The 288,358-nt window shown below is 39.3% G+C and overlaps 2 protein-coding genes across 8 annotated transcripts in view; one reads left to right on the plus strand and one right to left on the minus strand.

Annotated features, from left to right (window-relative positions):
* Positions 1–12,132: 12,132 nt before the first annotated feature.
* Scml2 (Scm polycomb group protein like 2) lies at positions 12,133–166,705 on the minus strand. Of its 3 annotated transcripts, XM_039100194.2 has the most exons (29): positions 166,466–166,705; positions 151,719–151,796; positions 110,720–110,765; positions 103,541–103,611; positions 102,582–102,816; positions 101,525–101,613; positions 97,694–97,937; positions 90,672–90,755; positions 85,371–85,457; positions 81,615–81,698; positions 66,568–66,651; positions 63,286–63,348; positions 61,708–61,791; positions 60,083–60,166; positions 58,393–58,476; positions 57,032–57,115; positions 55,755–55,838; positions 54,088–54,171; positions 53,434–53,517; positions 51,677–51,760; positions 50,313–50,396; positions 48,502–48,585; positions 32,693–32,985; positions 30,203–30,317; positions 27,982–28,185; positions 26,581–26,763; positions 24,339–24,449; positions 15,132–15,283; positions 12,133–13,769 (listed from the first exon to the last, which is right to left on the minus strand). In XM_039100194.2, exons 1-29 carry the CDS (start codon positions 166,469–166,471, stop codon positions 13,647–13,649), a joined length of 3,192 nt encoding a protein of 1,063 aa, XP_038956122.1. In that variant the 5' UTR covers positions 166,472–166,705; the 3' UTR covers positions 12,133–13,646. The 3 variants fall into 3 exon arrangements, with proteins under 3 accessions (XP_038956122.1, XP_038956123.1, XP_063136489.1); XM_039100195.2 differs by lacking the exon at positions 15,132–15,283 and having other exon boundaries at positions 166,466–166,701; XM_063280419.1 differs by lacking the exons at positions 151,719–151,796; positions 166,466–166,705 and adding an exon at positions 119,342–120,000.
* A 79,854-nt stretch (positions 166,706–246,559) lies between these two features.
* Positions 246,560–288,358, plus strand: part of Cdkl5 (cyclin-dependent kinase-like 5) — a 230,447-nt gene continuing 188,648 nt past the window's right edge. For 2 of the 5 annotated variants that reach the window (XM_039100455.1, XM_017602290.2), the window contains exon 1: positions 246,560–246,706. The gene's annotated coding sequence lies outside the window, so the exon portion shown is untranslated. Of the gene's footprint in view, positions 246,707–259,718; positions 264,090–264,213; positions 264,416–288,358 lie in introns of those variants that run through there. The other 3 variants (NM_001421533.1, XM_039100454.2, XM_063279693.1) reach the window with 3 other exon arrangements.

A 288,358-nucleotide genomic window follows, 5' to 3' on the forward strand; every position in this document is an offset into this window, starting at 1 on the left:
ATTTCTTTATTTACATTTCAAATGTTATTCCCTTTCCGGGTTTCCTGTCCATAAACCCCCTATCCCTTCCCTCTCCCCCATAAGGGTGTTCCCCCCATCCACCCCCACCCCCGACATTCCCCTGCACTGGGGGGGGGGGTCCAACCTTGGCAGGACCAAGGGCTTCTGCATGGAGCCTTTCTTATAGTGAACTTTTAAGGAAAGAAATAAAAGAGTTAATAGAATTCAATGAAAATGAAGGTACAACATAGCCAAACTTATGGGACACAATGAAAGCAGTGCTAAGAGGCAAGTTCATAGCACTCAGTGCCCTTGGAAAGTAATTGGAGAGATCCTCCACTAGCAACTTAATAATACACTTGAAAGCTCTAGAGAAAAAAGAAGCAAATACACCCAAGAGAAGTAGAAGGCAGGAAATAATCAAATTCAGGGCTGAAATCAACCAAGTAGAAACAAAAAGAATAATACAAAGAGTCAACAAAACCAGGAGCTGGTCCTTTGAGAAAAACAGCAAGACAAATAAACCCTTAGACAGACTAACTAAAGGGCACAGAGACAGCATCTAAATTAGCAAAATCAGAAATGAAAAGGGAGATCAGAAATGAAATAAAGGAAACTGAGGAAATTAAAAGAATCACCAGATGTTCCTACAAAAGTCTATACTCAATAAAACTGGAAAATCTACATGAAATGGATGGTTTTCTGGACAGAAACCATATACCAAAGTTAAATCAACAGCAGGTAAACTATTTATACATTCCCATAAGCCCTAAGGAAACAGAATCAGTCATGAAAAACTTTCCCCCTCAAAGACCTGCCCAGAGCCAGATGGTTTTAGTGCACAATTCTACGAGACCTTCAAAGAAGAGCTAATACCAATACTCCTCAAAATCTTCCATGAACTAGAAACAGAAAGAATACTACCTAATTTACTCTAAGAAGCCACAGTTATTCCGACACATAAACCACACAAAGATTCAACAAACAAAGGAATGTTGCTTACTCTCTTGCTCTTCTTGGCTTGCTCATTTTACTTTATGTTATAACCCAGGATCCAGACATGACACCATCCACAGTTCTCTTACATCAATCATTGAACTACCCAATGGCCTCCAAGTTTGCCTACAGATCAATGTGATGGAAGCAATTCCTCAATGAAAGTTTTCTCATTCAAGACTACTCTAATATAAAAAGAATCTAATAAAAGAGATTAGTTTGTGCTAAGTCTACAGGAAAAGTAACTATCACAGGAGAAAAATATTAGTCTTAATTTCTTTACTTCAACCACTGTGTTTCTAAGAGCAGAAAAGTTTGTGTGTACAGGAAAACATAGTACTCTGTAACTTGAATCTGAGCTGAGATGTTTCAGGTAGTAGTTCTTGGCATTACATGCTGTAATGAAATGGGCAGTACAAAGGCCATATTACATGTTCAGAACCAAGGTTCCAAAAAAAGTACTCAGATGAAACACAGGTGGATGGTATCAGAAACACCTCAGATCCTGGTTTTTGTTTTGTTTTGTTTTGTTTTGTTTTTTGAGGGATTGAACAAAGATTTTTTTTATTTGATTCTCCTGAATCTATTTTTTCAGATCTTTTGAATCTGATCCACATAACTATGGGTGAGGTGTTGATATTAATCACCTTTTCAACACACTCAAAGACAAAGCCTTTCTCCCAAATCAGCATATTCTTCAGCTGGCAACCAGGAAAATTTACAGTTTGACCTCTTTCACAGAGAAACAATAAAACAACCACAAAACTCATAGCAATACTCATTTTGGTAATAAAAAAACAATTCAAAACAAATGAAGTAAACTAAATAAATACTCTATAAGCCTATTCATAGGCCTGTTCTTACTTGTCATGCTAGAATAATAACCCAAAATTTCCATGGAGCCCACAAACAAAGAATATGAGTATCCTGCAGACTATGTTATACCCTCTGTCTGTTATGCTTTCTGCCTGGAACTACAGACTTCAATTTTAATAATACCTGTTCATAGCAGGCAATTATCACTGCTCTCTGCTTGGAGTCAGTGAGTATATTTTTACCCTTTACTAATTGCAAACCAGGGTGAAGTTCGCCATGTGAGACAGACAAAATCTGTATATAAACCTATTCTTTTTTTTTAGGAGCTGGGGAAAGTTGACTTTCTCAAAGAACCAACTTTTGGTTCTGTTGATTCTTTCTATAGTCCCTTTTGTTTCTACTTGATTGATTTCAACTTTGAGTTTGATTATTTCCTGCCTTCTACTCCTCCTGGGTGTATTTGCTTCTTTTTGTTCTAGAGCTTTTAGGTGTGCTGTCAAGCTGTTGACATATGCTCTCTCCTGTTTCTTTCTGCAGGCACTCAGAGCTATGAGTTTTCCTCTTAGCACAGCTTTCATTGTGTCCCATAAGTTTGGGTATGTTGTACCTTTATTTTCATTAAATTCTAAAAAGTCTTTAATTTCTTTCTTTATTTCTTCCTTGACCAGGTTATCATTGAGTAGAGTGTTGTTCAACTTTACCATTTATTATCCTTTGTAGTGCTGGATTTGTAGAAAGATATTGTGTAAATTTGGTTTTGTCATGGAATATCTTGGTTTCTCCATCTATGTTAATTGAGAGTTTTGCAGGATACAGTAACCTGGGCTGGCATTTGTGTTCTCTTAGGGTCTGTATGACATCTGTCCAGGATCTTCTGGCTTTCATAGTTTCTGGCGAAAAGTCTGGTGTGATTCTGATAGGTCTGCCTTTATATGTTACTTGACCTTTTTCCCTTACTGCTTTTAATATTCTTTCTTTATTTTGTTCATTTGGTGTTATGTGACGGGAGGAGTTTCTTTTCTGGTCCAATCTATTTGGAGTTCTGTAGGCATCTTGTATGTCTATGGGTATCTCTTTTTTTAGGTTAGGGAAGTTTTCTTCTATGATTTTGTTGAAGATATTTACTGGTCCTTTGAGCTGGGAGTCTTCACTCTCTTCTATACCTATTATCCTTAGGTTTGATCTTCTCATTGAGTCCTGGATTTCCTGTATGTTTTGGACCAGTAGCTTTTTTTGTTTTCCATTATCTTTGACAGTTTTATTGATGATTTCTATGGAATCTTTTGCTCCTGAGATTCTCTCTTCTATCTCTTGTATTTTGTTTGTGATGCTTGTATCTACGGCTCCTTGTCTCTTCCTTTGGTTTTCTATATCCAGGGTTGTTTCCCTGTGTCTTTTCTTTATTGCTTCTATTTCCATTTTTAACTCCTTCACCTGTTTGATTATGTTTTCCTGGATTCTTTCAGGGATTTTTTTGATTCCTCTCTATGGGCTTCTACTTGTTTATTTATGTTTTCCTGGAATTCTTTCAGGGATTTTTGTGATTTCCTCTCTGTAGGCTTCTACTTGTTTATTTATGTTTTCCTGTGTTTCTCTAAGGGAGTTCTTCATGTCTTTCTTGAAGTCCTCCAGCATCATGATCAAATGTGATTTTAAATCTAGATCTTGCTTTTCTGGTGTGTTTGGATATCCAGTGTTTGCTTTGGTGGGAGAATTGGGCTCAGATGATGCCATGTAGTCTTGGTTTCTGTTGCTTGGGCTCCTGCGCTTGCCTCTCCCCATCAGGTTGTCTCTGGTGTAACCTTGTTCTGCTATTTCTGACAGTGGCTAGACCGTCCTATAGGCCTGTGTGTCAGGAGTGCTGTAGACCTGTTTTCCTGTTTTCTTTCAGCCATTTATGGGAGGGAACAGAGTGTTCTGCTTTCAGGCTTGTAGTCTTTCCTGTCTACTGGTCTTCAGCTGTTCCTGTGGGCTTTTTTCCTGAGTCCACCAGGCAGGTCGCTTGGAGCAGAAAAGTTGGTCTTACCTGTGGTCCCGCAGCCCAAGTTGCTCGTGGGGGGCTTCTTTTGAGCTCTCAGTGAGGGCAGCAACCAGGAGGGTCTGTGCCACCTTTTGCCAGAGCCCCCGTGCACCGGGGTTCCAGGTGGTGTTAGGAGTTTTCCTCTGGATTCAGAAATGTGGGCAGAGTGTAGTCTCTTCTGGCTTCCCAGGTGTGTCTGCCCCTCTGAAGGTTTAGCTCTCCCTCCCACGGGATTTGGGTGCAGAGAACTGTTGACCGATTCCCTTCAGGTCCGGGTGGTGTCTTGACTGCAGGGGGTCTGCCGTAAGAGTGCCCCTATATTCCGGTTCCCAGAGGCCGTATACAATTTCCTCTTGTGCCAGGGATGTGGGCAGGGGTGGGCAGTATTAGTGGTCTCTCCGGCTCTGCAGTCTCAGGTGCGGCGAGCTCTCTCTCCCATGGGGTTTGGGAGCAGTGAGCTGTGGGCCGGGATCAGCGAGGTCAGATCCTGTTTTTTATTTCCTATTCATTTGTATTGTTGGCACTAAGAAATACTTTACTGTTAATAAATCTCTGTGACACCACATTACATTGCACAATTTCATTTATAATTCTGATTAACAGTATAAAACACGTAGACTTAGCCAGAAAGTGGTGGTATTTGCTTTTACTCCCAGAATTCAGGAGGCAGAAACAGGTGGATCTCTGAGTGTGAGGCTAATTTAATCTATATAGTAAGTTCCAAGACAGACAGGACTGTACAGAGAAATCAACCAACTAATCAACCAAACAATGAACCAAATAAACAAACAAAAATCAAAACAAAACATGGACTTGCTCTCTCTGTTCCATGAATGTGGTTTAAAATGTTAGCCCTCAGCTTCTGGTCTAGCTGACATGCCTACTGCATGCTGTCATTCTTCCCTAACATTATATACTCTTATCCCTCTCTAACCATAAGCTAAATAAGCCCTTGCTTCTGTAAAATATAAATATGGACTTAATGGACACACACAAACCTACACCAAAAAGAAGCACAGAAAAAAAAAAGAAAAGGAAAACAGAAACACAGCCCTAGGCCATAGGTATTCTAACCTACATGCACCAGAGATAACATAGTTAGCAAAGCTACAGAGGGACTATTTCCCAAGTAATTGTGTGTGTGTGTGTGTGTGTGTGTGTGTGTGTGTGTGTGTGTGTGTTTAGGTCAGAGATCCATGTTTGATATTTTCCTCTTTCATTCACTTTTTTGGAGACAGGGTGGTTTACTAAACTTGGAGCTCAGCAACTTGACTAGACAACAGGCAGCAAGCCTCTGGATCCTTCTCGCTCCTCCTCCTCCTATTACATGAAAATTCAGTCATGCCTGCTTGTTTAGGTGCGTACTGGGGATCTGAGTTTGGGTTTTCATGCTTCCATAGCAAGCACTTTACCTATTGAGACATCTTTCCAGCCCCTCCAATTTAGATACCTAAAAAATAACTCACAAACAAATCAAACTAGAGGGCTTGTGGGGATTTGATGAAGTCGTGAGTGAATGTGTACCCTTAACATGAGAACAGCTATATCCAGGGGAATGGCAAAACCTTCTGTAGGTTGGGCTCAGAGAAAAGGCATAGCCTTTGTTTCACATACTGATGTTATGGTTGATTGACCTTTAGTGAAAATCAGTGTATATAGAAAACTTCAACCACAGGCTTTTTATTCACAAATGACTGTAACCTGAAACTATTCCCCTCCAGAGATCTCCTTAGATTAGCTAATCTGCCTTCTCCTTCTCCTTCAGCTGTATATAACAATCCCATCTTCTTGCTCAATGGTATATAATAAGAGTACTGCGTTCTCATGCTGCTGGTCCACCTCCATCAGTGTGCACAGTCCATCTGATCTCAGCTTTTCAGTATATATTTCTGTCCTTTCTTCAGTGCCCCTGTGCAGGTTGCCACAAGGGCTTGAGTTTTCTTTCATTTGTACTTTGGTCAGAAGCTTGTTTTCCTCCTTTTAGGTTACATATTTTTCTTCTCTGGACAATGAAATGTTCAAATTACTGTCACTCCATTCTTTTAGTTTATTAGCTAGGCTTATATCCTATACTAACTTAGGGAAGCATTCATAGAAACAATTCTGGAATCAATCCATTTCGATCAATTGAAAACAATCCCCAATATTCAAATGCCATTTCACTATCTGGTTCCCACCAGTTCTCACTCCCCTGCATCTCCACATGATTTCTCCTACTGTGTCTCCACTGACCAGCCTTACTCTTTTTTGTTGTTGTTTGTGTTTTTTGAGACAGGGTTTTTCTCTAACCATCTGGCTATCCTAGAATTCACTCTATAGACCAGGCTAGGCTGAATCAGAGATATGCCTGCCTCAGCCTCCTGAGTGCTGGGATCAAAGGTGCACACCACTATTGCCCAGCTGAAAAGCCTCACTCTTACTGAGTTTTACTCAGTTTTTTACCTCTTCAGTTTTGCTTTAACCCTTTTCCTTTTTCCCCACATAACACTTTTATTCTCTGGGAGTTTCACATCATGCACCCTGATCACCATCCCTTCCCAGGCCTTCTGTGTCTACCCTCCCTTGCAATACCCACCCAAGAAGTAAAAAATATAAAGATAACCAAAACAACAAAGAACGAACAAGTCCCCCTTTGTATTATCTATACACTCACTGGAGCATGGTCAACTTCTTAGCCGTCTGCCCCTGACCCAAATCCTTCCCCTCCCACACTTCTGCCAGAAATCATCGACTATGGAAAACTACTCTTTAGCATCTCTGTCATATTTAAGAGTTTCTTTGGTGGCTTCCCGTCTGACTAGACAGTTATATTTTGGGGCGGTGGTATTGGAGGGTGGAGGTTGTCACAGAAGCCCTCCATGTTTCTAAGTGTCTTTCACGTGTGCATCTGCAGTCATTAACTATCACAGCTAAAGTAGCCTCCTTGCTTTTCAGCCAGTTGGAGCAGAAATCATGGGCCTCCATGGTTTGTGGGAACAGCACAGACCACAAACATGGTCCCCAGCTGCACCAGGAGCACAGGCACAGACAAGACCTTTAGATGCTGTCTGTACCATTGCCATAAACATGGCCTCAAGTGGTAGCACAGGCCACTCACATCAATATGGACCAGCAGCAGCAGAAGAGCCTAAAGCCATCTATGTGGCTTCAGACTACAGCACAGTCCAAGTACATCTGCATGGCCCTGGGTGATAACATATTGTCACAATTCCCATCAGGATATGGCAAGGTAGGTTGTGGGTAGTCCAGTCCTGGTTGGCTCATGCAGATGCCTGCTCTTCCACTTTGAACACCTGCCCCAGCTTAACTATTATTGTTAAATGTTATGTATGAAACCATGGACATAAGTTAAGTTCTTGTTTCGTGAAGCTTCTTTTGTCAGCTATTTGGTCACAGCCATTGCAGTAACTAACACACGTTACTGTGTATCCTCTTAGAGAGTGTTTTACTGCACAGTACAGTATTGTTTACCATGATCGCTATGCTTTGCTGTGGGTCTGTTCATGGTTCATGACCAAAACTATACCCTCAGCATAATGCACCCAATTTATCCTTCCTCTGGTCCCTGACTGCGCTAAGTTTTGGTGTGTTTGATTAGATTGCATACATCAGAAGTATCATATCTGATGACATATTTCTTTCCCTTAGCATCATATCCTGAAAGTTCACTGGCATTGTCCCAAATAGGAGGATTTGGGCTTTTGAGGGTGATCCCATTTAAATCTTTTACGGCTTCTAAATTGCAGGAATGGTTCTCACGCTTGATGGTGCATGAGAATTCCTCGAGATTTTATCAAAACAGATTTCTTGGCTCCACTCCACTTTTTTATCCCACAAGTTGATGGGGCCTGATCATTTATAAAACAAGGCCTTAGTTGAGGTAGGGACTGTGTCTCTGGGAAGAGAACACAGTGAAACATTTTACCTCTTAGAGAAAAAAATACTCAATATCTTTAGACATGAAAATAAAAATGGTTGAGAGTCCATTTTTTTTTTCAGCCGAAATGGCCACCATGAAGAAAACAGTTCTGACAAAGAGCTCAAGGGAGCCCTTATATAATGCTGGTGGAAATATAAATTAATATATCCACTAGGCAGAGCAATAGTTTTTTTCTGAATATTACTAAAAATAGTACTAGTATCTAGTCTAACTATACCACTATTGTTAAATACCTCAAAAAATCTTGACCTCAGCATATCAGAGAGATAACTAAACCCATGTTTCTGTGACACTGAGATACAAAATTACCTTAGACAGACAGGAGAGGTCAGTGGACCAGCACAACCTTATTCAGCCACAAAGGAGAAGGAAATTATATCATTTGCAGAAAGGGAGATAGAAATGGAGGTCATGTTCTGGGCAATAAAGCACATTTAGAAAGAAATGTAACATTTTCCTTCATACACAGAAATAGTCAAGATTCAAACAAACATGATATATTAAAATAAAGGCTACTGGGGAGCAAGGAGAAAGGGAGAACAAGAGAGGGTAATGGGGGAATATGAGCAAAGAACACTATATAAGACCTAGTGAACCCATTATTTGTATGCTAATTCAAAGAGAAAACACTTTTCCTAAAGGTCTTATTCATAGAAGGCTTGTATTTCTTTAGTATTATTTAACATTTGGTAAAATTTTCACCCAGTGACCTAAGAATACTGGTTTACCTTTGGGTGGAAAATAGAAGATGTTTGCAAAATGATCATTGAATGTATTTATGACCACTTCAAAAGGTACCCACACACCTACTAGTGAAGGCAGAGAGGTACATACTGACAGAAATCCTCATGTTCACTGGCCATTTCCTTCAATATGCATCTCCTGTGCCCGTGCCCACTGTCCTGTAGTCCTTAGTGAAATCAATCAATACCTGCCCAGGCAAGCCCATTGTGCTCTACACCATGTGAAGGTCACCTTTACATGGCTATTCCATTTTTTGCTACATTTTGTATATTTACAGGTTACTTATGTCTTTTTATTTTTAGTGATTTTCCAGACCCACTATATGTTTCCTGAGGACAGAGGCCTATCTGTTTTACATCTACATACTAAATTGCCAGGAATTAATCAATGCCTTCATGGGATCAATTTCTCTAACCTTAATGTCAAGGTCTGAATGTGAATTCTCCCTTATAGGCTCGCATATGTTAACACTGTTTTGGATTGTGACACCTGGAGAGGTGAGGCTTAGCTAGAAAAAGTGGGTCACTTCGAGGTAGGTTTTGATGTTTATATCCTGACCCTGATATCCGTTTCCTAATCTTCACTTACAGGAGGAAGTTATGTCCCCACAGCTATCCATAACCATTGTCATTTCATCATTCTCACCATAAGGAATGTTTTCTAAATTGACACAAAAATATAGTGGAAAAAAAATTTCCCCTTCTTTGCCTTCTTGTCACAGCAACAAGTTCACGAACCCATATCCTAGTTCCTCTCAGTGGGAGAAGTATCTCTAAATTGACGGTGCAGGTATCTTCTCATCTTGGCACCATGGACCTTTGAGCGAATAGGAATATTTCCCAGGTTGGCAAAATCTTGCCTGCCCACCTTTGTTTTCATTTTCTTTCAAGTACTTAGTGAGAATGCAAGAGTGCCTTAAGAGCTGCCAGCAAGACATTCTGTTAAGCCAGATGTCTGATTGGGATTTTTATTCACTCCTTCCTACTGTTTCAGGGCCTTAAGAGTATGTATGTAAAACATTAAGGAAAAACATTCAGAACACAATCTCAAGATGAAATTGCTTATGGCATTACTTTTATGTGAAAAATGTATATATTTGGTTCTAAAACACCAACCCATATGATTCCCAAGATTACTTAATGTGTGATTGGACTATGTGTGAGGTATCAATAATCAAACTAATGAAACTCAGTGTCCTTGAAGAATTTATCCTAATAGGAAAAAGACAGTCAATGTACAACTAATTATGTGATGTAATGAAGTTTATCAGTTACCTATTACCATATCTTTGAGCTATAAAATTCCCCAAATCCTAATGACATATAATCACTGGCATTGTTCATGTAATATGAAGATGACAGAATGCCTGTGGCTGCCAACTTTACACTCTAGTCTTAAGATAGCTAACATTTGGTGTAAAGTGCTTATAGCAGAAAAAAATACACCCAAGGTTCATTCATTGCCCCATGTGATCCAGTAGGCAAACAGAATTCCCAATCGTATGCAATATTGATTGGGAACTATAATATAAACCTTTAACAAGTTAAATGAAATAAAGTCAAGAGAAGGTCGGGAGGAGCCAGGTTTACTGGTACATTGGAAGTAAAACAGGGGGACTGACAGATTTAAAGGGAGTATTTGTAGTGTGTTTGTGCTATTAGGATCAATAGCAGTTGATACTGCTATTTTACCTAAGACCTATTTCCTCATCTTCTTGGTCAGACACTGTTATAGTAAGAAATGGGCACATGACCAAATTCCACAGCAGTGCAAACAAAGGTGGCATGTATCATAGCTACCTGGAAAGATCCCAAGGCCCAAGAGAATGATAGACGACAAGTTCAAGCCTGAGATTCCAAATCACTGTGAAAGTTAAGCTGATTTAGATTATAAGAAAAGCTAGTGTGTTTGGGATATAGTACCCTTTAGATTTATTACAGCCTAGAGTACCCAGGTACTTCATTTAAAGAAGAGGAAATCCTGAGTAGTGTCAGAAGTATACTCAGAATACCCACTACCAAAATACAGTCTAACATACCGAGTAAAAGTGATGCCAGTGCTAAACAATGTCCAAGGCTAATTAGGACAACTATGGCTAAGGCTGTACTTTTAGAAATTGGGCAAGCTACTAAGATGTAAACAGATCACAATGAGCAAAAATTTACCTGCTTGTGAGATCATTTATGGTGAGACTGACTGAAATGGATTCTCCTGAGTTGGGAATAGGCTAAATAGGGCATATTACAAATATGAATCTGAAAGGTTCTTATACATGGAGGGACTTACTAATTGTTCTGAGGAAAATAGTGAGACAAAAAAGAGGGTTTATAAAGTTTTTTAGGTATACATAAAGAGTACAAAATATGGAAAAATTAGATATACTTTTTTGTTTGAAAATCAACTATGAGTTAACTAGATAATGAAACAGAAAATAGTGAAGCCGCCTAGCCTTGTACATGGAATGATTTCCCAGTGCTAAGATGCTTAGGTGGTAATGAGGGTCTTCCCTTTCTGACAATTGCTCATTCTAGTTTACATGTCTGAAACACCTATACCAATAGGAGACAAACTTACGTAATCACACTGTTATTCTTATAATGTGTTTCTTTACTTCTTTGTGATGGTTTCTACATGACTTCTGAGAGTATTTACTGAGAAATAAATGCTTTGAGCTTTCTATCATTCCATATCTATTATTTAAATCCTGTTTTCTTTTATACTAATTTATTTTGATATATACTAGTTCATCAATTCACATACTAGAAATATGCAGTGAGTATTAAGTATATCTACAATGTTGCATAGCTATTACTACAGAGTACAGAATTTTTCATTAGTCCATACTAAAACCCTGAGCCAATTAAACAGTAAATTCTCATTCTATGACCCCATAATAACTTATTTTCTCCCTGAGTTTCATATAAGTGATACATACAATACCTGCCCTTGTACCTGGTTTAGTGTAATTCATGTAGCAGTATGCATAAAAATTTCATTCCCTTTAAAGACTAAATAACATACACATACATACAGTGCATTTCATACTTCATTCATTTGAAGATAAGAGATTCATTTTTACCAAAAAATTAACTGTTAGGTATAATGATATCCTAAGCATAGGTATACTGATACTGCTTTTTCAAGTTTTGAGACTTGATATATAATATAGTAAATAATAGAGTAATTGTTTTTCACTGTAGCTACACTTTAAATTTCCCCTAGCAATATAGATGGCTCCAATTTCTCTATATCCCCACTTTGATTTTTAGAAATAGAACAATTAATATCAACTAATAAAGTCTCCCATATATTTTGATGGTGAGCATATCCTCTCTCTCCTCTCTCTCTCATCCCACAGCCTAAATTGTTCCACATTGAATCAGTCTCTGGGAACTTTATAAGATGTGACCACTTTATCCTGCAGAATGAATCTAAGACAATTCAATCTAATTTATTTATACAGTAAACTACAAGTAAAATCTCTTCTGTAGTATGAAAGACCATACTCTTAGATATATTACTAAGTAGTCTCAAAGTCCTTCTTTGCAAGACTAGCAAGACCACATATTAATACACTGTGGAGAAAATAAGCAAAATAAAACCCAAGGCTTAGTTGTTAATTGCTATGGTTATTTAACAACTTTATTATATTCTTAAAATCTTAAGATTATAAAACAATATTATAAACACCTGAGGTCCAACCAAATGGAAATATCATCTTCATATCAACAATTTGCATGAAGATTACATTTAAGTATTTTAGTTGTATCAGAAATGACATAGGTGAAATAGTCTTTTAAACATCTGTATTGTTGTTTAAAGCACATTTGGTTTTCTAAAGAGAAAATTACATTCTTGTCTCGAACATTTTGTTGACATTTAGAATAGCTAATACATGTAAAACTGACTCTAATACATGTATAACGGATTCTCATAGCTTATATGCATTAAACCATCATACAAAGTAGTAACATGCAGCACCATTTATGAAAGCTCTTATTTGGAAAAACAAAACCCTAAATGTCAGAATTAATGTATCTTTCGAAGTGTAGCAGAATTGATGGCTCAGAACTGAGACAATTAATTAGAAATGTTGCATAGGATAAAGAGCTTCCCTATGTGGGAGCCAACTTATGGACAGTTTCTCATCACCTGAATAATAAGCCGAGAGGTACTGGTGATAGAAAAATGATGTATATATTTTTTCAGGGAATAAACATCTCTATATATCTTTATTACCACTGTGGCAGTGTAAAGTGCCATATTCAATTCAAAAAGTCACTTGTGTATTCTCACATATATACAATAGTATATAAATATGCTAAAGTATCTGTATGAGTAATAAACACAAAACAAAAATTTAAAATCTGGACATAAATATCTTAGAAAACAAAGATGTTAGAATTGGGTGTCTAACGTTCAAGTTTAGCAAAAATACAGAGAGTTGTAAAAGGAGGTATAAATTTTGTTCAATTCTATCCAATTTACTCTGGTAAACATCTCCTGCACAAAATTATTTATTTTACTCTATTCTTACAGTTTAAAAATATCAAAGGCTAGTAGGAACACTTTATGTAAGCTTATAAAATTGCTTTTTCCCCTGTAGTATGAGCAAAAAAAAAGGGCACTGGCAGAAAGGAAAATTATTTATATGGCTCTTTCCTTTCTAGTAGTTTATCAGGAACAAAATACTGTAAAACCAGACTAAAATAACTGAGCAGGCGAGAAGTGCATCTTGAAATTCTGCTTTGAGAAAAAATCTCATGTTAAGAGGTTAAGTTGCTGGTATTTTCCCCCTTGAGGTTTAGCTGTTTGGTCCTAGATATAAAGATTAATCCAAATAAAAGCTTTTCTTCTCTTTGCCACATGAAGTACACTTGTAAACACAATAAAAATAATTAAAGACATAAATAACGGACAGTCAGTTTTAGGTATACTAATACAAACATTAAATGGTATTTAAAGAATTAGGAGTATACGATTAATGTAACTGTACTACAACTTTAATAAAATATTTCTATAAAAACTTTCTATAAAATAAAAACTGATGAGATGAAAACTACTTTTAAAGTAAAATGTTTTCTGTATACCTGAGGATTATCTCTAAACTAAATGTGCACATTTTCAATTCTATTTCACTTCTTTAAGTTTTTCAATGTAGTAACATAGTTTTAATGCTGGTCCTAGCTTCAGCCCCATATACTTCATTATCAGCTCACTCTTCAGTAGTAGCAGAGCTTTCCCATCAATTTCCTATGGAGAGAGAAAAAAATAGTAAGAATCCTTCCATAGTTGATCAAGCTATTTAGATATAAGAATGTATAAATTACTGTCCAATATATATTATCCATATATATACACATACATGCACAGTATGTTCTTATAAAAACTAATACAATCTGATTTGAATAATGGAGCATTATCTGATGATTTGTAGATTTAAATTAAAAAAAGTTTAGTCAAGTATTTTAAACCAATGTCCAGAGTATCATATTATCTGGCTTTACTGTGTACTGAACAAAATACTACTATGTATCTATGACAAATGGTTAGATATAGCAAATAGTAGAAATGAATTCCATAAGTTAACTTCCTGAGAAGGGAAAGGAGTACGTCAGTATCCATGTAAACTGTAAATGTGCTGCATGGTTTCATCTTCACACTGAAAGGTATAATCTGTCTGAAGCTACTTAACTGCTGAAACAAATAGTAATTTACTTGAAATATTGAAAAGAGGCAGGGGCTGGGGACGATTGCTCAGTGAGTAAAGCACTTGTCTTGAAAACATGAAGCCTGGAGTTGGATCTCCAGAATCCATGTAAAAATGCCAGACATGGTGGCATCTACTTTAATCCCAGCATTGAAGAGGTTGAGGCATGACAATCTCTGGGGTGTACTGGCCAGTCAGTGTAACCTAATTTATGAGACCCTAAATCGCAGTGAGAGACCCTGTCTCAATGGAGGCTGGATAGCCTTCCTGAAGATGACACTTGAGATTTTTGTCTTCTGTCCCCCATAGACATATACACATGTGTATTTGCACCCACACACACATGTGCACACACGCACGCATAGTGTACATGAGACATTAAATCAATAATTTATGTTAGAAAATACTGTGAACACATTATTTAACATTGACAAGGACTCTTTTAAAAATTCTTTATTATTGTATTATACAATTTATGTTATAGAATCCTATTATTTGGTATTCAAATCATAATGGAGTTGCTGGTTTCACTGGGTATCACGAGAAGGCCACCCTGGTATATGCTGTAGGTCAACCCCTCCTACTCATGGTCCTAGAGTAGAACAGGTAATTGTCATTACAAGAAGGGGTGGTCTGCACGAGAGTGGTAATCCTGTAATACCGACTCTTGAAAACCTGAAGCTGTTTAGTGTACTAGATACCTGGATACCCATTTAAAGAATAGGCAATTAATCTACCATTTAAAGCCTGAATGTTGGGCAAAGTAATCTTACTCACAAATGAAAAAGATCAGTTGATAGGGTTCCCCCACTATCCATACAACTCAGTATCAAACTGAAAGGCCTGCACAGAGGTCATTTAGAGGCATTAGGGCAGCAGGAAAACCGGATCAAAAGATACGTTACATGTTGCCTGAAGAGGTCGGCGAGGGGGCCTGATATGTGAGGATCTGTATGTTTCATAAACTGTATCACTTCATCCACAGACCAGGTTGAAGGGTCCTTACAGAAGCCTTGTTTCAGGACACTGGGGTCAGGTACAGCTATATAACTTGAAGCTTCAATGGGAGGGGAAAAAAAACAAATCATACTTGACCTGATCATAATCCTGAAAGAAGAGACGTTAGGTAGAAAATAATGGTCTCACTCCTGGAACCTTCTGTTAAGTACCTAAATAAGGTCTCAAGATTCCAACTGTAAAATCTCATGAGTGCCTGAATGAAGATGATCGGATGCCGCATAAGAGTGTGCCAATGAACCTCTCACAGAGAACATCAACAATTTTACTTTAGAAGGTACCTTAAGGCTTCAACAATCATAAAGCATGTGTAGCAATCCAAGGCTTCTTACGTCCCAAGCAAGAACAGGAAACAGTGCTACTTAGATTAAATTAGGGTAATCTGAGCTATTGTCTCCCTTGAATAGATCCAAAAACTTTCTCACAAACTGCTCTTTTAATATCTTTTAAGTTGACTTTATTTTGTTAAATAAGATGGGACTCTCTCAAGTTTTTAAGTTTTTAATTCCCTAAATGTTTTCCATTTTAATCAAATGTGTTTCAGTAACCCCATTATGTTTTAGAGGGACATTAATCATTTGGACCATATGCCTCAATTTACTCAGTAAGGATATTTTTAGCATCTCTTTTACACTTTAGGTTGCCATTTCAGTGATTAAAAAAATTAAAATTATTTCCTGCTCAGTTATGTCAGAAAGTAGTTTTAGTATTTTTATTTAATCCCTCTTCTATGTTTTACTGCATAGCAATATATTTAGAGCTTCAATAAAAGAATATAAGACAAAACACAACAACCAGGGTATCAATTACCTTGTCATAAAAAAAATTGAATTTTGCTCGACTTCATCAATGCAGGTAAAAGTGGTGATAATGTAGCCAGCAGTGTTAACATGCAACACTGGAACATGAAGTCATCTACAATTCTGCTTGGCTACATTCTCAGCTATCTTGGAACACTTGTGACCCATATGCTACAGGCTGGATGAACAGTGCTATACCATTTGGGAATTAGGAAAATTAGGACTTTTATCTTTAACTCACCAATGGTACAACATTAAAATACAAGGTTAATCATATTTCTAAATCAACCTAGGTTTTAAAGATGTTTCTGTCATAATAATTTGGTATAGTTATGTCTTATACAACATGTTAACTATTTTACAGATTAACTGTATGTAAAGATCAGAAACTAATTTTAAATTAAAATCAGATTAATACCTTTTCTTTCTACACTTATTGAAACAAAATTGGGGCTGTATCTTCAAAATAAACATGTGGTTATAAACACTACATGGATATTTACTCACATGATATATCAAAGAAACTGCTCATGAGAAAAGTCAAAGTCTAGTTCTACTTTTTTCATGGCTTTATAGATTGTGCTATCAATAAATATATCTGAAATAAAGTGATTTGGTTTCTCCTGTTACTAGAATTCTTTTATAAAGTAAAGGTCAGCAATTTCTTTTTATTCAAATAATGGGAGGGAGATACAATAGTTGTGTGAACATTAGAGACAAATTCAGCTTACACTAAAATTTATAGGACCTGAAAGAAAATAATAATGACAACTCTAGACATCAATAAGACAGTAAGCTATGTCTTCTCTAGAGTTGCAGGCAGGCAGTGTCTGGATTCAAGGATTCACCCAGCTACCTTTTTTTTCCCTTGGGGAATTACAGACAAGTGACTTTTGGGATTTTTTTTACTAAAAATGTTTACTAGTAACTATTCTTCAAGGAAGTTAAAAATGGTATTATGTGTACAGCCATATAAAATATGTGCCTGGCATACAGTGTCCCATAATTATTTCCATCTTCACAAACTACTAATAAGCAATGTAATTACTATGTCTTTCCCTTCCTAGGAATACCAGTAGTATTACTCATATATCTGGAAGTCAGCAACTATCATTAGAAATAATCTTTTAAATTCTTTCACTAAGAAAATGTTTTCACAAGTTGATATTTAGTAAACATACTTAGAAATAACATTTTATATTAGTTCTTATGAAATAAATATCTATCCTTAGACCCTTTATAAACAGTATCACTTTAAGAAACAGAAACTAGCACTACAGAAGATGGGAAGGGATAGAAAAAAACATTAAATGTGCTACAGATGTGCATAGTGAGGTTGGCTCATAGATAACATCCATGATGTAAAAAAAAAAAAAAGCAGAACATCTGATTTCTATATCCTTTACTTTTCAACCCAGTCTAGTGAAAAATGGATGGAATTTATTTCTTTACTCTTCTTTACTCCTAACTCTTAAAATGGCAAGTTGTAGCAACAGGAAAAGCTATGTCAACTTTTAAAAGAAATAAGATGCCACCTTTTCTTCGTAGATCTAATAGAACGACAGAAGATGTGGTAAATAGGGAAATTGTGTGGTTATTGAAACAGGTGCCAGAGACCTGATTCAAAAACCACACATGGTCTGGTACCAAAAAAAATGTCTCAGCAGATATGACACCACATCAGAAAGGAGAAATAATGTGTTCTACTTGGCCTTAGATTCATGAGAGGTTTTAGAGCCTTCAAAGTACCTCAGGAATTGTTTAAACTGCTTGAGAACTACTAAGGTCTGTGAAGTCTCTATCAAATATGGTTTGTGATCCAGATCACCAGAGTCAGTTCTGTGATGCTACAAAGATAGGAACAGCCACATTGGGATTGTTACTGGCAATGTTGTGAAAGAGAACATGACTTCTGTAATTTTGATATTTTAAGAGAAACTCAAATCTTTAAGGAAAATGATAAACATATTAACTGAGAAACACTGTTCTTGAATATACCTTCACTGTTCTTCTTCCATTGGAATTTAATGTGCTTCTAAGGCTTTAAGGTAGCTGACTTTTTTACAAATAGAGATGCATTTGAGATATTTGGCACAATCTCAGAAACACATGTGGAAACTTAAGTACGTACAGAATACAAAGCACCACCCACCCACTGATGAATTCTCTGAAGATTCAGGAAAACTTTTCAGTTTAGACATGCCATGCCCCTTAGGAGACAATACTACAGGGGGGAAACAGACTGTCTTTACCAGCTCAAATACTACTGAAAGGCTGCCTTACTTTTTTCTATTGCCATGACAAAATACCATGAGCAAGACAAAAGAAAGCATTTAATCTGACAGCTAGAGTACATGACCATTAAGGCAGAGTGCATGGCAATAGGCAGGCAGGCATAGTGCTAAAGCAGTAGCTGAGAGGTTACATCTGATCCATGAGCATGAGGCAGGCAGGCAGGCAGAGAAAGGGGGGAGGGGGTGCAAGAGAGCATGTGCACACAAACCAGGAATGACATCGGCTTTTAAAATCTCCATGTCCACCCTCAGTGACACATCTTCTCCAACAAGGCCACACCTCGAAATCCATCTCAAACATTTCCAGCAACTGGGGATGAAATATTCAACTCTAATAGCCTATGGGTGACATTCTTATTCCACCATATTCCACTTCATGGTCCCCACAGGCTTGTAGCCATATAATAATGCAAAATATATTTAGTTCAACTTTAAAAGTTCCCATAGTCTTTCAATATCAAGACTGTTTAAAAGTCCAAAGTCTCTTCTGAGATTAGAGGAGATTTCTTAACTGTAAGGCCCTGTAAAATTAAAAGAATATTACACATACCTAACATGCAATGGCACAGAATACATATTACCATTCCAAAGGGAGGAATGGGGCACACTGATGAAATACTATAACTATCAGTGGAAACTCCAAATTCTGCAGTTCTGTTAGATGGCTCTGCCCTTCCAGTTTTGTTGTCTGTGACTGCAACACATGTATCTCTTGAACTGGTTGCACTCCCTGTGTGCAGTTCTCCTTGGCAGGTATCCTACAGATCCATCATCTCCAACATCCTGAGGTCTCCAGTTCAGGCTTCACTTTCACAGCTTCGTGCAATGGCCTCTCTTGGCCTCCAGGCAGAGACTTCCCTGTCACATTCCTGGCCTCAGCAGTTTCCTTTAGTGGTATAAGAAGATTCCACAACCCCTTTACTCTTGTGTCTTTGAATCTAAAGCCAGACCATGTTGACAAAGCTTCCAAGTTCTGCTGCCTGCTTAGGAGGGAATCTGGCCTTCTCCTTGGATTTTATTTATATAAGCTTTGATTTGTTGCTGCTATTTAGGAACAGATAATACATTAAGCCTTTTCACAAGTTACAGGATTGGTGGGGTGGGATCTTGCCCAGAGGTCACCATCCCCTTTATTCCATTTCTCCTTATGTCTTTCAGGACAAACCAAGGCTCAACCATGAAATTTTCTGGTGGTCATTTTCTCCTCAAATCACATGTGCATTTTTTTTTATTTCTTGTAGCCCTACTTGTTTTTTTTTTCATTGTAGATCTGCATAAGAGTGATCGCAATTGGGCTGGGGATTTAGCTCAGTGGTAGAGCGCTTACCTAGGAAGCGCAAGGCCCTGGGTTCAGTCCCCAGCTCCGAAAAAAAAAAAAAAGAACCAAAAAAAAAAAAAAAAAAAGAGTGATCGCAATTAACCACATAACAGAGTCAATATTTGGCTGTCTTGAAATCTCCTCTGCAAAAGAAATTAATCCTAAACTCTTTAATTTATTTTCACAGAGACTTTTAGACAAGGGCAAAAGTCAGCCAAAGTCTTATGCAAAATATTACCAGAAGAACCTGTAGCCAACGTGCTAATATTGTCTCAGGTTTAAATTTCTTGAGCTTATATAAAATATTACCAGACCGTATCTTCTAAGCTCCTACTAGGATGGCTCATTAAGCTCCACTTACAGGTTTCAATGTGTTCTTAGTCCAAAGTGCCAAAGTCTTCCATATCCCTCCAAAAAGCAGCATGGCCAGGCTTGTTATAGCAATAAACCACCACCTTGTACCAATCTCTATCTTAGTTACTTTCCTATTGCCCTGACAAAACAGCTATGAAGAAGGCAAGTTACCAAAGAGAAAATTTAATTTGGGCTCACAGTTATATCAAGTTAGAGTTTATAATCATTATGGAGGGAGCTTGGCAACAGGCAGGCATGACATTTGAGCAGTAGCTGAGAACACATCTTGAAACACAATCATAAGACAGAAACAGCCACAGTGCATGAATCTCTCTTTTGAAATCTCAAATTCAACCCCTAGTGACGTATCTCAACAATGCTACAACTCCTAATCCTTCTCAAATACTGATGTCAACTAGGGACCAAACATTTAAAAATCTAAGCCTATGAAGGTCAATCTCCATAATAAGAAAAATCTTATTTTTCCTACTGTATTTTTTATGTTAGCACTGAGGAGACAGAGACAGACATATTTTTGTGAGTTTGGCAGAATGGTCTATATAGTGAGTTTCAAGCCAGCCAGAGTTACACAGTAAGACGTTTTCTAGTAAACAAACAAACAAGTAAATATATAAAACATCTTGGAATAAATCTAAGAAAGGAAGTGAAAAGCTTGTTATATAATTAAACTTTTAAGACACTGAAAAAAGAAATGTAAAAGATAGAAGTCTTCCCATGCTTATGGATTTTTAGGAACAATAAAGTGAAAATGTCCACTCTATCAAAACTAATCTGCAGATTCAATGCAATCTGTAATTCCCATCAAAATTCCAATAAAAGCTTCATAGAAATAAAAAATCTTCAACCTTATATAAAAACATAGAAAGACCCAGGATAATCAAAACAAACCTGAAGATTAAACAAGACTACTGCAGGTACTACCACTCCTAGTATCAAGTAATATTACAGAGGTACAACAATAAAAACAGTATGGTACTGCTATCAAAAGCAACAGTAGAATATAACTGAGAGCCTGGATACAATTCTACCCTCTTAGAACCACATCATTGTTAACAAAAGGGCCAAAAATATATATTGGAAAAAAGGTAGCATCTTCAATTAATTGTGCTGGTTGAACTATAGAACAATGAAGAAATGTAGAATGATCAAAACTATAAATGTACCAAGGGTCTCAACGTAAAATTCAATACCCTAAATTTGTTAGAGGAAATGGTAGGGGGATATACTTCTACTTTTAGATGCAACCATTGACTTTCTGAACAGAACTCTAGTAGTTTCAGGTATTAAGATTAATAATTGATAAATGAGACCTCCTGAAATCAAAAGTTTCTGTACAGCAAAGGATACCATCATTAGAGTAATGATACACTCTCAGAATGAAAAAAAATTCTTTACAATCTCAGAGGGTTATTGTTCAGAATATAAAGAGCTCCAACCTAAGGATCAACAAAATAAAACTCAATTAAAAATTTTGGCCTAACCCTCAAGAGACTCGAGGCCTCAGGGAGTTTAAAGGTCTGGTGGGGTGGTGGGGTAGGGACATGCTCATGGAGACGTGGGTAGGGAGGAGGTATGGGATGTGGAACAGTCTGAGGGTAGACCAGGAGGGGAATAAAATCTGTAGTGTAAAAAAAAAGAAAAAGAATAATAAAAAAATACTTGGAAAAAAAGAATTTTGGAATGTAACTAAATAGAGTTTTCAATGACAAAATGCAAATGGCTTAGAAACACTAAATAACTCTTAAGTATCTTTTGCAATAAGTGAAATGCAAATTAATTCTACATTCATATTATCCAAGTCTGAACTGCTAAAAGTTGAAAAAAGGAGTTGGACTACAATGCTGGTGTGAATATGGCAAAAGGAGAATCCTTATTCAATGTTGGTGGAAGTGTAAACTGGCACAACCAGTATGAAAATCAGTGCAGATGAATCTCCACAATAGATTGATCATATGATCCAGCTAAAACACTCCTGGGTATATACGCAAAGGACTCTATACCCTATTACAGGGATACTTGTTCATCCACGTCCATTGCTGCTCTATTCACAAGAGTCAGGAAATGGAAACAATCTAGATGTGTATGAACTGGTGAGTGGTTAATGATAATGAAGTTCACTTGCACAGTGGAATATTATTCAGCTGTTATGAAAAGTGAATTCATGAAATACACACACACACACGCACACGCACACACACACGCACACGGATAGAGCCAGAATTAACTGTGAGTGAGGTAACCCAGACTTAGAGAGAAAAATATGGTGCATTCTTGTTCATATGTGAACTCTAGCTTTGAATTCACATATGTGTTAAACAGAGTACTTATAGAAGTCAGAAAAACAGTAAGGGGCCATGCAGGTGCTTTTAAAATAAAGGCCAAAGAATACAGGTGGCATGAAGGGGGAAGAGAAAATAATGAAGCAAGAAGGGTTAAAGCGGGTTACAGATTGGAGGGTAGGGTAGAGAACAGAGTTTTCAAAGAGATAACTAACGCTAAGGACATTTGAAAAAGCCAGATGGAAGCCTACAAGTGTACAAGCTTCCTGAAATATATACATGTATAAAAAGTTCAAATAGGGCCTCTCATAGTCATGATAGATATAAAATAAAAACTCAATGCCAGGAAAGAGTTGCCTCTTTTGAAATGGCTGTTCAGTGGGGCTTCACAGACCATTAAATGTAACTGCGGCCATTACTATTGCTCTTGGTTATCACCTAGAATTGATAATAAGACCCAACTTGATAATGATACAACACAGACAACAACAAAAAAAAATCTCTGAGCTGTAAGCTACTGGCTTGTTTTTATAGTGATGGATGGTGCTAGGTACACCATTAGGGAAGAAAAGTAATCACTCCTCTTACCTAGATGTGACCCCTGCAAGCTACTTTAATTTTGCTCTGTCACGATACATCCACTGTTACAATAGGGTATGAATGGTAGGAAGTAACCAATCACTTTTTGATTGTATTTAAGCCTTACTTCAGGAGATAGAACTCATGTTTGATATGTTAATGGGGCCAAGGACCTGGATCTAGGTAGGTCACATCTTCTAGTAGAGAACCTACTACTATTATTCTGCTAAATGGGCATAGTATTAAACTGATTCTTAAAAGATTTATGCACATATCCCTCAACTCTTCATAGATAAGCTTCTTTTTATAGTAGATTAGCAGAGGTTACTGTAACTAATCAAGGTATCGAGAGTGATAGATTACAGAGTCCTCAGCCTAACTGATAATCTATACTATATTGTACTCTCAAGGCTAGGGTTCATTTCAGAAGAGGGGGCAGAGAGATTGTTAAGATCTGGAGGCAGTGGACAACTACAATAAAACAGTATTTTCTAGATAAAATTTGGCAATTGTATATATGAAATGACATTAGCTGTGACTTCATGCACAAGATCAAACCAGACAAAATCCCAGCATGGATATGAAAGAAAGTCTTACCCTAGCCAAGGAAGTACTGGCAACTGACATTTGTGGAGGGGAGGGAGACTTTATTTTCTTCAAGGATACAACCATTCAGAGCTTATGCTCCAGGAGCTAGTCCTACATGTATGCACATGCTAGCAGAAATATATAGACTATGGGTTTAAACAACAACAATAGAGTGTGAACCCATGAAATTGGGAGGAGATAGCATAAATGTACAAGGAGATGGAGTGAGCTGTAGCTGAATCAAAAGACCTTACATATATAATATTTATATATATGTGTGTGTGTATATATATATATATATGTATATACACACACGTACATATGTGAAATTCTTAAGAAAAGTATCTTATTTCCAACAAAAGTTCACTTATTTCATGCTATACCGAATGATAAAATTCTAACACAAAGTACATGGCCAGCTCTTTTTCATCATTCATAGTAATGGACAATATTCTAAAATACTTGATTCTAGGCCATATCTATGTTTCTTATGATAATTTAAGTATATCTTTCCATTCTTACCACCAAAGTTGTAAACCCCTTGAAACATCTGCTCTTAGGAGCATAATTCTTCAGAACTACTCCTCATGACCATATTGTTGTTTTCTCACATTTGCTTTCACTTTTCTCTTTGTTTGTAACAGTGCAAAGCAGAATGATAGGCCCATTCTATGTTTCTTTTTAATCCAAAGGAAAAATATGACAGTAGTACATTTCTGAAAGGAATGCAATGCTCAGGTGACTGATGCAATAAATTAATCATCAGATATGGGTGAATTTAACTTCCTACCCTCAACATCACCAAACCAAGAAGAACACTGGGGATTCTTCCTCAATTCTGATGTGTGTGGATGCTATTTACCTTTAGAGGCTCGCCCAGACTTTCTGGGAACCTTAGATGAGACAGGAGCAGAAGGTTGAGGTTGTGAAGACAATCGTTTGAAGCTTCTCTTTCCCTTTGGTTCCTCATTTTCTGTTTTTTTTTAAACAACAACAACAACAACAACAAAAAAAAAAAAAACAAAAGGTACATGTTACAATTACTGTAGTCAATTATTTTTATATAATCTGTATGGAGTATTTATTTTAAAGTAATTTGTATACTATAGCTTTATCAACCTGCCAATTATTTGACTACCATAGAAAAAGTTCACTGTATCCTATTAGTTATTTCCACTGAAATATAATATTAAAGACTTGGACCAGAGAGAAGGCTCAGCGGCTAAGTGCCCTTATTGCTTTATCAAATCATTGGAGAACAGATCCCAGCACCCACATCAGGACGCTTACAAATGTCTGTAAGACAGCAATTGTCCCCCTTCTGGGCTCTGTATGTACTTAGGCACTTCCATGCAAATACATAGATACATAGATACACAGATACATACATACAATGTTTCTGTGTGTATTTTTAGTAATTTAGAGTAATTTGAAGAAGTATCTGTCTAAATTTCATTTAGCCTATGGAGACAGAGACAGACAGACAGACACACACACACTCACACCCCACCCCACCCATACACACACCCCACACACCAGACAAAACTTTTACCACTGTGTTATATCTCTGGATGACTTTCTATTTTGATAAAGGATCTCAATTACTAAGCTGCCCAGGCTACATTTCAACTCAATCATTACAGTGTTCCATGTAGGCCTTGGACTACCTTAACCTCATCCGTGTTTGAGACTACAGGTCTGTGTGAATTGATATGGCTGTACACTATTTCTTCACAACTCAGAACCTTGCAAAGAGGCAAACTGAAAATCATGGATGATCAGTAATTTTGCCCACAAAGCATAATGCTAATTAACAGCAGGCAGTAGATTAAAATTTAGGTCTGCCAGACTTTATGTCCTTTTAGTATACAGGTTACAGAGTTGGCACTGGAACCCAGGTTTGATAAGTTTCAGTACCTTATGATTACTGGACTTTCATGTAAGGAGTTCCTGTATCATAACTTTTATTTCAAAAGGATCACTTATCAGTTATACCAGCAGAGAGAAACCAGAAAGTGGACTCTTAAGTAAGGTATCACTTTACTAAACCAGAGAATGGGCCGATATGGTTCTGCATGGAATGATGGTAGTGGAAAGGAAATGGGAGAGGAAGGAATATACAAGATAGACCTCACTAATGCAGAGGCAATGAAGTTTATGAGGAAAAAAATGAAAATTATCAGGAGGACTAGAAAATGAGTAACTGGAGATGATACCCAAAATTTCTACCCAACTGGAATGCAAATTTGAATCACTGGACTTAGACTGAATATGTGATGGTACTCTATAGCATCAGAACTGGCAGAATTTGGCCAAAAAAATATGAAGCTTTAATATTTTGAAATTTTAGCTACTCTAAAGACATATAAATTTCTGTTATAACAAGAACATGGTTATGTGCCATAGTCATGAAAGAGCAACAAACTTTGTTTCTACAATATTGGCCAGAAATCTCAGACATCTTTCTTACTTTAGAGATTAGAAACAAGAATATCACCTTTGGTTCTATAGGACAACATCACACTCATCTTTTTATTTAGCCTTCAGTTTGACAATCTTATGGAAGACAGGTAACCAGAGCTAATTTGAGAAAACCATTCTTTATACTCTATGGGCTCAATAGTCTTTACTTATTTCTTTAGATTAGTAATGTTAAAGCCATGACCCAACTTAAGAGAAAAAGTCTATCAATTACAAATTCATTAGGAATACAGTAAGAAATTAGTTTATCACTTTAAGTGAAGAAAATATAATTGTATACATTTTTTCATTAGTTCAGTGTGGCTTGAGGAGGAGAGAAAAACTCTGAAATACCCACATTCTTTCCTAAGCATAAAATGCAAAATAAAAGCATATTAGGGGTCAGGAGATAAAGACACTTGCTATGTAAGCCTGGTGATCTGAGTTCAATTTCTGGAACCCAAGCAAAGAGAACTGACTCCACAATCATAATTTCTGACCTCCACCTGTGCACTGCTTCCAACTTGTACAAATCATATGCATACATACATGCATGCACACACATGCATGTATGTGCACACATATGTGCACACATAATTTTTAAATGTATAGTATAAATACTTGAAAAACTTCTATTTTCTTACCTGGTTTGCTCTGATCTATGTTTGTAGCAGAGGTATGAACATGAGTCTTAAGTCTGAAAGGCTGGCTACTCAAAAACTTATCACAGTGCAGGTTGCGGCAGAAATTTTCAAGAAAGCGAAGTGCAAATGATGCACTATTCACTGGAGGGAGCTGAACAGTATGAACTTTCCCATCAAAGAAGGCTATGGAGTGGGAAAGTAAGGTCAGTCATTAGTCATCTTGTAGATAGATGAGAAATACAATACATAAGAATCAATTCAGGAAATGTGCTTTAAGTTTACTTTTGGGGTTTTGAAATTTAAAAAGGAATTGACAGCAATTTCTATTTAAAATATTTACAAACAGGGTAAAACAAATGGCTTGGTTTACAGTAACCTTTATACTCCAAACATCACCCTGAATACAAAAGTTATAGTATAAAATCATGGTAGACACCAGCTACAACTTACTTCTTCCCTACTCCATTTTTAAAAAATGCTTATGGTGCTTGAGAGTAAACTCAGGGCCTTGTGCATGCAAGGGAAGCATACTACCCCTGAGCCTTTTTACCTTACCTTCATTTTACTTCACGAGCTTTCTTTTTGAGTCACACTACTCTTTAAACCTTCTTACAAGGTACTATGCCTTAATAATAACTAACTTAATAGAGAAAAATTTGTACATTTAATTTAAATTTATAGAGTTATACTGACATGAATTATCTATTTTGGTTTTGTTTGTGAGATACAGGTTTTGTCCTATCTACAAGAAGTGCAGGGACAAAGATGGGAGCACAGACTGAGGGAGTGACCAACCAATGGCTGGGCCAAGTTGAGATTTATCCCACGGTGAAGAACCAATCCCTGACACTAATAATGATACTTTGTTGTGCTGCAGACAGAAGCCTAGTATAACTGACCTCTGAGAGGTTCCACCTGGCCAATATAGAGACTCACAGCCAAACATTAGACAGAGCTTGGGAAGTCTTGTGAAAGAGCTTGGGGAAGGACTGAGGATAGGGCTCCCCAAGACCAACAGAGTCAACTAATCTGGACTCCAGGGGGTTTCCATAGACTGAACCACCAACCAAAAAGCATACAAGGGCTAGACCTAGGGCCCCTGCACATATATAGCAGATGTGCAGCTTGGTCTTGATCAGGTTCCCCAAACAACTGGGAGTTTACCATGACTGTTTCTTGCCTGCGGATCCTGTCCACTGGGCTTTCTTAGCTATGTGACTTGAGGTGCCAGGGTGGGTTGGTACTAATGGGGGATCTCACTCTTCTCAGAGGTGAAGGAAAAGAAGGACGTGGGTAGGAGCTGTGTGAGGGAGGGCCTGGGAGGAGTTGGCAGGGGGGGGCTCTGATCCAGATTTATAGTGAATAAATAAACTAGTGGAAAAAGAATTAAGATTAGTATACCAGTTATCATTTCTCCTCCTCTATTATCTGGCTTAAGAAATAGAAAGACATCCTTGGGCTGAATGGCACAATCCACACAGGCCTGCACAGTCCGCCGGAGAATCACATTCACAGGGCCTGGGCCGAAGTGGTTAGGTAGCTGCCGAACCTTCTGTGGATCCAGGTACGGACCACAATCTCCATGTTTATTTATATACACACAGACTTGAGGAAAAATATATATGAATAATTAGATAAATTTTGTGAAAATATTATATAATTGCCACATCCTATTCATGACTTCATTTAAAGGAAACTTAAAGATCATATTAATGACCATGTCTACTACTGAAAGCATGCAGATATATTAACATGTTTATGTAAAAGTACTGAACATGCAAATAGTAAAAAAAAGTTTATCCAACATTGTAGATTACTATTCAAAATGATTACATAAAATTGATGATTGAGAAGACTTGGGAGCATAATAAAATCATTTTTAGTTTATTATTACAAGAAATGTTACGTGAATAAAAGAGTAGTTTCATGTTGTTCTTTAAATTTTTGTTTTCCCCAACTCCTCCTAGAGTTCTAACCACCCAACTTCACATTGCAAAAACATGCATTCATTTTGAAAACTGGTCATCCTTACTCATTTATGATTGACTATTTTGTAAATCACCAAAAGTGTATGTCAATTGCATTTTCTAAAATAATCAAGTAATTTAAGGTATATGTAATAGTAAATTCTAATACCAATATTTTAAATATGAATATAAAATTGCTCCTTCTATATATGCCTCGGCTCATTGAGGAAATTTAAAACTTTTTTCTTTGTACAAAAATTTCTATTTATAATCATGGTATTAGTGAAGATATTTCTATCACAAAATCAATCACAAATCAATGTATACTAAAATACAGATTTATCAATTACTGAAACTATTATTTTCTTAAAACAAGAACATTTTAACATATTAATTGGTACTGAAATTTTTCACTGTTTTGAAATATCTGACAATTTGACTTGCCCAAACAGCTGGAGGAAGGGAAGGCTCTTGTCACAAAAATGAAATTGTGATTAAACACTCAACCCAAGATGTTAATGTTACAGATACATTCAGGAAGTAAAGCAAAAGAAGGATTTAAATATTGTGCCATCTGTCTACTACACATGTTGAGCACCCCCTAGAGGAAATAATTTGGACTAGAATATTAGTATAAAAATACTGAGATAACTTGCTGATCGGCTACAAGTCTGAGCATAAAATTCATGTATAACTTCATATACACATTATACACAAAGCCTGGAGGTTTTATGAAACAATAATTTGGGGGTACCTGTATTTTGTTTACAACCCATCATATGAAGTCATGTCAGTACTCAAAAGGTTCAGATTTTGAATTCTTGCATTAGATAGCTCAACTTGTATTCATTAAAAATCAGAAATTAATAAAAATAAGGTGTGCAAATAAAATCTTTGAGAAACAATACATTGGAAAATGACTTCCTTTAAGTGAAAAAGAAAAATTGTAAGTAAGAAGAAATATAAGAGCATGAGGATGTTAATTAAGAATATAAAGACGTAACAACACATACATTTTTAAATAGGAAGGGGAGATAGAGAGATGGTTCAAACAGTGAAGAGCACTGGCTACTGTTTCCAGTTGTCCTGAGTTTGCTTCCTAGCATCAACATGGTAGCTTATAACTATCTATTATCTGTAAATCCATGACATCTGACATCCACTTCTGGGAACTAGATGCACACACACACACACATGGTGCAGGATACACAAGTAGGCAAAAAGCTCCTACTTACAAAATAAAATTGAAAGGAAAAATAAATAGGAAAAATTTTAAAAATGTATAGGAAACAATAAAAAGGATTTGCTTGGTTTGTGCCCTTTCAAATCTATAAGAAACGAGTTTAAAATCACCATGTCCTTTGCCAGAAAAAAATTATTTTCAAAAGGTGTGAGTTACTCTGGAAAACATATAATACAAAATGACAAAATATTGTGAAAAGGGAGAAGAATTTGATAATGATACAAACTCAAAATGTTGGATACTGATTTTAAGGTGACATAAATTTAAATAAACAGGTTTTGCTTAACATTAAGCTGAACTATCAATTAGCAAAATACATTAATATTTTATATATTTACACGACTTTAACAACAATGATATCAAGGTGAATAAAATATGTAATTTAATCACTGTTTTGAAAATACCAACTTACCTGTAGACATCACTATTTTAGATGGCTCCTCAGGAGTCTTATTAGATGAAGAACTTCTCATCAGTGAACTTAAAGAAGCTGAAGATGTAGAAGAAACAACTGGAATAATTTTTTCCTGTTTAAATAAAAGGTATGAAGAATACAGTTATATACAGATATATGTTTTCAAATGCATTAAAAAGTATTTCACATTAAATTTCAGGATCAATTTTTCTTGATTTTTCAAAATCAATTTTTCAAAAAGTAATGTTACTGCCTTAGGATAACGTGATTTCATGTTTATCATAACATATTTATAAATATTTCGTGCTCACTTTTATAAAATTTAAATGTTTTAAATAGAAATAACAGTATTCTAAACACAAGATGACATTATTTTCTTCCAGGTAGTAAGCATTCACTGAAACAAAAGTTATGCTGATATTCCACTGAGATACTAGATGTGTAAGATAATACTGTTGAGATTTTTGCCTGTGTATTCAGTATGCCCATTTTATAGACATTATATATTTAAATATTTTTTTATTTTTTATTTTTTTATTAACTTGAGTATTTCTTATATACATTTCGAGTGTTATTCCCTTTCCCGGTATCCGGGCAAACATCCCCCTCCCCCCTCCCCTTCCTTATGGGTGTTCCCCTCCCAACCCTCCCCCCATTGCCGCCCTCCCCCCACCACTCTAGTTCACTGGGGGTTCAGTCTTAGCAGGACCCAGGGCTTCCCCTTCCACTGGTGCTCTTACTAGGATATTCATTGCTACCTATGAGGTCAGAGTCCAGGGTCAGTCCATGTATAGTCTTTAGGTAGTGGCTTAGTCCCTGGAAGCTCTGGTTGGTTGGCATTGTTGTACATATGGGGTCTCGAGCCCCTTCAAGCTCTTCCAGTTCTTTCTCTGATTCCTTCAACAGGGGTCCTATTCTCAGTTCAGTGGTTTGCTGCTGGCATTCGCCTCTGTATTTGCTGTATTCTGGCTGTGTCTCTCAGGAGCGATCTACATCCGGCTCCTGTCGGTCTGCACTTCTTTGCTTCATCCATCTTGTCTAATTGGGTGGCTGTATATGTATGGGCCACATGTGGGGCAGGCTCTGAATGGGTGTTCCTTCAGTCTCTGTTTTAATCTTTGCCTCTTTCTTCCCTGCCAAGGGTATTCTTGTTCCCCTTTTAAAGAAGGAGTGAAGCATTCACATTTTGATCATCCGTCTTGAGTTTCATTTGTTCTAGGCATCTAGGGTAATTCAAGCATTTGGGCTAATAGCCACTTATCAATGAGTGCATACCATGTATGTCTTTCTGTGATTGGGTTAGCTCACTCAGGATGATGTTTTCCAGTTTCAACCATTTGCCTACGAATTTCATAAAGTCGTTGTTTTTGATAGCTGAGTAATATTCCATTGTGTAGATGTACCACATTTTCTGTATCCATTCCTCTGTTGAAGGGCATCTGGGTTCTTTCCAGCTTCTGGCTATTATAAATAAGGCTGCAATGAACATAGTGGAGCACGTGTCTTTTTTATATGTTGGGGCATCTTTTGGGTATATGCCCAAGAGAGGTATAGCTGGATCCTCAGGCAGTTCAATGTCCAATTTTCTGAGGATCCTCCAGACTGATTTCCAGAATGGTTGTACCAGTTTGCAATCCCACCAACAATGGAGGAGTGTTCCTCTTTCTCCACATCCTCGCCAGCATCTGTTGTCCCCTGAGTTTTTGATCTTAGCCATTCTCACTGGTGTGAGGTGAAATCTCAGGGTTGTTTTGATTTTCATTTCCCTTATGACTAAAGATGTTGAACAATATTTAAATATTTTTAAAATGCCAGTTTTAAAATTCTCTACATTTTAATTCATGAATTTAACCTATTAATGTTTCATATAACTATTATTATATTTGGGTCTGATTAAACCATTTTATTATGTGCTTTCTTATTGTTTCTTTTATTCTTTTTCTTGTTGTTATTTTACTTATTCTATCTTTTGAAGGATTATTTGAATAATTAAAATCCATTCTATATATCTTATGTATTTTTTACATTAGACTAGAGGTTCTTTCAAATCTTCCCATAGCTCACACATAAAAATTCATACATAAAATATTGAAACGTATAGATCCTTATCCTTCACACTCAGGCTTTCATAATGTAAATACTTCATGCATTTGTATCTACAATATAAACTTAACAATGATTGTAAAATTTTTTCTTCAGTATTTTACTGGCCTAATCTATCCTTCCCTCTTTTACTCCTGACTAATTACACATTAAAAAATCTCAACTTGGGGTTGGGGATTTAGCTCAGTGGTAGAGCGCTTGCAAGGCCCTGGGTTCGGTCCCCAGCTCCGAAAAAAAAAAAAGAAAAAAAATCTCAACTTAGTCTTTCTCATTTTTCAAAAAAAAAAAATCACCACAGCATAGTCTTAGTAAATTGCTAAACTGAATTTAAAAATACTATAATATGAAGACTTACAATACAAATTAGCAAGAAATATGACTAACCTTTTTTCCATTCCTTCCAGCTCTTTTCTTTGGTAGAACAATTTTAATAGTAATGCCCTTCTTAGAGGCTGAAGTATCTCCAGCTGACTTAGTTTTTCCTGCTTTCTTGCTGGTCTTTGGTACACTTGTTTTTCGTGGAGATTTCCTTGAAGGTTGAGTCCCTTTGGAGGTGGAAGACTTTGGTTTTCCAAAGGCAGAAGACTTTGGTTTCCCGGAGGTAGAAGACTTTGGTTGTTCAGAGGAAGAAGGAGGTGTTTTCTCTGTACTACTCACACTAAGAGCTGAGAACAGAGCTTGAGAACAAAAATGAAAGAAAAAGATGTAGTAAAAACATCATCTTCATACTGATTATCTTTAAAACGTCCCAAAGATTATTGATGAAAATTATTTTAAACAAGATCCAAACAAGAAAAATTAGAGATTAGGAGAATCATAAAGTTATACTTTAAAAGTCTGTATTTTACTAAACTAAAAAGTCTAAAAGAAATGAACAAAGTTTTTGAAATATAAAGTTATTCAAGATAAAGCAAATATAATATCCAAATAGATTCATAACCCACAATGAGATAGAAGTAACTAAAAAAATCTATAACTAAAAATCAGCCAGGGACAGATGCATCATGATCACAATGGAAGCAGATTGTGGAGCTACAAACAGGAAAGGGATAAATCAAAATATCCTCATTTGGAGAGGATTTGATTTTATACATAAAAGATTTCCAAGACTACACCAGGGAACTTCTATAGTTGATAAATATATTCAAAGATAGCAGGATATAATATTAATACACAATGTTTTACAAAATGACAAAGAAAACAGGGAAACAAATTATAGAGCAAAGTAGGAGCATGTCACTTCACAATTACCTCAAAAATACATTAGAATTACTCAAACTAAGCAAATTAAAGAATTGCACAATAAAAAATTTATGAAACAAAGAATCCCCATGCTCATGGATTAGATTGAATAAATAGTGAAAATAGTCATCCTATAAAAATAAACCTATACATTCAATGTAATCCATCAAAATTCTAGCAAAATTCTTCACAGGAATATAATAATCTTCAATTTCATATGGAAACATACACATAAAATCCAGATAGCTAGAACAATAATACACAATAGATGAACTGCTGAAAGTAATAATCTTCCTGATTTCAAGCTGTACTACAGAGTAATATTAATACAAATAGCATGATGCTGGCATAAATATAGGCACATTGAACATTGGAATAAAGTTAAAGATGTGAATATAAACCTAAAAACATCTACAGAAATCTGTTTTGTGAAAGACAGCAATGGGGATATGATATGGAAACTGAAGAGGCCACTTGAAGTAGCCAAGACAAAACCTCAGGGGAGCGATGAGGACACCAACCAGCCCACAACACTTTCGAACCAAAATTTTTCCTCTCTACAAGAAATGCAGGGACAAAGATAGAGGAGACAGTGAGAGAATGGCCAACCAAGAACTGGCCCAACTTGAGACTCATCCCATGGGTAAGTACCAATACATAACACTATTAATGATACTCTCTTATGCATGCAGACAGGAACCTAGCATAACTGAGAGACTCTGCCCAGCAGGCGATTGAAACAAATGCAGAGACACACAGGCTATAACTAGATGGAGGTCGAAGAGTCTCGGGAAAAATTAAGGACCCTGAAGGGGATAGGAATGCCACAGAAAGACCAAGGGTCAACAAACCTGGACCATTTGGGGCTCTTGGAGCCTGAGCCATCAACCAAAGAACATACACCAGCTGTACCTAGGCCCTTTCCACATTTTTAGCAGAAGTCTTCATGTGGGTCTTAAACAACTGAAGAGGTGCTATCCCTACAGATGTTGCCTGTCTGTGGGATTCATTTGCCTAACAGAGCTGCCTTGTCTGGCCTCAGTGAGAGAGATGCATCTAGCCCTGCAGAGACTTAATACACCAGTGTATGGGGATAGTAAGTGGGGATACCACCCTCTGAGAGGAGAAGGGGAGAGGAATATAGGGGGAGGAATGGGAGGGGGAATGGGAGGGGGCAACAATTGGGATATAAAATGAATAAATAAACAAATGAATAGAAAATAACACACACAGACACACACACACACACACACACACACGGGAAAAGACAGCATCTACAATGAATGTTACTGGCTAAACTGGTTGATAGCTTGATGTAGAAGAATCAAAACAGAATATTCCATCTCACCCTTCAAAAAACAAACTACAAATAAACTAAGGATTGAAACACTGAATATGATTTTTTAAAAAGTACTGAATAAATGTAAACCTATCTCCATAGCAAAGGACTTTTTGAGCAGGACCAGTAGGTCATACATTAAAGTGAAAGTTAATAAATGGGACCCCGTGAATCTAAGAAGCTGTGTACAGCAAAGGAAACAATGGTTTTAGAAAAAAAACAATAAAATGCAAAGAAACTCATTACCAAGTATAGATCTGACAGAGGGATACCATATCTAGAATATACAAAAAAACTAAACAATCTAAACACCAATAAAACAATTGCTTTTTCTTTTTAAAAAGGAGGGGATATAGAAAAGAATGAATTTCTCAAAAGATGGAAACACAAATGGCTGAGAAACCCTTTTTGCACACTTGATCTCTGACAAAGAAGCCAAAAATATACAACGGAAAAAGAAAGCATCTTTAATAAATGGTGCTGGTCTAACTGGCTGTCTGTATATAGAAAAATGAAAATAGATCCATATTTGTCACCTTGCACAAAGCTCAAGTCCAAGCGGATCAAGGGCCTCAATATAAAACTAGATATACTGAATCTAATAGAAGAGAAAGCGGGAAAGAGCCTTGAACTCATTAGCACAGGCAGAAATTTCCTAAACAAAACCCCAATGGTGCACACTCTAAAATCAAAAATTGATAAATGGGACCTCATGAAACTGGAAAGCTTCTGTAAAGCTAAGGACATAGTCGATAAGACAAATCAGCTTCCTTCAGAATGGAAAAAAACTTCACTAAACTCACATCTGACAGGACTAATATCCAAAGTATATAAAGAACTCAATAGGCTTACCACCAAAAAAATCCAAACAACCCATTCAAAAACTGGGGTGTAGGATTAAACTGAGAATTCACAATAGAGGAATCTTGAATGGCTGAGAAGCACCTCAAAATGTTTAAAGTCCTTAGTGAACAGAGAAAATGCAAATCAAAATGACCCTTAGATTCCACCTTGCACCATTCAGAATGGCTAAGATCAAAACCTCAGGTGACAGCAGATGCTGGCGAGGATGTGGAGAAAGAGGAACACTCTTCCCCTCCTGGTGGGATTGCAGACTGGTAGAACCACTCTGGAAATCAATTTGGAGGTTCCTCAGAAAATTATAAATAGACCTACCTAAATATCCAGAAATACCACTCTTGGGAATATACCCAAAGATACCCCACCATGCAACAGGGGCACATGTTCCACTATGTTCATAGCTGCCTTACATGTGATAGCCAGAAGCTGGAAACAACCCAGATGTCCCACGACAGAAGAATGGATATAGAAAATGTGGTTCACTTACACAATGGAATACTACTCAGCTATTAAGAAAGAGGACATTCCGATTTTTGCAGGCAAATGGGTGGAACTAGAAAATGTCATCCTGAGTGAGGTAACTCAAACCCAAAAGGGCATGCATGGTATGTTCTCACTAATAAGTGAATATTAGCCAAAAAAGGAAAGCACAAAATACTCAAGATACAGTACCCAGAACTTAAAAAAGGTCAACAAGCTGAAGGGCCCAAGTGAGGATGCCTCAGTTCTACTTGGGAGGGAGAAGAAAGCAACCAAAAGGGGAAGGAAGGATAGGGGAGGGAAAGAAGAGGGGATGGAGGGAGAGGGGCCGTGATCTAGTATTGGGTGGGGGGAAAGGACTAAATCTCTGAGGGCCAGTAGAAAGAATGGAAACAGGCAACCTCAGGAGGTAGGAGGTTGGGAGGATCCTCTAAATGTAACAGAGACCTGGGAAGTGAGAGACTCTCAGGACTCAAAGGGACACTAGATGAAAGGCACTTGAAAGGTACTACAGTGGGGAGAGGGAACTCATTGAGTCCACCTCCAGCAGAAAGATGGGACATCAGGTGAGGGGTGGGGCTGCTATCCCATAGCCAAAGCTCTGACCCATAATTCTTCCTGTCTGATAGAAATGCAGGGATGGAAATGGAGAAGATCCTGAGGAAAAAAAGGTCCAGCGACAGGCCCAAAGGGGGTTCCAGCTCAAGGGGAGAGCCCAAGATGTGACACTATCGTTGAAGCTATGGGGTGTTCACAAAAAGGGAACTACCATGATTGCTCTCCAAAAGACCCAACAAGCAGCTGAAAGAATCAGATGTAGATATGTGCCCCCAACCAAAGAACAGAAGCTGCTGACCCCTCTGTTTGAATTAGTGAAACGCTGGAGGAAGTTAAGGAGTAGGGTAACCCTTTAGGCAGACCAGCAGTCTCCATTAACCTGGACCCCTGAGATCTCTTAGACACTGGATCACCAACCAGGCAGCATACACCAACTGAGATGAGGCCTCCAACACATATAAAGCAGAGGACTCCAGGTCTGCGTTCATTCTGAGAAGAGGCACCTAATCCTCAAAAGACTGGAGGTCTCGGGAAGTTTAGAGGTCTGGTGGTGTGGGGTCATCCTTGTGGAGATGTAGAAGGGGGGAGGAAGGGGTTATAGCAAGGAGAAGTCATTGGATGTGGAACTCTCGGGGTGGACCAAGAGGGGAATAAAATCGGAGTGTAAAAATAAATAAACGAAGGAAGGAAGGAAGGAAGGAAGGAAGGAAGGAAGGAAGGAAGGAAATGTTAAACATTCATACCTACTAGGAAAACACATAAAACCTCACCTTACCCTAGCCAGAATCTCCAAGATTAATAATACAAATGACAGCTTATGCTGTCAAGGATGTGGGATAAGGAGGATACTCATCCATTGCTGGTAGAAGTGCAAACTTGTAAGGCCACTATATAAATCAGTGTGGTGGTTCCTCAGAAAGATGGAAATCGATCTACCTCTAGCACCAGCTATGCCACTCTTGGATATATACTCAAAGGACTCTACAGACTACTACTGAGATAACTGCAGATCATGTTCACTTCTGCTCTAGTCGTAATAATTGGAAATTGATAAAGCTTAGATATTTATCAACTGATAATGAAAATGTGATATTTACACCATAGAATATTATCCAACTCTTAAGAAAAAAAATTATATAATTCATATGTATACTGTTGAAATTAGAAAAAAATCATCTAAAGTTAGATAATAGAGACTCAGAATGAAATACATATGCTAGCTTTTAGTTTCAGATATGTGTTACTTGTAGAACACCACAGAGGTTAGGAAGATAGAGGGACCAAAAGGGGGAGATAGGATCTTCCAAGGAAAGAAAAACAGAATATAGTGTTATAAAGGGGAAAATAGAACAGCAAAATTAAAGGGGATGGGAGATGAGAGGGAAAAATAGAGGGTAAATAAGGGAAAAATTAATACAAGAAAAGCTTCTTGAAAAAGCCAAATAGAAACCTAGCACAATAAAAACTTCCTGAAATAAGTACAACATACCACCTTGACAACACAGGCCACGAAAACACAACTTAGTATCTAAAAAATGTAGTAACCACTTTTTGAAGTGTTGGCCAAAGTGGTCCAAAAGATCCCACATCTAATACTATAGGGAATTGCCAATGCTACTGATTTCCTTCTACAACCTGAGAGCAAGAATCTCAGAGGTGCTTTGGATTTGCTGAACACACCACATATTATGTAAAGGAACATGGAACAAAACAGCTGGTATACAAAATGAAGCTTCATTTCAACTGGCTATGTCTTAGAGTATGAAAAGATGCAATATACACTACCAGAAAAGAAAAGTGACTACAATAGCAAGAAGTCACAAACTGAGAAAGCGACAATAACCACCTACCTACAAGATATACCCACTGGGACAATAGTGGCATAATTTATGGGGGATATGGCAATCAGATACATTTTGGGCATCTTATGGAACCCAAAATTAATATTGGTAATGAGTCAAAAGGACCTGTGACAAGATATGTAACATTTCCTAGGTAAAATACTACAAGCAACATTCAGGTATGTGGACACAGTGTATAAAATGATTTGCACTGAATGGCATATGTCTATTGATTACTAATGATCAATAATCATTGTGATTTATTCCGCCCTCCTCAGAGAAACTTCTTGCCATTGTAATTAGCAAAAAGACCTACAACTTGACCACCTCCACAGAGTGAGTGACTTTGGAGTGCTCAATCATAAAATGAAATATCTATATCACTCCAATGGCCTCGAAATACAGTTGTGTATGTAGAAAATTGGATAGAAAGATGCTAACCAAAAGTAGAAAACGAATTTGATGAATGAGTAGTTTTAGGAAGCAACTGAGAAGCACACTTGCAAGCTAACAAAGAAAATGACACAATGCACAGGACCTACATATGCACAATCCAGACAAAATCCCACCAAGGATGAGGCAGATACAAGCCCAACAGTTAGCTAAAAATCTACATCGAAAATTGGCAACTACTGATAAAAAAAAGTTTTCTTCAATAGACTGATATCATCCACACTCTATGCAGAGACAATGTTCAGTAGAGCGTAAACATGATTAAAGCAACTTTAAGTTTCTTTACTTCAGGGGGAATGGACATTTCTGGCCTCAAGCAGTATTACATAAAGTAGTGAGAGAGAAAAAGTGCATGGTATTGGTACAGAGACAGGCAGGTAGATCAATGGAAGAGAATTGAAGACCCCAAAATGAACCCACAAACCTATGGTCACTTGATTTTTGACAAAGGAGCTGAAACCATCCAGTGGGAAAAAAGATAGCATTTTCAGCAAATGGTGCTGGTTCAACTGGAGGTCAGCATGTAGAAGAATGAAAATTGACCCATTCTTATTGCCCTGTACAAAGCTTAAGTCCAAGTGGATCAAGGATTTCCACATCAAACCAGACACACTCAAACTAATAGAAAAAGTGGGGAAGAATCTCGAACACATGGGCACTGGAAAAAATTTCCTGAACAAAACACCAATGGCTTACGCTCTAAGATCAAGAATCAACAAATGGGATCTCATAAAACTGCAAAGCTTCTGTAAGGCAAAGGACACTATGGTTAGGACAAAACGGCAACCAACAGACTGGGAAAAGATCTTTATCAATCCTACAACAGTTGGAGGGCTTATATCCAAAATATTCGAAAAGAACTCATCAAGTTAGACTCCAGAGAGCCAAATAACCCTATTTAAAATGGAATACAGAGCTAAACAAAACATTCAAACCTGAGGAATATTGAATGGTGGAGAAGCACCTAAAGAAATGTTCAACATCTTTAGTCATCAGGGATATGCAAATCAAAACAACCCTAAGATTCCACCTCACACCAGTCAGAATGGCTAAGATCGAAAACTCAGGTGACAGCAGATGCTGCCAAGGATGTGGAGAAAGAGGAACACTACTCCATTGTTGGTGGGCCTGCAGACTGGTACAACCATTCTGGAAATCAGTCTGGAGGTTCCTTAGAAAACTGGACATTGCACTACCTGAAGATCCAGCTACACCTCTCCTGGGCATATACCCAAAAGATACTCCAGCATACAACAAAGACACATGCTCCACTATGTTCATAGTACCCTTATTCATAATATCCAGAAGCTGGAAAGAACCCAGATGCCCTTCAAAAGAGGAATGGATACAGAAAATGTGGTGCATCTACAAAATGGAGTACTACTCAGCTATCAAAAACAGTAACTTCGGAGGGAGAGCTAGACTTTCAGAGGGGCAGACACACCTGGATAGCCAGAGGAGACTACTCTCTGCCCACATTTCTGACTCTAGAGGAAAACATCAAATGCCATCCAGGACCCCTGTGCACAGGGCCCTGAGCAAAGGCAGGGCAGGCCCTTCTGGTCGCTGCCCTCACGGAGAGCTGAAACCCAGCACTAAGAAGGGACTCCAGGCCTGAGACTAGAGGTAAGACCAACTTTTCTGATCCAAGTGACCTGCCTGGTGGACTCAGGACTCACAAAGGCAAAATTCCTCTGGGACTGGACACTTCCAGTTTCTAGCTGGGGCCCTAACTTCAATGATTCCAGCCTAGGTCCCTGCTCCTAAACCCCGTGGGAGAGAGAGCTCACTGCCAAGACAAGTGGACACTCCTGAGACTGCAGGGCAGGAGAGACCTCCGGTACTGCCCACCCCTGCCCACATCCCTGGCCCAAGAGGAAACCGTATAGGGCCTCTGGGAACAGGAAGATAGGGGCACTCAACACTGCAGTCCAGACACCGCCCGAATCTAAAGGGACCCGGTCAAAGAGCTTCCTGCACCCAAATCCCACGGGAGGGAGAGCTAGACATTCAGAGGGGCAGACATGCCTGGGAAGCCAGAGGAGAATACTCTCTGCCTACACTTCTGACTCTAGAGGAAAACGCCTAGCGCCATCTGGGCCCCCTGTGCACAGGGACCCGAGAAAAGGTGGGGCAGGCCCTTGTGGTTGCTGCCCTCATGGAGAGCTGAAACCTGGCTCTGAGAAGCGACTCCAGGCCTGAGACCAGAGGTAAAACCAACTTTTCTACTCCAAGTGACCTGCCTGGTAGACTCAGGACTCACGCCCACAGGAACACCTGAAGGTCAAGTTTAGGGCGACAGGAACTGGATGCAGATTTCTCCGGAGACACGCGGCAAGAATACAGCAAATACCTAGGCGAATGCCATCATTAAACCACTGAACTGAGAACAACTGAGAACGGGACCCACTTTGAAGGAATCAGAGGAAGGACGCAAAGAGCCTGAAGGGGCTTGAGACCCCATATGAACAACAATGCCAACAAACCAGAGCTTCCAGGGACTAAGCCACTACCCAAAGACTATACATGGACTGACCCTGGGCTCCAACTGCATAGGTAGTAATGAATAGCCTAGTAAGAGCACCAGTGGAAGGGGAAGCCCTTGGTCCTGCCAACACTCAACCCCCAGTGAACGTGGTTGCTGGGGGGAGGGCGGTAATGGGGGGAGGATGGGGAGGGGAACAGCAATAGAGAAGGGGAGGGGGAGGAGTTGGGGGATGTTGGCCTGGAAACCAGGAAGGGAATAACACTCGAAATGTAAATAAGAAACATTCAAGTTAATAAGGAAGGAAAGGAAAAAAAAAAGAAAGAAAGCACGAAGGGAAACAACACTGGATACAGAAAACTAAAGGAAGAGACAAGAAGCCATAGATACAAGCATCGCCAACAGAATGCAATAAATAGAAGAGAGAATTTGAGGAGCAGAAGACCCCATAGAAATCATCAACACAACTGTCAAAGATAATGTAAAGCGGAAAAAGCTACTGGTCCAAAACATACAGGAAATCCAGGACTCAATGAGAAGATCAAACCTAAGGATAATAGGTATAGAAGAGAGTGAAGACTCCCAGCTCAAAGGACCAGTAAATATCTTCAACAAAATCATAGAAGAAAACTTCCCTAACCTAAAAAAAGAGATACCCATAGACATACAAGAAGCCTACAGAACTCCAAATAGATTGGACCAGAAAAGAAACACCTCCCGTCACATAATAGTCAAAACACCAAACACACAAAATAAAGAAAGAATATTAAAAGCAGTAAGGGAAAAAGGTCAAGTAACATATAAAGGCAGACCTATCAGAATCACACCAGACTTCTCGCCAGAAACTATGAAGGCCAGAAGATCCTGGACTGATGTCATACAGACCCTAAGAGAATACAAATGCCAGCCCAGGTTACTGTATCCTGCAAAACTCTCAATTAACATTGATGGAGAAACCAAGATATTCCATGACAAAATCAAATTTACACAATATCTTTCTACAAATCCAGCACTACAAAGGATAATAAATGGTATGGCCCAACACAAGGAGGCAAGCTACACCCTAGAAAAAAACAAGAAACTAATAGTTTTGCAACAAAACAAAGAGAAGAAAAGCACAAACATAATCTCACATCCAAACAGGAATATGACAAGAAGCAACAGTCACTATTCCTTAATATCTCTCAACATCAATGGACTGTATTCCCCAATAAAAAGACATAGATTAACAAGCTGGATACGCAATGAGGACCCAACATTTGCTGCCTACAGGAAATATACCTCAGAGACAAAGACAGACATACTACCTCACAGTAAAAGGCTAGAAAACAACTTTCCAAGCAAATGGTCTGAAGAAGCAAGCAGGAATAGCTATTCTAATATCGAATAAAATCAATTTTCAACCAAAAATCATCAAAAAAGATAAGGAAGGACACTTCATATTCATCAAAGAAAATATACACCAAGATGAACTCTCAATCTTAAATATCTATGCTCCAAATACAAGGGCACCTACATACATGAAAGAAAGCTTACAAAAGCTCAAACCACACATTGCACCTGACACAATAATAGTAGGAGATTTCAACACCCCACTCTCATCAATGGACAGATCATGGAAACAGAAATTAAACAGAGACGTAGACAGACTAAGAGAAGTGATGAACAAAATGGATTTGACAGATATTTATAGAACACTCTATCCTAAAACAAAAGAATATACCTTCTTCTCACCAACTCATGGTACTTTCTCCAAAATTGACCATATAATCGGTTATATAACAGGCCTCAACAGATAAAGATAGAAATAATCCCCTGTGCCCTATCAGACCACCACAGCCTAAAGCTGGTCTTCAATAACAATAAGGGAAGAACGTCCACATATACATGGAAGTTGAATAATGCTCTACTCAATGATAACCTGGTTCAGGGAAGAAATAAAGAAAGAAATTAAAGACTTCTTAAAATTTAATGAAAATGAAGGTACAACCTACCCAAACTTATGGGACACAATGAAAGCTGTGCTAAGAGGAAAACTCATAGCTCTGAGTGCCTGCAGAAAGAAACAGGAGAGAGCATATATCAGCAGCTTGACAGCACACTTAAAAGCTCTACAACAAAAAGAAGCAAATACACCCAGGAGGAGTAGAAGGCAGGAAATAATCAAACTTAGAGCTGAAAAACCAAGTAGAAACAAAAAGGACCATAGAAAGAATCAACAGAACCAAAAGCTGGGTCTTTGAGAAAATCAACAAGATAGATAAACCCTTAGCCAGACTAACGAGAGGACACAGAGAGTATGTCCAAATTAACAAAATCAGAAATGAAAAGGGAGACATAACTACAGAATCAGAGGAAATTCAAAAAATGATCAGCTCCTACTACAAAAGCCTATATTCAACAAAATTTGAAAATCTGCAGGAAATGGACAATTTCCTAGAGAGACACCAGGTACCGAAGTTAAATCAGGAACAGATAAACCAGTTAAACAACCCCATAACTCCTAAGGAAATAGAAGCAGTCATTAAAGGTCTCCCAACCAAAAAGAGCCCAGGTCCAGATGGGTTCAGTGCAGAATTCTATCAAACCTTCATAGAAGACCTCATACCAATATTATCCAAACTATTCCACAAAATTGAAACAGATGGAGCCCTACCGAATTCCTTCTATGAAGCCACAATTACTCTTATACCTAAACCACACAAGGACCAAATAAAGAAAGAGAACTTCAGACCAATTTCCTTTATGAATATCGATGCAAAGATACTCAAAAAAATTCTTGCAAACTGAATCCAAGACCACATCAAAACAATCATCCATAACGATCAAGTAGGCTTCATTCCAGGCATTCAGGGATGGTTTAATATATGGAAAACCATCAACAAAATCCACTATATAAACAAACTGAAAGAAAAAAAAACACATGATCGTTTCATTAGATGCTGAGAGGGCATTTGACAAAATTCAACACCCCTTCATGATAAAAGTCCTGGAAAGAACAGGAATTCAAGGCCCATACCTAAACATAGTAAAAGCCATATACAGCAAACCAGTTGCTAACATTAAACTAAATGGAGAGAAACTTGAAGCAATCCCACTAAAATCAGGGACTAGACAAGGCTGCCCACTCTCTCCCTACTTATTCAATATAGTTCTCAAAGTCCTAGCCAGAGCAATTAGACCACAAAAGAAGATTAAAGGGACACAGATAGGAAAGGAGGAATCAAAATTAAACTATTTGCAGAGGATATGATTGTCAACTAAAGTGATCCCAGAAGTTCCACCAGAGAACTATAAACATGATAAACACCTTCAGCAAAGTGGCTGGGTATAAAATTAACTCAAATAAATCAGTAGCCTTCCTCTACACAAAAGAGAAACAAGCCGAGAAAGAAATTATTGAAATGACACCCTTCATAATAGTCCCAAATAATTTAAAATACCTTGGTGAGACTTTAACCAAGCAAGTGAAAGATCTGTATGATAAGAACTTCAAGCCTCTGAAGAAAGAAATTGAGGAAGATCTCAGAAGATGGAAAGATCTCCCATGCTCATGGATTGGCAGGATTAATATAGTAAAAATGGCCATTGTACCAAAAGCGATCTACACATTCAATGCAATCCCGATCAAAATACCAATCCAATTCTTCAAAGAGTTAGACAGAACAATTTGTAAATTCATCTGGAATAACAAAAAACCCAGGATAGCTAAAACTATCCTCAACAATAAAAGGACTTCAGGGGGAATCACTATCCCTGAACTCAAGCAGTATTACAGAGCAATAGTGATAAAAATGTATGGTATTGGTACAGAGACAGGCAGGTAGATCAGTGGAAAAGAATTGAAGACCCAGAAATGAACCCACAAACCTATGGTCACTTGATCTTTGGCAAAGGAGCTAAAACCATCCAATGGAAAAAGATACCATTTTCAACAAATGCTGGATCAACTGGAGGTCAGCATGTAGAAGAATGCAGATCGATCCATGCTTATCACCCTGTACAAAGCTTAAGTCCAAGTGGATCAAGGACCTCCATATCAAACCAGATACATTCAATCTAATAGAAGAAAAAGTGGGGAAGAATCTCGAACACATGGGCACTGGAGAAAATTTCCTGAACAAAACACCAATGGCTCATGCTCTAAGATCAAGAATCGACAAATGGGATCTCTTAAAACTGCAAACTTCTGTAAGGCAAAGGACACTGTTGTTAGGAAAAAACGGCAACCAACAGATTGGGAAACGATATTTACCAATCCCACAACAGCTTATATCCAAAATATACAAAAATTTCATGAAGTTAGACTGCAGGGCGACAAATAACCCTATTAAAAATGGGGTACAGAGCTAAACAAAGAATTTATAGGAGTTGGGGCTTTAGCTCAGTGGTAGAGCACTTGCCTAGCAAGCTCAAGGCCCTGGGTTCATTCCCCAGCTCCAAAAAAAAAAAATTTACAGCTGAGGAATGCCAAATGGTTGAGAAACACCTATAGAAATGTTTAACATCTTTAGTCATAAGGGAAATGCAAATCAAAAAAACCCTGAGATTCCACCTCACACCAGTGAGAATGGCTAAGATCAAAAATCCAAGTGACAGCAGATGCTGGCAAGGATGTGGAGAAAGAAGAACACTCCTCCATTGTTGGTAGGATTGCAGAGTAGTACAACCACTCTGGAAATCAGTCTGCAGATTGCCCAGAAAATTGGACATTGCACTACCTCAGGACCCAGCTATACCTCTCTTGGGAATATACCCAAAAGATGTCCCAACATATAACAAAGACACATGCTCCACTATGTTCATAGCAGCCTTATTTATAATAGCCAGAAGCTGGAAAGAACCCAGATGCCCTTCAACAGAGGAATGGATACAGAAAATATGGTACATCTACAAAATGGAATATTACTCAGCTATCAAAACAATGACTTCATGAAATTCATAAGCAAATGGATGGAACTAGAAAATATCATCCTGAGTGAGGTAACCCAGTCACAGAAAAACACATATGGTATGCACTCATTGATAAGTGGATATTAGCCCAAATGCTCGAATTACCCTAAATGCGCAGAACACATGAAACTCAAGAAGGATGACCAAAATGTGAAAGCTTCACTCCTTCTTTGAAAGGGGAACAAGAATATCCTTGGGAGGGAATAGGGAGGCAACGTTTAGAACAGAGGCTGAAGGAACACCCATTCAGAGCCTGCCCCACATGTGACCCATACATATATTGCCACCAAACCAGGTAAGATGGATGAAGCAAAGAAGTGCAGTCTGACAGGAACCAGATGTAGATCTCTCCTACAGCCAGAATATGGCAAATATATAGGTGAATGCCAGCAGCAAACCACTGAACTGAGAACGTTACCCCTGTTGAAGGAGTCAGAGAAAGGACTGGAAGAGCTTGAAGTGTCATGAGACCCTATATGAACAACAATGCCAACCAACCAGAGCTTCCAGGGACTAAGCCACTACCCAAAGACTATACATGGACTGACCCTGGGCTCCAACCACATAGGTCGCAATGAACAGCCTAGTAAGGGCACCAGTGGAAGGGGAAGCCCTTGGTCCTGCCAAGACTGAACCCCCAGTGAATGTGATTGTTGGGGGGAGGGTGGTAATGGGGGGATGATGGGGAGGGGAACACCCATATAGAAGGGGAGGGGGAGGGGCTAGGGGGATGTTGGCCTGGAAACTGGGAAAGGGAATAACAATTGAAATGTAAATAAGAAATACCCAAGTTAATAAAGATGGAGAAAAAAACAATAACTTCATGAAATTCACAGGGAAATGGATGGAACTAGAAAATATCATCCCAAGTTAGGTAAACCATTCACACACAAAAAAACAAAAAAAACCCCTACATGATACATAGTCACTGTTAAGTGGTTATGAGCTCTAAAGCTCAAATTACCCAAAATCCACAGACTACATGAAGGTCAAGAAGATGGATGAACAAAATATGGATGCTTCACTCCTTCTTAAAAGGGGGAACAAAAGTATTAAAAAAAGGAGATATAGAGACAAAGTCTGGAGCACAGACTGAAGGAATGCCCATTCAGAACCTGCCCTAACCTGGGTATAGGGTCCATTTATATACAGTCACCAAAACTAGATAAGATTGATGAAGCCAAGGAATGCATGCTGACAGGAGACTGATATAGCCGAGTCTTGAGAGGCTCAGCCAGAGTATGTCAAATACAGAAATGAATGCTATCAGCAAACCATTGACCTGAGAACGGGGTCCCCATTGGAGGAATCAAAGAAAGGACTGAAGGAGCTGAAGAGGCTTAAGAACAATACCAACCAACCACAGCTCCCAGGGGCTAAACAACTGCCCAAAGAGGACAGACCCATGGCTCGAGCTGCATATGTAGCAGAGGATGGCCTTGTTGGGCACCAATGGGAGGAAAAGCCCTTGGTCCTGCCAAGGGTGGTCCTTTCAGTGCAAGGGAATACAGAGGGGTGGGAAGGAGGGTGGTTGGGGAGGGGGACACCCTTATAGAAGGAGAGGGGGATGGGATTGGGGGCTTATGGCTGGGAAACAGGAAAAGGGAATAACATTTGAAATGTAAATAAAAAATATCCAATAAAAAGACTTTTTTGTTAAGAAAGAAAAGAAACATGATATCCTACATAAATCATTAAAAATAAAATATTATTTTAAACAAACATATCAGTCAAAATGAAATTTTAGGTATAGTAACTTTTCATAATCAGGAAACAATTTAATTCTCTGAAAGGACGACTTTATTAGAATAGCCAACACATATTTTGAACAGAGGAATTTTCATCAATTTATCACTGTGCTACGTTTTGTATTTGTTTTCTTAACACAGAAACCCCTGTCCTTTTTCAAAACATATGCTATCATTCAATAGTGAGGAAACATCTTGAAAATCAAGATAAGAAAAACAAGCAAAGCAATCACCTGGCATGGCTTCTTCATCTGCTAAAAATTGGTCTTGGTCTTTCCTAGGTTTGGTGACTCTTCTGCCCTTGGGTTTTGCCTCAGCTTTGTTGGGTTATAAAATGAAAGACAAAAGTTATAAACCTTTAAAGCTAGAACACATTATCTTCCACTGTGTATGCTAAATAACAAAGCTTCTAATGAGAAATACTCTTGCAAGGGATAACATTACGCTTACATGGTATGGGTTTGCAACCTCATAGAAAGAGCAACAATATTAACCAGATCCCCCAGAGCTCCCAGGGACTAAACCACCAACCAAAGAATTCACAGGAGTACCCATGGATCCAGCTGGATAAGTAGCAGAGGGTTGCCTTATCTGGGCATCACTGGTAGGGGTGGCCCTTGGTCCTGTGGAGGCTTGATGACCCAAGATAGGAGAATACTAGGCTGCTGAGGCAGGAGGTGGTGGGCAGGTAGGGGAGTATACTCATAGAGGCAGAGGGAGAGAGGAAGGATAGGGGGCTTGTGGAGGGGAAACTGGGGAGGGGGATAACATTTGAAATGTAAATAAGTAAAATGTAAATAAGTAAAATAATGCTTAGGATGAATGGTAGCTCTAAGAATGCAGTAGTAGCATGCATTCCTCAGCAGTAACCAAAGATCTTTTTTCTTGGACATAGAATCCACTTAACATGAGGGAAACCATGTCTGGTATTGGAAACACAGTTTAAAATTTCGTGTGAGGAAAGTGATAGTTATTGGAGGACAATCTGTAACAAGAAATTTAACTGAAGGATAGGCCATAACAAAAATCTATAAAGTTTTGTCTTTTTTTTTCTTTTTTCTTTTTTCTTTTTTTCGGAGCTGGGGACCGAACCCAGGGCCTTGCGCTTGCTAGGCAAGCGCTCTACCACTGAGCTAAATCCCCAATCCCAAAATTTTGTCTTTATACAGATAACTGTAGTCTTCCCTCTTCATCTGGAATACTTTGCAGACAGGGACCATTAGTATAAACTATCAGTGAGAAAAAGACAAAGTGATGGAAACCAATCATAATGGATATATCTAAAGAACACTCCTTTACATATGTTAAGGCTCAGGGACACTGGCCAATAAGAGGCAGAAAGCCTGTAAAAAGCCAAAAGGTGAAGGAATTTGCTCTAAAACTGTGTCTCCTAGTAAAATCAGGGGAAACACTTATAAAATGTCATCAACATTACTGCCAAAACTTGAGTTTAAACAAGAACGATATAAATACGTAAACAGAACTGGACAAAGACATGATCATAATGCCTCAATGCCACACAAAGGGCTATACAAAACTGAAGAAAATTGGGAAAGGGAGATAAGAACCGGGTAGAGGACAGTTCACTGCCTGGTATGAGAAAACTATACCATGTAAACATACATACAAGTGCTTTTATACAGTCTGAACAAGTTGTATTTAGGACTAATACTATATGTACATATAAATTCTTGAATGCAAGCAGTGACAATTAGTGACAAAAAAGCCCATACACTTTGGAAGAGAGATGAAGGGGTATATAGAAGGCTTGGGGAGGGGGGAAAGAAAGAGAATGGTTGAAATTAAATTTTAATCTCAAGAAAATATTGTTTTCTCTTTCAAAACATGAAATAAAAAGGATGAACTTTTAAAGAGGCAAATTTGACATAGCATAGTGAAAAATTCTATGAATTTATCATTTTGCTACTTTGTATATTTTTTCCTTAGAAAAAATAAGTATTTCTATCTGAATACGTTATACCAATTTTCAATCTATAAAAATCATCTTGTAAATTCATATGGCAAAAGAGAGTAAGGAAATCACCTGGACCTGCTGCTCCAAAGTAAAATGGTATGGCTTGATCACTCCAAGGCTTGGTGACTCTTCTGCCCTTGGGGTTTTTCTCAGCTTTGTTGAGGTATGAAATGGAAAAAAGTATGTACATTTAAAGCGAGAACATATTATATTTTGGTATGTAAGACAAATAATAAAGTTTTTAATATAGCATAGTAGTGAAAAAGTTCCAAGCTTGCTCTGGTCAGATGGACAAATGACATCCATGGCATGGTAACTCTTAGCATGAAGTAGTGGCACACACCTTGACGGTAACCAACTACTCTTTACTTGTACTTACGAACCAGTCAAAAGGAGAAACACAACACCTGGTACCAGAGACCCAATTAAAACTGAGTATAAGGATAATATGGGTTTTGGAGGCAAATCTACAACCACTAATTTATTACACTAACCTAATCCCTAACATCCTTCTATAAACATTGTCTTTATACCCAAAGGTAACTGCAGTATTTACTCTTCAATGGCAAACATCTGATTGCCAAAGACAGGGATGATTACAATAAAAGACAACCAAGAAAAACCAAGTGGAGGATCACAACCAGAATGAATACATCAACAGAACACTCCTATACATAATGTAAAACTACACTGCCTCAGGAACACTGGCTAACATAATAAGAGCCAGAAACTTTCTCTAAGATTTGGGCTCCTTAGTAATACCAGCAGCAAATCTAAAAAACAAAATCTCAGAAATATCATTGTCCAAAGGTGAGCTGAATAAAAATCAATCAATCAATCAATCAATCAATCAATCAATAATCTCCCTTCCTCTCTCTCTCTCCCTCTCATGTGCAAGCATGCGTGGCACGTGCATGCACGCCCCTCCCCCCACTGGACAGAAAAAAGCCCATGGAGACTCAAACCTACACAAACATCTCTATAAAACTGGGGAAAACTAGGAAAGAGAGAGATGGGAATCCTCAAGGAAGAATAACTCACTTCTTTGAGGTGCCACAAATCCAACCATAAAACCACATATATACCCCTATACATTGATTAGGTTATAATTAAGAATATATTTGTACATAAATATTCTTAAGTACAAGTACTATCTGAAAAAAAGATGCCATGAATTTGGAAAAGAGGATGGGGAAATGAGAGGTTTTGGAAGGAAAAAAGTTAAATTATAATCAGAAAACAATCTGACTCTTGAAAATGAAGTTAAATTTGATTTAGCACAGTCAAAATTCTAACAATTTACCATTGAGCTGCTTCTTGCTTTTGTTTTAGAAAAAGAAACTTTCCACCAGTAAACATTACACTATTATTTAAAACCCAGGAAATAAATAATGAATAACATAGATTAATATACAAAAGAACAAAGCAATCACCTGAGGCTGTTTCTTGATCTGCAAAAAGTCTGGGTTGGACACACCAGGGGTTGGTGAATGATGTGCCCTTATAGATTTTCTCAGCTTTATTGAGGTATGAAATGAAAAAATAAAATTATTCACATGCAAATTGAGAACACATTGTTTAATACACTATGCTTTCCCAATAATAAAGATTATAAATTACTATGCACATGCTCTAATAGGGTCTTGTCATAATATAGGCTATCACCATGCTCACATGATGTCACAATGTCCATCATTTACACTTCACTTGGAGGGAGAACATGCCTGCTACTGCAAACACAGCTAATAACTCTTTTGCTTGTAAAGTCATGGCTACTGAGGAAAGATCTACAACCCTTAATTTATTATATCAGCATAATCTCTAATAACAGTATATAAACACTGTGCTTATACCCAAAGATAACTGTAGTCTTTTGTTTATCCAGAAAGCTTTTGTTTGCAACAGACAGAGACCAGTGCAGGAAACCACAACCAATCAAAGCAGAGAGTGGTATATCCTAATCAGAAGGGATATATCTACAGAATAGTATTGCACCTAAGCTAAGGCGCAGGGAACATTGCTCAATAGGTAGCAGATAGATTGGAAAGAGCGAGACAGTCAGGGAGTTTGCTCTAAGACTGTGTCTCCTAGTAATATCCACAACAACACAAAGTCCCACCAACCCCATTATTCGACTGTGAGCTCAACAAAAATGGCAGCAATATACCAAAACACACACACACACACACACACACACACACACACACACACACACACAAACCCACACACACACACATACACAGGACAGAGAAAAAGCATGTGAGGCTTCAATTCTACACAAAGGACTATATAAATCTAAGGAGATCTGAAAAATGGAGATACAAAAATAACCAGGGAAAAGCAAAACAATTCAGGATAACATGCCACAAACCCCCAAAAAAAACCAACAAAAATGTGCACACATGCACACACACAAACCCACCCACACACACATACACAGGACAGAGAAAAAGCATGTGAGGCTTCAATTCTACACAAAGGACTATATAAATCTAAGGAGATCTAAAAAATGGAGATACAAAAGTAACCAGGGAAAAGCAAAACAATTCAGGATAACATGCCACAAACCCAAAAAAAAAACCCAACAAAAATGTGCACACATGCACACACACAAACCCACACACACACACATACACAGGACAGAGAAAAAGCATGTGAGGCTTCAATTCTACACAAAGGACTATATAAATCTAAGGAGATCTGAAAAATGGAGATACAAAAATAACCAGGGAAAAGCAAAACAATTCAGGATAACATGCCACAACCCCCCCAAAAAAAACAACAAAAATGTGCACACATGCACACACACAAACCCACCCACACACTGGACAGGTTATAGGTAAGAATATATGTGTATATAGATACTATTAAATGCAAGCAGTAACTGTGAGAAGAGAGGAGGTGAATTGGGAGGAAAACGGAGTGGATCAGAGAGAGACTTTGAAAGGAACAATGAAATTAAATCATAATAAAAAATCTAATTTTCCAATAAGATAAATTTATTATAATAAGAGAAAATTTTGATTTAGCAATGCCAAATTCCTAACAATTTACCACTGTGCTTCTTTTTTGCAACAGTTTTCTTAGAAAAAGGGGATTTTTCTGGTCGAAAACATTGTACTATGATTCAACGCACAGCAAATAAATTACAAAGAATATAGATTAATACACAGAAGAACAAAAGAATCACCTGAGGCAGCTCCTCGATCTAGAAACAGTTTGGGTGGTTGGATCCAAGATGTGGTGACTGTTCTGCCCTTGCGATTTATCTCAGCTTTATTGAGGTATGAAAGGAAAGACAAAAATTATCCACATGTGAACCTAGAATGTATATGTGTGTATATGTGTATGTAATAAATATATATATACACACACATATACACACATATACACATATATACATATACACAAACATATATAAATCATATATATATATACACACATATACATACGTTCCAGGTATATACATGTTCTTATATAGAACAAACAAGTTATACTTAAAAATATATTATGTATACAGACATTAATAAATGGAAACACTGATGATTTTTAGGAGACAGGAGGAAGAGAGGATAATTGGGAGTTTTTGAAAGGTGGACATGATACAAAAGATATTAAATCATAATTTGAATGGAATAGAATTCTCCAAAAGGATGCATTTATAAGAGAAAATTTTGATTTACCACAGTGAAAATTTCTACCAACTTATTATTGTAGAGCTCCTAGATTTTGTTTTCTTAGAAAAAAGATTGTTCCTTCCTGAAAATATTACACTATTCTTTAACCAACAATAAATATATTGTGAATAATATAGATTAATAAACGAAAAGAACAAAACAATCACCTGGGGCTGCTCCTTGATCTGCAAAAAGTCTGGGTTGGTTACCCCAGGGTGTGGTAACTGTTTTACCCTTGCGTTTTTTCTCAGCTTTATTGAGGAATGAAATAAAAACAAAATTATTCACATGTAAAAGATGTAAAGCAAGAACACATTGTACAATCCACTATGCTTTGCCAATAATAAAGCTTATAAACTACTATGCAATGCTCTAATAGAGCTTTGTCATAATATAGGCTATTACCTTGCTCCTATGATATGTCCCAATGCCCATCATTTACACTTTACTTAGAATTAAGACTCAGATCAACTAGAGGGAGAGCATGCCTGCTGCTGGAAACACAGCTATAAAAGCTCTGTGTTTGTACTGTCATGGTTACCAAAGATGAATCTACAACTGCTAATTACTACATCAGCATAATTTCTAAAAAATAATATATAAACCCTGTTTGTACACTGATAGATGACTGTAGTCTTTACTGTTCACCAAGACAACTTTTGTTTGCAACAGACAGAGACCACTGCAGGAAACTGCAACCGGTCATAGCAGAGAGTGGTGAGGCCTAATTAGAATGGATGTGTCTATAGAACATTCCTGCCTAAAAGGTAAGGCTCAGGAAACACTGTACAAGAGGTGAAAAAGAGGGCTGGAGAGATGGCTCAGCAGGTAAGCACATTGACTGCTCTTCCAGAGGTCCTGAGTTTAATCCTGGTGGCTCACAGCCATCTGTAATGGGATCTGATGCCCTTTTCTGGTGTGTCTGAAGACAGCTACAGTATACTGACATGGATAAAACAAACAAATAAATACTTTTAAAAAAGAGGTGAAAAAGATTGGAAACAATTTGCTCTAAGACTGTGACTCCTAGTAATATCCAGAGCAACACATAAAATAACACCAAGGCCAATATCCAAATATGAGCTGAAAAATGCCAGCAACACATATACAAACTAGACAGAGAAAAAGGCCTGTGAGGCATCCACCCATATACAAAGGACTGTGTAAGCCTGAGGAGATCTGGGAAAGGGAGGGGTGGGAATAACCAGGGAAAAGCACACCGATTCATGGTAAGGTCTACAAACCAAGATACACACTCGCACACACACACATACACACACACACACACACACACACACACACACACACACACACACACTCATACTCCCCCCCTCTCTCCCACATACATGAGTACACTTAAATAGGCTCAACATGTTATTGGTAAGAATATATATGTACAGAGATATTCTTAAATGCAAGCATGAACTGTGAGAAAAGAGCCATGAATTTGGAGGAGAGAAGGGGATAACAATGAGAGATTTTGGAAGGAAGAAAGGATAAGGATAAAAGTTGAAAATAAATCTTAATCAGTAAATAATCTAATTTTTCAAGAGGATGAACTTGGGGTTGGGGATTTAGCTCAGTGGTAGAGTGCTTGCCTAGCAAGCGCAAGGCCCTGGGTTTGGTCCTCAGCTCAAAAAAAAAAAAGAGGATGAATTTATTATAAGAGAGAAATTTGACTTAACACAATGAAAATTTCTACCAATTTACTATTGTGTTTCTTCTTGCATTTGTTTTCTTAGAAAAAAACTTTCCTCCTGAAAACACTATAGTCTTATTTAATATACAGAAAATATACTGTGAATAATATAGATTTATTAAAAAACAGAATTACCTGGGGCTGCTCCTTGATCTGCAAAAAGTCTGGGTTGGTCACTCCAAGGGGTGGTAACTGTTGTGCCCTTGCGTTTTTTCTCAGCTTTATTGAGGTATGAAATGAAAAACAAAAATATTCACATGTAAAGCTAGAATACATTGTTTCATCCATTATGCTTTCCCAATAATAAAGCTTATAAACTACTATGCACATGCTCTAGTAGGGCCTTGTCATACTATAGGCTATCACCATGCTCACATATGTCCCAATGCCTATCATTTACACTTTACTTGGAATTGAGACTCAGATCAACAAGAGGCAAAGCATGCTTGCTTCTGAAAACACAGCTTAAAGCTCTGTGTTTGTACTATAATGGTTACTGGAGAAGAATCGACAACCAATAATTACTATATCAGCATAATCTCTAATAGCAATATGTGAAGATGTCCTTATACCCAAGAATAAATTTAGTCTCTACTATTCCTCCAGAAAACTTTGCATTGCAACAGAGAAAATTGCAGTAAACTGCATCCAGTCATTGCCTAATACAAATGCATATATCTACTGAACATTCCTTGCTCTAAGGTAAGGCTCATGAACACTGTTCAAGAAGTGGCAGAAAGAAAGGAAACAGCCAGAGGGTCACAAGATCGCTCTAAGATGGGCTCTCCTAGTAATATCAAAAGTAACAAATAAAATCTTACCAACATCACTGTCCAAATGTCAGTAAAACAAAAATAAATCAATACATATTCACACAGGACAGATAAATGCACACGAGGCATTCAGCCTATACAAAGGACTATATAAACCCAGGAAGAGTTGGGAAATGGAGGGGAGGGAATCATCAGAGAAGAGTACAACAACTTGCTTTCAGGTGCCAAAAATACAGCCATACAAAATACCCATACACCCATACACAAACAAATATAAACTGAACAGGCTGCAGTTAAAATATTTATGTTCATAAATATTCTTAAATATAAGCACTAATGTGTTTAACGGAGAGGAGGAGGGGATGAATGGAATGTTTTGAAAGGAGGAAAGGATATAAAGAAAAGTTGAAATTAAATCAGAATCAGAATGGAATCTAATTCTACAAAGGAATTAACTTATAGTAAGAGACAAATTTAACTTAGTACAGACAAAATTTCGATCAATTTATAATTGTACTTCTTGCATTTGTTTTCTGAGGAAAAATACTTTCCACCTGAAAACATTGCACTCTTATTCAATATACAGGAAATATATTATGAATAATATAGATTAACAAACAAAAGGAACAAAGCAATCACCTGGGGCTGCTCCTTGATCTGCGAAAAGTCTGGGTTGGTCACTCCAGGGTGTGGTGATTGTTTTGCCCTTGCGTTTTTTCTCAGCTTTATTGAGGTATGAAATGAAAAAATAAAATTATTCACATGCAAATTGAGAACACATTGTTTAATACACTATGCTTTCCCAATAATAAAGATTATAAATTACTATGCACATGCTCTAATAGGGTCTTGTCATAATATAGGCTATCACCATGCTCACATGATGTCATAATGTCCATCATTTACACTTTACTTGGAGGGAGAACATGCCTGCTACTGCAAACACAGCTAATAACTCTTTTGCTTGTAAAGTCATGGCTACCGAGGAAAGATCTACAACCCCTAATTTACTATATCAGCATAATCTCTAATAACAGTATATAAACACTGTGCTTATACCCAAAGATAACTGTAGTCTTTTGTTTATCCAGAAAGCTTTTGTTTGCAACAGAGACCAGTGCAGAAAGAACTGGGAAAGGAATAACTAATTCAGCATCCTAGAAATAACCCAAACATAGGGTTATTATGTTTTGGATCATTAACTTTCAGGTCTCTTGCCAGCACTGAAGTTCTAATCAAAAATTCAGTATCAGTAGATATAGTTTCTTTCCAGGAATTATTATAAAACTAACAAAGTTTAAAAATAGATGATTTATAAATAAAAATTCAAGTTTCAGGGGACATTGTCACATATAGCCTGAAACAAATACCTAGCCATTACTAAAACATGCCCCGTTAATATTCTAACATAAGTATATCTCAGGAATGACCAATCAAGGCTATCCAAGCACACTATCTGCCTTTCAAACAAATTATTGTCAATTAGAAATTCTTATGACATATGGCTGAATTTACCATGTCCTATCTATTGTCACTCTTAGCTTTGACAATTTAACAAGTGGATCTTTCCCTATTTTGGAAAATTTGTCACCACCTGGGTCCATATTTACCTTTGTTTCTCTAGTCATTTCTCCATGATTTTTTTTGCAGTATCAACTTAATCACCAGTGATAAGATACCTTGGTTTTTACATAATTTCTTTTCATCTGAACTCACACCTTAGACTGTGTGATTATATAAAACATCATCCAAATATAAAACGGATTGCAATTTATATGGAAGCCTTAAAATGACCCCTTGGCATCAAATTGTACAGATTAAAATTAGTGCTTTCTATCACCATTTGTTTAATTAAAAGAGATTTTAAGCTGCTTTTGCCCAAATAAAAAGAAAATAACAGTTTTGCCTTCTAAATGCCTAGTGCCATTATTAAATATACAGCAAAGATATTGGAAACAATGTAGATTTAAAAAAAAAACAAAAACAAAAAAAGCAATCACCTGGAGCTGTTCCTTGATCTGCAAAATGTCTGGGTTGGCCAGTCCAAGGGGTGGTAATTGTTTTGCCCTTGCGTTTTTTCTCAGCTTAATTGAAGTATGAAATGAAATACAAAAATATTCACATGTAAACATAGAACACTTTATGTTTAATATACTATGATTTCCAAATACTAAAGCTTATAATACTATGCATATGCTATACTAGAGCCCTGTCATAAAACAAGCTACCATCATGCTCACATGATATATCATACTGCCAACATGGTATGGTAACTCTAAGGATCCAAGAGTGGTATGCATACCTTGACATTAAGAAACAACACTTTAACTAGATTTACCACTCAGCTCAATGAGAGAGAGAGCATGCCTGGAACTAGGAACACAACTAATAACTCTGTACTTGAAAGGCGATGGTTACTGGAGAAGAATTTACAACCAATTCTCTATATCCTCATACCCTAAAAAAATCTATACACTGTTCTTCTACCCATAGACAACTGTAGTCTTTACTCTTCATCAAGAAAAGTTTTGTTTGTAACAGAGAGGATTTCAGGAAATCACAACCAATCAAATCAAAGAGTGGTGGAGCACAATCAGAATAAATAAAACTGCAGAACACCCCTGCAAATAAGTTATAGATTACAGAACAGGACTCAAGAGATGGTGGAGGGGTTGGGGATTTAGCTCAGTGGTAGAGCGCTTGCCTAGCAAGCGCAAGGCCCTGGGTTCGGTCCCCAGCTCCGGGGGAAAAAAAAAGAAAAGAAAAAAGAAAAAAGAAAAAAAAGAGATGGTGAAAGGAATTGAAAGTGCAAAAGGGTATAGAAGTTTGCTATAAGACTGTGTCTCCTAGTAATATCAAGACTAAAAGATATAATGACACCAAGACCGCTGCCCAAACGTGAGCTGAACAAAAAGACACAAAAACTTATATAGAGTGGACAGAGAAAAGCCTGTGCTTACACCCTACACAAGGGACTATATAAAACTGAGGAAAACGGGGTTGGGGATTTAGCTCAGTGGTAGAGCGCTTGCCTAGGAAACGCAAGGTCCTGGGTTTGGTCCCCAGCTCTGAAAAAAAGAACCAAAAAAAAAAAAAAAACCTGAGGAAAACTGGGAAAAGGAGATGTGAGACTAATCAGAAAAAGGCACACTGATTTCATACTCAGGGGCCAAAAAATATAACCATAATATCACACATGCATTCATGTACTCTTATAAAGACTGATCATATCATAGTTAAGAATAGATATTCTTTTTTTTTCCTATTCTTTTCTTCAGTGCTGGGGACTGAACCCAGGGCCTTGCGCTTGCTAGGTAAGCGCTCTACCACTGAGCCAAATCCCCTACCCCAAGAATAGATATTCTTAAAAGCAAGCATAAACTCTTAAGAGCCATGAATTTGGCGAAGAGAGGGAGCAGAAATGTAGGTTTTAAAAGAAAATGAGACAAAAGAAAGTTAAAATTGAATCATAACCAGAATACATCTAATTCTTCAAAAGAATAAAATTAATATACTAAGAGAAAATTTTGACCCAGCACAGTGAAAATTTCTACCAATCTATCATTGTGCTGCTTCATACTTTTGTCTTAGAAACAGTTTTTTCTCTGAAAATATTAATTATTATCTAACAAACAATAAATAAATTGTGAATAATATAGATTAATAAGCAAAAAAAACCAAAGCAATCACCTGGGGCTGCTCCTGGATCTGTAAAAAGTCTGGGTTGGTCACCCCAGGGTGTGGTAACTGTTTTACCCTTGCGTTTTTTCTCAGCTTTATTGAGGAATGAAATAAAAACAAAATTATTCACATGTAAAACATGTAAAGCAAGAACACACTGTACAATCCACTATGCTTTGCCAATAATAAAGCTTATAAACTACTATGCAATGCTCTAATAGAGCTTTGTCATAATATAGGCTATTACCTTGCTCCTATGATATGTCCCAATGCCCATCATTTACACTTTACTTAGAATTAAGACTCAGATCAACTAGAGGGAGAGCATGCCTGCTGCTGGAAACACAGCTATAAAAGCTCTGTGTTTGTACTGTCATGGTTACCAAAGATGAATCTACAACTGCTAATTACTACATCAGCATAATTTCTAAAAAATAATATATAAACCCTGTTTGTACACTGATAGATGACTGTAGTCTTTACTGTTCACCAAGACAACTTTTTTTTTTCTGGAGCTGGGGACCGAACCCAGGGCCTTGCGCTTGCTAGCCAAGTGCTCTACCGCTGAGCTAAATCCCCAACCCCAAGACAACTTTTGTTTGCAACAGACAGAGACCACTGCAGGAAACTGCAACCGGTCATAGCAGAGAGTGGTGAGGCCTAATTAGAATGGATGTGTCTATAGAACATTCCTGCCTAAAAGGTAAGGCTCAGGAAACACTGTACAAGAGGTGAAAAAGAGGGCTGGAGAGATGGCTCAGCAGGTAAGCACATTGACTGCTCTTCCAGAGGTCCTGAGTTTAATCCTGGTGGCTCACAGCCATCTGTAATGGGATCTGATGCCCTTTTCTGGTGTGTCTGAAGACAGCTACAGTATACTGACATGGATAAAACAAACAAATAAATACTTTTAAAAAAGAGGTGAAAAAGATTGGAAACAATTTGCTCTAAGACTGTGACTCCTAGTAATATCCAGAGCAACACATAAAATAACACCAAGGCCAATATCCAAATATGAGCTGAAAAATGCCAGCAACATATATACAAACTAGACAGAGAAAAAGGCCTGTGAGGCATCCACCCATACACAAAGGACTGTGTAAGCCTGAGGAGATCTGGGAAAGGGAGGGGTGGGAATAACCAGGGAAAAGCACACTGATTCATGGTAAGGTCTACAAACCAAGATACACACTCGCACACACACACACACACACACACACACACACACACACACACACACACACACACACACACACACCCATAGTAACACTTAAATAGACTGAGTAAAAGTTACAGGTAAGAACAAATGCAAGCATGAACTGAGAGAAAAGAACCATGAATTTGGAGGAGAAAAAGGGGTATCAATGAAAGATTTGGGAAGGAAGAAGGATAAGGAGAAAAGTTGAAATTAAATCATAATCAGTAAATAATCTAATTTTCTAATAGGATGAACTTATTGTAAGAGAAAAATCTGACTTAACACAGTAAAAATTTCTACCAATTTACCATTGTGTTTCTTCTTGCATTTTTTCTTAGAAAAAATACTTTCTACTTGAAAACACTGTACTTACTCAATATACAGAAAATATATTGTGAATAATATAGATTTATTAATAACAGACCAAAGTGATCACCTGGGGCTGCTTGTTGATCTGCAAAAAGTCTGGGTTGGTCACTCCAAGGGGTGGTGACTGTTTTGCCCCTGCGTTTTTTCTCAGCTTTATTGATGTATGAAATGAAAAACAAAAATATTCATATGTAAAGCTAGAGCACATTGTTTCATCCACTATGCTTTCTCAATAATAAAGCTTATAAACTACTATGCACATGCTGTAATTAAGTCTTGTCATAATATAGGCTATGACCATGCTCACATGATATGTCACAATGCCCATCATGTACACTTTACTTGAAGGAAGAGCATGCTTGTTACTGCAAACACAGTTAATAACTCTTGTGCTTGTAAAGTCATGATTACTGAAGAAGAAACTGTATAATTTCTAATAACAATTAAAGGATGTCCTTATACCCAAAGGTAACTTTAGTCTCCACTGTTCATCCAGAAAACTTTTTATTGCAACAGACACCATTGCAGGACACTGCAACAAATCATAGCAGAGGGTGGTGAACCCTAATTAGAATGGCTATATCTACAGAACATTCCTGCCAAAAAGCTTAGTCTTAGGGAACACTGCTCAAGAGATGACAAAGATCCGCATGAGGGAGTCAGGAAGTCTGCTCTAAGACTGATTCTTCAAGTACTATCAAAAGCACCTCTAAAATCCCACCAACATTGCTGCCCAAAAGTGAGCAGAACAAAAATGCATCAATTGTGTATACCAACTGGACAGAGAATAGCCCACAAAGCTTCAATCTTACATAAAGAACTATGTAAGTCTAAGGAACATTGGGAAAGGGAATGATGGGAATAACCAGTGAAGAACACACTGTTCCCTATCTGTTATAAAAATACAGCCATGAAAACATGCATGCAGGTATTATTATACAGACAGAACATGTTATATTTAGAACTATGTCTACACATAGATATTGTTGCATGTAAACACTATTAGTGAGAAAAGAGGCTATACAACTGGCAGAGAGGGGAGTTTTAGGGATAGGAAAAGGTAAGGAAGAAATATTGAAAATTATAATCTCAAAATAAAAGGCCATTTTCTGTTTTAAAACATGAAAAAAATCTATAATCAGCAAGCAATCTAATTCTCCAAAAGGATGAACTGTTAGAATAACCAGGTAAATTGAAAATACTACAGTGAAAATTTCTATTCATTATCATTGTTCTACTCCTTGTACTTATTTTTTATAAATTGAAAACTAGTCCTGTCTTGTAAATCATTACAGCATTATTCAATATAAAGCAAACTTTTGAATTTGAAGAGCAGGAGGGATATATTAGTAGGCTTTGGAGAAAAGAAAGAAAAGGAAGAGAGGTGGAGATTAAATTATCTCACAAAAGAACTCTTTTTAAACCTAAAAGCTTCCTAATCAGGAAACCATCTATTCCTCTAAAGGATGAACTTAATAGAATAACCAGCTAATTTGAATTAGCATGTGAAATTTATCACTGTGCTGCTTTTTATATTTGCTTTCTTAAAATGACAAAATCTTTCCTTCTGAAAAAAGAATCACACTATTATCCAATACAGGAATGACCTTGTAAATCAGTATAGATAACAAAGCTACATAATCACCTGGGGCTGCTGCTTCATCATCAGTAGCTGTGGTTACTCTTTTGCCCTTGGGTTTTTTCTCAACTTTGTTGGGATATGAAATGAAAAGCAAAAAATATGTACATTTATAGCTAGAACATATTATGTTGAGCATGTATGCCAAATAATAAAAGCTATAATCATAATATATACACTCCAATATACTACTGTCATAAGAAAGCTCAGGTGGTATGTGGCTTCATAAGGTACTCAAGTAAGCTAAATTTACACAGTTTTAATATTTTGGATGGGGACTGATTGCCATGTTAATTTTAACTATCTTCACAGCAAATAGAGAAACCAATGAGATATTTAAGTATCAAAACCTTAACAACTTTCCTATAAATAATGAAGTTGACATAGTAAAATCTAGTAATCCTAAATAAACTAGCATTTGAAGGAGAGAGATGAAGGACAAAAACATATTCAAAACTCAACTACATTTATTTGGGGTGTTTTACTTTACAAATATAAGAGTAGTCAGTATACTGCCTTGCTTTTCCATATTCAAACATAATGCATAACTTTTAACTCATGATAAGAAATATCAAAAATGTTTTGTAGCTTTTTGACATCCCACTTTTACTTTTTAACAAAGAAGACCATCCTGGGCTACTGGGGCAAATGTAACATCATTTTACCGGCACTGTAACTTTCTCCCTCATTTATAACTAAGTCACTTATTTACAACCAGCTTATTTCATTTTTAACAACTACTTTATAATCCATGTTTCAGATATCCGTTTATGTAATAAAAATGTCACTAGTAATATCATTCACATTAGTTTAGTTTTTCTTACACAATAGCCCTGTCACCATTTTCAGGATTTTGACCAGGACCAGATCACTGATGCCTCATCACTTGGGCATCATCACTAAAGATTCCAGCTAAAGCCCTGAAATGGTTATTCTTCGCAATTTCTGGAACTCTTCTATCTCCAAGACAAGTGTTCCTTTTTCCACCTTCAACTCCCTTACTTGCTATCTTTAGTTCCAGATTAACTGATCTTGTTTACAATCTCACTGCTAGGTTTATCCACATTTCCCTCTATTTTCATCCAAAGCATTAGGTTTCTTCTAGCTTTGCTCTGCTCCTAATGCAACTTGCCTTGCACTCAACTGTCCACCTCTACCAATAATTGTAAATGAAGTAATCACTTCCATCATTAACTCTGATTAGGAAATTAGCTCCTACATTTAAGCCACATTCTCATCAACTTTGTTTTTAAATAAGAAGCAAAAGAATAAATATTAGCAATTTAGTTCTATAAAGACCTAGACAGCAAACATTCTGAAGGCAACATATGGTTTCTGTGTCAATTTTTTTCTTTGCTTTAAAAAGCAAAACAATACAAAAACAGAACATATAAACTAACCTCATCACATAACTACATGGGCTGGTTATGATTCTGTGTAATATCCACTCTGACCTCTGGAGAAATCACTGTTGTATCTGATTTTTATATATTTCTTTTCTATAATGTTTTCTCTTGGTTAAGTTCCTGCCTCTATCTCTTTCTGCTCCATTAAACAAAATACCCAAAACTCTACTTTATTAGAAGATTAAAGGCTTTCTCTGAAAATGATCCTAACCATTATATTACATCATCTTCAAACATTTCCGGGTGCTGAAGAGTTCAGCATTACGGAGTGCTTGATGCTGCCCTCTCAGAAGAGTTTATTCCAAGCACTTATTAAGTGGTTCACTTTAACTACAGCCCTTGAGGATCTAAAGTGCCATTCTGCCTTGAGGACACCTGTATGTTTAGTACAAAAACACACATGTAGAAACACATTCGATCAATGAAAAAATGAATATAGTTTTATGGCCCTTACTCCTCCATATGCAAACCAATATATCCGTACAAAAAATTAAAAGTCTAGTTGTGCTGGCTAGTTTTATGCCAATTTGACATAAGCTATAGTCACTGGAGAGAGGGCAGCCTCAATTGAGAAAATACCCCAAAGGTTACACGACAGGCAAGACGGTAGGGCATTTTCTTGATTGGTGATTGTCAGTGGAACCAGTCTGGGGCTGGTGATGTTGGGGTTTATAAGAAAGAAGGCTGAGAAAACCAGGTCAAGCAAGCCAGGAAGCAGCAAAGACCTATCCCCACAATGTCCACTGCATTGACTGCTGTCTTATTTGAGTTTCTTTCCTGACTTCCTTAAAAAATGAACAGTAATGTGTAAGAGTAAGCCAAATAAACCCCTTCCTTTCCAAGTTGCTTTGGTCATTGTGTTTTAACACAGCATTAGAAACCCTACAATACTGATTTTAAAGATGATTAATGACCTCAAAAGTGTTTTCAAATGAAACATTATCATAGAAGCTTCTTAGATAAATGGTAATTAGTAAAGAGACCTGCAATTGGACATCCTTCAGAGACTGAGAGACATTGGGGTACCTAACCTTAAAATGGAAGGCTATATCACACCCTTCCCTTCAAAGCTCAGGTAACTATGTAGGAAAGCAGGCAGAAAGACTATAGGCAGGGGCAAAAAAGGACTTCTCCTAGATAATTTTTTTCACCAATAGAGCAGATAAAATATAAGAACTCAGAAAGACCACAACAGCTACACATGTCTTGTATAATAATCTCAAGCCTCACCAAACCTCAGCATAGAGGAGGGGAAGTGGTCACAAATTCTAGCTCTAGCCAAAAATTCATAGTTGCTAGAAAAAGGAAAATCAGTTTTCATCAATGGATAAACATTAAGTATATAAACCACACACTAAGACAGGCCACATGCTCAAAAGTAGTATGTTAACAAAAACCAGACTCCGATTTTTCTATTTTTCATTTTTTAAGAGAGAAAGAACATAAAGTCGGAGTGACAGTGATATGCAGCACAATTTGAAAGAAGTTGGGGGAAAGAAAATATATGATCAAAATAAATTGCATAAAATTTTCAAAAAATGAATAAAAGCATTAAACAAAGAAGAATAACATAAGTTTAAACAAGGCTGCCATGTAAGTGAAGATTAAAATACATTAGAATTTCATAAAGTCAGCAAATAGTCTAATTTTATCCCTGAAAAAGGCCTTTATTAGCATTCTAATAAACTTATTAGCATTCTAATAAACCAGCAACTTTAAACTAGCACAATGAAAAATGCACTTATCATTGGGCTACTTTCTGCATTTAGTTTCTTATGACAGAAAAGTCTTTCCTTCTGAAACACCATATCATTTCTGAAACACCATATCATTATTCAATGTATAAGAATGGTCTTGCAAATAAACATAAAGAAACATTCACCTGGGACTACTTGGACAACTCTCCCTGGTCTGGTTTCACCTTCCCAAGTTTTGGTGAATCCTCTGCCTTTAGATTTTTTCCCAGCTTTGTTGAGGTATGAAATGAAAAATAAAAAAATATGTTAATTTACAGCTAGAATTCATCATGTTCCTGTATGTATATCAAATACTAAAGTTTGTTGTCATAAAATATACACTGTCTTACAGTGTTGTCATAAAAAGGCTACCTTCATGCTCACATGATATAGTTTCTAGTTGTCTAGTAGCTCAGCTTAGATAATTTTAATATTTTGTGTGAAGATAACCACCTGGTTATGACTTAAAGTGTTATTAGTTAAAAAGAGAAATACCATTACAAATGGTTTCTAAACTAGGTTATTAGGAAAAATAAATTTTATCTAAATACTAATTATAATTATTATGACATATTATATATAATCATAATATCGCTCACACATATACAAACTTCAAGCTCAAATATTAACCTTTCGAAGGCTTTATATTTTTTAAGTTGAAACCATTTATTCCCTTGTTTCATTACTCAAAGACCATACAGTCTGCATAAACAGGACTTTGGATAGAAAAAATCCCATCTTTCTACAGCCTTTATATTCCATTTCTACCACTTGCCAAAAGGGACATAGTCCATCCTCAGTTCCTAGGGCAAATGTAAAATTATTTAGCTGGCACCATAACTTTATTCCTCATTTACAAATAATTTACCTCTATGGACGAGACTCTTACGTCATTTTTAGCAACTACCTTACTATTCTCTAGGTTTAAAACTTCCAGTTTAAAAAAATTAATCTCTAGCAATATTAATTATTGTACTGTTTCTGAACAATGGCTTCTGCCATCAGTTTCAGAATGGTGACTAAGACCAGAACACTGATGCCCCATCACACTGACCTCACCACTAAAGATTCTAAACAAAGTCCTGAACTGATTATTCTTGGCAATTCCTGCATCTCTTCTACACCTCTACGATAAAACTCTTTGTCTACCTTCAACTCCCTTACTTACTATCTCTAGTTTCAGATGAACTGATCGTGCTTTATACTCTCACTGAAAGTTTATCTATCCATAGTTCCTTCTATTTTTATTCCATCCCGTAAGTTTCTTCTGCTTTTCTCTACTTGTGATACATCTTGTGCACAAGTGTCCACCTCCACCAATACTTTTAAAAGAAATATCACTTTATCATCCCCGAGCAGTTAGCTCCTGACTAGGTCATATACATATTAACTTCCTCTGATAAGAAACAGAAAATAAATAATAGCAATCTAGTTCTGTAAAGAGTTAGTAAATACTCTGGTGGTTACATATGGTCTCTTTCACATATTCTGTACGATCTTATTGCTTTACACATGAATCTAATCAAAGATCATAAAAACAATCTCATCACATATACTACATGCACTGTATATGGTTTTATGTAAAGTCCAAGCCAAGTTCTATGGAGGCTCATTCTTTTATTGCATGTATAAGTGTCTTTCAATGCTGCAATGCTTTCTTGTGCTTAAGTTCCCATCTTCTCTATTTCTTTGTCCCATTCAGCAAAAGATCCAACACTCTGTATGGAGGCCAAAGTCTATTTTTGCAATGATGGTAACTATTTTATTACACAATCTTAAGACATTCTTTGTGGCTGAAGAGGTGGTACAGCTGTTAAGAATGATTTTGCCTACCCTTACAGAGAATCACAGTTTATTTCCAACATCTACATCAAGTGGCTCACAACTGCCTGTGCTTCTATTGCCAGAGAAAACAACGCTCTCGATCAAAAAAAAAGTTACTAAAATAGTAAAAATAATGGACAATGAATCGAAAAGTACAGTTTTAAAGATGATTAATTTTATGTGTCTGAGCACTGTTGCTGTCTTCAGAAACACCAGAAGAGTACGTCAGATCCTGTTACAGACAGTTGGGAGCCACCATGTGGTTGCTGAAAATTGAACTCAGGACCTCTGGAAGAAAGCATTTAACAAAATTCAACACCCCTTCATGATAAAAGTCCTGGAAAGAATAGGAAATCAAGGCCGATACCTAAACATAGTAAAAACCATATACAGCAAACCAGTAGTTAACATTAAACTAAATGGAAACTTGAAGGAATCCCACTAAAATCAGGGACTAGGCAAGGCTGCCCACTCTCTCACTACTTATTCAATATAGTTCTTGAAGTGCTAGCCAGAGCAATCAGACAACAAAAGGAGGTCAAGGGGATACAAATTGGAAAGGAAGAAGCCAAAATATCACTATCTACAGATGATATGATAGTATATTTAAGTGATCCCAAAAGACCCACCAGAGAACTACTAAGCCTGATAAACAACTTCAGCAAAGTGGCTGGGTATAAAATTAACTCAAATAAATCAGTAGCCTTCCTCTACACAAAAATGAAACAGACTGAGAAAGAAATTAGGGAAACGATACCCTTCATTAGAGTCCCAAATAATATAAAATACCTCAGTGTGATTTTAACCTAGCAAGTGAAAGATCTGTATGATAAGGACTTTAAGTCTCTGAAGAAAGAAACTAAAGATCTCAGAAGATGGAAAGATCTCCCATGCTCATAGATTGGCAGGCTTAAAATAGGAAAAACGGCCATTTTACCAAAAGCAATCTACAGTTTCAATGTAATCCCCATCAAAATTCCAATCCAATTCTTCATAGGGTTAGAAAGAAAAATTTGCAAATTCATTTGGAATAACAAAAATACCAGGATATCTAAAACTATCATCAACAATAAAAGGACTTCTGGGGGAAACACCATCCCTGACCTCAAGCAGTATTACAGAGCAATAGTGATAAAAACTGTATGGTGATGATACAAAGACAGGCAGATAGATCAGTGGAATAGAATTGAAGACCCAGAAATGAACCCACACATCTATGGTCATTTGATTTTTGACAAAAGAGCCAAAACCATCCAATGGAAAAAAATAGCATTTTCAGCAAATGGTGCTGGTTCAACTGGAGGTCAACATGTAGAAGAATGCAGATCGATCCATGCTTATCACCCTGGACAAAGCTTACGTCCAAGTGGATCAAGGACCTCCACATCAAACCAGACACACTCAAACTAATAGAAGAAAAAGTGGAAAAGAATCTCGAACACATGGGCACTGGAGAAAACTTCCTGAACAAAACACCAATGGCTTATGCTCTAAGATCAAGAATTGACAAATGGGACCTCATAAAGCTACAAAGCTTCTGTAAGGCAAAGGACACTGTCATTAGGATAAAATGGCAACCAAGAGATTGGGAAAAGATCGTTACCAATCCTACATCTGATAGAAATCAGTCTGGGGGTTCCTCAGAAAATTAGACACTGAACTACCTGAGGACCCAGCTATCCCTCTCTTGGGCATATTCCTAAAAGATGTTCCAACATACAACAAAGACACATGCTCCACTATGTTCATAGCAGCCTTATTTATAATAGCCAGAAGCTGGAAAGAACCCAGATGTCCTTCAACAGAGGAATGGATACAGAAATTGTGGTACATGTACACAATGGAATACTACTCAGCTATCAAAAACAATGACTTCATGAAATTCATAGGCAAATGGATGGAACTAGGAAATATCATCCTGAGTGAAGTAACCCAATCACAGAAAACACACATGGTATGCACTCATTGATAAGTGGATATCAGTCCAAAAGCTCGAATTACCCAAGCTGTACAGACCACATGAAACTCAAGAAGGATGACCAAAATGCAGATGCTTCACTCCTCCTTTTAAGGGGAACAAAAATATCCATAGGAGGGGATATGGAGACAAAATTTAGAGCAGGGACTGAAGGAATGGCCATTCAGACCCTATCCCACATGTGGCCCATATATATACAGCCACCAAAACTAGATAAGATTGATGAAGCTAAGAAGTGCATGCTGACAGGGACCAGAGATAGATCTCTTCTGAGAGACACAGCCAGAATATGTGAAATACAGAAGCGAATGCCAGCAGCAAACCACTGAACTGAGAACGGGACCCCAATTGGAGGAATTAGAGAAAGGTCTGAAGGAGCTGAAGGGGCTTGCCGTCCCATTAGAACAACAAGGCCAACCGACCAGAGCTTCCAGGGACTAAACCACTACCCAAAGACTATACATGGATGGACCCTGGGCTCCAACTTCGTATGTAGCAGTGAATAGCCTTGTCAGGGCACCAGTGGAAGGGGAAGCCCTTGGTCCTGCCAAGTTTGGACCGCCAGTGTAGGGGATTGTTTGGGGGAGGCGGTAATGGGGGTGCATGGGGAGGTGACCACCCATATAGAAGGGGAGGGTGAGGGGTCAGGGGGCTGATGGACAGGAAACCGGGAAAGGAATAAAATTTGAAATGTAAGCAAGAAATACCCAATTTAATAAAAATGGAAGAAAAAAAAAGAAAGAAATCAAACCAGATGACATAAATAAAACAAAACAATTCTGATGACTGTTCTCCAGATGGAAAATCTCATGGGTTAATATCACAGAGTTTTAATACATTGATTGGTTTATTCACTTTGTACATTATATATATAGTGCATTATATATATATATATTTTGTACATTATATATACATACACACATATGTTCATATGTATGTATACATAGTGTGTGTACATGCATATGTGTGTGTAAAATATATATGTAATTATGTCTATGTTCACATTTATAAAATACAATCATGGAGAGACCCAACCGCCTGGTCAGGTGGGCACTCCTGAGGCTGCAGAGCAGAAGAGACCACCAACACTGCTCACCCCTGCCCACATCCCTGGCCCAAGAGGAAACTGTATAAGGCCTCTGGGCTCCCGTGGGGGAGGGCCCAGGAGCGGCAGGACTTCTGCGCCTGAGACACCGCCGGAACCTGAAAGAAACAGACCGGATAAACAGTTCTCTGCACCCAAATCCCGTGGGAGGGAGAGCTAAACCTTCAGAGAGGCAGACAAGCCTGGGAAACCAGAAGAGACTGCTCCCTGCACACACATCTCGGACGCCAGAGGAAAAAGCCAAAGACCATCTGGAACCCTGGTGCACTGAAGCTACCGGAAGGGGCGGCACAGGTCTTCCTGGTTGCTGCCGCTGCAGAGAGCCCCTGGGCAGCACCCCACGAGCGAACCTGAGCCTCGGGACCACAGGTAAGACCAAATTTTCTGCTGCAAGAAAGCTGCCTGGTGAGCTTGGGACACACGGAAGCAGAATTTCTCTAGGAGGCACGGTCTGTGTTTACCGGAAGTCCCACACCCGCGGATCCCGGCCCGCAGCAGCTCTCTGCTCCCAGACCCGGTGAGAGAGAGACCCAACCGCCTGGTCAGGTGGGCACTCCTGAGGCTGCAGAGCGGAAGAGACCACCAACACTGCTCACCCCTGCCCACATCCCTGGCCCAAGAGGAAACTGTATAAGGCCTCTGGGCTCCCGTGGGGGAGGGCCCAGGAGCGGCAGGACTTCTGCGCCTGAGACACCGCCGGAACCTGAAAGAAACAGACCGGATAAACAGTTCTCTGCACCCAAATCCCGTGGGAGGGAGAGCTAAACCTTCAGAGAGGCAGACAAGCCTGGGAAACCAGAAGAGACTGCTCCCTGCACACACATCTCGGACGCCAGAGGAAAAAGCCAAAGACCATCTGGAACCCTGGTGCACTGAAGCTCCCGGAAGGGGCGGCACAGGTCTCCCTGGTTGCTGCCGCTGCAGAGAGCCCCTGGGCAGCATCCCACGAGCGAACCTGAGCCTCGGGACCACAGGTAAGACCAAATTTTCTGCTGCAAGAAAGCTGCCTGGTGAACTCAAGACACAGGCCCACAGGAACAGCTGAAGACCTGTAGAGAGGAAAAACTACACGCCGGAAAGCAGAACACACTGTCCCCATAACTGACTGAAAGAGAGGAAAACAGGTCTACAGCACTCCTGACACACAGGCTTATAGGTCAGTCTAGCCACTGTCAGAAATAGCAGAACAAAGTAACACTAGAGATAATCTGATGGCGAGAGGCAAGCGCAGGAACCCAAGCAACAGAAACCAAGACTGCATGCCATCATCGGAGCCCAATTCTCCCGCCAAAACAAACATGGAATATCCAAACACACCAGAAAAGCAAGATCTAGTTTCAAAATCATATTTGATCATGATGCTGGAGGACTTCAAGAAAGACATGAACACACTTAGGGAAACACAGGAAATCATTAATAAACAAGTAGAGGCCTACAGAGAGGAATGGCAAAAATCCCTGAAAGAATTCCAGGAAAACACAATCAAACAGATGAAGGAATTAAAAATGGAAATAGAAGCAATCAAGAAAGAACACATGGAAACAACCCTGGATATAGAAAACCAAAAGAAGAGACAAGGAGCTGTAGATACAAGCTTCACCAACAGAATACAAGAGATGGAAGAGAGAATCTCAGGAGCAGAAGATTCCATAGAAATCATTGACTCAACTGTCAAAGATAATGTAAAGCGGAAAAAGCTACTGGTCCAAAACATACAGGAAATCCAGGACTCAATGAGAAGATCAAACCTAAGGATAATAGGTATAGAAGAGAGTGAAGACTCCCAGCTCAAAGGACCAGTAAATATCTTCAACAAAATCATAGAAGAAAACTTCCCTAACCTAAAAAAAGAGATACCCATAGGCATACAAGAAGCCTACAGAACTCCAAATAGATTGGACCAGAAAAGAAACACCTCCCGTCACATAATTGTCAAAACACCAAACGCACAAAATAAAGAAAGAATATTAAAAGCAGTAAGGGAAAAAGGTCAAGTAACATATAAAGGGAGACCTATCAGAATCACACCAGACTTCTCGCCAGAAACTATGAAGGCCAGAAGATCCTGGACTGAGGTCATACAGACCCTAAGAGAACACAAATGCCAGCCCAGGTTACTGTATCCAGCAAAACTCTCAATTAACATTGATGGAGAAACCAAGATATTCCATGACAAAACCAAATTTACACAATATCTTTCTACAAATCCAGCACTACAAAGGATAATAAATGGTAAAGCCCAACATAAGGAGGCAAGCTATACCCTAGAAGAAGCAAGAAACTAATCGTCTTGGCAACAAAACAAAGAGAATGAAAGCACACAAACATAACCTCACATCCAAATATGAATATAAAGGGAAACAATAATCACTATTCCTTAATATCTCTCAATATCAATGGCCTCAACTCCCCAATAAAAAGACATAGATTAACAAACTGGATACGCAACGAGGACCCTGCATTCTGCTGCCTACAGGAAACACACCTCAGAGACAAAGACAGACACTACCTCAGAGTGAAAGGCTGGAAAACAACTTTCCAAGCAAATGGTCAGAAGAAGCAAGCTGGAGTAGCCATTCTAATATCAAATAAAATCAATTTCCAACTAAAAGTCATCAAAAAAGATAAGGAAGGACACTTCATATTCATCAAAGGAAAAATCCACCAAGATGAACTCTCAATCCTAAATATCTATGCCCCAAATACAAGGGCACCTACATACATAAAAGAAACCTTACTAAAGCTCAAAACACACATTGCACCTCACACAATAATAGTGGGAGATTTCAACACCCCACTCTCATCAATGGACAGATCATGGAAACAGAAATTAAACAGTGATGTCGACAGACTAAGAGAAGTCATGAGCCAAATGGACTTAACGGATATTTATAGAACATTCTATCCTAAAGCAAAAGGATATACCTTCTTCTCAGCTCCTCATGGTACTTTCTCCAAAATTGACCATATAATTGGTCAAAAAACGGGCCTCAACAGGTACAGAAAGATAGAAATAATCCCATGCGTGCTATCGGACCACCACGGCTTAAAACTGGTCTTCAATAACAATAAGGGAAGAATGCCCACATATACGTGGAAATTGAACAATGCTCTACTCAATGATAACCTGGTCAAGGAAGAAATAAAGAAAGAAATTAAAAACTTTTTAGAATTTAATGAAAATGAAGATACAACATACTCAAACTTATGGGACACAATGAAAGCTGTGCTAAGAGGAAAACTCATAGCGCTGAGTGCCTGCAGAAAGAAACAGGAAAGAGCATATGTCAGCAGCTTGACAGCACACCTAAAAGCTCTAGAACAAAAAGAAGCAAATACACCCAGGAGGAGTAGAAGGCAGGAAATAATCAAACTCAGAGCTGAAATCAACCAAGTAGAAACAAAAAGGACCATAGAAAGAATCAACAGGACCAAAAGTTGGTTCTTTGAGAAAATCAACAAGATAGATAAACCCTTAGCCAGACTAACGAGAGGACACAGAGAGTGCGTCCAAATTAACAAAATCAGAAATGAAAAGGGAGACATAACTACAGATTCAGAGGAAATTCAAAAAATCATCAGATCTTACTATAAAAACCTATATTCAACAAAATTTGAAAATCTTCAGGAAATGGACAATTTCCTAGACAGATACCAGGTATCAAAGTTAAATCAGGAACAGATAAACCAGTTAAACAACCCCATAACTCCTAAGGAAATAGAAGCAGTCATTAAAGGTCTCCCAACCAAAAAGAGCCCAGGTCCAGATGGGTTTAGTGCAGAATTCTATCAAACCTTCATAGAAGACCTCATACCAATATTATCCAAACTATTCCACAAAATTGAAACAGATGGGGCCCTACCGAATTCCTTCTACGAATCTACAATTACTCTTATACCTAAACCACACAAAGACACAACAAAGAAAGAGAACTTCAGACCAATTTCCCTTATGAATATCGACGCAAAAATACTCAATAAAATTCTGGCAAACAGAATTCAAGAGCACATCAAAACAATCATCCACCATGATCAAGTAGGCTTCATCCCAGGCATGCAGGGATGGTTTAATATACGGAAAACCATCAACGTGATCCATTATATAAACAAACTGAAAGAACAGAACCACATGATCATTTCATTAGATGCTGAGAAAGCATTTGACAAAATTCAACACCCCTTCATGATAAAAGTCCTGGAAAGAATAGGAATTCAAGGCCCATACCTAAACATAGTAAAAGCCATATACAGCAAACCAGTTGCTAACATTAAACTAAATGGAGAGAAACTTGAAGCAATCCCACTAAAATCAGGGACTAGACAAGGCTGCCCACTCTCTCCCTACTTATTCAATATAGTTCTTGAAGTTCTAGCCAGAGCAATCAGACAACAAAAGGAGATCAAAGGGATACAGATCGGAAAAGAAGAGGTCAAAATATCACTATTTGCAGATGATATGATAGTATATTTAAGTGATCCCAAAAGTTCCACCAGAGAACTACTAAAGCTGATAAACAACTTCAGCAAAGTGGCTGGGTATAAAATTAACTCAAATAAATCAGTTGCCTTCCTCTATACAAAAGAGAAACAAGCCGAGAAAGAAATTAGGGAAACGACACCCTTCATAATAGACCCAAATAATATAAAGTACCTCGGTGTGACTTTAACCAAGCAAGTAAAAGATCTGTACAATAAGAACTTCAAGACACTGAAGAAAGAAATTGAAGAAGACCTCAGAAGATGGAAAGATCTCCCATGCTCATGGATTGGCAGGATTAATATAGTAAAAATGGCCATTTTACCAAAAGCAATCTACAGATTCAATGCAATCCCCATCAAAATACCAATCCAATTCTTCAAAGAGTTAGACAGAACAATTTGCAAATTCATCTGGAATAACAAAAAACCCAGGATAGCTAAAGCTATCCTCAACAATGAAAGGACTTCAGGCGGAATCACTATCCCTGAACTCAAGCAGTATTACAGAGCAATAGTGATAAAAACTGCATGGTATTGGTACAGAGACAGACAGATAGACCAATGGAATAGAATTGAAGACCCAGAAATGAACCCACACACCTATGGTCACTTGATTTTTGACAAAGGAGCCAAAACCATCCAATGGAAAAAAGATAGCATTTTCAGCAAATGGTGCTGGTTCAACTGGAGGGCAACATGTAGAAGAATGCAGATCAATCCATGCTTATCACCCTGTACAAAGCTTAAGTCCAAGTGGATCAAGGACCTCCACATCAAACCAGACACACTCAAACTAATAGAAGAAAAACTAGGGAAGCATCTGGAACACATGGGCACTGGAAAAAATTTCCTGAACAAAACACCAATGGCTTATGCTCTAAGATCAAGAATTGACAAATGGGATCTCATAAAACTGCAAAGCTTCTGTAAGGCAAAGGACACTGTGGTTAGGACAAAACGGCAACCAACAGATTGGGAAAAGATCTTTACCAACCCTACAACAGATAGAGGCCTTATATCCAAAATATACAAAGAACTCAAGAAGTTAGACCGCAGGGAAACAAATAACCCTATTAAAAAATGGGGTTCAGAGCTAAACAAAGAATTCACAGCTGAGGAATGCCGAATGGCTGAGAAACACCTAAAGAAATGTTCAACATCTTTAGTCATAAGGGAAATGCAAATCAAAACAACCCTGAGATTTCACCTCACACCAGTGCGATTGGCTAAGATCAAAAACTCAGGTGACAGCAGATGCTGGCGAGGTTGTGGAGAAAGAGGAACACTCCTCCATTGTTGGTGGGATTGCAGACTGGTAAAACCATTCTGGAAATCAGTCTGGAGGTTCCTCAGAAAATTGGACATTGAACTGCCTGAGGATCCAGCTATACCTCTCTTGGGCATATACCCAAAAGATGCCTCAACATATAAAAGAGACATGTGCTCCACTATGTTCATCGCAGCCTTATTTATAATAGCCAGAAACTGGAAAGAACCCAGATGCCCTTCAACAGAGGAATGGATACAGAAAATGTGGTACATCTACACAATGGAATACTACTCAGCTATCAAAAACAACGAGTTTATGAAATTCGTAGGCAAATGGTTGGAACTGGAAAATATCATCCTGAGTGAACTAACCCAATCACAGAAAGACATACATGGTATGCACTCATTGATAAGTGGCTATTAGCCCAAATGCTTGAATTACCCTAGATCCCTAGAACAAACGAAACTCAAGACGGATGATCAAAATGTGAATGCTTCACTCCTTCTTTAAATGAGGAAAAAGAATACCCTTGGCAGGGAAGGGAGAGGCAAAGATTAAAACAGAGACTGAAGGAACACCCATTCAGAGCCTGTCCCACATTTGGCCCATACATATACAGCCACCCAATTGGACTAGATGGATGAAGCAAAGAAGTGCAGACCGACAGGAGCCGGATGTAGATAGCTCCTGAGAGACACAGCCAGAATACAGCAAATACAGAGGCGAATGCCAGCAGCAAACCACTGAACTGAGAATAGGTCCCCTATTGAAGGAATCAGAGAAAGAACTGGAAGAGCTTGAAGGGGCTCGAGACCCCAAAAGTACAACAATGCCAAGCAACCAGAGCTTCCAGGAACTAAGCCACTACCTAAAGACTATACATGGACTGACCCTGGACTCTGACCCCATAGGTAGCAATGAATATCCTAGTAAGAGCACCAGTGGAAGGGGAAGCCCTGGGTCCTGCTAAGACTGAACCCCCAGTGAACTAGTCTATGGGGGGAGGGCGGCAATGGTGGGAGGGTTGGGAGGGGAACACCCATAAGGAAGGGGAGGGGGGAGGGGGATGTTTGCCCGGAAACCGGGAAAGGGAATAACACTCGAAATGTATATAAGAAATACTCAAGTTAATAAAAAAAAAAAAAAAAAAAAAAAAAAAAAAGAAAAAAAAATAAAATACAATCATGTCAAACTCCAATGAAAGTTCCACTGGATAGAAATTCACAAAAATGCCTTCCAAATAAATCATAGCATTTAAAAAAAGATGATTAATGGCCTCAGATTGCTCTCAATTGAATAGATAAATATAGAAAAACTCAGGGCTAGGATGAGGAACATTAACTTGGATAGAGAATTCAGTAGTGAGAAATATTTTTTTAACAATCTAGGCAAGGAAAAATTTAATAATCTCAAATTCTGTGAATCACAGGTCCAAGGAAAGGAAGGAAGAGATACGTGTTTGAAGATCTGGAGTATGGAAGGACCAGCAGGGACTGTGAGTTTCACCCCTCACTTCCTTCAATGGGTATTACCACTTGCATAGCATACCTATGAATAACGAAGAAAACCAATGACAAACCAAATGACCATAGGCATACTCAATGATATATCCTGCAGAGCAACCAAACACACATGGATTAAAGGGAACAAAGGATGGAGGTAAGGGGAAGAGGAAAAAAATTGGGGAGAGATGTACAATGGAAAAAGCTTTGTGTAAACCTATAGATGAAAAAGGTACTGAATATTAAACATATACACATATGAAAATATTTTAAATGGTGTGATCAAAGATGACATTTTACAAAGAAAGAAAGAAAGAAGGAAAGAAAGAAAGAAAGAAAGAAAGAAAGAAAGAAAGAAAGAAAGAAAGAAAGAGGGGGAAGGGAGGAAGAGTGAGCCTGTATCAAATATGGGTGATTAAGTGTTGGCCAGCTTTAAAAGTTAATGGAAGAATCGCAAATTAGTTATAATATCTGAGCATACCAGAAGCTGATGTCCAGGTCATGGAATAATATACCTGGGATTGAACTGCAAGCCTCTACTGGCTATGAATCATGGTGTTAAAAGGTACTATCAGAGGAGAAAAGTAAACATCAATCTGACCTGTCTACTCATAATGTGAGTTATAATAGTCATGTGCCTGCTACACACATGATAAATAAATTTGGGCAGTCAGTTCAATCAGAGAATGAAACACTTAGCAACTTGTATAGAAAACAGAACAGAGTAATTGTGAACAAAATATCTAGGCAAAGAAAACTCAACAAATCAAAATATAAAGCTTAATAGATAACTGGCTCCGGTAGGGGAAGAGAGTAAGGTACAAGGTGGTAAGTATGGAAGGCTAACAAGGGTGAGTGACACATCTCATCTCGTTCAGGAGCAAGCACCAGTGCATAGTACATCTATGGGCAATGAAGAAAATCTGCAGCGATAGCCTAGGCATATTTATCAAGATTAATACTGTAGGCCTTACGCCCCCCCCAAAAAAACATGGTTTAAAGAGGTTGCGAGATTAGAGGTATGAAGGTAGGAAGGAATACTTAACAGAATAAGCCTTTTAAAACATATGGAAACATACAACGGTAGAATGTTTCTGAAACACACGTATTAACACACATATATAAATATTATATAAAGGGAAACAAGTTCAATTAAACAACATATATTACCAAACATTCCCTCTAATATAAGAAATGAGTTATCACTTTCTGAAGCATTAAAGAAAGATATCCTAGGGAACCATTCCTAACACTGCAGACCACAGTCAAAGCTATTAATGATCCTCATCAACTCGATGACAAGAATCTCAAGTTAATAAAAAAAAAAAGATTAAGTTAAAATAGTTTGAATGGATAACTTAAGTAAGATCAATTTCCTCCTACTCAAATACAATTAAAAAGCACATCATACATGTTAAATATAAGCAGTACTTTTAGAATTATCAATTCTTCTTCTAGATTAATTTAATTTTATGATGTCATTGTGTCCCAGCTTGCTTTCTATTGCTGTGATAAAAGTAAATAAAAAGCAACTTCTTCAAGGTAAAAAAAATACCCTTAATTCTATCCTCAAGATAACTGATGTTAAAAGAGTAAATTTTCTTACTAATTTCTCTATTTTTTGTTCATAGCGTACTTCATATTATGTAAGCTGTATATAATCTATGTATAAATATCATTAACATTAAAAAAAAGAATCTCAAGATAGCTTTAATTTTCCAAACAAACCACATAGTTGTGTCATAAAGCATGGAGAAACCCAGCTGCTATTCAAATGGAAGCTTCAACACTATTGGCTATGAATCATAGTGCTAAAAGTTTCTATACACACTACCAGAGAGGAAAAGTAATCATCAGTCTGGTTCATCTATTGATCCTGTGACCTACAATATCAAACCGCTGGCAACATTCACTGCTGCAATAATTCCACCTGTTAGAGAAAAGGCTATCATTTTTAAAAATTGGAATTAGTGCTCACTCCACGAGATGTAACCCATACTGAGCACTTGTAATGTGGATAAGATCCTAAGACTTAGTGAAAACCCCACTAGTTTGATTCTGCTAAGTATACACAGTAATAAAAACCATTCCTAAAGACATATTATACACAGTGAACACTATAGTGATTAATCCTATTTAGAAAGGTGTCTTGCAGCGGATGACAATTAACACAGGGACCAACAACTAGACAACTTCAGAGAATGATTTTGAGTTGCTGTACCCTAATTAGGCTGTCTGCATTATTCTGCTCCCCTCAAGACTCAAAGATCTTTGTGGAAGAGGAGGCAGAAAGGTTCTAGCCAGAGGTGGAAAAGGAGTTCCATCAGACATTTTCCCAGAAACAGAGTGGACAAACTCATGAACTCAGAAAGACTTAAACAGACTGCACAAGAGTAATATAAGCTCAAACCTGACAAACTATTAGCATGACTGAGGGAAATTGGGCACAAATTTCCAGTCCTCAAAAACTGATACAACAACTGATAGCTTCTAGGAAAAGGAAATCAAGTTTTCTTTAATGAAATAACACTGGGTGTATCAAATGCACTCCAAACCAGGCTTCATGTTCAATGGATGGCTAACAAAAGTCAGATACTCATTTTATATTCTTTTAATTTTTTTTGAGAGCAACAATATGAAGTTTTCTGGATAGGGCAGCAGAAGATGATTTGAGAGGAGTTAAGGGAGTGGAAAGAATATGATGAAAAATTCTATGAAATTTTCAAAGAATAAATTAAAGCCTTTAAACACAGAAAAATAATTTTAACCAAACATGCTGTAAAAATCAAAGTTTTACATATGGTACAATCAAGAAACTGCCTCATTTTCTAGACGGAAGGCTATGGTCTAATTCTCTCCAAGAGAGAACAAACAGCAATGCTGGAGTAGCACAGTAAAATTTTCTAGCAGTTCAACTATATTCTATATTTGTTTCTTTAAAGCAGAAGAGAGTCTTTCCTTCTTAAACATTACGCTACCATTCAATATAGATAAATTAATTTAACTTTCCAAATCAAAATAGAAAAAGCAATCACCTGGGGCTCCTTGGTCATGTTTTCCAGGTCTGGCTTCATCTATCCCAGGTTTGATGAATCCTCTGCCCTTGGGTTTTTTCCAACCTGTATTGGATATGAAAAGTAATACATAAAAATGGTTTACATTTAAAATTAAAACACATTATGCTCAGGTATGAATGCCAAATAAAACTTCCTATAATGAAGCACAAACTCTCTTATGTTATCACGAAAAGGTGACCACACACTGGTGATACACTGTTTCAGTTGCTTGGTAAACTAACTGAGACCAGTTCAATGCTTCATGTGAAGATCTGTCATGTTCAATGTATCAGTCCTCACAGTTTTAAAAGAGAGATTTTGGTATCAACACCTTCACATTTTGGTTATGAGTTAAAAGGGATTTTAAATAGCAAAAAGTACCAATTCTAATTAAAGAGTTTATAGGGTAAGAAATGAAACAGAAATAAACTCGTACATGTACATACCCTAATATAACTGTGTTCAAAGATTAACTACTATTATTTTATGGGCTTTATTTTATAAGTTAAAGAAACCTATAATTATACTTTGTGCTCAAAGGTATTCATAAACAAGGCAAATGTTAACAAATATACCATCTTTTTTTACTGCATTTTTATTGTACTTCTACTCACCAAAAAGGATGTAATCTATCTTTAGTTACTAGGATAAATATAAGATCATTTAACTTTTGCCAAAACTCTGCACTTTATTTACAACTCACTTCAACTGTATATACCAGACTCTTCATATTTCATTCTTAACAACTAGCTTACACACCATGTTCAAAACTCCCAATTTAAAGAACTCTCATAATGTTACTCAGATTATTGACATCATCATTCAAGATTCCAGCTAACACTCTGAAATGGTTATTCTTGGCAATTTTGGAACTCTTCTATCTCCAAGACAAAAGAGTCTTTCTGTCCACTTTCTTGCCTTCTTGCTATCTTTAGTTTCAGAACAACTTACCATGTTTTACACACTCATTGCAAAGTTTAACCATAGCTCCCCTGTTTTCATCTAATCCTTTAGACCTCTTTCTCAATTCCTGATGAAACTTGCACTCAACTGCCCACCTTAATCAATGCCTCTAAATGATATCCTATCCACCTTCAACACTCTTGAGCATGAGTCAGCTCTCACCTCCAAGTCATTAGTCATCTACTTTCTCTAATCAAAAGCAACAGAATAAAGATTAGCACTCTAGTTTTGCAGAGAGCTAGACTGTAAGCATTCTGACGGTTATATATGGTCTCTTTCACATATTCTTCTTTGCTTAAAAAAAACTAACCACAGAACATCAAAACCAATGTTATCATACAGCTGTGTGGGATAGACATGGTTCACTCTCTGTAACATACTTGACAATCTCAATAGAAGAGTGCCAGCTGTAACTGATTCCTAAGTACTTTTGTATAATGTTTTATTCTGGTTAAGTCCCCACCTCTATCTCTCTTCTCCACTCAGCTAAGCAGTCAACACAACTCTTTACAGGAAAGTAGAGTAATGGCTGTCTTTGGGAATGACCTGAGTTATTCCAGTTACATCATCTTACAACTCTGCCTGGGGCCGAGGAGGTGGTTAAGATGCTGAGAGTACTTGCTTCCCTTCCAGAAAACAAGTGTTCACTTCTAACACCCATACCAAGTGAATCACAACTAACTGCCCATAACTCTAGCTCCAGAAACAGTCAACGCCCTCTTCTATCCTCTGGGGATACCTGCATCTACGTGCAAATCACCCCTACCCTCCTCACACAGACACACTTCAGATAAATAAAAAACATTCAGATAAATAAAAAAAATTAAGTTTCTACCTCAATAGCCAAGTCCCCAAATAGTTAAATGGTAAAAGGATTCAAAATTCCAAAACAATAATTTCCAATTTGATTCAATGAACAGAAGAATAAATTCACCCAGTCTGTTCAGAGAATGGGAAACTCAGTAACTTACATAAAAAATAAAACCAAGAGTAATTCTGAATAAAAAGAGTTAGGCAAAGAAAACCAAATAAATCATAATTTATTTGACTACTGGCCCCCGGCAGAAATGAGGAGATATAGATCTGAGTGAAGACTATGAGTGTGGCAGGACAAACAAAGATATAGATCCAAATGAAGACTATGAGTGTGGTAGGACAAACGAGGATTTTTGTTTAGAGTATCACACCTCATATATTTTGGTGGCTGGGGGATTAAATTACAAGTTTCATAATTCATTTATAAATAAGGGAAAGAATGTGCAACAAACTCAATGGCCATAAGAATAGTTATAAAATCAATCATGCATACCAACAAAAAAATGTTATGAATGGGGTGTGGGATTGGCTTTAAGAATAGAGATGAAATTGTGGGGAGGGATATCTAACAAGAAAAGTCTCCAGAAATATCATATGGAAACCTACTGTAATAGAAAGTCCCAGAAATAATTATACAAAAATAGTTAAAGCAGAGGGACTATGTAATAGAGGGACACCTGCTCCCTCCATGACACCATTTGTTGCCTAATAAAATCCAGATTTAGAAATGGGTAATCACTTTCTAAAGTGCTGGTCAATGGTGTCCCATAGACTCTTCCTGTAGGCCACTGGTAATGCTATTGGTTCTTTACTAAAACTTGACAGTAAATCTAAAGGTGGTTTTAATTTGGGGAATGCACTATAAACTTATGTCATAAAACATGCAAAAACTTAAAGGGTGCATGCATAACTTGAAGATTTACCCTTACTGTCTATGTTTCATAGTGTCGAAAGGTGCTATGCACTATCAGAGTTGCAAAGGATTAATCAATCTGACTCATATACCTTGTGGTGTACAAAAATCAACCTTCCTACAAAATATACTGATGCAAAAATAGCACAGATGTTATGGGATTAACAAAACACTCTTTGACTGGATTTAAAACTTCACTCTATTAGATGGACCCCCATACCTGACACTGTTAATCAGGTAAGAATCTATGATTAGATAGGTATAAAATCTTAAGGGAAATCATACTAGTATGATTCTTCCGAACAAACATAAAAATAAAATGACTCCTATGACAGATTGCTATACTCACTGATCAGTGCATCACTCAAGCATCATCAGACAATCTCTTTACAGTAGTTGATAGCTAAAGACAGTGACCGATAAGTAGACAACATGCACAGAACAAGAGACTGCAGTGCTCAACCTTAAATGAGATGTCTGTTTCAAATCCCTCCCCTCAAGGCTAAGAAATCTATATTAAAGAACAGGCAGAGTTAGTTGAATTAGAGCTGAAAAAAGACTTCCATCAGACAACATTTTTTAAAAACACAACAAAGAAGAGGCACATGCCTTGTACGAATTCAAGCCTGACAAAAATCCCAGAATGGAGCAGAGAAATGGGCAAAGATCCCACCCCTAGCTAAGAATTGATAGCTGTTGGGAAAGGGAAAGTCCATTTTCTTCAATGTAGTAACACTGATTATACCAACCATTAATAAACAAAACCATTAAACAAAAATAATTAAAATCAATATTGCCACATAAATGAAGATTTACAGACAGAAAAATTTCATATGATCAGAAAATAGTATAATTCTCCAAAAGGATGCTTTAAAACAACCAGAGACATTGGATTAGAACACTAAAAATTGTGGCAATTTATCATTGGGCTACTTTCTATAGACTTTCATGAAACGGAAGAGTCTTTCCTTCTGAAACACTACACCATTATTCAGTGTGCAGGAATTATCCTGTAAATCAGTATGGTAAATAAAAGCAACCACCTGGAGCTGCTTGGAAATCTTTCAAAGTTCTGTCTTCATCCTCAAGTGTGTCGGTGAATACACTGCTCATAGTTTTTTCTGCAGCTTCTAAGAAGTATGAAATAAAAAATAAGAATGATGTATATTTAAAGCAAGAACACATTATGTCCTTTTATACATGCCAAATAATAAAGCTTCTTATAATAAAACACAGAATCCCTTAGTGTTGTCAATAAAAGGCTACCATCAAGTGATATGCAGCTTCCAGTTGCCTGCTAGCCCAATTCTGACAATTCATTTGCAAGGAATACCTACCTGGATATTTATATCTATTGTCCATAGTTAACAAGAGAAAAATAGCTCAGTCAATACCTTCACAATTTCAGTATTAGCAAAAAACTAATTTTAAGTAGGAAACAGAACTATTTCTAAATAAATTTCTTTGCAGGGTGAGGTAAGAAATATACATATTCAAACCTCAGTTACTCAATTTTGAGGGTTTATCTCATGACACAAAACAGTCTACAGAATTGCTTCTTCTGGATCAATATACCATGCATATAAAGTGAATAAACAGAACACATAAAAACAACTGCCCCATTTTTCTGGAACCGTTTTATTCCAGTTCTTTTGTTCACAGAAAAGAATGTAGTCTATATTCACCTACCAGGGCAAATAAAAGATTTTTAAATGATTTCAGAAAACTTAATTGCTACCATAACTTTATCTATCATTCAACATTCATTCAACTTTACTCACCAGACTATTATTTCACTTTTAACAACTGTCTTACACTCCATATTCAAAAAGAAAATTCTTTCAAATATAAAATCATTTAACTGCCAATATAACTTCATGCTTCTTTAACTAATTCACCCATATAAACCAGACTTTTTAATTTTAACAACTACCTTCCATCCCTGGTTCAATATGTCTACTTTTAGAACTACAGCAATGTTATTCACATTCCTTTTTTTTTACATTGTCTCACTTTCAACATTTTCAGGACTTGAGGAGCATCAGAAGCATAACATTGATATTATCACTAAAGAGTCCAGTTAAGGTCCTGAAAATGGCTATTCCTGGAAATTTCAGAATCTCTACCTCCAAGACAACAGTATCCCTTTATCCACACTTCAACTCCCTTGTTATCTTTAGTTTCAGATGATCTGATAATTTTTTACATACTCACTGAGAAGTTTATCAATAATTCCCTCTATTTTCATTCAATCCATTGAGAGTTTCTTCTGGATTTTCTCTATACCTGATGCAACTTTTAGAAGTGTTCACCTCCACCAATACTTCAAAATGAAATATTTCTTCCTACATCAACCTTGAGCAGTGACTCAGTTCCTGCCTCTAAGTCACATTCTCATCTACTTTCTAGTCAGAAATGACAGAATCCAGGTTAGCAAAAAAATATTTTGGGAAAAGAGTTAGTTAGACAGGTAAGATTCTGAAGAGTACATATGTTCTCTATGTCTGTACATTCTTTCTGTGCTTTAAAAAATAAAGCAAAACAGAACTAATCAAAGAATATAAAAACCAATTTTATCATCTCATTGGTGATATGAGCTACATAAGGTCCTCTGTATTATCCACTCTAACATCTATGAAAGAATCCTAGTTTCAACTGACGTCTAAGTATATTCACGTGTTACAATGTTTTCTTCTGTTTTAAGTTCCCACCTCTATCTTGGTCTGCTCCATTCAGTAAATGTTCCAACCTTCTATTTTATACTAAGCTTAAAGGCTATCTCTGGAAGTAAGCTTACATATTCCATTACCACCATCTTAAAATTATATTTGGGCCCAAGAAAATGGCTCAGCATTTCAAATTACTTTCAGCAGCCCTCCCATAGAGCATGAATTCAGTTTCTCCCAACGGAAACTCCCACATCAGGTAGCTCCCAATTGCTTGAAAATGCATTTGCTGATTATCCAATGACTTCTTCTGTCTCTGTAAATGCATGAATGTGAGAAAACACACATGCAAACACACATGTACATATAAATTGTAAAAAATATTTTTACACTCCTACTTCCCACATAACCATATCCAAGACACTGAAATGGTAAAAAAAATGACAAAAAATTCAAAAGTTTACTTTTATGGATTCTTAATAACCCCAAAGTGGGTATAAATGAACAGTTAAATAAATTCAGCCAGTTAATTCCATGATAAAATGAGATTCTCAGCAATGACCATACAAAATTTATCAGGCAGAAGATCTGAAAAAAATATCCAAAGAAAAACTAAATAAATCAAAAATTGAAATCGGTGGATTACTGTTCCAAGAAAGACAGAAAAAGGAGAGAATGGCTTGGAGATGAGAATGGCAGGCCAGATGGGAGGACTATATCACAACTCATCTCCTTCCGTCGGAATCACCAATTACAAAGCACATATTTGTGTGATGATGAAAGTCTTTAAAAAACCAAGTGTCTACAGGCACATTTATAAATGCTGTACAAATATGACTGATATAAAGTAGGTACAGAGAGAGAGAGACAGAGAGAGAGACAGAGAGAGAGACTGAGACAGAGAGACACACAGACAGAGACAGAGAAAGGGACAGAGAGAGACAAAGAGATTGAGATTTAGGAAGTTGGAGGAAGGGAGAGAAGGGTAGAAAAGGAAATGCCAAATCCAGTCATAAAATTGTAATGTTCCCATGCTCGTGGATTGGCAGAAATAGTAAAAATGGCCATTTTACCAAAAGTGATCTACAGATTCAATGCAATCCCCATCAAAATGCCAATCCAATTCTTCAGAGAGTTAGATAGAACAACTTGCAAATTCATCTGGAATAACAAAAAACCCAGGATAGCTAAAGATATCCTCAACAATAAAAGGACTTCCAGGGGAATCACTATCCCTGAACTCAGGCAGTATTACAGAGCAATAGTGATAAAAACTACATGGTATTGGTACAGAGACAGACAGACAGACCAGTGGAATAGAATTGAAGAGGCAGAAATGAACCCACACACCTAGGGTCATTTGATTTTTGACAAAGGAGCCAAAACCATTCAATGGAAAAAAAGATAGCATTTTCAGCAAATGGTGCTGGTTCAACTGGAGGTCAACATGTAGAAGAATGCAGATCGATCCATGCTTATCACCCTGTACAAAGCTTAAGTCCAAGTGGATCAAGGACCGCTACATCAAACCAGACACACTCAAACTAATAGAAGAAAAAGTGGGGAAGCATCTTGAACACATGGGCACTGGAGAAAATTTCTTGAACAAAACACCAATCAATGGCTTATGCTCTAAGATCAAGAATCGACATATGGGATCTCATAAAACTGCAAAGCTACTGTAAGGCAAAGGACACTGTTGTTAGGACAAAACGGCAACCAACAGATTGGGAAAAGATCTTTACCAATCCTACAACTGATAGAGGGCTCATATCCACAATATACAAAGAACTCAAGAAGTTAGACTGCAGGGAGATAAATAACCCTATTAAAAATGGGGTTCAGAGCTAAACAAAGAATTCACAGCTGAGGAATGCCCAATGGCTGAGAAACACCTAAAGAAATGTTCAACATCTTTAGTCATAAGGGTAATGCAAATAAAAACAACCCTGAGATTTCACCTCATACCAGTCAAAATGGCTAAGATCAAAAACTCAGGTGACAGCAGATGCTGGTGAGGATGTGGAGAAAGAGGAACACTCCTCCATTGTTGGTGGGATTGCAGACTGGTACAACCATTCTAGAAATCAGTCTGGAGGTTCCTCAGCAAATTGGACATTCAACTACCTGAGGACCCAACTGTACCTCTCTTGGGCATACACCCAAAAGATGTCCCAACATATAACAAAGACACATGCTCCACTATGTTCATAGCAGCCTTATTTACAAGAGCCAGAAGCTGGAAAGAACCCAGATGCCCTTCAAGAGAGGAATGGATACAGAAAATGTGGTACATCTACACAATGGAATACTACTCCTCTATCAAAAACGATGACTTTATGAAATTCATAGGCAAATGGAGGGAACTGGAAAATATCATCCTGAGTGAGCTAACCCAATCACAGAAAGACATACATGGTATGCACTCACTGATAAGTGGCTATTAGCCCAAATGCTTGAATTACCCTAGATGCCTAGAACAAATGAAACTCAAGACGGATGATCAAAATGTGACTACTTCACTCCTTCTTTAAAAGGGGAACAAGAATACCCTTGGCAGGGAAGAGAGAGGCAAAGATTAAAACAGACACAGAAGGAACACCCATTCAGAGCCTGCCCCACATGTGGCCCATACATATACAGCCATCCAATTAGACAAGATGGATGAAGCAAAGAAGTGCAGGCTGACAGGAGCTGGATGTTGATCGCTCCTGAGAGACACAGCCAGAATACAGCAAATACAGAGGCGAATGCCAGCAGCAAACCACTGAACTGAGAATAGGACCCCCGTTGAAGGAATCAGAGAAAGAACTGGAAGAGCTTGAAGGGGCTCGAGACCCCATATGAACAACAATGCCAAGCAACCAGAGCTTCCAGGGACTAAGCCACTACCTAAAGACTATACATGGACTGACCCTGGACTCTGACCTCATAGGTAGCAATGAATATCCTAGTAAGGGCACCAGTGGAAGGGGAAGCCCTTGGTCCTGCCAAGACTGAACCCCCAGTGAATGTGATTGTTGGGGAGGTGGGTGGTAATGGGGGGAGGATGGGGAGGGGAACACCCATATAGAAGGGGAGGGGGAGGGGTTAGAGGATATTGGCCAGGAAAGCAGGAAAGGGAATAACAATTGAAATGTAAATAAGAAATATCCAAGTTAATAAAGATGAAAAAAATCAACCTTTCTTAAAAATCAACAAAAGGAGAAACCCTAAAACAATTAAAATAAATAAATAAAAATAAAAATAAACGGCATCAAGTATTCAAAAGAAAAAAATTCTAATGCTTATTTTAAAACTCCCCTGTCTCAAGTTAGTGTAAACATTGCTCACCATTTATTTGTCAATTGCGGAAAGGGAGAGTATATGATCAAAATAAAGTATATCAAATTCTCAAAGAAAAGCATTTAAAAAGGAAAACAAATATTTTAAACAAAGTTGCTACTTAAATTGAATTTCTAGGTACATCAGATTTTCATATAATCAGGAAATAGTCTGTCTCTCAAAAGTAGGCTCTTATTAAATAATGAGCATTATTTACTCATCACAATTAAAATCTCTAGCAATTTAACATTGGTCAAACCTTTTGTATTTATTTTCTTAAAACAGAAAAATCTTTCCTTTTGAAAGCACTACACTATTATTCAATGTGTAGAAATCATATTATGAGACAATCACCTGGGCCTGGTACTTTATTTTCCAAAGAAGTGGTTCCAAATTTCCCTGGTCTGGTCATTCCTCTGCCCCTTGGTCTTCTTTCACCTTTGTTGAGAAACAAAATGAAAACTAAAAATTATGGGCACATAAAAGTTAGAATAAATTACATTCCTATGTTATTGCCTAATATTAAAGATTCTTATAATAACATATACACTAATATAGTTCTATCATAAAAAGGCCACAGTCATTCTCATGTGATACATAAGTTTCCAGTTAATTTAGATACTACACTATTAATATTTTATGGGAAGATTACTTGCCAGGTTAATTGTGTATGTTAACAGTTTAAAAACAGATATTCCAGTAAATATGCCTTAATAATTTCCTTAATAGAAAAACTGCATTTTGTGTAGTATACAGTATCAATTCTAAATGAAAAATTTTTATTGCTGGGATCACACACACATACACTTTTGGTATAAAGATAAAATTTTATAGATAAGGGTGGCTATAGCAAAAATTAGGTATCAAATGATCTAATGTTTTTGAAGGTTTTAGAAAAATAAAAACAAGCGAAACTTAAAATTCGCAAAAGGGAAAATGACTAGCCCTAAAAATTACTGAAGCAGAAAATATAAAACAATCAATATTTACTTCTTTGAAATAGAAAGACTGATAAACCTTTTGGTACACTAACTAAAACAATGAATATTGAAATCAGTAAAATTAGAGTTGAAAATGCTAGTATTGCAATATAAAGGACCAAACTCCACAGGACTTGAAAACACAGAAGCCAGGGTTTAGTGATTTAATTTTCTTCCCTGGATTTTATTGATATAAAGATATATCTTGTTTGCCCTCAAAGTAATTACTTTGGACAAAAATAACTGAGTTTTCAATTTCATAGCCTTCAGCCTGCAAGGGAGAATATTCAACCTTTATATATCTTTAAGGGAAATATGCACCAATTATTTGAAAGATTACTTTCTGACAATTACAGAATTGTAATTTCTACTAATTTACACTAATAAAAGTTTAAGAATATCTAAGTAAATAAAAAATCAATACAATTCTATAAACATGAAAAAAGGCAATACATGTTCTATAATGTATCTCTAGTTGTTCTGTATTAGCATAGGAAACTAATATTCCAAGTATTAATTAAAATATTCTAAAGCTTATATAATATCAGCAAAGAAACTGTTAAATCTAAAAAATGTTATTCCTGATACAAAACATCTAGGGAATCTGGGACACTGTGAAAATACTTAACCTAAGAATAGGAATAGAAAAAGGTGAAGAGTTCTAGCCCCAATGACCGTAAAATAGTTTCAAAAAATATTTAGGAAGAAAAATTCCCCAACCTATACAAACAGATGCGTATAAACACACAAAAGGCTTACAGAACACCAATTAGATTGGACAAGAAAACAAAATCCTCCCACTACATTATAATCAAAACACAAAATCTGCAAAACAAAGCAACAATATGAAAAGCAGAAAGAGAAAAAGACCAAGTAACATCCCAATGAGAGAAAGCCAACCCTTGACAGTATTAATGATACTCTGTTTTGTTTGTAGACAGGAGCTCAGCATAGTTGTCTCCTGAGAGTCAAAATAGATAAACAATCTAACCATTTCTGTAAATATCAACAAAATCAACTATTTTAGAGAAACAAGTATTTGATACAAGCATAACATTCCAATTAAGCAGAAAGGAATGTAACTTTTGGAATAGTCATACAACCTGCCCTTTAGCAAATCTGTAGATCTGATCACCTACAAACAGATAATGATGAGGAAAAAAATCTGTACCACTAGTGAACATATACATGTTTTATAATTATTTCTAAAATGATACACTACAACTATTTCTGTAGCACTCATTTTAACGAGAATGACTATTTTATTTTAGTGATGATTTTAAAAAATACAAAGGATGGCCCCTGGGGGAGAGAGCTGTACCCTCAGAAGTGTGGACACTCCAGAGAAGTCACAGGAGATTACCCTCTGCCCCACAGTCCAGACCCAAGAGGGAATCGCATTGTAACAACTGTGCCGGCTGGGTACAAGGACCTAGGAACAATAAGGGACAGGACCCTTTGATTCCTGCCCTCACCTAGACCTGGAAGACAGTCTCCAGGAGCGCTGACACACCTGAAATCAGAGCACCTGTTCTCAGGAAAGGCTGAAAGAACACAGGAAAACAGTTCTGACACAGAGGCCTACAGCAGGGTCAAGTCACTCTCAGAAACAGTAAGACAAGCAAACACCAGAGTCAACCCAATGGCTAGGGGCAAGCGCAGGAACCTAATTAACAGAAACCAAGACTTGGCATCATCAGAGCATAGTTCTCCCACCAAAGAAAAAACTGGATACCAAACACACCAGAAAAGCAAGATTTAGATTTAAAATCACATTTTTATAATGATTCAGGACTTTAAGAAAGACATAAAGTACTCCATTAAAGAAATGCAGGAGGGGTTGGGGATTTAGCTCAGTGGTAGAGTGCTTGCCTAGCAAGCAGAAGGCCCTGGGTTCGGTCCCCAGCTCCGAAAAAAAGAAAAAAGAAAAAAAAAGAAATGCAGGAAAACACAAGTAAACAAATAGAAGTTCTTAGAGAGGAAACACAAAAATCCCTGAAAGAATTTCAGGAAAACCACCAAAAATGTGAAGGAATTGAAAATGGAAATAGAAACAATAAACAAAGTACAAAGGGAGACAACCCTGGATATAGAAAACCAAAGGGAGAGAAAAGGAGACATAGATACAGGCATCACCAACAGAATACAAGAGATAGAAGAGAAATCAGTCTGGAGGTTCCTCAGAAAATTGGACATTGAACTGCCTGAGGACCCAGCTATACCTCTCTTGGGCATATACCCAAAAGATGCCCCAACATATAAAAAAGACACGTGCTCCACTATGTTCATCGCAGCCTTATTTATAATAGCCAGAAGCTGGAAAGAACACAGATGCCCTTCAACAGAGGAATGCATTCAAAAAATGTAGTACATCTACACTACACAACGGAGTACTACTCAGCTATCAAAAACCATGACTTCATGAAATTCATAGGCAAATGAATGGAACTGGAAAATATCCTGAGTGAGGTAACTCAATCACAGAAAAACACACTTGGTAAGCACACATTGATAAGTGGATATTAGCCAAAAAGCACAAATTACCCATGATGTAATCCACAGACCACAGGAAGCTCAAGAAAAAAGATGACCAAAATGTGGATGCCACCACTCCTTCTTAAAAGGGGAAAAATATAAAAAAAAAAAAAAAAAAAAAAAAGGGGAAAAATATCCATACGAGGGGATATGGAAGCAAAGTTTAGAGCAGTGATTCAAGGAACGACCATTCAGAGCCTTTGCCACATGTGGCTCATATATATACAGCCACTAAAACTAGATTAAGACTGGTGCTGAAACAGACTGGATATAGATCTCTCCTAAGAGACACATCCAGAGCATTTCCAATACAGAGATCAATGCTAGCAGCAAAACACAGAACTGAGAACAGGACCCCCTTGAAGGGAATTAGAGGAAGGACTGAAAGAGGTGAAGGAGCTTGCAACCCCATAAGAACAACAATGCCAACCAACCAGAGCTTCCAGGGACTAAACCACTACCGAAAGTCTATAAATGGACTGACCCAGGGCTCCAACCGCATATATAACAGAAAATAGCCTTGTTCGGGCACCAGTGGAAGGAGAAGCCCTTGATCCTGCCAAGGTTGTACCCCCAGTACAGGGGAATATTTGGGGGCAGTAAGGGGGATGGATGGGGGAATACTCATATAGGGGAAGAGGAGTTGAGGAGATTGGAGCTTACGGACAGGAAACCGGGAAGGGAAATAACATTTGAAATGTAAGTAAAGAAATATATCTAATAAAAAATAAAAAAAGAGACACAGATCGATATTTTGCAAACATAAAATCAGTTGTGAAAACATACAGTATCTAGAAAAAGGAACTATATTATCAACTGGAAGAAAAAAAATAGCTGTTTTCTCCTTTTTTCTCCACTGTCCATGCCTAGATATATTTTATCACACATTGCTAGATCAGGAAATTATTAAACATTATAATTCAAAGTTGGTTTCTCCTTCATGCACTGTACTGATTAAATTTGTAAATTTAGTCATTCTAGGTTAGGGATCATCTACAGTCACAGTATAGTATAAAAAATATGGGGGTTGGGGATTTAGCTCAGTGGTAGAGCGCTTGCCTAGCAAGCGGAAGGCCCTGGGTTCAGTCCCCAGCTCCGAAAAAAAGAAAAAAGAAAAAAAATATGCAGAAAAGTAGAATACACATAACTTCTTTCAAACTGAAAGTTAATAATTCACAAAGTAAAATACAAATATATTCTTGTTACATAAAAGAAAAAAGCCTTAAGGGATTATGAACGAAAGTCATATGAAAGAGAACCCTGGGTGAACTATCACCACAAACAAAAAACCATCAAATAAACAAGTATCACCACCACCATACCCACAACCACTACCTCATAGCTGGAGATGTAGCGCAATATAGAAGAAAAAAATGGTGCTGAAGGGTCGTAACCTTCTCAATCACACATTCCAATTTCACCATATGTTAAGCAAAAAACATCAGTTTGCAGAGTAAATTCAAAGTTTTTATCTTGTGATATGTCTATTCTACCTGTAACCATTTTGCACAGCAAGATTCTTTTTCTCTTGCAATAGTCCTATATTTACTCTGAGACTTTTCTTTACTCAATCACCATTCCCTCCAGAATTTAAGTTACTTTCACATTTGCCATACATTTCTATATTTGTTATTTTTAAAGGACTATCCCCCAGTCTATTTCTCTTCACTATAAAATAAACTTGTAGAGCCCACCTCCAGTAGAAAGATAGAGCATCAAGTGAGGGATGGGGTTGCCATTCCAAAGTCAAAATTCTGACCCATAATTCTTCCTGTCTGAAAGAAATGCAGGGATAGAAATGGAGAAGAGCCTGAGGAAAAGAAGGTCCAGCAACAGTCCCAAAGTGAGAGCCAGATCAAGGGGAGGCCCCAAGACCTGACACCATTACTGAAGCTATGGGGCATTTACCTATCATGACTGCCCTCCAAAAGACCCAACAAGCAGTTGAAAGAGTCAGATGCAGATATGTGCACCCAACCAATGGACAGAAGCTGCTGAACCCTGTGGTTGAATTCGGGAAAAGCTGGAGGAAGCTGAGAAGAAGGATGACCCTGTAGAAGGGCCAGCGGTCTCAATTAACCTAGACCCCTGAGATCTCTTAGACACTGGGCCACCAACCAGACAGCATAGACCATCTGATATCAGGCCCCAACCCATATACAGCAGAAGACTGTGGGGTATGGGTTCTGTCAAAGAAGATGCACCTAATTCTCAAGAGACTGGAAGCCCCAGAAAGTAGGGAAGTCTGGTAAGGTGGGCAGTGGGGACATCCTTGTGGAGACAGGTGGGCAGGGAGGAGGTATGGGCTGTGGAATAGTCAGACGGTGAACTGGGATGGGAATAAAAATCTAGAGTCTAAAAATAATTAAATAAAAAGGAATATAAAAAAAGACATTTCCTGAAGGCAGATAGGTCTTGGCTACATAGTATCATATACAGATCTGCATCACAGAAACATTTACCAAAATTACCTATTAATATCTACTTGATAGAGATAGCAGCAAGGAACTGGTATGTATTACTGTGCTGTAATGGGTTGTTTTAAAACACAGAAGCATTCAATGACAAGAATACCATACCTAAAAGCCCTTTTCTATTCCCAACTTCCTCTACATACCTTACCTACTCATTCTGGTTAATGAGACAGGTAATATTTAATGGGGTAAATTTTACTTATGCATACATTTCATTCCACTAGTAAGCTTGTATTAAACTCAAGGCCAGTGAATTTTAGCAATGATTCCTTGGAGTCATTTCTTTGAAAGAACACATCTATATTATCAAAGCATTAAATTTAGAAACACCTTTATAAATGATGAACACTATAATAATGAACAGAAATCTATGACAGCTTCCATGGGCTCAAAGATTTTATTAATCACATAGATTTTACTTAAGAATATCAAAGAATCCGTTTACCTTTAAAATAGCAACAGAACCATGTAAAATATATTTAATACTTATTCTGTCCAACTTTTAAAATTATGGTAGATATGTGACTAATGAAATATTCAAATGGTTCTAAAAGGTTTTGGTGTTGAATTAGAATCCAAGGCCCTGCATGCTAAGCACTCATTCTATACTGAGCTACAGCCCCAGAACTTATGTATACATTTCAACTGAGTAGTAATTAGAGGTAATTTTTAAAATAGCTATCTCCCATACCCACTCAATGTTTATAATACCACAGCTCCAACATTCTAACTATGACTTCTGGCTTTGCCCATATTCTGGAACATGAGATTCTTGGTGAATAGGAAGACCAGCAGTCTCAACTAACCTGGACCCCTGAGATCTCTGACACTGAGCCACCAACCCGGCAGCATACAACAGCTGATTTGAAGCCCACAACAAACATACAGCAGAGGACTGCTGGATCTGGCACAGTTTGAGGCCCCAGGGAATGGGGAGGCCTGACGAGGTAGGATGGGACAGAGTGGGGGCATGGGGACATCCTCTTTAAGACTGAAGTGAGGGATGGGACAAGGAACTGTTGGAGGGTAGACTGGGAGAGGGATAAGGACTGGACTGTAAAAAAAAGATTAAAGATAATTATTTAAGAAAAGTTTCCGGGGTTGGGGATTTAGCTCAGTGGTAGAGCGCTTGCCTAGCAAGCGCAAGGCACTGGGTTCAGTCCCCAGCTCCGAAAAAAAGAAAAAAAAGTTTCCTGGGGAGCTCTCAAAAATTCTAATTATCGTAATTTGAATCTTCCCTTTTCTCTACTACCTAGACTAGAGAATGGTATTACCAGTCTACCTGCCATTCAAATTTGACATCAAGTTCTAATACCAATGCTATTAAACACAACATTATCAAAATCAGATCTAAAATGACAGAACATGTAATTGGGAATTAGCTTACGAATTTTTCCTGGTGGCTGTAATATATCTCCTGTGAGGCGACACCATCCAACTGGAAAGATATCTCGGGAGTCATAGCTGCACCAATAATCAAACGCTCCACTCCATCCATCAAAAGTAATATGAACTTGATCTCCACTGACAGCTCCAATTGTGGCAGGGCAGATCATAAATGGATTTTTTCTGTCGATAGCTTCAATCTTCATCCCAACTATAAAATTATTCTGGGGTGGACGTGGTGGTTCCTAAAGATACAAATGATCAATGAGACAATATTTTTCAACACAGGACTTCTCTGTGTAACCCTGGCCATCCTGGAACTCACTCTGGACCCCGACATCTGGCTGGCCTTAAAATCAAGAGATTCGCCTGCCTCTGCCTCCAGAGTCTTTGGATTAATGGCCTGGCAAAGACTTGTTTATCCAGCATCTTTTAAGGGCAGGCATGGCACACACTTGTAATTCAAATTCAATTCAAAGGCCTTAAGGTTTGGTCTACTGAGTGGGAAGATTTGTTTTTAACAGTCAGCCAAGTTAACCAAAAGAGAGAAGGTACAGAGTGGATTCATTAGAGAATATTTTTGAAAACTTATATCCCAATAAATTTGAAAACATGTATGAAAAGTAAGTTTTTAGATGTTTATCGTCTACCAAAATTGGACCAAGATATATCTTAAGACAGCAACACTGGGATAGAGGGTTTCCAGAGAGGAAACCAGGAAAGGGGATAACATTTGAAATGTAAATATAGAAAATACCTAATAAAAAGGAAAAGGAAAAAAGAAAATAAAAGTTGAGAACTATTAGACTATGGAAAAAAAAAGACAGCAACACATCTGTAATTCACAATGAGACAAAAGTAGTAATGGTATCCCTTGCACTTTAAGAAAAGCCAAAGGCCCTGGGTTCGGTCCCCAGCTCCGAAAAAAAGAACCAAAAAAAAAAAAAAAAAAAAAAAAAAGAAAAGCCAAAGGCTAGCTAGATGATTTCACTGCCGAATACACTAGTATTTGAAGACCTAATACTAATGCTTTTCATATTTCATAAAATAGAAAAGGATCAAGCATGGCCAAGCTATTCGATAAAGCCAGTATTATCCTGATATAAAAGACAGATAAAGGTGAACAAAAAGAAATTTCCTGGGGTTGGGGATTTAGCTCAGTGGTAGAGCGCTTGCCTAGGAAGCGCAAGGCCCTGGGTTCGGTCCCCAGCTCCGAAAAAAAGAACCAAAAAAAAAAAAAAAAGAAAGAAAGAAAAGAAAAATTTCCTCAATAAACATAAATGCAGAAATTCTCAACAAAATACTTCAAAACCAGATTAAGAAAAACAATTATATGGCACACCATGATTGAATTGATTTTATATCAGCATTATAAGAATGGTAAACATAAACCAATTTATAAATGTAACAGTAAAAAGTAAGATCAGGGTCAAAATTCACATTATTAGCTCAACAGAAACAGAAAGGGCCTTAAATAATGTTTAACATCCATTCATAAATAAGGTTTTAAACAAACTACAAGCAGAAGAAGCACAAACATAATAAGCCATACTCAACGTTATAGTTACTGAGGAAAGCAAGGAATGCAGCAGTCCCTCTACAATCAAGAAGGAGAGAAACAAGTATGCCTATACTCCCTTTATTCTCAGTCAACTGCAGTGACTTAGCCAGAGCATCAAGGGAAATGAGGGATACAAGTAGGAAGGGAAAAGGTCAAATAATCCTTATTTTCAAATGATATACCTGTAAAAGATCCTAAGCACTCCTCCATAAAACTCTTAGATCTGATAGATACTATCAAAAAAGTAGTGGGATTCACCATCAACATAGAAAAATGAGTACTTTTACAGCAAAATAACAATAAGTATTCTGAAAATAAATCAGAAAAATATCCCATTTAGGACAGCCTAAAAATGTCAGGCATAAATGTAGCAAAGGAGTTAAAAAGACTTCTACAAAAACAAAAACAAAAAAAAAAGCCAAAAGAAAACAAAAAGGCACAAACACACTAAGGTTACTTGTGCTGGCTAGTCTTATCAATTTTACATAAGCTAGTTTTCTCTGAGAGGAGAAAACCCCAATTGAGAAAATGCCTTTATAAGAATCCCCTGTGGGTCATTTTCTTAATTAGTGGTTGACAAATCATTTTATTAAGAGATTGATGTGTGATGGCTCAGCCCATTGTGGGTTATGTCATCCCTGAGATGTAATGCAGTCTCTTAAATAGCTAAGTAGTTAAAATGAGGACAGTAACATAATTCTAATATAACAAAAGTGTCCTTAAGCACAGGATAGTAGGACAAGGCATAATTACCACATATACAGGCTACATGAAAGCACAGGAATACAGTACCTACTAGCCAAAGAGAGGACCATCAGAGAGACGTCCTGGCTACACCTTTATGTCAGACTTCTAATCTCCAGAACCGATGTTTAAATAAACCTAGCCATCAACAGTGAAAATTTTAAAACACTGAAGAAAAATAGTGATGATACCAACAGGGAAGGTCTCCTATGCACATGGAATGCTAAGATTGATATTACAAAAATGATTATTGTACCAAAAACAATCTACAGATTCAATTCAATCTCCACCAATATTCTAACATGATTTTTTTACAGAAATTGAAAAAACAATCATAAAATTGATATGGAAGCCCCAAAAACTTGGAAGCTAAAACAATCCTTAACAATTACACAACAACAAATCACTGCCGGATGTGTCTCTAGTCCCGATTTCAAGTTATACATTAGAGCCACAGTAGTAAAACCAGCATGGCACTAGAACGAAACAGACACAGTGATCACTAAGAGCACTGAGGACCCAGGTTATAAGTACATGCACCTACAGCTACCTGATTTATTTTTGACGATGATGCCAAAAACATAGATTAGGGGAAAGATAGCTATCTAAACAAACTGTATCAGGAAAGCTGGCTATCTACATGTAGAAGAGTGAAATTAGATCCTTCTCTCTCACCTTGCACACAAATCAATGCCAAATGAATAAAAAAAAAATCTCAATGTTAGAGCTGAAACTCTCAAACGTCTAAAAGAGTAGGAATAAACTTCAGTATATAAGCTGAGATAAGGGCCTTCCGAATAGGGCTCCAGCCACCCAGGATTAAAGACATCAACAGTTTTGATGTCATGAAATTAAAAGGCCTCTGTATTACAAAGGAAACTATTAATCAACTACTCCATGTGCAGAGAATAAATGTTCTCAGAGAGCTCAGCCACAAATGTGATAATCATATCACATACCCCTAGTATCAGAAGGCTCAGGAATCATTTTGGAAGAGGGAGATAGGAAGTTTCTAAGAGCCAAAGGTCAAAGTGAACCAGGACAAAACAGTATCTTCCTGGCTGTGATGTACCTGCTAGACTAATGAACTCTCACCAACTGTAGTTGCTATTGTGAACTGCATGGTGTCTCTTTGACCCCAAATTTCTGTTGAAATATTACCAATATTTGAAAACAGGCTTTATCCAGTTTGACTGGTGTGCCTTAATAAGAGTAAGATACCCACGTGCACACATATAGTGGAAGCCATGTAAGAACACAAGAAACGAGTCAACGATAAACCAAGGTGAGCCTCAACAGAGACCAGTCTTCAAGGGACCCTGATTTTTGTTCTTCCAGTCTCCAAACTGTGGAAAAACTTTTTTTATTATGTAAGCCACTAGTCTTTGTTATAATGACCCTAACAAACTCACTCAATATTTGCCTATAATTTAAAAAAAAATATTCCTCTGTCAGAAAAGAAAAACGTGGTAAGCATTCCAATGAAAACAATAAAATCACGTTCTATAGGACAGAAACTTTTCTTACCTTCTTAAAGAACACTGCAGGTGCCAGTTCAGATCCAGTTAGTACACGTAGTAAAAACATGGGCCATGATGAAGCATTCATTCTATAACCTGTTTTATAAATTATATAGCATTTAAAAAAAACTGTGAAGCTATGACAATGGAGAAAAAATGGGTAACACTGACCAATCCTCTTAAGAGAATAACTTGATAAGGACTTGAGTAAAAGATAAATCTTCATGTAGCCATAGTTACCATTGTAATGTCTGGCACCAATATCAAAGTAGAACCAGAAACCTTTATTTTTAGAAAAGCCATTGGCTAGGGTTTGGCAACAAAATGCTTATGTTTGGGGCAGACCATAGTAATACAGGTAATCCACACCACAGCTCAGGAGGAGCTTTCATTCTATGTCTACCAGCCATGCAAGCATGGGAATAGGTTGCAAAAGGCTTCTAGCCCCTTTTTCTTAGAGTCTCTGACTTCTGTTCTTTCAGAAAAACCATGTCTGTTGAACTTTACAAATGTACATATATAAAATACATCTTATTCTACGTTTTAAAAGGAGAAAAACTATGAACACATTCTAGTTAACATTATGCATGCTTAAGTATTTAAGGAAACTATATTAATAGCAATGACTTCTCTGAGATACGTAAGATAGGTGAACAGATAAAAAATAAACCAAGTATGGTAAAATGAGGTAGTAAAGTCTATGGATAATCACTGGAAAATTCTTTTACATTTGTCTATGTCTGAAAATTCTCATAAAATATTAGGAAAAGAACTGCTTCCTTCAGCAATCTTTACATATACTAAACATAATCTTGAAATTTATATGATAAGTTACCAAAAGAGGCTTATTTATAAATTTTACCAACTTATATCAACATTAGGCATACTGTTTTCTGAAGCAATCATTTTCACTCAAAACCTGCCTGACCCAAAGTTAGAATTGGAAAAGGGTTATACGCACTCTAATAAAAAAATTTTTAAAAAAATAAAAAATAAAGATTTGTTGGAACATAAAAATAACTTACTAGTAGGACTGTTTTATTTTAAGAACTGTTTATCCTTACCCAGTGGAGGCTGAAGTAAATCTCCTTCTTGTTCACATGTCCCAACAGGCTGTATATCTGATGAATCCACAAGTCTCCAAAAATCATTCTTATTGTCACCACCATCCAGTCGTAGACGTAATCGGGCCCCAGTAATTCCAATGACTGAAGCAACACACACTGAATCAATATTGCGAGGGTCACGGGCTTCCAACTTCATACCAATTTGGAATTCATTAGTTGGTGGAGTCTTAGCCTGTATGTAAATAACACTGTGTTAAAATGCATAAGCTATAAGAAAAGTGATTGCAAATTATGATACCAGAATAGCTCGGAGACATGTTTAGGTATAGTTACAGCAGCAGTTGAATGAGTTCAGGGTTACAAGGCTCAAGGCAAAAATCTCCCTTTTGACTGAAATGCGGCATAAACGCATTGGCCATCCCAAGCTTCACTTATAGGCACATCCAGAAACCCCAGCTATAGCTTATAAAATGCATCCTGAAAGACTTTTTAAAAAATAAGAATCTCATGAAGCTTCCTCTTGAAATGAGCAAACTAGAAGTCCTATCAAAGCCAATAATAAAGTCAACAGCACATTGCAAACATCCCTACATACTTTTAACCATCATCCCACAGGTGCCTCTATCTACCTTACACTCCAGATAGTCTCTGCCATCTCTTGATGGCCACCTTATTTTGCCTGTTTTTTTTTCTTCTTATTCTAACAATCTTAAATAGTGTCTGTTCCATGAGCCTTGTCAATACAAGGTTATATTTCTTATAATTATTGCCTTTTCTGTGTTTCTCTCTACATAGGCCATTTAAAAATTACTGCAAAGAGATCATCTGGTAATCAGTGGCACAAACATAATCCCACATTCCCCTCATACTATCAGAGCTATGTAACCACACAGACACTCTTCTACAAGTCAATAATGAATGTTACTGTATAAAATATCAAGAGAATTTTGGCATACCTGTCTGAAATATTCTGAAGGAGCACTTACAGATCCAGTCTCTTTCAAATACTTGTCCCAGTCAAAATAATCTGGAAAAATCATACAAAATTGGGTGAGTCTGTAGTTAAGTTTTTATCCTGAATACAATAATTTTAGTTTATACCTAGACAAGTAGGGGTATGAGAAGCTTTGAAGGGAGTAAAGGAAGGGGAGAAGTATTGCAATTACATTATAATCTCAAAAATAAAAAAGGAAAAAATACATCCTACAAACCAGGTTTTAACTCAATTTATATTCAATAATGCACTGAAGTAAAAGCAATTTCCTGGTAATAATGGTCCTGATAGGAATTATAACTCATATCCTCTGGATGAATTGTGGAGTAAAGCAGAGTAATTTTAAAGGAAGGTGCCTGAGGTGTGCAGTAGTAGTAGAGGCTCAGTGTTCAACAGTCTACACTGCAAGAAAGAAATGGGGACACTAGAAACCTAGGACATTTATATAGACTGTGCACATATGTCAAATATAAATTTGCTCAACAACTTTGTTTACATTTTATCATCACATTAATGTGAAGGCGCTTTGTTTTTTATGGGGATGTAAACGTGTTTTTAAAAAAAAATTCTAAGAGCCAGAGTAGTTCTTACTGGACTATTAAGTCTCCATCCATAGTGTGAAGAACATCGTGTTAAGACACAGCAGTAAGCCAGTGAGCAGTGCAGTCACGGAATAGATTACCGGGTCACTGCGAAGTAGTCTACGTACTTTTGCTGTGCTCTTCCATGTAGGCTTCATGGCACGCCGCAACATTATCAAAAAGCAGTGCATTCTGCCTGTTTTGAACATGTTTGTTCAATTCAGTGTCCCAGATAGATTGTCAAAACACTGACAAAACTGATTAGAAATACTAAAATTACAGATTTATATATCATTTAACTTTCAGCCAAAATCAAGTTTTTCTATACTCTTGTTATCTAGTATTTTTTTTACTTCTCTTCCATAGGTAAATCTGTCTTACCAGTTCTGATACGCAGAGTACTTCTTTATCCACTGGCTCCAATATGTATTATTTCAATTATTTACATCCAATTGCAGTCCAAAATATTAAAAAGAAAAATCCAGAAATAATTTATAAGTTTTAATGTGTAGCGTTGTTCTAACTAGTGAGATGAAATCTCACACTTAAATTCCATCCCACTCAAGGGACATATGCCATGAGTGTGCAACCAGCCTGTTAATCACTTAGTTACAACTCTGTCATCAGACTGCCTGCTAAGTTATCAGCCAGCCAGTGTTCAGATTATTTTCTGTTACTTTCACCTTAACAAAAGCTACAAAGCACAAGTATAGTGGTGCTGGTAATTTAGATATGTGAGAGAGAAACCATAAAGTACTACTTTTTAAGTGAAAAATGAAAACTCTCAACAACGAATGAAACACAGTATGTTACACTTCCTGATGTGTATGCTAATAGCTGCCAATCTTTTATTGTGCTTTATACACATGTATATATAAAACATATATTAATATCCAGTTTCAAGCATCTACTGGGATACAATCTTAGAATGTACTGCCCTGCAAGGGAAGGATTATCATAACTTTCAAGAACAGCACAGATGCCTAACAAACAAATTGTTGGCCAATCAGTTTTCTAGACAGTACAAATAAAAAGCCTAACAGGATCTATGGATTTCTGTAATATAAATAATGACACCATGGCTGACTGTAGGATACCAAAGCAAAGCCATAAAGCATGAAGTTGGGGGAAGATGTGCACAACTAGCTCTTCAAAGTCACTCTTAGCCACACCTGTATACCATAAAATAATATTTTTTCTACGTGTAACTATCCATGTACACTGCACATGCCATATATAAGACTATGGGGGCTGGGGATTTAGCTCAGTGGTAGAGCGCTTACCTAGGAAGCGCAAGGCCCTGGGTTCGGTCCCCAGCTCCGAAAAAAAGAACCAAAAAAAAAAAAAAGACTATGGAGTTTTTAAATAACTTAGCCAATTATCTAAAATTCCAGTTTGATTCTGTTTCCACATGATGTGGAATACTACCACAGTGTTAAAAACATGTGCTTCAGAAGCTGATATGCTCCTTTTCAGTATGGCTCTATGCATTATAAAATGTTGAACCTGTCATTTCATTTTCTTTGCCTCAGTTATCTCATTTATAAGGTATGAAAATTAATATATATGGTACCACGCAAGATTAATGTTACAACTGTCACTAAAATTGTAACTATTAAGCTTTGTCAAAAGTAAAAACAGAGATTTGCAGGTACACAATTAAATTGTCAAAATATTCTCTTGGTCTCCTAACCTTACGCACTATTTATTACAAATAACCTTACAAACAGGATTATTTTCTATCACATTGTTAGCCAATGACAAGCTATAGTATAGGTCATATAGAGACTTAATTTGCCTTAAAAAACTATTCACAACTGCTCATATGATAATCACTATGTTAACATAATGGAAACACACATGGATCTAAGCTTTACTAGATTAGATTTAACACACCTAACACAAGACTACAGGTGAAAATTCCTAACCAGCAACCAAAAGTCAGTCTGAAATTTTTGTTCTGACTTTGCATCATGTTCTCAGTAGAAAAGGAAAATACTAAGGTCATTGTTTCTTGGGGATGAGGTCTGGAAACTGATATATCTCTTCGAAGCATAGGTGCACATACATAACTGTGTAATCTGCTTGCTGCATACACACATTCTTCATGTCCTTCTTCCTATTAGCCTGGACTCCATTCTAATTTATACATAGGTTTAATAAATTGTAGCACATGGAATAGAATCTCTGTCAACTTTCTTGATTTTCTCTAGAGTAAATCAGTTATGTCTTTTACAATGCCAGATTTGGCTTCCTATGCTATGTGAGGACAATGAGCAGGAAGTATCTTAGACGAAGAATCTCCGTTTAATGATCAGCATACACTACTTTATAGCATTTATCACAACTATTAATTATTTACTATCTATCTTCCCACTTAAGCTCAGAGAAAGCAGAAATCACATTTATTCTGTTTGGTACTAGATTCCTCCATGGGCTATTAATATGTGTCGAGCATCATCCTATTACTACAGATGCAGGAGTTAAAAAAAAAGAAAAAAGTGAAAATCCTGTCTAAGAGTCACTCATCAGTTACTAAAAGAAAACGATAGAATCTAGGTCCTGAAATATATCTTCATTCAATTGCCTAGTTTATTAAGTTATCTCATTTTAAAATCAAAGTTTGATCATTTTAATGGCAATTTTCTGCCATTGAATATTGGACAAATTTGTACTTAAATATAATTGTTATTTCATGCAATCCTTTATCAACTCATCTTTAAATAAAATTAAAGTAAAGTGTTGCAGTAAATTTTTTACCTTTTCTACAACTAAGGTTTTTTTTTTTATGGTATTAGATGTTAGTACATACATAATAGACCAAAAGTAACCTGAGTTCATTATAACACTGAGAAACATAATGATGTATTAAATTACTTAAAAACCTACTGCTTTGCACATATGTACTTGACTGGGAAGTTCCCTCTTGAGCATCATTCTTGACATCCACTGATTCTAACCACAAGGAAAAAATAAGACTGAAATAATGAAATTTTTGAAAACACTTCAAAAATTATCTAATTAATTTCATTTTTAATGAGAACCTGTTTTAATTTTATAATTATCTTTCATTTTTATGTGTCCTACAATTTCAAGTGTAGTATACATTGTACTTGATTTTATTTACTCTACTTTTCACTATTAAAATGAATCACATAGAAGCAGGTATTTAATTCTGTCTCGCTCAGTGCTATATCCTTATAACACTTATATCCCAGGGCCTGGGACATGGAATGCTCTCATGAATTTGTTAAGTGAATGTGCCAATACATCTGAATGAACTACTCGTGGATCTCTAAACTGCTTAAAATAATTTCCTAGAAATAAAATGTTTTCAAGTGTTCAAAACATTTCACACAATCTAGAATATAACATACTTCAACAAACTACTCAAGTTTTCCTCCATGCTAAATTAAATAATTCAAATACTCAAAATCCTTGAGCTGCCACAAATCTAAAATATGTCACTCAGACTAATTATAATACATAAGAAAATTATATATACCCCAGCTCCAAAAAAAGAATAAAAAAAGAAAATTATATATAAAACTTAAGCATAATGCTAAAACTTAATATAAATCCTTAATATCATCAAATAATAGTATCACTGTTTTTCAAACTGCTTTCATGATCTTAAGTGTGAATGCTTAAATCTCAGAACTCAAAGTTCCTATAAAAACTGGTATATCTTTCAGGTTTTGATTAAGAAATTCTTGGGATCCATCCCATATGCAACCACCAAACCCAGTCACTAGTGCTTATGCCAAGAAGTGATTGCTGACAGGAGTATCATGTGGATGTCTCCTGAGAGGCTCCTGAGCCTTATGGATACAGATGAGGATGCTTGCAGCTAACCATCTGACTGAGCACTGGGAACCCCAATGGAGGTGTCAGAGAAAGGACTAAAGGAGTTGAAGGGGTTTGCAACCCCATAAGAAGAACAACAATATCAGCCAACCAGACCCTCCAGAGCTCCCAGGGACTAAACAGCCGTCCCAAGAGTATACATGGAGGGACCCATGGCTCTAGCCACATATGTAGCAGAGGATGGCATTGTTTGGCATCAATAGCAGAAGAGGCCCTAGGCCATGTGGAGGGTCCATTCCCCAGTGTAGGGGAATGCCAGGGTGGTGAGGTGAGAGTGGGTGGGTGGGAGGGGGAGCACCCTCTAGAAGCAGGGGAAAGGGGGAAGTTGGACGGAGAGGGGAAAGGGGGATAACATTTGAAATGTAAATACATATAATTACACTATAGCAGTCTTCAGACACACCAGAATGAGTGAGGTAACCCAATCACAGAAAAACACACATGGTATGCACTCATTGATAAGTGGCTATTAGCCCAAATGCTTGAATTACCCTAGATGCATAGAACACATGAAACTCAAGACGGATGATCAAAATGTGAATGCTTCACTCTTTCTTTAAAAGGGGAATAAGAATACCCTTGGCAGGGAAGAGACAGGCAAAGATTAAAACAGAGACTGAAGGAACACCCATTCAGAGCCTGCCCCACATGTGGCCCATACATATACAGCCACCCAATTAGACAAGATGGATGAAGCAAAGAAGTGCAGACTGACAGGAGCCGGATGTAGATCGCTCCTGAGAGACACAGCCAGAATACAGCAAATACAGAGGCGAATGCCAGCAGTAAACCACTGAACTGAGAATAGGACCCCCGTTGAAGGAATCAGAGAAAGAACTGGAAGAGCTTGAAGGGGCTCGAGACCCCATATGTACAACAATGCCAAGCAACCAGAGCTTCCAGGGACTAAGCCACTACCTAAAGACTATACATGGATTGACCCTGGACTCTGACCTCATAGGTAGCATTGAATATCCTAGTAAGAGCACCAGTGGAAGGGGAAGCCCTGGGTCCTGCTAAGACTGAACCCCCAGTGAACTAGACTGTTGGGGGGAGGGCGGCAATGGGGGGGGGGATGGGGAGGGGAACACCCATAAAGGAGGGGTGGGGGAGGGATTAGGGGGATGTTTGCCCGGAAACCGGGAAAGGGAATAACACTCGAAATGTAAATAAGAAATACTCAAGTTAATAAAAAAAAAGAAATGTAAATACACAAAATATCCAATAATAAATAAAAAATGAAGAGACAGGAGATGGTAAATAAAAAATATAAGAAACCAGAAGGAGAAACACTAGTGAAGGATAGGCTTAGCAGGGATGAACAGCAGGGAGATGGGGGAAAGCAGAGGGGAGGAAGAGGGGCAAACAAAACCAAGTATGTGTGAAAGTGGAAAAAAATAAAACCCAAACGAATGCAGAAAAAAGAAATTCTTGATGGAATATAAAAATTTTAGAGGAATATATAGTCTTATTTCTGCTTAAATTTTCTGCAGAAAGCACACACTTACATTAATGCAATAGTTCTATATTAAAAACTTCTAAGACAAAAAGTACAACTGTAATGACACAGGTCTTACTCTAGGGAAACCAAGAATCTACTTATAAATACTACACCAAGACAATTCATTCAATAAACAAATTAAGCAAATTAAAGGAAAACATTCAGAATCCAACATGCAATCAGGAAAAAAAATAGTAAGATATGTAAAACTTGAGCAAAGAACAAGAAAGCAAATGTGTGAAGAATGAATTATGAGAAATAAAGCACAACAAAGTATAAACCACTATGACCTATTGAGTCAATAAGAAGCACACTTCTACCTACAGAAAGACAGGATGAAAGAATTATTCATTTATTCATATTACAGTTAAGAAAGGGAAGGGGGAAGAGGGCAAATGTGGGATAGGAGGTGTGTGGAGGGGTAAATGGGAAGGATATCATTTGAGAAGTAAACGAGTGGAATGAATACTTAAAAAGAAAAAGAATTGTATTTATTTCATTTGTATTTTCTATTTTAAACTATTTTTTTATTTTCTGTTGGGATGACCTGAAAAAGTGCTTTTCACATGCTAGTCAAGTTACTCTTAATGCTCAACTTACATCCCTGGTACAGGAGATTTTGATTCTTACCTTGGTTTTGTCAAAGACTATTGTATGACCTATTCAGTTACCTCCATGACTTATAGTCTTCTTATTTATAAAATTAAGGTTGAAAATTCAAAGCATATATCTCTAGTATAAATTTTTTAAAAACCATTGTATTTGGAGGTGAGAGAGAAGGCTCAGCTGTTAAGTGCACTTGCTGCTTTTGTAGACAGCCTAAGTTTAGTTCCTAGGATCCATGTTAGGATACTATTACCCAAATTATAACCGATTATCCATATTAGGATAATAACAACTGACTGAAGCAACAACTCCAGGAGATTTGATGCCTTCTTTGAGTTGCTGATAGAATATGCCTAAAGAGAAATCTAAGAAAGAATTTCTTCTTTCCAATATTTAATTAGAAATCATTCTAGGAGGAAAACACTAGAAACAAAATGTGACACTATTCAATAAGGAAAAGAGTATATAATTAAGCAGGCAGTTGTTTAATATATTTTAAAGGCTTTATTTCAAAAGTTCAATATCCGGTAGTATACTTGTTACAAACAAATAACTAAAAAACAGCATTTAGATAAGCAAACCTTACCTTCATTTGCTGTTTGCCCCATGGTATTCACTTCTGCTGTATTTTCCTACAAAGAAAAGCACAGAACACCTTAATTTAAGCACTATACATTTCTAAAAGGTAATAGTAATAAAAATGAGTTTCAGGGTCAGATCACTTCAATAGCTTCCCGCTGAACAAAAATAAGGTAGCTGTGAGCTAGAAAACAAGTTAAGAGTAGTGATTTCTAATGGAACCTGGGTAAGTATAGAGCTTCTCTTTAGGGGAAATCAAAAATGAAAGGCTAAATCCAAGTAGATAGTAGGTAGGAAGCCATTAGTATTCAAATTGAGGCTTATACCAGAGCCCTCATAATAATACCAAAAAGTTGAAAAACCATGAATGCAATGAAATGAAAAACTCCATGAATCAAGTCTAACAAAAATTACTTCTTAGGAGCCAAATGAGTACTGTAGTATACACCTATAATCCCAATACTAAAGACGTTGTAGCAGGAGGATCTTGAATTTTAAGTGATCATGGATTACATGGTAAGAGTCTGTCTCAAAAATTCAAGAAAATTAATTTTAGGAAAAAATGTTTGTTAGGAAGCTGGCATCACTACTGATCAGATTTTTACCTTCATGCCCTTAACATGCTCCATACTCTAAAACAAAGATAGTAGACCATTATAAAGTTTCAATCCAGATCAAAATTTACATATGAATAAACATTATAAAGAGGTCAGGTGTATAGAAAATCTCAAAAGAACATGTCAACTCTATAGTCCTGTAGTTAAGATATATATATATATATATATATATACATACACACACATATATATATATTTACTAAATATAATTTTATAAGTAAAGGAATATACTCATGAACTCACCCAGAAAGAATTCTATTATTTCTAACCTGAGACTTACTTGCATTTAAATCCTCACCTCCCCTAACTTGCTTCTTCTGATAGATTTTCCTTATCAATACCAATACTTCTTTTGATACTTAGCTTTATATTTGTTGTCGTTTCACTCATATATTCAATCAGTAGCCAAAACTTACTTAGGTTACTACACAGCTAATTTTCCTTCCCCTTGACACTCACTGGTTTACACTTTCATTCAGTCACATCTGGTATACCAAAAGGACTGTCTGACATTGTTTTACCATTGGTATACTTTTCTACCATAATAGTACATATCAGATGGTCTGGGCTGTCTTCCTCCTAAATCACCCTCTTGTTGCAACTGGCTATGCAATTAAGAAAAAAATCCACGGCTTTCTGTGGGGTAACACTAAGATCCTCCATAATTTCAAAATCACCGGATATATATTTACTCACACACACACACACACACACACACACACCTATACCACCTTAACCCCAAATACTCTTGTTTTCAATGACTCTGTGTATTGTTTTGACTGCTTTTTGAGATATTACCAGTGCTTTGATATCATCAATAAATACAACCTCTTTTCTGAAAGCTTTACTTTATTCAATACAAGTATCTAATTCCAAGTTTGGTTATTGATTTACTTAACAACTTTGGATATAATTCCTAGGATGGGCTTGGTACTATGCTGATGGAAGATACACACTCTAGAGTTAGCAGTGTAGAACATGCCTATAATCTAAGCACTAAGGAGGCTCAAACAAGGAATTTGAAGCCAGATTTGCTACCCAGCAAGACCTTATGACTAAAGAAGAGAAGGATGGAGGGGGTGAAGGAGACATACAATCTAATATACAAAGTCTGCGAATCTGGGGCTAGAGAGATGCTCCATAGTTAATAGCTCTTACAGTGGACTGGTGTTCAGTTCCCAGCAAACATGTTAGGGACCTTGTACTGCCTTTAACTACAGCTCCAGGGGGCTTGATGAACATAAGCGCAAAACATCATAATGAATACATAAACAGACAGAAAAGAGCACATGCAAAAAAACATAGTAATGAGAAGACAGACACACAAAAAACATAAATTATGTTTTGAAAAGCTGAAAATTCTACAGAAGGAAATAGCATTATTAAACAAAGCAAAATTATAGGCATTAAGGGGGGGTTTAAATATTCTATTGTCAGAAAGAACAATCAACTTAGAATATAAAAGACTTTTTTGAACTTATTATATAATTTATTTGTGGGGGGGGCTTAGAGCACTCCTACAAACAAGATAAATGTTCCTAAAACCTGCCAGACTTTATGCAAGAATTGAAATAGGCTCCAACCACAGAGTAACACAGTAGAGGCGGGGCAAGGATTCCTTATAAGCATAGGGAAAGAGAAGTTATTATAGGAAGCAAAGTGACTTTGTGGCGACAATTTTTCAAAGGAGAAAGAGGCCAAAACTGTATACACAAAAATATTATACTGAAACTTGAACGTGTGGAACTCAACTGCAGATCTAACAGAATGCTGCCTCTAAAGAAGATACTAAAACAAGAAAAGATCAAGTGATCCAATTCTAAGTTTCATGTTTTGTTATGATGACAGTAAAATAATGTTATATTTGTGTGCATATGCATAACGTGTTGGGGGTGGTTGTGGGTCATTCACATAGCTGATAGTTTCAAAGAGCAGAGAAAGAACAAAATGAAATTTCAGATTAAAGACGACAGAAGCTCCTGCCTCTGCCACTAGCATTATGAAATCTGTTGTTGCTCAGGTTTCCTCTTGATCCTCAGTTCCGTATATATTCTCTCAGATCTCATGGCTTTAAGAGCTACCATTCATATACAACTCATAAAATATTCACATCTTCCTTTGACCTCACCTCTAGAAGTCAGACTAATCAATTAGGGTAGACTATTTGATACCAGTTAGAACTACAAGGTACATGAGTCCAGCAGAAAATAAAGATGCAAGGCTACAAGAGATGGCTCAGAGGTTTCCCCATGTTAAATTATGGATAACAATGTTTACATCATACCACGTAGCCATGAGAATGAGATATAGCCATGTAGGTATAGCACCTAATTCTAGAGTCTTGAACAAGTGAGAACTTAAAGACAGAAACAAAATAATGTGGATTATATTGGTTTCTAATGATCAGACATTTTCATTGCCAAAGGTGAAACCATTCTCTAAGTAATTATCAGAAAACTTCTTTAGCAATTATTGAATGAAGTGGTCTATCAAAACCCAAACTAATGTCACCATGTGCTGAATTCCTGAGGAAAATATTCATGAACATTTTTTTCTTTAAGAAGAGTTAACATTAGAGGAAACTTTTGGATCTACACTGAGAAAAAACTTGTGTGTTTCTAGAACCTTCATCTTATTTCTTTAGGGAAAAAAATTCCATCATCTGACATATTCTCAAAATTATTATATAGCTTAATAATATGCAAGTGTGGAAATCACCTATAATCCTACTGTCAGGTAGGATCTGTTTATCCTTCCAATTAAAAAACATATACAAAAACCCACATACATTTATTTGAAACAAAAATCTCCACTTTCTATACAGTATCAGAGAGGGAAATATCTAATTTAAAAGCACAATATACATACTTAAAATTTTTCATTTGACTTGAAATTAAATTTTCATCTAATTCAAATATATTGTATCAACATGCTTCTGACTAATTAAAAAAATCTCATAACTAAGCTTTTACAGTGTTGATAGCTATCCTAAAAAAAGAAAAGAAAAGGTATGTTACTTGCTGAATTGGACATGATTTACCATGAGTTTACAACTATTGATTTTGTTCACCCAGGTTATTAAAATAATAAAAGTCTCATTGTGAAGCATAAATGAAATCAGAAAAAAATAGAGTGCATTTGTCACAACTATAGTTAAGAATAGACAAACATTATAACATATTCCTGTAATCCCAGCACATGAGAAAATAAGTCCAGACAATGGCAAACAGGGAAACTGGCCATGTCTCAAAAAATAATATTATGAATATCATGAAATAAAAATTCTACTGGTGACTCAGTACTACTTAGAATATGATGATTGTAAGGATTTGGATCAAATTTTATCTTCCAAAACAATATTTTCTAGAGAGATTTCTAGTAATGTTTTAGCAAAATCTATCACAACGAATTAGAAATTACCCTCTTTCTATGTCAAAACAAATCCAACAGCACTTAAAAGAGGAGACAGGAGGCCCCTGAACTCCTTTTCAATGCCAGCCTGAGCTATATGAGACCCTGGAGCAAAAGATATTAAAAAGATAAAAAAGATACAAAAATGCAAGCAAAAAAGAAAAAAGTCAAGGAATCATATTTTAATAATATAAAATGTAACCTAAAAATTACTTGCCATTTTAAAATTATTTATGGAGAAGTTCTAAACATAAGGGGTGGAATTTCATATGAGAAAATATATATAAGACAAGTAAAGGGTGGCCAAAATACCAATTCATAATTGTTAATTCCTAAGGTTTTAAAACACAGCCACAAGCTAATTACCCAAAGTCCTGCTGTCCATTGACATTTGTGAAGAGCTAGAGTAAATGGCAGGGAATGTCAATTTACTACAGGCAGCTTGTGGTGTTATATTTTGACAAAAGAAATAGATCAAGTTACAGCCTCCTTCTATTATCAGTGCAGCCAAGATTTATAGTTTCTAACAGCAGTCCTACAGGAAATAATGGAAATGACAACAGTGCCTACTAAACAACAGACTATAGAAAAGCATGAAATAAACTACCATCTAAAGTGTCTAGAAAAGTAAGCATCCCTAATAATACTTCAAACATGTAGCAGATATCCGTAAACTACACATTTAAAATCTCTATAACCTTTAAAAAAGGTTGATTATAAAATCTGAGTTTTTAATGAAAAAAAATGAAAAACTGATGATAAACTAATTTAAAACTAAGTAATACACAAATGCACTCATCACTACTTGTTGCCATAAAGACTGCTTTATCTGGGCAGATTTATGAAACTCTAACAAATTAGTTAAAAATTGGACATTGCTTCCAAGTGATTTTAAAGTATAATGTAAAATATTCAAAATACACTTTATTTTTTTTTCAAAGAAAAAAAAACATAAGATCTTCACAGCAAGAAGTATACTTCTGTGTTCAAACATAAGAGAACTTAAATACATTTGTATTTGTAATTGAATTCAAATATATATAAATCAAAATAAAAGCTAGCCAAACTGATTTAAGGTAGCAAAAGTGACCAAATATTAAAATCAGGGATTTTGACAATATTCATATGTAAATAACTTCTCAAGGCTACAAGGTACATATCAGAGTTGTTTATATTTGGAGTTCTGTACTAGTTAATCCTTTTGAGAAACAAAAGTTGAGAAAATTGATAATGTACTCTGAAGGCAAGAACCAATACACACAAGCCTTTTCCTACGAAAAATAAGTATCCTCAAGCATATCATAGAATTGCAGAGTATCTGCCTCTTTGTAAGTCTACAATGGCGCATTACTACAAAAGGTGAGCACTCTCTTTCTAGTCTTCGAACAATTCGGTCCTATAAACTTAGAAAGGGGCAGAACCACAACCATAGAGACAAGTCACAAGTAGGGGAGTTGAGAGGTCTTTATCTCCAAATGTTTCCCAACTCTTTAGTTACACAAAAAGCAAACAACATTATTATTTAACTCTTTAAAATAAAGAATTCATCTAGTCTAGAAACAATCATATTCAGCAGCCATGTGTAGTGAAAATTCTTTTAATTTCTCTCAAAGTAAAAGTTATGTTCATTTCTTGTTTAAAACTTCCTAACACATGCCTCAAAACAAAATAGGAGAAAGTGTTGGGGACATTATTTTTAATAGAAATTACAACGTAAACACCATTACTATTACTTCTATGGCTACCAAGGTTTACTTATACCAGGTTGTTAAAAAAAGGGCAAAATAACCAAAACTGTCTTACTCATGAAAACCAAACAATATATTTCATTTTAAATCCTAGATGGTTTCTTAAATTTGTTCAAGTAACCCTGCTTTAAAAAAAAAACAAAACTATTTAATTGTGTCAGATTTTTGCAAATGAGAGAGAGGTAAAGGCATTTCTATGCCTCAAATAACCAAAACCCAAGCTAAGTGTAGCTACTTAAGCTATTTTATGTCTATATTTATAAAATTAAATGAATAAATTATACCACTTTGAGCTTAAGATAAATGAAACTTGCATTCTATTTCCCTGAGGATAAAATGTTAAAAAAGAGTATCAAGGCTTTCCAAAACAAGAAAACTTTTACAATCACTATCTATTCTCTAATTTCTAGGTTTTCTGTTTCTATAATTACCTCAAATCTGAAGATCTCATGTATTAACTCTATTGTATTAATAATGATTTTAAGTTTCTTTGATGACTAATAATTCAAACAGAGCATCCTCTTGCATCCATCCCAGAATTCCTCTTAACCAAAAAGACAGGAGCAATAAAGATCTCAAAATATCCCCTCCCCAAGAATTCAAACTAAAAATTTGTATCTGAAACTAACTTATAATGGAACATTTTCACTCAAAAGACCTAGTATTTACTCAGCCTTTTTCAAGGCACTTTACCATCATCAATTATTTCTTAGTGAGACAGCCCAGGATTACCCAGACCATTTCACTGATGCGGAAACAGACACCAACAGAAGGGAACAGGGGCAGGAAAAGGGGTGATAGGAAGCATCTGGGAGGAACAGGCAGGCAGCTAAAAAGGAACAAACTCAAAAGAAAATGAGAGTCACTTCTAGCCTCTAGTTGACCATCACAATTCTTACTACTTTGGCTTTGGAGAGATTTAAGATATATTTTGGAATAGGAAAAGTACTTTGTAAGTCTACTTATGACCTAAGCTACTTGGTAATAAACATGCAATTACTTAGCATTTAAAAATACCCAATTTCCAATGTGCTTACTGATTTCAACTAACACTAGCAAAATATCTGTCTTCATAGACCTAGGTCAGAAAATAATCTCACAAAACATGTAATTTCATATAATCATAACAAAATACACAAAAATCACAGAAGTCAGAAATAACTTTTATTACATGAGTGGCAAAAGTACTTGATTTTGTCCATTAGTCAAAAAATCATTTGTTCTCTATCAATTATGATGTTCTTAGCAACCTTGAAATACACAAGGATAAGGTACTGGTGGGTTGGTTGACTTAAACACCAGAAACTAAAATGCATAATGGGTTTTCAATAAATATATCTTGAACTGGCGGAAATCCATATAATAAACGAGCACTGATGCTTAATGAAGACCTTAGCTGAGCCATATATCTAAAGGCTGACAAAATATCTAACCAAATCATGACAAATACAAAAAGATGCTTAAGGAGCAAACTCTGTGTATCAGTTTTAAAACATCCTCTTATATATAGTGAAATACTAGTTACCTTATCCATGCCCCTTCCCCAAATAACAATTCTAAAGCAAAGCAGGTTCTCTGGAGTGAACATGCTCGTAAGGAACTTACATAGTTGGAAGACATATGTAGTATTCAAATTTTTCAAAGTTGTTTTAAATGGTTTGACTAAGATCTTTTGTAAATTACAAACTATTTTAAAGATGATAAATTCACTGTCTTCTCAAAGTCTTGGATTTACTTTCAAAAGCTTATTTTAAATTCCTCCCATTAAATGAAAGGCACACAGATTAAAAGAATGCCCATCATTACAAATATTTAATGGGAAAAAAGGGCAAAAAAAGGATAAAGTTGTCATTACATTTGGAATGAAGATCATTTGGAAAGAATCAAGGCTATGCCAATGAATTACTACTACTACTGTAAAAAAAACTGCTTGTGCTCAAGTATATATTACAATGTTCTTCCCTCAAATTGAAAATAATAATGTCCCTGGAAGAATTAAAATTGCAACAACTGATGCTCTCTAAAGAAACAAGCATCTCCAGTACTTTTGAAAATCATGTATCATACATTATTTCCCCTGCCTCGGTTTCCCCTTAGTAACCAATCTCTTTTGAAAAGGCATCCTAAAGTTACACTAATGGCAAGTCATAAATCTTAATATTCTCATTCTTCAAAAACAGAATCAGATTTAAAACTGTAATCATACTTTGTGATGAATGATAAGTGTTTAACAACTTTCTTTAAAATATCAGGACCCTCAGATGGAAGCCTGTAAGTTAATGTGAGCTGCCCACATACATACAAGGCAGGACAGGAGGGGTAGGGAGACATAGATGATTACTAGTCAGCCTTTGAACCCCCCACACACACAAAAATAGTCCATCTAATTCTAATATCTTTTTCTGACTCTTGGAAGTACAAGTATTATTCAAATAAAAAATAAATCAATAAGGGAGAATAACCTTCAGAGAGCTGTTTCTAAGCGAAGGGAGCAATGGACACAAAACTCAAGTTTTGTTTGGCTGCTGACCATCATATCTCCTTAAATACATTTCCTTGCCTATAGGCTCTGGGGGTTGGGGGAAGTTGATCTTAGACGTCTTGTCCAGCTTTATCCAGAAGTCATCCATTGTGGAGGGCTAACCCTGTGAGGATCCCCAAGGCACACACCTGGCATCAGACCCACCAGGAGCTCCAGGCCACAGGCACATCTTTCTAGGTTGATGTTCCCTCCCAAAATCCAAGTTACCTCCCAAGTCCTTGTTCTCAGCACAAACCTTTCAAAGTCATCCCTGAACCCTAGCCCTACCAACCACCCACAAAGCCCCCAGGCTGCAGCCTGGCCCCACCTACCCTGGGGAGAATTGCAGAGGGCGCTGTCGGTGCTCCTGGAGAGGAGGGCCCCCCGCTGAGGGAGCTGGGCCAGGGGCCCGAATGCCTCTAGCAAGATGGGCCAGTGATGGGGGGGTCCAGATAAATGTGAAGGTCAGCAGTGATCGCTAGCAGCAGGGATGGCCCACAGAGTACACTAATTAGACACAGCAGCCGTGGCATCTGGGGTAAAGCGTCCAGGGGTGTGAGACAGGGGTGTTGGGACAAACTGAGGCGGGACGCTGGCGCGGCAGTAAGGGGGCGTTCCCAGATCAGGACTTGCCCCTAAGGCTCCCCGCCGTCCGCCTTGCAGGCTGCCATCAGGACTCCAACATCTGGGCTCCGTCTCCAGTTCCAAGGGGGACCAGGGCCACCACGCACCACTAGTCTCCTCCACCCGAGCAAAAACACTTCTGTCATGCTAGCTCCGGGAGCAGGGACCAGACTTCACGTTGCAGCCGCCATTTTTGAGAAGCCGCGCGCAGAGCCGCGCATGCCCCACAACCGACATAGCCACCCCGCCCTCCTACAGCAGGCTGTGTGCCCCGTGGTCTCTGCAAACACGCCCAAAGACTGCTGCCGAGGGTGGAGCTTGAGCCCTTGACCCAGCAACCTGCCTGAAGGAGTTTGAGCAGTGGCCATCGCTGAGAAGTGGTGATGCTGAAAAGCCTTTGGCTGTTTTCCCTTATCAGTCAGAATCAAAAATCCCAGCAGTAGCCCAAGCACCCAAAAACCCTGGGGTCTGGCATCAAGTTCCATCCTGGGTACTCACTGCCATTAGAATTTTAAACCCTTAGCTAACTCCTACTTTGGCCATTGACTCGCAGTCCCCCAAAAATAAATTCTTCCACAAGAAACCAAGTTCCAGGAGCAAGGAAAATTGAGTTCCTACTATGGAACTTGAGCTGCTCCTTCCTTCTGAGATTTCAGCTCCCTCAGCTTTATGCCTCTTCACTATGGGTTTTAGGCACCAATGCCCTCCCAGTCCCACTTTCTGGATTTTTTGGTTCTTAATTTATGCTTAACCTTAAAGACAGTAGACTTAGCCTAGTGACAGCATTTTCTCACACCTGAGAGTTCCCAGAAGGGTCATACAAAATGCAATTTGGATATCCCCCAGCATATGCTTCCTCATCTGAGAGAAATCTATAGCATAGTGGAGATCACTCTGAAGAGAAGAAGAAAAAAATGCCTTAAAATAACCCATCAAATTGCACAAAATACATCAAACAAAAAGCCACAGAAAACACTCACCACTAGTTCAGACTTTACTATAAGTCAATTTCAAAATTTTGCTTGAAAAATATAAAATATGCCATGATAGCCAAAAGTTAAAGTAGGACTTGTCTTCTTTCCACACCTCTATCTAAAACTGAGTGTAGGTTTTGCATCTGTTACATTAATGTATATGGATTTTTCAAAATTATAATTCTGAAGTTAGAGCCTAAAACTACAAGCATATATCCACAGCAACAAAGAATATAGTCCATTTTCTACAATATAAAATAATTTTCATAAGCAACTCCTACAGTAAGAAATAAATGCCATCCCTTCAAAGAATTTTAGTACTGTATGTATTAGGCACCGCTAGAAGATAGGTTTAGGAGCAAACTGGAAAGCGTTTTTGGTCTCCCTAAGAATCCAGTAGTTCCTAAGATAGTAAAATAGAATGTAGTCTGGTATATCCACTCTTTTGAAACTGAACAGGCTTGACACCTAGAGATCTCCAAAAGGACGTGGCATTACAGTCTTTCTCTCCTCCTAGTAACTAGGAAACCCTCTCCCTGGAGATAATATCAAATTCTCTTGGTGTAAGTTAGCTGTTAACTTGGACCTAACTCCCAAGAATCTCTAGATGTGCAAAATCAGATAAATGATTTCTATAATGTACCTAGTTTAAGAAAGATCTAAACATGATGAACTTACTACTGGTGATTTGCTTCACAATTTGAAAATCACTTGGTAATTATAGATAAACACATTAAAAACTTTTTTGTTCTCTTGAGCAAGCTGCTTATTAGACCTTCTCATAGTACCCCTTTGCTCTAATTTTAATTTTTTTTTTTTTGGTTCTTTTCTTCGGAGCTGGGGACCAAACCCAGGGCCTTGCGCTTCCTAGGCAAGCGCTCTACCACTGAGCTAAATCTCCAACCCCCTAATTTTAATTTTTAACAGAAATAGTATTTTTACATCACAATCAACAAATAACAGGATTTTACATTTTCATATTTTCACCCTTGAAAACCACATTCTGTCTTTTTCCCGCCTGTGGTGGGAACTTTCAACCCATATGATCGAGAAAAGATGGAAATTTGTGCCTTTGAGGCATGCTCAATGTGAAGCCTTTTTTTATTATGAAGTATGAGCTAGTAAACCGAATAAAAATTATACCAAGCCTAAGTCTGCAAACTTCCAATGTACAACATATTAAATGTTTAATGTCAGGAACAGTCAGGTTCTTCTCATCTACTATTTGCTAGCATCATTTCCAAAATAAAGGGCAAGTACTATAGTTTCATAAAATATTTTGGTACTGTAGGATGAGCCAGTTTTCTGGCAGTCTCTAGGGAAATCATTGCATTATTGTTGGTGTGAACAGCCAAAGTGGTTTAAATCCTTTGTAAGCAAAGTGTCCAAATGTCTCAAGTATACTTTACTATTTCTGAACTGAGCAGTCAAAATTATTTTAGAATTGATTTTTTCAATAATAAATATTAAAGTCAATGGATTACCCTTTGTTGTTTTAAACATGGGTGGTTTTGGAAAATTTGTAAGTGAGAAATTTTAGAGTACAAACCTCAAAATTTGAAATAAAACTAGAAAGCAGGGCTGAGTAAATGTCTGAGCCACTGGGAGATGTCTGTACAGAGAGCCTGATGACCTAGAGCTCAATCTCTCAAGGCAGCAGGAAAGAATGGATTCCTAAGAGTTGTTCCGAATTTCAGAATAGCAAAGTAGCATACTCATCCTTATAAGCAGACATAAAATTTTCTTTCCTTTAACTTATACTGTAAAGACAATATACTGCTGAGACTTCCAGGCAGAACACCAGGTCTTTACAGCCTGGGGATGCTATTTTGAAATTGAAGCACTGAAAAACTACCACGATTAGGAACCTGAAATGATTCTACAGTACTTTCCCCCCAACACTGTATCCTGAAACAAACTGCAAATGTGGCTTCTATTATAACAGCACTAGCAACATGTGGATATTTAACATTAAATTTAATTGGGTTGAAAGTAAGTTCAGTAGTAGAGTATTTGCCTACTACGCGGGAGACTCTAGGTTGAAACCCTTGTGACACACACAGACACACACAGACACACACAGACACACACACACACACACACACACACACACACACACAAATAATTAAAATTTCAGCAAGGAGATCCAGAAACACTTCTACTGGCCTATAACCTCAACTATTTGTGATATAGGAAGATCACAGGGTCAAGAAGTTCTAGGACACAGAATACTACAAGGACAGTTTGGATAACCAAGTAAAACCATGATGTACAAGTTTAAAGTGGAGATGTGATGTGCTGAATTACACGCTGCTCAGTACTTGTGGACAAGAAGTGAGGGAAGCTGTCAAAATGAACAAAATCTAAACAATACACATATGAAATTGTCAAAGAATAAGAATAAAATCAACACCTACTTACATGAATTTGCAACTTAGCACAATGGAATACCCCGAAACAACTAAGAGATGACAATACTACAATTGAATCTATTACATGTCCTTCCTTAGAAAATTCTGTACTCCCTTTAGAACAAGTTTTAAACTTATGCTTTACACAGATGGTGGAAAGTCATTCCTGAATGAAGCACAGAAAAAAGGTTGGTTACCTGTCCTTTAAATGGTGAGCCTATGTACAAAGCAGCAGGAAGCAAAATAACAAACTTCTCTAACCATCAAAACCTCACAAAAGAAAATTTATACTACAAATAAAGCAATCTATTTTTTAATCACATGGTAGTTAGATATAAAGGCTCCCAACTTCTATAGGCACTCCTCATCCTACATTCTGCTAGCTGAAATATTCTTTAATCTCTAACAGATTTTCCACAGCTCCACAAAACATACGAGCACACATGGTCTTCCCTAATTCTAATGAGGTCCTAGTGTTTTCTTGGAGCTATGATAGAATCTTTCAGTATAATAAGGATCTCTACTTTTATTGACATGGATAACTATCCCATTCCAACTGTGTATTCACATACAGAACTGACCATAAGGCATGAGTAACAGATAGTCACAAGCTTAAAGAGTAGGGCATTTGAAAACCAATGTGACAAAAGCAAACCACCTATCAAGAAAAAAATATGTCAGTGCAAAATAGAGATGGGGACAGGTAACCAGGATAGCAAATTGGATTGGGATTAAGAAAAAAACGTGGGGTTGGGGATTTAGCTCAGTGGTAGAGCACTTGCCTAGGGAGCACAAGGCCCTGGGTTCGATCCCCAGCTCGGAAAAAAAAATAGGTTGGGGATTTAGCTCAGTGGTAGAGCGCTTGCCTAGGAAGCACAAGGCCCTGGGTTCGGTCCCCAGCTCCGAAAAAAAGAACCAAAAAAAAAAAAGTCAAAATATAGAAAGGAAGCAGGTATCACTCACATAATTATTTACAACATAACTTGCATGGCAATAGATACTTAGGAAGGAAGAGCAGAAGGAAACTAATGAGCCAACTCTCCATCAAATCCAGAACACCCAGATAGTACAAACCAATGACAAGTAGAAAGAAGAACACAAAAGTAGTGTGACTGTCAGACACCCGAAAAACATGGAGGAAAAATGGGCTGAGTAGACAACAGTTTGCTGCAAAATAAGCACAAATGAACCTAATCTGAAGAGTGCTCCACAAAAGGGACCACATGATGAATCATATAAGCTGTACAATTCCTAGCTTCTAATAACCAGCATGACTGAATAACACATCCATCCAGCCTATCATAGAGAAACTGGAAAAGTCATAAAATTCCTATGACATTCCAAGGTTACAGTTTGTCCATAAAGCATGTTACCTTAGGGTATATTATTATAAGTTTTAATGGATGTTTCAACCAACAGCAAGTCTGATAATTTGGGTGGAATAATTCTCAGATTTGATGGACTCTCTCCCTTATTCTAATTTATCTTGCGATATCCAAAAAATTCTTACTATGTATCAGTGGGGACCAACCTCACACATACTGGCAAATATCACCATGATGTGGAAGACTAACAAAAGTGACTTTTCACCAAAAGGCAAGCACAGACAAGTTTCCTAAAGGAAAGGGACCAAAGCAGAATACTTCTGAGGTGTCAGGGGGTCTTCATTCCCATGCTCAGGAACTATTTAAACATATATAGCAAATACCATATTTGTGATAACATACCTAAGATCATTTAACTATAATATATATGGAACACTAAAACATAAATAAGGAAAGTCAAAACAATTGTACAAGACATGATAGGTAGTAGTCCTCACAGGCTTTCCAGACAAGAGGATGGATAACAGCATGAGAAACACACTTGTAAGGAGAATATGTATATTTCAAGGCAATGAGGCCCATCCCTGCAATCCTAGCACTACAACAGCAAGGAAACAAGTGGAATCCCTACACTAGAAGGGAGGGGGAGCAGTTGGATCAAGAGCTCAGGACAGCTCAGCACAGATACTAATCTCAAAGTTGTTCCTCCTGAGGAAAACAAAACATGTCTGAGTGGGCATGGTGGTATAATCTGAAATCACAGCATTCCAGAGAGTATGCCAAGGGTATATAGGCATTCACTCTACCCAAGACACAATAAGACAATACCACAACCTGTTTTACCTGCAAAATATTGAAGTCCACAGAAATTTACAAGGACCTGATTCAAAATAACAATGTGAAAACAGGGTATGTACTTTGACAAGCATGCAAAGGTATCTATGTTCCTCAGTGGGGAAAAATCTTCAAACATATAGAAAAATCAAAAGGACAACACCATAAGAGGCTTGGTACCAAACATGACAAACACTCAATTCTAAAACCAACATAGCATATTGAAAGCACCAACTCCAGAAACTACTTATTGGAAATATCTATACCTGACTGAAAGACAAAGGCTTGCAGCCCCAGAGACACAACTATATAGAGGAAATATGAAACAAACACATTACACCTCTATCTACCTATCCATGTCTCTCTCACTGGGTTTCTCTTTGTGTCTCCGTTCCTGTCTTTCTTTCCCCTTCCCCCTTCTCTCCCTCCCTCCCTCGCTCCCTCTCCACCTTTTCACACATATAAACAATGGAAATCTCTGTGTTTCTCTTACACACACAACAGAAACAGGCATGCATGCAGTAGAATATGCAGACACACAGGCCAAAGACAGACACACATAACCGTAGACCCTCTGTCCAAAAGTAAACATCACATGACAAATTATTGAAGGTGTGCTCTAATACCATACTGAAATGCTACCTGACATCTATAATTCAAAAGTCGGAAAAACTATGACAATTAAGTGCTGAACATAAGAATATAAACCTAAAGAAGCCTTTACAAATAACTGTCACTGGAAACAGACTATCAACACCTGATCAAGCCAGGTTATCAATTACAATGGGGACATACTTCCAACAATAAAACTGGTACTCCAAAAATAAACCTTTAAAAACATGGAGAATTAACAATAGAAACAAATGTAAAGAAATGCATTGGTTAGAAAGGAAACATAGGAAAAAAGAAAGAGATGGGAAAGACTATTACAAAGCCTAGAAAAGACACCTGAGAAAACCTAACATTGCAGGAAAGTAGGAAATGAGGTTTGAAACACAGAACAGAATAGGGGTAGTAAGGGAGGAGCAGGAGAGAGAGAGTTGGGGTGGGGGGTGATAAGAGAGGAAGTGGGCAGGGCAAAAATCAAATAAATTTTACCAAGATTCTCAGGGAAAAATTACACAAGGGGAGAAAAGGCCTGGGCAGGAGGGACAGAGGAAAGAACTTTAAAGGTGTGAAAAGGCTGTTGGAGAGGAAGCAGGAAAGGAACTTGGAAGGGAAATCAGAAATAACTCACTCCCAAACTTTCTCAACAGACAACAACAAAATTTAAAAAGTACTCTGAACGTAAAGAAATGGTTTTAAACACCGCAAATATAAAATAAATGTAAACTTAAGAAAACGCCCAACCACACCATCCATCCATCCATCATCCATCCATCCATCCATCCATCCATCCATCTATCCATTCATTCCCTAGGGTTAAGATAGACGTCAAGGAACTAGAAAGTTCCAGAAGCCCTCAAAAGGCAACACTGAAGTGAGAGGACTAATCGCCTGAGGAGACAAGGAGTGGCTGGGCCGAATTCCAAAAAACATTCTACTCACTGTCATGGTGAGCAGAGGGGTCCACTGGGCCGAAACCAGCACTTGGAATCCAAGGAGAGGGTCCTCGACTTGGAGAAAGTCCACAGTCAGGTGAGAAAGCCCTGTTAAAGCCTCCGCCTCAGCGCCACAGCCTCTGACCCAACGGCCCAAGCTACCAATCAGACAACAGGGATTTCTGGGAACCGGAAGTGAGCAACTTCCTCTACCGCCCCCTACAGGAGGGGCTTAAAAGGCACGTGTTGCACGAGGAATGGATGCCAGCTGCAGATTTGTAGAAGCCGCTCCAGGTTGCCAAATATAGTGAAATCCATGATGTTGGACATTTAAGCACCAACATGGACCAGACTTTTCGGTCACGGAGGTATTAAAAGGAACTTACACGAGTGATAACCAAAAAAATAGTTGAAAACCACAGAACAACCTTTTAACACAGACTGAAAAGGAAGAAATTTCGGTATCCCCTTCTCTTCTAAGAGTTCTATTACGATCACTCTACTTGCAAAGTGGGCAACAGGGAAAAATTAAACAATGCCAAAGAGCTGGGAAAGGAAGATGCTAGAACAGAAAAACAAATAATTGGGGAGAGGCAAAAAGGGGGCCTTAATTTACAAAATGGTTATGGAGAGGAAGTGGGTACAAATTTGATAAAGATATGGTAAGGCATGAGATCAGCCAAGAAAAAGAATGATATAGGCTTGGAGCAAAATGTGTTAGTGTTGGAATGTGAAAAAGTCTGAACAAGGGTTGAAGGTGATAGGAAAAGGGTATGGTGAAGACACACAAAATGAAGAAAAACAACTGGAAGAGGAATAAATTCCAGAAGACAGGAAAAGGGTGAACAATAGGGAAATGATGTCAAACGAGGAAATGGAAATACTAAGAATTTGCCCATCTTGCCCATCTGGAGTGAGCAAGATTCAGTCCCAATGTATCTGAAGCAAAAATAGGAACATCTCTGTGTACCAGACAACCTTGGTAACATACAGACACTGTCTCAAGGAAACTAAAAAATAATAATGAGGATGATAGCAGTGACAATATCTACCACAATCACCACCAACAGCAGCAGTAGCTGGACTATGACCACCACCACCACCACCACCACCACCACCACCACCACCACCACCACTAAAACAACAAATTAAAAAAAAATACTGGAAGACTAATGAAGTCTGGAAAGAGAAAACAGGTTTAGAAAGTGAGAAAATGGTCTTGTACATAGTGGGAAGATTAAAAATACAGTGACAATGGGGAAAAGGATAAAGGCAGAAGGAACAAAGGACAGGCACTCAAAGTGAGGAGGAAAAACGGAGTTAGCAACGGGCAGAGGAGGAGGCAGCAGCCCCCATAAGATAATCCTTTAAGTCTCCATCTGTTCCCAGAGCTGGGGCTATTCTACAGCCCTTGGACACAAAACCTGCCTAAAGAGAGCTGGTCTGCACACTCCCTCCTAAGGCCACAAGTAGGACCCCACTTTCTCTCCTTGACTGTCCAAAGACAGACCTACCAGATGTACGCAGGGCTCGGAAGCCACAAGGTAGACTGGGATGTGACCCTACCAGTCTCCATTTGCGCCCAGAGGTGGGGCTGTCTCACAGCTCTCAGACCCAAAACCTGCCTGACATGAGGTGGTCTGCCAGGAATGCCCTCACTCCAAAGATCAAAGGCCCACAGGAGGGACAAGCTCCAGTCAGAGACAGAAAGATCAACAAACATCAGAGATAACCAGATAACAAGAAACAAGCCCAAGAACCTAAGCAACAGAAACCAAGACAACTTGGTATTATCAGAAGACAGTTCTCTCAACACAGCAAATACTAGATATCCCAAAACAACTAAAAAGAAGGATTTGGATTTAAAATCACATCTCATGACAATGATAAAGGACTTTAAGGAGGACATAAATAAGTGGTGCATGCTGACAGGAACCTGATATAGCTGTCTCCTGAGAGGCTCTGCCAGAGCATGACAAATACAGAGGCGGTTGTTCACAACCAACCATTGAGCTGAGAACAGGTTCCCCATTGGAGGAGTTAGAGAAAGGATTGAAAAAGCTAAAGGGGTCTGTAACCCCATAAGAACAACCATACCAACCAACCAGAGTCCCTGGGACTAAACCACCATCAAAAGAGTACATATGGACAGACCCATGGCTCCAGTTTCATATGTAACAGAGGATGGACTTGTTGGGCACCAATAAGAGGAGAGGCCCTTGATCTTGCCAATGCTCGACCCTCCAGTGTAGGGGAATGGCAAGGCAGGGAGTTGGGAAGGTTGGGTGGATGGGTGGGAGAACACCCTCACAGAAGAAGGCAGAGATGGGATGGCATAGGGGGTTTATGGACAGAGAAATCAGGAGAGGGTATAACATTTGAAATGTAAATAAATACAATATCTAATACAAAAGTTAAAAATTGAGAAAAAAATAAGAGTCAGGAGGGACTGAAGAAAATGTTATCCAGAGACTGCCCCACCAGGCCACCAGGGGATCCATCCTAAATTCAGCCACTAAACCCAGTCACTACTGCTGCTGCCAAGAAGTGCTTGCTGATAGGAGCCTGATATGGAGATATCTCCTGAGAGGCTCTGGCAGAGCCTTACTGATACAGATGAGGCTGGCTGCAGCAAACCACTGGAGTGAACAAGCAGACCCCAATGGAAGAGAAAAGAGTGAATGAGCTGATGGGTCTGCAACTCCATAGGAAGAACAACATCATCAATCAACCAGACCCCACCAGAGCTCCCAGGGTCTAAACAACCACCCAATGAGTATACATGGGGGGACGTATGACTCCAGCAGCATATGTAGCAGAGGATGGTATTGTCTAGCATCAATAGGAGGAAAAGCCCTTGGTCCTATATAGACTTATTTCCCCAATATAGGGTGATACCAGGGCATTGAAGTTGGAGTGGGTAAGTGGGAATAGGAGCATCCTCCTCATAGAAGTAGGAGGGGGATAACATTTGAAATGCAAATACATAAAATATCCAAGAAAGATAAAATTGAAAAAAAAAGAAAATTTTCCACAGGGCTAAAACAAAATGGCTCTGAATGCAACCTGAAGCTTATAAAAATGAATAAAGGGTTCTTAATCCATTCCATATGAATTGAGAGGAAACTTTAAAACAGGTTTTCAAAGTATCCAGTATTCTCATGTATTGATTCCCAGAAATGTAGAAGGCTGATGAAAAAGGAATGCTTAAGCCCAGGACTAAAAGGCCTACCTGAAAAACTTACTGAGACCTGCTATCACAGACACATGAAGGAATCTATTCTTTAAGGTCCATGAGTTACTATGAAGGCTCCCGCACTCTACAGGCACTCCTCATCCTAAATTCACTTAGCTCAAATATTCCCTTGATCTCCAAACAGGTTTCCCAGAGTTACCCCAAAACATGGTCATCCCTATATCTAAAAACACTAGCATTTTCTGGAAATATGGTGAGATCTTTCAGTATAGTAAGGATCTCTGCTTTTGTTCACAAAAGTAACATTTCCATTCCACCTGCGCATTAAGCTAGGAAACGAACTGATCACAAAACATGAGTCACAACCTTTGACAGCAGGACATGCAAAAAGCCTACCTAACACCAATCACCTATGAGGAACTGGTAGGCTGGTATACAAAGGACGTGGGGACAAGTATCCAGCACAGCAACTTCAGTTGTGAATGAGGAAAAAAGTAAGGATGTCTCAGATTAAGAAGTCAAAGTAGGTAGCAGGTATCGTTCCTTTAATTCTTCACAACTTAACTTGCATTGCAATAGATGCTGAGGAAAGAAGAGCAGCAGGAAAATGATGAGCCAACTGTCAAATTCAGAACATGCAGACAGTACAAGCTAATGAAGAGCATAGAGAAGCACTCAAAAGTACTGTGACAGTCAGAGTCATGAAGAACATGGAGGAGACACTGGCAGGTAAACAAGTGGTTGCTCCAAAATCAGCACAACTGAGACCCATGTGAAGAGATCTCCACATACAGGATGTGCGTGGACCACATGATGAAGCCACTAAGCTGTAGACTTCCTAGATCCTAATAACTAGAACAACTGACTCACACATCTACCCAGCTTATCACAGAGAAACTGGAAAAGCCAGGAAAATCCTAGGACACTTGCAAGGCTACAGTTTGTCCACAAACCAGGATACCCTGACTAATACAACTTCTACTGGAAGTTTCTACCTGCAGCAGGTCTGGTACCTGGGTGGAATAATACTCTGCTTCAGTGGAATATCTTCCTTAGTCTAATTTCTCTCGCAGTATCCTAAAACATTCTTACTATACATCAGTGGAAGTAATTCCTCCATCATCGACAATCAAACCTCACACAAACGGGCAAATGCCAGCATGGTGTGAAGACTAAAACAAGTAACACAAACTTTTTTTTCAAAATGCAAGCACACAGCAGGTCCCTATAAGAAAGGGACTAAAACAGAATACTGCTGAGGTATTATGGAGTCCTTGATACCCATGCTCAGGAAATATATACACCCATATAGCCAGTACTATTTTGGTGGTTTGCATCTCAGACCCATAGAACTATAACATATATGGAATAACAAAACATAAATAAGGAAAGTCCAAACATGATCGATACTAATTCTCACAAGCTTTCCACACAAGAGGGTGGACAACAACATGAGAAATGAAATTGTATGGAGAGCATATATATTTCAGGGCAAGAGATCTACCCCTACAATCCTAAAACTAAGGTGGAAGGTACACCCTTGATCCCTGCACTACGAAGAGGGTAAAGCAGTTGGATCGGAGCTCAGGACAGTTCTGCACAGATGCTAGTCTCAAAGTTTTGATCCCTGAAAGAACTTTCCAGACTGGGCAGTGGTACACTCTGAAATCACAGCATTCCAGAGGCTATGTTGAGGGTATATAGACTTTCGATATGGCCAAGAACACAATAGGACAATGTCATAACCTGTTTTAGCTACAGGGCTATTTGAAGCATGGCCAAGGACACTGATCCAGGTAACAATGGAAAAACAGGGCATTTATTCTGAAAAAAATTACAGGTGTAACTATGCTCCACAGAAGAAACAACAAACATGTATCAAGGGGACAACACCATAAAGGTCCTTGGTACCAAACATGGAAAAAATCTATCAATCCAAAAACTAACAGGGTGTATTGAAAGAACCAACTCCAGAAATCTCTCATTGGAAATCTCTATCCCTGTCTAATGGGCAAGGACTCGCTGCCCCAGGAACATACATACATATATTAAGGAAACAAATTCTATACCTCTGTTCCTCTCTCTCTCTCTCTCTCTCTCTCTCTCTCTCTCTCTCTCTCTCTGCCTCTCAAGTTTCTGTCACTCTCCCAGTCCCTATGTAAATCGCTGTATATCTGGTTTTCACACAAGAAACAACATGCATGCATGCACTCAAACATACAGGCTCCCAGGTCACAGGAAGCCTGTACACACACACACACACACACACACACACACACACACACACACACACACACACATATTTTCTCCCTCTCCTGATCCCTCTACTTCTCCCTTTCCCTCCCTAAAATAATTCTGGACATTATTGAAAATAGGCTCTAATACCACAATCAGTTGCTATAGAACACCAATAATGGGAAATTCATTAAATCTAGCACAATCAGATGCTGACCAAAGAGCACAGACCAAAAACTGACAAACTACTAATACATGGTCCACCAAGGATTATCAATTACAATTGAGATATATTCATGCTTTACTGCTTATACCCCAAAAATTAATCCCTAAAAACACAGATTTAAAAATGGAGACAAATTAGGAAAAATGCAGACATTAAAAAGGAAAGAAGTGGGTTGGGGATTTAGCTCAGTGGTAGCAAGCGCAAGGCCCTGGGTTCGGTCCCCAGGTCCGAAAGAAAGAAAAAGGAAAGAAGTTAGGAAAGGGAGAAAGTCACTGGGGGGAGTATTACAAAGCCTGGAAAGGACGACAGGAGAAAACCTGAAGTTACAGGAAAAGGGGGGAAATGAGGTTGGAAAGAAAGAACAGAATAGTGATAGTGAGGGGGAAGTAATACAAAGAGAATTGGATTGGGGGGCAGGAGTTGAGAGGGGATGGCAATGCAGGGAGGAAACAAACTTCACCAGGAGCCTTTGGAAAACTGGCACAAGGGGAAAGAAAGTCCTGGATAGGAGTGGCAGAGCTTGAAGGGAGGCAGGGTGGAGGGAAGAGCTTAAAAGGTGTGAAAAGGCTGCTGGAGAGGAAGCAGGTAAGGAACTTGGAAAGGGGAATCAGGAGATAAGTAATTCGCTCCCAAAATTTCTCAAGAGGCAACCACAAAATTCAAAAATTACTCCAAATGGGAAGAACTGGTTTTAAACACCGCAAATATAAAATAGATGTAAACTTAAGAAAGCACCCAACCACCTCATCCCTTGGGGTTAAGGGAGAAGTCAAGGAACTAGAAAGTTCCAGAAGCCCTTAAAGGGCAACGTTGAAGTGAGAGGACGAAAAGTCTGAGGAAATAAAAAGTTGCTGGGACGAATCCCAAAAAAATATTCTACTCACTCCCATGGTGAGCAGAGGAATCCACTGGGCCAAAACCAGAACTTGGAATCCAAGGAGAGGGTCCTCGACTCAGAGAAAGTCCGCAGCCAGGCCAGAAAGCCCTGTTAAAGCCACCACGCGCCTCGGCGCCTCAGCCTCTGGCCCAACGGCCCAAGCTACCAATCAGACAACAGGGATTTCTGAGAACCGGAAATGAGCAACTTCCACTACCGCCCCCTACAGGAGGGGCTTAAAAGGCACGTGTTGCTGGAGGAACGGAAGACAAGGGGCAGGGCTTAAAAGGAGCCCATAGTACCTTGGCACCATAGCCTCTGGCCCAATGGCCCAAGCTGCCAATCAGACAAGGACTTCTGGGAACCGGAAGTGAACAACTTCCTCTACCGCCCCCTACAGGAGGGGCTTAAAAGGTGCGTGTTGCATGAGGAACAGAAGCCAGGGGTGAGGCTTAAAAGGTGTGTGTTACACGAGGAACAGAAGCCAGCTGCAAATTTGCAGAAGCCGTTCCAGCTTGCCAAGTATAGTGAAATCCATGATGTGGACACTTAAGCACCAACACAGACCAGATTTTCATTCACAGAGGTATTAGAGGAACTTACACATGAGTGATAACCAAGGGCTAGTTGAAAAGCACAGAACAACCTTTTAACACAAATTGAAGAGGTAGAAATTTTCGAATCCCTTATCTTGTGAGTATTCTATTACAAGCACTCTACTTGCAAAGTGGTCACGAGGCAAAGATTTAATAAGAGCAAAGAGCCAGGAAGGGAAGATGCTGGAACAGAAAAACAGATAATTGTAGAGAGGAAGGAGTTAAAAAACAGGTCCTTTATTTACAAATGGGTCATAAATAGTTCCTTTATTTACAATGGTTCAGGGAGAGGAAATGAGTGCGAACTTGATAAAGGTCTAAAGGTTAACAGGCATGAATCAGCATAGAAAGATTAGAACGGATAGGCTTGGAGCAATGGGAGAGTGGGAATATGGAAAGTGTAGGGAAAAGTTGAGAAAGAGTAAAATGTGATGGGAAAGGGTCTGGTGGAAAACACACACAAAAGGAGGAAAAGATTTGGAAAATGAATAAGTTCCAGAAAACAGGAAAAGGTGGACAACAGGCCAATTCTCAAAGAAAAATTGAAATGCTTTGAATTTGCACATCTTGCCCTGAGGACTGAGCCAGATTTAATCCTAGTTCTCCTGAAGAGCAAATAGGACCATCTCTGAGCTGCAGATCACTCTGGTCATATAGACATGACTAACAGTCATAAAATATAACTAAAAGCGATGAGGATATTGTCACCGCCCACAATAGCAGCAGCAGCAGCACCACCACCACCACCACTACCAGTTTAAAAAAAACAAAAACAAGATAATAGTAGAAAACTAATGGAGGATGGAAGGATAAAATGGGTTAGGAACCTGGAAAGTGGGGATAGAGGAAAACTGTTTTATACTTGGGGCAATGGTTTAAAGTGTTTTAAATAGGAAGATAAAAATACAGAAATAATGGGCAGAAAGGATAAAGGCAGAATAGACAAAGGGACAGGCACTCAAAGTTAGAAAGTGTGATAGAAAATGGGAACAAAGACTTAGCTATTAAACAGAAAAGAAGTAGGCTGAGTATATTGGGAAAGAGGAAGAACAAAGGAGTTAGGAATGGGTCAGAAGAGGAGGCACACACAAGTGTGGGACAAAGCAATGAGCAAAAGAATGGATGGGAGCAGGACAAAAAATAGGAAGGAAAGGAAATATATTATGAAGAAGGATAGGGAAAGAAAGCCAAAAAAAAAAAGACATTGAAAGTACAAAATCAGAAGAAAAATAGAGCCACTGCTGCCTGGTGGTACCACCTCTTGGGAGGCAGCAGGCAGCAGAGAGAAAGGAAATCCATGTGTTCTGGCCGCACAGAACAAAGGATCTAATTAAGGAATGAACAGAGGAATGAAGGAGCTAACAAGATGAACATCAACTATCCATCCATCCACCAATTCATCTATCTATCCATCCAACCATGCATCCATCCATCCATCTGCCACTGTCCAGACTGCAGGCTTCTCCATATCTGAAAAAACATAAATTGAGTCCAAGGCTTACACTGAAATGACAGAACTAACCTCCCTGGATTGAGCAACTGGATGCAAGAAGAAAGATAATTGTAAGGCACTCTAAGAAGAATAACAAAGGGGTTGGGGATTTAGCTCAGTGGTAGAGTGCTTGCCTAGCAAGCGCAAGGCCCTGGGTTCGGTCCCCAGCTCCAAAAAAAAGAAAAAAAAAGAAGAAGAATAACAAAATGCTGGCTCAAGAAAGAGCAAGTTGCTGCAAGATAGAAACCCTGGACCCTAAGGCCGAGTTCAAACCCGAAACTCACATGGGTGGAAGGAAATAGCCTACTCTCCTGCAAATTCTCATGTAAAGATGGCAGGTATAAAGGGTTCTGCATGCATGTGTATGTTGTGTTTACAATAACAAACAGAAGCACATAGAGAAGATACCGCATGCACCCACCAAAGGACACTCACATCTAGACCCACAGTCAACCTGGATGCACAAAACTTTAGTTATAAAAGACTTTGAAAAGATATGGGGGGCTGAATAATGCCCCCCCAAAGGCTCAAGGATTTCAATACTTAGTCACCAATGAGTGGCAATGTTTCAAAGAATTAAGAGGTCTGGCCTGGTTGGAGGGAGTGTGTCTGTGGGAAGTGGGGTAGGCTTTGAGTTTCCAAAAGGCACATTCCTAGTCCAGTCTGGACCCTATATTACAGCTGCTTCTGGATGCTCAAAAGAATATTCTACCTATATCTCCCACCAGGCTGAATACTCCAAATTGCTTCTTCTTGTTGGGCACTGTTTGAGCCTCTATCAGAAAAGCAGTTTTCACAGTGGGTGGCAATAATTCACAGGCTCCTAAGAGGTCAATTGGGTGGATAAGAGTTAAGTTTCGATGGCTCTAGGATGCATGACACATATGTGTCACACCTGATTTACCACAAAAAGGACAGAGCATATCTTGAATCTGGGAGTAGGGTGGAAAGTAGGCTCCAGACAGGTAAAATACAGGAAAACGATATTTTAAGAACCCAGCATGGCAATGACATCTATCAACTCACAGCAGCTGAGTGATCTAAGCAAGAACCCCACACTAGACTGTACCCCTCAAAATACCATCATCAAGGAAAGGGCGGGTGTTCTTCAGGGAACACTATCTTTCCCTAAGGTCTGTGACAAGTTGGTGGCTCCTTGGGGAGGTTTCCCTCTTCTTCCCTGGTATGGTTACTGAGAAGATATCTATGGGACAGCAGAAATTCCCCCAACAGCGCTCATGTAAGCAACCATAAATAACCTCAGTGGGACACTTAGAAAGTCAGAGAACAAAAGCACTAATTCAAGATTTCAGTGGTAGGAGATTAAGGAGAAAGCATGCATAGCTGTGAAAAGAACCAAAATCTAGGCTATACATATGTGGAATTGTCACAAAATCAGAATAATACCACCAACACATACATACAAAAAGCTTATACCTTAGCAAATCTGAATAATCTGACACTGCTATGAGATGACAAGTCTACAGTTCAACAATATCTCTTCCTCCTGTACTGGGGGAGTTCCTGTTTAGTAACCAGTTGTCCTAGACCAACAGGTCCTTATCCAGTGGCAGGTTTCTGAGAGATAGATCACCAGGGGAGAAGAAGTTAGAGAAGACAGGAAACTTTGGGATCAGGCTTGCTTAAACAAGCTAGCAGCTGATGCTACAAAATTTACTAGGAAATTCAGTGTCATATATACAATTTTCTTGAAAGGTAAAATGGGACAGTGTCAGTTAAAGCTGAAATGAAGAAATGAAATGAAATGAAATGAAATGAAATGAAATGAAATGAAATGAAATGAAATGAAAACTTCAAAGAAATGAAGTCAGGAAGAAGTGTACCAAGCAAGGATTCTTAAGTGTACTTTTAGACAAGCAACTAAGCTTGTTCTCCATATATCTGTGCCTCAAAGAACACTCAAGACAGGTCAAGCCCAATAACAGGGTGCAAAGACAGGAAAATAGAGCAGAAATATTCACCGGGGCATGTTGGCCCTGTAATTCCCACACTCATGAGCCCAGCAAGAAGAGCCTAGGGACAAAAGTAAGAAAGAAAAGAGCCCAGAGGTATCTATCTCCCCCATACCTTGAAAACAGTACATGCATCTCTGGATGTATCTATGTATATATCCATGCATGTGTGTAAGTACATACAACTATATAGATGAAAATATGGATGGAGAGAAGAATGGATGTGTCCACTGATGGATATATGAGTGAGGCAATTTGTGTAGATATATGTGAGTATATATGGATGGATGTATAAGTAACAGAGACAGGTACACATATACATAGAAAGATTGATAGAACTATATAAAAATGGACAGACAGAAATTAGATTGAAAGATCAATAGATAGTTACACAAACACACAAAGAAATATATTCCTTCTCTCATATACATATATATATATATATATATGCATGCACACAGACAGACAACAATTGTAATTTCCCAGGATGCTGACAGGATGAACTTGTATAAAGAGGTTGTACTAACTGACACTACCCTCAAAAACATCTTTGTAGTAGAATTTTCAACAGGGCTAATAGGAAAGGTCTCTGAAGGCAACCTGAAGCTTAGAAAAATAAGTAAAGCTTTCTTTACTCCATTCCATATGAACTGAGAGAAAACTTTAAAATGGGATCTTTCAAAGTATCCGGTATTTCTTTGTAGTCCCAGAAATGTAGAAGGATGATGAAGGAGGAATGCTTAAGCCCAGGAATTAAAGGCCTACCTGAAAAACTTACTGAGACCTGCTATCACAGACACATAAAGGAATCTATTCTTTATGCCCCATGAGTTACTATGAAGGCGCCCATACTCTACAGGCACTCCTCATCCTAAATTCAGCTAGCTCAAATATTCCCTTGATCTCCGAACAGGTTATCCAGGGTTACCCCCAAAACATATGAGTATGCATGTATGACCTTCCCTATTTCATATGAGACAATAGCATTTTCTTGGATATATGAGATCTTCGAATATAATAAGGATCTCTGCTTTTGTTGCCAAGAGTAACACTCCCATTCCAACTGTGCATTTAGCTACAAAACTAATTGAACAAAGGACATGGATAACACACAGTCACAAGCTTTAAGAGTAAGGCATATGAAAAGCCTGACAATCTCCAACCACGTAGAAACGAGGACAGGTAACCAGCATGGCAACTTGGGTTGTGAATAAGGAAAAAATTAAAGATGTACTCAGAATAAGAAGTCACTATATAGGTAGGTAGTAGGTATTACTTGCATAATTCTTTTTTTTTCCTTTTTTCTTTTTTTTCGAAGCTGGGGACCGAACACAGGGCCTTCCGCTTGCTAGGCAAGCGCTCTACCACTGAGCTAAATCCCCAACCCCACTTGCCTAATTCTTTAGAACATAACTTGCATGGCAATAGATACTGAGGAAGGAAGAGCAGCAGGAAACAAATGAGCCAACTCTGTCAAATTCAGAACAGGCAAACAGTACAAGCTAATGAAGTGTAGAAAGAAGCACTCAAAATTAGTGTGATTATCAGCGACATGAACAACAACAAAAAAACATGGGCCAGGTGGAAAAGTTTTGCTCCAAAGTAAGCACCAATGAGCCTTATCTGAGAAGCTATCCACATGCAGGATGTGGAAGGAGCACGATATAAATCAACTAAGCTGTATAATTCCTAACTTCTAATGACTACCAAGACTGATTCATACATCCATCCAGCTTATCACAGAGAAACTGGAAAAGCCACGAAATTCCCATGACACTTGCAAGGCTATAGTTTGTACACAAACCAGGATACCCTGACTTTCTACTGGAAGTTTCTACCTGCAGCAGGTCTGGTACTTAGAATGGAATAATATTGTTTCAATGGACTATATTCCTTAGTCTAATTTCTCTTGCAGCATCCCAAAGCATTCTTACTATGCATCACTTGAGACAATTTCATTGTCTACAGATATCCAAAATGCACATACATGGTCAAGCATCACCATTATATGGTGGCACAATACAAATATTTTGTTATTGTTGTTCCCTAAAAGGAAATAACAGATGAGGTTCCCATAGGAAAGGGTCCAAAACAGAATACAGCTGTATAGTCAAAAAGTCCTTGATGCCTATGCTCAGAAAATATTTACAAATATATAGCGAATATCATATTTGTGATAACTAATTAAATATATAGAGCATAAAATATAAATGAGAACATTCCAAACAACTGAATAAAATATAATGAGTTATACTCCTCACAGGCTTTCCAGACAAGAGGATGGATAACGGCATGAGAAACACACTTGTAAGTAGAGTATGTATATTTCAGGGTGATGAGGCCCACCCCTGCAATCCTAGAACTAATATGGAAAGCAGACCCCTGCAATCCCTGAATAACAAAGGGGCAACAGTTGGATCAAGAGCTCAGGACAACTCAGCACAAATGCTAATCTCAAAGTTACACTTCCTGAGAAAAACAAAAACTGTCCAGATTGAGCATGGTGGTACACTCTGAAATCACAGCATTGCAGAGGCTGTGATGAGGGCAGAGAGAGCATCACTCCAGTCAAGGAAACAATTAAGACAATGTGACAGCCTGTTTTAGCTACAGGACAATTTGAAGAATGTCCCTGGACAAAGACCTGATCAAAATAACAATGTAAAAACAGGACATCTACTGTAAAAAACTGTAGGTATATCAATGGTCTCAGAAAAACTACAAGCACATAAAAAAATCAAGGGGACAACACTATAAAGGGACTTGTTACCAAACATGACAAACGTTTTTAATCCAAAAGGAACAGAGCATATTTTAAGAATCAACTCCAGAAAGGTCAGAAGGCTATCATTGGAAATCTCTATGCCTGTCTGAAGCCCAAGGACTGCAGTCCCAGAAATACACATAAAAAGAGGAAACATGAAGTTATGTTTATCCTGTCTTTCTATATACCTATCTTCCTCCCTCCTTCTCTGTGTCTTTGTCTCAGCTCTGTTTCTCTGTCCCCCCTCTGTCTCTCTGTCTCTCTGTCTCTCTCTGTCTCTGTCTCTCTCTCTCTCTCTCTCTCTCTCTCTCTCTCTCTCTCTCTGTGTGTGTGTGTGTGTGTGTGTATCACCATTTGTCTCTCTCTTTTGTGACTCTGGTGTCTGTTTTCTCTCACTCTTTCTGTGTTTGTGCTCCTGTATGTGTGCATATGTCTGTGTGTTGTGTGTAAACCTGGGTATCTCTTACACACACAACACAGAGCCATGCAGCCTGTCAAACATACAGGCATGCAAGACAAAGGTCTCTCTCTCTCTCTCTCTCTCTCTCTCTCTCTCTCTCTCTCTCTCTCTCAAGACAAAACAAGTAATTGGTTGGTTGTTATTGAATACAGGCTCTAAATACCACACTCAAATGATATGGAATATTTATCCTTCAAAATCATAAATCTAGCACAACAGTGCTGAACATAAAAATATGGATTCAAAGAAACCTTTAAATGTTGTCAGTGGAAACTGACTATCAACATCTATCTATCCACGGTCATAAATAGCAATCAAAATATACCCCTAGTTACACTATTGTATTCTAAAAATATACCCATACATAAAACATTGGAGACCTAAAGATGGGAACAAATGTGGAGAAATGCAGAGGTTAGAAAGTTAACAAGTCAGGAAAGGGATAAAGAGATGGGGAAAAGTATTACAAAGACTAGAAAAGAGACAGGGAAAACCTAAAGGTGCAGAAGAGGAGGAAATGAGGTTGAAAAGCCAGAACAGAATAGGGGTAGGTAGGGGGAGCAGGGGAGAGAAACTGTGGGCACGGGCACAAGGCTAGAGAGATAGTAAGAGAGAAAAGTTGAGGCAAGGAGAAAAAAATAAAATTCATACTTCACCAGGAGCCTCAGAAAAAACTACACAAGGGGAGAAAAGGCCTGGGCAGGAGGGGCAGAGCAAAGAAGGAGGCAGAGTGGAGGAAAGAGCTAAATTTGTGAGAAGGCTGTTGGAAAGAGGAAGCAGGAAAGGACCATGGAAAGGGGAAACCAGAGAAGGAAACTGCTCTCCACATTTTCCAACAAGCAGTAATAATGTTTGAAAATTACTCCAAATGGGAAGGCTGGTTATAAACATCTCAAATATGTGATAAACCTGGACTAGGGGAAGTTCCCAACCACCACAAATCCTAGGGTTAAGGGAGAAGTCAAGGAACTAGAAAGTTCCAGAAGCCCTCAAAGGACAACATTGAAGTGTGAAGAGAGAGGACGAAACACTTGAGGAGATAAGGAGTTGCTGGGCCAAATCCTACAAAAACATTCTACTCACTGCCATGGTGAGCAGAGGAATCCACTGGGCCGAAACCAGAACTTGGAATCCAAGGAGAGGGTCCTCGACTCAGAGAAAGTCCGCAGCCAGGCCAGAAAGCCCTGTTAAGGCCACCACGCGCCTCGGCGCCTCAGCCTCTGGCCCAACGGCCCAAGCTACCAATCAGACAACAGGGATTTCTGGGAACCGGAAGTGAGCAACTTCCACTACCGCCCCCTACAGGAGGGGCTTAAAAGGCACGCGTTTCTGGAGGAACGGAAGCCAAGGGCAGGGCTTAAAAGGAGCCTGTCGCACGTTGGCACCAATGGCCTCTGGCCCAATGGCCCAAGCTGCCAATCAGACAAGGACTTCTTGGGACCGGAAGTGAGCAACTTCCTCTACCGCCCCCTACAGGAGGGGCTTAAGAGGCGCGTGTCGCACGAGGAACGCGCCAGCTGCAGATTTGCAGAAGCCGCTCCAGCCTGCCAAGTATAGTGAAATCCATGACGTTGGACACTTAAGCACCAACACGGACCAGACTTTTCGGTCACGGAGATATTAGAGGAACTTATACATGACTGGAAACCCAGGAATAGTTGAAAACCACAGAACAACCTTTTAACACAGACTTAAAAGGAAGACATTTCCACATCCCTTCTCTTCAAGGGATTCTATTACAAGCACTCTACTTGTAAAGTGGACACTGGGATAAGATTTAACAAGGATATAGAGCTGGGAAAGGAAGATGCCTGAACACAAAAACTACTAATTGTGGAGAGGCCAGGAAAAAATAAATAGGTCCTTTATTTACAAATGTGTCATGGAGAGGAAGTGGGTGCGAATTTGATAAAGGTATGGAAAAGCATGAGATAAGCCTCAACAAGCCTGCAGCGATGTGTGCGCATGGGAATGTGTAAAAGTGTGGGGAAGGGTCCAGAAAGGGTAAAAGGTGAAGAAGGGAAGGTAGTCTGGTAGAGAAGATGCACAAAGGAAAATGTTTGAGAGAAGAGTAAGAAAGGATGGACAATAGGAAAAGAATGTCAAAGGGAGACAGAAATGCTTTGAATTTGCACATCTGTCCCTGATGAGCGAGCAAGATTCAGTCCCAATATTCCTGAAGCAAAAATAGGGGCATTTCTGAGTTCCAGACAACCTTAGTAATATACAGACCCTGTCTCAGGAAACAAGTTAGAATGTTTCTTGATGGCAGCAGCAGCACTATGACCAGCACTACCACCAAAACAAGAAAAAAAGATAATAGTGGGAAACTAATGATCACTGAAAGGACAAAATGGGTTAGGAACATGGTTAAGTGGAGATAAAGAAAAACTGTCTTGTACATGGGACAATGGTTTAAAGTGTTTTAAATGGGAAGATAAAAATACAGTAACAATGGGGAAAAGGATAAAATCAGAAGGGACAAACAGCAGGCACTCAAAGTGGGGAAGTGGGATAGGAAATGGGGACAAAAGTATAATCATTAAAGGGAAAAGGAGGAATAGGCTGAGGACATGGGGAAAGAAGGAGAAATAAGGAGTTAATGGGGCAGAAGAGATAGCACAGGTCAAAAGACACAGGTGTGAGTCAAAAGAAAGGACAGGACAGGGATGAAGAATAGGAAGGGAAGGAAATATTGTGGAGGAGAATAGGGCCAGGGAAAAAAACAGAAAGACATTGAAAGTATAAAATCAGAAAAATGTAGCCATTGTTGCCTGATGGTACCTGCTCTTGGAAGGTAGCAGGCAGCAGGGAGTAAGGAAATCCATGAGTTCTGGCCACAAAGAACAAAGAGTCTAATTAAGGAATGAACAGAGGAATGAAGGAATTAACAAGATCAACATCAATTCATCCTTCCATCCATGTGTCTCTCCATCCACCAACCAATTCATCTATGCATCCATCCATTGGGCATTCATCCATCTATCCAACACTGTCCAGACTGATAAAGCAGTGTTCTCCATATCTAAAAATATAAATACAGTTAAAGCCTTCCAATGATATGGCAGATCTATCCTCCCTGGACCGAAGAACTGGATGTAAGAAGAAAGAAATTTTAGACCACTCTAAGAATAAATAAAGTCTAACTCAAGCAAGAGCAAGTTGCTGCAGAAAATAGAAACCCTGGGCACCAAGGCTAAGTTCAACCCCAAACTCACATGGTACGAGAAAATAGCCTTCTATCCTACACATTCTCACATAAAGATGGCAGGTTTAAAGGGCCTGCACACAAAAGCATATAGAGAAGATACCTCATGCACCAGCCATAGCACATTCACACCTAGACCCACAGAAATCCTGGAGACACAATATGTTAGTTTAAAACAATTTTGAAAGGATGAAGAATTTGAATAATAACGGCCCCTAAAGCCTCAAAGATTTCAATACTTAGTCACCAATGATTGGCACTGTTTGAAAGGATTAAGAAGTCTGGTCTGGTTGGAGAATGTAAGTCTGTTGCTGTCGGATAGGGTGGGCTTTGAGGATTCAAAATCCCCATTCAGAGTCTAGAATCTGGACCTCATATTAAGAAGCTTCTGTGAACTTCAAACAGCATCCTATGTCTGCAACCCTTCTGAATACCTAGGATTCCTCCTGCTTACTGGTACTTCTTGAGCCTCTGTGAGAAAAGCAGCTTTTTGCAGCAGGTGGCAATAAATGCACAGGCTCCTAACATGTCAATAGGATGATTAAGAGTTAAATTTGGATGGCTCCACCCTGCATAATACATCCATATTACCCTTTATTACCGAGGAAAGACCAGATCACATCTGGATTCTAGGAGTGGGCTGGAATATATATATATATATACACACAGGACAGTACATGGAGAGAAATACAGGGAAACAGTGTTATAAGAATACAGCATGGCAATCAACTCACAGTAGCTCAGTGACCTAAGCAAGAACTTCGGACTAGACCGCACCCTTCAATCAAGGACAGGGCAGGTGTTCTTTTGAGGTGTTACATTTTCTAAGTTCTGTGGCAAGTTTATGGCTCCTCTGGGAGTCTTTCCTCCTCTTCCCTGGTGAGGTTACGGAGAAGTTGCCCATGAGTCAGCCGATAATTCTCCAACAGCACTCATGCAAACAACCATGTCATGCAAATAAACTTGGTGGGACATGTTATTGCAAAGGGTTTTATAGTGGTTAAGAGGTGAACTACAAATTGTGTGAAGCTGTGAAAATGTTAAAAATAATACTAGGTTACATATGTATGAAATTTTCAAGGAATGACAGAATACCACCAACACCTACTTTCAAAAAGCTCACAGCTTAGCAAAACTGAATAGTCTGATACTACTAAGAGATAACAAGACTGCTGGCAATGAGGAACATCCATGGTCATCTAGACTCAACTTCGGGACAATCAGACACCTTACAGCCAGCTATCAATGGAATTCATGAGGATTCATGTCATCTCTAGCGGCCCAAGTGGTGCCAGCATCACTCTGTATCTGTCCCTTTGCATATGCACTAAAGACCCTGTCCCATGTCCCTTTGTGCAAACATCATGGTCCCACTAAACCTCCTTCTCCCTGTGCCCTCTCTTCTTTTGTCCTCCCTTTCACAGAGCCTCCCTCCATTTCCTAGCCCAATAAACCTCCCAAGTGAGACCTGTTGAGTGGTGTGATTTTGTTCAAGTATGCTGCATAGTTCTATCTGTGGATCTGAGTCTTGGATTTTTAGACTCCTCTGTTCTAGGTCCCACTGCCACAAGTAGCACAGTGTCATAGCCCTGTTTCTACATGGAGTGGCTGTCGACATGTTGGGTAAGCCCACAGGCCGGGATTCCCATCCCTACAAATCCACCTGATACCAAGGCTCACCTTCCAGCCATCAGATCTTTAGACTTCCGCAGTCAGTCACCGGAAAATTGGTAAGCATCCCACCCTGGTCATCATAAACTGCCCCAGGTCTCAAGGGAGGGATGGCCACTTTCTAGTGTCCCTGGGGATGTAGGTATCCAGAATCTTCATGACTGACCCTTCTCACGGACTCTTTGTCTTAAGACCTCTTCCCCTGGGTGAGATATCTCTCTCTTCCAGATGTTTCCCCCCCCTCTCTCTCTGTCCCTGTGCCTCTCTCTGTCTCTGTGTCTCTCCCTGTCTCACTCACTCACTCACTCACTCATTCACTCACTTACTGCTTGAAAATCCTAGGCCTAGGTAAACCCTTCTCTCCTGGGCACTGGCTCACAGCTCAGCCCCTAGTTGCATGAGGACCTGGTAATCTAGCATGGCTGCTTGCTCTCAGTTATTAATTTTATCCTCAGAATGTTCCAAGTGTTAAAAGTAATAACTAGTTCTCTAACTCAATAAGTATCTAATCTTCATCTGTACCTCCAGGATCCCCACCAGGATGTCTCACGAAAAACCTCTAAAACTAGAGCCTGATTTAAATTCTTCCAAACTTATCCACTTGCAATCAGGTCTGGCCTCAATACCCACTAAGTAATGAATCTAAGTGGCCATTTAATGGCAATTTTGATTCTACTATTTTAATTGATCTTTATAATTGCCAGAGATCCTGAAAATGGAAAGAGGCTCTCTATGCCCATGCTTTTTCTTATCTTTGCTCCAAACCTTCCCTTTGCTTCTTCTGTTCCCCAACTCAACTCCGTCTGGTTATGAAGTCTCATCCAGATGAAACTTCTACTATCCTTGATCCAGCTAACGAACCTCCTCCTTACCATCCCCGACCTGCCTCTACAACCTCTCCTGTTTCCCTGGCCTCCCCAGCTTCCTCCTCTCCAGATTCTCCAGAGCTTCATCAACCCTACTTCTCAGACTCTTCCTCTACCAACTGCAGGCCACTCTACAAGTCCTACACTGGCAACCTACTTTCAGCCCTCCCTACCTACAGCCAACCTCCCCCCACCACAACTTCTTCCCCTACCCACCCTAACCCAGCTTCTTTTCTGCCTTTGAGGGAGTCACTGGGATAGATGGTCTAATTACTGTGCATATTCCCTTCTCACTAAATGAACTTTCTCAAGTACAAAAAAGACTGGAATCTTATACCTCTCACTTCTCTACCCTTGTTAAAGAATTTCAGTATACCACTCATTCTTATAGCTTGACTTTCCATAATATATGTATTATATAATATACATTGTCAAGAAAGACAATAGGCTGATGATTGCCCTCATGCTGACAGAGGGACAGGACTCCCAAGTCACCTTTAAGCTGATCTTCTAGCCTTGGCCATGGATGACTGAAGGGGCCAGAGCTCCACTGACCTGACCACTTCTATCATCAGAGGGTGCACCAAGCGGTCATTATGGTATCTGGGAATCCCATCTCCTTCTTCTTGGACACTGGGACCACTTTACTTGGCCCTGATGGAGTTTTGGGGACCCAACTCTCCTTGTTTCCCTATTGTTGGGATAGGGGAACAGCCATACCAACCTCATTAGACAGCCCCACTTAGTTACATTTTAGGGATATTCCTCTCACCCATTCCTTTTAGATAGTGCCAATGTGCCTTGTCACCTTAATGGTAAGGGATCTTCTAGCTAAAGTGGGAACATCTATTTCTTTTGCTCCCCCCATTTGCCTAAATCCAAATTTCCCAGCATCTCCTCTTCTTCTTCTTCTTAGCCACCCAACCTGCTAACTCTAATGTCATTTCCCCAAGTCTGGGACGTCCGGAACCCTACTGTTGCTAAACATCATTCTCCTGTTTTTATCCAATTATAGGATTCTACCAGGTACATCACCCAAGCTGAATCCCTCTCTCTCCAGACCCTCAGAGGACTGAAGCCTATCATCTCTAACCTCCTAAGAAAAAAACTCCATCCTATCTCTTCCCCTTTCAACACTTCTATAATAGCAGTTAAAAAAACCAATGAGACCTATCACCTGGTTCAAGATCTCAGGCTCCTTGATTCTGCAATGGTTCCTCTCCATCCTGTTGTGGCTAACCCTTACATCTTTCCACCATCCCCTTGGAAATTTCTCATTTCTTGATCCTAAATCTCAAGGATGCATTCTTTCCTATTTCCCTAGATGCACCACCACAAAACATCTTTGCCATTACTTTGACTGACCATGACACCCACTTTTCTACCCAACTTACCTGGACTGTTCTACCCCAGGGATTCTGAGACAGCTCACACCTAATTGGCTTCTGACCTATTCTCTTTTTCTCCCCTAAATCTAAGATTATTCACTACATTGATGATATTTTTCTCTGAAATCCCTCTCTACAAATTAGCCAAATTAACATCTGTGGCCTTCTAAATGTCCTGTTTAGTCGATGCTACAGAGTCTCACCTTCTAAAGTCTACTTGTTTACCCCTCAGGACACCTATTTGGGATTTAAAATTACCCAACCCACAAAGCCATTACTTAGAAAAAATCCAATTCAGTCTCTAACAGTCCTCTCTACAAAGGAAGAGATTTGATCATTCCCAGGAATAACTAGTTTTTTATGTTCCTGGGTTCCTTTCTTTTCCCTCCTTTCCTATACCTTGTATGAAGCAGCACAAACCTCCTCTCAAACCTGCTACCAAGCCATTTTAAAGGCTCCAACAGGTCCTCCTTCAGACCCCAGCCTTATACCTCCTTGATCTAACCTGTCTCTTCTCCCTCTACATAACAGAAAAAGAAGAGTATACCCTTGGAATCCCTAGAACCCTCTTTTTCACCAGTAGCATACTTGTCAAAAAAAAACTAGACCTAGTCATCTAGGGTTGGGCATCTTGTATACATACTTTAGTAGCCTCTGTATTCCTTGTTTGAGAGTCCAAAAGATAGCCTTTGGGTCACCTATCATTGTCTTCTCTTCTTATAGCCTGTACCAACTCCTAACTTACAAACACTACCTCCCTCCGGGGTTCTTTCCATTCAGGTAGCATTACTAGAAGACTCTACACTTAATTTCCAATCATGCCCACCTCATAATATTTCCAATCTCCTTCCTTGATCAAATGCTGGCCACTCCCTATCCCATGCCTGCCCTCAACCTTAGAGGAACTATTACTCCATCCTTGACACATAAAGGACAGCATATTGTCTCAGGCTATCTATATACCTGGTATACAGTTGGAAGCTTCTTTCTACATGAAGGAGTCAAAAGAGCAGGCTATGCTATAGTGTCAGACAGGTGGTTGAGGCACAGACTCTCCATGCCCACACCACTAATCAACAGACTGAACTAATACCTCTTACTCAGGCCTTTCAACTGACAGAGACAATCCCTAAGCATATATACAGACTCCAAATATGCTTTCCTTATCCTCCTATTCCATGCTGCTATCTGGAAGGAGCTCATGCTACTTATGACAAAAGGAGAATCATTAACTAATGCAAACCAAATTGTAGCCATGTTAAAAGTGTCCCATCTCCCCATAGCTATTAGATTTGTCCACTACAGGTCCCATCAGGCAGATGACTCTATTATCTCCAAGGAAAACTATCAAGGCAGCTAGAGTTGTGGCCCTTAGTTGCTCAGACTTTTTTCATCCACCACAGGACATTCTAACACTATAACCCATTTCCTGTCTGTAACCCTGAAACTCTGTCCTATCTCCACCAGATTTTCCACCCTAACAGCCAAGCATTGTCTTATTTTGTTAAGACCCACCTAGAGTCAACCCCTGAGGACGTATGTTTCTTAATATCTATCACTGCCTCCTGCAAAACTGCCAGATGTCAGACCCCCAACTCCAAGTAACATAGCACCCCTTTCCCCACCCACCAAGTTAGGGATTCCCTTCTGGAACTGACTGGCAACTTGACTTTACCCACATGTCCACCATCATACATTCCAAGTACCTCCTGGTCATGGCAGACACCTTCTCAGTGTGGGTGGAGGCATTCCCTCCCACCAACAAAAGGGATCAAATGGTCTCTGATGTCCTCCTTCTGAGATATCATTCCTCAATTTGGAATCCTACCCTCCTTTCGGTCAGACAATGGTCCTGAATTCACCTGCCAAGTTTCTCAAACTCTATCTAAAGCCTTCAGCATCCCTTAGTATTTTTGTATTCCCTATCACCTCCAGTCTTCAGGAAAGATAGAATGGACTAACCACTCGCTAAAAACCACTCTTGTCAAACTCACAGGAACTTCACCTGGATTGTGTAAAACTCCTACTCTTGGCTCTTTTTAGGCTATGGGCTCTCTCCAAGCAACCTCTTTCACCGCACCTTTGAGCTCATGTATGAACGATCAGTTCTAACTCCTGGTCTTTCACCCACACATGCTCTCTCCTCCCTGATCACCTACTCAACCTATAACTCAGTCATCTCTGCTCCCTCCTATGGAGTCTTGCTGACCACCATCTACCACAGCCATACACTATCTCCCACCCACACCTTGTCAACATTGGCATATAGGTCCTTCTCTCCCCTCCAGGTCATTGACGATCATCCCTCTCTCCTAAATGGCAGGGACACTTCAAGGTAATTCTCCTGACTCCCACAGCTACTAAGCTTGATGGACTCTCTCATTGGATCTGCTTGTCTTTAACCTCAAATCTTTCATCCACCCCTCCACCTCAAAATAACTCTTCTTCTTATACATCAACCCCAACAGGACCCTGTTCCCTTTAGCTCCAGAGAACATCAGAACTATCCACATTGTCCCCAATCCCAGAAAAATGAGACTCCATCCCAGCAGCTACACCTTACCCTACTGTATTAGATATGGTCTTTTCCTCCTTTCCCTGCTGGATACCAGGAGCTAATCATAATTGCTGTCACCCCTATATATACCATTCCATCTAAATATTATGACCTCTTGGTTTGCTTCCTCTTTGAATAGACAAAAGATAATGTTAAGAAATGGCCAGATGAATATGGGATATACATAGGTCTTATCAGATATATATGTTAAGATCACAGATCAATAATCTCTACTATCAATGATGCAAAACCCTCTTCTATATTCAGGACCCATAGAATCCCATGTGAGAAACAGCTGTTATTGGTAACAACAAAATTGATTGTGAAAACAAATTTCCACTGCCAACATCTACCTGAAACATGCTGGATTTTGTTGGGACCCAGTGTGTAGTTCTGTTGGGACCCAGTGTATAGTTCAACAGTATCTTTTACACGTTTTTCCTTGGGAAAATCAATACTGGCTTTGGAAAGCAATTTCACTCTGTGTTACACAGTGAGGGGGGTAGGAATCACTACTGAATATAGGTCTGAGGAAGTGTTACCTGAACTTTTTTAAACTCAGGAGCTTATACCTGCAGGTAAGAGTCAAAATAACAGACTTGTGCAACTATAAAAATCCTCACACAAGGAATTTTATAATCCTAGTAGGCATGCATTTTCGGGATGGTACATTTCAAATGCTTTCAATGTGAACAAATTACAAACAGCAGACCAAATGGGGATAATTCTCTAAAGGATAACACTCCCAGAGTATTAATGAATGCAAATGTCGGAAAGATCAATCTACCTTTCCTTAAAAGACACCACACCATTAAGAGGAAAATTGGGCATGATCTGGGGTTGGTGACAATGGCCTAGACTCCAGCTCTTTCAAAAGGTTCAGGAGAACACAACACAATTATAAACCTATCTAGGGACATAAAATTTATACACCTGTCTAGAAAACTGATAAGAAGGAGCTCCAAAATTAAAAAGGGAAGATATGGTCGATAATCATGATTTTTCTCAGGTAAAGTCTTGGGTGTTCCCTGGACTAGGGCAAGAGATTAAGAAAGACCTAGGCCTGTCTGGAGCATTCCCTGAGGCTCCTATATATGGAGAAATATCTCACAATTCCTTTTCTAAAAGCATGTCCATGTTAAATAGGTAGGAGACATTTAAGTAGTTTGAGAATCACACCAATAAACATAAAGCAAATAAGTTAAATAGTGAAAGAATCATCTTCCTTGTCCTCTGAGTCATCAAGAAATAAAAGTGATTCAAGAACTGAAGCCCCTTCCTCAGGCTCCCTCTCTTTTTGCCACATGTTTTCTTTGTTTTTTGATTTGGTTTTGGTTTAGTAAATCATAGTCAAACCTTGTGTCTAAGCAATTGTGTATCTAATTCTCACAATACAGACTCATCAAGATGAAGCCCAGTAAACACTATAAAGTAACACTGTCTGTCTGTCATGACTTCTCTTAGGTTCCAATGTATGATACCCATAATTACCCTTCCTCCTGTGCTGGGGGCTGCCTGCTCAGCAACCAGTTGCCCAAGACCAGCAGGTAGATTTCCATTGGCAGGTTCCTGAAAGAACAATGACCAGGGGAGAAGTTAGAGAAAACAGGAAAGTTTGGGATCATAACTACTTACATAAAATGACTGCTGATGCTATAAAATTTACTAGGAAATTCAGCATCCTATATACAGTTTTCCTGAAATGTAAAATGGGACAGTGTCAACAAAAGCTATCACACAATGAAATAAAGTCAGGCAGAAGTCCATCAAGCAAGGATGCCTAAATGAACCTGGTTTTAAATCCTCTCCATATATATCTGTACCTCAAAGACAGCCCAAGACAGGTGAAGCCCAACAACAACCCACAAAGACAGGGAAATAAAACAGATATTCATCAAGGCATGTTGGGCCTATAATCCCCGAATTCATAAACATAGCAAGAAGAGGGTCAAATGTGAGAAAGAAAAGAACCAGAGAGGTGTGATCTCTCAAACACCATGAAAACACAATCCCTGGATATATCTATGTGTGTATGCATGTATGCAGATACATACACACACACACACACACACACACACACACACACACACACACACACAGAAAGATGGATGGGTGAGTGGCAGGGTGGGTGGGTGGGAGAGAGAGAGAGACAGAGAGAGAGAGAGAGAGAGGAGATGGATATGTAGATGTATGCCTGTGGATGGAGGTATAGATTTAGATAAATAGATATAAAGATTGACAGACTAGATACATGATGAATATATCACTTTATAGATGCATAGATAAGCAGACAGTCAGACAGATATTTAGACAAACACATACATTGCTCTGTACATAGAGATGCAGACAATTTTAATTTCCCTGGATTCTAATGAAAAGGAAAATCATAAAATGGTTGCTGTAACAAACAATACTCTTAGAAAGTTTTCTTTACAATAGAATTTTCCACAGAGCTAAAACAAAATGGCTCTGAATGCAACCTGAAGCTTATAAAAATGAATAAAGGGTTCTTAATCCATTCCATATGAATTGAGAGGAAACTTTAAAACAGGTTTTCAAAGTATCCAGTATTCTCATGTATTGATTCCCAGAAATGTAGAAGGCTGATGAAAAAGGAATGCTTAAGCCCAGGACTAAAAGGCCTACCTGAAAAACTTACTGAGACCTGCTATCACAGACACATGAAGGAATCTATTCTTTAAGGTCCATGAGTTACTATGAAGGCTCCCGCACTCTACAGGCACTCCTCATCCTAAATTCACTTAGCTCAAATATTCCCTTGATCTCCAAACAGGTTTCCCAGAGTTACCCCAAAACATGGTCATCCCTATATCTAAAAACACTAGCATTTTCTGGAAATATGGTGAGATCTTTCAGTATAGTAAGGATCTCTGCTTTTGTTCACAAAAGTAACATTTCCATTCCACCTGCGCATTAAGCTAGGAAACGAACTGATCACAAAACATGAGTCACAACCTTTGACAGCAGGACATGCAAAAAGCCTACCTAACACCAATCACCTATGAGGAACTGGTAGGCTGGTATACAAAGGACGTGGGGACAGGTATCCAGCACAGCAACTTCAGTTGTGAATGAGGAAAAAAGTAAGGATGTCTCAGATTAAGAAGTCAAAGTAGGTAGCAGGTATCGTTCCTTTAATTCTTCACAACTTAACTTGCATTGCAATAGATGCTGAGGAAAGAAGAGCAGCAGGAAAATGATGAGCCAACTGTCAAATTCAGAACATGCAGACAGTACAAGCTAATGAAGAGCATAGAGAAGCACTCAAAAGTACTGTGACAGTCAGAGTCATGAAGAACATGGAGGAGACACTGGCAGGTAAACAAGTGGTTGCTCCAAAATCAGCACAACTGAGACCCATGTGAAGAGATCTCCACATACAGGATGTGCGTGGACCACATGATGAAGCCACTAAGCTGTAGACTTCCTAGATCCTAATAACTAGAACAACTGACTCACACATCTACCCAGCTTATCACAGAGAAACTGGAAAAGCCAGGAAAATCCTAGGACACTTGCAAGGCTACAGTTTGTCCACAAACCAGGATACCCTGACTAATACAACTTCTACTGGAAGTTTCTACCTGCAGCAGGTCTGGTACCTGGGTGGAATAATACTCTGCTTCAGTGGAATATCTTCCTTAGTCTAATTTCTCTTGCAGTATCCTAAAACATTCTTACTATACATCAGTGGAAGTAATTCCTCCATCATCTGTTAACTATCAAACCAAATGCCACCAAAATATGGAAGACTAAAACAAGTAATTTTTTTGTTTTTCCTCAAAAGGCAAGCACACACGACGTTCCTATAGGAAAGGGACCAAAACAGAATATTGCTGAGTTGTCAGAAAATCCTTGGCACCCATGATCAAGAACCAGATACACCCATATAGCCAGTACCATTTTTGTGAAATTGCATCTAAGACTCATATAAATATAACACATATGGAAAAACAAAACATGAATAAGGAAAATCCAAACAACTAGACAAAATTAGGTGGGTAGAAGTACTCATAGGTGTTCCAGACAAAAGGGTAGATAACAACATGAGAAATGAACTTGTAAGGAGAGTATATCTATTTCAAAGCAAATAGGCCCACCCTTGCAAATCTAGCACTACAAAGGAGAGTAAGGCCCTGTAATCTGTGCACTAGAAAAAAGGCAACAGGTGCTCAGGAAAGCTCAGCACAGATGCTAATCTCAAAGTTATGTTCCAAGAGAAGAACGAAGTATCCAGAGTGGGCATGGTGGTACACTTTGAAGTCACAGCATTCCAGAAGCAGTGGCGAGGGTATACAGGCTTTCACTCCAGCCAAGGACACAAAATAGCCAATATCGTGACCTGTTTTGGCTACAAAGCAATTTAAAGTCTATCCCTAGAAATTTAAAAAGACCTGACTCAGAATAACAATGCAAAAATAAGACATCTACTCTGACAATCATTCAGGGGTACCTATACTCTTTGGAGAAACTGAAAACACATAGAAAGATCAAGGGGACAAAACTATAAGGTGCTTGGTACCAAACATGACACACATTTTCAATTCTAAAACCTACAGGTTAGTTTGAAATAACCAACTCAACAAAGCTCTCATTGGATATCTCTATGCCTGCCAGAAGTACAAAGGCTCACAACTGTAGGGATACACATATATATAGGAAACATAAAGCAATCTCTCTACCTCTCTGTCTACCTACCACTCTGTCTGTCTGTCTGTCTGTCTGTCTGTCTGTCTGTCTGTCTCTGTGTGTGTGTGTGTGTGTGTGTGTGTGTGTGTGTGTGCGCTCACGCATACCTGAATGAAAATCTGTGTACTCTTTTACACTTAACCCAAAGAGGTATGCAGGAACTCAAACATGCAGGGACCTAAGCAAAAGGACACATACACATACACGCAAACACATACACTCTGTCTCTGCCACACACCACACACATACACACACACACACACACACACAAATCCAAAATTAAAACAAGACATTGGTTGATATTAACAACAGGCTTTAAATAACACATTCAAATGCTCTGGGATATCTATATTTCAAAATTCATAAAATCTAGCACAAAAAAGTGAACGTAAAAACACAGGTGGAAATAAACCATTAAATAATGTTGTCACTGGAAACTATCAAAACCCGATCCATCCAGGATCATCAATTACAATAGAAATATACCCACAGCTTTAATACTTGTACTCCAAAAATATACCCATACATAAAACATCCAAGATCTAAGGATGGGAACCAATGTGGAGAAATGCAGAGGTTAGAAAGGAAATGGGTTAGGAAAGCAACAAATGGGGAAACGTTTGAAAGTCTGGGAAATACACAGGAGAAAGTCTAAAAGTGCAGGGAAGGAGGAAAGGAGGTTGGAAAGAGAGAACAGAATAGAGGAAGTGAGGGGGTAACAGGAGAGAGAGTTATGGAGGACAAGGGGCACAAGGATGGTAAGAGAGAAAGGGTGGGGCAGGGAGAAAGCAAATAAACTTAGCCAGGAGCCTTGGGAAAACTGGCACAAGGGGAGAGAAAGGCCTAGGTAAGAGAGGCAGAATTTCGAAAGAGGCAGAGCTAAAAGGTGTGAGAAGGCTGTTGGAGAGAGGAAATAGGGGAAAACACATGAAAAGGTAAAAGAAGGGAAAGAAACCGCTGGCCACATTCAAAACAAACACCAACAACAATGAAAAATTACTCTGAATCAGAAGGCTGGTTACAAACATTGGAATTATGTGATAAACCTGGACTTAGGAAAGTGACCAACAACCACAAACCCTGGGGTTAAGGGAGAAGTCAAAGACCTAGAAAGTTCCAGAAGCCCTCAAAGGGCAACACTGAAGTAAGAGGACGAAACGCCTGAGGAGATTAGGAGTTGCTGGGTCGAATCCCAAAAAACATTCTACTCACTGCCATGGTGAGCAGAGAGATCCACTGGGCCGAAACCAGAACTTGGAATCCAAGGAGAGGGCACTCGACTCGGAGAAAGTCCAAGCCCAGTTAAAACATCCACGCCTCAGGGCAACAGCCTCTGGCCCAACAGCTCAAGCTACCAATCAGACAACAGGGATTTCTGGAAACCGGAAGTGAGCAACTTCCTCTACTGACCCCCCCCATAGGCGGGGCTTAAAAGGCGCGTGTTGCACGAGGAACGGATGCTAGCTGCAGATTTGCAGAAGCCGCTCCAGCTTGCCAAGTATAATAACATCCATGACGTTGGACACGGACCAGACTTTTCAGTCACAGAGGCATCAGAGGAGCTTACACATGAGTGATAACCAAGGGTTAGTTGCAAAGCACAGAACAAACTTTTTTTCGGAGCTGAGAACCGAACCCAGGGCCTTGAGCTTACTGGGCAAGCACTCTACCACTGAGCTAAATCCCCAACCCCCAGAACAAACTTTTAACGCAGACCAAAGTGGTAGAAATTTCGGAATTCCTTATCTTGTGAGTGTTCTATGACAATCACTCTATTTGCAAAGTGGACACCAGGGAAATAGTTAACAAGGGCAAAGCGCTAAAAAGGGGAGATGCCAAAAAATAGGAAAGCCATGAGTTCTGGTCACACAGAACAAAGGACCTAATTAAGGAACAAACAGAAAAACAAATTAACAAGATGACCCTTGATCCATCCAACCATAACATCCATCCATCCACCTCTATACAGGCTGATATAGGCAGTTACTTCATATCTGAAAAACCTAAATATGTTTCAAGGCTTACAAGCATGTGGCAAACCTATCCTCCCTGGAGAGAGGAATTCAATGTAAGAAGAAAGAATTTTAGACCACCCTAGGAAGAATAACAAAAGTCTGACTCAAGCAAGAGCAAGTTGCTGTAGAAGATAGAAACCTCTGGCACCAAGGCTATGTTCAACTCCAAATTCACATGTACAAGGAAATAGCCTTCTGTCCTGCACATTCTCACATAAAGATGGCAGGTTTTCAAGGTTTCTGCATGTGTGTGTATGTTGTATTTATAATACCACACACAAGCACATAGAGAAGGTAAGATACCCCATGAACTTTCCAAAGCACACTCACACCTAGACCCACAGACACCCACCTCTGGGAGAAACACAAAATGTTAGTTTTTTTTTCCTTTTCTTTTTTTTTTTTTCAGAGCTGGGGACCGAACCCAGGGTCTTGCGCTTGCTAGGCAAGCACTCTGCCACTGAGCTAAATCCCCAACCCCAAAATGTTAGTTTTTAAAAGACTCTGAGGAGCCCAGAGTTGGGGCTGTACCACAGCCCTTGGACCCAAAACCTAACTGCAGAGAGCTGGTCTGCCAGGAGCACTCTTCCTCCTAAGCCCACAGCCCACAGGTAGGACCCAATATTCTCTCCTTGACTGTCAATAGAGAGACCTCCCAGGAGTACACAGTGCTTGCAAGCCACAGCCAGGCATGGAACCCTTCAGGTCCTTACCTGTGCCCAGAGGTGGTTTCACAGCTCTTAGACTCAAAACCTGCCTACAAAGAGCTCATCCGCCAGGAACGCTCTCACTCCAAAGATCACAGGCCTACAGGAGGGCCAAGCTCCAGCCAGAGACAGCAAGATCAACTAACATCAAAGATAGATAAGGAGAGGCAAGAGCAAGAACCTAAGCAACAGAAAGCAAGACTACTTGGCATCATCAGAGCCCAGTTCTCCCACCACAGCTAATACTGGAAATCCCAACAAAAGCAAGGTTTGGATTTAAAATCACATCTCATGATGATGATAGAGGATTTTAAGAATAACATAAATAGAAATTCGTAGGCAAATGGTTGGAACTGGAAAATATCATCCTGAGTGAGCTAACCCAATCACAGAAAGACATACATGGTATGCACTCATTGATAAGTGGCTATTAGCCCAAATGCTTGAATTACCCTAGATCCCTAGAACAAACGAAACTCAAGACGGATGATCAAAATGTGAATGCTTCACTCCTTCTTTAAATGAGGAAAAAGAATACCCTTGGCAGGGAAGGGAGAGGCAAAGATGAAAACAGAGACTGAAGGAACACCCATTCAGAGCCTGCCCCACATGTGGCCCATACATATACAGCCACCCAATTAGACAAGATGGATGAAGCAAAGAAGTGCAGACCGACAGGAGCCGGATGTAGATCGCTCCTGAGAGACACAGCCAGAATACAGCAAATACAGAGGCGAATGCCAGCAGCAAACCACTGAACTGAGAATAGGTCCCCCGTTGAAGGAATCAGAGAAAGAACTGGAAGAGCTTGAAGGGGCTCGAGATCCCAAAAGTACAACAATGTCAAGCAACCAGAGCTTCCAGGGACTAAGCCACTACCTAAAGACTATACATGGACTGACCCTGGACTCTGACCCCATAGGTAGCAATGAATATCCTAGTAAGAGCACCAGTGGAAGGGGAAGCCCTGGGTCCTGCTAAGACTGAACCCCCAGTGAACTAGACTATGGGGGGGAGGGCGGCAATGGGAGGAGGGTTGGGAGGGGAACACCCATAAGGAAGGGGAGGGGGGAGGGGGATGTTTGCCCGGAAACCGGGAAAGGGAATAACACTTGAAATGTATATAAAAAATACTCAAGTTAATAAAAAAAAAGAATAACATAAATAACTCCCCTAAAGAAATATAGGACAGCTTCTGGTCTCTTTTTCCCCCCAGAGCTGAAAGCCAGTCACCAGGAGCACTGACAGATCTGAGAGCAGAGGTAAGACTACTACTTCTCCTCCGAGGGACCTGCCTGGAGCCCTCAGGCCACACAAACCCAGGAGCAGTCTGGCACAGGACCATTCTGGTTTTTACCTGTGCACTGAGCTTACTCAGTCCTATAGTACTCTGTTACCAAATCCCATGGGGGAGACAATCTTGAGATCTCAGGGGAGACCACCACTTCTGCTCACATTCCTGTCCCAAGAGTAACCTGCCTAAAGCCCTCTGGACACAGGAACTAAGAAGCAGTCAGGGGCAGGAACCTTCTAGTTTCTGCCTGCAACAAGAGCTGAAACTGGTTGCCAGAAGCCCTGACACACCTTAGAGCAGAGAGGTAAGACCATAATTTCTGCTCTGAGAGACCTGCCTGAATCCCTCAGGACACATGAGTTACTATGAAGGCTCCCACACTCTACAGGCACTCCTCATCCTAAATTCAGCTAGCTCAAATATTCCCTTGATCTCTTAAGAGGTTGTCCAGGGTTACCCCAAAACATATAAGTATGCATGCCCTTCCCTATTTCATGAGACCATAGCATTTTATTAGAAAAACGATGAGATATTTGAGTATATTAAGAAGGATTTCTGCTTTTGTTGCCAAGAGTAACACTCCCATTCCAACTGTGCCATTAGCTACAAAAGTAACTGAAAAAGGAACATGGGTAACATGCAGTCACAAGATTTAAGAGCAGGACATTCGAAAATCCTGACAAACACCAACCAGCTAGAAACGAGGACAAGTAACCAGCATAGCAACTTGAGTTGTGAATAAGATAAAAGGAAAGATGTGTTAAGAACATGAAGTCAAAATATGACTCCACTTGCAGCCTGTGCCTTCTGTGGTGACAGATAACCAGCTTGTATGTTCTCTGAGGACACCACAAACTAATGGCCTCCAAGGAGTTTTGCTGTACACAGGTAAGACACCCTCCCAAACAACTGTAGTACCTAGGAACCCCAAGGAGCCCAGTGGACTCAGGACCTATCACTCCCCAAGCCTCTTGGGACCCAAATTCCTCTCCTATTCCAGCCTGTGCCTTCTGCTGGGTCAGATCACCAGATTGTCTGCTCCTCTAAAGACACCACAATCTGAAGGCTTCTCAGGAATTCTTTGGCACACAGAGCAACTGATCCAACAGTCTGAAGAACTCCCAGGAGTTCTAATGCAGGCAGGGACACTGATCCAACAGTCTGAAGGCATCCCAGGAGAACAGCTACAACCAGGGATACAGGCCTCCTAGGAGCCCTGCAGCAACCCAGGACACAGGAAGCAGTCTCCAGACAGAGACACCCAGATCAACTAGCAACAGAGATAAGCAGATGGTGAGAGTAAAGACCATAAGTAACAGAAGCCATCATCAGAACCCAGTCCTCCCACCACAGGAAGCCTGGAATAAACCAACAAACCTGAAAATCAGGAAGCTGACCTAAAATCCTATCTCATGAAGATAATAGAGTCCTTTTTGGAGGATATAAATAACTCGCAGAAAGAAAGAGAGGAAAACATGGGTAAACAGATAGAAGCCCTTAAAGAGGAAACATAAATCCCTTAAAGAAATACAAGAAAACACAAACAAATGGAGGAATTGAACAAAGAGGTTCAAGACCTAAAAGCAGAAGTAGAAACAATGAAGAAAATACAAATGGAGGCAAACCTGGAAATGGAAAACCTAGAAAAGAGATCAGGAAATGGAGATATAAGCATCACAAACAATACAAGAGATAGAAGAGAGAATCTCAGGTATAGAAGAAACCTGAGAACATATTGACACAACTGTCAAAGAAAATTCAAAACAGAAAAAATTACTAACAGAAAACATCCATGAAATTCAGGACACAATGAACAGAACAAATCTAAGAATAATTGGAATAGGGTTGGGGATTTGGCTCAGTGGTAGAGCACTTGCTTAGCAAGCGCAAGGCCCTGGGTTCGGTCCCTAGCTCCAGAAAAAAAAAAAGAATAATTGGAATAGAAGAGAACTAGAATTCCCAGCTCAAAGGACCCAAAAATCTCAAAAAAAAACATAGAAGAAATCTTCCCCAACATAAAATGAGAGATGGCCATAAATGCACCGAAAGCCTATATAAAACCAAATAGACTGGAACGTAAAAGAAATTCCTCCCATCACTTAATAGTCAAAACACTAAATGCACAAAACAAAGAAAGAATATTAAAAGCAGTAAGGGGAAAAGATCAAGTAACATATAAAGGCAGACCTATCAGACTTTGCAACAGAGTCTATGAAAGTCAGAACATCCTGGGCAGATGTCATACAGACCATAAGACAACACAAATGCCATCCCAATCTACTATACCCAGCAAGCTCTCAATTAACATAGATGGAGAAACCAAGGTATGCTAAGACAAAACCAAATTTACACAAAATCTTTCCACAAATCCTGCCCTACAAAGGATAATAGGTGGAAAACTCCAACACAAGGAAATAAACTACAACCAAAAAAAAAAAATCAAGATTTAATCATCTCACAACAAAGCAAAAAGGAGATAATCACATGCACATAATGCCACCTACAACAACAAACATAACAGGAACTCACAATAAGCTTTCTTTAATATCTTTCAATATCAATATCTCAATTCCCCAATAAAAAAGACATGCTCAAAGACAGGATTCCTAAACAGGATCCAGCATTTTGCTGCAATCAAAAAACACCCCTCAATTAAAAAAAAAGACAGACACTGCATTGGAGAAAATGGCTAGAAAAAATGTCTTCCAAGTAAATGGTCCCAAAAACCAAGATGGAGTTGCCATCCCAATATGCAGTAAAATAGACTTTCAACCAAAAGTTATCAAGCAAGAAGCAGGAGGACACTTGGTATTCATCAAAGGGAAAATCTACTAACAAAAAGTCTCAATTCTGAACATCTATGCCCCAAATGCAAGGGCACACACATTCATAAAAGAAACTTTACTAAAGCTCAAAACACACATTAAACACCACACAATAGTAATGGGAGACTTCAAAACCCTACTCAGACTACATTGAAACAGAAACTAAACAGACACAGTAAAAATAATAAAGGTTATGAACCAAATGGATTTTACAGACAACTACAGAACATTTCACCCTAAAATAAAAAATACACCTTCTTCTCAGCACCTCATGAAACCTTCTCCAAAATTGATGATAAAATGAGTCACAAAACAAGCCCCAACTGAAACAAGGAAATTGAAATACTCCCACGCACCCTATCAGATCACCATTACCTAAGGTTGGTCTTCAGTAACAACCAAACAACAGAAAAGCCACATGGAAACAACTTTCTACTCAATGAGAATTTGGTCAGGGAAGAAATAAAGAAAATAAAGACTGGGAATTCAATGAAAATGATGACACAGCATACCCAAACTTATGGACACAATGAAAGCAGTACTAAGAGGAAAATTCATAGCAGCAAGTGCCCTGGTAAAGAAATTGGAGAGATCCTATACTAGCAACTTAACAGTACACATGAGAGCTCTAGAACAAAAATAAGCAAACACACCCAAGAGGAATAGAAGGCAGGAAATGATCAAAGTCAGGGTCCAAATCAACCAAATAGAAACAAAGACAACAATACAAAGAATCAACAAAATCAAAACCTGGTCCTTTGAGAAAAAAAAAATCAACAAGATAGATAAACGCTTGCCAAAGTAACCAAACGGTTCAGAGACAGTATCCAAATTAACAAAATCAGAAATGAAAAGGGAGACATAACAACAGAAAAGGAGGAAATTCTAAAAATCATCAGATCCTACCACAAAACCATATACTCAACAAAACTGGAAAATCTATATGAAATGGATGACTTTCTAAACAAATACCATGTACCAAAGTTAAATCAAGAGCAGGTAAACTATCTAAACAGGCTCATATCCCCTAAGGAAATAGAATACATATTAAAAACCTCACAAGCAAAAAAAGCCCAGATGACTTTAGTATAAAATTCTTCCAGATCATCAAAGAAAAGCTAATACCAACACTCCTAAAACTATCCCATAAAATAGAAACAGAAGGAAGACTACCTAATTCAATCTATGAAGCCACAATGACTCTGATACATAAACCACACAAGGACCCAACAAAAAAAGAGAACTTCAGACAAATTTTGCTTATGACTCTCAATGCAAAAATGCTCAAATAAAATTCTTGCAAATGGAATTCAAGAACATGTCAATACAGTCTTTCATGATGATCAACTAGGCTTCATCCCAGGAATGCAGGGATGGTTCAATATACAGAAATACATCAACATTATCCACTATATAAACAAACTCAAAGAAAAAAAACACATGATCAACTCATTAGATGTTGAAAAAGCATTTGACAAAATTCAACATTCCATGTTAGCAGTCTTAGAAATATCAGGAATTGATAACAGTTTTGGGAAGATCAGGAATTCAAGGCCCATACCTAAACATCATAAAAGCAGTATACAGCAAAACAGTGGCCAACATTAAACTAAATGGAGAGAAACTTGAAGCAATCCAACTAAAATCAGGGACTAGACAAGGCTGCCCACTCTCTCCCTACTTATTCAATATAGTACTTGACGTCCTAGCCAGAGGAATCAGATGACAAAAGGAGGTCAAAGGGATACAATTTAGAAAGGAAGAATTCAAAATATTACTATTTGCAGATGATATGATAGTATACTTAATTGACCCCAAAAATCCACCAGAGAATTCCTACAGCTGATAACTTCAGCAAAGTGGCTGGGTATAAAATTAACTCAAACAAATCAGTAGCCTTCCTCTATTCAAAGGATAAACAGGATGACAAAGAAATCAGGGAAATGACACCCTTCACAATAGTCACAAATAATAGGAAATATCGTGGAATAACTCTAACCAGGCAAGTAACAAATCTATATAAACAGAATTTGAAGTCACTCAAGAAAAAAATGAAAGAATACCTCAAAAAATGGAGGTCCCACATGCTCATGAATTGGCAGGATTAACATAGTAAAAATGACCATCCCACCAAAAGTAATCTGCAGATTCAATGCAATCCCCATCGAAATTCCAACACAATTCTCCAAAGACATGAAAAGAGGAATTCTCAAATTCATCTGAAAAAACAACCCAGAATATCAGAAAAATTCTTAACAATAAAAGAACAGCTGGAGGAATCACCATACTGCAAGCTATACTACAGAGCAATAGTGATAAGAAAAAAAAAAAAACCTTCCTCGTATTGTTACAGAGACAAACAGGTTGATCAATAGAATAGAATTGAAGACCCAGAAATAAAACCATACATTTACTGACACTTCATCTTTGAGAAAGAGGCCAAAAAGAAGCCATATACAATGGCAAAAGGAAAGCATCTTTAATAAATGGTGCTAATCTAACTGGGAGTCTGTATGTAGAAAAATGAAAATACATCCATATTTGTCACCTTGCAAAAGCTCAAGTCTGAATGGATCAAGAACCTCAACATAAAACAGGATACACTGAATCTAATAGAAGAGAAAATGGGGAAGCACCTCAAACTCATTGGCACAAGGAAGATATAGGGAATTTCCTAAACAGAACTCCAATGGTTCAGGCTCTAAGATCAAAAATTGATAAATGGGACATCATTGAAACCAAAAAGCTTCTCTAAGGCAAGTGACACAGTCAATAGGCCACATTGGCAACCTACAGATGGGGGAAAAAAATCTTCACTAATTCCACATCCTGTAGCGGGCTAATATCCAAAATATATAAAGAACTCAAGAAGCTAACAACCAAAAAAAAAAAAAAAAGAGGAATCCTGAATGGCTGAGAAGCAATTAAAGAAATGTTCAAAGTCATTAGTGATCGGGGAAATGCAAATCAAAACAACTCTGAGATTATACCTTACACCAATCAGAATGTCTAAAATAAAAAAACTCAGGTGACAGCAAACTCAAGAAAGCTCTCATTGGACATCTCTATGCTTGCCAGAAGTTCAAAGAATCACAGCCCCCAGAGACACACATATATAGAGGAAACATGAAACAAACTCTCTACTTCTCTGTCTACCCATCTCTGTATCTGTCTCTCTTGTCTCTATATATGTTTGTGTGTGTGTGTGTGTGTGTGTGTGTGTGCGTACACGCAAATCTATGTCTTTCTCTTACACTTAACACAAACAGGATACAAGAAGTTAAACATGCTGGCATCTACGACACAAAAGACATACACACAAATACACAGACACTCCCCCCACCCCCATCCAAAACTAAAAGACGATATTGGCTGTTATTGAATATAGGATCTGAATACCACATTCAAATGCTCTGGGAGATCTATACTTCAAAAACATAAAATCTAGCACAAACAAGTGAACGTAAAAACACAGGTGGAAATAAACCATTAAATAATGTTGTCACTGGAAACTATCAAAACCCGATCCATCCAGGATCATCAATTGCAATAGAAATATACCCACAGCTATAATACTTGTACTCCAAAAATATACCCATACATAAAACATCCAAGATCTAAGGATGGGAACCAATGTGGAGAAATGCAGAGGTTAGAAAGGAAACGGGTTAGGAAAGCAACAAATGGGGAAACGTTTGAAAGTCTGGGAAATACACAGGAGAAAGTCTAAAAGTGCAGGGAAGGAGGAAAGGAGGTTGGAAAGAGAGAACAGAATAGAGGAAGTGAGGGGGTAACAGGAGAGAGAGTTATAGAGGACAAGGGGCACAAGGATGGTAAGAGAGAAAGGGTGGGGCAGGGAGAAAGCAAATAAACTTAGCCAGGAGCCTCAAGGGAAAATGACACAGGGGAGAAAGGCCTGGGCAGGAGGAGCAGAGCTCAGAAGGAGGCAGAGTGGAGGAAAGAGCTAAATTTGTGAGAAGGCTGTTGGAAAGAGGAAGCAGGAATGGACCTTTGAAAGGGGAAAGAACAGAAGGAAACCACTCCCCCACATTTCCCAACAAGTAGCAACAACATTTAAAAATCACTCAAAGAAATGGGGTCTCCATTGGAGAGGAGTTAGAGAAAGGATTGAAGGAGCTCAAGGGGCTTGCAACCCCATAAGAACAACAGTACTAACCAGAGTTCCCAGGGACTAAACCACTACCCAATGGACAAACCCATGGCTCCAGCTGCTTGCGTAGCAGAGGATGGCCTCATTGGGCACCAATGGGAGGAGTAGCCCTTGGTCCTGCCAAGGTTAGACCCCCAGTGTAGGGGAATATCAGGGCCGGGAGGTGGGAAGAGGGGGTGAACAGCCTCATAGAAGAAGGGGGATGGGATTGGGGGTTTATGTTCAGGTAACTGGGAAAGGGGATAAAATTTGAAATGTAAATTTTAAAAGTCCAATAAAAAAGAAGAAAAAAATCACTCTGAGAGGGTAGGCTGGTTACAAACATTTCAAATAAGTAATAAACTTGAATATAGGAAAGCGACCAACAACCACAATCCCTGGAATTAAGGGAGAAGTCAAGGAACTAGAAAGTTCCAGAAGCCCTCAAAGGACAACATCGAAGTGTGAAGTGAGAGGACGAAACGCCTGAGGAAATAAAAAGTTGCTGGGCCGAATCCCAAAAAACATTCTACTCACTGCCATGGTGAGCAGAGGGGTCCACTGGGCCGAAACCAGCACTTGGAATCCAAGAAGAGGGTCCTCGACTCGGAGAAAGTCCAGTCAGGCGAGAAAGCCCTGCTAAAGCCTCAGCGCCTCGGCGCAACAGCCTCTGGCCCAACGGCCCAAGCTACCAATCAGACAAGAACTTCTGGGAACCGGAAGTGAGCAACTTCCTCTACCGCCCCCTACAGGAGGGGCTTAAAAGGCGCGTGTTGCACGAGGACCAGAAGCCAGGGGTGGGATTTAAAAGGTGCCTGTTGCACCTCGGCACCACAGCCTCTGGCCCATCTGCCCACGCGGCCAGTCAGACAACAGGGACTTCTGGGAATCATAAGTGAGCAACCTCCTACATCACCCCCTATTGGCAGGGTGTGGTAAGGCCCATCTTTCCTATGTAGAAAGTGTAATTTTTACGGTGGCGATCCTTGGTTTGCAAAGCAAACCAAAAGGTATCTTGGAACTCTAAGTAACAATACTGCCCAATCCTTGAGGTAGGAGAATTTTAAGGATTATTTTTATGGAATTTAGTATAGAAAGTTGGGTCAAAGTACTAAAGTTTAACAAAGACTGACATAAAAGAAATTTTCCAGAGTTCTTCTTTGTTTGTTTTCTGGTAAGAACAGTACACTTATGAATAAGAAAAGAATTAGCAAAGGGCAAAACAAAGTCATGGGCAAAAGAAAAAGAAATAATTTGTTTGAAAATAAGGAGAATAAGAGGGAAACAACATTTCACAGAGAAACTGATAGAAAATGGGAAACAAATAGTGGGACTCTATCCAGGTAGGAAGGAGCCAGAATCGGGCTGGAATCGAGAGACAAGGGATGGAGAAGAGCTAAGCATCATGTAATCATCCAAACAAAGTAAAAACACGAGACTTGCATGTGTGAGTTTATAAACAAATAATACCTGATTTTAGGCTGTACTATAGAGCAATAGTAATAAAATCCACACTGTGTTGTTGGCCTAAAAACAGATAGGTGGGTCCATGGAATTGAACTGAAGAGCCAGAAATAAATCTACACACCTATGGACATTTAATTTTTGACAATGAAGCCAAAATTATACAGTGGAAAAAAGAAAGCATCTTCAGCAAATGGTACTGGTCTAACTGGATATCTGCATATAGGAGAATGCAAATAGACCTATATCTATCCCCTTTCATAAAACTCCAGTGCAAGTGCATCAAAGATCTTAACAGAAAACCAGTTACACTAAACCTTATAGAAGAGATAGTGGGGAATAGACTTGGATACATTGTCACAGAAGACAACTTCCTGAACAGAGCACCCACAGCTCAGATACTAAGATCAGCAATTACTAAATGGAACATCATAAAACTGAAACAATTCTACAGGCAAGGGACATGGTCAATAAGACAAAACAAAGCAAAAACAAAGCAAAAACAAAGCAAAAACCAAAACAAAACAAAAATATAGCAGACCACAGAATCAGAAAAGATCTTTACCAACCTCACATCTGTCAATGGGCTAATACCCAAAATATATAAAGAATACAAGAAACTACACATCAACAAGGAAATAATCTAATTAAAAATGAGGTACAGATTTAAAAGAATTCTCTATGGAAGAATATCAAAAGTCCAAGAGGCATTTAACGTTCAATATCCTTATCCATATTGGAAATGCAAGTCAAAATGATTCTCCAATTCTATCTTTCACCTGTCAGAATAGCTGAGATCCAAAATCCAACAGCTCATTCTGGTGAGGATGAGGAATGGAGGAACAATCCCCCATTGGGGTTGAGAGTACAACATTGTATAGTCAATTTGGAAATCAATATGGCATTTTTATCGGAAAATTGGGAATCAATCTATCTCAAGACCCAGCTAAATCACTCCCGTGTATACACCCAAATGTCCCTCCATCTTACTACGGAAACGCTTGCTCCACTATGTTCACAGCAGCTTTATTCATAATAGCCAGAAACTGAACTGCAACTGAAAACCTAATAAGGAAACCATGGTACGTTTTCATAATGGAGTATATTCTTCAGCTATTAAAATCAACTACATCATGAAATCTGCAGGCGAATGGATGGAACTAGGAAAATATCATACTGAGTGAGATAACCCAGGCCCAGAAAGACAAACATAGAATGTACTCACTTATATAAGTGGATATTAGCTGTAAAGTACACGATAACCATGCTACAATCCACCAACCCAGGGAGGCTAAGTAACCAGGAGGATCAAGGGGAGAAACAAGAATCTTTCTGGGAAGGGAAATTAGAAGAGATATTGTGGGTAGGCTGGGGCATGTGAGGACAAAACCAGGAGGGATCAGGCTGGGAGTGTTGGGGGGAGGGAATGGAGGGATAGTGTACTGGGAGAAACAACTGAAATTAGTGGGTCATCTTAGAATGAGCTAGAAACTTAGGACAATGGAAATTGCCAGGAATCTACAAGAATGACCCTAGCTAAGAGTTTGAGCAATGTGGGATAAAGAACATGAACTGGCCATCTCCTGAAACCAATCAGGGCTGGAGGAATCAGAACACTAACATAGCCACATTACCTTTGACCTACAATTTGTCCTGCCTGAAAGGTGTGCTGGGGTAAAGGAGGCACAGAAATACATGCCAGGAGAAGGGACCACTCCTAACACTGCCTGGAGGATCAGAACCCTGAGACTGAATAACCAAGAGACCAATAGAACCAAACATGACTGGAAAAAATGAAATTATTCCTAAAGACTGGGAAAAAAAATCAATGAAATGATTCTTAAAGATATTCTGCTATATACATAGACAGTTGTCACCTAGTCCAAATGTCATCAGAGAAGCTTCCAAGTATAGCTGATGGGAAACCCACAGCCAAACATTAGGCGGAGCTTGGGAAGAGTGTCAGGAAGGATTAAAGGGACTTGATCTGAGGGAGAAGGGAGGTAGTGGTTAGGGACTAGGAGGAGAGGAAAGAGAAGAAATTGTGGTTGGGTTATAATACTGTAATATATAACAGAAGAATAAATTGAAAATTTTTAATTAAGAGTGACTGCTAGGGGCTGGGGATTTAGCTCAGTGGTAGAGCGCTTGCCTAGCAAGCCCAAGGCCCTGGGTTCGGTCCCCAGCTCCAAAAAAAAAGAAGAAAAAGTGACTCCTAATGATATTCTGCTCTACTCACAGACTGGTACCTTGTTCATCCTGCAGCAGATGGAAACAAATACAGAGGCTCACGCCAGACTTTACACAGAGAATGAGAGATCTTGGAACTCACTACCCTAAACAGATGTCTCCAACAAACCCATCCCCTCATGGCTTAGGAAACCCTGTGAAGAGGAGGTAGAAAGGGTGTAAGAGCCAGAAAGGATGGAGGACACCAAGAAGACAAGGCCTTTTAAATTTACATGAGCACAGCTCACATGAATAAACAGAGACTAAAGAAGCGTGCACAGAGCCTGTACAAGTCTGCACAGGTCCTCTGCATTTATTGTGTTTTTATGGGATTCCTACATGTGCAAGAGTGGGTCTCTGGTTTTTATGCCTTCTCTTAGACTCTTTCCCTTCTGCTGGTTTGTCTTGTCCAATGTTGTCATGATAGATTTTGGTTTATTGTATTTAATTTTGATATATTTTTGAATGAGTGAATGAATGAATAAATGAATGAATGAAAACCTAGCCACTAGAGCAAAGGTTACCAAGTAAACTGCCATTTATATCTGCTGAAAGATGGAAAATCAGTTTTCTTTAAAGGAGAGATACTGGGTATATCAACCACTTTAGGATAGGCTTCATGTTCAGGAGTAGATTTGGGATACTTTTATTTGGTTACGTATTGATGGTCTTTGTTTTTTTGTTTTTGCTTTCCTCTTGGGCTATTGACTTATTCTTTTTTCTTAGCATTGTGGGGCTTCGTTGTTGTATTGGGTCTGTTTTTTTTTTTTGAGAAATAACTTAAAGTTGGATGTATAGAGATGGGGAGAGGAACTGAAAAGACTTGGGGGAGGAAAAGGTTAATTATGATCAAAATATATTTAAATGTAAATATTGTTTTAAATAATAGAAAGTAATTAAGTACAGAAACCAAGCAATCATGACCCACTTAGGACACAAGAAAAGCAAATTGTTTTAATTGTTGTAGGGTTTTTGTGCTTCTTATCAGTCTCTATCAACAGACTGGGGTCCAATTCACTTTCTCATGCCTTAGACCCAAGCCTATATATGTGGCCCGAAATTAGTTCATAGTAGTGATATCAATAGGATATATTGATCCAAAGAATTTTTCAATCCGAAGTGGTAGTATAGGCCTATAACCCCAACACTTAAAAGGCTGAGGCAGGAGAATTCCAACCTGGTGCCCAGGTAGATTACTCAAAGATCAGGCCAGTCTTGCATTTAATAATACATGAGCAATGATGAAAAGAAAAAAAAAACAGAAGGAAAATGAACTGGTGTTTTCGTCACTGGTAGCCTATACCTGCAATCTCAGAACTTAAGAAGTTAAGGCCAAAGGATTTCCACTTCCAGTTCTGCCTGGGCTACTTAGAGAGTTCAAAGTTCTGTCCAGCTCATACAGAGAAAATCTCTTTCATAAAATGGGAAACAATGTGCAAGTAATCTGTTTGTGATATGTTGCCTCTAATCCATGTAGTTAGAGATCTATACAGACTAGACACCAACTTGCCACTCCACTTTAGGATGTCCTTAAATTCTAGTGGATCCTGAATGTAGAGTGTTGGATAAAAGACACGCACCAAGATAACTAGTTTGTAAGGTATAACAGTTAAATCCCAGGACCTCCTGCACGCTAGACAAGCACTGTACCAAGTGAGCTACATCCTCAGTACCAAATCCCATCTTTCCCTCTGGACTTCATGCCCTGATTAGTACAGGTACTTCAGGGAGCATAACTTCTTATTCTAGGTGCTTTGCACTGTAGGAAAACAAGCAGTATCGGGACCTCTACTTGCATGGCACTACCTGGAACCTTATTGCACCACAATGACAACCAAAAATGACAAGAGACATTGCCAAATTCCCCAAGACATAGGAAGGCTGATAAAACCAACTACTTCCCACAGACAGTGATCAAAATGAACACAAAACTTAAACAAATATAGTGACCAAATAGATTACCAAACTCACAGAAAATTATTCTCTCAACATATAAAATGGCAAAAGATATACATCCAATAAATAAAACTAGAATATACAACTACAAACAAGTGTGAAAAGTCAGAACGACCACAAATAAATGAAACATAAAAAGGGCTAAAGGCACTCATAGAAATCTTGACCATGTAGAGGATGTTCATTATGATGCTCTGTGGTACATTTCTGTAATACTAACATCAGGGAGCAGAAATCAGCCTGATTACAAATGGGCATTAGTAATATAAGCCTAGAGTGAGAGCACTCTAGAAGAACCAGCAGGAGAATGGAGATTACCAACCCTATCAATAGCACCAGATAAATGATTTTTTTAAAAAAAGGAAGAGGGTTTGGGGATTTAGCACAGTGGTAGAGCACTTGCCTAGCAAGCACAAGGCCCTGGGTTCGGTCCTCAGCTCCGAAAAGAAAAAAGAAAAAAGAAAGAAAGAAAGAAAGAAAGAAAGAAAGAAATCTCAGAAGATGGAAACATCTCCCATGCTCATGGATTGGCAAGATTAATATTGTAAAAAAGGGCCATCTTGCCTAAAGAAATCTACAGATTCAATAAAATCCTCATCAGAATTCCAATTCAATTCTTCACAGAGTTAGAAAGAGCAATTTGCAAATTCATTTGGAATAACAAAAAACCCAGGATAGCTAAAACTATCCTCAACAATAAAAGAACTTCTAGGGAATCACCATCCCTGACCTCAACCTGTATTACGGAGCAATAGTGATAAAAACTATATGGTATTGGTACAGAGCCAGGTACATCAATGGAATAGAATTAAAGACACAGAAATGAACCCACACACCTATAATCAATTGATCTTTGACAAAAGAGCTAAAACCATCCAGTGCAAAAAAGATAGCATTTTCAACAAATGGTGCTAGTCGAACTGATGGTCTGCATGTAGAAGAATGCAAATTGATCCATTCTTATCACCCTGTACAAAGCTCAAGTCCAAGTGGATCAAGGACCTCCACATCAAATCAGATACACTCAAACTAATAGAATAAACAGTGGGGAAGAGTCTCAAACACATGGGCACTGGGGAAAATTTCCTGAACAAAACACCAATGGCTTATACTCTAAGATCGAGAATCGACAAATGGGATCTCATAAAACAGCAAAGATTCTGTAAGGCAAAGGACACTGTCATTAGGACAAAATGGCAACCAACAGATTTGGAAAAGATCTTTACCTATCCTACATCTGATAGAGGGCTAATATCCAAAATATGCAAAGAACTCAAAAAGTTAAACTCCAGAGAGCCAAATAACCCTATTAACAATGGAGTACAGAGCTAAACAAAGAATTCTCAGCTGAGGAATATTGAATGGCTGAGAAGCACCTAAAGAAATGTTCAACATCCTTAGTCATCAGGGAAATGCAAACCAAAACATCCCTGATATTCAGAACCAGTTAGAATGGCTAAGCTCGAAAAATCCAGCGACAGTAGATGCTGGTTAGGATGTGGAGAAAGAGGCACACTCCTCAATTGTTGGTGGGATTGCAAACTGGTACAACCACTCTGGAAATCAGTCTGGAGGTTCCTTAGAAAATTGATCATTGCACTACCTTAGGACCCAGCTATACCTCTCCTGGGCATATACCCAAAAGATGCCCCAACATACAACAAAGACACATACTCCACTAAGTTCATAGCAGCCTTATTTATAATAGCCAGAAGCTGGAAAGAACCCAGATGCCCTTCAACAGAGGAATGGATACAGAAAATGTGGTACATCTACACAATGGAGTACTACTCAGCTATCAAAAAATGACTTTATGAAATGCATAGGCAAATGGAATGAGCTAGAAAATATCATCCTGAGTGAGGTAACCCAATCATAAAAAAACCACACATGGTATGCATTCACTGGTAAGTGGATATTAGCCCCAAAACTCGAATTACCCAAGATACAATCCACAGACCACATGAAGCTTAAGAAGAAGGACAACAAAAGTGCAGATGCTTCAGTCTTTCTTAAATGAGGGAACAAAAATATTCATAGGAGGAGACATGGAGACAAAGTCTGAAACAGAGACTGAAGGAATGGCCATTCAGAGCCTGCCCCACCTGGGGATCCAGCCACCAAACCCAGACAATATTGCTGATGCCAAGAAGTGAATGCTGACAGGAGTCTGATATAGCTATCTGCAGAAAGGCTCTGCCAGAGCGTGACAAATACTGAGTCGGACTCTCGCAGCCAAGCATTGAACTGAGAACGGGGCCCCAATTGGAGGAGTTGGAGAAAGGAGTGAAGGAGCTGATGGTGTTTGCAACCCTATAAGAACAACAATACCAACCAACCAGAGCTCCCAGGGACTAAACCACCACCCAGAGACTATACATGGACAGACCCACGGCTTCAGCTTCATATGTAGCAGAGGATAGCCTTGCTGGGCACCAATGGGTGGGGAAGTCCTTGGTCTTGCCAAAGCTGGACCCCCAGTGTAGGGGAATGTCAGGGTGGGGAAGTGGGAAAGGGGTGTGGTTGGATGGGGGAATACCCTCATAGAAGAAGGGGGAAGAGGAATGGGATAGGGGGTTTATGGATAGGAAACTTGGAAAAGGGATAACATTTGAAATGTAAATTTAAAAATATCCAATAAAAAAGGAAAAAGAAAGAAAAAAAAATAAGGACATGAGTGCTCCTAGGTATGGTGGAGGTTTATTGTAGTTAAAAGGAGGAACGTAGCCAGAGGTAGGAACATCTGAAAGAGTTCAGAGTGAACATGACCCTGAGTCAGGCCATGTGAGGAGGAAGAGGAAGAGAAGGAGGAGGAGAAGGAGGAGGAGGAAGAGGAGGAGGAGGAGGAGGAAGAGGAGGAAGAGGAGGAAGAAGAGGAAGAAGAGGAAGAGGAGGAGGAGGAGGAAGGGCTGTTGACCAAGAGAGGTAGCCTAGGCCAAAAGACTGGTATATCTAAGGTGGCTGAGTTATATAAGGGGCAGAGGAGCTGGGGACACAGAATCCCAGCACATGGGCTAGAGAAATTTAGGGTGGGGAGCAGGATATGCTAGGTATACCCTGTACCTGTGGATCCTGAGGGATACTAGGAAACCTGGTTGTCAGAGTCTACTTTGACATGTTAGGGTTCCAGGATACCTTGGCCATCTGTACCAAGTTTGAGACCGAACATCCCAGCCTTGTTGTTGGGCATTAGTGTTGCTGACCACGGCCTGGAAGAGCAGGCTGTTTTACTGTTGTCCAGGCTCTGCAGGACCATCTTACAAAAATCTTGTCTTTTATTTTTTGAGGCAATTGTTTTTTATTTTTAATTTATTTATTTATTTTATGTATGAGTACACTGTTGCTGTCTTCAGACACACCAGAAGAGGGCACAATTACAGATGGTTGTGAGCCACTATGTGGTTGCTGGGAATTGAACTCAGGACCTTTGGAAGAGCAGTCAGTGCTCTTAACCACTGAGCCATCTCTTGCCTGGACTTGCCTAGTTCTTGGGCATAGTCTCCTGACCTGTCAGCGATCTGAGAAGGATAAATTATAGTAAAAAGTATAATGAAGACATCCTATGTATCAATTAAAATGACGGAGACTTACCAAGTACCTAAAGAGTTGTCCTAGGATACCGTGGTCTCAATGGCTTCCTTAGGAGCAGTGGTCTTTCACTGTGGTCTTTGGCTGCCAAACAGAATAGCATTTAATCTTCAGCTGCCACATAGAACAGCATCAGCTATCAGCGAAGGAACTTGTGCAGAACTGCCCTTACTTTGATCAGGCAGAGTAAAGCAATCAATCCTTGAGTATCCACAGTTTGAGTAGAGTAGAGCCCTGGCAACAGGCAAGTGTTAAGAAGTTTTTCTGGTACTAAGTATTGCCATAATTCAGGTGGTATCATTTTGCCCCATCTGTCTTCTTTGGAGACCAAAGGGCTCCCTCTAGGAAGGGGCATTTCTCTATATTTATGGAAAGCATTATTATTAAACATTTTAAATCCCATGTTCAGCAGATCTCTGAAGAATTTGAGGACCATCTATTAAGTATACCTGATTTACTTGCTTTAGACTTAACTTTGAAAACACATCAACTTGTATGTCTTAATTATCTTTAACAATTTAAGTTGGTAGCTTTTCTGAGATTGATGATTTACAGATTTTCCTCGTTAAGTTTCAACCTTAAAATCTGAGTTGAAGATTTAATTGAAAATCCTTTAGTATCTAAATAAAACATTAAACCATAAATGCAGTAAACTTTATACTCTAAATATACTCCATAGGGAGACCGGGAACTTTTTTGATCCTTTGATAGTATTCCATTATAGAATATCACAGGAGGTTTACTTAGTTTATCCAAATAGCTAACGCTTAACAAATGAGCAAAGAAAACAGAGCTGGACAAATATTACTGTGACCCTGATTAGTAGACCTTAGGAATTTATAAAATAGATTTATCAAATATGCCTTATTTATCAAACATATGTTGTTATCTAAATTTTCTAGAAGTCTGGTATTAAACAGTTAGCAAAGATATAAGTAGTCAGGTGTATATCTCTTAGTTAGCTTTTGCTAATCTGAGTAGAACTTTATAATCTTAAAATTTTATCATCATACAAAAGTCCATACCAGAGGCCTGCTGTAGTTTCTTTCGTCTAAAGAGGAGATACAATTATATGCAGAGGGCTCACTAGAACTAAGAAGTTTTATAGGCGCTGCCTTAGTTGTTTTATACAATTTGAACATTGTAAAATGCTGAAGTTACATGTCATGTAACCATTAACCTTAGTAAAGGTGGCTGCCAATCATGTGGTTGCTACTTAAAATATTAAATTTTATCTATTTTTTAAACAAAAGTTTAATCTAAGTTACATATATAGTGTATTCTAAGCATGAGTTGAATCATTCATATATATTTTTTAAGTTGTAGCAAACTAAGATTACCCATGTATAGATTTTAATAATAAACCTTTTGTTATAAATGTAAGCCAATTTTTTATTATAGATTTTTAACCATGTCTGTAGAAGAATTTTAATTCAGAACAAGGCTGCTTTGAAAGAGATCACATCCAAAGACCTTCTAACCAGAATCAAACTGGAATACAGATACTACTTTAATCCCACAAGACAGAGTTCAAGGCCAGCCTGTTATAGAGCAAATTTCAGGTAAGAAAAGCATAGGTCCAGGCTTGGTGGTACATGCCTTTAATCCCAGCACTCAGGAGTCAGAGGCATGCATATCTCTCAGTTCTAGTCAGTTCTTTTCATTCTATTTGTAGATTTCAGAGGCAGTTTTACTAGAAGAGTTTTTACAGACATAGGTTGAAGAAAGAACAAGCTAGATATAGGTAACCAGAGAAAACCAGAGAATGAGAAGGGGCCAGAAGATTAGAACAGATTGCTAGAGTTAATTTGAGGCCAAGCAGGGTAAGTCAATGAGAAACAGAAAGAAACCACTTTGAATCAGTCAGTTTGTAGAGGAGTTTGAGCCAAAACACCTGAGTTAAACCAGCCAGCCAGAGTTCAGAAAGAACTAGAAAGGGTGAGCTAATCCAGCAGCAAGTCTCAGAGGCCGACAACATTCTAGGCCTAGATTAGATAGTATGGAGGCTAAAAGCTTCCAGAACTAGGTCTTGGTTACCAGATGGAGACAGAGATAAAAATGCCAACAGGAAACAAAAAGATACTTTACAAAGAGTGGTTTGGATAACCCAAGAGAGATACTGGTTGAAAATGCCAATGTAAGGCTGTAGAAATAACATAATAAAGTGCTTGTCTTATTTGCAAGGGAACCTAAATTTGAGGGTCTGGATCCATTTAAAAATGCCAGTCATAGTGGTACCTACTCATAATCCCAGATCTGGGGATGCAGAGACAAGAGGAAACCTGGCATTCACTGGACAGCCAATCTAACTTGTCTAATTTAGTAAGCTCTGGCCAATGAGATAACCCTGTCTTGAGGAAGTGGATAGTGTTTCTGAGGATGCTACCAGATGTAGAGATCTTCTATATTGTATGGATGCATCACCTGTCAATTAAAACGCCTATGGCCTATCGCTTAGGCAGGAAATGGAAGGTGGTTCATTGGGAGGAGAAAGGATTCTGGGATAGAGTGAGGGGAACAATCATATGCGAGGATGTGAGAAGGCAGATAGATGCGTAGTACCTGAGCACAAGTAACAAGGCACATGGAAAAAGGCAGAATAAAATAAATGTGTTATCATAAGTTATGACTCAGAAATGAGTCTAGCTATATGTCCAAGGTATTCGTAAATATATTTTGAAGTCTGATTCTTATTTCTGGTAGCATGGGACTGGGAGGAAATACTGGACAATAACTTCAACAAAATGGCACCCAAATTATAGCAATTAGAACCCAAGCTTACAGTCTAAAAGGGCCCAAATAAAAAGCAAGGAATAGTTGGGCTAGCCTGATAAGAGGTCTGGTCTCCTGGTGAGAGAAAGAGAGAGGGGGGGGAGGGGGAGGGGGAGAGGGAGGAGAGAGAGGGAGAGGGAGAGGGGGAAGGGGAGGGGAGGGGGAGGGGGAGGGGGAAAGGGAGAGGAAGGAGAGAGAGAGAGAGAGAGAGAGAGAGAGAGAGAGAGAGAGAGAGAGAAGACAAGTGGTTGGGAAGGAGATTTCCTAGCCAAGGAGTAGGAAGCTGCAGAGAGATCGTATGAAAGGAGGTTTTTTAAAGAATCCCCCTACTAAATTTAAAAACAAACCATAGAAGCTGGAACTTCTTTCAAGGGCAAAACACAGTGGCCGTGGCTGATGGGGAGGAACCAGCTCTGGGTTATACACAGGCTGAATGCCGCTAGTGCAGCTATGGATGGTAAAAACCTATGCAGACTTCCAGGAGGCTCACAGTTATGGATAAGCCATTTCAGGTTCTCCCAAGCTTGGCACAGCAGGTCAGCCCAATCTTGTCCTATGGGAATTAATGCTCTGCATTTATGATGTGTGGAAATGCAGTCTTTTTTTTTTTTTTTGGTTCTTTTTTTTCGGAGCTGGGGACCGAACCCAGGGCCTTGCGCTTCCTAGGTAAGCGCTCTACCACTGAGCTAAATCCCCAGCCCCGGAAATGCAGTCTTAAGTTAGCTGCTGCAGTCAGAATCGGGGGGGAAAAAAAAGGCTGAAATGCCTCTCTCTGTAAACAAAAGAATAGGGACATGGCCAAGTGCAGCACAGCATCTGAGCTAAAACAGAAGACACAGAGAGACAGGCAGTTATTTCTAGAACAGTTTGGTTTACACAATAAAGTCAGAGAAGGATCCTCTGCTGACAGACACAGCCACTTGCAAAGGACAGTCTAAAATTCAAAACGACATGTTCTTTTCTTTAAGGTGCTATGTAGGTTTTTGCTTAATAATAGGAATGTCCTTACTACACATCAATCTTAAATTTGTATAAAGAGAAAGTATAATACAGGTATATTTATTCACATAAGGTATGTTTATAATTTCTATTTGAAAGGTAATGCTTTTTCTGTTGGCAAAGAGCATTTTGCCCTAGGAAAAATACATTCTGCTAATCAATGTAAAGAATCCAGAGTCCACTGGGCAAGAGAATAAAGAATAATACTGTTAAACTTATTAACTGTTTTGCATGCTAATTATCAGCTTGGCAATACATAATAAAAAATTTTTATCAGAGGAGATAAATAAAATAAACATGCATATCATAGAGATAATGAATTGTTTTAAATTTAAAAAGACAAGGAATTAATGCTAATGTAGATCTAAATGGGATATATCATCATTGTATCCAATTGGATACACTGACAGACAATGGTCTAATTTAAAATGGCATGGATTGGGACTTGCTACCCCCCAGTGAAGTAGGGTGTCAGCGGTATTCTAAGCCACTAATCTCTTTAAATGTGGGCTCCTGTGGGAGAACTGGTTACAGCTCACCCTAGGGCATGACACATAAACCCAAGGCACAACCTCTAAGCAGATGCAATGTTACTTGGGAATATGCTTATACACTAAATGGAAGGGAATTTGAATGAAAATGAATACAGAAAAGGATATTAAATTAAGAGAGAAATGGATAAGAAATCTACATAGATAATAATCGCCAAAGAAAGGAGAAAGAAATAAAAATTGATATAAGTATTTTTCAGGGATACATATGTACTAAATAATTAAATTTATGCCTTTGATCTCAATACTTGAGAGACAAAAGCAAAAACAGATAGGTTCCTTGTGAGTTCCAGGCCTACCTAATCTACAGAGCAAATCCAAGTTAGTCTGGCCTACACAGAGGAAATCCATTTCAATTAACAATCATAATAGTTTTGAATTTTTAATTGTTTTAAATTATCAAAATGAAGATGGTACTAAATTTAATGGTTACAATGATATGGTACAGCCTCTTTGAGAGGACAAAATAGAGCAGACTTGAATAGAAAAGGGACTACTGGATTGAATCGGTCCATACTTTTTAATGAGTTCCAACTGCTGGACCAAAGGCATGCTATGTTGGGAGAGAGTTGTGGGACAAGTGGAACATGCCGCCAGACAGAGAACTGGTAAGGTTGAGCAAGTACAAAACCCTGAGGAATCTCAGAATTGTGAACAGTAGGCATGGAACCAGCTCCAGGCCAAACCCTACCTATCCTGGAACGTGTAACCACAACACCCATTTGAGAGGGCCGTGACAATCAGTCATATAAGGACATCTGAAGTCCTTCCCCCATGCAAATGGAGCATCCCTAACCTCTCAGACTGAGCCAATGGGAAGCATTTTCCCCTGGATCCCACCTTATCCCCAAAATGTTTATAAGGTCCCTATATGCACATGGAATAAAGTGCACAAGTTATTTCACTATGAATCCTCTGAGGGTGGCTGTTTTACTGAGCTGTAACCCTCTGAGGAAGAGTTTTCTCTCCTGAAGCATTCAGGGTTGAACCTTGAATCTGCCCAGCAGGCCAGGCTCGAGACCCCACTTTCTGCTGTGGCTACTGGCTGGCTGCAGGTAGCTATTCACTGTGGTTAGCCTTTGGTTGTAACTACTCCCCACCAATCCAGATTCAGTGATAGACTATGTCTCAGGGGAATATGGTGGAGAATGATAGAGCATACCTGCCATCTAATGAACTCCTCTGGCTTCTGTGTGCACAGATATAGCCATACATCATGCATATGTATGTATGTGTGTGTGTTTGTGTATGTATGTATATATACTATATAGATATACTATATATACTATATAATATTATGTAGTAGGCTTGTAACCAAGCATATATACCTATAAGAGCCTCCAAACATGTTCATAAAACATGGACTTTTTCTCAACATCATTAATGATTGTGGGAATATGTGGGGCCAGGGAGATGTGGAGCCATGGGGAGACAGCCCAGAGCAAAAGTGGCTTTGAGATGTGTCTAAACTCTGGAAATCTCATCCTGGCATTGGCAGGAGTCGTATTACCACCTCCTGCCCTGAACCTACACGTCCTGGCTCACAAAGCTCTGTGCCTCAACCTTTGCCCCCCTAGGAGGTCACATAGCCCAGTTATAAGGACATGTCCAGCAGTACCTGGAATCCCTCTTGACCCAAATGAGGCATCCCCAGTGCCTTGGTCATGGCCAGTGATATACACTCCGAAAGCCCCTACTCACCCTCAAAGGATTAAGTAGTCTTTGTTTTACCACTATTAAATGAGCTGTCCACCTGGGGTCTTTGGGGAGGCAGAGCCTGAATGGCAGCTGGCCCCACAGAGAGCCATGACATGCAAGAGGATTAATGTCCCCAGGGGACATTAATCAGCCCCATTCAATCTGGCCTCCCTGTGATGAGGGCTGGCAGTCTATTTTTTTTTTCTTCTCTCTCTTTTGGTCTACAGCTGTGTAAAGTACTGGATACGGTATATGGGCAACTGATACCTTCTGGCCAAAGCTACTCCTTGACATTGGTAGAAGGCCCCCAGTCCTTTGCCCAAACTCCAGTAGCCCACTACATGTCAGCCATAACACCCCATCTTTTTATATCTTTGAAAAAATGGTAATGCAACAAGTTAAGAGTTCTTAGGGTAGTAGCCAGTGTTTCTGAAATTTGTGGGCAGGCTTGCATCTAGGATTTTGGGAAATCCTCTGTAGAGTTTTATACCCCTTCACCCCTAAACTTTCACCTCTGGCATCAGAGGTTCTTGAGGCAGCCCCCTGGATGGTGATAGGTGACCTTTACAGCCCTGATATTTGGATTCAAGTCATTTATATCACCCACTGCCAAGAAAGCCAGGAAGGAAAACTGCCCTCCAGTTTTCTTCCCATTATATCTACTGTCCACTAATGTATGGGTCCTTCTAAGCTGGGGACCTCCAAGAATGTTTCAACCTTCTACCTCCATCAGAAGACTCTGATGATGATGAATGTTCTGAGGACCATCCTGTTGCAGACCTGGAGACCCTTGAAAGGGCCATAGAGGAGATTCACAAACTAATTACTTCCTCAGTCTCTGCAGCACACGCTGGGCCCCATCCATTCTGCACTGTGCTCTCCCTTGTCTCCCCGTTTCATTTCAGGACAAAACCTCCCTCTGCTCCTCCTTCCACTACCCAGCAACTCTGCAACATCTAGGATTCTGCCACAGTTCCAGAGATCTAGGCATTGCCAGTTAATGTCCACCCCACCTGGGCTAAGCCTCTAAATTGGTATCCTTCCCAGGCTGGAGACTTAAAAAGAACTCAGACAAATAGTCAAAGAGGACAGCATCCATGCCTATTGGACTAAATCTCTCCTCCAAAGTCAAATCTCCACTTTAAACACACTCTAGGACTTGTGAGATATCTGCCATTCTTCTCTACTTGGCCTACTTTTTTATATAATGGGAGGCTCTCTACATCGACAAATGCCTTCAGCGTGACAGGCAGACTCGGGGCTGAAATGATATCACATGGGGCTATGATGAGCCTTGTGGCTAAGGAGTTTTTTTCCATAGGAGCCCAGCAAGCAGCCCAGCCAGTAGGATGTTACAACCAGGTGTGCCTCTGCTCACTTTAAGCATGGGATAGAATCATCTTGCCTTCCAGCTCATAAGACCCTGCCTCCTCCCTACTTGACCTCCACCAAAAACCCAAAGAGACTCTGACTATTCTTAGAACTAAAACGAACTTAGAGAAAAACTTCCTGACCCTGCAGCCAGAAAACTCCTTCCTAAAAACATCATTTGGGAGGGTAAGACTTCTGAGTGCATGCTCAACTCACTCCCAAAGCCTCAAAGATAAAAACTATGATAGATGGATTGTGGCCCCTCAGCATATTGGCACAGCATCACATCTTAGCGCTTCCATTGCCAAGGCCTTTGCAGAAGCAATAAAAACTAAAGGGGCTTGCTTTAAATGTGACAAAAAGGGACACTAGAAAGGTAAGTGCCATAAAGGGAGTCGGTCCCCTCCACCAGAAATGCCAACACCCCCAAAACAGTTTGTCCCCAATGCTATAGGGGCTTCCATTGGAAGAGAATTTGTTGCTCCCATTATGACAAAAATGACACCCACTAGATCCTTTAAATTTAAAACAGAGCAGCCCTCAACGCAGACAGTAAATGGGAAAACTGTACCACTAGAGGTTTTATGGGTTTCCAGCATCTCAGAAGGCTCCCATCCAAAGATAACCATGAAAATAGGTGGCAAACAAATTCAAATGCCTTACTGATTCTGGATCAGATAAAACAATTTTAAGACAGAAGAGGTCCCACAAGACCAGGAACTGATTCCTGGGGCTCAGCTTCTAGGCATAGGGGATTGCCTCCATGCTTTTACCACCAAACAAGCCTATAAATGGGAGGATTCTGAGGTCTACAGGCATGATATGCCCCTCTTGTGGCCAACATTGCCACCAATCTTCTAGAAAGAGATATTGTGGAGGTTCTGGAAGATACTCTCACTAGTCAACTGAACGAAAACGACAGTAGGGTAAATAATTACAATCATAGTAATACTTCTAATCCTCTTATAAACACTCCCTTGTTTTATTTTACCCCCAATTCTAAGGGGTTAAATATGACTGTTATATATAACAGCTGTTAAATATAACACTCCCTGTCTATCCCTGACTATCCAATGAGTCTATATGAGTTGAACAATGGCCTCTATAAAGGGAGAAACTTGAAGCAGGATGATTCGGACCAGCAGGGATGCCAGGGGAAGTTCTCTGCCATGCCTCTCTCAGCCAATTGAAGATCAATGAAGATGCCAAGACCAATAAGCATTGCAGAGCTAGCTCTGCCATCACGTCCCTCTCATGGTCTGTTGAGTCCTATTTGTATTCCCTCTAAACATCATGTGTCCTCCGCGGGTCTTGCCTTAGCATGTGAGTCTTTCTTAGCAAAACTCCATGTGAGTTTATATCAGCTGACATCACTCTGCCAATCAATCCAAGACCACAGAAGTGGCAAGAAGCCACAGCACGACACCAGGAGTTTTTTTTTTTTTGGTGCATTCTTCTCTATTGAGTCCCAACAGATGAAACTCAACTATGCAATGTAAGGCAGACCAATGCATGCTTGTCCTTATCACAGAATCCTTCATCACGTGTCCTTTCATGGGCTTGCTTTAGCAAAACATTCTGTCTCCTGTGTCTGCTTCAAAGAAACATTCCTTCACGTGTCTGCTTTATCAAAACACCATCCAACATAACTGACATTCCACTTCAATGTCCCTGCTTTACTAGCACCCAATTCAAGACCTTCTATTTACAATGGAAGATTGCCCATGACGCAGGGATTCCTTACAATCCCCAGAGCCAAGGAATTACAAGTGATATATAAAACACTAAAATCCCAACATAAAAAATAAAAACAATCACCTATCCCCTAACATACAATTAGCAAAGGCCCTAGACACTCTAAATATATTTAATATCTACAAAAATTCCAGTTATCCTCCTATCTCTCTATACTGGCACACACCAGGAGAAACTCCTCCCATCCTGTATGATTTCTTCATTGATCCCTTAGATGGAATATGGGAAGGACTCCAACCCTTTCCTCATGATGGGAAGGGGTTTTGTTCATGTCTTTCCACAGGACCTACCCAGGCCTATTTGGGTCCTAGCCAGAAATATCCAATACTACCCCACCAGCCAAGAAGATGGCCCACATCTCACTGACAGGTCAAGGATGGAGGAGATTAGGGAGATACCACCCCTGATGGAACAAGATCTGCTAGAAGGACATCCGTGACCTGGTGGCCACTGCACAGACCATGTGCCCCTAAAGGCCTCTCTTCACCATTCTTACAGCTTGTTATTCTCCATTCTAACTCTGGTAATGCCTGGCCCCTCCACAATACCCACCACTGGAGTTCTTTGTTAGAGAAACTTCTTATGGACATAACAAAGTTAGAGGAATAGGGAATTGACAAATGGTACCAGGAGCCTTTAAGAATCCCAATATATCCAGACTCTCTTGGCCTTGATTGCCCTTCCTCCTGCTCTCCATATGGGCAAGCAAACAGGGATAAATTCTGTCACCAAGACCTTGACACCTATGGGAGCTGCCTCTATTGAAATTGGAGAATAGAAATGACAGGCTCTGATATACATCTGATATATACCTGATACATCAAAGCATCAAACCATCAGAGATATATATCCAATGAACATCGGAGGACAAAAGTAGTTGGCAAGCTTTGCTCAAACCCATTTGCTTGATACCCCACTGCTGACATACACGTATCTCAACAACTTGTTCTTGCTCCACAACCATCCTAGTCTACCTATAAATAATGGACCAGGAACTCAAAGTCACCAAGGAGGTCCAAGCCAACCTTTCCTGGTTATAATAAATCTTTCCCCTTAACAACTACTCCCAGTGCTTTTTCTGTGCCTATTTTTCCTAGCCATTGTTGGCAGCTCTTCCCATTATCATCTCGCTTCATGAACCCTGTGGGCCTATATCCATATGTAAGTTATAAAATATTCCTCTTTTTAATCCTTTTCCCTTTGCCTCATAGGGCCCTCTTCCAGGTTCCACCCTGCATGTTCCTGTCACATCACTGTCACTGTTGTGTACACACACACACACACACACACACACACACACACACACATGCTTCTCTGGTGCAATAATATCAGTTCCTGTGCTAATTCCTCCCTCAAAGGTTTTGGCACTCCTGTAATGATTATTCCACAAGTCTACCTATATAAGTCTGAGGAAATCATCTGGCAGCTAGGAGAGAGCTAGAGAAGAGATCTTCATTCCCCTACTCTCCTGGCTCTCCCAGCAGGAGCAACAGAGGCCTATAGTGCTGCCCTTATACAGACATAACACCTAGCTGACAACTTTCGGGACAAGCCATGGCCTTCCCCTCAGAGAGCCTCCAGTTCCTCCAACGGCAGATAATCTCCCTCATAGGGTTGCCTTACAAAACAGGAGAGCTCTCAACCTGCTGAGGGACTTGTGTGGTACTGAGGAAAGGAGTGCTATTTCTATATTAATGAATCTGGCTAATAAAACAAAACATCCAGGTGTTTAAGGATCTTTGGTGAGATCTCCAAGCCCACTGTGCCCTGGGTACCTCAACACCATGGTATTCAAACCCTCTGATAGCCTGGCTTCTACCCTTCTTTGACCCCATCCTGAACATTGCAACCTTCCTCCTCCTGGTCCCCTGTTTCATCCACTTTCTAAAACAACAAGTAAGCAACATTGCCAAAGTCACTACAGTTGGTATCAGGAATTGGCCCTAGCTGTGACACCTTTTGGCCACTGTTGCCATGGCAATGGCCATACATTCCCAGAAGACCTTTAGCACCTCCACCTGGGAACCTTTACTGTCACATTTCAAATAAAAGGCAGATTCCCTGCCCCCTAGGTCCTTTTTTCTCTTCTTTCTCTCGCCCCTTCCTTTTGTCTCCTTCCCCCATTAAAATCTCACGAGCAGGTGGAACCGTGTTGGTGTTTGTTTGGTGTGCTCCTTCCCCACGGGTGCGGCCGATATTCCGATTTATTAACAACAACTACCAAACCAGGTTTTGGTTCAAAACCAAACCATTCCCAACCTAGAGGCTGACAACTATGATGATACCTCCCCTTTATAAAACACAAAGGGACTAATGTGAGGCTGGGGAGCCATGGAACTAAGGGAAGCTGGAGCAAAAGTAACATCAAGGCCTATCCAAACCCCACAAATCTCATCCTGAGATCGGCAGGACACTATCCCCGTGTCATTGGTGTGCGTGTCATTGGCACATATACCCCTGTGCCTTTACCTTTGCCCACCAGAAAAGATCATATAGCCCAGAAGACAGGTTAAACTTCCTCTCTCCTTATAAGGTCATGTCTGGCAGAACCTGGAATTCTTCCTTACACAGATGAGGCATTACCAGAACCCTGGCCCTGGCCAATGATGATCACCCATCCCAAAAACCCCTACCCATACCCTAAAGGTTTAAGTAGCCTTTGTTTTTCCCCATTAAACAGCTGTCTCACTGGATGTCTCCCAAGAGTCTATTGTTACTGTGCTCATTGCCTGAGGTCTCTTCCACTCCCAGCTGTCCTGCTCTGTCCTCTCTTCGGATCCAGTGTAGCCTGAATGGCAGGAATGTGAATCAATATCACAATCACATGATACTCAAGCGTATTACTTGGCAAAATTTTGGGAGAATGATGATGCCATCTGTTGAATAGAGATGAACAGAATTCTTTACATATTGCTCTTGTGGAAACTGATAGTCACTTTAGAAAATGCTTACCCTCTGTTATATACTACAGTATATACTCTGTTATATACTATAGTATATATTGTTATATACTATCTATTTCTGATACAAATATACCCCTGAGAAATTGTAACATATATGTACTAGGAATGGGTACATAAGAATTAATACACTGAGGATGTGTATAAACAGCATACTGCATACCAAAAAAGAAGTTACAGCAACACAAAACAAGAAGTAATAATTCTGTGCAAATTACAAACAACTTGCTAAGTACTGCTATAGAAGTTAAAAACAACTAAAATCAAGAGCTGAGTTTGGGCCAGACCTGATGGTGAATCCTTGTGAACCCAGCTACTTGTGGGGTAGATGAACAATGATGGTCACAAATTCAAGAACTGCCTTGGCCAAAGAGCTACTTGGAGGCCAACCTGGGTAATCTAGTGAGACCATGCTTAGAAATAAAAAACCAAAAGGAACTAGGGATACAGGTTTTTATATATACATAATCCCCAATACTGGGAAGATGGTTGGGAACTATCTGCTGCACTTCCTTGGTAGAACATCCATACAAACTCTCAAAAAAAAAAAAAAGAAAAAAGAAAAGAAAGATATTTAACATAGCACATTGAAACATGCCACTACTCTATAAGCTAAAGTAGAATTACAAAATTAGGGCCCCATGAGATTCACAGTCTTCAAGCCAGTCTACAAATATAATAAAAACCCATGCAAAAAAAGGAAATGAAAAAATATTCACCATGGGTATATGCCTGAAATTCTAGCACATAGGAGACAGGAGGCAGGAGTATTCCTGAATTCAGCTAAGACTTGGGACAAATTCTAAAGCATCCTGGATAAAATAGGGACAAAATGTCTTTTAAAATGTCTTTGGAAAGAAAGTCACCAGTAGCCACAGTAGTATACACTTGAATTTCAGCACTTCAGAGAACTGAGGAAGACAGAAGCATTATTCTAGGCTTGTTTAGGATACAAAACAAGAGGCTGCCTTTTAAAAATGGAAGACAAGTCTTTGTTTAGCTATGTCCCCCATTTATAATAAGGTTATTTGGCTCTCTGGAGTCTAACTTCTAGAGTCCTTTGTATATTTTGGGTATTAGCCCTCTATCAGATGTAGGATAGGTAAAGATCTTTTCCCAATCTGTTGATTGCTGTTTTGTCCTAATGACAGTGTCCTTGGCCTTTCAGAACCTTTGCAGTTTTATGAGGTCCCATTTGTCGATTTTTTTTCTTTTTCTTTTTTTCGGAACTGGGGACCAAACCCAGGGCCTTGCGTTTGCTAGGCAAGCACTCTACCACTGAGCTAAATCCCCAACCCCCCATTTGTCAATTCTTGATCTTAGAGCATAAGTCATTGGTGTTTTGTTCAGGAAATTTTCTCCAGTGCCCATGTGTTCGAGATTCTTCCCCACTTTTTCTTCTATTAGTTTGAGTGTATCTGGTTTTATGTGGAGATCCTTGATCCTCTTGGACTTAAGCTTTGAACAAGGTTATAAAAATGGATCAATTTGCATTCTTCTACATGCTGACCACCAGTCGGACCAGCACCATTTGTTGGAAATGCTATCTTTTTTCCACTGGATGGTTTTAGATCCTTTGTCAATGATAAAGTGACCATAGGTGTGTGGGCTCATTTCTGGGTCTTCAATTCTATTCCATTGATCTACCTGCCTGTCTCTATACCAATACCATACAGTTTTTATCCTGAGTGCTCGGTAATACAGCTTGAGGTTCGGGATCGTGATTCTCCCAGAAATTCTTTTATTGTTGAAAATAGTTTTTGCTATCCTGGGTTTTTTATTATTCCAAATGAACTTGCAAATTGCTCTTTCCAATTCTATGAAGAATTGAGTTGGAATTTTGATGGGGATTGCATTGAATCTGTAGATTGCTTTTGGTAAAATGGCTATTTTTAAAATATTAATCCTGTCAATCCATGAGCATGATGGAAGGTCTTTCCATCTGAGATCTTCTTCAGTTTCTTTCTTCAGAGACTTGAAGTTCTTGTTATACAGATCTTTCACTTGCTTGGTTAGAGACTCACCCAAGTATTTTATGTTATTTGTGACCATTGTGAAGGGTGTCATTTCTCTAATTTCTTGCTCAGCCTGTTTTTCCTTTGAATAGAGGAAGGCTACTGATTTGTATGAGTTAATTTTATATCCAGCCACTTTGCTGAAGTTGTTCATCAGGCTTAGGAGTTCTCTGGTGAAACTTTCGGAGTCACTTAAGTAAACTATCATATCCTCTGCAAATAGTGATATTTTGTCTTCTTCCTTTCCAATTCGTATCCCTTTGACATCTTTTTGTTGTCTAATTGCTCTGTCTAGGACTTCAAGTGTTATATTGAATAAGTAGGGAGAGAGTGGACATCTTGTTTAGTCCCTGATTTTAGTGGGATTTCTGCAAGTTTCTCTCCATTAAGTTTGATGTTGGCTACAGGTTTGCTGTTGAATGGCCAAGAAGCACCTAAAGAAATGTTCAACATCCTTAGTCATCAGGGAAATGTAAATCAAAACAACCCTGAGATTCCACCTCACACCAATCTGAATGGCTAAAATCAAAAACTCATGTGACAACAGATGCTGGCAAGGATGTGGAGAAAGAGGAACACTCCTTCATTGTTGGTGGGATTACAAGCTGGCACAACTACTCTGGAAATCAGTCTGGAGGTTCTTCAGAAAATTGGACATAGTACTACCTGAGGACCCAGCTATACCTCTCCTGGGCATATACCCAAAAGATGCTCCAACATATAATAAGGACACATATTCCACCATGTTCATAACAGCTTTATTTATAATAGCCAGAAGCTGGAAAGAACCCAGATGTTCCTCAGCAGAGAAATGGATACAGAAAATGTGGTACATCTACACAATGGAGTACTACTCAGCTATAAAAAACAATGACTTCATGAAATTCTTAGGCAAATGGATGGAACTAGAAAATAGCATCTTGCGTGAGGTAACCCAATCACAAAAGAACACACATGGTATGTGTTGGTATTCTGTCTAAGCACCACCCCAACAGCTACCTGACCGTAGCCAGGTATGCTCCACCCCACAGTTGCCTGGCAACAGCCAGCTATGCCTGACACTATAGAAGGGGCTGCTTGCCCTGTCATCTCCCTCTTGCTCTTTGTTCTCTTCTCTTCCCTGCTCTTCCCCCATCTTCCCTGTCCCTTCTCTCTACCCCGCCTTCCCTCCACATGCTCATGGCCGGCCTTTCCTCTCCCCTACTCTTCTTCTCTCATTAAATCTCTCCACATGGAACCATGTTGGCTTCGTTTGCTTTGTCCTGGCGCAAGCAGAGATTTAACATTGGTCCTAACAGTATGCACTCACTGATAAGTTGATATTAGCCCAAAAGCTCAGAATACCCAAGATACAATCCACAGACCACATGAAGCTCAAGAATTTAGAAGATCAAAGAGTGGATGCGTCAGTCCTTCTTAGAAGGGAGAACAAAATATTCACAGGAGGAAATACAGAAACTAAGTGTGGAGCAGAGACTGAAGGAAAGGCCATCTAGAGACTGCCGCACCCAGGAATCCATTCCATATACTGTCACCAAACCCAGACAATATTGTGGATGTCAAGAGTGCATTATGATAAGAGCCTGATATAGCTGTCTCCTGAGAGGCTCTGTCAGAGCCTCAGAAATACAGAGTCAGATGCTTTTAACCAAATATTGGACTAAAAATGGGGCCCCCAATAGAGACTCCCAGAGTTCCCAGAGACTAAACTATCAACCAGAGAGTATACATGGAGGGACCTATGGCTCCAGCCACATATGTAGCAGAGGATGGCCTTATCGGGCGTCAATGAGAGGAGAGGCCCTTGACCCTATGAAGACTCAATGCCCTAGAGTGGCGGAGATGGGAGGGAGTGGGTAGGTGGGTGGGGGAACACTCTCAGAGAGGCAGGGGAGGGGAGGATGGGATAGGGAGATTCCAGAGGAAAAATCATGAAAAGGGATAACATTTGAAATGTAACTATAGGGGTTGGGGATTTAGCTCAGTGGTAGAGCGCTTGCCTAGAAAGCGCTAAGGCCCTGGGTTCGGTCCTCAGCTCAGGAAAAAAGAAGAAGAAGAAGAAAAAAAGAAATGTAACTATAGAAAATATCCAATAAAAAATGGAAAAAAGTGGAAGAAAAGGTAATTTCTCTAAGGAATGTGTTACCCCATTGATCACCAAGATTGGTTCTACTGATCTTTTGGGTACACCAGTGTACCTATCACCTGCTCACTAATTTATCTGTTTCTCTCATAATGATCTGCGCTCAACGAGGACAACATTACCAACAGAGGAGGATCCCTCTTCCCCCATATAGGAAGAATATTCTTTAGTGAGCTACACTCCCTTGGTAGAATGTCCAAACAAGCTCTCAAAAAAGAAAAAAAAAATCCAACATTATTAATGATCATTGGAATTCAAACTAACATGCTACTTAAGCTCATAAACCAGCAAAAATGCAAGTCTTACAATACCAAGTGCTGACAAAAGTATTAATATGCATTTACATTGAGACAAGGAGGGTGGAGAACCAACCGAAACAAAGAATTATGAAATATTGTATTCAGAATTATGGAATTTTGGTTTCCTTTAAAAAACACACAGAAATATTATAAGAATGTGCTTTCACTGTAATTTCAGTTATGGGGCTATGGGACTGCTTCAGACTGTCCACAGCAGCGGACTATGATTTGCCCCATGCTCTAGCAGAGGTGTTGTTTTGCCAGCTGCAGATAGTTTCTGTGATTGTGTGGTGTTTGGAATTCTGGGAATTTTTCAGGGGGTATAAAAATGCTAGGTGAGGTGAGTGGTTTTGGTCATTCAGTGTGGTTGGTTGCAGTTTGTTAATTGTGCTCAAAGAAGAAATAAAAGGAATGAAATTAAATTCAGGGATCTCTCTTTTTCTCTCTCTCTGCCCCCCACCCCTGCCATCTATTCTTCTTTCTCTCCTATCTAGTGATAAGTGATGAAACCTGGGTGATAAAGGGTGGGAAAGGAAGAACCCACAAATTAGCAAAGACCAGTTACAAAAACGGTTTATGAAAATCTGTTACTGTGTCTATTAATTAAAAGATAAACTAACGGGTGCCAGGATGGCTTAACCAGTAAAGGTGCTTGGTGGCAAGACTTACGACCTGAGTTGGACCTGTGGGTCTTATGGTAAAAGGAAAGAACCAACTCCAGTAAGTTGTCATATGACCCCTACCTACTCAAGTGTGCATACATAAACAAATATCCCCTTTCTTTTTAAATAGGGGATATGCAGAAAGGCCTGTGCAGTTAAAATGGCATACTCCTCTTCCAACAATCACATTCTGTTCTATACACCCACATCAGATGATTCACTATGACCTACATAACTCCAGCCCTAGGGGATAAGAATTCCTCTGCTGGCCTCCCTCCACCATCCCTACCCAACCTAGCACCTGAGCTTAAGCATACATACCCACACAGAGACATACATGCATACACAAAAATAAAAATAAACCTTTTATTTAAAAAAAACAGAGAGAGAGAGAGAGAGAGAGAGAGAGAGAGAGAGAGAGAGAGAGAGAGAGAGAAAGGTTAGAATTTTCAAAAGGGGTTTTGAGCCCACTAGGCTGATAAAGAGGCAGAAGGACTACCAGTTCAAAGCTATGAAGAGAAAAATTCCAATCCAGCCTGTGCTATATGACTAGTCTTTGTATTAAAAAAAAAGAAAAAGGAAAAGAATAAAACTATAAAATTCTTCACTGGTTGTCCATGCTTATAATTCCCATATAAGAGAGGCTGGACCAACAATTCAAGTTCAAAGCTTTACTAGATTACATTGTTCTTCAACAGCCTGCCTGAATTACACAAGAAATGCCCCCATCTTCCTAAAAATGAATTAGAAAAAAACAATAAAACCACACTTATTCACTAGGCAGTGACTTAAATGTAGTTAATGGCCTCTAAGATGTAATAAATAACTTTTGGGGAAAGTGGCACTCACCCACTTCTAAGCCTGAGGTAAAAGTGAACCCGGACCTAGAAAGTTCAAGATGACCCACACACCCGCAACACTTCAAACTCCTTATGACGTGATAGTAATGTTAAAAATATTCACCTTACCTCTGTAGTGAAAAGGTAAAGCACCCAAATCTACTGAGCTGAATGTCCTGATTAGAAAACAAGAAATCTCAGAGAAGCTGAGAAAACAGTAGGCTTCCAGAGAGCCAACAGTGTTCAACAAAGCAGAAATAGTCAAAAAGGAGAAGGATCAGTAGTGCCAGACCCTATGGTTTGCAAAGGCCTTGCAAGCAGGGGAAGGAAAGAAATGCCTGACCATTGAGCTAAAAGATACATAAAAGAATTTTTCCAGAGTTGAGTATAAAAAGATAGTAAGGTGTCTTAGGATTCTATTGCTGTGATAAACACAATGACCAAAAGTAAATTTAGGGAGGAAAAGGTTTATTTCACCTCCAACATTACAGTCCATCATCAAGGAAAGGCAAGAACTCAGGGCAAAAACTGAAGCAGAGGCCATGGAGGAACACAGATTACTGGCGTGTTCCTCTGGACATGCTCTTTTGCTTTCTTATATACTCCAGGACCACTGCCCAATGGTAGCACCACCCAAAATGGGCTGGCCTCTCCCATATAGATCACAACCAAGAAAATCCCCCACAGGCCAGTCTTAAGGAGGCATTTTTCTCAGTTGAGATTCTTCCCAAATGATTTGAGCTTGTGTCAAGTTGACAAAAACCTACCTAGCACAGTTAGAGATATGGAAGACATTTCAAGAAAGTGAAAGGTCAGGTAAGATCTGGCATGTATATGAATATGTGCATATATATGTACATATATGTATACATGTGAACATATGTACATATGTATATTTTTACCACTGGGTAATGAACCCAGTGCTTTCTGCATATGTGGTAAATACTCTATTAGCTACATCTACAGACCATTATAGTATGTGTTTAAATATAGCTTCTTAAGGAGACAATAGAGAATAAAGTCATTATTTGATGAAATTAATTATTTGATTAATTTCTTAATGCTTAATTGAAATTCTTTCAGACTAGCCAAAAGATATCAACCTATAGAAATTAGATGCATTGTGATGGTTAATGTTAAGGTCAACTTGACAAGATCTAGAATTACCTAGATGGCAGGCCTCCAAGCATACCTATAAGGAATTATTTAGGTTATGCTAGCTTCTAGGCACGCCTGTGGGAGATTATCTTAATTAGGTTAACTGAGGTAGGAAGACCTGCCAACTATGGGGTGACACAATTCTCTGAGATATGATCCTGGACTATAAAACCTGAAGAGGCTGGGTCTCTATGAAAGCTGGGTCAGGCCCTGCCATCGGATGAACAGCTCAGCTACCATCGGGGCCCAAATCCAGTGTTTTTGTGTCTGTCTACCCTAAAATCTACCCCATCTAGGACCTGCTGAAGCATGTGAAGGAGGTGGTCCTGCAGAACCACAGCTACAGATCATCATGGCTCTGACAATAGCAGAATATCCTAAACAAGTCTTGATGATGGTCCAGTATTTGTGGTGCTTCAGAAACCAGAAACCTTGAATCAGACCAATGACTCATTGCAATGACTATCTGCATGCAAATTTGTCTGGATATGTGTGTGTTTATGTATATATTCATGTGTGCACATATGTATACATATAGACATATAGATAAAGATAGTATATATACATATACTCATGTGCATGTACATACTATGTGACACAGTGCAGTTTCCAAAGCCACTATGATGAACAAATATTTGATGGAGAGGTAGGAAAGATAGAGGAATAGAGAGGAGAGTGAGTAGTGGAGAGAGGTGGAACTGGAAATTGGATGACACCCATAGGTGTGAGTGAAGGCTGCAGTGGAGAGAGGAACATGTTGTTGAATAGCTTATGTTCCTCCTCAGCCCCGAAACATGCTGCCTAGCCACTTGATTGCCCTGGTTCTGAACAGTGACAGAATGTCCGAGATAAAGCATGGTTCATTTTCTGGATTGGACCTCCTTGAAAGACTTCTATGGTCTGGGCCACTTTGGTACCCATTGTCTGTTGCCCCAAGCTATGTTGAAGCCCAAGGTTCATATATATGGTTGTCTGTGGTCCTACAATAGCCAAGAGCAGTATTGATGTTCCTGGCCCAAGGTACCACCGAAGAAGGCCATGCAGATGTCTTCAGTCTGGCCTACGCCTGAGGCCGTGCTAATGTCTGAGTATCTGCTGCTGCCAAGGGCCATGGCTAGGTCCGACTGCAGTGGGGATCTGTGTTCATATTTGTGGCCCATGTTACCACTTAAGACCATGGTATGTGCTACAGTTCAAAACCATATTGATGACAGTGAGCTGTCCTGCCATGAAAGGCCACATCTTGGTCAATGGCCCTACTGCAGCCAGGGACTGTGATGATGTCCATGGCCCATGCTACCACTAAGGACCAGGCTGATTTTGATGTTCTGTACTGCAGCCTGAAGCCATGTTGATGTCTGTGGGCCTTGCTATCCCTAGGGGCCATATTGATGTGCGTGGCCTGTGCTGGCCAGTGAGCTCATAGTGATGTCTGGGTCCATGCTGCCACTGATGGCTAGGTCTGGGTCCTTGGTACTATTGCAGCCGGGGTTGTTGATGTCCAGTGGCCCATATTAGTACCAGGGGCCATACAAATGTCCATGGTCTGTACTACTGCCTGAAGCCATGCTGATGTCTGGGTCATTCTGGCTCTAAGGGTCATGTTTGGGTCTATGTTTCTACTGTGGCAGAGAACTGTGTTGTCTGTGGTCTGTACTGCCACCATAGATCATACTGAGATTCATGTCAGCCCAGGTCATGTTCTGGGCTATCTTCAGAAACCATGTTTAAGTCTATGATCTGTCCTCTTGCTAATTGTAAAAAAAACAAGGATGCTACATTTTCAAAGGTATTGATAACAGCAGATTCACAGTTGAGAAAGAGGGACTTAGAAGGCTTCTGTGACAAGCCCTCTCCTGCCAAAAGAAATGAAAAGAAGAGCCTAGACAGAAAACCACTGGAAAAAAAATCTTTAAACTTGTGAGAAGTGTGCTGAAGGATAGTTCTCCACAGTTTGATGGCAGTGGATGGGGCAAGGAGAGGTGGGTCTCAGTTTTCTTTAAGGGGATGGTCACTGGGAGTTTGACCATGCAATACAAATTGGACTTGTTTTTTTTTCTTCTTCCCCCTCCTCCTCCCCCTCCCCCCCTCCTCCTCCCCCTCCCCCCATCCTCCTCCTCCTCCTCCTCTTCCTCCTCCTCCTCCTCCTCCTCCTCTTCTTCTTCTTCTTCTTCTTCGTCTTCTTCTTCTTCTTCTTTTGGGAGGGAGGGTCACAGGGGTAGGGGACAGAGAGTGTGCTCAGGGTTCATGATGTGAAACTCCCAAATAACCAATAAAAATATGAAAAAAGAAACTACCAATATGAAAAAAACTGGAGAAAGTGAACTGAGCATATTTATTCATCCATATCCTCTTCTTGGAAATGAGTATAATCTGAGCATCTTTTTAAGACCTTGTTGCTATAACTTCCTGACCTTGAACTGTGGGACAAAATAAGCTATTCTCATGTAAGTTCCTTTAGCCAGGGTACTTTAACGCAGTAACAGAAAAGAAACAAAGTATATACTTAAGAAGGATGAATAAATGGGGGAGGGGGAGGGGAGTGGATGGGGGCTTATGGACAGGAAATCAGAAGGGGAATTACATTTGAAATGTAAGTAAAGAAATACATCTAATAAAAATGTTTTAAAAAGGATGAATAAAAAAATTCCAATCCTACCGTATCATATAGTAAAGAGCCAGAAATCAAAAGGAAAATAAGCAATCTAAACAACAATCAGAGGGGGGAAAGGATAGTTTTCAAATTCACAGTGACTAACTTGACTGATTCCCTGTCAACAAAAACAAAAATAAAAATAAAATGTTTCCTATGTTTTGAAAATAACTATGAAAGTAAAAGTCTGGCTTTTCCGCTGCTATAACCTGAAAAGCTCTGTTCCTCAACATAGTGGAAGAAACTTCTAAATTTGTGAACAGTCATCATCATCATCATCATTCCTCTAAAAAAAAAAAGAACCCCAACACACCACACACACACACACAACCTGGGCATGGTAGGACATGTCTCTAATTCCAACACTCAGAAGGCAGGACAAGCAGATCCCTGTGAGTTCTAGGTCAGTCTGATTGGTGTACACAGAAAGTTAATGGATGTGAACGCTGGGAACCAAATTTAGTTCCTCGGGAAACAGCCACTAACACTCTTAACAGCTCGAAGTTCTGAATGGAAGTTAAGCAATTATCTTTTGCCTGCAGGAATAAAAGGGATTGATTTTTGATAGAAGAACTGAAATTTTCAGGGAAGAAAATTGAGGAAGGGCCAGATGTGGTATCTTGTGCATGTAACCTCCAAACACTCAGAATGCCAAGGCAAGAAAACTTACACAGAAAGTCTTTAAAATGGGGCAGGAGCATCAAGGTGTCTCAGAGGGTAAAGGTGCCTACTACCAAGCCTAGTGACCTGACTTTGATATCCAGCATCCATGTGATAGGAAAATACTGACTCCCACAAGTTGTCCTCTGACCTCCACATGTACCAACATGCACCCACACATATACATGCAAACACAATAAATAGATGTTTTTAAATAAATAAAAGAAAGAAAAAGAAAAGAAGAGGACAGAAGTCATTCTATCCTAATAAAGAACTTAGGGAAGAAAAATATTTTAAAAATACATTATAGACTGTTTCTGGATATAGATTCAGAAACTGATAGGGCGTCAATGAATGTGCAAATATTTCTTTAATTAGCATGAAAATTAGAACTTTTTCCACAAAAAAAAACCCCCACCTTTAATCTGTTTTAGGATTGTCAAGTAGTGGATAAAAGTTCTCTACCTTAAAATGTTGGCTAATAAGGACAACTGGAAGACTGGAACTATAAAATCCTAATGAAATAACTGTTCACAATACCCATCAAGAGAACTGGCCAAAGTAATGTGCACCCAGCATTTGGGAGTTAGAGGCAGGTAGATCTCTGTGAGCTAAAGATCAGCTTGGTCTAAATTAAGAGTTCGTCACTATCGCCATCGTCGTCGTCGTCGTCGTCGTCGTCATCATCATCATTATCACAACCACCACCACCACTACCACCACAACCATCATCATCAATGCAGAAAGCCATTAGAATGGTTGCCATGAAACTAGACCGTATCAGGGTGTTAAAGTATCATCCAATTGATTGTTCACAGTTTGTAAAGCATAAACATCCTTGCAAAGTATGGATTGGACTGTCTACATGGGGACCCAACTGCCCAATCAAGAAAGAAATAGCAAAATTATATGCCTATTGATGTGAAGCATCCAAAGTACTCAGTTACCTATGAAACAATATATTCTGGGTTGGGGATTTAGCTCAGTGGTAGAGCGCTTGCCTAGCAACCGCAAGGCCCTGGGCTCGGTCCCCAGCTCCGAAAACAAGAAAAAGAAAAAAAAAAGAAATCACTTATTTATTAGAAATTGTGGCCGGGCGCGGTGGCGCACGCCTGTAGTCCCAGCTACTCGGGAGGCTGAGACAGGAGGATCGCTTGAGTCCAGGAGTTCTGGGCTGTAGTGCGCTATGCCGATCGGGTGTCCGCACTAAGTTCGGCATCAATATGGTGACCTCCCGGGAGCGGGGGACCACCAGGTTGCCTAAGGAGGGGTGAACCGGCCCAGGTCAGAAACAATTAGAAATTGTGCTAAAAACATCCCATGTTAAATGACATGATGCCTAATATTTTACTTTAAAGTATTCCCAGTTTAAAAGACAAGGGATTGGGGATGTATCTCAGTTGGCGGTGTGCTTGCCTAGCACAAATGAGGCTCTGGATCCAATCCCCAGAACAGCATAAGAGCCGGAGAATGCCTGGGATCCCATTGGAAAGTCTCAGACTAACCTTTCTGCCCAAACCCAGCTTAATGCTGGGAAGCAAGTGCACATACTGAAATAGGTAGAGGTGACCTAAGTATTTACACAGTGGAACAAAAGAAGCAGAGAACGTCTGAGTGACAGACAGGACGGATTACAAAAGTGTTAAAGGGCATGTTCCAAAGAGCATATTTAGTCAACAGCTTGAATATGAAAAAATTTGAGAGATGCAGAGAAAAGTGTGAGTTTTTTTTTAACAAACTCAATCCAAACTTTTTGGGGGTTGTTGATTATGAGAGTAGATGTTTATGTGTGTCTGTATGTGTGCAGGTGGGCATGCAGATGTGTGTGCATATATATGAAAGCCAGAAGTCAACACCACACTTCCTCTATTGTTCACTTTATTTATTTATTTTTTGAGACAGGGCCTCTTTTTTTTTTCTTTTCTTTTTTTCGGAGCTGGGGACTGAACCCAGGGCCTTGCGGTTGCTAGGCAAGTGCTCTACCACTGAGCTTAATCCCCAACCCCGAGACAGGGCCTCTTATTAAACAAGAAGTCTGCTGATGGCCAACAAGTTTTAGGAATCTTCTTGTCTCCATCTTGAAAGTGCTGGAAACCAACATACCCAGCTTTTCTTTTTCCTTTTAACATGGATTCTGGGAAGTCAACTCAGATTCTCATAAGCGGTGGTTTCCTAAGCTTGTATAAATATTTGAGTGCCTGGTCCCCATTTGGTGGAACTGTTTTGGAAGGATGCGGAGTTGTGGCCTATTAGAGCAAGTGTGGCACTAGGGGTGGTCTTTGAGATTTCAAAAGATCAAGCAATTTCCAGCTTCTCTGTCTCTTCCTGTCTCTCCCTGTCTCTGCCTCTCTGTCTCTCTGTCTCTGTCTCTCTATCTCTGTCTCTCTCTGTATGTCTCTCTGTCTCTCCCTGTCTCTGTCTCTCTGTCTCTGTCTCTCTCTATCTCTATCTGTGTGTGTGTGTGTGTGTGAGTGTGTGTGTGTGTGTGTGTGTGTGTGTGTGTGTGTGTGTGTGTGAGATGGCTTTTGTATTAAGATGTGAGCTCTCAGCTGTGGGACCTGCAGCCCCTGGGTGGGACCGAGAGCATGGGTGATGGTTTCCATACTGTCCTAATAGTATGAGTGCCCACATCCGCTGGGATCATGACACGAAATAGAGGATCCTAGAAAATTAGTGGAACCTCAGAATGAGCCTGAACAGGATGGTGGCTGCTTCCCCTGTCGTTACAGAAGTATCCTAGGGTGCTGGCACCGTGGCACTTCCCCATAGTAACAGAGAGATGGTCGACTACACCAGAGCTCATGTCAATTCTACATTGGTCCACAGTCTGTATAAAAATGCTTGCTCCTGCACAATAGAGTAGATCTGCACCTACATACTGGTCTCCACAATCTTGTTTCAAGGGTTTGTGACTCTACCTCCCTCACCCGCTCCTGGATCCAGGTTCCTACACTCGGCTACTCCTCCAGCACTGTGCCTGTCTGGATGCTGCCATGCTTCCTGACGTGATTAACAAACTCTAACTTTCTGAAATTGTAAGGTCCAATAAACTCTTTCTTCTATGCACCCACTTGATCGTGGTATTGTTGGGTCTGGGGTTAAGCAAATGATGAGGACCACGCCATACAAGTCAGGCAAGAATAGTTTATTTACCGAAGATTTCTGAAGCTAACCAATTAGGGATGTGGCTAGACTCAGGGACTGGAACCATGACCACAAGCAAGCTGCGTCCAGCCTTTTAAAGCAAAATGGTGATGGTGGTGATGGTGGTGGTGGTGGTGGTGGTGGTGGTGGTGGTGGTGGTGGTGGTGGTGGTGGTGGTGATAATCAGGGAAATGGGGGGAAATGTGCAACTTGTCCTTTAAGGGAATTGGCTGTGTCTGTGACTGTGTCAAAAAGAAACTGATTGGCACTGGTTAGTTCTTGAGGTTTACCCAGGAAGGATGTGGGAGGGTGGGACAAGTGAGCAGGGGGCAAATGGAGGAGTTTAAGACAAAATGAAGTTACCTTGGTCCTTTCATTGTCTGTACAGCACTAGAAAAGTAACTTTTGTGACAAGAACTTTACCAATTAAGCCATCTCCCCAGCCCTCAGTAAGCTTTTGAACCAGAACTTACTTGTTCATAAAATGAAGTCAGACATGGTAAAGCACACTTATATCCCTAATACTCAGGAGACTGAGGTAGAGGATTGGTGCAAGTTCAAGTCCAGCCTAGGCTACACGGTAGATATCAAGGCATCCAGAGCTATATAGCAAAACTAAATCTCTCAAAAGCAAAACAGAAAATAAACAACTAAAAGGACCGAGATGGCCAGGCTAGATGGCTATGATTATTCTATTATTATTATTAGAATAACCAAACTCCACCCTTATAGAAGAAGGGGGTGGGAGATGGGATAGGGGGTTTATGTCTGGGAAACTGGGAAAGGGAATAACATTTGAAATATAAATAAAAAATCCAATAAAAGAAAAGTAAAAAAATTAAAACTGAATTGTTAAGAGTTGAATTAAAACTAATTAATGGAGATTTAGGTTCCTACAGAATAAAGATATCAAAATTTTTCAAAAAAAGAAAGAAAGAAAGAAAAGAAAAAGAAAAGAAATAGCCAACCTCAATAGGTGATAACATTTGTTAATATAATAAGATGAATTTTTACACTTATTTGGTTTTCTTTTAAGTGTATTAGGGCCTTGATTGAATTTATATCTATGTACCATGTGCACACCTGGCATGTGAGGAGGCCGGAGGAAGATATCATATGCCCTGTGACTGGAGAAACATGGTGATCTACCATGTGGTGCTGGGATTTGGTCCTCTGGAAGAACAACTCATGCTCTTAACTGCTAAGCCTTCTCTTCAGCCCCAGAACACTTTTATTCAATGCCAATGTTTGAGCTTTTAAAAATACATAGCATCTGGAACTGAGCTGAAAATACAGTGTGTGGAACCCATTTTAGCAACAGATAAGATTCTACTAGTATACTGTGTGCTTCTATTATCTTCTCAAGTGTTTCCGTGTGATATGTAAATGGTTGCCTCTGAAAGGATTAGAAACAACTCCTCCACTCAATAATCTTGTCTGCACTAGTAATTTGTGAACGAGACCTTATTAAATACAGAATGCAAAGGTACACTTCAGCTCAATAATAAACTCAGTGTTATTCATGTAGTCATTATTGAGGTTTAATTGTAATTACTAGGTGTGGCCTACAGTAATCATTTGAGCAAAATATTTTTCCACTGTATCTCTCCACCTGCCTCCCTCTATTGCCTTGAATTTTCTAGTGCATAATGAGTTATATAATAAGCCTGTGTCTCATCTCTAAAGCAACCCTGGTACCATGGAAGGGTTGAGTGAGCTTCAAAGACATCCCCCAACCCCTACTGCACATCAAGCCTCTGAATAATGCTTCTCGACCTTCCTAATGCTGCAACCCTCTAATACAGCTCCTCATTTTGTGGTGAGCCACAACCATAAAATTATTTTTCTTGCTATTGTGTAACTGTAATTTTGCTACTGTTATGAATCATAATGTGAATATTAGTGTTTTTCAAAGATCTTAGGCAACACCCATGAAAGGGTCTTTTGACCCCCAAAGGGTTGAGAACCACTGGGTTAGACAGATGGCTCAGAAATTAGGAGTACTTGCTGCTCCTCCAGAGGACCAAGTTCAGTTCTCAGAACCAACATTAGGTGACTCACCTGGAACTCCAACTCTTAGTCTGAGAACTGCTGCTTTAAAAGTTAATTTTATTTGCAGTTTAGAGCAAACTAGACACCAACAAAGAAATCAGAATCAGCCACAGAAAATAAATATTTGGCCTGATGTTTATCTGGCTGCAAAATTAAAAGTCATGCTAGAGTTTCAACATCCAGAAAATGAAGGGCCTCAAGATTCAGAAATTGGGACAGGAAAATAGCTTGGTGGTTAAGAATACTTTCTGCTTTTCCTAAAGACCCAAGTTCCACTACGCTTGGTTCTCAAATGCTTGGAACTCCAGGTCCAGGGATTCTGAAGCCCTCTTCTGGCCTTTTTGGCCACACATACATGGTATAGACCCACTCAGATACATACACATAAATAAAAAATAATAATTTTTTAAAGTTGAAAAGGATTCACAAACTTGTGCTGGGCTTGTGGCTCAGTGCATACCTAGAATTCCCAAAGCTCTGGGTTTGATCCCCAGCACTGCACAAACTGAACATGATGGTACACACTTTTCTTTTCTTTTCTTTTCTTTTCTTTTTTCGGAGCTGGGGATCGAACCCAGGGCCTTAGCACTTGCTAGGCAAGCGCTCTACCTCTGAGCTAAATCCCCAACCTGATGGTACACACTTTTAACCCTAGCACTGGGAAGATCAAGGTAAGAGGATCCAGAGTTCAAGGCTAACCTCAGCTACATAAGTTCAGTAAGGCCAGAAATACAATCTCTGAAATACACGAGATTCTGCTACATAAAGAAATAAATCCAAACATTGGGAATAAAGTTACATTAGTTGATTTTTTTAAAAATCTTACATCCTAGTCTGTTTGAATATACAGAGCCCTCACCTATCTACTTATAGCCCGTGGGGAATATATTTTTGATATATGGCCAAGTTCCTTTCTTTATTTTATTTGATATTTTTCATTTACATTTCAAATGTTATTTCCTTTCCTGGTTTCCTGGACATAAGCCCTATATCCCCTCCCCCTCCCTTTCCTCTATTAGGGTGTTTCCCCTCCCCAACTTCCCACTTCCCGCCCTCCTCCAACATTCCCCTACACTGGTGGGGGGGGGCAGCCTTGGCAGGACCAAGGGCTTCTCCTCCCATTGGTGCTCAACAAGGCCATCCTCTGCTACCTATGCAGCTGGAGCCATGGGTCTGTCCATGTGTACTCTTTGGGTAGTGGTTTAGTCCCTGGGAGCTCTGGTTGGTTGGCATTGTTGTTCTTATGGGGTGCAAGCCCCTTCAGCTCTTTTAATCCTTTCTCTAACTCCTCCAATGGGGGTCCCATTCTCAGTTCAGTGGTTTGCTGCTAGCAGTCTCATCTATATTTGTCATGCTCTGGCTGAGCCTCTCAGGAGACAGCTATATCAGGATCCTGTCAGCATGCACTTCTTGGCTTCATCCATCTTATCTAGTTTTGGTGGCTGTATAAATATGGGCCACATGTGGGGCAGGCTCTACATGGCCGTTCCTTCCGTCTCTGCTCCAAACTTTGCCTTCATATTCCCTCCTAACAGATATTTTTGATCCCCCTTTAAGAAGGACTGAAGCATCCACACTTTGGTTGTCCTTCTTCTTGAACTTCATGTGGTCTGTGGATGGTAACTTGGGTAATTCAAGCATTTGGGCTAATATCCACTTATCAGTGAGTGCATACCATGTGTGTTTTTCTGTGATTGGGTTACCTCACTCAGGATGATATTTTCTAGCTCATTCCATTTGCCTATGCATTTCATAAAGTCATTGTTTTTGATAGGTGAGTAGTACTCAGTTGTGTAAATGTACCATAATTTCTGTATCCATTCCTCTATTGAAGGGCATCTGGGATCTTTCCAGCTTCTGGCTATTATAAATAAGGCTGCTATGAACATAGTGGAGCATGTGTCTTTGTTATATGTTGGGGCATCTTTCGGGTATATGCCCAGGAGTGGTATAGCTGGGTCCTCAGGTAGAGCAATGTCCAATTTTCAGAGGAATCTGCAGACTGATTTCCAGAGTGGTTGTACCAGTTTGCAATCCCACCAACAATGGAGGAGTGTTCCTCTTTCTCCACATCCTCGCCAGCGTCTGTTGTCACTTGAGTTCTTGATCTTAGCCATTCTGATTGGTATGAAGTAGAATCTCAGGGTCGTTTTGATTTGCATTTCCCTGATGACTAAGGATGTTGAACATTTCTTTGGGTACTTCTCAGCCATTTGATATTCCTCAGTTAAGAATGTTTTATTTAGCTCTGTACCCCATTTTTAATATGGTTATTGGGCTCTTTGGAGTCTAACTTCTTGAGTTCCTTGTATATTTTGGATATTAGCTGTGTATCAGAGGTAGGATTGGTAAAGATCTTTTCCCAGTCTGTTGGTTGCCATTTTGTCTTAAAGACAGTGTCTTTTGCCTCACAGAAACTTTGCAATTTTATGAGGTCCCATTTGTCGATTCTTGATCTTAGAGCATAAGCCATTGGTGTTTTGTTCAGGGAAATTTTCCCCAGTGCCCATGTGATCTAGGCTCTTCCCCATTTTTTCTTTTATTAGTTTAAGTGTATCTGGTTTGATGTGGAGGTCCTTGATCCACTTGGACTTAAGCTTTGTACAGGGCGATAAGCATGGATCGATCTGCATTCTTCTACATGCTGACCTCCAGTTGAACCAGCACCATTTGCTGAAAATGCTATCTTTTTTCCATTGGATGGTTTTAGCTCCTTTGCCAGAGATCAAATGATCATACGTGTGTGGGTCTTCAATTCTTTTCCACTGATCTACCTGCCTGTCTCTGTACAAATATCGTACAGTTTTTATCACTATTGCTCTGTAATACTGCTTGAGGTCAGGGATGGTGATTCACTCAGGATTTCTTTTATTGTTGAGGATAGTTTCTGCTATCCTAGGTTTTTTTGTTGTTCCAAATGAATATGCCAATTGTTCTTTCTAACTCTACAAAGAATTGAGTTGGAATTTTCATGGGGATTGCACTGAATCTGTATATTGCTTTTGGCAAAATGGCCATTTTTACTATATTAATCTTGCCAATCCATGAGCATGGGAGGTCTTTCCATCTTCTGAGATCTTCTTTAATTTCTTTCTTCTGAGACTTGAAGTCCTTGTCATACAGATCTTTCACTTGCTTGGTTAGAGACACACCCAGGTAGTTTATGTTATTTTGGACTTCTATGAAAGGTGTCATTTCCCTAATTTCTTTCTCAGCCTGGTTATCCTTTGAGTAGAGAAAGGCTTCTGATTTGTTTGTGTTAATTTTATACCCAGCCATTTTTCTGAAGTATTTTCTCAGGCTTAGTAGTTCTCTGGTGGAACTTTTGGGGTCACTTATGTATACTATCATATCATCTTCAAATAGTGATATTTTGACTTCCTACTTTCCCATTTGTATCCCTTTGACCTCCTTTCCTTGTCTGATTGCTCTGGCTAGGAATTCTAGTACTATATTGAATAAATAGGAAGAGAGTGGGCAGCCTTTTCTAGTTCCTTTCAATTTTTGTCTGTTCTAGCTTTTGCTAGATTTATGCCTCTTGTAACCACCTTCTGTGTCATTGTATCACATGGTCTTGACAATCTCAAAGGTGTTCAACTACTGTGAAGTCAGAGTTTTTAAACTTCAGAGATTTTGACATTCACTCCATAATAAAGTTGTTAGCAGGAAGCCATGACAGAAAAGGTAAAATCCACTTCTATTTTCAGCATCAACATGTGAAAATTAATTGTTGTGCATCTGCAGGAGTTGTGGTCTTCTTAGCTGTATTATCTGGGCTGTTATCTGCACAACATTCAGGAGTACCTCAAACTCAGGATGGCCTGGTGAGAGATGAGTCATGGGAGCTACAGACTCCCATTAATGGTGGTAACATTTGCAGGGAAGAGTAGCCCAGAAAAGGGCCAGTAAAACGACTCAGAAGTAGAAGCACTTGCTGCTAAGCCTGATTATCTGAGTTGAATTCCAGGATCCACATAGTGGAAGGAAAAAAACTGACTCTCCCAAGGTGTTCTCTGACTTCTACAACTGTGCTATAGCATTCAAACACACACACACTCACACACACACACACACACACACACACACACACACGAGAGAGAGAGAGAGAGAGAGAGAGAGGAGAGAGGAGAGAGGAGAGAGGAGACAGACAGACACAGACAGACAGACCCAGACACAGAGAGAGACTATAGAATATAATAGAGTTTTTAAAAAGGGTTTTTCAGACAAGATGAATTTCAAGATACAAACCCGATATTCTACAGCAAAGAAAAACATAGAGACTGGAGACATAGCACAGTTGGTAGAGTGCTTGCCTAGCATGTTTGAGGCCCTAGATACCTCACAAACACGGCATGATGTTGCATATTTATAGAGGCAAGTGGATCAGGACTTCAAATCCAGCATAGTTTAGAGAGTCTCAGAACACATGTAGTATGAACACAGAAAGAAATCACTCTCAGGTCTTATTTTAAATTCAGGAATACAGGGCAGGAGAAGAATCATGAAGTAGGAGTCATAATTAAATGAAATGTGTAATTAATGAAGAACTTAAATGGGACCCACAGAAGAAATTGGCCTACAGAGGCTCTACGCAGTGAGAATTCAAGTGGCTATCATTCACTTTAATTACATGTGGGAAATAGAATATTGAAACTGGGGCTTAAATATATGGCTTTAGGTAAGTATTTATTCCATTGACAACTTTCCTAGCAATGTTCTCAACCTACTCAAAATTGAAGGTGATTAAAAAGTAAGTTTGCAAAGAAGCATTCTGAGAAGGAATGCCAGCTCCAAAATCAGTGTCCTAATGTAGCTGAAATTGTTTTACTTTGGGGAGAATAAGTGCCATGGATGATTGGTAGGAAGAAAGCATGGCTACCTTCTTCAGAAAAATGCTTGTCCCTATTAGAAATTTCCAATATAATAATAATAATAACAATAACCCAAAATACAGTGACATACTCTTGTAAACTCAGTTTTCAGAGACAAGACAATCAACACACATTGGAGGCTAGTCTGTTCTACATATTAATTTTCAGGCCAGCCTGTGCTATAGTGTGAGACCCTGTCTCAAAAACAAAGCAAGAAATAATCACAATAAAAATAGTAATATGTTTGAGTGCATAATATGTGTATGCCTGTATACATATTTTCATGTGTATAGGCTTGTATGCGTGCACAGATATGTGTGTGTCTCTGTGGGGGTCTGCATGTAGAGGCCAGATCAGACATTTTCCTTGATCATTCTCTACCTTTTAAAAAAAAATAGGGTCCTCTCTTGGATCTAGAGATCACCAATTCAACTCATCTAGCTAGTTCACTTGTCCTGGGGATCTGAGTGCCAGTCTTGAAATGATCTCTTGCCATTTTAGCTCGCAAAGGAAGAAAGTGAGTACCTGCAGTTATGCACTATAAGATATTTCTGTATTTGGGGTGGGAAAAGTCAGAAGGAACGAAAAGCTCTGATTGCTCAATTACTTCTCTCTCTACATCTTCATGTGTTGTGTGTCATGGACTGGACAGCAGTAGGTGGGATTTCTAAATAGTAATTACCTTCATTTTTAAAAATATTGTAACTAGTTATCACAAATTCTGTGACTCTAAAGCAGAAACTTTTTCTTTAGGAGTTCTGTTTGTTTGATTGTTTTGTTTGTTTGTTCTTGAGCTTTGAATTTAATATCCAGGCTCTGAATCCCTGAGGGCTGGATTTATAGGCATACGCCACCAAATTCCTGGTCTTTAGAAATGTATCCCCTCCCCCGGGTCTGTATGTGTATATGCTTGTATGTGTGTACAGGTGTATGCTGCTACATGTGCATATGTGTGTTTGTATGTGTAAACAAGAGGATCACATTAGTGTCTCCCTCAGTCTCTTGCCATCTTGTAGTTTGAGACAAGGTCTCTCACTGAATTTGGAGATCATTTATTCATCTAGAGGGGATTACCAACAAATTCCAGAGTTCCTGGTTTCTCTTCCTTCTCAGAGCCAGGATTATGAACATGTACTGCACACCAGGGACTCAGTTCTATTCCTGGGCTTTGTTTAGAAAAGGTCTTATTATATAAACCAGGCTGACCTAAGATCCATATGAACTGGAGAATAACCTTGAGTTTCTGATCCTTCTACCTCTATCCCCCTCACCCGCCCACCCACCTCCACCCCTGAGTTTGAGATTACAAGTAAGTACCACAAATTGAATCCGAGGTTTGTGCGAACGCATTTGTCTATTTTAGACACTAGGTGGCACTGTAGGGCAACTAGAACAAAAAGGATTTTAGCACAGGTTGAAGACAGGATTTTCTTTCCCCAAAAATGTTCCTAGCCCAGGTATATGTAAGTCTCCCCTCTGATCAATATTTAAATGTGGCTCTTGTATCAGGGAAACCAACATCAAATAAAACATTATTGGATATATGCTAGCTCAGGCCTAAACTCCCATGAGAGAGAGTTGACCTAATAGGCAATACCATCTTAGGTAATTTAAAGCTTTTATTACTCCTTTATGTATGTATTTATTTTAATGTGTACATGCACATCATGTGTAAGGGCACATCCATGCCTCATTGTATGTGTAGATGTCAGAGAATAATTTATGAAATTGGTTTTTATCTTGTACCCTATGAGTCCAAGAGATGGAACGCAGGTCATCAAGCTTTTGTTTGTCTCCTTTATTTCTTTATTTTTTAAAGAATATATATTCTTTAAAAAATATATATTCATCCTTTATATGGCTTCCCAGAAGTATGAACTTTGCTATATAAAGTACAATTAAAAGTCTTTGTCAAAAAAAGTCTTTGTCACATTTTTATGTTACTACATCATTTTGTCCTTAATATGATTTTTTTAAAGAAAAGTTCTATGCAGTCCTGGCTGTCTTAGAACACACTACGCATGCCAGGATGGCCTCAGACTCACAGAAATCTTCTCCTTTTTTTCCAATATAATATTTGTCTTGACTATTTTGGAATTTCAAGTAACTTATCCCAGTAACATTCACTTCCCAGTCCTCCCAGTTCTCACCACCCTTGTGACCTCCCCACTTCCCCACACAAAAAAAGGAAGGAAGAAAAATTGAAACAAAAAGCACAAGCCCAATTTGTGTTACCCATACACTCACTGGAGATTGCTCAAACTCTGTGGCCAGCCCCTTAAAGAAAACTGAGCCCTTCCCCACTTGCACCCCCACCCCAGAAGCCATCAATTGTGGAGAGCATCCTTATCACAATTTTTAAGAGTTCTCTTCAGTCCCTTTCTGTCTAGGCTGTTTTGGGGTTGTTTTTTTTTTTTTTTTTTTAAGGAGGAATGGGAGAGGGGTTGTCACAGAAGTCTTCCATGTTCATTTTTCAGCTGTGAGTCTGCAATCATCAATACCACTGCAAAAGTAGCCTCCTTACCCTTTACAGTCAGTGGGAGCATGGATCATGAACTTCCACATCATTTCTGGAGACAGCATGGACCATGGCATCCACATAGCCTCTGGGATCAGTACAGACTCTGAACATCAACATGGCCCTCTCCAAAAGCACAGGACAGGAACATCAACAAGATCCCTGTTTGCAGGAGAACCATGGACCCCAACAAGGCCCTCAGTGGCAGCATGGACCAGGGATATCAACATGACCTCAGGCAGCAGACGAGGCCATGCTCATCAATATGGCCTCAGGCAAAAATTCAAACCATGCACGCTAACTTGGCCCCCTGCTCTAGCATAGACTAGGGGTGTTAACCTGGCCTCTGTTGGCAGCTCAGAGCATTGACACCCACATGAACCTTGGCCTTCAACTTGGCCTGGGGCAGTAGCATGGACCACAGATAGCAGCATGGCTTCTGGGGGTGGTCTTTCAAGGAAGTCCAAGCCAGAAAATGGTAAGTTCTTCATCTTGGACATCCTGCTGTTGCTCAAAGTCAGAGAGATTGTGTAGTTGGGCAACACGTTGAGGTGTGGCAGTCTGTACTAGCTTCAAGCTGCTCCACACCCCGCTCTTTGCCCTACTCAGCAACAAGCTCTCTGGTCCAGCACAGCCTTCTCTCATACCTGCCACCATTTAATCCTCTCTCTACTGCATATTGATCTGCTCCTCCATCTCTCCCACCTCATCACCTGATACTTGCTTGTCATAGTGTTATTGTGAACTTCAGTGAGACACACAGTATACACTTTTGCCCAAACAGTTTTCCATGCAAACATTAATTGCTGCAAGTCATTGTTCTGGCTCAAGGTCTTTGGCTTCTGACATATCACAAATATTGGACCATTGCCAAGACTCATCTTAGCTATCCTCCTGTTGCCCAGAGTCAGACTGATCCCAAAGCTAAGCAGGGCATCCGAAGGGAGCCCAGTTCCTTTGGGCTTTCATTGGTGGGGATTGATTTTGCATTTGCTTCGTCACACTTGATGTTGGACACTCCAAGGCTTGCTGAGCTGTCCCTGTGATCGTAGCCTGTAAGCAGCACCATGCTCTCAGCCTCCCAGTAGGGCAAGCAGCAAGGGCTTCAGCCACAGCCTCTCCATGCTGGTGGCTAGCCAATAGGCCTAGGGCAGGTCCTATTGAGTAGTGACCCCTGGTTCTGCAAGATTGGCTCCTCCACACACTCCAGTAGCTGGGAGATGGAGTAGATGTGGGGTAGGCAGACTCAAAGCATTGCATTTCGGTGGGGGTGGCAGCAGAATTTGTTTGGTCTGTCTTCCTTCGCCCATGTAGGCCTTCTCCTACCCATGACTAAGGTCATAGATTTTTTTTCTTTTTTCTTTTTTTCGGAGCTGGGGACTGAACCCAGGGCCTTGCACTTGCTAGGCAAGCACTCTACCACTGAGCTAAATCCCCAACCCCAGATTTTTGATTTTTAATTTTTAATTTTGTGTGTGTATGAGAGAGAGAGAGAGAGAGAGAGAGAGAGAGAGAGAGAGAGAGAGAGAACACATGAGTGTGGTGCCCTTGGAGGCATCAAATCCCATAGAAATGGAGTTATAAGCAGTTGGGTCCTAAGAATAACCTCAGATCCTCTGGAAGAGCAGCAGGCATTCTTGTTGGTAGAGATATCTCTCCAGTTCTTTCATTGGTGGGGATTGTTTTTGCATTTGTTTTTTTGTTTGTTTGTCCTAGGCTGGTCTTGAATTCCTGATCCTCCTGACTCTGCCTCCCCAGTCTTGGGATTTACAGGCTTTTGCAATCTCACCCAGCTTGTCTTACACCTTTTGAAAGGTTGGTGGCTATATGGAAGCAGAATTCTTCTGTGTAACAGCCAAACAAGACAAATGCAAAACAAAACTGACCTTAACCAAGGAAATACATGGTTTCTTTCCTCTTTAAGGATGAAACAATTGCCCTTGTAAAGGACACTGTGAAATATTTGAAGATGCCTGGTGCTTTGTCAGCAGAGGGCACTATGGAACAGCTAAAAACAGTTCTGTTGCGTTTGGGCAGTGTTGGCAGAAGCTGGAGAAATAGCTCAATCCATACGTTTTAAAAATCTTTATCTCCATGTTCATATATGAAAACAGTATTATACTAATTATATTATATTATAGAATGTGATGCTATTGGCAGTTTTGAATATCCACTGGGGTCATGTACCCATGAAAAAAGAAAGGACAGCTCTATCGAGTCTGTATTCTTCTTGGCATCATGTTGCTCTGTGAATCACTGGGAAACTAGTTTCTTTCATAGACTTTGTAAATATGTTGTCATTTGTATAAATTTGTATCCAGTGTTTTCTTAGTCGATTAACCCCTTTATAGTTTTGTGATGCCTTTCCATATCTCAGAATACAGTTTGTTCTTTATTAAAAATTATCTCCAGTGAATTCTTCTTCTGGATAATGAAAAATAATATCAGCTCGTGGGAACATGGATCAAAAATGATCCCACGGGGTGGAGAGATGGCTCAGTGGTTAAGAACACTGACTGCTCTTCCAGAGGTCCTGAGTTCAATTCCCAGCAACTACATGGTGGCTCACAGCCATCTGTAATGAGATCTGATGCCCTTTTCTGGTGTGTCTGAAGACATTGACAGTATATATATATATGTATATGTATATATATATATATATGTATATGTATATGTATATGTATATATGTACGTACGTATGTATGTATATGTATATATATAATATATCTTTTAAAAAATGATCCCACAAAGCAACCATTTCACAATCATTAGTGCCTTTCCAGGTATTCATCTGTAACCTTGCTTTGGAATGCCCTGACAGCCAAGAAACTGTCCCCAAAAAGGCAAAAGTAGTCAGCAGTTCAAGTGTGATGCTCTGTGTGAAAAGAAGATAAATCTAGGATGGAATCTTAAGCAAAATCTCTAGGCATTGTGTCCCAGGAGGAAACTTTGGACAGGTAATCACTGGATTCAAAGGCAATTTCACTTTGACAGGCTGAGAGGCATTTCCCACAGTTAGGATTAATTGAAGATAAAGCACCGATATGCTGAGCTTGAGACAGGAACAAATTCCTCAAGCTCCTCTGGACATGTTTCTAGAACAGCTGCTCAGAGTCTCTGAGAATCAGTTTTTATATTGTCATCCCACACCCAAGCCTCAGTATTGACTGACTGTCCCAAGGAAACTAGATTGAAGCATATCTTATGAACATGAAAGTAGGATCTGGAGGGATGATACAGAATTCAACAGTACTGGACTCTTCTAGAACAACTAGGTTCTATTCCCAGAACCCACATGGTAGCTCACAACCACCTGTTTAAGAGGATCCAATGTGTTCTTCTGGGCACCAGGCACATATGTGGTGTGAAGGCATACATGTAGGGCAAAACCCAGACACATAAGTTTAAATTAAATTAAAAAAGAAAAGAACATAAAATTAACTCAGCACAGTGGCCCATGACTATAAATCCAGAACTTGAGAGGCTGAAGCAATAGTAGTGATACAAGTTTGAAGCCCGCCAGGGGGCTCTGCAGTGAATGGCAAGCTAGCCATATAATAAGACCATGTCTTAAAAAGAAGTTAAGATGAAACCAAATTATCATGTAAAATTTACATTCTAACCAGAAATGGTATACACATCTACTGTCATAGCACTCCAGGGTAGACCAGGAAGATGGGAGGCTCAAAGTCAGCTTTGACTACATAGAGAGTCCACGGCCAACCTAGGCTATATGAAAACCTGTCTCAGAGAGAAAAGAAACAGATAAAAAAAAACAACAAACTGAACCACAGCATCCAAGATAAGACATACTGGAGGCATGACTTTCATATCAGTAATGAATGAAAATTTAAATATGTCTAATAAACTTATACTTGAAACATGATTTACTGTCTATCTGAAATAGCCACTTTGGCTACTCTGCTGTCAGCAGGGCAATCATCTGGTCTTCTGCAAGTCTTCCCACAATCAGAGCCATTCTGGAAGCCAGAAGTCAAAAGAGCCTGAAGTTGCAGTCTTTAGGGGTCAACTTCCTTCATCCTTCATGTGCCAGGGTTCTTTGGATAGGATAGGAACAAATTATATGCTTTAGTTGGGAGCATAGAAATGGGATTTAATTGCTTTCTCTGGTGCTTTTTTTTTCTTTCTCTTAATGATTTCTAACCAACATTTGGTAGTTTTTATTATTTTGGTTAGTTAATTAGTGTGTGTGTGTGTGTGTGTGTGTGTGTGTGTGTGTGTGTATCTGATATACAGATATACTGGATATACAGAAATTTAGAGAAAAATGACAGTTTGACATACTAGGACAAGATCTAGTGATGACACTAGAGTGGAACTTCTTAAACTTTTCTTATTCTCAGCACTTTTCATCCACGAAATATTCATGTTATTTCTGGTGTATAATTATAAAAACAGAAATTCAAATCTAACACTGATTATATATCATAAATAAATGTATTTCGAAGCAAATATTTGGTTGTACACAACTTTGATCATTTATCAAAGTCAGAAGAAAATTTGTATAGTAATCAGATGAATGTGCATATTTATTTTTATATAAAAATTAAATCATGGCTGAATATCTGATGCTGTATGATATAGAGCATCTTCTATACTTTTTGGAGTTGGCTGATATTTTGATTTTGTAATTGTAATATGGAGAATGCTACCTCATATAAATACATAGTACAAGGTTACAGAAATGTGCTTAGGATATTTTTAGATATGTTGGAAATTATATCCTACTATAAAGGTAAAATTCACGTAATGATTTTTAAAAACTGTTGAAGCAGGCTGATGGTGGTACACACCTTTAATCCAAGAAGCAGAGGTAGAAGGATCTCTGTGAGTTTGAGGCCTGCTTGGTCTACAGATTGAGTTCTGGGACAGCCCAGGCTACACAGGGAAACTCTGTCTCAAAACAAAAAAACAAACAAACAAATCCCCACTACCACCACCACCAACAAAAAAAATCATTAACAACAAAAAAGACTTTTGTTGCATTTTCAATTTATTATTTTGGGACCTGTGTATGGCTGGGTGGTGCCTGATGTCTGGGTGTCATGGTGCACGGGTAAATGTCAGAGGATAAATTGCAGGAGTCAGCTCTCTCCTTCCTCCATCACGTGGGTTTCCAGGGATTGAACTCAGATGAGTGCTTGGCTTGGCCATAGAGGCAGAGGTACCTTTATCTGCTGAGCCATTTTGCCAGCCCATGATTTCATTTTTATTAAACTCAAGTCAGAGAATTAAACTACAGTTTTAAAAATCAAACATTCTAACAATATAATGCAAATATAGATTAATTTGATGCTTTCATGTTGAAGAATGGCAATAGGAAAATACTGAAAGTCTTTCTTTTCGGAAAATTATGTTTTCTTAAAGGTAGAAAAGTTTGTGTATACAGTAATAACTGTATAACATTCAAGACTTGGGGTCTGAGCCAAGATATTTTAGGCAGGTTTATTGATGCTGTGTGTCATAATGTCATGTACAGTGCAAAGTATGCATGTAGTTCTTTTAGAACTAAGTCTTTGGGAACAGCATGTAATTTCTGCAAGGACTGCCAGCAGCACCTCAGATTCATTATGCTTTTGACTTTGAGCTTAGTTTCAGTCATTACCCATTTAGAAACCTTTTTATCACTCACAAATTTTCAACAAACCCCACATTAGGGCCTAGGGAGCTCAGTCATTAGAGCGGTTGCCTCACAAGCATAAGGATCTGAGTTCAATCCTCAGAACACACATAAAAATGCTGATTGTGTCAGCAAGCATTTGAGCCAATGCTTGGGGGCTCAATGATCAACCTAATTTAGTCAGAGAATCCCAAGTCTCAGTTACTGACCCTTCTCGAAAAATAAGGATGGATGGCTCCTGAGGAATGACACCCAAGGGTTGAAATCTGGCCTCTATGTCCTCTTTCTCTGTGTGTCTCTGTGTCTCCTTCTGTTTCTCTCTCTCTCTCTCTCTCTCTCTCTCTCTCTCTCTCTCTCTCTCTCTCACACACACACACACACACACACACACACACACACACACACCAATATATACATATGTACATACATATATACTGACATAAAATGTTAAACTGGGCCTAATGGTACAGGCCTGTAATCTCAGCTTCTCAGAAAGCTCAGGCCAGAAAACCACATGTTCAAAGCCACCCTGGGTTACAGAGTGAGTGGAATGCCAGCCTGAGCAAGTTACCGAAGCCCTGACTTAAAATAAATGTTAAAGGGGGCTGATGGACAAACCTTAGTACTAGAGTACTTGCCTAGCGTGTGTGAAGTCCTGTGTTCTACACACCTGGTAATAGATAGATAGATAGATATATAGATATATAGATAGATAGATAGATAGATAGATAGATAGATAGATAGATAGACAGACAGACAGATAGATAGATAGATAGATAGATAGACAATCTATAAGGACATTCAGATGCAGAAGAGGGAGAGAATCCCCTGGGATAGAGAGCTGAGAAAAACTCAAAGAGTTGGGATGGAAAAGGGTCTTGGAAGCAGGCTAGAACTTATATAGAGGCTGTGGAAGAGGTTCAGTATTCTATACATAAACAAATGTGAAATATAATGAAGTCCACAGTGTAGGACCCTAAATGGTCATCAAACTACTTGAGGGTCCACATAAATGGTTAAGGATGGAAAAAAGGAATCTGTGCAAGCTGAAACTCCCTTCCATCCAAGCTTATTCTCCACATGTCTTGGTCTACTAGACAAAAATTATCCTTTGAAAGTCCCTCAGAGTCCCAAGAAGAGCCTGCCTCTTTCTTTGTAGAGTGTGGGCAGTCATAAAGCTTTTCATAGCTAGGCAGTGGCACGATCCAATCTGTGATGTAGGCAGATTCACTTGGCAACTGCACACTTGAAAGACTGAAGAAGAGAGAGGACTAGAGATGGAAGGAGACTAAAGCCTGTTGGAAGGCATGCGGAGATAACGGTCTAAAGAGGACCAAGGCCCCACAACTGCAACTAGGAGAAGAAATGACAAGAGACCAGGAAATTGCTAGCAGAACTCAACAATTGTTACACTCAAAGGACTAAAGGAATTTAAGGAAGGATCCAAAGTTTCAGAGAACAGTGATGCTCTTAAGGACAATAACCTTGAAACTGGCAAGTAGCTCCGAGATTAGAAGTGCATTTAAGTAGAGGATGTGGCACCATTGGCACACTGCTGAGCATGAATAAAGCCCTGGGTTCAGTTCCCAGCACTGCATAAATCACATGAACTAGACATGGCTGTAGTACACAGCTGTAGTCTGACTAGTTGGGAGGCAGATGGAGTTCAAGACAACCATCTATCTACACAGTAAATTTGAAGCCAGCCTGGTCAATGTAAGGAGACCCCACTCCAAAGATAAAAAGATGGGGAAAAGGAAGGGAGAGAGAGAGAGAGAGAGAGAGAGAGAGAGAGAGAGAGAGAGAGAGAGAGAGAGAGAGATCATTAGGATAAGTTTTAAGCCAAAAGACTAATAAATAGATTAGTTGAACTGATTAGTCTAATCAGTTGGAGCTTTGAGACCATGGGCTTGGAGGCAAATCAGAGCTGCCGATTCAGCTTCAGACTTGAGTGCTGGGTGCTTTTTCGATGAATAATTAAGACAGAAAAAGTTACACTATGGCCCTATTCTTAGAGAATAAAGAGTAAGCAGTCAGAAGGAACCAAAGAGAAAGTAGTAGATGTTCAGTGGCTAGTGACTCACTCCTGTAATTCCAGGACTTAGGGGATGAAGGCAGGAGGATCAGGAGATCAAGGTTGGGAACCAGAGAAGTAGCTCAGTGGTTAAGAGCCCTTGCTGCTTGTGGTGGTTTGAAAGAAAATGGCCCCTATAGGCTCATAAGGAATGACAGTACTAGGAGGTGTGGACTTGTTGGAGTAGGTGTTAGCCATGTTGGGTGAACTGTGTCACTTAGAAAGGCAGGGTTTGAGGTCTCAGAAGCTCAACCAGGCTCAGTGGCTCACAATCACAGGAAGACCTGCTGCCTGGGGATTCAGATGTAAAACCTTCATCTTCCTTTCCAGCACCATGTCTGCCTACATGCCACCATGCTTCCGGCCATGATGATAATGAACTAAACCTCTGAACCGTAAGCCAGCCCCAATTAAATGTTTCCTTCTTGGGAGTTGCTGTGGTGATGGTGTCTCTTTAAAACAATAAAACCATAATTAAGACACTGCCCTTCTGGAGGACATGAGTTTGATTTCCAGCACTAACATGATGTCTCTTGAACATCTGTAACTCCAGTTCCAAGAGACAAAATGTTGTTTTCTATTCTCCATTGGCACAAGACACAGTCAAGACAGAGGTAGGGAAAAAGCCCATGCATTTAAAATTAAAATTAAACCAAAAAGAAAGAGTTTGAGGATAAACTTAATTAGACACTGAGTTCAGGGTCAGCCTGGACTCTAGGAGACCCTGTACTCACATGCATTAAATAAATAAATAAATATTAAAAAAAAAAAGAACAAAGCCCGGCTAGGTGCAAACACATTTAATCAGAGCTTATGAGACAGTGCTTCCACTGTCCATCTCTTCGAATTTAGGTCCAGCCTGATTCACTTGGTGAGTTCTAGATCAGTCAGAGCTACACAGTAAATTTTTTTCTTAAAACAATCAGAAAAAAGAACAACAATAACAAAACCCAGAGGGGCCCATGAATGCGTCTCAGGTGACAGAGTATTTTCCTAGCAAGTCTAGGCTCCTGGGCTCAGTCCTCAGCACTGCATAATCAAAGGTTGAAGGTCATCCTTTGAGTTGCAGCACAGTGAATTTAAGGTTGGCCTGAGCTGTGAGAGACTCAGTCTCAAGAACAAAACAAAAACAGAGTGGGAGTAGAGGGAGGGGCAGACAGGAAGAGATGGGGGTGGGGAAAGAGAGGGAAAGGGAGGCAAGGGAGGGAAGGAAGAGGAGAGAGGAAGTGGGAGGGGGAAAGCAGGAAGGGGAGGGGGAGAGGGAGAGGGAAAGAAAGAGGGAGAGGGAGGGGGAGAGGTAGAGGAAGGGGGAGGGGGAGGGGGAGGGGAGAGGGAGAGGTGGGGTGGGGCTACCAACTACATGAAAAGAGTCTATGCTTGCTCACACAGGAGAGTCAGCTTTTCATGGGCCACAGATAATTATTTGCCTACCTGATACCCCTTGAGCAGAGCAGTATCATGTCTTGAAGAATCCCTTTATCTTTTTAAAATTACGTTTTAAATTTTATTCACTTGTGTGTACTTGGTGCTCAGAAGGGGTAAGTGTGGTCCCCACAAGTTCTGTGTCTCACAAGGTAGAGGTCAGAATCAACCAGTGGGAATCAGTTCTTTCTTGCTACAGTTTACCTGGAGAGCAAATTCAGGTTGTCACGTTTGTCAACAAGCACAATTACTGAGCCATCCTACTTGCCTAGGTACTGAAGAGTCTCTAGCTTCTTCTCAGCTCCAGTCACTCTTACAGATGGTCAGGGCTTGATATGTTTGCCAGTCTTTGTCCCATGAAGCTCTCATTTTGCCAGTTGTCTCATTCCTCATCTGTCTTGAAGTGACTCAATTACACACATCCTGCTCCGCAACCTCGTAGCGCACTTCTTGACCTTTCATTGGTCCTCCAATAATTCTGCCAAAGGACATTCTGATGTCACTGAGTTTCAACAAAAGCTGTGTCATTTACTGTTTGTGACTTGAAGTTGATTAATGAACCTGCCACTTTCGATTCAATTTGGCTAGCAGGGGCCTAGAACAATGACAACTGTAAAACTAATTCATAGTTACTCAGTTGAATCAGATCTTGCAAACACCTGGGTGCTACATGTTACTAGTGTATTGTACTGCCTTTATGTTTTCATTTTGTCTGCATCATGATGTTTTTAGCAGAAAAGGGAGTGTATATTGACCATGTACTCAAGAGGTGGAACAGGAAATAGTAGAGAAATAGCATGCTAATGGGAGGAGAGAGTGAAAGGCTTTCCCAGAACAGTGGAGACCTCTGTGCAATTGAGGAACAATAGAAAGGACTGAAATCGGCTCAAAAATTGCAGATGGACTTTGTAGGGTTGATGGGATCTGAAGCAGGCAGGAAGAACTTAAATTGTGAATGCCAGGGACTAAAGAGATGGCTCAGCAGTTAAAAAGCACTGGCTGCTCTTCTAGAGAATCCAGGATTGATTCCAAGCCTGTACATGGGAGTTCACAACAGTTTGTAGCTCTGGGCCCATGGAATGCAGCACTCTCTTCTGGCTCTGTGGCACATAGACATATATTTAGACATATTGTCATGCATATAAATAAAATATCAAAAAATTAATGACAAGCACCAAGAAACATATCTTCTCTCTCTCCCCCCCCCTCTTCCTCCTCTTCTTTAAGTAGGGTCTCTCAGGCTGATCTTGAACTTCCTTTGTAACTAAGAATGAGGATAGTCTTGAACTCATGATTTCAATCCCCAGGTGCTAGGATTAATTGTATACCATCGTACACGTTTCCTTTCTTTTGTTTAAAAACCCATTTTTTAAGATTTATTTATTTATGTATATGAGTGTTCTGTCTTCATGTACACCAGAAGAGGGCTTTAGATTCCATAACAGATATTTGTGAGCCACCATGTGGGTGCTGCAAATTGAACTCAGGACCTATAGAAGAGCAGTCAAGTGTCCCTAACCACTGAACCAACTCTCCAGCCCCCTAAAAACCCATTTAAAAAAAAACTTCTGTCAAAGCAATAGCAATCTCCCTAACTAGAAATTATTAGTAATTAATTTAGAAAGCCATCATGCCAAATATATCATTATTTAAGCTGATCTTTCAGTAAAAACCTTGAAATTTTCATCCATGGACTGGTAAAAACTATATGCAGTATAGCAACGTGTATGTGTGTGTGTGTGTGTGTGTGTGTGTGTGTGTGTGTGTGTGTGTGTGTGTGTGTATTTAGCAGTTTAAAAATCAATATGGTCAAATATATTAAATAAAAATGGAGGTAACCAGTTACAGCACCAAATATAATCAAAATCCCCATGCTATATGCTACCAATTTGAACTAGGCCTAGGGATTATGGTTCAGTGTTAGAGTGTTTGCCTATTATGCTAGAGACCCATGGGTTCTATTGCCAGCACCTAGGAAAATAAAACAATAAATAACTGAAAAGTAAGCTCAGGACTGAGGCTGTATATGGCTCAGTTGGTAGAGTGCTTGCCTAGCATGCTAGGCCCCCTGGCTTTGATCCCCAGTATCAAAATAAACTGGCAATAATAGCATTATGCCTATAATGCCAGCACTCAGAATGTAGAGGTAGGAGGATCGTGAATTGAGGTCATTTTCAGTTACATTGAAAGTTTGTTTGAGGTCAGACTAGGATTCATGAGGTCCTATCTCAAATAATGAAAAAATTAAATTAAACTATATTGTTCCGTATTTAGCTCATCATAACCCAGGAACCTGGATCAGACCACAGATACTTTAACTTGTTTGTTCTCCCTTGCTTTAGCCTCCTGAGGCCTTCATCCTTAACCTCCCACCACAGCTTTGCTCAATACTCAATATGGGAGGGTATCTAAAGGCTCAGAAATGAGACCCCCACCATGATACTCTGATGTGTGATAGACAATTTGGAGTTTTGGGGATCCAGTGTCCTAGAAGATTCAGGTTTCAACCAAGGCCAGTAGTTGTAGATAAGGAGAAAGCAAGAATCCAGTCCAAACTAAACAGGAAGTGACCCAGAAAGACACAATAACTCTTAAAGCCGCATAGTATCACCTCAGGGACAAGAGTGGGGAGTGGCCCAGACTGAGTGAAGTCAAGTTTGGGATTAAAGCACAAATCGTGACAAGGAGGAAAAGTCAAGTTAAGGAGCCCTGTTTTTAGAATGGTGGTGGATGACTGTGGTAGACCTCAGGCCACTGTCTGGTTGCAGGAGGTACTTGGGAGTTCACTATTCTGGTGGACATAAGAGTCTTTCGGTCTCTCAAAGTGTACATCTCTAGGGAGGTATGGCCTCTTTGAAAATTGGGTAGAAAAGATGTACTGTTCCCTAAAAGGCATAGGTGTACACAAAACCTCCACATTTTGCAAAGGCTTTGAGAGAATTTTGGACTCCCTTGAGAATAAATACTCAAAGTAAAAATAAACATCCCGGTATAAGAATTTCTACTCTAGATTGTTTTCTCTATGTGGTGCTGGGTTCACTCTGACTCATTATTGAAATAAAAGTATTTAATTCTCATACTTTGAAGAAAATTGTATTAAAGGCTCTTGGTAACCTACTTTCCCTAGTCCGTCACGGCACAATTGAGAAAGCTGAGCTGCAGAGACAGTGTGCTCGCAAATCCTCTTTGTAAGTGGTGTACTCCCTGGAGGGCACAGTGGCTCACACCTTGAATCCCAGCACTTGAGAAGTGAAGGCAAGAGAATGAGGAACTCAAAGCCAGCCTCAGCTACATAGCAAGTATGAGACTAGCCTAGGCTACAAAAGACTGTATAAAACAAGCAAGCAAGCAAATGCATGGTAAGAATGAGAAAAGTTGCTGAGCGTGATGGCTTACGCCTGTAATCCTAGCACATGGGAGCCTGAGATGAGACATGATCCCTACAGATTTCAAGCCTGGGCTACATTACATTCTGAGGTAGAGGCTAGACTTGGCTATGTGAGGCTTGAACAAAATAGAAAACTTCAAAACAACAGTAGCAAAATTAACGCTATGGCCTCTCTACCACTGTTTTTCTGCCCCCCCCCCCACCCCGGCCTTTTTCATCTTCATTCTCCTGTGAAGGAACAGTGAGAAGCAGATGGGTTGAAAATGCTCTGGGAACCTTTGAGTATATTTTTTGCATGAGGTGGGAGTTATGGGTTGAAATATGTTGCCTAAAATTCAAAGACTGAAACCTTAGTCCCCACCCCCTTGAAATGAGACTAAGTGAAGAAATGGGGTCATTGCCGATGCAGTTATTTAGAATGAGATCATCAAAGAGTAGAGAGGATCCTAACTCGGTATGACAGCTGCCTTTATAAAAATGGGGGGAGGGGGTTAATTTGGACACAGGAACTCAGAAAGAACATCTTGTCAAGATGAAGGCAGAGGTAAAGTGCTCATATGCCAAAAAAAAAAAATGTGGGATTGCCAGTAAGCCACCAAAAGCTAGGAGAGGGGCATACAATAGATTCTCCCTTGACCTTAGAAGGAATCAATGCTGCCCTTAACCTTCATGCCAGACTCTGGCCTCCAGAACTGAAAGATAGTGTTATTTCTGTAGTACAATGCTTGCCTGGAATGCATGAACTCTCAGGTTCAATTTTCAGCAAACAAAAGAGAAAACATTCTCAGGGGCGGTTGAGAAGGTAAAGGTGCTTGCCAACCACAAGGATCTGAGTTCGATCCCTGGGGACCCACATAATGGAAGAAGGCGTCTGACTCCTACAATTTGTCCTCTAAACTCCACATGCACACCCTGGTATGCACTTTTACACACATATTTTTTATTTATTTAAAAAATACCCTGAAGGTGGTTAAGTACTTTGTTAGAGTAACCTAAAAGGGTAATATAGCGAATGTTTCCTACCCTTGTTTGGGCTGAACACTGTGAGAACATAGAGGGATTGGTGAGTTTTACAGGGAAATGCCCTTCCTATACAAGCCTTCCTTTGATGGAGGAGAGGAAACAAGAAGTGCTTGGAAATAGAGTGGTTCAGGCCAGCTGGCTCTGATCGAAGAGAGCAGGCGATAGGTTTGTTTGTTTTTAGGACCGAGCAGGCTTCAGATCAGAGAAATAATGAGAAATGAGGTCACAGAATGGAACAGGAAATGGCTCAAAATAAATGAAACTGGCTTCAGATGGATTTTGTTATGGAAAAAGGAGTGTGGGGACAGAGAAGACTAGTGCATCACATATTGCCTCATCAGCAGTGACCTCCCTAGCATCCACCTTAAATTGCTATACATTGTAAACGAAATCTTATTGATGTGAAGACATAATCTTTAGAAGAGTCAACCAGCCCTATGTCCCTTGCACTCTTGGTCTGCTGGTATCAAGAAAAGAAAGTCCAATGGCTGGGTAGCTTTACCAACAAAAGTGCATTTTCTCAAAGTTCTGGAAGCTCAAAATGCAAGATCAAGTGCCTCTTGAGACCTCTCCACTTGGTTTGTCAATGGCCACCCTCTTAATGGGTTCTTACACGGCTCTGTGCTAGCACATCCCTGGGGCTCTCTGTCTATTGACAAGGATGCCAGTCACATCTAATGAAAGATCTGCCAGAAAGGGACTCATTGAATCATAGTTACTTCGTTGGTAAAAAAAAAATAGATTTATTTTATTTTGTGTGTATGAATATTTTGCCCGCATGTATGTATGTGCAACACATGTGCCTGGTCCCCACAGGGGTCAGAAAAAAGTATCAGAGTACCCCTGGAATTGGAGTTATAGATGGCTGTAAATACCGTGTGAATTCAAGGAATTCAGCCCAGGTCCCCTGTGAGAGCAAAGGGGGAGGATGGGGAAAAAGATTGGGAAGGGGCATTGGGGGAGGGACAGTGAACAGGATATAAAGTGAAGTTTTTAAAAAGTACTCTTAAACCAATGTGCCATCTCTCCAGCTCCTTAGCTATTTTTAAAGGCTCAGTCTCCATATTACAGTGTGTATAAGGGCTTCAACATATAAATTTAGGGATAACACAATATGACCTAAAAACCCACCTTTGTAGTAAAGTGTGGAAAATCGCAAGGAATATACCTGGCTTAATAGAACAGCCAGGGAAGGAGAGTAAGAGCTGCTAACAGGTGGAACTGTGGGGGTACAGTTTAAAAAGGAGAAAACCAGGTAGAAGGGATGTTACTCAGTTGGTAGACTGCTTGCCTAACATGCAAAAGTTCACAGGTCACTCCCCAGCCACATAGACTGAACACAGTGACTCCTTCCTGTAAGGAAGCACAAGATGTTTATTATTAGAAGGGTCCTTAGGGTCAACCCCTGTGGACCAATGATGAGTAGTGCAGGAGTGAGAGGCTGCTGAGCAGGTCCAACTACAGCCTCCAGGAAGTTAGCTTTTCCCCTTGAGTTGACCTTTACGACCTTTATCACCTCTTATCTCAATTATCAAGGATGTAGGTTCACTGGGCCCAGCTGCTCTCTGCAGCTAAGCCACCTCTTGAAAGGACTCCATGCTGGTGGAGAAACAAGTCTTTCCCCAAACCTGGCTCACAGTTGTGCATCCAAAAATCTAGCATAACACTTAAAATGATGACAACTATAAATTGATTGTGTAGAAAAGCAAAAGGCGGCTGTAGTTAAACCAATTTAAACGTATTCCTGTCTAGCTTACAAGTGAGTAAGACTCAGACTCTGGTCACTTTGTTTGACTTTGACACTTACTGGGGGGACAATTACCTCTAATCTATTTTCCTAACTGCTGGACTGGCTACTTCCCCAGAGGTGAACCCCAAATCCTTGCTGTTTCTCCTGGCTATGTGCTCATAGTTCATCATTGCTCATGGAGGCTTCCTTCTCTCTCCTCTCACCCTTCCTCTCCCTCTGCAACCCCCAACGGGGTTACTCAAAACCTGCAAGCCTCTAATCCCGCCAGTAAATGGCTGTAGTCAGTTTTATTTAACCAACGGTTTTAAATCAAGGAACAAGTTTTGTACAACAAAAGTTGGTAACCATGAGAATTCCCTCTTAGGCAACTTCAGGTTCAGACTTTAGCAATACGGTGCATAGCAACAGACCAAACCTCAACAATTCCCCCTCTTTTCTAAATAAAAAGGTTCTTTCTCTTCTAATAAGAAACAACACACAGTAGGAACAAATATGACAATTACTAGGTAAGAGTTACATTTTAAAAGTCCACTCTGTGTATTTGGCAACTTAGAGAAAGTATTCTATAATCTGTCCTATCGTGGTGAGCTCAGCATTCTGTATCGAAATCACTTTTTCATGCTAACTTGTATTACCATCGTAAAAACATCTTAAGTTCTAAAAAAAAACCCCTTAAGCTTATATATACTATTTAGTGAGCCTTTCCTTAATTATTATCCCTAGTATTCCTGATTCTTACTCAGCAAGATTTCAAAAAGAACCCTAAGTCCATCACGGATCACTGGTCTTCAACCCTAAGCAACTATCAGTTCATTCTCTTTGTCTATGGATTTGCCTATTCTGGCTATTTTGTAAAAATGAAATCATATAGTATGTGGCCTTTTGTGTCTAATGTCCTTTATTTAGCATAATGTCAAGGTTGATCCATGCTGTAGAATGTATCAGGGTTTTATTCCTGGGGTAGGGGGTGGGGAGTGAGGTTCATGGCAGAGAATTGAGACTGGGGTTCAATCCTCCACATTGAAAAGCAAACATACCCCCAGCTCCGAAAAAAAAAAAGAAAAAGAAAAAAGAAAAAAGAAAAGCAAACATACAAACAAGCAAACATTTGTTTTTATTGCCTAGTGGTCATTCATTGAAGGGCTACACCACATTTTGTTTAGCTGTCCATTCATAGACATTTGACTTGTTTCTGCTTTTTTACTACCATGAATAATGCTATTACTCTCACTAAATGTTGGATTTTTATACTGGGACTTTGCTAGTTTTACTAATTAGTGCTGTTAAAGTGTCAACTGTCAGGAAAAAAGTACACATATCACACCAACACTCTCAGTTTGCTTCAAAGAATCTTTTAAGTATTTTTCTACGAACTACTTTTGAAAGGGAAAATACCAAATCAAGAATGATACGAGGTCCAGAGAAGAGACTAGAAAGGGAGACTGGGACCCCTAAATAGTATTGCCTAGACTTTCCCTGGTATCAATGAATCTATTAGTAAGACTTCTAAAGGTATCTATGATATTGCAATCATTTAACCTTTGTGTCTAATTAGGCATTCTTTTATTTGGTTGCTGATGAATAAATATGAAACTCTGAAATCAGTTATCCACACACTCTTTTGCTCTGTGTTTGTATTATTATTTTTTTGTGACAGGCTTGTATTATGTAACCCTAACTGGCTTGGGCTTTTCTGTGTAAACCAGACTGGCCGCCAAATTCTTGGTACTTCCTCTGTATCTGCCTCCAAAGTGTTAGGATTGAAGGCATAAGCTGCCATGCCTGACTTGTATCCACAAAGTCTAGAAGTTATATATTTTATACCAGTGTCATTAGATTCTAAGGAAGTAAACTTCTGTTTTCATTTGGTTAGTCCATGTAATATTTCAGGAGATGATTGCCCTATTTACAAATTATAAAGTAACAGGGTTTCATCACCCCTTGGGGTTTCGTGATTACTTTTTGATTATGTCTATGCATATGAGCAGTTTAGAAGAGAAATAATCAGGAAATATAGCTTAAGATGATTGGCTTCTCCTTTTATTTATCTCCACTGTGATAAATTCAGTGTTTTCTATGTGAATAATGCTCATTAGTCTTTGTTATACGGATGAACTCAAGCCAACCTGGCCATTTGCTAGAAATTCTTGTGGGAGATGAAACATTTAATATGCAAGCGACTAACAAAATTGGTTTTATTTCAGTGGTTGTATTGTTGATGTCAATTGGCTTTAAATTCTTTGTTTCCTACTTGGACAATAAACAAGATTTTTCTTTGGATTTTGGAAAGTAGCATGTGCGAATGAAAGGTTTTGTTCTAAATATTGTTAGCAGTTACCTTTTTAAAAATAAAAAATAAAAAAACAATTCCTGTATGTGGGTATGCAAGTTCAATTGGGTAGGTGCAGGTGCATGCGTGTGGAGGTGTGAGAACAATCCTAGGTTTCTGCCTTTGCCTCCCATCCTGTTTGAGACAGGGTGTCTTTGTCGTTCACTGCTGCATATGCCAGACTAACTGGTTCATGAGCTTCCAAGGATTCTTCTCACCTCCCATCTCACTCTAGAAGCTCCAGCAGCAGGCAGCAGGCGGGTGGGATGAGGTGTGTGTGTGTGTGTGTGTGTGTGTGTGTGTGTGTGTGTGTGTGTGTGTGGTGGGGGTGGATTACAGATGTGTGCTCCTGTGTTCAGTTTTACATGGATTCTGGAGATCTGAGCAGGGGTCCTCACGTTTTTGTGGCTTTAGTCCCAGGACCAGCTCACCAGTTCTTGAAACAGTTGTCTATCACTGAATAAAAATACTCCCTCTAAAGTAGTGGCTTCCAATGGTTTAATTAGGAACCTGCTGTTTGAGCAAGGCTTATATATACAGCTAATTGTATTCTAGGAAGTACCAGCTAGGGTGATTTGACTAGGGCTGAAGGATACACTTCCAGAAGTGGCTCTCTCACCTGGCTGGTAGTAGCAGTAGTAAGTTGGCTCCTCTCTATATGGTAGCTTAAATTTCCTTATAACAAGGTAACTTCATAAAATATTAGGCACCCCAAGAGAGGCAAGTGAAATTTAGGCTGTCTGTTAAAACTTAGATGTGGAAGTCAATGTTATTTTCACATCAGGCACATCATTGGATGCAAGAGGAGGGAACATAGGTACTCATCAGTAGATGGAAATGGTTTGGAAGTCATTGTACAAAGGACTTGTGTGATGAAATACATTGTTCTAGCTACAGTCTGTCCTAGGTCTTATAATTCTCCCATATCCTAAGTTTCCTAATTGGTCCTATAAAATCTTTTGTATTTTTGTTTTGTTTGGTTTGGTTTGGCTTATTTTGTTTGTTTTTGTTTTGTTTTTAGACAAGATTTCACCTATCCTTGGCTGACCTCACTTCTGGTCCTCCTGCCTCTATCCCCCATGTGTTGGGATTACCAGTGCGTAGCAGAAATGTTGGGATGATCTAGCACTGGAGAGCAACCCAGGTCCTCATTTATACCAAACAAGCACTCTTCCAATGTTCCTCAGCCTCATAAAGACGTTTTCTTTCATTTCGTGTGTTTTCTTTGCATTGGTCATTTAATTAGTTTTTTCTTAGCATATAAGGAAACCCGTTTTGTTGTGACATTTTCATAAATATAATTGTCTTGGTGATAATTTTTCTAAGTTGCCTTAAGACTTATTAGTTACAATATTTGAGAAGTATCTATTTATCGATGAATTTGTTTATTACAGAACTGTGTGTTGTGGGTAACTTTGATTACTGGGCTACCTCTCCAGCTCTGATGCTAATGTTCTTTGAAATAATTTTTGTTTGGCAGATAGTTCTTTCAGTGCACTAAAAAGAGGGGAAAGAGTATGCCTTGCTAGGTTCATTCGTTCATTCATTCATTCATTCATTTTTAAAACAGAACCACATGTATACAGGCTGACCTCAAACTTGCTATATAGCCATGGGGCAGAGGGTGATAATCCTGAACATTTGGTTTCACCTCTACCTCTCAAGTGCTGGGATTCAAGATATGTATCTTCATGCGCTGCACCGACTCAGGTTCTTAATCTATGTAAGTCTAGTTCCTCTCTGGTATGGAAAAGAGAATAGCATATAGCTAAGCATAGATATAAATAGAATACTTGAGACAAAGTCTGTAAGTATATACATATGCCTTGAGGCATCTTCAAGTTAACTGTGGGATAGTTCTATATTATAGGTGATGATGAATGCAATGATGAAATCAAGTAGGATACAAAGACTCAGAGCAAAGTCTTATAGACATATGGGGAATAGTAAGTGATTTATATGCAAGATTACCATGATAATTATAAAAAATTTCTAAATACTGGAAATTGAAAGTGTTATGTCCTGAGTACACAGAAACCACCCACCCAGGTCCTACAATTGTCATTTTATTTGCTGGATCATTTATCTATTTATTCATCTAACCCTCTACCTGTCAATAAATCAATGTGTGTGTGTGTGTGTGTGTGTGTGTGTGTGTGTGTGTGTGTGTGTATTTCAACGTAACTTGTAGTCATTGATAGTAGTATATTTTTAGTTTGGTTTTACAATACAGAGAGCCTTCTTTTACAACCTAAGTCATAAAAAGTATATTTAAGAATTTATAAAATTGGGTATCAGTTGAACTCAATATTTTCTTATTATATTAAAAATAAACTGTTTGAGAACTTAATGGAGAAATTCCTGAAGAAGCCCATTCAGTCAAGATTTTTCTCTGTTGTCATGCTTGATGTGCTTAATAAGGGTTTTTAATAGATTTTTTTCTTATATATTCTGATCATGGTTCCCCCTCCCTAATACCCCTTCTCAGATCTTCTGTTTCCTTTCAATTCCATGCCTTCTTACTCTCTCTTTTTAGAAAATAAACAGGCAAATAAAAACAAAATAAGCTAGGGGAGAACAAAACCAACAAAAAGCAGGGGAATGAGAAACAACAACTAGCAAGAGAAGCCCATATACATGTAAAAACACATGTGCACACAAATAATTCATAAAGACACAAAACCAGAAGCCATCATATATAAGTAAAAGACAAGTAAGGTAAAAATACCCAGATAAAGCATTATGACACAAAAATATCTCCAAAATTATTAATGAGTTCATTTTGCATTGGCCATCTACTACTCGGTATTGGGTCTACTCTTTAGTGTGGTTTGCACCCAGTGAGATTACTTTGGAGAAAACTAATTTTTCCTTTTTAAGTGGTTGTCAATTTGAGATACCTTCTTGGTTAGGGATGGCAGATCATGTCCACTGCCCCCTCTCAGTTCTGGAACCCCATCTGGCAGGTTCTGTCCTTTCTGCCACAGTTTCTGTGAGTTCATATGAGCTAAGTCCTGTTGCATCTGGAAGAAACAAAAAAGACAAATATGGTATGTATTTGCTACTATCCATGTAAGCTCAGAGGTTGTTTATAGAGTAAGGGGCTGGGAAGAAGGGAAGTTATTGCCCAGAGAAGGAGAAATGGAATGTGTATTTTTAAAGGATTTCTTGATCTATGATTTGATGCATGAGCAGGGTCTCCTATCTGTACCTATTGAGAGGCCACAGGAGGGTGACAAGCTCTCAGGGTTGGGGTTACAGCTGGCTTGTCACATAGGTACTGAAATCTGAACTCTGAACCTCATGATTGCACAGCAAGCACTCAACTTCTGAGCCCTCTTTCCAACCCTACATCATCATCATCATCATCATCATCATCATCATCATCTCTCTCTCTCTCTCTCTCTCTCTCTCTCTCTCTCTCTGTGTGTGTGTGTGTGTGTGTGTGTGTGTATGCTAGTACCATATTATTCTAGAATGCTAATCTCTCTAGCATTGTACTTTATGCTAAGGATTATTTTAGGCTATTCTGTGTCTTTTTTAGTTTCATATAAATTTTAGGATTTTTTTCTATTTCTGTGAAGAACAAGGGGAGGGGGATTGGTTGAGATTCCACTGAATTTGTAAATAGCTTAAATTTCTCCACACTAATTCTCCAGTCCATGAGAATGAGGTGTCTTTCTATTTTCTAGTGTCTTTCTCTATGTCTTTCTTCAGAGAATTAAAGGGTATTTTATGTCTTTTCACAATTTCATTGTTTATTGAGTAACAATACATTCATAATAATCTATTGTTTTAACTTCAGCAATTTTCCAGATAATCTAGCTGAATATGATAATCTGGCTGTGACAAATGAAGGGTAATTACTCTCTCTCTCTCTCTCTCTCTCTCTCTCTCTCTCTCTCTCACTGTGTGTATTTCTTTTTGTTTATACACTTTTCATCCCAATATCAGCCCCCTCTCCTTAGAGTACCCCCTCACACAGATCCTCCCCCATTCTCCCCTTCCCTTTTCCTCTGAGACAGTGGAGGACCACCCCCACCCCAGCACATCAAGTCACTGCAGGACTAGGTACATCTTTTCCCATTAAGGCCAAACAAGTCAGCCCAATTAGGAGAATAGGAGCCACAGGCAGGCAACAGAGTTAGAGACAGCTCCTGCTTCAATTGTTGGGTGACCCACATGAAGACCAAGCTGCACATCTGCTGCACATGCATGGGGAGGCCTAGGTCCAGCCCGTGTATGCTCTCTCGTTGTTGGTTCAGTTGCTGTGAGCCCTCAAAGGTCTAGATTAGTTGACTCTGATGGTCTTCCTGTGGAGTTTATGTCCTCTTCCAGTCTGTCAATCCTTTACTTAACTCTTCCACAAGACTCCCTGAGCTCCACCCAATGTTTGACTGTGAGTCTCTGCATCTGTTTCCATTGGCAGCTGGGTGGAGCCTCTCAGAGGACAGTTATGCTAGGATACTGTCTGCAAGCATAACAGAGTCTCATTAATAGTGTCAGAGATTGGTGCTTGCCCATGGGATGGGTCATAATTTGGAGCAGTCATTGGTTGGCCATTCCTTCTGTCTCTGCTCTGTCTTTGTCCTTGCATATCTTGTAGACAGGACAAATTTTGTGGGTGAGTTGCTGTTCTTATCCCTCCCCTGTGAGTCCTACCTGGCTACAGGAGGTGGCCACTTAAGGATTCATATTCCCCACTGCTAGGAGTCTCAGCTAGAGTCATCCCATAGACACCTGTCTTAGTTAGGGTTTTACTGCTGTGAACAGACACCATGACCAAGGCAACTCTTATAAGGACAACATTTAATTGGAGCTGGCTTAGAGGTTCAGAGTTTCAGTCCATTATCTTCAAGGCGGGAACATGGCAGCATCCAGGCAGGCATGGTACAGGAGGAGCTGAGAGTTCTACATCTTTATATGAAGGGTGCTAGCAGAATACTCACTTTCAGGCAGTTAGGGTGAGGGTCTTAAGCACACACCCACAGTGACACACCTACTCCAACAAGGCCGCACCTCTTAATAGAGCCACTTCCTGGGCCAAGTCTATACAAACCATTACAGCACCCTAGGACCTCTCTGTCCCAAGGCTCTGGCGTGTTCTGGAGATGCCCACCACCACCAATTTCTCTTTCTCCCCTGCTCTCAAGATTTAAAATTTTCATTGGAGAAGACCTTCACTTCCCTGGTTGGGCTTATTCCTAGATACATTATTTTCTTTGAGGCTATTGTGAATGGGGGCATGTCCATGATCTCTTTCTCTGTATGTTTGTTGTTGGTGTATAGAAAAAGCTAATGATTCATGCAAGTTGATTTTGTATCCTACCTCTTTGCTGAAATTGTTGATCAGTTCTAGAAGTTTCCAGGATCTCTATTGTATAATTTCATGTCTTGTTAAAAAAATGGAATAGTTTGACTCCATATTTATCTATATGAATCCTCTTAAGTTCCTTCTCTTGCCTTATTAATCCAGCTAGTGCATCAAGCACAATAGTGCATCAAGCACAGTAGTGGGGACACTGATCATCCCTGTCTCGTTCCTCACTTCAGGGGGATTGCTTCAAGTTTTTCTCTATTTCAGATGACGTTGGCTGTAGCTTTCTCATATATTACTTGTGTTGTGTTGAAGGATGTTCCTTGTATTCCTATTGTATCTAGGACTCTTACTATCAAGGCATGTTGGATTCGTGTCAATACTTTTTTTTCTGCATTGTTGAGCTGATCATATGATTTGTATCTTTAAGTCCATTCATGCAGTGTGGTTTGTTGCGTTTGTTGACTTGCATATGTTAAACCTTCCCTGCATTTCAAGGATAAAGCAAACTTAGTTATGGTGGAAAATCTTTTTGATGTATATCTATATTGTGTTTATAAGCATTTTATTGAGTATTTTTGAGTCTATGTTCATCAGAAATATTGGCCTGTATTTTTCTTTCCTGGTTGTTGTGTCTTTTCCTGGTTTTGATTTTAGAATGATACTGGTTTCATAGGAGGAATTTGAAAGTCCTCCTTCCGTTTCTATTTTTTGAAAATAGCTTTAAAAGGATTGGCTGTAGCGCTTCTTTGAAAATCTGGTAAAATTCTGCAGTAAATCCATCTGGCCCATCTGGCACTGGACTTTTTTTAAGTTGGAATGCTTTTTATTACTATTCCAATCTCCTCATTTGTTATGGGTCTGCTTAAGTTGTTGATTTCTTCTTACTTCTTGGCTAAATCTAGATTTTTTTTGCCATTGTAACAGAGTATGGTTTTTTAAAAATATTCATTTATAATATCCTCAATTGCTTAGGGATCTATTGTACTGTTTCCCTATTCATTTATGATTTGGTTACTTTGGGTTTCTTTCTTTCTTTCTCTCTCTCTTTCTTTCTTTCTCTCTCTCTTTCTTTCTTTCTCTCTCTCTCTTCCTTCCTTTCTTTCTTTCTTTCTTTCTTTCTTTCTTTCTTTCTTTCTTTCTTTCTTTCTGTTAGTTGGGCTAAGAGTCTGTCAGTCTTATTATCTCAAAGAATCAGTTCTTAGATTTATTGATATGGTGTACTGTTTTCTTTTTTCTATTTCATTAATTTTGGCTCTGATATTTATTATTTCTTGCTATCTACTGGGTTTAAATTTGTTCTGTTTTTGGTTTTCCACCTTTTAGAGTAGCATCATTAAGTCATTTATTTGTTCTCTTTATGATGTGTTAATGAATGCACTTAGAGCTAGCCATTTCCTCCTAGGACTGCTTTCCCCTTGTCTCAAAGGCTTTGCTGTGTAGTGTTTTAATTGGCATTTAGTTCCAGGACATTCTTTTTCTTTCTTGATTTCCTCTCTGACTCATTCACCGTTCAATAGTGAGCTGTTTAATCTTCATGTATTTATATTTAATAGAGGTTTATTTGTTGTCAATTCTGAGTTTTATTGCTTTGTGGTCAGGAAAGACATGAGGAGTTATTTCAATGTTTATGTATTCATAAAGATTTGTTTTGTGCCCCAGAATATGGTATATTTTAGGTAAGCTTCTGTGTGCTGCTGAGTAGAATGTTTATTCTTTGGTGTTTATATTCTGTAGGGATCTGTGAAGTTGATGTGTAATACCAGTAAATTCTGATGTTTCTCTATTTGTCCTGTTTTTGCAGAGGACTTGTCTATTGGAGAAAGTAGTGTGTTGAAATCACCTAGTATTAATGGGCTGATCTTGTTCTGTGTCTTTAAATCCAGTAGTATTGGGTGCTGGAGAGATGACTCAGCAGTTAAGAACACTGGCTTCTTTTCTATAGGACTTGGGTACAATTCCAAGTACCCACACATAGCAGCTCACACCTGCCTATAATTCCAGTTTTAGGGATCTGACACCCTCACACAGAAATATATGCAGGCAAAACACCAATGCACATACAATAAAAATTAAAAAATATTTGAAAAATAATTAAAAAATAAATCCAGTAGTCCATTTTTATTGGATTTTTTAAAATTTGTTAACATTTCAAATGTTATACTCTTTCCTGGTTTCATGTCCATAACTCCCCATCCCTTCCTCCTTCCTCCTTCTTTTATGAGGGTGTTCCCCCACCCATTCAACCACCCTTTCCTGCCTTGCCCCCTGACATTCCCTTGCACTGGGAGTCTAACCTAGGGAAGACCAAGGGTTTCTCCTTCCATTGGTGCCCAACAAGGCACATATGCAGCTGGAGCCATGGGTCTGTCCATGTGTACTCTTTGTATGGTGGTTTAGTCACTGGGAGCTCTGGTTGGTTGATATTGTTGTTCTTATGGGGGTGCAAGTCCGTTCAGCATCTTCAACCCTTTTCTCTAATTCCTCCAATGGGGGTCCCGTTCTCAGTTCAATGGTTGGCAGCTAGAATCCGCCTCTGTATTTGACGTGCTCTGACTTAACCTCTCAGGAGACAGCTATATCAGGCTCTTGTCAGCATGTACTTCTTGGCAATATTATCTAGTTTTGATGGCTGTGTGTACACACACACACACACACACACACACACACACACACACACGGTCTGGATCCCCAGGTGGGGCTAGGCACGTTCTGAATGGCCATTCCTTTAGTCTCTGCTCCAAACTTTGTCTCCATGTCCCCTACTATGAATATTTTTGTTCCACCTTTTAAGGCATGAAGCATCCGTACTTTGGTCATCCTTCTTGAGCTTCATGTGTTCTGTGGATTTTATCTTGTGTAATTTGAGCTTTTGGGCTAATATCCACTTATCAATGAGTGCATACTACGTGTGTTACTTTATGATTGGGTTACCTCACTCAGGATGATATTTTCTAGTTCTATCCATTTCTCTAGGAATTTCATGAAGTCATTGTTTTTGATAGCTGAGTAGTACACCATTGTGTAGATGTACCAAATGTTCTGTATCCATTCCTCTGTTGAAGGGCATCTGGGTTCTTTCCAGCTTCTGGCTATTATAAATAAGGCTGCTATGAACATAGTGGAGCACGTGTCTTTTTTATATGTTGGGGCATCTTGTGGGTATATGCCCAAGAGAGGTATAGCTGGGTCTTGAGGTAGTTCAATGTCCAATTTTCTGAGGAACATCCAGGCTGATTTCCAGAGTGGTTGTACCAGTCTGCAATCCCACCAACAATGGAGGAGTGTTCGTATTCCTCCACATCCTAGTATCAGTTGATACCTGAGTTTTTGTTGTTGTTGTTGTTGTTTTTTTGGTTTTTTTTTTTTTTTGGTTCTTTTTTTCGGAGCTGGGGACTGAACCCAGGGCCTTGCGCTTCCTAGGCAAGCGCTCTACCACTGAGCTAAATCCCCAACCCCAATACCTGAGTTTTTGATCTTAGCCATTCTGACTGGTGGATCGATTTGCATTCTTCTACATGCTGATCTCCAGTTGAACCAGCACCATTAGTTGAAAATGCTATCCTTTTTCCATTGGATGGTTTTAGCTCCTTTGTCAAAGATCAGGTGACCATAGGTGTGTGGGTTCATTTCTGGATCTTCAATTCTATTCCATTGCTCTATCTGTCTGTCTCTGTACCAGTACCATACAGTTTTTTTTTAATCATTATTGCTCTGTAATACTGCTTGAGTTCAGGGATAGTGATTCCCCCAGAAGTCCTTTTATTGTTGAGGATAGTTTTTGCTATCCTGGGTTTTTTGTTATTCAAAAAGAATTTTCAAATTGCTCTTTCTAACTCTATGAGTTGGAATTTTGATGGAGATTGTGTTGAATCAGTAGATTGCCTTTGGCAAAATGCCTATTTTTACTATATTAATCCTGCCAATCCATGAGCATGGGAGGTCTTTCCATCTTCTGAGGTCTTCTTCAATTTCTTTCTTCAGAGAATTGAAGTTCTTGTCATACAGATCTTTCACTTGCTTGGTTAAAGTCACACCGAGGTATTTTATGTTATTTGTGGCTATTGTAAAGGATGTCATTTCCCTAATTTCTTTCTCAGCCTGGTTATCCTCGGCTACTGATTTGTTTGAGTTTAATTTTATACCCAGCCACTTTGCTGAAGTTGTTTATCAGGCTCAGTAGTTCTCTGGTGGAACTTTTTGGGTTACTTATGTATACTATCATATAATCTGCAAATAGTGATATTTTGACGTCTTCCTTTTCCATTTGTATCCCTTTGACCTCCTTTTATCTTCTGATTGCTCTACCTTGGACTTCTCTTTTGGTAGTTCTAAGAACGATATGGACAAAGCAGCAAAAGGGTCTGGCAAATGAATAAAAGTATCACTCTTTTTCATTTCTCTAAGCATTTTAGAGCATGCATTGGATTTCCAATCTGTAAAGTTGGCCAAAATGTTCTCTTCAGAGTCAGTGAAGTCAAGCACGTGGCTAGGGTTCTTGAGATAAACAGAAGTAAAAGTATAGTTATGGGTATAGGTAGAAAAAATGTTCACCCAAATTTGGAAGCTGAGAATGTCTGACTGATGCCATTTACAAGAATAGTGGGAAACACGAATAGTGGCAGTGTAATTCAGTCAGGGCTAACGTGTGTGTGTGTGTGTGTGTGTGTGTGTGTGTGTGTGTGTGTGTTTGTGCGTGTGTGAGCATGCATGTGTATGTGCACACATGTGTGCCTGTGTGTAACAGTCCACAGGACTAAGGTTCAGTATCTGAGGGCAAAACGTGAGTGCTCCAACCAGGGACACAGCAAATTTCACCTTGACTCTCTCATTGTGTTTTATCTGGGCCCTCAACAAATTAGACATTCCCCCACTCTCAGTGGGGGAGGATTGGCCTTCTTCACTCAGTCTGGTGATTCCAGTTGCTACTCTTGGCTGGGAAATTTTTACAGACAGTCTCGCAGATACTGTTTTACTGAACATCTGTGCAATCCGTAGCCCATTGTCATCATACTTGAGGCAATTGCACAAAGGTTCAGGTACCTTCCACATCTCTCATACCTTTTGTTAGAGTTTGCTCTCTGCTGCTGTGCTAAACAAAGCAAGCAAAAAGGACACGAGGAAGAAAGAATGCACTTTGTTTTATACTTCTAGGTAATAGTTTATCATGGAGGGAAGTCAGGCAGGAACCTGAAATCAGGAACTGAGGCAGAGGCTGAGGAGGAATGCTGCTTCTGGGCTTGGTTTCAGGCCCCTGTTCACACTTAGATAGCCTAGGCTCACCAGCCTAGGAATGGAACTGTGCGCTTAACTGGTCCATCAATTAACAATCAAGAAAATGCCCCACAGATGTCTTCAGTAAACTATTCAATCGCTTATCCCTTTTGCCCTGGGGGTGTCAAGTTGACAACCCAAATCAGGCGTTGCACCTTTTCATTCTAATCCATCAAATGCAATGACCCCAAAATGTGTCCATCCTCGTTTTACATTTCCTGTCTGTTAACATCTATTTCTCAGCCCATTGTCTGGATCCCTGATTCCTTCTGTGTATGTCAACAGAGCCTATAAGGAGTGAATGTGTGGGAATACAGATGAGCTAATTAATGGATTAATTCAGCAAATCCTTATTGATTGTCATGCCCCATGCTAGGCATCAGGAAAACAACTCAAAACGAATAAAGCTCAATCCATACTCCCCCTTTTCCTTGTTGCTATTGGTTAGAAAGGATTTTCCTGGCTGGCTCAGAACTTATGGACAGTCCTCCTGCCTCTGCCTCTGAAAACTGGTACATCTGTGCACCACTTCACAGGCTACTTTTTTTATGTTGTTGGGTTTTGTTTTGTTTTGCTTTGTGTAATCCAGGATGGCTTTTCACCTGTTATGTAGCTGAGACTGAGTTTGAATTTCAGATCATTCTTCCCCGTACTCACCCCTTCCTGAGGGCTAAAATTACAGGGGCATGGTGCCATGCTCAGTTTGTACACGTCTGGAGATTGAACTACCGGCTTTGTGTGTAGTAAGAAAATATTCTACCAACTGAGCTACATTGCCGGCACCACTCATTCTGTGTGCTTTTACATAACTGTCCTAGAATTCTAACATGTCATAGTAAGTGCTTGTAAAACTGCATTGAATCAGATCTGTTATTAAATCTAGAAAGTGAGAAGCACAACCATTTTATTACTTTTAGCACTTGTATTCTGTGAGCTCATTTATTTCTTTAAAAATTAAATGCTGTTTTAAAAATGTTTTTCCATTTTTAATTAAAATCTTATATATAGTCTATTTTACTTTACCTATACATATTCAGGGGAAAGGCCTTATTTGGAATCACTTTACACTATCAACATCCAGTAAGGGACTGATATTAATAAGATGCTCATTAAGACACCATGCCTTTGAGCTAAGCAAGCAATGGAATGGAAATGAAACAGAATGCTCAGGCATAGTGGAACATGCCTGTGATCTCAGTAGCCCAGAGGTTGAGTCAGGAGAATGCAAAGTTCTATGCCAGACTTGGCTTCATAGTGAGAAGAGGATAAGAGCCCACTGACCCACCTTTATGCACATTGTTATCATTTGACTTTGTTTGGTAACTTGTAAAAGGCCAAAAGGAATCTTCCATGCATAGTTGTTTTGGGAGTAAAGGACACAACAGGATTTATATGCTTTCTACTGACACTGGCTGACACTGGGGTATGGCCTAATAATTAACAGGCTCAGCTTCTTGGGTCAGTCACCTGGGGCTTCTTTCAACTGCTTACTGCGTGGGTAAGACTGGGCAGCCTACTAGAACCTCACCTGTAAGATGAAGATCTGAACCACCTACAGGGGTCAGGACCGTAGCATTGCTAATTAGCACAAAGTCTGTGGCTTCAAACAACAAATGCGTGTCATCTTGTAGTTTCTGAGGGTTACAAATTCTCCAGTGGCTTAGTGGAATGATTCTGGCCTGGGTGTTTCATGAGGTTGAAATCAGAATATCAGCTAGGACTGAGAGAGACCATGAAGGAATAAACAGATTGGAACATCTGCTTCCAAGATCCTCTGATCTCAGATCCTCTGACAAAAGTCATCAGTCTCTAACTCCATGGGCATCTTGAACGTCCTATGACATATTCCCCCATGGTGAGCAACTTAACAAAGAGAGTGAAATGGAACACCATTTATGACCTACTGTTACATCAGGGCCACTTGTGATCATCAATTTTGCCATATTTTATTAGATGAGAGCAAGTGTACAGGTGTTTTCATGGGTTACTTTTATATTAATTAAACACATTGTGTGTGTGTGTGTGTGTGTGTGTGTGTGTGTGTGTAGGTCAGAGGGTAACTAGAGGAAATTGGCTCTTCCACCATGTGGATCCTGGGGATTGAATTCAGGCTTCCCAGCCAATGCCTTTACCAGCTGGGTCATTTTTGTGTGTGTTCTTAAGATAAAGGCCAATGAATCTTTCTTCCCTCTGCTTCCTACAAACTTTATGGTAAGAGACATTAGGTTTGGTGAGGGAACTGAAAATATCATCTAAGGAACTGGTATACAAAGGAAAGGCCTATCCTATCTCCTGGAGCACTTCTTTTGTCTTTGGTCACAAGCCTCGTGGGGTGGTGACAGTGATACAAGAGAAGGAGGAGTTTTGTAACTTATTTGGGATTGTAAAAGTGTTTACACATATTTGATTTTTTTTTCGAGACAGGGTATCTTGTGTTATGAAGCTGACCTCACACTTGATGTGTAGCCAAGGATAAACTTAAATTTCTGATCCCCCTGCCTTCATTTTTGAGCAATGAGATTACAGGTGCATGCCACCATACTCCAGTTGTGCTATGCTATGCTAGCAATCAAATGCAAGGTTTCGCGCATACTAGGCAAGTATTCCACCAAGTAAGGGATATCTCTGGTTCCTAAAGATTTTAAATGAATGGATTTTGCTAATTACGGCATTTTTTATATGTGTCCAGTTTGTTCTAACTTATCCTCTTCTCCAACTGTCTCCAACACCTTCATCTGTCACCATGAGCCCTGTCTTCCTTTAGCTGGTTCTTTTCCTTCCTTCAGAGAACTCCAGATAGCTCCTCTTTCTACATTCATGTCACATTTATTCATTACCCTCTGGAATTGGGGATTTTGATCAAATGCAGCATTCTAGTATTAAACTGGATTAATTTTTAATAGCTGAAAAAGACCCAAAAGTCAGAAGCATCAGCCAAGATGTAAGAGGACATGAGAGGCAAATTTTTCATAAAATAGGACTCAAAGTATTGATCACAGGGAAAAAGTGCTTCAAATTGATGTATAGTCCACAGAATGGAGGCTGCTGAATAACAACTAAAGCTTACGAAGTCCTAACTATAATAGGTCATTTTTTTTTTGTTAGGCCACATCCTAGTCACCTACTTACCAGTGAAGTAAGCACTACAAATGTTACATTTATTTTATATAAGAGGAAACTGAGGCACATGGAAGCTGAGCAACTCATGCAAGGCCATAATTGAAGCCAGCATTTGAACTTAGGTGAGCCGCCCTTCCATAGTTATGGCTGGGGTAGCTTTCAGGTGATACTCTATTCTCTGGTTCGCTTTCACTCTCCCCAGTTATTCCTTCCTTATTGTTTGGTTTTGATCAATGTAGTCCAAGCAGACTGTTACTAACTATGTAGCCAAGGGTGACCTTAAGCTCCTGAGCCTCTGGCCTTTACCTCCAGAGTGCTGGAATTACAGGTATGCACCACCAGTCCTAATTTATTTGGTGCTCGGCATCCAGCCCAGGGATTCATATATGCCAGACAAATCCACTATCAACTGCATTACATTCCCATACATACATTTGAGACAAGCTCTCATTCTATAGTCTATGTTGGCCTCAAAGTAATATGCCAGGCAAATGTACCACAAACTGCATTACATACCCAGACATACATACATACATATATTTATTTATTTGAGACAAGCTCTCACTTTATAGCCCAGGTTGGCCTCAAATTATTAAGTCCTGCCCAGTCCTCATAAGGGAAGGTATTATAGGCATAAGTCAACAAGGTCACTTTTCATGTTTCATTTTAGAACAGGTGACAACATTTTTACTTCCTCTGACATTAGGATAACTGTTTTGTCAACTTTCATTGTCTATAGTGGTGGTAGTTAACACAGAGTATGGTCAGAAAAACCATATCTTTTTTCATTGAGAGGGTTTCTCTGAGTATCCCTGGCTGTCCTGGAACTCAGTCTGTAGACCAGGCTGGCCTCGAACCTAGAGATCCACCTGCCTCTGCCTCCTGAGTGCTAGGAATAAAGGTATGCACCACCATTGCTCGGTCAGAAAAGCTATATCCTGAAACAATTTTTGTTGTTGCTGTTTTACTTTGGTTTTGGTTTCTTGAGGCAAGCGTTAACTATAGAGCTCCGGCTATCCTGGAACTTCCTATGAAGTCCAGGCTGGCCTTAAAATGCCTAGAGATCTGCCTGACTCTGCCACTTCTGTGATTAAAGGCATCCCTGTCTGTTTTATTTTTGAAACAGAGTTGGAGTTTCTTAAAAGGGGATTCATTTTTTTTGGGAGTGTGTGTGTGTGTGTGTGTGTGTGTGTGTGTGTGTGTGTGTGTGTGTATGGTTGCCTGTGCATAGACGAAAGTGTAGGTACATGTATGTGCCCACATATGTACAGGCCAGAGGTATTGTTAATCAGGAGATGTGCATTATTTTTTGAGCCCAGGGATCCAGTTATATCTGCCTCCCCAGCCCTGGATTACAAACCCTCAAGCAAACCTTTGTCACTAGGCTTGGCTTTTCATGTAGGCCCTGGGAATGAACTTAGACCCTCGTGCTTGAGCAGCAAGCACCTTCACAGCCTCCAAAGGAGATATGAAAGATGGATTTAAACACAGACTTTAATAGAAATAAAGAAATAAAGAATGAAAGAAAGAAAGAAAGAAAGAAAGAAAGAAAGAAAGGAAGGAAGGAAGAAGGCACACCCTGAATCATGAACGTGGGCTTCTCAGAGGAAAGTTACTTCTTGGCTTTTTTATTTTTCATTTTTTGAAGACAGGACCACAGTTTAAGAAGAATATCAGAGTGTTAAGGAAGACACTCACGTTCCTTCGACACTATTTGTGGCTAAATCCACTGCCTGAAGAACAAAAATAGAGATTTTAAAAGCTTCAAGTAAAGCACTGGACTTGAATTTTGTAAAATGGCATCTTCTCAAATAGCATAAACTTTATTTTTAGCTTTTACTTTGTTTGTTGAGAAAAGGTTTCACTTAGGTAGCCATGGCTGGCCTGGACCTTGTCCTGTAAATGTGAGTGACCTTGAAATTGCTGTGATCCTCCTGCTTCTGCCTTTCAAGTGCTGGCACTGCAAAGATGTGCTACCACATCCTAATTCTCTCTCTCTCTCTCTCTCTCTCTCTCTCTCTCTCTCTCTCTCTCTCTCTCCCTCTCCCTCTCCCCCTCCCCCTCTCCCTCTTCCTTTCCCTCTCCCTCTCCCTCCCTACCTCTCTCTTGTTCATTTGTTTTCATGTGTCATGAACTTTGAATGAAGCCATGTAAGACTTGGCTTGATTTGAGCTCTGAACAGGGCAAAACAATCACTGATGCTCTTATCTGCCTACAAGTACTACCAATTCATTCATCAGGTTGATTCTTCTGCCTTGCCAAGGGCCCGGGTTGTATCATGAAGTTAAGATTCAGATGGTTGTCAAGAACCCACTTGTTCTTTTCCCTTTCTGTCTTTTAAAAACTTTAGTTAGTTGGTAGGCTTTTGACTTAAGGCTGTCTTTCTTCTCAGTTACAAAGTGGCTGCTTCTAGCATTTGGGGCATTTAACTTCCTGTTTCTTCCAGAAGGTATAGAGGGGGAAATCTTTTTTTTTTTTTAAACCATGGGATGCTAAGCTTTTTCTTTCAGTCTAATCAAGCTACATATGACTGACTGAGACTAATTTAGACTCAGCCTCTTGATACGTGAAGGGTCTGGATATCTGAAAACAGTGGGGGGTTCCATTAGGAGAGAGGGAGCAAATAGATGCTGAAGAGGCTCTGAAGTTGCTTCTCCATCCGAAAGTGGTGAGACTCTTGCTGAGACACATGAGGATTAGAGATCATGTGTGTGACACTATCAGGTTGTGCAAAGTAGTAAATAAAAGCAGAGGAGACCCAGTTAAATGTGAATTTCACATAAATAGCAACTCATTTTCAGTATGCGGATCTCTTTCTACAAATGCTACAGATTTATTTAGTTTGCCCAGAAGGTCATTGCATAAAATTCTTTTTGGACAGTGATTAAAAGACTTAATCAGTCTTCTACCCTTGTCGTGAATGTATTTGGATACAACACATGTATTATAAGTTATTATTTGTTTATGCAAAACTCAAATTTATGGAGGCAGCCTATATTTTCTCGGTCAGCCCTAAATATCTGTAGAATTATTAGCAGAGTGGGCATTTGCAGGGAACTATTATTGCTCTTTTTACAGAAGAAAGGACCTCAGGTAAATAACAGCATGATATTTCTTTAAAGCTCTTAGAATGTCTAGTCTTCTCTCAAAAAGGGAATTAACTGCACTGGATGTGGCTTCAATAAACCAGTGCTGAAAACCAGATCAAAGCAAAAGGCTGTGTTTGCCCATGGTATGGCTCAGTGGAAAATATCTCATTCGGCTACTTAAAACGACATTGAACTTACATCTGTGGTCATTCTGTCGCTGTTTTTTTCTTACCTTCTTCTCAGTCTGTTCAGAGAAACCATCCTTCCTTTGACTCCAAGGCAATGCTGCTGAAATTGCTAGTACAAAGGCACTGACAGGGTGATAATGCAGCGATTATCCCAGGAATTCTGGCTCCACGTGGGTGAAGCATGAGGTCACAGCACTGTGATTTTGCAACTGGAGGAGGCAGGAGCCTCTGCAAAGCCTGACTCCATTTTCCTTCACTGTTAATTCCCTGCTCCTACCTGGAAAATTCTCAAATACGCTTCCTGAGAAAGTGGGTGCCTTCAATTGCTTATGAAATAGTCACCATGTTATAAAAAAGAATAATCTTATTGGCTTGGTATCAAGTAGACGAACCTATTGTATAGCTACCAGATTGAAGCAGGAGTAGAGTAAATGGATTTTATCCACCGTATCTATTTTCTATTGCAAAAAAAAAAAAAATCATTTTGGGGTTGGTGGCATCTTCGACCTCTATACACTACTTATTTTCTGTTCCTTCCGAAAACCCAGAAGAACCTTTTCTTCCTCTCTGCTTTTTTAAAAGGTGGAAATCATGCTCTTTTTCATAGATTTGTCTGCAAGGTCTTTCATAAAAAATTATTCTTTTCTTAGTTAAAAAAAAAAGTGCAGTGGAACTATTGCTCTCTTATCCACTAGTCATCCTCACTAGAAACCTGATTCACGGTGGGTCTTAAGATCTTTATATTTCTACTGGTGCGGCGATGACTTCATTCCTTTTTTTTCTTTTACCAGCTGGGGAATCGCGTAAGACAGAGCAGCATCGGACAGGAGTAGAGTTGTGGTTTGCTGCTGCAGCCGAGGCTGCCGCGGTTTGCACGCGTCCAGCTGCTGTGTAAGGAATCCTCGGGCTGACAGTTCTTTGCTCTTAAGTCACCCCAGGGAATCGCAGGCTGCGAGATGAACGTGCATATGAATGTGTTTGCGCGCGCGTGCACGCACAGCTGCAACAGTTAGGCAGCAGCAATGGACTTCGTTATCATTTTTTTAAACCTACGACCGAGATAAGCCATCCTTCGTCCTTTATTTTCAAGCAGCGCCCGGACTCCCGCCCGAAATGTGCTCCCCGCCCTCCACCCACTCCGCGCACTGGTCCCCAGAGAGGGAGGCTAGGATAGCTGCGCTGCAGGCAGGATTCCCCCTTTTTTTTTTCTACCGCAGTGACAGGTGGATTCCCGGGCCTCCTCACCCCCTTCAACCCCCGCATCCACCCCTCTCTCAGTCACGATCTCTCCCTCCCCTTATCCTACTCCTCCCTCACTTCCCCCTCCCCACGTAAGCTCGCAGTTTGAGCCCCGCCCCTCCCAGCCTAGCAGTCCAGGTTGCTAGGGCCTGGCAGGGCAACCAAACCTGGTGCTCCAGGAGGAGCATCGCGAGCGCGCATAAGCGCGTCCGCTTAGTAGGGAGCTAGTACAAGAAATCCTGGTTCTAGGATTTTTTGGGGACTCGAGAACGAGCGGCGTGGGCGGGGCGCGCGAGCACGAGCTCGAGCACGAGCGCTTTTTCTTTATTGGCGCCTCTTGGTAGGCGGGGATAAGGCGGGACCTAGCGGAATGAGAGGAGCTTGCCGATTGGGTCAAATGGGCAGACGGGGGCGGTGCAATCATCAAATTAGGCTGCGCGTTTGCTCCGGCGAGAGGGCGGGGCCGGAGGTTTCGATTACTTGTCGCTACCGCTAGGGAGAAGGTAAAGCGGTGACGGCGGCCGCCGGAGTGGAGGCTTCCCCGGTAGAGGTGGGGGACTCAGTAGGGTGAGTAGTTGCGTCCGCCCCTCAGGCCGTCTCGTGTTGGCCGTGTGTCCACTAGCTTGCCTTTAAAGAGGGAACACAGTCGGTCCACTTAGGAGGGTGACAGAAGGGGTAGCAGCGCCGGTCCCTGCACAACGGGGAGACGCGTTGAGGGCGTCCCAAGCTGGAGTCTCCCTCGGCGATCCACCACGAGTCTCTAGGGTCTTCCCGGAAGGGCTGGGGCTGGAATTTTTGGTACCAAAAGACAGAGGGGGTTGTGCTAGACTTACGGTAGGTCGCGGTCGGACCCCGCGGGGCTCCCCCTCGCTGCAGGTCTGCGGTGTCCCCACCCCGCCGCCCCCGTGGCCAGGGCTCTCCGGGCTTGTGGCGAGGGAAGCCCTTTTCTGCTAGCGCCAAGGAGGGGCCCCGAAGCCCCCGCCCAAGTTCCCAGAGAGCCCGGGACCCGCAGGCAGCTTTGACTCGCAGTCCCGGTCCTTCTGACCTTGGCTGCCCCGAGGGTGGGCGAGCGCCCCGCCTGCAGCCCGGCAGGTTTCTGCCACCTTCCACAGGACAAGTTTCAGGCGTTACTGTGAAGTTCACGGCTGGCATGCTGGCAGAGAAGCAGAAATCGACCTCTTCTCAGACCTTCTTACCCTTTGGACCTTCATAGAAATTGAATCCTGGGGTTTGGAACCATCTGCCAGAACGAACAGGTCCTTTTCGCACTGACACGATTTTTTTTTTTTTTTTTGTGCCCACGTTGGGGTAAAAAATAACCTGGGCATATTTCAGTGTAAAAGCAGATCTTTCTTGGGGGTTTTGTTTTTTCGCTTCACTTGAGTTAGGCATGGCACAGATGCCTGGATAAGAAAAGCCTGACCTTAGTATCTACAGACAGACTAGAAGGATGCCGTGATATTTAAATAGTTGCAGATCAGTATTCTGTTAACACAATTATTTTTAATTGGCTGAAATTTAAGCTGATTTTAGAAAGTATTGATACAGAATAATTTCTTTCCGCGCATCTGATTTAGGCTTGTTTGAACGTAATGGTTATGTAGGCAGTATAAAAGATTACACAAATTAATTTGTCTGAGAGCATTTGACTGAAAAAAGGAGGCATAAATATGTATAGAATATAGGATTAGGGTTTTAGGTAACATCTGCTGGAACACTTCCAGCTTGTTTGTTTCTTGCTGTAGGGTTACAAAAAAGACATTTTTACTGAGACACTTTGGAATTACAGACTGCATAACATTTAGATGCAAATTCGTTTTTTAATTCCTTTAAGTGTATGAAAATATCTTCATAAAATGCAAAAAGGGTGTGTTTTCTTATCCCTGTATATCTGATGCTGAAAGGGGGAGTATAATCTTACATTTAACAACCCAACTAGGATTCATTAATAATAAAAACATAAAAGACCTTCATCTTTCCGAGAATATGGAATTTAAGTACCTAGCAAGCCTTTTCCTTATTAAAAGTACTATTTTAGGTTGGAGCATTTTTGGCGTTGATGCTGGAATGGGAGTAAGGAAGCCTGCAGCAGTATTACCAGTTTGACACCACCAGTGGGTGTTTCTGTTGACAAATGCAGAGAGGAGAACATTTGGAAAGGAAATCTTTTTTGGGTGGTGGGATGGGGTGGGTTAGGAGGGTAGGTGAGGGGAGAAGGAGCCAGAAGAGAGAAGCTGTAAAACTAAAGCCACCAACACTGTGTTGTGCTGGGCTTTGTACAAGTACAGGGGAACCTAATTAGGGAGAAAAATACCATTTGGCTGCATTAAAGAATAGAACTCCAAAAGAGGCATGCTAAATAAAGTTAACCATTCCAAGAGTGTTTAATAATCCGCCGCCATTTCTGAGTACTTGGGAAGAGGGCTTCTCTTTTGGAAAGGGCATCAAATTCCTTTGAATTGGCTTGCCTTTTAAACATGGTGCAGTGGTTCATTTGTTAGGTAGAAATAGAAACAGCGTATTGTCCTCATTGTGTGGATTTATCAGCGCTCCTAAGCCTGTTCCTTTTTATAATAAAAAGAACTTGGTATATTAGAAAAATATTCAGAAATAAAATTTCTTCCCCAGAGCGCATTACTTTTATCAACGCTTGCTTAATCTTATATTAATGACTTATTGACTTCTTAAGCACCCCCAGTCAGGGCTTTGATTTTGTTGTTTATGTCAGGGTCCTAACTAAATCTACCATGGTATATTCTTGAAGTTACTTAAATGAGACATGTATGCTCCCTGAGGGTTTTTTTTTTTTTTTTTGGAAAGGTTTCCATTGAGAGAAATTGCGGGGCCACCTCATAAATGAGTAATAGAAGGTTGCCTGATGGTGAGATTTCGAATTAAATTTATTCTGCTCCAGAGTCTACATTTGAGAAGAACCGGACTTTCTATGGCATTTTCTGTTTTGAAGGTGTAGTGTTCTTACAGTACAAACCTTCAATAGAGAGGTGGAGAAATTCCTCTAAGTATGCATCTTCCCCCAACCTGTTTCTCCACAGTGGCTAGGAAGCTATGGGAGATTCCCAGCCATAGTTGCATTGTTGAAAATGACAGCAGCTCCTCTTGCAGGAAGTTAGCTTTTCGGGATGATTTACATTCCAGTTTACTTTATAATAGAACATTGAGCTATAGCTGAGAAAGAAGCGTGTGGGAAATGTGTAAAGAATTGAGCAGGGGAATATTTTCTTATGTTAACACTTCTCTCTCTTTTTCTTCTTCCATTTTGACAGTATTGGTGACTATCTCCTTTATTTTAATAGGATTTCAACGTTTGGCTCTTTGAAGGTGTGCTAATATGAAGTTTTATTTTTGGCAGTTAGTGTGAGAGTCTGATACTCTAGTATAACAGACTGATGTCAAATAGTGACATGACTTGTTTAAAATGAACAATGCAATCCACTTGCATAGATCCGAAACAGGAGGGAGCTCTTTTATATAACCCTTCAGTACAAAGCCAGCAAGATTTGAAATAGTTAGTTGTTTTCTGATTAGAAAGGACCGTTTACTCAGAATCACATAATTTTAGGTTTTAAAGTTTTATTTTTGACATCAAATTCCTTGACATAGGAGAAGATAAAATGTCAAAGGTTGTTCACCATCTGATAATTGGATCAGGTGGGCCACATATTTCAACTTAAGAAAATAACGCAAGGTTATAGCACTTAGAACTGGAGCTGTAACTCAGAGGCAGAGTTACACGGGCCTTGAATTGACTCACTTGCACCAGAGGAGAGTGGGATGGTAGTCTGCATTTAAGCTCTCGGTACAAGGATCCATGATGCTTTCCATCTTAAAATCTTTCCTTTTTGGTTTTTTTTTTTTTCATTTTGTTGGATATTTTACAATTTTAGTATTTGGATTTTTATTTTTGTTTTTGTTTATTTGTTTGTTTTTGAAATAGGGTCTCATTTTAATTTAGGCTTTCTCGGAACTAACAATGTATCCCAAGGTAACTTGGAACTTGTGGCAATCCTCCAGCCTCAGCTTCCCAAGTGCTGGGATTAGCAGAATGAGCTACTATGTTTGCTCTAGATTTACTATTTTGATATATTTTTAGAAAATTTTCTTTATATGGGGCAGTGTATACATTAGTGAGTTATTCAAAGGTCAGGTGTCATTTCTCATTTGAGTTTATTCATGCCTTCAAATGGAGATAGGGATTCGGGAAGCAGTTCCATCAGTGGATATGAAAACTGAGACAGAGGACTTTCTACCTTCCAGATTTGGGAATCAACAGAAAATTATATATAGGATTAGAAGGACCAGGCTCTTGGAAATTTGTTGTCAATGCTTTGAATTAAGCCTTTTTTTTTTTTTTTTGGTTCTTTTTTTCGGAGCTGGGGACCGAACCCAGGGCCTTGCGCTTCCTAGGCAAGCGCTCTACCACTGAGCTAAATCCCCAACCCCTAAGCCTTTTTATTTAAAGACATTTGTTTTGGGACTAGTTCCTATCAGAGTCACATTTTTGGGTACAGTCTCTCTTTTGTATAGTCTGTAATTTTCACAATGCTATATCCATTGGCCATTACTGAATACCAGATGCTGTGGCAAATTATTTATTCACGTGCATTCATGTGTGCTCACAGCCTTTTTCCAAGGTAGATGTGTTCCTTATTTCTCATATACATGTCAGATGGGCTCAGAAATAATTTGCACATATTAGCTAGCTAGTCAGCAGAAGAGGCAAAATTGCCTTACAAACCGGTCTGACTTGAAATTGTGCTTTTCCAAGCCCTGCTTTCTGCTTCTTTTTAAAGAGTGTGGTTCCTAAAGCCTGATTTGAATTCATTTTCTATATTATGCCTGGGGAGTCCTGGAGGTATAAATTTGCTTCCTGGATTGATGGGCCTCATTGGCAAGGCTGCTTGGACTTCTGTGACATGACAGATTGGACTAGATCCATTGAGACTGCTGGTTAGGACAACCAGAAAGCATAGATTTTTACAAGTACAGCTTCATTGGTTTGACTCCTTCGTAAATGAAAATTGTACATATAATCATGTATGTCCAAAATGAGATAATTGTTTCAATCATGTATGTCAAAATGAGATAATTGTTTCTAGTTAAACACTTGCTGCTTCACATTTCTGCATATTCATTATAGCCTTACACTGGCTGATTGGATTTACTATAGTAGTAAAGATTATGAAGGTTCCCTTTGAATTCAGCTTTGTCTTTGTAGGTGTGCGTTGCTAGGGGTATTGCGCATTCTAGTACTCTACTACTAGCTATATTCCTAATTCTATCCTCCTAATCCCACTTTTCTTCCCCAGTAAAGGCTCTCACTGGGCCACCAGATAGGCCTTGAACTCACCTTTTATATCCCAGGCAAGACTTGAACAGGCTTTTCCTGTCTTGATGAAGAATTCTGCCCATAGCTGTAATTTACAGGCCTGAACTTCCAGGTCTGGCTCTTGAAGTGGCAGCTATTATAATTTGCAGATGGATATCTTTTCAGTAATTATAATGGCTTAAGTAAAAGAACATTGAGTGGTAAATTTTAAAGAGGTACATTATTCTTGTTTCTTTATATTTTTTAATTTATGTGTATGTACATGTGGATATTCAAGAGACCAGAAGAGGGTGTCTAGGTACTCTGGAGCTGAAGTTATATAGGACGTTTTGAACTGCCTGATTTGGTGCTGGGAATTGAACTCTGGCCTTATGGAAGAACCGAGTAGCAAGCCCTCCCAACTGCTGAGCCATTTCGCTGGGCCTTCTTCATTCTTGTATCTTAACACATAGAACTTGAACTCTAATGAAATATTTTCTCTTGAAAGTAGAATTGCGGGGCGGAGTTGTAGGCCTTTCAGTGGAGTGCTTGTTTAACTTTCATAAAGCCCTGGGGTTGGATCCTTAGCACCACATAAACAGGAGGTGGTAGCTAGATCTGTAATCTCTAGCCTTCAGGAAGCCCCAAGTTGTAGCCCTTCATAAACTGTGTGTGGTGGCATATGCCTGTAATCTTAGCACTTGGGAAACAGGCTCTGAAGTGAGTTTAAAGCCAGCCATAAGATGCTATCTTTTTTTTTTAAGGTCGTTTTCTACTTAATACTTTGGTAGTTGTAGTGGTGGTAGTAGATGATGATGGTGGTGACGAAGAGAAGGATGATGATTTTTCCTTACATGTTTATTACATTTGTTTATTTGGTGTGTAGGTGTGGCTGGTCAGCCATATTCCATGGCACTTGTGTGGATGTCAGAGTATAACTTTGCAGGGGTCTGTTCTCTCTCTCTCCACCATATGGGGCTCAGTGATTGAACTCAGGTGATAAGGCTTGGCAGCTAGTATCCTTACAGGCTGAGCCACATTGCCAGCCCTTTTATTTTTAAAGCAAGACAGCCAAACTGTTAAAGATCAGTTTGAAAGAACATTCACAGGTTCCGGTGAAAGAAGAGAAGAAAAAAAGAACACACCATCTTTGGTTTTCAAAATCACTTTTGTCATTTAATGGTGGATATTGTAGAGCCTCAGGATCAGAAATCTTTTTGGCCAGATCGGAGAGATGTTGTGTATAGATGGAGCCTTGAAAATATTTTTTGATTCCTATATAAAATACAGCTTTTCAGTATGCAGTTTAACACTTGTTTTTGAACAATGATCTTAATGTGTAGCCCTGGCTTGCCTGAAACTCATTGTGTAGAACAAGCTGGCCTTGAACTCACAAAGATCCACCTGCCTTTGCCTCTTTAGTCCTGGGAATAAAGATGTGCACTGCCACCCCCAGCAAAAGTATTTCATAAAAAAGTATACTAATAATTCTTTAATAAATTTATGGAGATTTATAGTGACTACTATCAATTTTCAGAATATTTCAATCATTCTAAAAACAATTTCTCCTTGAAACATAGTTTTTGAAACCCTGTTTATCTGCTTCAACTAGGCCTCTTAGTCACCAGACACTAGCAATATCTTAAAAGAGGTATTTAAAATATAATTTCTTACATATGTCATACTTTTTGTTTCATTTTTATTTATTTGAGGTGTGTGTGTGTGTGTGTGTGTGTGTGTGTGTGTGTGTGTGTGTGTATGAGTATGTGAAAATGCATGTGAAAGTCAGAGGGCAACTTTCAGGAATCATTTCTCTCCTTCCACTATGTGGGACTTGAGGATTAAGCTCATTAAGCTTAGTGGCAAATACTTTTCTTACTGAACCACCTTTCAGACCAGTTTCAAGTTTTTACCTAAGCCAATTCTTAGTAGAATATGAAGAGTCATCCCACAAATGGCACATGTTACCTCGAATTTGTGGTTTTATTTTAGTTAATTCTGTTTGGAGACAGGGGTCTCATGTAGCCTAGGCTGATCAGAAACTCTCTATGCAGCCAAAGCTGGCCTTTAAGTCCATTTCTCCCTGAGTGTTGGAATTACAGATGTGTGCCATCCTATTTATGTGCTGTTGGGGATCAAATCTGGGGCCTCAAACAAGCCAGGCAAGCATTCTACCAAATGAGTCACATTACCAGTCCTGCTTTTATCTTTTTGTAAAGCAAGCAAATAAAATAAAATCGTTCTTAGTGATCAATTAGAAATGCATAGAAAATAAATTGAGAGAAAAATCATACAATTATTGCATGAGGAAAACTCAGTTTTGTTGGTTTTCTTTATTCTGAGCCAGTGCCATTGTGCTGTTTGCTATTTGAGCTCTTATTTGAGCTCTGATTGTCCTAGACAGATCATCTCTGCTGTGCATGCTATAGAACAGCCTTCATTGTATTCAGATACCCAAATATTTTCTACTTTCTGTGCTGCTTCAGACTGGATGGTGGTGAGATTTAGATGTGGTTTTCCTACTTGTGTCATTTTTCTTCTTAGTTATCATTTATGTGGACTGGAAAATAAAGCAAAATTATGTAGCATAGTTAACTGCTGTATTCTGAGATCTTGGTCTTTGCCTAGTGTGTTGATGATCTAGGTAGGGAGTGCTTATAGAATAGCTTACGTGTTATCTTTTGGATCTACATAATAAGGGATAATGGTTTAGTTGAAAGTGATTGAAAAACTGTGCCTAAATTTTAGATAAACAATTCTTGTGGGAAAGTGACCCTTAAAAATGCTAGGCAAGTAAATCATTAACTCTGTATGGTAGGTTGTATCTGGATTTGTAATAACAGATTAGACAACTAATGCTGGTCCAATATTAATAGATTATTGTCAATTTAGTCATAACTGTTTGAAAGTTTCTAATCTTTAACAGTTATGAATATGTTCCTTTTTATTATTTTATATCCTTTCTAAGAGAGAGAGGCCTAATATCAAATAGCGACATCTGGAAATAACTTGCTTGTTTTATTTCTGTATATGTGAGTTCTTGAGTGTACCTTATTTGTGGCTGCAGAATCCACCAGAGGGCATCAGATCCCCTCGGACTAGAGTTGCAAGCAGCTGTGAGTTGCTTGATGTAGGTGGTGGGAAAGGAACCTGGGTCCTCTGTAAGAGTATCATGTATTCTTAACCACTGAGCTGTTTCTCCAGCATTGCAATGACTTTAGAAAGATAGTGGGTTTTGATAGCAAGAGAAAGAGGTTTCTGCAAGCTAATAAAACATGGATAAATACATTTGCATTTTTAAAAAATCATTTTTAAAATTTATGTTTTACTTTTTAATTGTGTGTGTGTGTGTGTGTGTGTGTGTAAGTATGTTTGTATATCAGTATATGAGTATAGATGCCAGAGAAAGCCAGAGGAATTGGATCCCTCAGAGCTAGAATGTAGGTGCAGGGAATTGAACCCATGTTCTGTGTAGTACATGAATTTTTTTTCCTTTCTTTTTTTCGGAGCTGGGGACCGAACCCAGGGCCTTGCCCTTGCTAGGCAAGCGCTCTACCGCTGAGCTAAATCCCCAACCCCGTGAATTTTTATAAATATTCTGTGTGCCTATGCATATTCATGCACATGTGCATGGAATGAATAGAGGTCAAAGGACAGTTTTCAGGGGTTGGTTCTTCATTCTACTGTGTGGGTTCCTGGGATTGAACTTAGGTTGGCATACTTGGCCAAGAGCACTTTTACATGCTGAATCATCTCATTAGCTCATTTTTTAAAAATAATTGGCTTAAATTATTTTAGGTAAGTTGCAGTTGCAGATCTTTGTATTATGTCTAAAGATTCTTGGCAAAAATGAGATTAAGTTTCATATTAAACGTATAGGAAGATATGGCAAGTAAAAAATGGTGGTAAATGTGATAAACGGGGCTAGGGAGATGGGTTAGTTGGTAAGATGCTTGCCATGTGTGCATGAGGATGTGAGATCAGTCCCTAGCACTCATGGGAGAAAAGATGAACTCAATCATATTATGTTGCTGTTCTCGTAATGCTTTGTGTGGGCTTATTTATGCATGTATTTATTTGTTTTTACCGCACAGGGCTTTTGGTTTCTGATTTTGTTCTTAGGGGTTTTCTGTGTGTTCGAATATATGTGTCTATGTGTCACTATGTAGATTTTTTTGGCTCCCTTCTGTTTATTTTGCCCTATGTTGGATTTTATTTTATTATTATTTTTTATATTCCTGTTTTCTAATGCATGAGAGAAAGAAAGGTGTGGAGTGGTTTAGGGTTGAGGAGCAGCTTCAGGAGAGGAGACTGTAAGCAGAATATATTGTGTGAAAAAAATCTGTTTTTCTTTTTTCCCTGTATTTGTTCACTTTACATCATGATTGCGGTCTCCTCCCTCCTCTCCTCCCAGTTCCACCCTCATGGTCCCTCCTCCATTCTCCTCTCCCCTTCTCCTTTGAGATAATAGAAACTAATCCTGGCACATCAAGAGCGTCCTCTCCCACTGAGGCCCAACAAGGCACCCAATTAGAAGGGGATCCAAAGGGAGGCAATAGAGTCAAGTCCTTGCTCTAATAGGGGACCCACATGGAAACCATGATGCACATCTGTTACATATGTGTACGGGGCCTCGGGTCAGCCCCTGCACACTCTTTGGTTCCTGGTTCAGTCACTGCAAGCTCCTATTGGCCCAGGTTAGTTTACTCTGTCGGTCTTCTTTCGGTGTCTTTGACCTCTCTGGCTTCACAATCCTTCCTCCCACTCTTCCACCAGCCTCTCTGAACTCCACCTGATGTTTGGCCGTGAGTGTCTGTATCTGTTTTGGTCAGCTGCTGGATGAAGCCTCTCAGAGGACAGTTATGCTAGGCTCTTGTTTGCAGGCATAGCAAAGCATCATTAATAGAGTCTCTCCCAAGCTATGGGTCTCAAGTTGGGCCAATCACTGGTTGGCTGTTCCCTCAATCTCTGCTCCTTCTTTATCCCTGCGCATCTTGTAGGCAGGACAGATTTGGGGTTGAAGGTTTGTGGATGGTTTGGTGTCTTTCTCCTTCCACTAGAAATCATGCCTGGCTAAAGGAGATGGCCACATCAGACTCTATATCCCCAGCTGCTAGGAGTCTCAATTATCGACACCCCAATAAGCTCCCAGGATCCTTCTCTCTCTCATATCTCAGTCTCATCCTAGAGATGTCCCCCACTGATTGGGATCCCTTCTCTCTCCCAGCCTTCTCAACTCCCCTTTCCTCATATGTGATCTCCACCCCTGCTCCCCTCCCCATTCTCTCTCCCACCCCATTGCTGCCATCCATCCACCTCCAAGGTCTGTTTTATTTCCCCTTCTGAGTGAGATTAAAATAAAATTCATTTAATGAAGAGTGGAGGTGGCAAACACACACTGTAACCCCAGTGGTGGTGTTGGGGTGGAGACAGGTCAATCCCAGATGTTTGTGGGCCAGTTAGTCTGGTTGAATCAGTGTCTCGAAATTCATTGAGAGACTTTGCAGAATGGTAGAGAAAGTCACCCCATATTGACCTCTGGTTTCCATACAAATGTGACTACTCAAGTACACACATGTACACATAAAAACATGTACATATGAATACACCCATCCTCCATAGAATGGTGATAAATGATTGCTGAAGAAAACGTCTTCAATTGGATTTGCTGAATCACCCTCATGTTGGCCATAGAAACTAGTTTCCTGAGAATCAGAATCTGAAGGCGATTGTCAGAGTTGGTTCAGAAGAGAATACCCTAGAATTGATCCACATTCCCAGATACTCCACCCTGGCTCATCAGATTCCTGTGGGACATACAGACTTTAAACAGATCTCAACAATCCTTAATAATATTACAACTAAATTCAAGCGGCAAGTTGTACAATGCCTACGCAAAAGAGGTTTTCTTTATTTTCTTTTGATGCAGAGTTGAAGTTTCTTAGAAAGGATTTATTTTTATGAGTATGGTTGTTTTATTTACTGGCATGTGTGTGCACTGCATGCATGTTTCTGGAGATCAGAAAAGGATGCCAGATCCCCTGCAACTGGATTTGCAGATGGTTACCAGCTGTCATGTGCATGCTGGGATTTGCACCCAGGTCCTCGGGAAGTAGCTAGTGCTCTTAACTACTGAGCTGTTCTCCCACACCTAAATGTATTTTTAAACATAGATTTGTGTTATGGTAGTTATCATGATTGTGGTTGTGGTGGTGGGTGGCAGGCGTGTAGAGGAATGGTTAACAGAAAGACATATATGTGGTTAATCGAAAGGGTAATAGAAAAATTAAGATATGCCCAAGCAAAGGTGTGGGCGTCTCAAGGGATCGTCACTGAAAAGGCTGTTCTTAATTGTCCTTATCAAAATTGATTGACATAAGCAAATGTTAATTTTGTGCAAATTGGAATTTCATACTGCATCGGTTCTTTATAGAACAACCTATCTTACATCCTGAGATCTGTTTTTGCTTCATTTAACAAATACTTAATGAATAACTACTGTAACTCTGCCCTCTAATTAAGAGTTTAGTATTGAGATGGAGACAGAGGAGGGAGGAAGTCACCTGTGGGAACAAATAACATGGTTAGGGTGGATAATCTGTCCTGTGAGTTGATGGGAAGGCCACCTTGTGGTAACCTTTCAGTGAATTTTGAGGATAAGAAGGATTGCTTTAATTGGAAATAAGTTTTCCAAAAGAATGGGTGCAAATGCCCTGAGGCAAGGTGGGAGTTAGAGGCTTGTGAGAAACAAGACCTTTGAATCCTAGTGTGTGTGTGTGTGTGTGTGTGTGTGTGTGTGTGTGGTTGCATGCATGCATGCATGTGTATAATCGTTAAATGGGTAAAACTAGAAAGGAGACCGGGAGATAAAAAGAGGTGCCAAGGAGTGGGTCATGGAAAACAAAAGACACATGTGACATGACACCTGTAAGGAGAGTTCAGGAAATGTAGAGAGACAGGGAGGGGAGGAGGGAAGATAAAGGGAGAAGAGAATATACTTTAAAAGAGCACATTGCTTTAAAAATGCCATAAAATGAGGGACTGGAGAGATGGTTCAATGGGGAAGGGTACATACTGCTCAAGTCCAGTTCCCAGCATCCATGTCAGGTGGTTCACAACAACAACATTCCAGGGGATCACATCCTCTCTTCTGGAATCTTGGGCACTCATATGCACACCCCTGCTTGTATATAATTAAAATTAAATTAAAATCATGTCAAAAGAAGATGCTGGAATGCTCTCTCTAATGACCTTGTATGCTATTTTCTTTCTTTCATTCTTTCTTTCTCTCTTTCTTTCTTTCTCTCTTTCTTTCTTTATTTCTTTCTTTCTTTCTTTCTTTCTTTCTTTTTTTTTTTTTTTTTTTGGAGCTGGGGACCGAACCCAGGGCCTTGCGCTTGCTAGGCAAGCGCTCTACCACTGAGCTAAATCCCCAACCCCGTATGCTATTTTTTTGTTGGGTTTATTTTCTATGTATGCTTGTTTTAGGCCTGTATGTATGTGTATCCACCACATGTCTGCCTGATGCCAGCAGAGGTTAGAAGAGGATGTCAGATCCCGTGGAACTGGAGTTACAGATGGGTTTGAGCCACCATGTTGGTACTAGGAATGAAATCCAGGTCTTCTGCAAGATCACGTGCCCTTAGCTGTGGTGCCATCTCTCTAGCACTGTTGTATACGAATTACAAGTAATCTTAAGAAGGAAGAATTCTAAATTGGCTAGAAAGGAGGAGAGACAAAGAGAGCAGAAGAAGGCAGCGGTCAGTAGTAGCTCAGTAGCACCACTGGGCTTTCCCCATCTCATGAGGACTATTGGAGACTTTAAACAGGAGTTCGTGCACTGCGAAATGCAGGGATGCAATCAAGGCAAGAATTTCAGCTTAGTGGAATCTTGATAGTTTGTCAAAAAGTTCATAATCTCTGCAAGGTAAAATAGTCTTCTCATCTCATTAAAATGTTTGCAACTGCTTCCTGGATTGATTGTCATCTGTGGTACACTTCTCATTGTTTTTTTAGAAACTTCCTTTACTTTTCTTAAGATTCTTTTTTTCTTTCACCATGCTGTTAACCTTATATAGTAATGTCATTTCTATTTATAACTGAATTAAAATATGTTTCTAACAGTTTCATTTTTCTCTTCCTTATTTAAACTTAAAACTCTGCTGGTTCTCCTCATCCCATTTATCCACTGAAGTTATTAATGTCTTGGTAAAACATTTTATTAGATATCAACATTTTTTTCTTTTCTTTTTTCTTTTTTTCGGAGCTGGGGACTGAACCCAGGGCCTTGTGCTTGCTAGGCAAGCGCTTTACCACTGAGCTAAATCCCCAACCCCTCAACATTTTGTTTGAATTACTCATTTGTCTCTCCAAATACATTTTGGATCTGGCTTAATATTTCTCAACATGTATGCTGTTTCTTTCCTGATTTCTAATCTTTTTTGTGTACTTACAATGTCTTTAGGTAATTTTGCTAATATTTTTTAAGGGCATCAGGCTTCAGGAAGCATACCATTTCAAATATCGTATTTTCTTTTGTGACCTTGTCTTTTAGTTTATTTTATTCTGTGTCAGACTTTTATTCTTCTTTACTTCCTCCGTGTATACACATATGTTACTATATAATATAAGCCAGAGGAGAGTGTCTGGAATCCTGCTCTGCCATGCTCTACCTTAACCTTGGGTGGCTGGCCAGTACCCTTAAACCAAACCTCTTGTCTCATCCCAGATTCCCGGCAACAAGGAAGCTAGGAACATGAAGGGCCACACCGGGCTTTTTTACACAAGTGTTGGGTATCTGAACTTAGGCTTTATGCTCTTAACCCACTTAACCATCCTTCCCATGTGTCAGACTTTTTGTGTTCAGATTAACTTACGTGTGCTCATGCTCTGCAGAGGTACCTATTTTGAATATCCAGATTATTTCATTCTCCTTCAGTAAGCATTCTAACATGTTTAGGAGATTTTTTTAGGCCAAGTCTCAAGTAGCCTTGCTTTTAGGAGAGAGTTATTTTGAATTAGAGATGTGTGCCACCTTGGCAGACACCATGCAAAAAAATTGTTTGCTTCACTGAGCGCGTGAGGTTCGGGTCTTCCTTGGTTTCGAATTGCTAGCTCCTACCTGTATTATTGAATGCTGTTTTTGCCCCCTCTACATATGGAAAGAATAACCACAGCATCATCACCTTCTTCCACGATTTAGCTTACTTTCAGCATCGTTTCTTAGGCTTCGTTGAACTGTCCTGTACCTGTGCAGTTTGCCTGCCTGTCTTCCTTCCCTCCCTCCCTTCCTCCCTCCTTGAGTAGTGTCCCTCCCTTGCTCCATTTCACGGTGGAAAATGGTTCATGTCAATATCTTTTTCAGTTTTGCCCAGGCCAGGGTATGTACTTGAAAATAATTGCCTCTTTTCCAAATTAAGAGCCTGAAGCCAATGTTTTTTTTTTGTCCTAGTGATTTCTCTAGTCTCCAGAGTTAAGGCCCTTGATTTTGAGGTGTGTTTTGAAGTCTGTCTGGCTCTGTGTATGCAGTGTTGGTTGATGCTTTCTTGGCTGACCTTGTGCTGGGGTAAGTTTGATTAGTCGGGTATCATTGTTGTTTGTCAGGCAATTGAGAGAATGTTGCCATCAATATAAGCAACGGCGATGCTCTGTAAGCCAGCAGAAGAGGCCAAAATGCAGGACTGAAGCAGTGGGTAATAGCGCATTCACATGGGAAAGCAGGATTCAAGTGGCTGGGCCAGACTTAAGGCAAAGAATGGTTTGAGAGTGCGCGAAACGAACGCTAAGAGACGCCTAGAAATGTCAGGTAAAAGGAAGGGCTCTTAGGACGGCATATTCCAGACATGGCTCTACAAAGAAGCATGTAAACCTAGGAGAATTGTAAAAAATAACAATAACAAAGTTGTGAATTCATGTATTGCCTCACATTGTCCCAGGATTTTGGTTTTCTTTCATTATAACCCATACGAGTGTATGACTATCAAAATTAGTAGTTTAATAGTGGTGGGGCTTAGGAGAATGGACGCGTACATGGTATTTGTTTTGAGCTGTAAACTGTGATGGCATGCTGTAGGCTCAGCATGTGGCACACAGGAAATCCTTAGTAGACATTTCTCCTGTGAAAGGTGTCCCTTTTCTGCTACAAAAAATGGGAGTCTCATGCCAGTACCTTCTTGTTGGGTGTTTCCCTATATTAGGTACCTATCTAGTGAATTTCCCTTTCAGTTCGGCCTGTGGTTCATGAATAGGTGCTGATGGCTCCCTATGGGGAGCTACAAACTTTTCTGCCAGAGTTAATCGTACAGCGGATGCTTGAACATGGAGGGAGCTAGTGGAGGCAGGACCGTGATAGGGATGTAAAGTGAATAAAAAACATAAGATAGTATTCTCAGGTGACTTGGGTGGACAGCAAAGGAATCAAACCCCTTAAATAACAATTTATTGATGTAATACAATAAATAATTTTATACATTAAAAAAGAACCCCTTACACAATTCAAAAAAATAATATAGTAGATGAGAAGGCCAAAGGCGAAATGGACTTTTTCATGATTTATTCTACTAGTTAATGTAATTGCAGAGTCCTTGTTCATAATAATCTCTCTCTGACTTCATCTCTCTCTCTCTCCTTCTCTCCTTCCCTCCTTCCTCTGCCTTTCTCATCCTTTACCTTCCCCTTCCTCCTCCTCTACCATCAAGCAAAACTGTCCTTTTTGGAACATGTTGCTTATCTATCGAGTGCCTTCACACACCGCTAGGGTACTACTCAGGGCTTTCAGACGCTAGCTTGAAATGTGTTACCACACTGAGGTAAAATAAACACTGTCACATAAAGCCCTTCTGGGAGTGTAGTAAGTTAACCAAAGAATTAATTTGCCATGATATAAATTAGGTAGATGGCTTCTTGGCTTCTGCCACTTTTGGCTTGTCTAGTAGTTTTAAGCATCCTTTCTACCTTTGAATTAATCTATGCCCCCCCCCCACTTTACTGGAAAATGTGTGCCCCCAGCCTCTCTTACTGGGATACAGGGTTGGGACCTAATTTTGACAGGTACATTACATAATAAAGACGCGGACACATTGTGAGCATTGTCTAATGGTGATCATACTGAATTAATAACCTGTAAATCTTGTCAATAGAGGGGTTTGCCTTTTAAAAAATACGGATTTAAAGAAAATTTATGTGTATACGTGTGTGCCCATGTGAGTTATATGTATAGTGTGCATGCAGGAGCCAGTGGAGGTCAGCAGAGTATGTCAGATCTCTTGGAAGTGGAATTCTAGGCCATTGTGAACTGTCATGTCTGTCCTGGGAACCCTACCCAGGTGCTTTGCAGGAGCAGTAAGTGCTCTCCTAATCACTGGGCCATCATCTCACCAGGGCCCGGTTTTGAAGGAGTGGCACTGGCGGGGCTTGGGGAATTTGGTCTTTAGTGTTAATAAACAATGGTGGTAACAAAGTAGGAGTATGTGATTTATTACAGTTTTTGTGGTTTATCTTCCTTTTCTTGAATTATCTAGCATTTGTGGTTAGATGTCTTATGATCAATTCGGGGATAATTTTAGCCATTTTTCTTCAGGTTGTTTAGTGCTATTCTCTTTTCTTTCCATGATCCTAATTATATTGTATCAGGACTTTTGATGCTGCCCTATAGATCTTTCCTATCAGGCTCCCCCACTCCCACATACACAGTGTTATTCACCCACTTTCAAGGTCACTAATTGCTTTCCTTAGCTGAATTATGTCTGCTGGGAAACCCGTTGAAGTGGCCATCTCTCTTAAATGGTAACATTCCATTGGTGGCAGTTTTATTTCATTCAAGTTTACAGTTTCCATTTCTTTGCTGGAATTACTCATCTGATTTTTCATGCTGTTCTTTTTCGAGGTCAGAGCCACCAACAGACTGCTTAAAGGTATCTAAACTATTTTAGTATCCTTTTGTGTCTGACTCTTTTTGGTGTTTGTTTGTTTGTTTTTTGAGCATTTGTCTCTTTGTGTTCTCTTTTGCCTTGTGGTTTAATTTTCTTATAATTGTTGCAAGCCTGACTTACTGTGTACAGTGCTAGAGATGGAGGTACACAACTTTTATGTTTGGCATGGGTATTCCATCCGGTAGGCTTTTCATGTTGGGATTTGAGTTAATCCAGTTAAGGGTTGAGTTGTTTCTCCACCCTCTCCCCCAATCATTGAGGTTTATATCAGAGTACCTAAGGCTTCAAATTCTTCTAGTGATTCTTTGCATTAGTGTGGGAGTTAGTATCTGTTCCATTCAAAATTTTGAATCTCCCCTTTGATTTATGCCTTGGAAAGTTTCTTTTTCATAGGCTCTCCTTCTTTCCTTCCTTCCTTCCTTCCTTCCTTCCTTCCTTCCTTCCTTCCTTCCTTTCTTTCTTTCTTTTTTCTGTTGAGTTTTGCTTTACTGTTCCTAGAAGTTCTTTAGCTTGTTGAAATATGATCCCTGTTTTTCTGATTAAACCTTGGATTTAGGTTGAAAGTCCCAGGGTCGTGCCCTTCTGACTGTTCTATTGGCCTCTTTGTGGAATACTGTCCCCCTCTCAGAAGAAAGATACAGCATCCCCTTCCATGGAGCTTTAACCCAGATCTTAAGGATAGAAGTGGATAGAGGTAATGACTAACGCCTTTCTCTGTTGGATATGGGACTGATGGGGAGGGGGTCCCTTGCTCCTCTGGCACTGCTGATGTACCGCTTACATCACAGGACTGCATCACAATGGGTAGCCTCAAAGCTTTTTCCTTTGCCTCAGTGCCTATGGGGTATGGGCAGGGGTTGGTGGCTGGAGGGTCAAGATCCTGCAGAAGATTGGGCTCCCCAAACTCTGCAGCCCCCAGAAGTTTCACACTGCCCTTTCAGCAAGCTTCGCCAAGCTCTCACCACTTCACCAACTACTTCAGATCCTCCCTTTTTGCTGTTGACTCATAGTCTATTCCAGGTAAGCACCAGATTGTCTCCTCTCTCTCTGCTTCTTTACTTTTCAAGCCAACTGTTTGCTCTATGTTGGGTCATAAATTTGGTTATTCATAAGATTTTAACATACGTGTATAGTTAAACCTGAATTTAATTATTATTCCTATTCTCCTAAATAAGACTGAGATTTTAGAATGGTTATTCTTAACCCTGGTGGCCTCTTACATGATAATGTTTCTTGTATGTTAATCTTGCTTTAATTAAACTTCCTTAAGCCCATACAATAATGAATATTCTCTTCAAATGTCTTTGCTCACCATTCTTCATCCGCACTCTCTCTTCCTTGTTGGATCAGTTTCCTTCTGTCAACCAACTCTGCTTTAAGGAAAGGAGTCAAACATGAGTAACCATGACCTGAGCACATGAATTCAGGTTACTCTCAATGGTCTGTTTTGCCATGGAAAAGAGTACACAAACTTTTATAGTCACAGAAATGGAGCATATGAATTGATTGCTTATATAACATGTAGGTGGGGTCCCCAGGTAAGTGGGGGGGGGTTATTGTAAGCCATGGATGTATTTCTTACAATATCAGTGTTAGTGTTGAGGGGATGAGGCATGATAAGCTTAGTGATGTATTCCAAGAGCTTTATCTAAAAGTCAAGAAGTTTTAGGTCACAAACAGGCTATTAAAAAGGGACAACTAGTAAAATAATTTTGCTCTTGACCTGAAAGATCCAATTACTTCATAATCCCAGTGTTCTACTCGGCCAAGGTCAAGATGTCTGCAAGTTCCCTAATGCACATGTAGCTCCTTCAGAGAACTTCAGATTCTGTCTAAATAGTATTCTTAAGTTGTTCTTTCAGTAACTGTCCATTAGTAGTAAGTCTGTTCTTAATGTGTCTGAAAATGCCCTGACTTAAAGTTTCTCTTGAATGATTGCTAAATGACACATAGATTTCAAGGTGACAAGTCTTCCCTCCTCACATTGATACTGTGAGTCTCTTATGTTTTGACAAGTTTTGTTAGTGAGAAGTTTGTAGTTAGTTCACTGGTAGTTTTCCTAGCGGGCACATCCATATCTTTTCTCTTGGGCCTCCTTTGAAGACCTATTTTTTGGGGGGGGGGGTTGGTTGGCAGTTTCTCTGCACTATCTCGTTTGTCTATATCTTTTGCTTTGTTTTGAGATGGGGTTTCTCTGTAATAGAGCTCTGTGAACTCAGTCTATAGACCAGACCAGGCTGGATTCAAACTCACATAGATCTGCCTGCCTGTACCTCCTGGATTCTGGGCGTAAAGATATGCCTGAGTCGGGGTTGGGGATTTATCTCAGTGGTAGAGCGCTTGCCTAGGAAGCGCAAGGCCCTGGGTTCGGTCCCCAGCTCCGGGGGGGGGGGGGGGAAGATATGTCGGACTCGCTGTACTATTTTTAGCCATGAATATATTCTTATTTATCTTGCATTATTTTGTGTGTTCCATCAGTCCAAGGACTCCTGATAGTCTCAGTTGTAATTGTGGTCTTTAGAAATATTGTTTCTCTTCCATTTTCATTTTTGGGAGCTTTTATTTACATATTGGAACTTCACTGCTCTGTCTCTCTCTGTCTTGGGGTGTGTGTGGTATATTTGGGTGCCATGGGGATATATGTAGGGGCAAGAGGACCATGTTGGAGATCTCTTCCTCATTACCTGTTCACCCTGACTTTTAAAACCAGTTCTATTTATTTTTATTTTACCTATATAGGATGTGCGTGTGAGTGTGTGTAAGCATGTGTGCGCACATACATGCCATCCTGTACACATGTGGAGGTCAGAGGACAACTTTGTGGAGTAAGTTTTCTCCATCTATCTTTATGTGTGTTCTGGGGTGTTGAACTCAGATTATCGGGCTTTGTGGCGTTTTTACCCTTTTATCTCGCCTCCCTCTCTCCCAGATGCAGTTTCTGCCAAGATTTCTCCTTAGCATGGAGCTTGACTAGGCTGAGTGGCTAGATAGCCAGCAGGTCCTAAAGATCCATTCTAGGGCATGCCACACCCATGTTTCTTTCAATGGGGTTCTGGGGATTAAGATCATCCCTCATACTTAGGAGGAAAGTGTTTTCCCAATTGAGCTCTCACTGCAGCCCAAATATTCTTTACTATTTTAATATTTAAATTGTGCTGTTTCTGGTGATTTCTTGGCATCTTTTTTTTTAAAAAAAAAGAAAATAAATGTTTGTATACTAAGAGGGGAGTGGGATAGGCAGTAACAAAAGAATACTGGCTGGAAAAAACTTCTTGTCATCTATTTTACAACTCACCAATTTGTTTTCTTTGAACACTTAAACATAATTATGTTGACCTGTGAATTATTTTCTTAAGGGGTTCTTGAAGAAGGAAGATTCTTACTTATCTTCACTCTTTTGCTTGTTTCTGTATGTGGTTTTTTGGCTTTCATTAACTTAGAAAGTGTGTGCCTATGCCTAGGTTGTGAAGTGTGATTAGTATTCCTTAACTGTTCTTTTTGTTTTGTCTTTTTTTTTTTTTTGGCATCAGGGTTTCTCTGTGTACCTTTGGCTGTCCTGGAACTCAATCTGTGGACCAGGTTGGCCTCGAACTTACAGAGATCCACGTCTCTGCCTCCTAAGTGCTGGAATTAAAGGTGTGTACCACCACTGCCCAGCCTCTTTAACTGTTCATAATATTGTTTGAGGTAGTACTCAGAAGAGGAAGTGTAAATTCTGTATCTGAAGACCATCTTGCAACCTTTTGGTCTTTGTTGGGCTTTATTCCTCTTAGCCAGTAAGTGTAAGTCAGGTTCTTAGGAGGAGGAGGAGGAGGAAGAAGAGGAGGAAGAGGAGGAAGAAGAGGAGGAGGAGGAGGAAGAGGAGGAAGAGGAGGAAGAGGAGGAGGCTCTTTTCTTATTCATGGCCTAGTGCTTTGGTCACTTTTTCTTGGCATAGTCTTGAACTGATTTGTGGAGAGTTTCTTTTTCACCAAAAAATATCTGTGTACTTAATGGTGGTTCACATCCAGTTTCTTCCCATGCACAGACTTGAAGCATTTTCAGCTTTGACTTTATAGTCATTTGACTTTGTAGTTCTTGGTTTAGGGGTAGATAGAAGCAGGTTTTTGTCCTGTAGTAAATTGTGTATAATATACTGTCTGTATTTTTTTATCACTTGTTCGTATTATTTTCTTCCTGTGTCACCAAGTAATTCAGTCATTTAAAAATCAGGAAGAAGTTGCACCTCAGACATTTTCTATTTTGCTCAGGTTATATGATTATTTAAACATAGCTCATGGTATCTTTAGTAATTTTTATTTTTAAGGGTTTTTAAATTTTCCAAATTGTAAAACTCAGGAGTCTGTTATTTCCACTGTATAGATCAAATTCATAGATATTTTTTGTAGACTCTAATCTGTATATAAGGATAACTTCTGTTGGAAAATGAATTTTAAGATTCTTAGAAGAGAACATTTAATGGTACCTAACCCTAGTCAGCCCATTTTATGTTGCTGTAACACACTGATGTATTATTTGACACATGTTTTTGGAGGCTGAAAAGTCTAAAAATATGGTGCCAGTATGTGTTGAGATCATTAATGTGATGTGAGCCCGTGGCAGAAGGGCAAGTAAACAAAATGTTGAGACAGGAAATTGGGCCAAAGTCATTCTTTTTATCAGTAAGTACTCTCTTAATAATGATATCAATTCATTCTTGTAGGAGAGTCCTCATGACCTAATGAATTCTTAAAGACCTCACATTATTTTTCAAAACAGAATCTATGTAGGTCTGGTTGTCCTAGAACTCACTATGTAAACCAGGCTAGATTTGAACTTATAGAGGTCCACTGGCCTCTCTCTCCATAATGTTGGGAAGAAAGAAAGGCACAGGCTACCATACTCAGCAGGACCCCACCTAATAATGTTGTTATAATGCCAACTACATATTGACATGAAGTTTGGAGTGGACATTCAAACAATAGTGGTTGATTTCTCATTGGTTGTTAAAAATCCTACCCATTAGTTTCATTCTTGCTATGAAGTCATTGCCATTCATGATGAGTTAGTGATAACCTTGCCTTCTCTCCACTGAGAGAGTTCAGTGTTCTGATTTTCTTTAGCTCCTGGAACCATCTGCAAATAAATCAGCTTCTAGCCTTAGACCTTTTCTTCTCATCTCTCCCAGATGATACAGCTCAGTGCTTGACTGCTGTTTGAGACTAGGCCCTTGCCAGGGGGACTCAGCTTCACGGCAGCTATTTGAATAGTCCTTTTTCCATTGTCCACATCCTCTCTTTCTCCCTATCTTGTTCTCAGAGAGTTCTCAATGGAGAGGAACAGTTTTTTTGCTCTCAGGACATCTTGTGGATAGAGGCCAAGGATGCTGGCATGCATCCTAGGATGTACAAGCTCTCTGCCCATAACAGAATTACCTCACCTTAAATGTCAGCAGTGCTGAGGTTGAGTAACCTTGTTGAATCCTTAGTTTCCCTTTTGCCTTTTGTTTCCTCTGTCCCTATTTTATATTTTCATTTTAAAACTATATATTTTAATTTTAAGTACATTGCTGTTTTCCCTGTATGTATGTCTGTGTGAGGGTGTCAGTCCTTGGAGTTACAGACAGTTGTGAGCTGCCACATGGGAACCTGGGTCTTGTGGAAGAGGAGTCAGTGCTCTTCCTGCTGAGCCATCTCTCCAGCCCCACTCTGCCCATATTCTTACTCCTAAGGTTCTCAACCTAGAAAACCGTTGAAATCTACTGCACTTGCAGAGGACGCCAGGTAGGTTTCCAGGGTTTATATGATTAACTTACAACAGCCTGTAGTTCCAGCTCTAGGGGATCTGATGACTTCCTCTGGCCTCTGTATATACCTATACTCATGAACACATACATGCACACATGCACACACACACCCCTAATTTTTTTTTAAAGTTTCTATTTCTTAAAAGAAAAAAAAAACTGTGAGCCACCTATCCACTTCTCTTCTAGCTTCCTAACCTTATCTAAATGGCTGAAAGGACTGAGTCTGTCCATTTTTCATTCAGTTCTGAAACTTGAGCTGTTGCTTTCTTTCTTTCTAACTTCCCACCTTCATTACCACTTATATTATGTTTATCACTTGTGACTTCTCGTAGGCTTCATCTAGTCAATGCATTCAGTCCTAATTTTACTTGACGTTTCAGTTGCATTTGACAAATGAATGTATGCTCGAAAGACCGGCATCTGTGTTCTCCATGTCCTTTTGTATTTATTTTTCTGACTTTCCTACAAGTACTTATTCAACCTCCTCTCCCTTTGTTCCTTTGTGAAACAGGCTTTCAATGTTTATTGATGGCTAGTCTGGAACTCATACTATAGATCAGGCTAGCGTCAAACTCATAAGAGATCCACTTGCCTCCCTCTCCTGATTGTTTGTTTGAGATAGGGTCTTATATGGTCCATGTGGATAAGGCTAGTTTTAAAGTCATGATCCTCCTGGGTGCTAGGTTCATAGACAAGCACCACCCTGCCTTGAGCAAAATTGTTTTTCCTAGTCGTCTCCCTTGCTTGTTTCTGTTGAGTGTGCGAGTTGCTTTCTTGAATTGGTAGGATTGTAGGACTCCCAGTCCTTAGGGAAGGTGCAGTTGATTGGTGCCTTGCTCCATTTCTTAGGCCTCAGCATAACTGAGAAATATGCCTGGTCTCAGATGGCGTTTTAGGGAAGCAGGACTGGGTAAACACTGAGTGCTAGCATCAGTCCTAGTAAGGAAGGAGTATTGGTAATGCTGTTCCCTGCTCTGCAGTCATGTAGCTTGCTTGCTTCTTTCCTTTTCTTATTTCCTACTGCTTCTAATTGTATTATCTTTCAAAGGTTCTTTGGAAAATCGTATCTTTTGAGAGCATGCCTTTTTCCTTTGCCCAAAGCTTTGGTTTCTTGAACTTTGCTGTTTTTTTTATTTTTTTTATTTTTTTTTATCTAGTCCATGTTATCCCCTTTTCCAGCTTCTGGTAATTCTTCACTGATCTGTCAGGTGTAGTCAGTTTCAGGGCTTTTCTGGGTTTCTTTTGCTTATCTCCATGGGTTTTAATGTAGGGGAAAAAGATAAATCTGTGTTTGACCAGGAATTTATTCCATTATCATATTTTTATAAATATTTTTGAGACAGAGTCTTGTATAACCCAGGCTGGTCTGGAACTTGTTATGTGGCAAGGATGATGATGAACTCCTAAACTTCCTGCTTTCATGTCCACAGGCTTGAGTTACATGCCTGATTAGTGCAGTCTTGGGGATTAACCCAGGCTTCATGCTAGACAAGCCCTCTGCTAGTTGAGCAGAGCTACTGTCCTAGTCAGCCATTTTAAAGTGGCCCCATACCTCTAGGAATTCCCTCATTTTCTCTGTTGGGAACATTATGGCAGAAGATGCCTTTTAAAGCAAATTCTTGTGTACACTTATTTGTCTTGTCTATATTAATTTTTTTAAAATCATGGTCCTTATATCCTCTTTTAGAGTTGCTGTGGGCAATGGTAGATGATTCCTATGGGATTGTGCCACGCCTGTGAAAAGTCAGGGAGACATAGTGCCCAGTCACCTGAACAAAAGTTAGTTAAAAATGTGTGTCGTAATGGGCTGAATGGTAACTCATGATTGTTTTTGTTGTATTTTCAGAATTACTAGTGGGATTGAACATTTACATGGCTCATTCATTGGCTGTATATGTTTTTCTTTCTGTACTTTCTTTTCATGTTAATGAAAGACTTTTCCTCTTTAGTACCCTTTTCAGGGTTATGTTAACTCTTTCAATACAAAATAGGCAAATATTTAAGTTATTGACAAGTTTACTTTTTAGTTTATATTTATTATGATCTTATTTGTAAAAGATCATAAACCACCAACCTTAAAAATACTTCACTGACACGATGGCACAGATCTATAACCTTAGTGCTCGAGAAGCAGGGGTTTGCTACAAGTTTGAGACTATTTTTGTTTTCTTTCCAGCATTGGCTACACCCATTTTCAAGACTTGGTTCAAACCCTATCTCTAGTGTAAAACATGGCCTTCCAGTCTGAAGTAAACACTCTCCTTTGAGTATTCATAGCTATTTTTATTTGTATAGCTCATTTGATCATTATAACTCTGAATTATCTCATTTTGCTTGCTGTCCTCCATTATCCTAGGATCTTGAGAGATAATTTCATTGTTTGTTTAAGTCAGCAAAAATTTATTGAGTCTTTATATTGTACTAACGGCTGAGTAAAGTTTTCCTATATTGTAGTTCTTAGAACTGGGCCATGTGATAGTTTAAAGAAGACGTTTATGGATGTCTGAGTTTCATAAGTGATTCTTTTATATGCAATGTAGTCTGGCTGGTAACTTCTTGATGTGTCATGAATGTGATGATCAACTTTAAACATTATTTCATTTTTGTTATTTATCTTTCCTTAAACTGCTTAGCCTCTTCACGGACCTTTTAGAAACCCTTCCATTTCCCATGCTTGTCGTCCTTGTGCATTGTATAGTTGCAGTGATTTTACTGAAATCCTTTTGTTGTGCTCCCTTACCTTCATGGTGGGGATCATACCCAGGGCCCTGTACATTTAGATTGAGTGTGTATCCCTGAGAAACCATCTACAGATCAATTTTGTTCGAGGATCAAAAGAAGAAAATAATAATAGACTTTTATTTTCTATACTGGATTTGTTTTCTAAAAGGTGGCTTGAGCTTAAAAGCAGTTACAGTCTAGCATCAGTTGGGGGCTTTTCTTATAAGGATAGCCTTTGTATGTAGACTTGAAGGAATGATCATTAGGATATAGAATGGTTCTTGTGAGAATCCTGTTCATTTGGTTGACTGTAGTCAATAATTTGATTTAAAAAGAAAAGAATGACTGTCTTCCTTTGTAGTCTACAAAGACAAGTCTTCTGAGAACTAAGATTCAAGATGTGCACTCCCACACCTGGATAAATTAATCTTTAAGGTTGGTTATGTTCTATGTAACTAAGAATACATGTATAATTAAATCGCTATAAGCATGTGTTTTTACTTTTACTTATATGACTGGGGAGGGGGTAGAAGAGGAAGGGAGGGGAGAAGGAGGAAGGGAGAAAGAGAAAGTGTGTGTGTGTGTGTGTATGTATGTATATATGTATGTATGTATGTATGTATGTATGTATGTATGTATGTATGCATGCAATTGCAGGTACCCTTGGAGGCCAGAATTGGGTATTGCATCCTCTGAAGTTGGAATTACATGTGGTTGTGATCTGCCTGACTTGGGTTCTGGGAACTGAATGCTCTTTCTTGCTGAGCCATCTCTCTAGCCCCCTAAAGCATGTTTCTTCACCAATGCTTTTAATGTAGATCCAAGGCCATTTCAGCTGACCAAAGCTCCATGACATCTTTATTATATGAACTATGTTCATAATCTGTCCTGTTGCAGCAGTAGATTCAGCTTTAATTTGTGAACATGAAACAATAATTTAGACAATTGGAGAAACCATCTAGTGCAGAATGATGTTTTTATAGTTCTCTATTTTTAATGTTATCTAATCCATATCTAATTTGACAGCCACATTTTCAAAGGGATTCATCACCTTTGTTGAATCTTGCCAAAGCATCCAATGTAATTTTTACTAAAATGCAATTCTATTTCAGTTGGTTTTCATGGTACTTAATTGGAAAACATGCAATGATTATTATAAGAAGACTTGACAGTTTTAGGGAAAAATGTAACTGACTTGAATGTTAACCGTATAGCTCAAATTTAGAGAACAAAAATGTGAAGTAAAGCAGGAGTCGTGGCTCACATTTGTAATCCCAGTACCAGTGAAGCTGAGGGAGGAGGATCACTGCAAGTAACAGGCTAGAAAGTGGGTTCCAGAACATTTTTGGTACAGAGTAAGACTCTGACTCAAAGAACAAAGGATGGATACAAATAGTCTGTGGGTCAGTTAAGTTTTATGGAATCACATAGGTTCTCTTGATGTGAGCCTGTGTGTTTTATAGAGGTTGGTGGAGGGTTGGTAGTATTTAGGTCAAGTCTGTGAGACTTGCTGAACACCAGTATGGCTTGAGTGCACAGTGTAAGTTGGCGTTGGTAATGCACTTTATTCTTTTCAAAAGGTCCATGAACCATGAATAACATGCTTAAAAGAGTCTTGCCAGAAGGCACCGTGTTCAGAATGCCTGGAGAAAATCACTGGGTTCACCATGAAGTTTTTTTCCCCTAGAAGAGTTACTCCTCCTTTAACCATCTATGCTCTCTCTCCCATCTAGACATGGGAAACATCTTGGATAGTCCTTGATTTTTAGCACTTTTCAGGGACAGTTTGTTAAATCTTTTGCTCTTTTCTGTGAATTCTTTCTTTCTGTAATTTTTATACTTAATGTTTCATATACAGTTGGGTCTAGCCCAATCAACTGAATAAAAGGTCCTTTTTGGGGGCAGAGGGGCATGTGTCACAACTTAATTTTGCTGAGATATAGCTTTCACTGATGGGCTTTAGAAAATTTGTCATTGTTACATATACAGTCCGGTCAAGAAATACTTCGAAGTACTTATACTTAATTGAATATGTTCTGTATGTGTGATAGTCCACTGCCTATAAGGTCCTGACTTGCATCTTGCCTGTGAATACAGTTATTACTAGTTCAGTGGGGTTATATGAAGAGGAGAGGGTACTTAGAACCTGGAGGAAAACCAAAGGACTTAGCATGGAAAGGACCTCAACTGGGCTAAGAAGAATAATGAGGATTTTGGTGGGTGGCTGCTAAGGTCCTTGCTGCCTTGTGACATTTAGCTGTCTCTTTCAAATGATTTTTCTTTCCAACCCACCACTCACTCCTAGTGGTGCTCCATCCATTCTTAGTTTCCTTCCCTGCCATGTTTTTTTCTTCAACCATGGTAGAGTACTTCATTGCTCTAACCTTATGCTTCTAGAAATATGCTCTTGTCATTTTGCACACCACTGATAAACCTTCACTGATAAACCTCTTATGGTTCTGTTTAAGCACATAGCATATCTTTACTGGACTGCAACGTCTGGAAGTCAAGTTTCATCTTTGTAGGTCTTAAAATAGCCAGCATATACCATTTTCTAAGTAGTAGGTGCTGCTACATTTTATTTATTTATTTAGAAATTTAGAAATCTAGCTTCATTCCCCAAATTTGGCTTATCTTCCGGACCTTTTTCTTTTCTTTTCGGAGCACTAGAGTTTTCTTTTCAAGGCCATATTTGGTTGGCAAGTTTTGCTTTGTCTTGATAATGTCTTTGTAGCCGTACCATTTTCCCCAGCCTCATCAAACTCAAGGATTTAGTGCATAGTGTATTCTAAACATTCAATAGGTGCTAGAAATACAAATAATCAGATCCAAGCTCTTGTTCTTAGAACAGTAGGTGGCGGTGGGCAGAGATGGAGAAAGTGAAGGACACGAGACTGACCTATTTTGGCATTTTAGTGACTGATTTCTCTATGTGCTGTCATAGGCATGGACAAACTATAGTTAGTCATTTCCCACAGGCTACATACTTACCTTTAGGAAGAAGCTTTGAAAATACTTGCTGGGTTTCTTTTGTCCAAAGGAGTATTTTCTTCTCTGTTTTCTTTTTGCATCTCTGAAATCCAAAAGAATCCAAATCTTAGCATGTGTGTTTTATGGATTTTTCAATTCTCCCTCCAAGAGTTGTTAAATTAATTGTGCTTATAACTAGTGGAACCTTGTAACTGGGGAGCGGTACTGTATATCCATACAAGTATTACAGCGAAAGGATGTATAATAGTACACTGTCAAATATGGTATCTGTAGCCACATATGGCTCTGTAATAGAACTTAACTAGACATTAAATTTAAGCTTAAAGCTAAAAGATTTCATTCCTCAGCTTTATGAGGCCCACTTCATGTTGCCAATTTGAGTAGCTGTATTGGACAATATAGACAGTAAAGCAGTCCCATTATTATAGAAAGTCTGTTTAGAGCAGTGGTTCTCAACCTTCCTAATGCTGAGACCCTTTAATACAGGTCCTTATGTTGCAGTGATCCCCAACCATAACATTATTTCATAGCTACTTAATAACTGTGAGTTTGCTACTGTTATAAATTGTAATGTAAATATCTAATACCCAGGATAACTGTTATGCAACTCCTGTGAAAATGTCATATGACCTACAAAGGGGTCACTATATAGGGGTTGAGAACTACAGTTTTAGATAGTGGTTTAGAATGTGGTTCTGCAGTTGTATCTAGAGGGTTAGAAAAAGCATTAGTTCTTTGCTCCCTGGTGTTATGACTGCATGTAATTCTTCCTTTAAGCATGTAAGGGACTTATCTTTGGTTTTACCAGTGCATAGAACAATGTATACCAGGGGCTGGGACAAAAGATGGAGCAGTAATGAGCTCAGATAAGTGAGCAAATCTTGTTTTGTAGCTTAGGAAAATTTTATTCAGTGTGTATTTTATTCATTGGGGGGGTGCCTCCCTCACTTGTTTCTTTTTTATAGTTTTTTTATTTGAAATTTCAATGTATGAGTCAAGGCCCTCTTCCTTCCCTTTTCCCTTCCCATCCCCTGCCATTTACCTACCTCTCTTGGTTCTTAAATTCATGGTTTTCTTTTTCTTGAATTTTACAAACATACACAACACTTGGACAGTCTGTATAATGTTACTTGTGCTTTTATCCAGTTTGTTTTGGAGACAGGTCTCTGTATCCTGAAGTCTGCCATTCCTTTGCCTCAGCTTTCTGAGTGTTGAGATTGCCAGGTTATTTTTTGGACAAGATGCTTTATTGCATTGAATATTTAAGGATTTTTGCATAGCTTTTTATCATGTATAGAATGTGCTTCAAGGAAGCTTTTATGTTAGAAGATTATAGCTTAATGGGATGTATACTACAGTGAACATTTCTCAATTACATATTTGTCGTGCTACTTGTATTTTCTCAGAGAAGATATAGTTGAGATTGATGGATGGAAATAACTACATGAACTATGAATTCTCATGGACTTATTTTTGCATTTGTTGAATCTGGTTTGCAATGCCTTGAGGCAAAGTGTTCCTAAATCTTCTTCTTGTTCCTACTTTATTATGTGAAAGCAGTCTATAATCTTCTCATTAATGGTCATCTAGGTAGTTGCACTCATTTGGCTCGCAAAAGGTAGGCAGATGCTTTCATTGCTCCATGTTACATACCCAAAGGAAGTTTCTAATCTATAGCACAAGGATGTAATGCTCAAGTTTTCTCAGGTAGGTGGAATAATTCGTGTTGTTTTCTTTTTGATTCTAAGAAATTAAAGTTTAGTCATGTATGGATTTTTTATATCTATATATTTCCCCACATGTCTCAGGCCTGTGGAATCACAAATAAATCTAAAAATAGTACAGATCTATACTGTTGTTCAAATTATCTTTAAATGGTACAGGCACCAAGGACATTCTTTTTTCTATTGCCAATCGACTAATTTTTGAACTACATGCTCTTGTGAAACTCCTTCTTCTCTGTGCAATTTGATTGCATTGAATGTTGGATTCCTATTGTTTTCTGTGAGGTGAGGGAGTGATGTAGTTGGTGTACTTTGCTTGTCATTGGTATGACTGGTGTTTGGGAACTTATGATGTGAAGTATATAAGAATTCTGAAAGACTTTTTAAAATTAATTTTGTGGTGTCAGGACCAAACCCAGAGCCTTGCATATGCTAGGGAAAGGCTGTACCACTGAACTATTCTTTCAACCTGTTCTGTACCTTTCGTTCAGTCAAGTTTAGCATAGTAAATTGGTAAGCTTCAAACTGAATTCTTGCTATTTGTGGGGTTTTGTCTGAGGCATTTCCACATCTAAAGATAGATAAGAATGAGTCTCCTAACCTCATAAACTCATCTGATGAGGATAGGAGACAAATAATGCTTAGAAGAACAGCAATATTGTCTCTAGAATTACAGGTAAGGTACTGTGAGGCTTCTGTCCCATACCTAATTTGAATTATAGAGAGATGGTATCCTGTAAGGATTCATGGATGAGGCATAGATAGTCTATGAAGTCAAATTTGAGAGGATTTTGGTTAAGGCTGCGTTCTATGTTAGGTGAGGGGAACTGCTTGATAGAGTTAGGAAACAGGAAAGTATGGTCTATACCAAATTTTCCAGTTCGTGCTCGCAGATCAGGAGCATCAGCAACTTCCTGCAGTCTTATCAGGAAGGCATATTCTTGACACTCAGTGCAAAAAGAAAACAATAACAACACCCCAACCCCCTGAACCTGTTTTTTTTTTTTTTTGGTTCTTTTTTTCGGAGCTGGGGACCGAACCCAGGGCCTTGCGCTTCCTAGGTAAGCGCTCTACCACTGAGCTAAATCCCCAGCCCCCTGAACCTGGGTTTTAACAACTCCTTTAGTTAATTGTGATACACTAAAATTTGAGAACCATCGCCATTGGTCTGCACATTCCTGGTCTGTGAATAGTAAGGTGGGAGAGTAAAGATTGATGAAGGGAGAGATAAACAAAATGGGAAAAGCTTTAGTGGGGGTTCAGAGTGTTAGGGTATGAGTATATAGGTATTAGCAAAGGAAAGGACAGCCCAGAAGATACTTTAGGAATAGTAAGCTGGGAGTTTTCTAAATAGAGTCATAGCTAGAGACTATTAAACTGTGTATGGCAGTGGCACATACCTGTAATCCAGCACTGAGGTAGCTGAGGCAGGGGTGACTGAGACAAAATAAAACTGTCTCCCCAACCAAACCAAACAATGAAATAAACAGAACCCGTGAGGGATACTGGATGCAGTGAAGGTAAATTAGGGGCACAGGATCCTTGGGACTAAAAAGGAGAGTACTGCAAAGGAGCAGATGGACCTTGGCTCTGCTGGTTCAATGGCAGTAAAAAGAAGGCAATTGAGAACCTTAGAAGGAGCTGAAGCTTTGGACCTCAGAGTTGAGAAAGGACTGTGGGACTTGCAGAAGCCACCCAGGCATCGGCCAGATATCACATGGCTCAGAAAGTGGGCTATGGAAGGAAAATGTTTTCCATTAAGGAAAGATACCTCCCTACCTCTATGACAAGCCCAGCGTAGGAAACTTAGGGACTTGAAAGAAGGTGAGGAAGAAAGCAGAATTGCCTTAAATCCCACTTTACTGAGATAAGCAAAGCACGTTCTGTTTAAATATTTATGAGTTCACATTTGTTTATTTGAATTCAGTTCGGTATGCATGGAATTATACAGTTCTAAAACCAAAATTTCTTAGACAAGTGATCTTAAACACATGTCAGTGTTCCACACGTGAGAGTATACCAGGTCAATGTGTGTTTGAAAATTGGTGGATTTTATGTTTGAGAGACAGAATGTTTATACAAGCGGCTAATTGGTAAAGATTGCAATTTCATTTGGCATGATTACAAAAACGTCCTGTCTGCATCTATTTTACAGAAAATCTGGAGCAAGACAGTCTGAGATTCATGGTGTGCTAGCTATTGGGCTGGGGGAAAGACTCCCAGTTATAAAGAAGGAAGAGACAAAGCATTTATGTCTTTTATTAGAGTTTCAAGGTTATTCTTTTGTTTTATAAGAACCAATTAAAATAAAGCAGGCATGATCGAGAATACCTGGAATGCCAGCACTAAGGAGGCAGGGGTGCTGTGCACAAATTCGAGGGCATCCTGGTCTGTACAGTGAGTGCCAAACCAGCCATGGTTTCATAAGGAAACTTCTCTTTTCTCCTTTGTTTTCTTTTGTCTTGTCTTGTGTCTCTTCTCTTCTCTTCTCTTCTCTTCTCTTCTCTTCTCTTCTCTTCTCTTCTCTTCTCTTCTCTTCTCTTCTCTTCTCTTCTCTCCTCCCTCCCTCCCTCCCTCCCTCCCTCCCTCCCTCCCTCCCTCCCTCCCTCCCTCCCTCTTCCTTCCTCCCTCCCTCCCTCCCTCCCTCCCTTCCTTCCTTCCTTCCTTCCTTCCTTCCTTCCTTCCTTCCTTCCTTCCTTCCTTCCTTCCTGTGTTATGGAGTTTTTTTCTTGTTTTGTTTTTTTGAGACATGGTTTCTGTGTGTAGCCCTGGCTATCTTGGCACTCACTATGTAGAACAGGTTGGTCTCAAACTCACAGAGACTGACCTGTCTTTACTTCCCCAGTGCTCAGATTAAAGGTATGTGCTACCACATACAGCTGGCAGAGAAACCCTTTCTTAAAGGAAAGATGGAAAAAAACAAGACAAAACCCAATTAATGATGGGCATAATACCATCTGCTAAGTTTTAAAATTCTGCATTTAAATAGGCAGTTGCTAGTGGGGATTATTTTTTGTTAAAAAAAAAACTAAATGTGGAATAGTTTGCACATTTCCTAAGTTTTGTAAGAATTTTGTTCATTGATAGAATATATCATCTTCTGTAACTAGATTCCCCATCCCTTTAAGATACATGGCCACTCCTCTGCCTGTCCCTTTTTTAAAACAATTTTCCTGCCTCGGCCTCCCAAGTGCTTGTTAGGTGCTAACATATTAAGACTATTCAGTCTGTCTCTTATTTTATAAATCATTTGTTGACTTTTTAAACTCCTTTAGATTGATATATGAGGAGTGGAAAACATCAAACTATATGAGACGTAAATGAATCATCACAAAGCCAACACTAATGTCACTTTACTCACCTGAGACATAAGCAATGGCAGACTTCCCAAATCAGTGGATGTGATTTTGAGTGACTGTTGATGGCTGAGATCATAGTAGATTCAAGTAGCATGAGTACATTTTATAGAGAGAATTTAAAATCAATATGATTATTGCATAACAGTTGGTCTTTTTATTACCACCATCACCATATGGAGGTCCTTTTAAAATATCATCATCCATAATGCCTGCTTTTTTGGTGGCTTACCTATTCACTCTTTATAAACGAATGTTCATAATTAATGTCATTCAGCTTATCTGTCTTTTGTGCTTGTTGCTCATGGTATTACAATGAGCTATTCTTCTGTATTATCTTTAAGAACCGCTTTTTCATCTACATTCAGAAAATTAATATTAATGCTTTGTACAAATTGGAGGTCATTTAATTTCGCTTTCCCTTATGGACATCCAAATGCTAGTGTCTTTTATTGGAAAGATCTGCTCTGCAGTGCCAGCATCCATTTCATATGTGATCTATTTCTGGCCTTTCCTTTCTGTTCTCTCATCTGCTTATCTCCAAGACTGAGCTTCATAATACATCTTGATAATCTAGAAATAAAAGTCTTTTTGTTCTTCTACAAGGGTGTCTTGTTTGCCAGGACAGTCTGCTTCCTGTACACATTTTCAGGTTAACCTGTAAATCTTTATAACAAATTGTTACTATTGATTGGGATTGAATTGGGTCTGTAGGTCTACTTATGACATCTTAAAAATGGTAAGCTTCTTCAGTCTTTCTCAAACTCCTCGATTGGGGATCCTGTTCTCTATCCAATGGTTGCCTGCAAGCATCTGCCTCTGTATTTGTCAGGCTCTGGCAGAGCCTCAACCCCATAGGAAGAACAACAATATCAACCAGTCAGAGCCCCCAGAGCTCCCAGGGACTAAATCACCGACCAAAGAGTACACATGGAGGGAACCATGGCTCCAGCTGCATTGTAGCAGAGGATGGCATTGTCTGACATCAATGGGAGGAGAGGCCCTTGGTCCTGTGAAGGCTCTTTTCCCCAGTGTAGGGGAATGCCAGGGTGGGGATGCGGGAGGGAGTGGGTAGATTGGTGGGGGAGCACCCTCATGGAGGCAGAGGGAGGGGGCTGGGATGGGAGTTTCCAGAGGGGAAACTGGGAAAGAGGATAACATTTGAAATGTAAATTAAAAGAAATCCAAGAAAAGAAATGGTAAGCTTTACTATGAAGAATCCTTTTATTTTTAAGGCCCCTTTAATTTTGAAAAGTATTGTTTTCATTTTATTGACCTTAACTTACTTAATTTTAAATTTTATTTAGATTGAAATGTATGGGCGTTTTACTTGCATGTAAGTCTGTGTACCACTGTGTGCTTCATCTCCAGAGCTGCCAGAACAAAGAGTCAGAGCCACTTGGACTTCAGTTACAGAAAGTTGTAAGGGACCCTGTGGGTCTGGGAATTGAACCTCTGGAAGAACAGCCAATATTCTTAATCACGAGTCATCTCTCTAGCTCCTTGTTTAGTGTATATGTGTGATGGTACACCTGTGGTCAAAGGGCAACTTGCAGGAGTCCTTGCCTTCCACCTTTCCTTCATGTTTTTTGGCTTGATGGCAAGATGGCTGAGCCATTTCTGCCCCCAAATTTTATTTAAGACAGAGCCTTACTGTGTATTTTTGGCTGGTCTGGTATTTATATGCAGCCCAGTCTAGCCTCAAGCTCATAATTGTCCTTATAGTTTAGGTTACATTACAGGCAGGTGCCACCAAAAATGGTATGCTTGATCTTTTAAAAAAATTGATTTTTTTCTTTGACAGTTTTATGTGTATATGATGAATTTTAGTCTTTTTCACAGTTAGCTAAGGCTGGCTGTAAACTTTTTGTGTGACTAAGAATGATTTTGAACTTCTAATTACCTTGCCTACCCTGCCCAAATTCTTAGATTGCAAATGTGTATCACTTTGTCTTTTTACAATTCTATGGTTTAATGTTATCACTGTCATATAGAAATTAATACTAACTTATATGTCCCCTATGTTGATAATGTTCATTTTCCCCTAATTTGTAAGCTAGTTTTTAAATTTTTTTATCTGTATAATTTGTCAGTAATGATAGTTTATTTCTCCGAAGTTTATATCTTTTATTTTCCTTCCAGGTATTATTATAGAGGAAGGAAAATGTCTTTCTTATAATAAAAATATACCCACTTCATATCCTTTTCCTTTGCAAAGCAGAAATTAAATAAGTTAAGATAAGAAAAATGTCAGCAATATTATGCTAATCCCACCCCCAAAAGGCATCATGCTATGACTGCCAATTTCCTAGGACTCTTGAGATATTTTAACAGATTTAAGTTTCAGGGAATGGTATAGACTTCCAGGGAAGCCAGTGCCAACTTGGGCTAAACCTCCCTGGGTCCTGCTTAGTAGTCCCATGGTGAGCTGAACAACCACAGAACACTGTCATTTCTCAAGATCACTTGTATTGATTTTGTTTTGTTTTTGAATTAAGGTGTTGGCTATGCCTATATAACTAATACTGGCCTGGAACTTGCTATATGGCCCAGGCTGGCATTGAACATGTGATCCTTTTGCAGAATTCAGCCTCCTGAGTACTGGAATTATAGGCCCCTGCCACCATACTCAGCTATGTCGCTTTTTCTTTATTCTCTGCACAGCCTTTTGCTTATCTGGATTTTATAGCAAACATTATTAAAAACTCAAATTCTTTCTGAATAAAAAACCACATCCTATTTTCATTTCTGAATTATTTTTTATTATAATCCCAAATCTTTTGGGTCCTCAATGGCCATGAGACTCAGTTAAACTCATAATGCCACAATGTTAATAATAATGCCACGAATATTTCTAAAGGTTGTTTAAACAAATCACTTAAAATATTTTAAATGCTTGAAATTTCATTTTGAGAGCACTGAGAAGGTAAAGGAGTTATAGATAATGGCTTACTAGTAGTTACAAGACTTCCCCCAAGTAATGGAGTTGGTATTGAAGCCACAGAGCATCCCTGGTGAATTCTTAGTCATTATTCTTAATAGTCTCCCACAGGAGGTAGCCCAGTGAGGTTTCCACATTTGCAGGAGACATTGCCTTGCTCTTGTGATACTGCATGGTACCAATGGAGAATGGAATTTCAGGAAGTCTAGAAACTGCATGGGGAGAGAAGTAGAGTATGTGTGTCGGTGTGGGCAATGTCAGGGACTGTTTGCCGAGGAGAATTCCAAGTTGGCTAGTAATTTGTTTAGTTATAGCCGAAGGATCAAGTGTTGCTCTAGGTTGTCTTCTGGCAGCGTCATATTCATGACAAAAGTGAGCAAAAGAAGTCTATGGGCCATGGTGGCCTGCCAAAGTCAAGAAATGGAGCGTGCTATGGTATCCCATAACTGTAAACCTATAGTTGGAAGGCTGAAGTAGGGGGATTGCTATGAGTTCCACACAAGCTTGGGCTATACAGTAAGTTACAGGCCAGCCAGAGGTTATAGAGGGAGACCCTATCTAAAAAGGTCAAGGTAATGAAAAATTCAGTGGCTGTTAGGCAGCCTCAAGAACTAGATAGAAACTTAAGAGTTTATTGCTGCAGGGTTACCTCCATGGGAAGAACTCCTGGTCATCATGATTGTGGCCTTTTAGCAAAAACTTAATGGAGGTAGGCAGCACAACTCGAGAGGCTGATGAGCTACTAGTGCACTAAAATGGAGCTTATGTGACAGTTTTATTTTTGGGTCATATGGCACTTTTGATGAGTAAGGGTTTCATTGGCTAATTGGTGGTTATAAGAGTAAGTAAGCCAAAACTAACCATAGTTTGTAGAAGGACAATAATATTTTTCCCCTTGCATTTTTTTGTCTTTCCCAGCTTCTGTCACATGATAGGGGTTCGAGGACTGTCAGTGGTATGTGTGAATCATCATGACTTCTAGAAATCATAAATGTTACTCAGATGAGCTCAGTTTTAAAAAAAAAGTTTATCTTTGACCAAACTAGCTGATTAAGTAATTTCATTCCCCTAGATTACAATATTTTAATAACAAGTTTAGAGGAAAATCTTATCCTAATTTTAGAAAGTGATGTATTTGAATTCAATTTGCAGATTTCAAGTTTGAAGAAAAATAGTGATGGCTGTAATTATAATCAGCAGATGAATGGGATGTGAGACCCATTTAAGTACAAAATATGACCTTAAATTAATTAATTCAGAATGTTCTGGATGCTCTTCAGACTGTGCTGACGTTTAGAAATTTCCTTTACAAGCAATATAAATTAAGTCGATGCTATAGTAAATTAAAGGATTCTCTGTGGAGTAAGCGGGTTTTGTTTTCGCAGCAGTGTCTTAGTGGATCATTTTCATTAGTTGCGTGTGCCTTTCTTGAGTTTTGAATTTATACAGTGAGGAAATTATTTTCTTTCCTGTCCTGAACATACCTTTTCTATTGTCTTCCAGGGAGGGAACTAGAAGTAGACGTTCAGAAATCGCAGCTGCCCATACAGTTTAAACATGCTTCTGTAGAACAGCGCCATCTTTCCCAGTGGTTTCTTCTTCTCTTCTCTATATGGAGTAATTTCAAACATATCATAGGACTATTTCTTTTAAACAAAGCATGAAAATAATTCTTCTGTTTATTTATTAGCATGACTAGCTTCCAATCTTCTTTTCTTCTACCCCGAACACATATTTTGGTCTTTATAGGAAGGGATTTTAATATATAATAAGTTTTTCAGAGATTAGTATCTAAATCTGGTACTTATAATTGTTCCTAGTCATGGTAGAATGTCTTTTCAATTTTGAATTATTTTTATGTTCTCAAATGTGATAGTCTAACTATAGTATTAATAGTGTCACAGTTATAGAAGAAATAGTTGATACTTTAATTTTTATGAAAATATATTATGTTGTTATGATTGTTAAATTCCAAATAGAAGGGACTGGAGAGAGCATTGATGAGACATTTGCTGTTCTCATTGCAGGTCTAGGTTCAGTTTCCAGTACCTACATGGTGCTCACAACCATTCATAACTCTGGCTACTGGGGATCCAATGGCTTCTTCTGACCTTGGGCACCAGCATATATATGGGTATATATACACACAGGCAAAACATTCATACACATAGAATAAAATAAGTAATTCTAAAAGAATCCAAATAGATCTTGAGGAATTTTTAGAAAAGTTGGCTGTGGAAGGGGCTCAGTTCATAAAGCACTTGCCATAGAAACATGGAGACTGGAGTTCGGATCCTGAGAACCTGTAGAAAGAGTGAGGTAGGTGTGACAGCCACCTGTAATTCCAGCACTCAGGAGGCAGAGACAGGTTCCTTCAGGCAAGGTGCCTAGCTAAACTAACTGATATTGTCCAGCTCTGAGTTCATTGAGAAGCCCTACCTTAATGGTTATCAAACAAGACACTTGAGGTCAGCTTTAATCCTCTACATATGTTTACTCACACATACACCTGCACATGTTTACATCCACACACATACATTTGGTTGTGTATAACACACACACACACACACACACACACACACTCACACACACACACCCACACACACACACACCACTACATCACAGAAAATAAGTAAACCAGACATTTCAGTGTCTAGTTCAGATTTTGGTCCATCAGTTCATACTTATTTCTTTTAGAGAGAGAAGATATTTCTTATGGCTTCATTTTTTCTCTGACCTTGAACTCATGATCTTCCTGATTCAGCCTTCTGAGTACTTCTGCATTTTTTGTAATTTTATAGTTAGAATTCATAAGCTCACTTTAGAGGACATTTATTTACACTTAATAATTTTTAACCCATTTCTTTTGGCAAGTCCTCAAAAGAAAAAACTGGTTAAAATATCGCTTAAAAATGGAAATGTTAGCACATTATTTTTGTTAGAATAATTTAGAATAAATATGGTTATGTTATATAATAGGTACTTTATGTGCTATATATGGAGAAGTAATTAAAGATAATAATAGAACAGGGATGACCTGATGACTCAGTGGGTGAGGGCTTGCTCCCAAGCCTGATGACCCGAGTTTGATCTTTGGAACCCAAAAAATGTTCTCTAACCTCCATATGTGTATCCCCTACATATATACTCATACATACAAGTAAGTATTAAAAAAGGAGCAAATGGATAAAGTGAAACTGGTTCTTCCCGAAAAAATTCAGCTCAGTCGTAATAGAAAAGGGCCTTTCAGTGCTTAAACTCATTCTGTCAGTGTGGCTGGATTACAAATTAATTGCTTAATATTGAGTATATGGGGATTCAGTGAGATAAATGGAATGACTGTGAGCATTGAGTACAAGGCCATTTATTACTGTAATCCGCCATTATCGTCATCATCACCATCAATAGGCTAGGTTGGGAATATATGGAAAATAGAGAGTCACTAATAGATCCTCTCATAGCACTGGTAAAGCTTGATAAGTGATAGGTTATTCAGAAAATTTTTAGAAACCAAATATGTACAGCCACACAAGTGCTATTGCAATGTGTCTTTTTACAGAGATGTCTGTGGGAGGTATTGCCTCTCCGAGTCCACAGCCTACAGCTAAACATATGTTGTTGGGTGCTTGGCTTCTGTTGGCCAGCTCAGAGGAAGGACTGGGTGCAGTAGGGGACAAGAGGGGAAATCAGGAGGATATGGGAGATGCCATGTACCTCTCCATTTGATTTCACTATGTTTAATGATGAAGGCTTTCCAAGACTGGTTATTTGTATATCCATATACATTATATATTTTTGGAACTATTTGAGGAAATAATTGACAGTTTGATCAGCCTTTCCATAAACTGATTCAGTATGCTGAGCTGCTTATTTTGAGCATATCTTTTGGTTTCTTCTCATGAATAGATGAAAATGGTTTCCGTTTCTGGCTCCAGGGTATAATTCAGTGGCAGTTGGAACACTTGACTGACATGGACTAGGCCATGAATTATATCCCCAGCAACAACCTGTCCTTATGTTAATTTTTAGGATAAATGTTCATAAACTGTCATCATCACAGGAGGATTTAAAAAATGTTGTATTTTGGATAGCTTTTCTTTCAAAAAAGAAAAAAAAAACAAAGGAAAAAACCCAACACTAATCTTTCTTTAATGCACTTCATTATATAATTTAACTACATTTTATGCACTGATTTTCCCCTTCATTGTGTTGAAGTTTTGCAGTGCCACCAAGCAATTTCTACATAGGTAATAACATTCTAATTTTGGAGAGAAATCGGGTACAAAATTTAAACATGATTACCTTTGAATAGTCTTTGGTGAATTTGGGGTTAAAAGTAACAAAGCAATCCTTCTGTAATGTTACACATTAGCAGTTGTGAATAAAAGGGGATGGCCTTTTGTAAAAGATTTTAATTTGAGGACATTGGGGCTCTCTGAATTACAGAACCTCATCATTTTTTCACATTATATGTGTTTATATATTCAGCAAGCAAAATTAAGTACTTGTGTGCAATTGGACACTCACAATATGGTTCATGTTCTGGATTGGCCTTCTGTCTTCTCCAGCATGAATATAATATACATTCCCACTAACTTTTTAATGGGTCCCTGATAAAGGAGGGGTACACTAAGATAAAATAGAAAGTCCTGCATTGCAGCCATTTATTACCTTCCTGCAGTGCATACTGGGTACTTTGGTTTCCTTTTCATTTACTCTCGTACCTCCTGCCCTCAGAAATTCCTTTCTAATTTTTTTAAGGAATGTTTGTTGATACTGACTGGAATATTTTAAAGAGTTACATCTTAGGCATGGTTTTAGAATATTTGGTGTATTTTAAGTTGGTTTCCAGGATCCGTTTGCATTAAATTATATAGTAATTGAAAACAAGATATTTGTCATCCAAGTTAAAAAACTTAATTTCTTGTTCTAGTTTGCATTCAGGTTCAGGTATAGGCATAAGTGTTGGCCAGTGGCATGTGAATGGAAATATTGGGGACATCTTTTGTGTTTTCCCTAAAAGGAAAGGAGTTTGGCTCTTTCCCTACATCCCACTTTCTCCTTTTTTCTGTGACTGGAATGCAGTCAGAATGGTGAAAGCTCTCTCTTGCTCTCGCTCTCGCTCTCGCTCTCGCTCTCGCTCTCGCTCTCGCTCTCGCTCTCGCTCTCGCTCTCGCTCTCGCTCTCGCTCTCTTTAACTATGAGGTGGAAAACTCTGGTTTTACATGAAAGAGATATACATTTCTGCTTTATTTAAGCCTCTGTTATGTTGAAACTTTATGTTAGAACACCTAAATTGACATCCTAATTCAAGGATTAGTATACATTTAGCAGGGTGCAGTGGTTTATGGCCATAATCACAGCACCAAGTAGGCTCAGGCAGGATTGCTGCCAATTTGAGGTCAGCCTGGACTATTGTCTTAGTTTCTTTCCTGTTGCTGTGAC

This window comes from Rattus norvegicus, chromosome X (assembly GCF_036323735.1).
Source record: "Rattus norvegicus strain BN/NHsdMcwi chromosome X, GRCr8, whole genome shotgun sequence".
NCBI lineage: Eukaryota > Metazoa > Chordata > Mammalia > Rodentia > Muridae > Rattus > Rattus norvegicus.

Excerpts from the sequence above, each read along its gene's own strand:
- Scml2 (XM_039100194.2), bottom strand. Across the intron at positions 63,349-66,567 it reads AGTTGTCCAAGTAGTCCCAG|TTGAGAAAAAACCCAAGGGC; the intron begins GTGAATGTTTCT and ends ATCCCAACAAAG. Across the intron at positions 58,477-60,082 it reads AGATCCAGGAGCAGCCCCAG|CTGAGAAAAAACGCAAGGGC; the intron begins GTGATTGCTTTG and ends ACTTCAATTAAG.